Source organism: Nyctereutes procyonoides, unplaced genomic scaffold, assembly GCF_905146905.1.
Source record: "Nyctereutes procyonoides isolate TBG_1078 unplaced genomic scaffold, NYPRO_anot_genome, whole genome shotgun sequence".
NCBI lineage: Eukaryota > Metazoa > Chordata > Mammalia > Carnivora > Canidae > Nyctereutes > Nyctereutes procyonoides.
Window position 1 is genome coordinate 6437596 of NW_026575117.1, and position 288358 is coordinate 6725953.

The following is a 288358-nucleotide window of genomic DNA, read 5'->3' on the forward strand; positions in this document are numbered from 1 at the left end:
CCTGAGGGGTGACGTGCTTGCCTGGGGTCCAGAGGTGACTAGGCGAGGGGCCCAAATTAGTGCTTCTGGTTCTTCCATCATCTCCTTTTACCACCTTAGGCTGCCTCTTCCTACAGAACAGTCATCCGTGTCTTATTGGGTTCCAGCTGCTCTAAGGAAAATACACAGATAGCCAGCCAAAAAATTCTATGCCTCTTCGGTGCTCGATGATTATTTGAGAGAGCGAGAGAGAGAGAGAGAAAGAGAGAGATAAACAGGTAAGTAAATAATAAATAAATATGTAAAGATAAGTAGATAAATACATAGGTAAATAAGTGGATAGATATATATATAAATGGATAAAGATACATATGTAGATAAATGGATATATAGATACATAGACAAATTAATAAGTAGATATAAACAGATAAGTAAAGATATATAAACATAAATCGATAAGTAAATAAACAGATGAATAGATAAGTAAATAGATAAATAGATAATAAATAAATAAACAAACACCCCACCCCAACCCGGCGTGACGCCTCCCGACCGAAGGCTGCAGGCTGCGCACGCCGCCCCGCCCCCCCCGGGTCCCCGCCCCCCCCGGGTCCCCGCCCCCCCCGCCCCCGGAGCTGCAGGCCGCGGGCGGGACGAGGGCGCGCTCCCGAAGGCCCCCGGGGCGGAGCCTCCACCGGAAGCACCGCGAGGCGGGCCCAGACGAGCCGGCGGGGGGACCCCGGGCGAGGGTAGGTGCGGCCGCCCCTCCCGGCTCCCGGCTCCCGGCTCCCGGCGGCGTCGGCGGTGATGCCTAGTAGCCGGGGGGGCGCACGGGCCCAGCACCCCGACGTCCTCCGGCTCGGCGAGCGCTACACCCCGAGGCACGAGGGGCCTCCGGCGCCCCACGCCCGTAGCGCGAGGCTCGAGGTCTTCCGCCGACTCGCCGGGCGCGCTGCGCATGCGCCTAGGAGCGAGCTACGGTGGCTCTGCTGGGGACAAATTACTGACGCGCTACAGTTCTGCAAACCCGATCCCCCCAAAAAAAAAAAAAAAAAGTAGGAACTGACTGGGACAATTCAGGAAGGCGGCCACTGAGGCGTCTGCAGAAGGGGACTGACACACAGACTTGGGAGCAGGGAGGGGTAAGCCCTGAGGAGGATGGGAACTCAGGGGCAGCGGCCCAACCACCACGCAGAGAGGCTGGGCGCCCCCGCCGTGGGGGCGTGGCCTCGCGGGGCTGGGGGCGGGGCTTGGCGCAGGCCCCGCCCCCGCCCTGCCGGAGGCCCAGGGCGCGGCACCCTCGCTTCGCTGCATAGCTGCGGTCTGCACCAGCCGAGCGGAGGTGACCCAGGTGAGTCCCCGCACCTGCGGGCCGCGGGAGCGCCGGCTCTCGGGGCACTTCTGCTGCAGCGCGAGGCACCGCCCGTACCTCTGCCGTCCCGCGCGGATTACGGACGCGCTCCCTTTCCCCCGGCTGCTCTGTACGCTTCTGTCCACCTCTCCATCCCCTTTGACCTCCACCTGCCCTGCATCCTCCCGTGATGGGGTGGGTTTGGGGCGTTGAAGTGGGGCCCGCCCCGCTACCGGTAACTCAGGGGAGACTCTCAAGGTCAACCCTGTAGTGCCCTCCTTTGCTCTCCTCCTCTCCCCGGGCTGCGCAGACCCGGCGCTCCTGGCCTGCGCCTCCCCGAGCCCGCCTGACCTTGCCCAGTGCACCCAGTGCAGCTCCGGTGCAGAAGATGGGCGGGAGGGACCCCTCCCTAACTCTGGGAAACGAACAAGGGGCAGTGGAAGGGGAGGTGGGCGGGGGGCTGGGGCGACTGGGTGATGGGCACCGAGGGGGGCACTTGGGATGAGCACTGGGGGTTATGCTATATGTTGGCAAATTGAACAACTAAAAAAAAAAAAAAAAGGTGGGCGGGCGGGACACTGCAGGCCCGAACCGCAGCAAGTGCCCCGGGAGCCCTGCGCCTGCCGCGGATGTGGACGTGTTGCTAGGGACCCGCCGGGAGAACCTCCCAGGGAATTGGGGTTGTTTTCCTCCTGCCTCGTAGGAACGTGTGCCCGTTTGTACTGGAAACCCCTGGCGTGGGTCTTGACCGCTGCGCGAGAGCAGGAGGCTCTTGATGCTGCAACACATCGGCTTTGGGCTTGAGAAAACTTCCCCCCCTTATCTGTGTCCGTGCAGGGAGCCCTGGGGCCGCTGCAGCGGGGCGGCTGCAGGGCGGTGGTAGCAGCGGCAGGAGACTCCTTGGTGAGTCATTCCCCTAAGTGGTGGCTTCTGCTCTTACTGACTTTCTGGCCTCGAGTTTACGAGCTACTTTGTAGCTTAAGGGACAAGTGACTGTGGAACAGGAAGCTGGGACCAGAGGGGGTGGGGTAGGAGAGGAGTGACCGAGCAGGGGCAGCAATCCCTTAACTGGAGAAAGGGAGTCCAGAGGAAGGACACCTGCTGCTGGGCCCACGAATGACCCTTTGCAGGTGCTGTGGGCCTAGGCCTGGGCGGGTGCAATTGCTGCAGGTTTGAGATCCCTCTGTGCGTGGGAGCTGCAGCAAGGGCTTGTCTTGGGAAATCTGTCCATCACGGAGAGCCTGCAGTTTGTGGGAAGCACCCAAGGTTACCAGGTCAGAGTTACAAGACTATGTATGTGTTAGTCCCATGACTTCAGTAATGAAGAGCATAGAATCCTACTCCGGGGATCAAGAATGTTTATTCTCACGGGAGTTAAATTTAACCCAGTTAAATAAAACTAGCATCTAAAATCCAAACAAATACTTTTACCCCTGGGAAGGCATTTCTGTTAAGCTTCCATCCTGACACAATGTTACAAAAATAGAAAACTTTGTCAAGCAATTCCCCCCCCCCAACTGATGTTACTATATATAAAACAGATATACTAGAAAGATAACTGTGGCCTGCTATAGAAAGTTCCTTAGATTAAGGAGCAAAACTGGAGAAGGACAGTCCCCCCCTCCCCCCCAATATAGACTTCCTGCTGTTGGCCTAGAGTCCTGAAGAAACACAGTCATGAAAGGTTAAATTTCCGAACCGGGAGGACAGCAAAGTGAGTGAACGTGCAGTAATGAAGCGCTTTAGCCCATTACCCAGAGACGTGTTGAAAAGCCCCTGGAGCAATCTGGAACGAAGTGGATGACAAATCATGCTGTCAAAACGCAATTTAGTGCCTGCTGCGCCGTTAGCTCTATTTAAACCTATTGCCCCCTATTTAATATTTAATATGTAAATATTCTGAATCTATATTCAGAATACTGTTGCCTGGTATTTGTAAGTGATGCTTGTTTCAAAGAATCTACCCAATGCTACGGTTTACACAGATGAATTCACTAACACTACTTAGAAGTGTACCATTCTCCTGAAAAAGAACCCAATAGTCAGTGGCTAGGATCCGACCATGTAAACGAGAATTCCTGTTTCCCTCACTGTCTCTTATGGTGCCTGTCTGCCTACCTACCTGTCTTTCCAAGGAGAAAAACATCAATGAGTAGACAGGAAAATTGCATTCCCTTCTTCTTCTTCTTCTTCTTCTTTTTTTTTTTTTTTTTTTTTTTTTTGCATTACCTTCTAAGTGACATTTGGAAATACCTTTAAGGATTTCATCATTTGGGATTATAAATCTCCCTCTTTGCCCTCTGAGTTCTTGCCAGAGTTGGCCTCTTCATTAGCTGGAACTCGGGTTCTAATACTTTAGTGCCTTAGTTCACTTTTTTTTTTTTTTAAAGATTTTATTTAGGGAATCCCTGGGTGGCTCAGTGGTTTAGCGCCTGCCTTCAGCCCAGGGCGTGATCCTGGAGTCCCGGGATCGAGTCCCACATCAGGCTCCTTGCATGGAGCCTGCTTCTCCCTCTGCCTGTGTCTCTCATGAATAAATAAAATCTTAAAATTTTTTTTTTTTATTTATGAGAGGCAGAGACACAGGCAGAGGGAGAAGCAGGCTCCCTGCAGAAAGCGTGATGTGAGATTCGATCCCAGGACCCCAGGATCATGATCTGAGCCAAAGGCAGCTGCTCAACCACTGAGCCACCCAGCTGCCCCCACCCCCTCACCCCCCTTTTTTAGTAAGTGGTATTTTATTTCTCCAGCCAAAGCGATGTGGATGAATGATTTTGGCACAGCTTCATTCTAAGTACAGACCGGCACAAAGAGATCCCCCGTTTCGGGCAGGAACCAGCAGCCCCGGTAGTTCCTCCATCCACAGTGTCTGGTACCCTGGTGAGGACTCAGCAGCTGCTAAGAATTAACTACAGCCTGCCCACATTGCTTGTGATGGAAAATGCAAGTGGTGTCCCTGTGACTCATTTGAGATTTTTGTTTTCCTCTTGTGGAAGTCCGGGCTTATTTCCCTGTGACCTTCAGGAACTGCACAATGCCCATTAAGGTACAGGGTCTGCGGAAATCACAATATAACAAGAAGTGTGGGTTTCTTTGCTCCTTGCAAGCCTGTATACCTGAAAGATTGGAGGAAGCTTTTCCTTCCCAGAATCTCTCCTCTTGTCATATGGCTGTGCTGACACCCATTAAAAGAAATTTAAAAATAAGTTTCTTTTTTGGACCTCGTCCAAGTTTTCTTTTTTTTTCTTCTTCCAATTAGAAAGTTCTCAGGCTTTAATCAGCACAGACTGGGAGTTAATTATTAGCTCTCTATCCCTGTTAATATATTTTATGCTCAGGAGAGAGTTTGGGGAGATAGAGAAATTCCAAAAGAGATCAGGTGTGGTCAGAGTTGCTCTGCAATCTCGTTAAGAGGTAGTAGAGGCAAGGGTTTGAAAACACAGAGTCTGGAGCCAGGCTGTCTGGCTGTGTGTGAGTCCAGGCTTCCTCTGTGCTGGCTGTGTGACGTTGGGCAGATTACTTAACCCCTCTGATGCTTCCTTTCCCCATCTGCACAATACAAGTAATGTTATTTCATAGGGATGCTATGAGCAGTTAATATTGGTGGGCCACCCAGAGCAGTGTTTGATATATAGTAAATAATATAGGCTAATAATAGGTATTACTAATAACAATTGATTTCTCCTAACCAGTCTTTTTCTGGTCTATATGACTACTCATACCCTTCGAGTCCATACCCTTCAGACGCACTGGTGTCCTTTCTCTTCCTTACGCGAGCAAAGCCCTTTCCTGGCTCCTGTGCACTTGATGTTTTCTCTCCGTGTCCTCTCCAGCCCATCACACGGTGTCCTTTAGAGCCTTCCTCTCAATCTGTTTTTGTCCCGTTTCATGGTCCTCCTGTGTTGTCTCCCTCCATGTCATGTGTCTCCCGGAGGGTCAGGACCCTCTATCCCAGTCTGGATCGCCATTGCAGCCCTGCACACCCCGCCACCCCTGCGTGGTGTCCTGAGTGTGGTGGGGGATAAAACAGGGAGGGAACCATTCCTGGAAGCAATACTGAAGGGGGTGGTAGGTGTGGGCTTCAGGCAAGCACTCCACTTAGGTAAACTGTCTGTCCTACACTGACTGTGTCAGGTCAGCTGCATTTCATGCATTGTCAGGAGATTTTTATTTTCTTCTGTGTCCCATCGCTTCTCCTCATTCTTTCTCTTGCCCCCCTGAAGTGGGTGCCTTCAGACCACAGGAAATGCCCCGTGGCCTGCCACTGGGATCACATCTCCTGGGAGGTTCTGCTCCAGATGGCCCAGCATGGCCCAGGACATCTAGGTGAGGTGCCAACCCATCAAGGAACTCTCACCCCATAGAGCCTTCTGTATCAAGAATCTGGGAAAGTTTGGCATCACACCAGCAGGGGAACCTAGGATTTGTTCTCTCGTTCCAATCTATTCATAGATTCTTGAGGAGCTGAATTACTAGTTTGTTCCAGGGGAGACTCCATTCCATTCAGGCGTGTGTGTCTAGTGCCTTTTCACACAGAAGTCAGACTCCGGAGAAGACAAGAGCTGGTAATTTGCTTATGTGACCTTACCAGGGATTACTGTGTCCATGCCGGCTCGGCCCACTGAAGCAGAACTATTGTGAACCTGGGCTTCATGCTGACCCCCTCCTTTCCAGCTCCCAGCCAGTGAAGTTAGGTATTTATTGATTTCAGTGTTGATGGTTCACCAACGTGTTGGAATTAAAACAATATGGGAAATTTGCCATTTTTTTTTTTGAGAGCATGAGCAGGAGGGGCAGAGGGAATCTATAAAGTTCAATATGTTTGGAATAGAATTCGAAATTCTATTAATTTTGAATAGAAAATTCAAAATTTTCCCTTAAAGAGACAGCTCTCCCACCTTTTTTTTTTTTAAGATTTTATTTATTTATTCATGAGAGAGAGGGGGGGGGGGGGGCGGGGGGGCAGACAGACATAGGCAGAGACAGGCAGAGGGAGAAGCAGGCTCCATGCAGGAAGCCCAGTGTGGGACTCGATCCCGGGACTCCAGGATCATGCCTTGGGCTGAAGGTGGCGCTAAACCGCTGAGCCACCCAGGGATCCCCCGATCTCCCACCCTTCTAACTGTCAGTGTCCACTTCCCAAGTGTCCTGCGAGGAACATTGGTGAGGAATCAAAGAATATGAGGTTCTGGGGAAGTACCATTCTCTGACCTGCTTGCTGTTCGCCTCACTGAGTTAATGATTAAGTGCTGGATAAATAATTGTGTGCCTGTTGAGCTAACTTGTTGTTTTTAGCCCTTGGAGAAACATCTATCAAATGTGCAATGCAACGATGAGGAGTGGTCATTTTTCCTCACCTGGGTTATGATTCCTTCTTTTAAATGTCTTGGCCCCTTTTTAAAAAATCTAGCTGTCATGTGAAACTTTGGCACTCAGGCAGATCCCATTACCTGTTTCGTGTAGAAGTGGCCAGAAGTGGCATTTTGAAAATGTAGGGTGGACGCAAAGAAATCCTGTGATTCTTTCTTTTCTCCCATCGTGGAAGCAGGGAATTACTTTGGTGCAGCTTCCATCCACGTTCTTAAATTTCTCCATTGAGCTCTCCATCGGCTCATGAGGGTCAGCTGCCCTGGCTGAAATGATGTTGAAGATGGTTCATTTGTAGAAACAGAGGCAGAAATGAGGCTGGGCAGTTGCTCTGAGGTGCTTTAAGCAGGCTGAGTAGACACCCAGCACAACCTCAGAGTTTTCTCTCTCTTTTTTTTTTTTTCCAACCTCACAGTTTCCTGAACCACCTTGCACGTTGGGAAGTCCATTTGGGACCATCAGACCAGCCCTTTAAGTGACTGCCCTTGTGTTAGTCTCATGAACATGTAAAAGAAGGGACCACGTAAAAGGAAGATTGGATGAATAACAGAGGGAGCCAAATAAGAATTTTAAGGAAACACTGGGAAATGGCTCCAAGTCAGTGTGTGAGTGAGTGCTTGCCCACTGTCCCACTCCTGGGTGTATAAAGAAAAAAAAAAAAAGACACTGCTGAGAAATTGCAGGACAATTTAGGGAGAACAATCTTGCAGATGGAAGTAGGGGGTGACCACTGTCCACGCTGGCTTTTGTCTGCTTGTTTGAGGGCAAAGAGAGAGCTGAAGGGTGAAATCCGTGTTCTCCCTTTAAAAAATCCGATTGATTTCACTTAGTAAAAGATAAGTTGATGTGACTTCATGATTCAGAAGTAATAATTTGAGGCAAGTGCCCAAATCTATAAAGCTTGCCTCTTGCTCCATTTGTGTAATGCTGATTGTGCACTGGGGAGTTTCTTTTGGCAGCCAAGAGAGACGTGAGTACATAGTGAAGGAGAGCTTCACCCCCGAGTGTTCTGGTGAATGTGGTTCAGGAAATGTTCTGGGTCATCCTTGAAACTGAAGGAACCCCTGCCCCAGAGAGAAGCAGGAACTGGAGGGAAGGTTGAGCAAAGCGTGGCGATGTTTCCAGAGAATCTGCCGGTAAAATTCCTCAAGGGGACTACTTCAGGCAGATGTCATAATGCAAATTTGTGTTGCTCACTCAGGCAGGCACTGGAATGGGGCAGGTCTTCTCATTGAAGCCCAGGCTTGATCACTTCTCAAGGGACACCTGGCCTTGGGGCTTTCTTAAAATCCACTGGGTGTCTACTCACTGGCTGCGGAGACCTCGAGGCCCCACTGTCCTCTAATCTCCCCTTGGAAACCCACCTTGACCTGCACTTTTCCCCTTCCCCACCCGCTTCAAAATACTGCTCCTCGTTTTCTTTCCTCGCCCTGACATATCCTCAAAAAATCATTTTCAGCTATTTAATACTTTGATAAGTACAAAAGTTACAGGAAGAAATGTTGCCGTTTTAAAAAATATATTCTAGAAATAATTTGGTGGGTTTTTTAAAAGATTTTTTATTTATTCATGAGAGACAGAGAGAGGGACAGGGACAGAAGCAGGCTCGATGCAGGGAGCCGGACGTGGGACTCGATCCTGGGACTCCAGAATCATGCCCTGGACCGAAGGTAGGCTCTAAACCGCCGAGCCACCCAGGCATCCCTAATTTGGTTTTCTAAAGTATTCTCAAGAAAGGCATCTATGGGGGCACCTGGGTGGCTCAGCGGTTGAGCCTCCGCCTTCGGCTCAGGTCATTATCCTGGGGTCCTGGGATTGAGTCCTGCATTGGACTCCCTGCATGGAGCCTGCTTCTCCATCTGCCTGTGTCTCTGCCTCTCTCTGAGTCTCTCATGAGTTAATAAGTAAAATCTTTAAAAAAAAAAAAAAATTAGGGCAGCCGGATGGCTCAGTGGTTTAGTGCCGCCTTCAGCCCAGGGCCTGATCCTGAAGTCCCAGGATTGAGTCCCACGTCAGGCTCCCTGCGTGGAGCCTGCCCTCTCTCTGCCTGTGTCTCTGCCTCTCTCTCTCTCTCTCTGTGTGTCTGAATGAATAAATAAAATCTTTAAAAAAAAAAAAAAAAGAAATTCAATTGAAAATAAAATCTAGTTTCTTTTAAGGCCTTCACTTTCATATACTTTCAACCGAACTATTCTGACTCCTCTCAAGACAGCCAGGAAACTGAAAAGATCCACACCTGCCACTGCTAATAAGGGAGAAGAGAACAGAAACCCTTCCGTCCTATTTCTGCCTTTCCCCAACATGTTCACTTTCATTTTGTAGGATAAGTGTGCACCCAGTTTCTGATCCCTGCTGTGACGGGGGAAATCTGGAATTGGGTGTGTGTTCACTCGTTTGCCTGTTTCCCCCAGTAGAACACGGGCCTGGTGAGGGCAGGGACCAAAGTGTGAGCTCTTCATCTCCAGCTCAGGGCCCTGTGAGCGGTATACAGTAGGCATTCAGGAGCCTTGGATGAGCAAGTGAGGGCACATGCCCACGTGGGGATGAGCAAGCATCTCTGGCTGCAGTGTGGGCTTCAGGGACTGCAGTTGGCAGATGTCCCTGGTCAGCGTCGGAAACCTGCTTCCTCCTGAATATTCCTGCTTTATCACGGCTGGCTCAGAGCTCGGAAAAAGAAGTATGGTTCTCGATTCTGTTTGCTGTTTGAAAATAGAGTTCTAAATTATACGTTCTTTAAGGGAAATTATCATTGATTCAAACATGCACTTTTATAATTGAATCAGGGCAGAGACAGTTGACGTAAACACACACACAGTAGAGCCCGGGTAGCTCAGCGGTTTAGCGCTGCTTTCAACCCAGGGCCTGGTCCTGGAGACCCAGGATCGAGTCCCACGTCGGGCTCCCTGCATGGAGCCTGCGTCTCTGCCTCTCTCTCTCATGAATAAATAAATAAAATCTTAAAAAAAAAAAAAAAGAATCTGGTGCGGAACATTTGCTGAGTGCCCACCACATGTCAGGCATCATGCTGAGCCCTCGGGCAGCATCCCCGTGTCTTCCTCAGGACAACGACAAGCGCAGAGGCGGGCGGGTACCACCAGAGTCTCTATTTAAACATAAGGAAGTCGAGGTCGCTAAAACAGGTGGAGAAATCTTCCCAAGGACACGCAGCTAAGAGGTGTGAGAACTGGGTGCTGAGCTTGGTTTCATCCCAGAACTGCATCCTGAGCTGCCAAGAGCACAGGGCAGGTGAGTGACAGGATGCAGGCTGGAAGTGAGTCACCTGTGGCTGTTGGTTCCATTGCGATATATTGACTGTTCCTCGGAGTTCTCAGTTCCTGTCAGGCCACTTTCTGTAGTTCATTTTTTTTTTTTTTGGTGTGTATCTGCTCATTTTGAAAATTACAGAAAGTACAAAGGAAAGTCTGTAATTCACCCATCTAGAAGTGATTATGCTGATGGTTTTATTTTTTTTACTTTTATTTTTTTAAGATTTTATTTATTTATTTATTTATTTATTTATTTATTTATTTATTTATTTATTTATTTATAAAGATTTTCTTTATTTATTCATGAGAAACACAGAGAGAGAGGCAGAGACACAGACAGAGGGAGAAGCGGGCTCTATGCAGGGAGCCCGACATGGGACTCGATCCTGGGACTCCAGGATCACGCCCTGGGCTGAAGGCAGATGCTCAGCCGCTGAGCCACCCAGGCGTCCCTATGCTGATGGTTTTAATAGTTTTGATTTTTTTCTATTATGGAGAAAATTGAGATTATACAGTATATATATATATATATATATATATATATATATATACAGTATATATGCCTTTTGAGGGTTTTTTTTTTAAACCTCTCATGCTGTATGTTAAGCCTGTTTCAACACCTTTAATTGTGTGCACACCATTTTTAATGGTCATACTACAGTATTCTGTTTTACAGGTGTACTATTTAATTTGTCCTCTTTGCTTGGCCATGGTGCTATTTCTGTCATCGCTGTTATACATGGTGCTCAAGTGAACGTCTTTGAACCACATCTGTCTGAGCCTCTGATTATAACCTCTAGCTTAGCTTCCCAGTGAAATTAATGAACAAAAGGTATGAACGATGTGAAGAATATTAACCATCGTTAGGCTGTTCTCCAGATGGTTCCATCTTATACTTCCCCACCACCGTGTCATAGTGCACACTAAGTACGTTTAAATAGGTACCTAATGGGCAGCCCCGGTGGCTCAGCGGTTTAGCGCCACCTTCAGTCCAGGGCTTGATCCCAGAGACCCAGGATCGAGTCCCAGGTCTGGCTCCCTGCATGGAGCCTGCTTCTCCCTCTCCCTCTGCCTGTGTCTCTGCCTCTCTCTCTGTGTCTCTCATGAATAAAAAAATTAAAAAAAATAGGTACCTAAGTACATTTCTATGTATACAAATTATAACTTCTCGTGTACACAGCGGGAGCGTGACCCACCTTGAACACAGTGTGATGATGAACAAACGCCGTTGTGCAGCTAAGCGGGTTGGTTACAAAAGACTCTACACCTGCTTTGGAAGTTGAGCTGCAAAGGGACTGTTAGACCACATGCCGTGAGTCTGGTGCCACTGCAGACACCAAAGTCTGGGGCAGAGATCCCCACCCAAGACCACCTTATCTCCTTAGGTCAATAAAAGGGTTGCTGGTGACACAGAGCTGGTATGTAATCAGCAAAATGCGGTGTGCTAAGCCAGAGAGGTGATGCAGCCTGTGGCCTGGTGGCTCTCTGCTGGCTCCAGGGCCAGGACAGCCTCGGGCTGCAGCCTCTGTCACCTGTGCTGCTCCCCTGCCCCCGGAACCAGTGAGCTCACCTGTGCCTGAGCCCACCAAGGCCGACCTTTAAGGGGTGGGAGCATCCGTGTCTTTGCCTTGGATTCCTCAGAGGAGAAGGACTCAGCAAATGATAGGGTTTTTTTTCGGCCTCAAGTTTTTATATATATGGTTTATATTAAGATTTTATTTATTTACTCATGAGAGACACAGAGAGAGAGAGAGAGGCAGAGATACAGGCAGAGGGAGAAGCAGGCTCCATGCAGGGAGCCCGATGTGGGACTCGATCCCATGACCCTGGGGTCACACCCTGAGCCAAAGGTAGATGCTCAACCGCTGAGCCACCCAGGGGTCCAGTAGGTGTTGTTTTAAGAATGTGGAATTCAATTGAATCTTTTTTTTTTTTAAGATTTTTATTTATTCATGAGAGACAGAGAGAGGCAGAGACACAGGCAGAGGGAGAAGCAGGCCCCATGCAGGGAACCCAATGCAGGGCTCGATCCTGGGTCTCTAGGATCATGCCCCGGGCCGAACCGCTGAGCCCCCCGGGCGTCCCAAGCTGATTCTGTCCCGAAGGGACAAGCCATAAGCATTTTCCTGTCCCTATTGGATTTATGTGTTCAGCAGCCATGGTGACAGAGCTTTCTTCTGTGTTCTGACCTCCTCTTTCTTTGCTTCAGAGGGTTCTGGAGACACTTTTGAGGGGAACAAAAGGGAACTTAAATCGCCCAGGCACCTACTTTAAGCTGGGCGCCGTGGCAGGTGACAAGCATTGTGTCAGTTGGTGGTGTCATTCCTGAAAGCCACCTGGAGCCGCGGCTTGTCTGTTTATTCCACAGGTGTCTATAGGGCCCACTGTGTGCTTGGCGTGGAGGATGCCAGACAGACGCGGTCTCCCCAGACGCCCTAAGTGGCTGCCGTGGCTGGTTCAGCACCGATCACACCAGCTGGTGTCTGGAGCGGGACTCCTTATTTGGTGGGAGGGTGAGGGGGTGTCAAGGGGTGCTGTCTGCCCATCCTGTAGGAGGCGTCCTGGGCTTTGCTTTTGTGCCTTTGCAGGTGTGTCCAGGGCTCCTGCGGGGAGAGGTTCAGGGAAAGTAGACCCCTTCCTCCCATCTGAGCACACAGCTAGCTAGCTACGCGGTCTTTTGCAAACCACCCACTCTGGCATTGGCCTCTGGGTCCCCCACTGTATATTCTCTGCCCTTCAAAGGTACTTGTTCCTGGCTCTGCTTGCCTGTGCCCAGATCCCTTTTCCCTCATACCCATCACGGTAGCAAAGTGGGAGGAGGGTAACTTTCACTAGAGTGTGCATGTCTAACAGCTTTAACCTCCCAGATTGCATGTACACTCTGGAAGAGGAGCTCAGTAGTAAGTATTGATTTCAGGTTATAAATTTTTGAGCAGTCGCCTGAGTGTGGCTCATTGCCTGCAACAGAAACATCTACTCAAGATGCCTGTCATGCCTCTCAGCTTCCACCCCAAGCCCTTACAAACCAGAAAAACCAAAGGCAGTGACTGAGTCATGAAATTCTAACGTTTTGCCTGTGCCTGGGTATTCGGGGCAGACCTAAAACCTGCTCTGGTCTTAGTTCTGCCCTCATTTACCTGAGCCTCCATTCCCGTTTCTGTGTAGTGAAGCTAAAGAGATTTTTGTGAGGGTTAAAAGTGCCACACAAACACAGGGTGACCCCCTGCTGCCGGGGAGCCTGGCATCCTGTCCAGAGGCTAGGGTCTGGAAATGCGCTCTCAGCCTAGGACTCTCGACTTGCAAACTTTGACCTGAGCCAAGTGTGCTTCATTTACTGTCCTTAAGCAGGTGGCTTCTGACAGTGAGTGACAGCTTCATTTTAAATGACCTGTTTGGCAGAACTTTGTTGAGCTCCAGGGACATCAGATAGGTTGGAATGCTCAGTCATTTCTATTCTCAAAGAGGTGTTCAGAATTCACCCTATATTTCCGTTTTAATAACTACTACCTCCCCGAACTGATTTTCTAAATTTTGGAAGCAACTAAATTCTAGGAGGGAATGAGGGCAGGGAAGTGTGGAGGGCAGCCAGAGACCACCTGCTTTCTGCGGCCGTACCCGACGGCAGGGAGACGGTGGCCAGGAGGCCAGTCCTGCACCAAGTCATGCCCACAGCCCTCTGCAGTGTGTCCCCCAAGTCAGGAGCCACTCAAGGTGAAGACTGTAGGAGGAGAAACTGGTGAGAATTATTGTGGATCCTGAGAAGGGGTGTGGAGGGAGGGAGGACAGACTCTAGGACTTCAGCCCTAAATGTCATCTTTGAGACCTAAGGGAAACGTCCTTTTAAAGAACTCAGCCGCCTTCTGGCCCCAAACTGCACACCGAGAAAAGCGCTGTGACCCTGACACTGGTGCCGGCTCTCAATCTCCAAGTGGGATTAAAATGGGGACCTTGGGGGGCAGCCTGGGTGGCTCAGCGGTTTAGCGCCACCTTTAGTCCAGGGCATGATCCTGGAGAACCAGGATCAAGTCCCAGGTTGGGCTCCCTGCATGGAGCCTGCTTCTCCCTCTGCCTGTGTCTCTGCCTCTCTCTGTTTCTGTCTCTCTCTCTCTCATAAATAAATAAAATATTTTTTAAAAAAAGGGGGGGGAGGGGGGACTTTGGAACCAAACTGGAATCTAAATTGGAATCCCAGCTCTGGTGCCTTCTATTTTCGACCCTGGGAACATGCCGTAACCTCTGGGTCCTTTTCGGAAATGGGGATATTCTATCTTGCTGGGTTGTTGGCTAGGGCGACTAGAAATACTTTGGGGCGGGATCCCCGGGTGGCTCAGTGGTTGAGCGTCGGCCTTTGGCCCAGGGTGTGATCCTGGAGTCCTGGGATCGAGTCCCATGTCAGGCTCCCTGCGTGGAACCTGCTTCTCCCTCTGCCTGTGTCTCTGCCTCTCTCTGTGTGTCTCTCATGATAAATAAATAAAATCTTTAAAAAAAAAAAAAAAGAAAAGAAAAGAAATGCTTTGGAGCCGGGTAGGCCTCCCAGGCCCACAGGACAGGTCGCAGTGAGCGGTTAGCAGGGTTGGAAACTGCAAACCCCACGCGGGAGCTGCTGGCCGGTGGGCGGGCAGGAAGGCTCCCGGGAAGCGCTGGGGCTCTCTGTCCTGCCTGCCTCACCTGCCTGCTGCCCGGAGCTCAAGGAGGTGGAGGGGCGGCTCGGCTTTACCTGGGCATTACGAGGGCTTCCCCCCACCTGCCAACTCCCTGATGGCCAGTCTGTTTCTTATCTTTTCTTTCCTTCTGGGGCAGAACAGTAGCTAAAAGAGCTGAAATTGCAGAACACGGAAAAATGCCGACAATTAGCCTTTTCTCCGTCTTAGGGTGAAATGTTTCAGGTATACAGCAAAGTTGGAAGAATTATATGTAGGGACCGTCCCTAAAGCCACCACCTAGTTCCCATGATTAACACCTTGCTCTGTTGGCGTGTATCGTCATTTCTTGATGCATTTCAGAGTAAGTGGCAGGCACTGGACATGTCCATGGGGGGTGGGGGGGGACTTTGAGGTGAAGACTTGATGAGCAGCCTGGCTCCCCCGAGCCACCCCAAGCCGGGTCTCCTGGCAGCGTGACAGGCTCAGAGCCACGCTCTGCTTTCAGAGCGCCAGAGCTGGGTCTCCTACCTGCAGTACGTGTGCTGCTAAACCAGTATGTGCCCCGGGATCGAGGGGCGTCCCCAGATCCCTGCCCTCGGTGTCCCCCGTGCCACAGACACACAGAGAACTTGGAAGCATTGTTTACTTACTGTTTTGCACCCTGCTTCCCTCTCCCTCCCTCCCTCCCTCCCTCCCTCTCTTTCTCCCTGCCTGCCTCTCTCCTCTCTGTCTCTTTAATACATCCTTTAGGATTTTGCCACATTAAACCTTTTTCTGAAAGTGGTTTGGAAGCAGCTGTGTCCTACAGCAATGCCTACTGCACTGGTGCAGCCACGTCTTGCCAACGTCATGTTCATCAGGAGAGAACGTGATGTGCTCGCACACCTTTCTCTGTGTACATTGCATGATTGAATAATGGTTCGATTCTGTTGTGTGATGCCTGGTAATATCTGCAGCTGCCTCTTAGAAACATCATGTTTACTCCCACCTTTTTGATCTGTGGGTATACCTTTTTTTAAAAAATTTATTTATTTATTTATTCAGAGAGAGAGGGAGAGAGAGACAGAGACACAGGCAGAGGGAGAAGCAGGCTCCATGCAGGAAGCCTGATGCGGGACTCAATCCCCGGTCCCCAGGATCACACCCTGGGCTGCAGGCAGCGCTAAACTGCTGTGCCACCGGGGCTGCCCGGGTATACCTTTTTAAAAAGATTTTATGTATTTGAGGGACAGAGTGAGTGGGCGAGAGAGAGCACAAGCCAAGGGAGAGGGAGAGGGGGAAGCAGACTCGCCGCTGAGTAGGGAGCCTAATGTGGGGCAGGATCCCAGGACCCCAGGATCATGACCTGAGCCGAAGGCAAACGCTTCACCCCTGGAGCCACCCAGCTCCCCTGCAGGTATAGCTTTGCAGGTAATGAAGCGCTGTACCGCCATGCTCTAGGCCTCCTACCCTGGGTCCTTCCAGTGTGGGGTGGTACCCTAATGTCTTCTTCTTTCCACAGAGCCAGCATGGCTGTCCTCTCGAAGGAATATGGTTTCGTGGTTCTAACCGGTGCTGCTAGCTTCATAATGGTAGCTCATCTAGCCATCAACGTTTCCAAGGCCCGAAAGAAGTACAAAGTGGAGGTGAGTGGAAACCTAGAGGGGTTGGGGCAAGACCTTGTTCTCAGTGGTGGAAGGAGGGGTGAGACTAGGGATCAGCACTGCAGTCTGAGAACTGCACCTCCTGGAAATGCTGCTCCTTCCCAGCAAGAAGAAGGCAGGAAACCGGGGAGGGTGGGGGCACTGATGGGGAGCAGTCTCCACCGTGTTTTCACCTGGTCTCTTCCGTAGAAGGACCAGCTGTGCTGGGGCGAGGACAGTATGGCTTTTGGCCGGAGCTATGTGCCCAGGAGAGTGTTATTTTCTAAAGAGGGTTAAACAAGCAGGCCTACATCAAACCAAAAAGCTTCTGTACAGCAAAGGAAGCTGCCAACAAAATGAAAAGCTTCAACCAGTGAATGGGAAGAAATATTTGCAAATGATATAATAATGATAAGGGGTTCATTTCCAAAATCTATAATTCACGCAACTCAAAAAAACCCCAAACAACCCAATTACAAAAATGGGCAGAGGACCTGAACAGCTATTTTTCTAAAGACTACGTACAAATGGCCAACAGGTACATGAAAGGTGCTCAGCATCACTCATCATCAGGGAAATGCAAATCAAAACCGTGATGAGCTATCATCTCACACCTGTTGGGGAATGGCTATCATCAAAAAGACAAGAAAGAACCAAAGCTGGCAAAGATGGGGAGAAAAGGGGGAACACACGGTTGGCGGGAATGTGAATTGGCGTGGCCCCTATGGAAAACAGTGGAGGGTCCTCAAAAAATTAAAAATAGAACTACTGTAGGCTCCAGCAATTCCACTTCTGGGTATTTATCCAAAGAAAAGGAACACACTAGCTCCAAACGACATGTGCACCCCCGTGGTCATTGCAGCACTATTTACAGTAGTCAAGACATGGAAGTAACGTAAGTGTCTGTCAGTGGATGAGTGGATAAAGACGGGGAGGTGTGTATACAGAATGGAATATTACTCAGCCGGAAAAAAGAACGAAATCTTGCCACTTGCAACAACATTGCTGGACCTTGAAGGCAAGTGCTAAGTGAAATCGGTCAGACAGAGAAAGCTAAACACTGTATGACCTCACATATATGTAGGATCGAAAACATGCAAAGTCTACAGGGTACAGCATGGCAGCTATAATTAACTCTATACTACATATTTGAAAGTTGCTAAGAGAGCAAATCTTAAATGATCTCAAAAGATAAATAATCGCCAGCTATGGTAACGAGACTTACTGTGGCGATCATTCCACGATATATGCATATATCAGATCGTTACGTGATACACCTGAAAGTAATATAATGTATGTCAATCATACTTGGAGTTTTAAAAATAAGTAATAAAGTGAAGTAAATAAAGAGGGTTAAATGGCAAGTCTTTCCGAATGTGCCACTTTAAAAATGATGTCTTAAGGACATTTTCCGTTTCCCAAATAGAGGAGAAATGTGTGGTGCTGAGGTTAGCCTGGGCTTAGACGTCAGATATAAGAAGGAGGTCTGTTAAATGCTTCCTTTGGTTCCAATTGATCTAAAAAGGGATGATTACTGAGGTCGTCCCTGATGAGCAAATTTAAATGCCCATTTCTGTTTAGCACCTTACCATGAGACTCTGACCAGAGCTTCTTTGAAAGTTTTCATATTGATTTTTTTTTTTAACGGACCCATTCATTAAAATTCTCTCTTCTGTTCCCCCATCAAGGAAAATCTTAAAAGGTTGTGGGATCTGATAACTCTTGGCAAGGGGCTATTTCCCTGTGGGGTCTTTGTGATGCATCGAGAATCCGGCAGTGAAGGCACAGTGTCAAGGGCACCGAGCCTGGTGTAAGCTGCCTTCATCCCTTGTGCAACTGTTGCACAGACGTGCCCGCTCTTAGGACTGCTTAGGGCTAGAAATGCGCTGATTCTGCTTCTCAGAGTTGAGACCCTTGTCGCTCCAAGTATTTAAGCAGAGAGTGATCATCTGTCTGTCAAGGGGATGGGAGGAGATGCTGGAGGATAGGTTATCTTTTAGATTGGCTGTAAATCAACCTGAATGCTACTCTTGACCTTTGATCCTCAGTATCCCACCATGTACAGCACGGACCCCGAAAACGGGCACCTGTTCAACTGCATTCAGCGCGCCCACCAGAACACGTGAGTGAGGGCCCCGCGGGGCTCCGGGGAGGGCCTCAGGGTGCAAGCTCTCGGCCCCGGCCCCTCGGCCATCGATCGGCACTGTTTGCCGAATAGCAGGTGTGGTGATGATCACGGGCACCTCATTAAAAGGGTCGTTAAAAAAAAAAAAAAAGGTGTGTGAACAGATCGATCACTCAGAGTTGTTAGGATAGTGGGGTTCTGGAAAAATCTTTTTTTTTTTTAATTTTATTTATTCATTCATGAGAGACATGGAGAGAGAGAAAGAGGCAAAGACACACAGGCAGAGGGAGAAGCAGGCTCCATGCAGGGAGCCCGACGCGGGACTCGATCCTGGGTCTCCAGGGTCATGCCCTGGGCTGAGGGCAGTGCCAAACCGCTGAGCCACCCGGGCTTTCCTGGAAAAATCTTTTCAAAGATGTCTTTCAAGTTGAGTGGCCCTCCTACCGCATTTGCAAGGCGTCCTAGCTAAGCTCACCTAGAATCGCCCAGCCCCGGGCAGGGAGCAGGCATGAGCCCCAGAAGGAAATCCGGGGTTCGCCCCTGCCTTCCTCACCAGTGTGTTGGGGCTGTGGTCTCCCGCTCAGTGTGTTCTGAGTTACCTTTAATCCCACGCGGGGAAAAGACGGTGGATCCTGCTAGTTGGGGGGCGGGCATCTCTTCCCTCTCAGTGTTTAGTTTTACTCTCAAGTGTCTAACTCGGCCGTGGCTCTGCAGTTTTACATAGACTGGGAGCACTTTTTTTTTTTTTTAAGATTTTATTTATTCATGAGAGACATAGGTAGAGAGAGGGGCAGAGACACAGGCAGAGGGACAAGCAGGCTCCATGCAGGGAGCCCGATGTGGGACTCGATCCCAGGTCTCCAGGATCACGTCCTGGGCTGAAGGCAGGTGCCAAACCGCTGAGCCACCCAGGGATCCCCATTTTTTGTTTTGTTTTTTTAAAAAGTTCTCTGTCTATTCCAGGTTGGAAGTGTATCCTCCGTTCTTATTTTTCCTAGCGGTTGGAGGTGTTTACCACCCGGTAAGTTTTTCCAAGGGGGTTTTCATCTGGATTTAGCTCGCTGAGCTACTAGGGAGGAAAGCGCGGAATGGACATTGAATGAACATCTTCAGTGTCCGTTTAAAAGAATTTCATTCGGGGGCACCTGAGTGGTTCAGTCAGTGAAGCACCTGCTTTCAGCTCAGGTCATGATCCCAGGGTCCTGGGATCGAGCCCCACCTCTGGCTCCCGGCCCAGCGGGGAGCCTGCTTCTCCCTCTCCTGCTGCTGCTCCCCCTGCTCGTGCTCTCTCTCTTGCTACGTCTCTCTCTCTCTCTCTCTCTCTGAAATAAAATCTTAAAAATATAATAGTTTTATTCAGTTACTGTTACAAAGTTCTTTAAAGTAGGTAGGACCTTCCCCATGTTTTACAGATAAGGAGAAGCCTCTCGGATACTATGCAACTATCTCGGGCACACAGCGACACACAAAGTAGAAGTATCAGAACTTGAACCCAGGTCTCTCTGATCCTGGAGGGTCCGTGTCCCTAATTTTCAGGTGCCACACTCAAACACTGACGGATACCTGAAGTTACAACGGTGAACAAACCGGGCCAAGACACCTGGTTTGCTTTTAGCTGTAGGGTCACAGACAAAAAGCAGTAAGTCCAGATGGCACTGCGTGCCACGGAGATGAGGAGAGCAGGGCAGGTGGAAAGGGAGTCTTGGAACAGGACAGAGCTGTGAGTGGGGTGGTCGGGGGAGGACTGTGCCTGCTGCTCAGGTGACAGGCAAAAGTTACAGAAAGTGAGGGAGCACGTCTTCCGGGCAATGAGCGAGGGCAAGGCCCCGAGTGGTCAGCAGGAGGCGGGGGCAGGTCACAGGGCCCGATAGGCCACCACAGACCTCGTGGGCGGGAGGTGTGGTCTGCACGTTACCTTGAACCTCAGGAAAGCCAGTTTATTGGAGCCAGGTTAGGTGCCGGTTGGGTCTCACCATGGACAGGCCAGTGTCCCCTTAACTGAGCTCTGAGCCAAGTTCTGGGACTTCTCCTTTCTGGTTCTCAGCCTTACACGATCCTCTGGTCCACACCCAAAGGGCCTTGGGCTTCGTTATAAGCCACCAGAGTGGCACGTCTGCGGTTCCTGACCTGAAGTTCTGTTTTTTCAAAGAAACATCTGCTAATGTCTTCAAGAAGATACTTCTTTCTGGGGCCTCTGAGGGGCCCCCAACCTAGCAGGTGGCTAGACGAGCTGGTCTAAAGAGATTAGCTGGTCTTTCTAGTTAGGCATCACCACGTGTCCATCCCGTCTGCTTTCCTGTGCCTCTTCCCTGGACCCCGTTCCTCATGCTCCATTCTTCCGAATACTCTAGAACTAGTCTGAGGACAAGCACCGATGTCAAGTCCTAGGTCGGTGGTAACCGTGTAGCATGACAGCCAGGCTCAGTCTGGCAGGGGCCAGGTTGCAGAGGGTGACTTATGGGCCTGGGGCTTTTATTTTTCGTGGCTTCACACACCTGATAGTTGACTTTACCCAAAATCAACTAAACAAAAAAACCCTAAAGTACTTGCCTTACCCCCCATGATGCCACTGATAAATTGCAGAGGCGCTTGGAGACGGTGGCGTGCGATGCTTCACGTGCCCACACGGCCTCCCGTCCTCTCCTGCCTCCTTTGGACTCAGCGGGTCCCCCCAGGGTGGTGCTCAAGTAGGACTTTCTGTGTAAGTTTTACTCTTTCTACTCAAGGGTGTCGGGAAGGGGAAGATGTCCCCCTCCAAGACCGCATATTCTGGGGGGACAGCATGACACCCTCTGCCTACTTCTTCTAGCGGCAGCACTCGGGTCCTGCCCTGGGGTCAGTTCTGTCTTGGGGCTCACCCTTCGGCCCCTGGGCCTGCCTCTCCCTGTCCTGTGCTCCTGGACAAGGAGTTCCCCAGGGCAAGCCAGGAGCTTCCTTCCATCCCGTCCTCCTGGAGGGCCAGACTCCTCTCCCCATCCACGAGCAGTTCACAGAAGAATCACAGGTCTTTGATATTCCTGCGACACACGACATACCTCTGCCCCAACTGTGGTGGGGGAGCATTTTACCAAGTCCCTGGAAGTTTTGGTAAAACGTGGTGTCACCAGCCCTGGATGTTACTGAAGGTCGGCCTGTTGGTTTAATGCCAGTACTAATGCAGCCCTTTTCTTTTAGCGTATAGCTTCTGGCCTGGGCTTGGCCTGGATTGTTGGACGAGTTCTTTACGCCTATGGTTATTACACAGGAGGTAAGTACCTATTGACGTCCGCCAAGGAAGCAAATTTAAAACCCTGTGCTGCTCTATTTTTCTTGTTAGCAGGGCTTTGAGAAAAGGGGAAGTACCTTGATATTGAGGTGAAGGGTCTGGTATCTCCCTTCTTTTTACTAACCTTTGAAGAGCAACAAAACTTATTTTTGCTGAACGTTTTGTATGTGTCAGTCGCTGCTCTAAGACCTTGGTGTAAGCTAGGTAACCCGATAGCAATCCTAGGATGCAACAGTACATCCTGTTCTATAGCTCGGAAACTGAGGCTCGGAGCTACTAGTGTACACCGCTAAGCTGGGATTTAAAGCCAGGCAGCCTGTCTCCGGAGCCCCTGCTCCTGACTCGCTGCTATCGGTGGTGTCCCTGGGAGAGAAGGGGGAGAGAGACTCTTTGGGCTGTACTTCCCTCTTGAAAGCAGGGGAACACTCCCAAAGGTCCTGGAGCAAAGCTGCTCTCATTATTATCCCATAATTCTTTTAAGGTCCAAATAATACCGCTCGACACCTTTCTTTGCACGCAGTATCTGACATACTGACAGCTTTAGGCCAAACGTTGGTTGACCTCGGCCAACCAGATGGTCCTTTGTGCAACCCCAGACGCCTCGACAGAAGGCTTGTGGATGTTGACAGCTCTGTCCTTCCGACACCTCTAGTCACCCCTGCTCCTTCTCCTGTTTCAGAGCCCAGCAAGCGGAGTCGGGGAGCCCTGGGCTCCTTAGCCCTCATCGGCCTGATGGGCACCACGGTGTTCTCTGCCTTCCAGCATCTTGGTTGGGTTAAAACTGGCTTGGGTGGTGGATCCAAATGCTGCCATTGAAGAATGACAAGATGTTTAAAAACTCATTCATTTTGAGTGACTTACTTTTATTTTCAGTTATGTTTTTTTTTTCTAAATATAATAAAAACTTACCTGGCATTAGCCTCATACCTAACCCTGACTCGGTCACTGATTTCTCTTTTGAGTCTTTGTCAAAAAGAAGTAGCCTGTTCCTACTAGAGGAGAGAGGCGATGGGTACTGAGCCCCCTCTTCCCTGCCAGAGGGTGTTTACTTAGGTGAAATTGGGGAAATGTCTGATTTTGGTAATAGGCTCATAATCATGCCGCAGCTGTGAAAAATTGGCACCGCAGAGGAAAAGTCTTTTAGCCTGAGTTAGGATATAAGATTATCTTACAACTTGGCTGTTAACACGTACAGTAACAACAAGGATTTTTGTTTTTTTGTTTTTTTTTTTAAGATTTTGTTTATTCATTCATGAGAGACACAGAGAGAGAGAGGGGCAGAGACACAGGCAGAGGGACAAGCAGGCTCCATGTAGGGAGCCCGACGCAGGACTCGATCCCAGGGCCTCCAGGATCATGCCCTGGGCTAAAGGCAGATGCCAAACCGCTGAGCCACCCAGGGATCCCAAGGATTTTTATTTCAATTTTTATTAAAATTTCTATTTAATTTCTACTAAAAACTAAATTTTAAATTTCAGTTTGTTAAGCATCCGACTCTTGATTTCAGCTCAGGGCATGATCTCAGGGTTGTAAGATCAAGCCCTGCATCAGGCTCTGTGCTAGGCATGGAGCCTACTTAAGATTCTCTCCTTTTCCCTCTGCCCCTCACCCCACTCTATGTCTCTTTCTAAATAAATAAAATTTTTATTTTTTAATTTTTTAAAAAGATTTTATTTATTCATGAGAGACACACAGAGAGAGGCAGAGACACAGGCAGAGGGAGAAGCAGTCTCCATGCAGGGAGCCCAATGCGGAACTTGATCCCAGGACCCCGGGATCATGCCCTGAGCTGAAGGGAGACGCTCAGCCACTGAGCCACCCGGGTGTCCCAATAAATACAATTTTTAAAAAGATTGGTTCTATTGCTTGAAAGCTAAAGCTCTAGACTAACTTTAAGTTATGAAACTTAATAGAGATACAGAGATCTGATTGCATAGGTCCAACTGGGGAAGGACATCTTTTTCTTTTCTAAAAAAATTATTTATTCATGAGAGACAGAGAGAGAGAAGCAGAGACACAGGCAGAGGGAGAAGCAGGCTCCCTGTGGGGAGCCTGATGCGGAACTTGATCCCAGGACCCCGGGATCATGCCCTGAGCCCAAGGCAGACGCTCAACCACTGAGCCCCCTGGGGAGGACACCTTAACAACAAAATGTAGAAAATTAAACAGGCTCAGTTGACCTGGAGCAGGATGCTGGCTGGCAAAATGAGAGGGCTGCCCCGGGGTGAATGTGGCCGTGAGCTCCATTAACAGTAGTGCAGTGTCTACACCTGTGCTGCTCAGTACAGTAGCCATGAGCCACATGTGACTGTTTACATCCAAATTTATAAAATGTAAGTAGAAGTCAGCTCTGTAACTGCTCTCGTCACATTTCAAGTGCTCACTAGCCTGTGAGAATGAGAGATGGGATCTGCACCCGCACCCAACTCTAAACTCCATGCTTTCCCCATTACTCCTCCATCACTTACAGCTGGAATGTTCTGGTTGGCCACCGGACATGGTCAGCCATGGCCTCACGACCACCTGGAGCGCTCCAGCCATCGAGTGAGCAGCCTGGAGGGACCAGTGTACACTCTGCCGTAGTTCATGAGAAGTTTTCCCCAGCATGGAGCACAATAAGGAAAATGAGGATCATTTTCATAAAGCTTTAACTTGCGTTCTTTTTTCTATTAAAATGTCCATACCTATAGGGATGTCTGGGTGGCTCAGCAGTTGAGCGTCTGCCTTCAGCCCAGGGCATGATCCTGGAGACCCGGGATCGAGTCCCACATCGGGCTCCCTGCATGGAGCCTGCTCCTCCCTCTGCCTGTGTCTCTGCCCCTCTCTCTGTGTCTCATGAATAAATAAAATCTTTAAAAAACATAAAAAATAAAATGCCCTTTGTAAAAATGATGGTGATGATGAATGGTATTTTTGGTCCAGACTTGAACAAAATTAAGACTTTATAATAGGCTAGGGTTATGGTTTTGGTTTTTCGTGTTTTTTCATGAGAAGCGCACCTCAGAGAGCTTGTGGTTTCCTTTCTCGTCACATGAAGTTTGGGTGTCAAAGATGCAACCCAGGGGAGGCCTGGGGACCATGTGGCATTTTCACCTTGAAGTCTTGACGGGATGCTTTACAAAGTCACGTGATCCATCGTTGTCATTTTGCTGTTACAGAATGGGCTCCAAGGGGGCTTTATAAGGAAGCCCACCACGTGAAATGGTGCTGTGGTTGGAGGGGGCACCCAGAGCGGTGCCTTCTTATTTCCCCAGGACCCCCTCGGCCCCCAGGGCTTGGCCAAATCCAGCCTGCAGATCTCTGCCATAGGGAATCACCAGGTCTGACAAGCTACTTAAGGTTCAATTCCCTTGTCACCTGCAAGGGGGAAAAAAAAAGGGTGTAGGAACTGCCGCTCACTCTTCTCTGGCAGGGTATGTTCCAGAGGGTGGGTTTATTTCTATGGAGAAGCACATTCTGGGTTCGTGGTAGATGGAAGCTAGAGAACCAGACTGGGCTAATATATCCACGTTGCAGTGCAGGTGACCCTCATCGCGGGAAGCGGTGTGCCCTTGGCCAGGCTGGTTGGCCTCCCTAAGTCTCAGCTCCCCCAGCTCCAAGTTGGGAAAAACGAGGACACTTGGTATATAAAGTTCTTGAGGATTGAATGACAGTCCGTGCACCGTGCACTGTGCAGCCCAGGCCTAGGGCCAGCTCGGTTCCAGGCCTAGCTGTGGGGAGCGCCGGCGCTGCCTGCTGGTGAAGTTCATTCATCAGGAGTCGGTAACCCCGTGACCTACCCTCAGGATCCAAGGGGCCCCCACTCCCCTCTTTGTCCCCCACAGCACTCGCCCCCAGAAGTGGTCTCCTAACTCACTCGAAAACAACAGTGTCTCCAGTCCTTGGCTCGTAAACAGCATTGTTCGAAAGAACCATCTGACACCGTGGAAAGATTTGACATCTGCATTTGTCCAACACAGTACCCACTACCCACTGCCCATGTGCGGCATTGGGTACATGAAATGTGGCTAAAGAGAGTAAAAAACAGAATTTTTCTTTAATTTTAAGTAAACTTAAGTAGCCACATGTGGCTCGTGGCGACTGTCCTCACGTGGCACAACAGTAAAGCAGTGGTTCTCCACCTGTCTGCCGAAGCCAGCTTGGCGGGGACCACCCAAATTTGAATGATCAGGCCATACCCCTGATCAATTAAATTAGAATCTGTTTTTTTTTTTAATTTTTAAGAATTTTTTAAATACAGAAGTTTCTCTGGAACAACCAAAGTTCAGAACCATTGCTCTAAGGGCAGCATTTGGCCAACTATTATGCGTAAGAATCCCCTGGGGGTCTTGTTAAAATGCAGATCCTGGTCCTTAGGTCTAAGGGGACACGGATATTCTGGGGGTCTAACAAGCAGACGCTGCTGGTCCCTGGGCCACCCTGAGTGGCGATGGGATCCATTCACTTACGCAAGCAGTACTTTCCGTGAGCCCAGCGGCCTGACAGTTGTGGCTCTGAGAGCTGGCATGTCTGGAATGGAGTAAAAAGTGAGAGCCTCCATTTTTTTTTAAAAAAGCTCCATTTTCTATCCTAAAACCAATGGCCGATCAACTCCTGGCCTGGCCAAAAGGACCCCTGGACCGGGCGGGGAGCGGCAACCGTCTTACAGGTCACCAGGAGGCAGGGGTTGTTTGCAGTTCCTCCCTGTAAGAAAGTCCTCGGAGACAGAAATGCCCAAAAGGTAATAGTGGTTTCCCCTGGAAGAGATCAGATGAGGAGGGAGAAAGTGGCCAGGTCGGTGTCTCCCGAATGTGCGGTGTCAGCATCCTTACTCTTCCGGCCAGGTGTGCAGGGCCGCATCCAGCGACACCCTGGAGCGCACTGTGGACCGTGCGGGGTGTGGCCGCCGAAGAGCCCTGCGCCCCAGTCCTAATCCCAGAAACCTGAGTGTCACCTTCCAAGGCAGGAAGAGGCGTGCGGGTGCGCTTCAGGTGGGGGCGGAGCTGAGAGGGGAGGATGGTCCCGCCGCCGGTGGGTGGGCTCCAGATGCCGTCCCTTGTGTCCTCGTAAGAGGGAAGCAGGGGGAGCTGAGGATGCTAAGCTGTTGGCCTGTGACACGGAGGAAGGGACCACGAGGCATGGAATGCAAGGGATGCTTGGGACGCTGGACAAGGCGAGGTCAGGGACTCGCTCCTGTGGCCTCCGGAGGGACCTGGTCCTTTTTTTTTTTTTTTAAATAAATTTATTTTTTATTGGTGTTCAATTTGCCAACATATAGAATAACACCCAGTGCTCATCCTATCAAGTGCCCCCCTCAGTGCCCATCACCCAGTCAGCCCCACCCCCTGCCCACCTCCCCTTCCACCCCCCCCTAGTTCGTTTCCCAGAGTTAGGACCTGGTCCTTCTGATGCCTGGATTTCAGTTCAGGGAAACCACCCCGGGCTCCAAGTCGGAGGTTTGGGGTCACTTGTCACAGCGGCCCTGGGAAACCAGTACAGGCCATCTAGGTTCCAGAATCCGGGAAGGAAGGCAGGAAGCACACGAAGTGAAGCCCCACCCACCTGGCTCCCCCCATTGTTTCTTCCTTTCAACATCAGGGCCAGTATCCTGCTTCCTTTCGGTTTCGCAGGAGCACTCACTGAGGACTGGGCAGTAGGAACACAGCGAGGATTCAAAGGCCGGTTCCCCCTCCCCTGCCCTCTCCTCTTTACAGGAACTTCAGCTCCTACTGCATGAGTCACAAGAGCGCTGCCCGCCCCCCAACCCCCTGGCCCGAGACCCACCATGGGATCACTCTTGGCCTTGCTCCCAACACCTCCGTGCCCTCCGTGCAAATAAGCACCAAGAGGCTGGGGCGCCTGGGTGGCTCAGTCAAGCATCTGCCTTCAGCTCACATCGTGATCTCAGGGTCCTGGGATCGAGCCTGAGCCGGGCTCCCCGCCCAGCCAGGAGCCTGCTTCTCCCTCTCCCTCTGTGCAATCTCTCAAACAAATAAATAAAATCTTAAGAAAACAAACAAACAATACCGAGAGGCTGATGCAGTTGCTCTCATCCTCCAAAATTACAGTATTGGCCCATCATAACACACCGTGAGATGTGGGCCCGGGGAGGCCAACCATCCCTTACCCGACTACTAAATCAGCTACTGTGCTGGTTCCTTCCATGTGCCAGCCTGATCGGGCTAAGGCATGACCAGACGGCTGATAAAACAGTATTTCTGGGTGTGCCTGTGAGGAGGTTTCAGCCACTGAGTTGGTGAACTGAGGAAGGCAGAGGTCTCTCCCCGGGGTGGGTGGCCATCGCCCAATCTGGGCAGGGCCCAACCAGAACAAAAAGAGGGAGAAAAGTTCGATCTCTGCTGGAGCTGGGATATCCATCTTCTCCGGCCCTCGGCCCTCAGACACCAGCACTCCTGGTTCTCAGGCCTTGGGACTCAGACTTAAAACCCTCGGCCCCCCTTGGGTTTCAGGCCTTCAGACTCGGACCGAATCACATCACCCACCTTCCTGGGTCTCCACCTTGCAGATGGCAGGCTGTGGGCCTCCTCGGCCTCCATGATCCGTGAGCCGACTGTCACAATAAACGTCCCCTTGTACGTGCCTACCTATTCCGTTACTCTACTCTGTGCTCCTGTGTCTCCGGCCAACCCTGACCAATGCAGCTCCCAGACATAAACGGTCTCCCTAAAAGGCAGAGAAAGGGGCAGGGTGAGGACCCCTGCGACGGGCTGGGAAGTCACCGTGGCCAGACAGCTCTGCAAGCACAGGCATTCCGTGTCAGGATGGGGAAGGACATGGAGCCTAGAAGGTTCCACGGGCCTTAAACATTCGCTACAGCACCCGAAGCCCATCCTTGTGTACTCAGTGCAAAGGACCGATCTGCTGTGCTACACGTCTAACTTCAGCCCTACCCTGTCAACATTTGGACCCTGGAGATGTGCTTAGCTTTAAAACATGAGGCTGCAAGATTAACAGGGTGATTTATTTCATTTCAGTGTGCCGTGGCAGCATTCAGCTCGGTGGTGTATTTAAAAAGAGAGCAGGCTGTCGTTCAAGGGCTGGAGGCCGGCCTCCTTCACTGGCGCCGAGTGGAAACCAGGTGCTTACTCTGGTAGGGTAAGCCTCACACAGAGCGTGACCCTGTCATCTCGCTCCCGACTGTCAGCTTTCTCAATGAAATGACAGGGGGCCAGGGCTTAAACATGTCAATGAGCAGAAAAAGTGTCTCGGCTTCTTCCGCCAGGAACCGAACCACGAGCCAGTTCGCTGAAGCCGGCGGCTGAGCACTGCCAGTGGGTTAGATCTGTGGGACCAGCAAAACCCTGGTCCCCCCCCCCCCCACCCACCCTGTTCTCCAGAAGCGTGTTAAAGATTTCACAGAAAATTTGCTCTGGGGACAATCGCAGCTTTCCTGATTAGTATCTAAAAGGCACTTAGGCACATTCTCGGTTAGGGAGGGGACCGAAAGACACAATTCTGGGTTTGGAACAGAAAGCAGCTGTACGGCCTCTATTGAGATCCAGTCCTCGCTCCACGCCCGGCCACGCCGCACATTTTCAAAAAACAGACTCCACATCACCCATCTCCACGCACACAGTCTTCAGCTGGGAGTAATACTCGATTGCCGCACGGCCATTCTCTCTGCCGAACCCTGAAAGGAAGAGCAGGGTGAGGACGAGCCACCACTGCGGTGGTCTGAAGTCACAGTGACCTTCAAGGACACAGGCCGGGCCTACCCCAGTGGCAGGGAGCACACAGAACCGACAAGTTCGGGACAAAGTCCTCAACTGCACATGTCAGCTGTGGAGCTAGGCGCGGGGGAAAAGTGATCCACTGGCCTTTAGGGATGAGGACGGGGAAATAGCCACATCTCGTTTCTGCAACAGGAACCTTAACTTAGGTACCTGCTGTTCTGGGCTGAGATCTGAAGACGTTCAGGCTTTTCTATCAAGTGTGAAAGCAGCCTCTACAACCATCAACAGACGCCTTTGAAAACTGGTGCTAACTCGGGGAGCCGGGGTGACTCAGTCGGTTGGTTGAGCGTCTGACTCTTGATTTCAGCTCAGGTCCTGATCTCAGGGTTGTGAGATCGAGCCCCACGTCAGGCTCCACACTAGGCATGCAACCTGCTTAAGATTCTCCCTCTGCCCCTCACCTTCCCCCTCCAACTGCACTCTCTCAAGAAGGAAGGGAGGGAGGAAGGGAAGGAGGAAAGAATAGATAACCTCTATTGCTTTAAAGCTAAACCTACAGACTAACTTTGAGATTATGAAACTTAATAGAGATACAAAGATCTGATTGCACAGGGTCCAAATGGGGAAGGACACCTTAGCAACAGAATGTGGAAAATGCGGAGAATCTGCTTGGGATTGTCTCTCTCCTGCTCCCTCTTCCCCTGCCCCTACTTGTACTTACACTCTCTCCCTCCCTCTCAAATAAATAAATAAATCTTAAAAAAAAAAAGTTGGTGTTCACTTAAAACTTAACTCTAACTTAACAGATTTTTTAACCTTTTCTTACACTAATCTGTTTTTAATATTTTTAAATAATATTTTAATATTTTACTTAAAATTTTTTATTATGTATTTTATTTACATATTCATGAGAGAGACAGAGAGAGACACAGACACAGGGAGCAGGCTCCAAGCAGGGAGCCCAACGTGGGACTTGATCCCAGGTCTCCAGGATCACGCCCTGGGCCAAAGGTGGCACCAAACCGCTGGGCCACCCTGGGCTGCCCACACCGAATCTGTTAAGAGTAGCTTGCTGTTTACACACTGCCAACTCACAAGGGCAGCTCAGGTTACTCAAAGTCTAAGCGATGCCCAGATAGAAGGTCACAGGTTCCAAGGATAGCATTCCACACCTGCCTGGCTTTTCCTGTTACCCTGCCTCAGGCTCAGGTAGGGTCTGCCTCCAAAGGGCAAGGCCTGGTCCCCACAAATACATGTCCCTAGACGACACTATTCGAAAGGTGGTTTATACACCGGCCCTGGCAAGTCCTCACTCTATCCCTTGTTCCCTTCCACAGGCTCTGAGCACACAGCTAGTGGGGCAGGTTGGGCCAGGTGCTGCTCCAAAGACCTGGCCACATGTTGGTCTTGCTCTCATCGCAGGTAGGCAAGCCTGAGTGCACAGATCCAAACATTTTGATCTGAGGACGGGAAAGCTGGCCCAGGAGGCCCCTTTGAGGCCTACGCTGCAGGCTCCAAACAAACTTTCCCCCACACCAGGAGTTACATATTTAAAAAAGCAGCATCCTAGTTCCTGCTCTGCATTTTGTGCCTATGTGTCCAGCTCCTCTGGGCCCCAGGCAGGGACAAAGGTGATCAGGGGAGCAGGATCAGGGAAGGCCAGGGTAGTAACAAAGCAAGTATTAAATAAAACTCTCAAATTAACACCCATCATCTCATCAGCTCTCCTCGGGGTTTGTAGGTCTGCCAACACTGTGATGGGCACAATTACGGGCCAAGAGGCCAGGGCCCAGGCTCTTAGCATGGGGCCCCTACAGAGTTGGAACAATTTTCAGAGAAAGGTATAGGAGATTAGAGAATATTTATGGGCAACAATCTCCAAAGAGAGAACCTCGAAGTAAGGGCTGTATCCCAGCTGCCTCGAGGTTCCTCATAAGCTGGACTTCCACCTGCACCAGATTACAGTAATGTCTGCACAAATGACTGAGTCAATGTAAGCAACGGGCAGCAGCCTAAGGACAACATTCCTGGGTGGCATCCAGCAGAACCAGAATGACCGTTGTTAAAAAGAAAAAAAAAAAATGAGTAGGGACGCATAGGTGGCCCAGTGGTTGAGCATCTGCCTTTGGCTCAGGTCATGATCCCAGGGTCCTGGGATCGAGTCCCATATTCGGGGAGTCCCCTGCATGGAGCCTGCTTCTCCTCCCTCTGCCTGTGTCTCTGCCTCTTTCTGTGTGTTTCTCATGAATATATAAAGAAAATCTTTAAAAAAAAAAAAAACAATAAAACAGATGACTATATGCTTTCTGAGATGTGAGAGCCACTTTACATCTAACGGCTCCACAGTGGACAACGACAAACATCCCTAGTATAGAATCTCTGGGGTGGCTTTATGCCTTAGCAATCACACAGTGTGAGGGGAAAAAAGTAATTCCACCCACAAGGTAGACCTTTCTGAGATGTCTACCAGCAGTTCATAAGCCAGGCTTATACATGTCAGAACCTTCTGGACAGGGATCCCTGGGTGGCTCAGCAGTTTAGTGCCTGCCTTTGGCCCAGGGTGTGATCCCGGAGTCCAAGGATCAAGTTCCGCATCGGGCTCCCTGCATGGAGCCTGTTTATCCCTCTGCCTGTGTCTCTGCCTCTCTCTGGGTGTGTCTCTCATGAGTAAATAAATAAAATCTTTTTTTTTTAAAAAAAAGGAACCTTCTGGACAGCTTTTGGGGGAAAAGAAAAAAAAAGAAGATGCTTGGTTTCCATTCCCTGAAACAGCTGCAGGGAGTCTGGGGAAGACCGGGCATCAGTCTACTCTCTCAGGTGATTCTGACACTCGGACAAGTTTGGGAACCTGGTCTCGAAGGTCTGAAGTACGGCCAACAGCCCTAGAGACCAGGTTTGCTCTCACGCTCTCCAGCTCCTCACCTGACTTCTTATATCCACCGAAGGGCAGCTCCACTGGGCTGACGTTGTAGTTGTTAATGAAGCACATTCCAGCCTGCAGCTTAGCCACCACTCTGTGAGCACGCTGGATGTCCCTATGGAGGGGGAAAAACAAGAAACAACAAAAAGGAAACAAACGTGCTGGTTATTCATAATTTCTTTTGCTACTACTTTAACAGGAAGTTAGGCTGCGGGTTCTAAAGGTCTCAAAATATTGCCTAATTCTTGTTTCTTTACAACGTGTTATAAAAGCTTGTGGCATCCAGGCAAAATAGATAAGGACTCGAGTTTTACGGTCTCATCTGAAAGCATCTACAAAATAAGTAGCAGCAAGGGGGGGGCGGGTGTAAAACACTTCGGGCGACAAAGTTTCTGTGATAAACAGTGCCACAACCACTGGCCATCCACATGGCCACGGAGAATGACAGTAGAGCCCTTTCTACACCATATATAAAAATGAACTCAGATGGTCACAGACCTACAGAGTACAAACCATAAAACTGTTCAAAGGAAACAGGAATAAATCTTCCTGACCCTGGGTTAGAAGAAGCCTTCTCAGACAAGATACCAAAAGTGACAGAAAAAAAGGAACAGAATGAGACTGTGTCAAAATTGACAATTTTTGTACTACAAATGGGACTATCAAAAAAGTTAAAAAAAAAAAAAGACAACTCCTAGAAATGCAAATCAAAACTACCCTGAGGGGCACCTGGGTGGCTCAGTTGGTGAAGCATCTGCCTTCACCTCACGTCAGGATCTCAGGGTCATGCTCTATAGGGAGAGTCTGCTTCTCCCTCCATGCCCCCACCCTTTCCCCCTCTGCTCATGCTCTAAGAAACAAATAAATGTGGTTGGTTTTTTTTTTTTTTTTAAACTACACTGAGGCACCACTTCACACACATCAGGATGGCTGAAACCACAAGGAGAGACAGTAACCACATGATCTGGCAATTCCACTTCTAGGTATCTACCCCAGGCAGAAATGAAACATATCCACACAAAGACTCAGAGATAAGTGTTCACAGACGTGTTATTCATAATAACAAAAAAGCAGAAACAATCCAAATGTCCATCAACTGGTGAATGAACAAAATGTATGCATACAATGGAATATTATTCCACAGTAGGATAAACCACTGATACCTGGTGCGACACAAACTTTGAAAACGTTCTAAGTCAAAGAAGCCAATCAAAAAAAAAAAAAAAAGAAAGAAAGAAAACATTTTTAATTAGATATATTTTATGCCTAAATTACATAGATCAGTGGGTTATAAAAACTACATTACAGGGGCACCTGGGTGGCTTGGTTCCTGAAGCGTCTGCCTTCAGCTCAGGTCATGATCCCAGGATCCTGAGCTCCCTGTTCAGGGGGAAGCCTGCTTCTCCCTCTCCCTTCCTCCCCACCCCATTGCTTTCTCAAATAAAATCTTAAAAAAAAAAAAAGGAATCTACATTACAATCTAGTCTCTATCGCTTGCATTTTGTTAATGTAGTATTCAATATATTTGTGACACCAAGTTCGATAACCCATGCAAATGTGTATATCATAAACATGATGTGGATTAAAATCATCTTAATGGACTACAAAAAAAAAGATATCATGTCATCAAATATACTGAGAAGCAGAAAATTCAATTGTGTTGACTCATGTCCATCAGTCCAAATAATTTGATAGTATTATTTGGTAGTCGACATTATTTGGGTAGTTGAAGTGATGTATAAATGGTTGAGTTAAATTGGTTTATGTTAACAAAATAGATCCCTCATGAAAATTTTGATGTAATCTGTTACATATAACATAAAAATCTGTGGACATGAGGGGCACCTGGGTGGCTCAGTGGTTGAACATCAACCATCAACTCAGGTCGTGATCCTGGGGTCCTGCCTATGTCTCTCATAAGTAAATAAATAAAATCTTTAAAAAAAGAAGTGTGGACGCAAGCATAAAATACAATGTACATGCTATAATATATATATGAGGCACTATAAAAATGTGTTTATTAGAGTAATAAAAATTAACCCCCCCCAAAAGCCAATCACAAAAAAATCATATACTCTATGATTCCATTTATACAAAATATCCAGAATAAGCAGATCTGTAGAGAAAGCAAGTAAGGCTAGTGGTTGCCAGGGCCTGGGGGAAGGGGAAAATGAGAACTAAGGGCTCCTGTTTGTGGGATGATGAAAATGTTCTAAAATTAGATTATATGGTGATGATTGCACAACTCTGTAAATAAGTACACTAAAGGACACTGAACCGCACGCTTTAAGTGGGTAGCTTGTACGGTATGTGAATTACCCTAAAGCTATTAGAAAAGTAGCAGCATTTAGGGTCAACCTTTGGGATTGCCTTTATCTGTACTGTGGGGTCAAAGCAAGAGCAAGAGTTAACCCGTTCAAATCCTCCCATCAAAACGGCAGCTCCTAGGAGAGGATTATGGTGACACACAGGTGAAACTACCCTGTGTGTCACCATAACAGTGGATACCATAGTCCAAACCCATGGAACCTACAACACCAAGGTAAACCTGATGTCACTGTGGTCTTTGGGCAATTACAATATGTCTAAGTAGGTTCATCAACTGCAACCAATGACCCCTGGGTGGGAGACGTGGATAATAAGGGGGCAGGATGGGGCAAGGTGTACGGGAAATTTCTGTGCTTTGCCTTCCATTTGCAGTGAACCTAAAATTATGCTAAGAAATAAAATCTACTAAGAAACAAGCAAACAAAAAAGCAGCAGCTCCTTAACCTTTTCTTTCTTCAGGGCTCAAAGAGAAGCTATTTCATTCATCAGGCCCTCCAGTGGAGACCTGGGTCTTCCTTCCCAGGTGCCTCACCACAAAACTACAAAAAAAAATTGAACCTTGTATATACCACCAAAGAAACTGCATAATTCCGAGTGTAAGCAGTCTAGAGAACTGCCTACTGCTGCCAAAGACTAATCAAAGTCTGTATATGCTCAAGCAATCTGCAATCACATTCAAGGAAATTCTGCTCCCAAATCATTTTTACTTTTAGTATATTGGTTAAAGTTTATGCACAAAGATGTTAATCCCAATTTTAGTTACAAGAGTCACAACTGGAAACAATATTCAATACATATACAACAATCAAAAAGAGGCCTACATATTTTACAATGCATTCCAATTAGGAACTATTCTAAAGCCGTGAAAAATCATGTTTTTGAAGAGCACCGCCCAGTGTTTATATGCTTATAGGTTCTAAATTCCTGGACATGTAGGTTTTCAAGAGACACTCAACCTGATGCTCTACTCAGATCAGAACCTTAAATATTTGTTCAATGAAGGAATGAAATAGGATAGAATTTTCATCAATATTGTTTAAAGCTCAATTTAAATTCAACGGCAGGGGACGCTGGCCGTTCAGCGCAAACGAGACGTGACTCTGGCACCTTCTAACTTCACCCGGAGCAAGTAGAAAATGCTGATGAAAATGTCAACTCCAGAGAGGAAAAGACAGCAATGGGCTCCCTGAGCAACTGGGCAGAGATCCCGGTAGTCCCGCAAGGCTGCCTGAGTGTCCTTCCCCACATACCTGGTAAAGACGCCAGCTGCTAAACCGAAACTGGTATCATTGGCTCTTTCCAGAACCTCAGCTTCAGTGTCAAATGGTAAAATGGACATAACTGGTCCAAAGATCTCTTCTTTCACGCAGGTCATGTCGTCTCTGCAATTGGCTGCAAACAATGTAATAAAGCCAAACATCAGTGAAGGATCGATCAAGCTTGGTGCGTGAATGTCTTCACAATAAGTGCTGAGATACAGAGCCGTAAGAACGGCTTGAGAACCCTACTCTACACGCCACTATCAATATTATGATGCACATTCCGTTCCTTCTTACACGTACCTTTGTTTTTCAATACATCTGGGTTAATACCATGCACGCTATTGTTTAACCTGTATTTTTATTTAAAAATATATTTTAAGCTTTTCCTATTCACTTAATAACTACAAGCTAATCCATGGTATGGAGGCTGAGTTCACAGCTTTCAAATCTCCAGTGGATCTTTTTTTAGCAAAGGCTAAGGGTTAAAATGCATCAGATAATCAAGGGCTGAAAACGGACACCATTGTCAACCTTGAGCAAAAATCAGCTGACCTACCTTCCAGACAAATGGAAGGAATTACACAACATAATTCAATGTGAATAGAATTTTTTAAAGCCTATTAAACTACTGATATTGGGACATCTGCGTGGCTCAGTGGTTGACCATCTGCCTTTGGTTTAGGTCATGATCTTGGAATCCCAGGATCGAGTCCCACATCGGGCTCCCCATAGGGACCCTGCTTCTCCCTCTGCCCGTGTCTCTGCCCCTCTCTCTCATGAATAAATAAAATTTTAAACAAACTACTGATATTTTGGGGGGATCCTAAGATCTATTGTAAAACTGCAGAGGAAAGCACGAGAACATGACCTAGAGCAGTGGGCACCTCTAGGGTAGGGGCCGAGTGAAGGGGTTGAGGACAGCAGAAGGACCATACAGTTGCCTGTCCCAGCCAGGAGATGGTTAAGATGGAAAGGAGGTGCTAAAATCTATTACATCATTTAAAAAATACTGCCAGACTGTCTGACAGATTGGTTTTATTATACCGATGATGTACAGTTCAAAGAAAAACATATTCTTCAGCAACATTCCTGAGAAACAAAATGCATTCTTTTTTTTTTTTTAATCAACCATGCACTTCCTTTTCTTTTTTTTTTTAGTTCCTTGTTTCCAGAACAACAGGTGCAGGCTCAGTAAGGCTCAGGTAAACACACATAGTTGTCCAAGAGGAAGTGCACACAGGGTGACGGAGAACTTCTCAAATCTGAGCTGTGGGGACACAGTTGACCAACACTTGCTTTATGCCATATTCATGTTTTTTAAATATCCTTTTCAATGTGACATTTACTTCAAACCGTTTAAAAGCGAACAAGAGGAGGACATACTCAGTACACAAGGTCTCATGTAATAGCCATCCTTCAATTTGGGATCTTCAGGTACGTATATGTCTCCACCACAGAGCACTTTAGCACCCTGCCCAAAAAAGAAAAAAGAATGCAAATTTTCTGTTAAATGCACAGCCTGATATGCATTCCTGACACGTGAGGCGTGTCCTGAACGGACGCCCAGTCACTCCCCGGCTGGTACAGAGCAGAACACAGCCAAGGACACGGTAAGCCCAGCAGGTATGGGTGCAGGAAACGTGCAGTAATTCCCCTCTTCTTCACCCCATCCCATCGCCACCAGTTTCTCACCTGTTCCTTTGCCAGCTTAACAAACCCAAGGACTCGCTCCAGGTGTGGACGGTTGATGAGAGGGCCCATCCTGGTATCTTCCAGGAGGGGATCTCCGATTTTTATCTTTTGGGTCCGCTTCACCACTTCCCTTGTAAATTCATCAAGAATTTCCCTTTGCACGAATACTCTTGTGCCATTACAACAAACCTGAAGGACGGACACAGATGTGTATGTGTGTAAGGAAGGGGAAGAGGGAGAAATCCAACAGCCTTAATCTTAAAAGAGATAGTAGTAACCCCCTTAAAAGGTTAGTTCCAGCTCTAAAAACTATCCCCATCCTGAATGGGATCACATATGGAATTGTGGACATAACAGCACATCAGCCAAGAAACTGCCTGCCCTTCCAGATCAAAGTTAGAGCTTTTTGTTTGTTTACTTTCTTAAAGGCCATTCACAGATCCACGTGAGCCATGCGACCTCTCCTATTGCCTCCCACTGGAGGCTCAGTGGGGCCCTGTGTTTTAAGAGTAGGAGGGGATGGGACAGTAAAAATAGATTAACAGTGAAGGGCTTGAGGGATGCACGAGTGGCTCAGTGGTTGAGTGTCTGCCTTCAGCTCAGGTCATGATCCCAGGGTCCCGGGATCGAGTACCACATCGGGCTCACAGCAGGGAGCCTGCTTCTCCCTCTGCCTGTGTCTCTGCCTCTCTCTCTGGGTCTCTCATGAATAAACAAAATCTTAAAAACAAAACAAAACAAAACAAAACTTGAGCCTAATAAGGGCTTGAGCCTAATAAAAACCTGAAATATTTCACAGAGAACGTCTGTCCCTAAAACCACAAATCAATCGTGACCAGTTAGATCCTTCCGTAGAATGTGAGCACAAACACTGTTCCAATGCTATCAGAACCATGGATACAAAGCCCGCAAACAGAGCCAACTACTCATGCTCACAAAATAGTGAGATCTATCAAAAGGTCCCAGAAGCTGTGGTGAGCCGAATCTGCAATTATCAGAGCATCAAAATTAATGATAGTAAATGGAGTAATCCGTAAATGAAGTAAGAACCCATGGTCTGTAATAACACAAATCGATGAGTGAAAAAAAGAAGCACGAGAGAAGGGAAGGCGCCTTCCTGTAGTGGAGAGTGAACTATTTAATACATGTAGAAGGAAGAACGGAATTGGGAAGTCACCATTTGGGAAGCACCGTAATAGACAGGTTTCCAGCAAAAATCCTCAGAGGGTGTTAAGACTAGTGGCGGAGAGCACGAGGTGCCGAGTCCTCCGGCACGTTCTCTCATGTGACATGTCTCACCACGGAGGAGACCCATCTGCAGCACAGTCAACCCCACCTCTGGGAAGGACACAACTTTACTTTTGTGGTGTTTCTGCCCCAAATGCATAACCCAATTCTTATCAAAAGGAAACACCAGGGGTGCGTGGGTGCCTCAGGGTCCCGGGATCGAGCCCTGCATTGGGCTCCCTGCTCAGCAGGGAATCTGCCTCTCTTTCTCCCAAATAAATAAAATCTTAAAAAAAGAGGGAAACATCGACAGACCCCAAACGAGGGCCATTCTACAAAATAAATAGCTTGTGTTCTTCAAAAATGTCAAGGTCTTGAAAGATACGAATAATTGAAGAGCTGTGGAAATACGACAGCTAAAGCCAACGCACCTTCCGGGATTCGATCTTGGGCCAGAAAAAAAGAAACTGTGTGGGCTTTTGTTTTGTTTTTGCTGAAAGGACTAATGTCAAACAAATGACAACATGAGAAATAAGAGCTGCAGATTGAGTAACAGATCAGGTTATTGATCTCACTAAGCGCACGGTGCTTCATAAGAGAATGCACTTGTTTCTAGGAAATTCACGCAGGAATGTAGAAGTTACGGGTCTTACGTCTGCAACTTTCAAACAGTTCAGAAAAAAATAACATGCACAGGTATGTCCAGAAAGGTAAACAGAATGACAGAAGAAAGCTGATAAAATGTTAGTATTTGAGAATCATGGCTCGCGGGTACAAGGGAATTCTGTGCAACGCTTCTGTAAGTTCGAAATTATTTCAAAACGAAAAGCTTTAAAACATGCTACTAGGTGAAGGGGGGAGCTTCCTTCTAACCGTCTGCCGGGGCCAGGTGCCTACCTCGCCTTGCGTGAGGAAGTTGGCCATCATCGCCCCCTTCACCACATTCTCCAGGTCACAGTCGGAGAAGATTATCAGGGGAGACTTGCCTCCCAGTTCCAAGGTAACAGGTTTGATTCCTTTCGCGGCCATCTCCATGATCTTCCAGAACAAGAACAAACATATTCGGAAGTGTAACACGAATAAAAGTGCAAGTTTCATCAAGTAGAACCTGGGCCTCCAGGCACCTCCAACTACATATGACCTGCAGCCTTGTTCCTGTCTGCAGCCTTGCCCTTCCGCTACTTATCCCTTTCCTGAACCCTGAAGAGAATCCACAGGACTGCACCTGACATTCTGAAGAGGGAATTCATTTAAAAAATACTGTTAGGGACGCCTGGGTGGCTCAGTGGTTGAGCATCTGCCTTGGGCTCAGGGCGTGATCCCAGGGTCCTGGGATCGAGTCCCGCATCAAGCTCCCCTCGAGGAGCCTGCTTCTCCCTCTGCCTGTGTTTCTGCCCCTCTCTGTGTGTCTCTCATGAGTAAATAAATAAAATCTTAAAAAGAATAAGAATAAAAATACTGTTAATTCACGTGTCCTGAGCAGAAACTCTTCTATTATTACTGTGTTCAAGGCTGGCAATTAATACATCAGAAATAAACTGAGCAAACACCCTTCCGAGGTGGCTGCGACTGGGGGGCTAAGACAAAGACTCAAGCGGCAGCAAGACCCCGCGCTCCGAGACACAGGCAGGAGGCGATGACTTCCATCCCCTCGAGGCTACCTCCACTCCACTACCTTCCCCACTTCACACTTTTTTTCAGGATGCCTGGGTGGGGCAGTCAGTTAAGCGTCTGCCTTCGGCTCAGGTCATGATCCCAGCGTCCCCGGATCGAGCCCCAAGTTGGGCTCCCTGCTCAGCGTGGAGTCTGCTTCTCCCTTTGCCTCTGTCCCTGCTTGTGCACTCACTCTCTCTAATAAATAAAATCTTTAAAAGAAATAAAGGACATTCCAGATCTTTGCCCCGATGCCTCTGGTCCCCCTCCCGGTAGAAGCTGGGTAAGATCAGATGATCAGCCTCCGACACATATGCTGGGGAGGCCCCACACTGCCATTGTGGGAAGCAATACTGGTTTCATCTCTACCTTCATGCCGGTGGGCACGCTTCCGGTGAAGGAGACTTTGGCCACGTCAGGGTGCTGACACAGGAGCTGGCCGGTGGCAGCCCCCCCTTGCACCACATTGAAGAGCCCAGGGGGCACGCCGGCCTCCGTGTAGATCTCGGCCAGCAGCAACACCGACGCGGGCGTGAAGGGGGAGGGCTTAAAGACCATGGCGTTACCTGCACAAACCCAGGACACAAGCACAGAAGATGTTTTAAGACCGGTGATCCTCTGAGCGCAGGACAGGAGGACAAGCCAAGAACAGCCTCCAGTGTTTCCTCCCATCAATGCCCAGACCCGCACTGGCGCTCAGCAGAAGACACCTTGCTCTTCCCACCTCGGCTTCTCCGCTTTCGCAGATCCAAGCCACACCTGCCCAGGCCCAACCGAGATACCTTCCACTCGCGTTTCCAGGCCCTGCTACGCACGTCACCATCTTGCACGGGCTGCAGCAGTCGGCAGTACCGCGCTCACTCCCAGCTTACAGAAGTGGGAACTGGAGACCAGAAAGCTTAACCGGATGAGAGTCTCCAAACTGGTGACTTAGCTCTACTCTGGTCACAGCTGCCGTGGTCTCACACGGGAGGGCACGTGCAAAAAAGCAGAAGGACACAAGGCAGCAACACGAGAAAAGCTGCATTTTGACACCATGTCCTAATCGTGATGCTTTTTTTAACCTTTGACTTTTTTTTCTCTAAGAATAAATCCTCTTTTCCCAATTCCTCTTTAAATAATAGGAGGAGGGGATCCCTGGGTGGCACAGCGGTTTAGCGCCTGCCTTTGGCCCAGGGCGCGATCCTGGAGACCCGGGATCGAATCCCACGTCGGGCTCCCGGTGCATGGAGCCTGCTTCTCCCTCTGCCTGTGTCTCTGCCTCTCTCTCTCTCTCTCTCTCTCTCTGTGTGTATGACTATCATAAATAAATAAAAAATTTAAAAAAAAAGTTATAAAAAAAATTAAATAAATAAATAAATAGGAGGAAACTTTTTACACCAGCCAGCCAAAGTTTCTCTGATGGAAGCCTTGTTTATCATTTGTCTTAAGACACAAATGAAGGAGGAAGTTTATCTTCTGCTTCTTATGTGCAGCTGAACTCCCTCTACAGAAATTCATTCCACAGTTCTCGTGCAGAAAGGGAGAGAACGGGCAGCCCGGATGGCCCAGTGGTTTAGCGCCGCCTTCAGCCCAGGGCGTGATCCTGGAGACCCGGGATCGAGTCCCACGTCAGGCTCCCTGCATGGAGCCTGCTTCTCCCTCTGCCTGTGTCTCTGCCTCTCTCTCTGTGTCTCTCATGAATAAATAAATAAAATCTTTAAAAAAAAGGGGGGGGGGGACTTCTGGTAGCACAAATCTGAATTAATTCAACAGTGAAAAAAGAAGACCTCCAAGACCAAAATTAATGGTCCTCCTTTCTGTAACAAAAATAGATAAATAAAGTGGGAATAATGCAGATACAATCCATGTGTATGACCTACGCTGTAAGGTCTCTCGGGGGGGGCGGGAAGTAAGGGATGCAGGTCCTGTGAGGCTCTGGCACCCCAGCACAGGCCCCTTCTGACGTGAGGTGTGAGTGTGTGAATAAGTGTGCGTATGCACGTGCACACCAACAGGTGATAGGTAGAGAACAGGGAGGGAATGGTTTCCCAAGTAGAAGATTCTTTCTTTCTTACCGCACGCTAAGGCCGGAGCAGATTTCCAGCAGGCAATCTGGAAGGGGTAGTTCCATGCACCTATTCCCACGCATACGCCCAGTGGTTCTCTCCTGGTGTAACCAAAGGACCCACCAGGGAGCTGGATATATTCGCCTAAAAGGAAAACAGAGGAGTCACGGAGAATGCAGGACGGCTCTTCCCAAGCCCCTGCCAACTATGATAACCCACAGCTTCAGTTAGAAAAGACAAAGTAATTCTCAGGGTCATCCACGCAGAGAGCGATAAACTGAGGATTTTAACCCTCAGTTAAAATGTGTGTGTTGGTGTCCACATCTTCATCCTCCTCCACCAGGACCTACTTGCCTACCTCCCGATCAGCTCACACAGAAGGCCAGGCAAGGGCTCACCAGCCATGGATCCAGCCAAGCCTGCGTAGTATTCCAGGCATTGCCAGGAAGTGTCAATGTCCCAGCGGGCCTCGAAGATGGACTTGCCATTGTTGATGGTCTCCATGGTGGCGATTTCATCCTTCCGTTCCTTTGGGTGAAACAGAACACTAGGCTTAAGTCATGTTACCATATACCTCAATATATTCTATACTCAGACTACGTGTATAAATACATATGTACGTGCACATACATGCTCGCATGTATGAGGTAAGAGACAGTCATCATCACGGAAATGGTACGCAACAGCCAAACACACGACTGGCAAGTAAGAGGTTATGGACACACATGGCTTCAATTCACCCAAAGACATGCAGCATGTGAAAATCCCAAGATAATTATGTTCTAATTGTCAGTACTCATCAATTCTCTTTTTAGATTCTGTCTCAGTTGTAGCTACACGACTCACAGATGCTGGAGTGCTGGAGACGGTGCAGGGATGAATGGGAAGGTTTGGGAAATGGGACTAGAGAAGAGTGCAACAATGCCTTTCTTTGTCCCAGAGATAAAAGAGCTGAATGAACAGAGTGAGTAGGAAACAGACGTTGGCTATGGATCTAGTGTAAAATAAACAAGAGGGTGACTATGTGGACACACACACAAGGTGCACTGAACCATCGACAAGATGCGGTGTTGTCTTCTTAAATCTGGTAAGCGGTGAGGCTGACCAGAAGTAAAAGGAAATGGCAACAAGCCCACATCCACAGTACACACCTTGGGAAGGAAGGGAGGGAGGGCGAATATAAAAATCACCAGGAAAGTCTGACAGATCTGAACACACTATATGTCTACCAAGGCCAGAGGTATCCAGAGTGTCCACTGACTCCTTCCACTGTCCTAAGTCGAAATGCATAGATCCATTCTCTGCCTTCACAAAGCCGATTTCTCAAACAGGGAGTTAGTAAGTGCTCAATAAATGAGCCCAGACCCTGAGCTCTCAGACACAGGCAGCAGATGAGGACTTCTGTCTACACGGGGCCCAACACTAACCACTCCAAGGGTCCTCCTTCCCCTGCTCCCTTCAGACCTCTGCCCGATTACCTACGGCCTCCCGTCCAGTACAAGCTAGGTAAGATCTGCAGATGCTCTGGGTAGCCCGACTCTGCCATTTGTGTGAAGACAGGTTTTCTTAGTCAGTCAGTTCTAATTAACACTGGAAATTATCCGAACCAAAACATACCGAGAAAAAAAATAGGCAAAAAAAAGAACAGAGCACCGGTTGCTATGGGATAGCTTCAAGCCGCCCAGTGTGTAACCGGAGGCCCCGGGAAGAGACAGAAGCAGGGCAGAAATTCAGTTAGAACTTCCTAATACTTAAAGCACTAAAAAAAAACCCTGTTGACCTAGACTTATAGGCTTATAATTCTTTCAAAAGACAGAGCAAAATGAAGACTTTTAGACACACAAGACCTGAAAGAGCACCACCGACAACCTGTTCTATAATAGATGCCAAAGAAATTTCTTCAAGAAGAAGAAGAACAAAAAAAAAAAAAAAAAAAAAAAAAAGAAGAAGAAGAACAGGATACCAGACTGGAATCTGGGCCTACACAAAAAGGGATGAGGAGCACCAGAAATGGTAAAAATGTGGGTAAATAGAACATATTTTTACCTTATTTTATTTACTTTTTATTTAAAGATTTATTTATTTGAGAGAGAGAGAGCGAGCAAGCGAGCACAAGTAGGGCTGGGGGGGTGGGGCGCAGAGGGAAAGGGAGAAGCAGACCCCCCACCGAGCAGGGAGCCCGACTCAGGGCTCGATCCCAGGACCCGGGACCATGACCTGAGCCGAAGGCAAACTCTTAGCCAGCAGAGCCACCCAGGTGCCCCAGAATTAAAAATAACTTTTAACGATAGAGGAAAATACTTAGTTGGGAAGAAATTCTCCATGAACACTGTGACATCCTGTGCGGCCCAGGCTCTCCGAGCAGAGAACGCTGGCAAGCCGAATGAGAGGCTGAGGCCTTGGAAGGCAGACACAGTGTCTCCTAAAGACAGCTGACCGGAGAGATGTGGAGATAGGAAGCCCTCTGCTTCGCATTTCTGGAGACATCTGCGTACTTTCCAGGGTAATAAACCTGGTAACACCTTCCCCCTGAACCCTGGAGGAGATCTGCTAAGGGAGTCATCGCTCTTGCCCCAGGGGAGAGAGCAGCTCCTGTGTAAACTGAGTCCTATCACTTTAGGGTTCCCCTCTGAGGTGCAACCTCTGCCTACAACAGCATTACATGTGGCTCTCACGGAGACCCCTTGTGGGGACTGGAGCTCAAAAAACTCATGCCAAGGTACTGCTCTGGATATTTTGGTGTACATCCTTCTGAATCTTCTCATTTTCTGTAACGAAGATCTCTAGTCCTTTTGCTTTTTAAGACTGTAAAAAGTTCAGGGGCTCATGCAAGTCTTGATCTCAGGGATGGGAGTTCGAGCTCCACGTTGGGTATAGAGATTACTCAAAATAAATAAATGAAAAAAAATTATTTAAGATTTATTCATTCATTCATTCATTCATTCATTCACGAGACACACATGGAAAGGCAGAGACACAGGCAGAGGGAGAAGCAGGCTCTATGCAGGGAGTCCGACGTGGGACTCGATCCCCCAACCCAACCCAGGATCACACCCTGAGCTGAAAGGCAGACGCCCAGCTGCCAAGCCATCCGGGTGTCCCATAAAAATTTTTTAAAAAAGACTTGTCCAGGGCATCCCCAGTGGCCCAGTGGTTTAGTGCTGCCTTCGGCCTGGGGGGTGATCCTGGAGACCCAGGATCAAGTCCCACATCGGGCTCCCTGCTTGGAGCCTGCTTCTCCCTCTGCCTGTGTCTCTGCCTCTCTCTGTGTCTGTCATGAATAAATAAATAAAATCTTAAAAAAAAAAAGACTTGTCCAGTTTAAAATTATTTATTTACTTAGAGAGAGAGCGAGCACATCTTTGGGGCGGGGGGGGGGGCGGGGGATGGGCACAGTGAGAGGGAGAGAGAGACTCTCAAGCAGATGCCCTGCGGAGCCTGACACACTCAATCCCAAGACCCCGAGACCACAACCTGAGCCAAAATCAAGAGTCAGTTGCTTAACTGACCGAGCCACCCAGGAGGCCCTTAACTTTGTTTTGTAAGAAGGGAACATCTATAAATGTACAAAATCTTCCTAGGCAGTTGAGGTAGAAAATGTACCTGAAAAAAGAACGGTACACTTAAGAGTCATCAGAGCAAAAGTAAAGGACACAAATACACAGAGTTAAAAAGGAAAGGAGACAAGTTGCAAAGGATACGTAAGCACAAAGATGGAGGGATCCCTGGGTGGCACAGCAGTTTAGTGCCTGCCTTTGGCCCAGGGCGCGATCCTGGAGACCCGGGATCGAATCCCACGTCAGGCTCCCGGTGCATGGAGCCTGCTTCTCCCTCTGCCTGTGTCTCTGCCTCTCTCTCTCTCTGTGTGTGACTATCATAAATAAAAAAAGAAAGAAAAGAATTAGTGGTAACTTATTAAAAAAAAAAAAAAAAAAGCACAAAGATGGAGAAAACCACCTGCCAAGGGGATGTCACAGACAGCCAAGCTCCAGAAGGCCATTACTCACAGAAAGCATGTCCTATAGACCCAGGCGATCACATGAAAATGTTTTTCAATTTTGTAAAAAAAAAAAAAAAAAAAAGGCATAACCTAACGGATCATTAAAGTCTAACTGCAAATCATCATGAGGAACCCTCAGAGCAACGCAAGGGGATATTTCTGAAAGAGGAAGAAGTAACACATACCCTTATTATCCTGGCAGCCTCCAGAAGAATTCGACAACGCTCCATGCCAGATTTCTGACTCCATATTTTAAAGGCAGCCTTGGCATCCTGGACAGCCAAATTTACTTCCTTTTCCCCCGAGCAAGTGAAAGTAGCTATCACTCGGCCTGTAAGAAGAAACACAGGGTTATCTCCAACTGTTGCCTCATCTTTCAAGAAAGTACTGCGTATCTAAATTACCTTTTAGTGACCTCTATCTTGTTTTTAACTATGGTCTGATTTAATGATCGCTCCTATGCCAGCAGTTCTGACCTCTATTTCAAGGTGACTGAACCCTTTAAGAATCTAATAAACGTTGCAGACTTCTCTCTAGGAAAACGTACTTCACCAGATCCCAGAATTACAGAGACTGTGTCCTTTGCCCTAAGCACAGTAGTAACCTCAGATTAAGAAACTCTCTCGCCTCTATTTTATAAGTGGGTTTTGCAACTCTGCTTAACAGTGTTTGAGAATCTCAAAGGTCTTGCGAAATCCATGTTGAAAGTACTCAGTCTCGTGGGTTATGAACTCGGGATTTTATTTTTTTTAAATATTTATTTATTTATTTATTCATTCATGATAGACATAGAGAGAAGGAGAGAGAGAGAGACAGAGACACAGGCAGAGGGAGAAGCAGGCTCCATGCAGGGAGCCCGACATGGGACTCGATCCCGGGACTCCAGGATAGCACCCTGAGCTGAAGGCAGGAGCCAAACCGCTGAGCCACCCAGGGATCCCCGAACTCGGGATTTTAAATCACTGGTCCATGTTCTACTAGCGATACTTCATGAATATGGTTAATAAACAGCAGTATCAGGAAAACATATCCCTAAAACACAAGAAAAATTTCTCAAGTATGAAAAAGCCCAGGTTCTCCTGTTCTTACGCCAACCTCTTTCCCTATCCTGGTGCAAAATATGAGCCTACATCCCAAGGGCTGTGATGGACTCTACCAACAAGAGTTCCGTAAGTACATCAAATCCGCAGTTCCTTTTCCCTTCCACAAGAACTCCAGAGACTCTGCTTTTTCCAGAAAGATTTCACAAGCCTGCAGTTTCTGCTGCAAATTTGAATAGCCAGTTGTTAAAGGCTAAGGAATGCACACAACGAAGGTAATTAAAATAAAGAACTTTTTCTTTTTCTCCTATATGATTACAGGGATGGGGCAGAGTGGCTGTTTCCACCAGGAAAGCTGCTGATCCCTGTAGCCCCTTCCTGCTCTGACAAGGTTATTGCTGCTCTGTGATGTAGCATGACTGATCAACCCTAAATTCTGCAGTCCTTGGGATCCCTGGGTGGCGCAGCGGTTTAGCGCCTGCCTTTGGCCCAGGGCGTGATCCTGGAGACCCGGGATCGAATCCCACGTCGGGCTCCCGGTGCATGGAGCCTGCTTCTCCCTCTGCCTGTGTCTCTGCCTCTCTCTCTCTCTGTGACTATCATAAATAAATAAAAATTTAAAAAAAAATTCTGCAGTCCTTTGCAATCCAGTTTTGTCCCTCTGGCTACCCGCCTTTCTGATTTACACAAAACATTTACATATTTCTCCCCACAAATATTCCATAAAGCTCAGCAAAACAAACATAAACCCACACCCAAAACTTTTCCCTTTTAGCTGCGACATCTTTGGAATTCTCAGAGCCGATCCAGGGCCCAGCACTTGGCAGTGTGAAGCACTGGACAAAAAAAAAAAAAAAAAAGCTGGCCTTTTTTTCCCCTTTCCGAGTTCTGATTCGTGCACAGAAATCTTCCAAGGCTAGGAGGTGGCAACAAAGCTCAGGTCATTGGGGTCATCTGCGCACGCATCTCCCTTCTCCCCACTAATGTGTTCACCTGCGCGTCCTTCTGTGGAAATCCTAGCACGGTGGAAATCGCCTGTGCACGTTGTCGAAAACATGATTGCTGTTCTAACTTGAAAAATCGATAACAAGGGCACAACCTCGGGCATCATGGCTTTGTAGACTCTGTTGGGCCCTCGTCGCATTGCCCACGTCTCCCCGCCGCCCCACGCAGCTCCCCAGCTCTGCCGGTTTGCTACACTCGGTTCCTGGTTCCTGCCCCGGGGCCTTAACTGCCTGCGCTCACAACCTACCCTCCGCCCCGTCCTCACCTGTGCCGGCTGCCAGGTGCGCTCAACAGAGGTCCAGGGCAGTGCCAGACCCTCCGCCCAGGCCCGGCCGCCGCCCGGCCGCCCCCCTGCCCCGCCCAGGACCCCCGCCCAGGACCCCCACCCCCCACCGCGTCCCCCTGCCCCCACCCCCCACCGCGTCCCCCTGCCCCCACCCCCCACCGCGTCCCCCTGCCCCCACCCCCCACCGCGTCCCCCTGCCCCGCCGCCCGCCGCCCAGGCCGCCCCTCGGGTCTCCCCTCGGGTTACCCGTGGCCGGCTCGAACGCCTTCTCGGTGCCGGAAGAGTCCGCGGGATCCACGCGGGCCCCGCCGCGGTAATTGAGCGGCTGCGAGACCACGAAAGTGCCGGTGCTCATGGTTGCGAGCGAAGCCGGCCGGAGGCTGCGCGGGAGCCGAGCGAGCGCCGCCAGGCCGGCTCCGAGAAGCATGGGGACCGCGCGGGGCCGGGGCGGGGGCCGGGCCGGGGCGGGGGCCGGGCGGGGCGGGGCCGGGGAGGGCGGAGCCTGGGAGGGGCGGAGCCACCGGGTGGAAGGGCGAGCGGCTGGGGCCTTCGGGGGCGGGGCGGGGCCGGGGAGGGGCGGGGCCGGGGAGGGGCGGGGCCTGAGGGGGCGGAGCCACCGGGTGGACGGGCGAGCGGCTGGGGCCTTCGGGGGCGGGGCGGGGCCTTCGGGGGCGGGGCCGGGGAGGGCGGGGCCTGAGAGGGGCGGAGCCACCGGGTGGAAGGGCAAGCGGCTGGGGCCTTCGGGGCGGGGCTTCTGGACTGGGCCGGGAAGGGGCGGGGCGGGGCCGGCGGAGAGCGGCTAGCGGGGAGGGGCGGGGCGGGGAGGGGCGGGGCCACGGAGAAACTGGACCAGCGGCGGGGCCCCCGGGGAAGGGCGGTGTGGGGCCTGGGGCAGGGGCGGGCTGTGGGGAGGTGCACCAGGGCCCCGCGCACGCCAGGGCCCCACACACCTATCAGGTCTCACACTCACACCCGGCCCCACACGCACACCAGGGCCCCACGCGCACACCTGGGCCCCACACACCTATCAGGTCTCACACTCACACCAGGCCCCACACGCACACCAGGGCCCCACGCGCACACCTGGGCCCCACACACCTATCAGGTCTCACACTCACACCAGGCCCCACACGCACACCAGGGCCCCCGTGCATGCCAGGGTCCCACGCGCACACCTGGGCCCCACACACCTATCAGGTCTCACACTCACACCGGACCCCAGATGCACACCAAGGTCCCACGTGCACGCCAGGGTCCCACGCGCACACCTGGGCCCCACACACCTATCAGGTCCCATGCACACACCAGGGTCCCACGCACATGCCAGGGTCCAGAATGTCCAGAGCCGACCAAAAATTATCATGCATGTAAACAACCAGGAGGAAATCCATCAAAAGACCCAGAAACCACACAGATGATAGAATTAACAGACAAGGATGTTAAGAGTTATCATAAAAGTACTCAATATGCTTCAGAAGGTAGAGGGGAAAAAATGAACATGATGAGAAGGAAAAGATAAATAAAAGACTCATATCAAACTTCTGGAGATGAAAAATGTACTATCTGGGGGGTCTGGGGGGGTTCAGTCGGTTACGTGTCTGTCTTCAGCTCAGGTCATGATCTCAGGGTCCTGGGACTGAGCTCAGCAGGGAGTCTGCTCCCTCTTCGTCTGCCCCTTCTCCCCCTCATTCTCTCTCTCTCTCTCTCTCACTCAAATAACATCCTTTTAAAAAGAGAAAAACGTAATATCTGAAATTTTAAAATATACTAAATGAGATTAACAGATGCTGCAGAAGACTAGTGGATTTGAAGACATAGCGGTAGAAACTCTCGAAGATGAAACACAAAGAGAAAAAAAAGGCTGGAAATCACAATAAACAGAGCATTTCTGGGCTGTGGGGCACTATCCAGTGACCTGACATATAGGCACCTGGAATCTCCGAAGTAGGGCCATTGGGAGGTGGAAAGAAAAACAGCTGAAGAAATAATGGTCAACATTTTTCCAAACTTCACGAGGAATCTAAATTTAGCAATCCAAGAATTTTGATGAATTTCAAGTAGAAGAAACATTAACTATCCTATTCGAAATACCAGAAATCTGTGATGAACAGAGCTCCTCAAGCAGGTGCTAAGGAGTAGATCTTCTTAAAGGACTATTCGGCTTTCGCAGCCTGAGGTCCGCAAGCTTGGGAGCACAAGATGTGTTTTATTTTAACAATGACTTTCTTCGACCAGGCTCCCTATGGTCACTTCAGGAATGTTCTCGCTTCAAAAACTTACAAAGCATTTACTCTGTTTGCTGCTGCCCAGTCCGTGTGTCAGGAGCCATACCCAGAGTTCCTTTCTAGGCAGGGTCCTTAACCTGTTTCATGACTTGCTTCCTTGCCCCTAAGCTCCTCTTTCTTAAGTTAGTGGCACCTGACTTGCAACTGCCTGAAACAACTGGGCAAGACTGAAATGACATCTTGGTTGGCCTGAGATGTCTTAGTGAGAGGCCACTGAGACAAGGCCACCGAGACTTTTCTCTTGCTATTTATGCTATTGAAGTAGTTGGCTTTTCGATATCTCTAGGGTCCCAAATTCTAGACTCTCCCAACCCTTCTTTGCTTTCAAAACCAGTAGATTCTGGTCTGAGCTCCTCTCTTTCTAGGTATACCTAGCTAAAAACAGCAAGAGGCAGCTACCTCAGGCCTTCTGGCTCATTCCAACCACCTGTTCTAGAAATCCTGGCATAGCAGGAACTGTATCTGCCTTTCACGTAACCACAGAAACAGTTCTACCAATGTTTTGCCCACGCATCAAATGATACTCAGCCAGTGTTATCGCTCCCTGACCCTCCACGATGCATCTACTAAGCCAATGCCTATGTCTTAAGTTTTTATTTTTTATTTTTTGAAAGATTTATTTACTTTAGAGAGAGAACATGCATGAGAGCTTGAGCAAACAGAGGGGAAGAGGGAGACGAGAATGCTCCAGCAGACTCCCCGCTGATGGGGGAGCCCAAAGTGAGGGCCTTGATCCCTGGACCCAGATCATGACCTGAGCTGAAACCAAGAGCTGGCCGCTTAACTGAGTCCCCCCCAGATGCCCTCTTAGGTGTTTATTTTAAACAGCATTCCACTTCAAGGTACCAATTTCTGTATCAGTCAGGGTCTGTTAATCTCGTTTATGAAATAATTCCAAAATGCAATGACTTAAAAACAGTAGAAATTTATTTACAACTTACCTAATAGTCCAGGGACTTCTAGGTTAGAGTGTTCAAGATCTGTGGGGCCAGGGTGGGGAAGAGGGACCTTGGCTTCACATAGTTACTGAAGGACCCAGGGTGCCATCTTCAACACATGGTTTCCAAGGATGCTCTCAGTGTCACCCTGCTGGTCATCCAGAAAAGAAAAAAGACCAAGGAGGTGTAGTGGGTGAGGCATGGAAGTTACACGGCCATACCGAACTGCAGCTCAGTTAGTTAACTAGGAGAGCAAAGTATGCATTTTGGGACATAGCTGGCCATCTCCACAGATGTCCTATTAGGGGTTCCCAAAGAAACAGAATCAATAGGATATATTATATAGACAGAGTGAGGGGGAGAAACAGAGACCAAGGTTTTAAGGAATTGGCTTATGCAGGTCTGGAGGCTGGCAAATCTGGAGTCCACAAGTCGGCCTGGTGGGCCGGAAATCCAAGTTAAAATGGGTGTGCAGTCTTAAATCCAAATTCTGAGGGGCAGGAGGCTGGAAACTTGGGCAGATTTTCGATGTTGCTCTTTTGAGGAAACTTTCTTTTTATTTGGGAAACCCCACCCTTCTCTTAAGGCCCTCACCTGCTTGGATGAGGCCCCCTTTCTTTCTTTCTTTCTTTCTTTCTTTCTTTCTTTCTTTCTTTCTTTCTTTCTTTCTTTCTTTCTTTCTTTCTTTCTTTCTTTCTCTCCTTTCTCTCATTTACAAGAGAAATACAGAGAGAGGCAGAGACATAGACAGAGGGAGAAGCAGGCTCCCCACAAGGAGCCTGATGCGGGACTCGATCCCAGGACCCGGGGATCATGACCTGAGCTGAAGGCAGACGCTCAACCCCTGAGCCACCCAGGTGTCCTGAGGTTCCATTCATATTAGGGAAGATCATCTGCTTTATTCAAAGTCTACTGATTGTTTATCACATCTGAGAAGTACCAGCACAGTAATTTCTAGAATGGTGTTTGACTCAGCCGCTGCGCACTGCAGCCTAGTCAGGCTGACCCGTAGGATGCCCCACCACAGAAACCAGGCCTTAGCAGTGGTTATTTTGGAACAGGCAGTAAAAGAAGGGACAAGAGGACAGCGCTGTGGAAAAAGACATAGACGTTTGCTATTTACATATCTTTATAAATATTTGATTTTTATCAAGCACGCGGGAAGCCTGCTTCTCTCTCTGCCTGTGTCTCTCTCATGAATAAATAAATAGACTCTTTAAAAAGAAAAACAAAAGCCAGGTATTCAGTTAAAGTGGCATTCTAAGATAAAATTGAGGATGTAGCAAAGTCTCGAGAAAGAGCAGGGGCTGCAGAGGACCCGGCGGAGAGATCTAGGCAGCAGAGGGCAGGTGACAGGGAGGAGGAAGGGCTAGGCTGGTGGAGACGTGCAACAGGAGGAAAGATGCCGAGGTGACCAGAAAGGTGAGGGGGACCCTCCTGGGGCCACCACTCTTTTTCTCTTATTTTTCTTTATTTTTTAAAAAAGATTTATTTATTTTAGAGAGAGAGAGAGGGAGCATGCATGCATGAGTGGGGGAGGCACAGAGGGGGGGGGGAGACAGAGCACCTCAAGTAGACTCCCTGCTGAGTGCAGAGCTCCGCCCTGGGCCTGACCCTGAGATCACAACCTGAGCTGAATCAAGAGTTGGATGCTTACCCGACTGAGCCACCCATGGGCCCCTTTCTCTCCTATTTTTAAGGTTGGTCGCTATGTCAAGGGAGCAACAAATCTTTTTTATTGTTTTTGTTGTTTTCATGGAGGCTTGAGGAGTGAGAAGGGGAGTCCAGTAGGAAAGGGAAAAGGTAACACACCTGCCGGGTGTCTACAAGGTCTGTGTCTTATGCTCAACCACAGGGAGCCCTCCCACTGGCCCCGTTACACCCATTCTAGAATCCTCAGTGTGTGTGGTCCGTTCTCCCTCCCTTGCTCAGTGCAGGGGACAGGTGGCTCCAAGAGCAAAGCGCGTCACCCCCTAAACCAGCCGGCGGAGCCAGTTATCATCACTAGGTGGCGCACGCCCCCAAGCAATAGGCGGAGCAGGCCCTGCCCTAAAATTTAGAAACCAGAGAAAGCAAACCCATACAACAAAAAAGGAATTCAAGAAAGCGCTCAACAGATTCAAATACCTATGGCTTTTTGAAACCTTGACCACCAAGTTGCTTTATCCTGTACCCCAAAACTTGAGGCTGGGTGGATATTGGTCAAGATAGAAATATCCCTGCAGCAGGTGGTAGCAAACAGCGAGATACAGAATAAGAGGCTGACGGCCCAGCAAGGACCTGATGGCTCCCACAGGCAGCCCATCTCCACCTCGGATGGCCTGAATCATCATCCATACAGCTTAATATTAGTAACCTACTCAAAAGCCATTTTTCCCTTGTCCTAGGCTAGCAGAGCCCTGATTTTGCTCCAGTGTCTAAGTCCCCTCACATGATGAGGGCAAATCACGAGCCAACCAGGATTCTTATTCCCTTTGGTATTGATGGGTTTGGGGATGGACATGTGACCCTGATCCAGTCGGTGAGCACTGGAGAGGCTGGGTATATTCTAGGAAAAGATGCCTTCCCCCCTTTTAAAAGATTTTATTTATTTTAGAGAGAGCGAGCGAGCTGTGGGAGGAGCAAAGGGAGAGGAATAAGCACACTCCATGCTGAGCCCAGAACCCCATGCGGGGCCAATCCCATGACCCTGAGATTGTGACGTGAGCCACAATCAAGAGTCAGACACTCAACTAAGTGAGTCACCCAGGCGCCCCAAGATTTCCTACTTAAAAAAAATTAATTTCTGTTGTTCAAGCCACTTGGTTAGTGGTACACTATTGGAGCAGCTCTAGCAAACCAATCCAGGAAGCCAATGGAGAGTTTTGAGCAGAAGAGTTGCACAATCCGGCTTACTTTTGCTATGTTACAAAGCGTGGAATCAAATGGACCAGTTAGGCTGCTGATGCAGTAAGCTCGGGGGGAGGTGCCCGCGGGCCACGGCGGTGGTCTAGGTAGAGGCAGTGAGAAAGGCAAAGCCTAAGAGAATATGCTGATTGCGTGGGTGTGGGGAGTGTGGGCGAGAGGAACCAAGGGTGCCCGCATCTTACTCATCTTCAGCTTGTGGGGCCTCCCCTCCTCCTAGGTAGTCTTGTCATTTTGTGTTGACATCTCTTTTTCATTTAAATAATATCCCCCAGAAATTGGTCTTCTTCTTTCACAGTCTATAGATTCTCCTCATAGATCGCAGCCAAACCTATGACTTTGTCACTGGCATTTCGATGACTCCCTGATACATGGCTCCGTCTTTGATCTGCCTTCTGAGTACCAGAAACACACCCAGACGCCATCAGGCATTCCCGCCTAGCTATCCTACAAGCTCCTTTCCTTCGTTTTGTCTAAATGGAATCATTATTTTCCCCCCAAAGTGTGCTCCTCTTCCTATATTCCCTTCGGTGTACCTGGGAAGTTCAAATGTGGCTTCAGCTTCAGATCTAGGGGCTCAAATAGTGTTGTCAAAGTCCCTTCTCCCTCCCTGCTCCCCCCCCCCAATATCTCTGCTCTACTTCTGTATGTTTATTGGATTTATTCTCTGGTTCTTTTACATTCATCAGAAAAAAATGGTGAACGGTTTGAGCCTATGTACTTAGAGCTTGTGATCCAAAAGCATGAGAGGCCTTCTCTTTCCTTTGATGTCCTTATCAAATATTAGAGTAGTTCCTAGTTGGTTTTGTTTGGCCCACATGCCCAGTCTGGAGTCCGATTACGGGGGCCAGGAAGATAGAGTACTCTAATTGGCTAGCCTTGGTTCTATGCCCATCTTCAAGGGGACAATGTGAATGACACGACATACCACACGGAGCAGGGGAAGTATGGTTCCCTAAAGGAAACTGTTACCAGAAAAAGGAATGCCAGGCAGTAACAGGGGACATAGACTCCAGTCACACACCGTTATATTCACAGTGATTCAAAGGATTACTTAGAACACTTAATTTTTATGTGTTCACTTGTCTATTTGACATCTACTTCCCTCACCCGGCTGGATCTCATCAAAGAGTGACTGTGTATTTTGGTGATCACAGCATCCCCTGGCACACAGTAGGTGTTCAGTTAGTATCTGATGAATGGTTGGCCTCCTAACCCATCCAACACCTTGCCTTTTCTAATCTATGTCCACCCTGCCACCAGAGTGATCTTAAAATGTCAATCTGATTGTGCCATTTCTCTGCTTGTAATCACTGGCAAATTGGGAGATTTCAAACTAAATCCCTCAGGTAAATCATGGATAGATAGACCTCATGGCTTGTCAGTTCTCCATTCCTCCCTAATGCTCCAGTCAACTTCAACTATCTACTGTTTCTTGCCTGCTTACTTTTTTTGTTGTTATTCTGTCTCCAATGCTTTTCTTCCAACCTTTTCTCTGCCACTTCCAAAAAATCCTTTAGAATTTGGCTGTTGCCAACTTTTGGAAACCATTCTTGGATCTGTTAGACATCCTCCTCTGTGCTCACAAAACAATACAGTGTTCCTCTCAGCCTACGTTGTTGATTTATTCAAATGCTGCCTGTCTATATTCTAAGCTCCTCAAAGGCAAGGGTTTAATACTAACTTTTGCTGACCAGTACCCAAAATCCTCCCCAAAGAGAATCAATGGTTTCTTTCTCTCTTTGTAGCTACTTCTATGGCAGTATACATCACAATCATCAATGTGGCTCATCCTTCTGGAGGATACTGTATCATTAATCCCTGCACCTGCCCTGGTGCTGCTGAGTTGCTCTGCCCTAAAAAGTCAACTGCGGCGTAGAATCACACACAAAGATATTAAATGTACTCCAGACACTTAACTTAAAACATACAAATATTGTTGTTTGTAGTTCACTATTCACTATTGTTTGGAGTCTCACTATTTTTGTGTGTTTTATGTGTGTGTGTGTGTGTGTGTGTGTCGGGGGGGGGTTGTTTTCTTTATTTTGGTTTCTTGGCTTTGTTTTGATCATGACTGGCTCATTTATTCCAAAGAATTATTATTTGTTTTCCATGAATACTTTTTTAGCAGTAACACAAAAGAACCAAACATTTGCAACTCAAAGTTTTTAAAAATTTGGAAGAATTCAAATAGAACCTGTAATGACAAAAATCCCATATTTTATGGTGGATGCTTTCCAAAGATAAAATGTTTATAAACCAAAATGTATCACCTCTGACTGATTTCCAGTTTTGGTTCCTTTAATGTGGAAAATGAACTGAAACACTAAGAAAGGACAGATGGGCTGAATCTTTCTACATTTTTATTGCTTTTTTCAGGTTCTGTTATTTCACCCACAAATACGTCAAAGCAATTATTTTTAGCAACTTGCTTTTATTGAGTCATTCCAAACCATTCAGTTTTCATAGATGCAATTCTTTTTGCCTTCACATTTCATTGATTTGCATAATATTTAGTCAATTTACATGATTAAAATTAACAAAACAAACAGCATTCTGCAGTCACGGGTGGGAGCTGGTGGACATAAGCATGGCTAAGAGCATTCGGTACACTGTGAACATAAGCGTGGCTAAGAGCATTCGGTACACTGTGAGCATCAGTCAGCGTGCTCTGCAGGGGAGCAGAGAGGATTGCAGAGGAAGGCCTGAGTAAGAGGGGGTTGGATACGGGACCTCTATTTACCCCATTTTCCAGATGAGGCAGCTGAAGCTTAAAAAGTTAAGAACTGGCCCATTTTTAATAAGTTTTCATATATGAAAAACTCAGAGATACAGAGAGGAGAAAGAACCTGGCCGTCTAAAGGTCAAATAAAACTTATTAGGAGGTGGTACTTGAAATTAGTCTAGAAGGGGACAGGAGGAGATCACACAGGTAAGCAGGGGAACATTCCAAGCAGAGAAAACAAGGGTGATAAAGTCCAGAAAGACTGTAAAAAATGAAGAATTCTCAAAATAAATTCTGCTGGAGTCTAGGTTTATTGGGGTATGAGGGGGCAGCAGAGATCCACACTGAGATGCTTTTCTGTGCCAAAGAGTTTACTCAGAGGCTCCTGGGAGCCACTGGACCACTTTCCTTGAAGAACAACACAGTTAGACTTCTATCTTAGAAAGATGCTACATGTCAGGATAGACAACAGGCCAGAGTAAGGGAGGCTTCCTGGGAGGCTGCTGCAGGGGAGCTGAGGGACAATGAGGAGGGCCGGACTCTGGCAGCATCCACACACGGTACTCTCTTCCCACAGGGCCTACTGGCTTTATCCGACAAGGACAGGCAAGGACATTATCTTTCCATATATGTGGGGGCTTATGAGTGGGGTTATACCCATAAAAGAAGTAGGATAATGACTAGCTCAGTGTCTCTCTGTATGTAGGTTAAATACGCTTTTTTGGGCTAGCCCAGAAACCTAGTAAAACATTATATATCATTTTTATAAGGCAAAATTAAAGAGCATGTCCTAAAAGTTGAAAATAAAGTCAAACAAATGAATAAACTCAAAGAAACGATTCCAGGTAACTTGAAATCTCAGTGATTTTCTATGAAGTCAGAGTGAGATATATCTTAAAGAATTCCACCCTTACCAAAACAAACAAACAAAAACAACAAAAAACCCACCAAAAAAACCAACCCACCAAACTTAAACTATTTCTAGTAATCATACTGTTGGCAACAATAATGGTAATTACATTCTGAGACTTCTGGGTAGATATTAACGGGATTATGTTAGTGAATTATGTGATATTGTAATTCTATCACTTCTGGTAGTGGAAACTGGAATTCTTAGGATGGGATAAAAGAGATATGGATTAAAGAAATTAAGTAAAAATTTTGAGGTCCTAAGTTTAAGTAGGGAGTAGGGTATCAGTATAAATTCATAATGTAATTTATCTTAAAATGACAACAAAAAACGTACTGCCTATCTTAGTCCACAAAAAAGGCCTAGAAACCTAGCAATCCAGTCTCAGGGAACATCCTCAGTGCTCTGATTACAGTGTCCAAATACCATTTTCCAGTAAAAAGAACTAGGCCTCCTTGGAGAACGTGTTGCTTTCAAGTCAGGCAGGAAATTTAAGATGGTTCTGAAACATCTGGTCGTATCACTCAATAAGGACGCTCCCAATGACAACTAGAGTCATGCCAAATGGACCCAGGAGCCAACTTCAAAAGCCTCTCATTGGCTAAAAATGGTAGAATTTCAGTATCCACAAGAAAAATAATTTCAGTGACTTGAAGTGAATCAACTGCTGATCACACACACTCACACAAAAATTGTTCACCACAGGAGGATACTAGTGAACAACTGATTATTTTGAAGACCAGACAATCCAACTTTTATTCTGGCTTTCCCCCCCAAAAATTTACCATTCTGTAACCAAAAGTAGATGGAGGGGAAGTGTCTATCTATAAAGGATTTTAATAAACTGAAGAGATACAAGAAATTAGAACATCATTTTTTAATCTCAACTAATTAATGGATCAAAAAGCTGCTAACATCTGGCAAGTTGAATTTAAATAAAATAAAATAAAGAAGGAAAAAGCTACTAACATCACAAAAAGAGACAACTAATAAACAGTTAAGTAAAAACAGGTATGCAATCAGCAAGACCCGAACTAAGGGAAACTCTACAGGATAAACAGCTCAGTTTTTTCAATAAATAAATTGCAAGGGGAGAAGTGAAATAAACAGTGAGGAACTAAAATCTGAGAGGACTCCAAACCCTACAGCATCAGCATCACCTTGTACTTGTTAGAAGTGCAAATTCTCAAGTGCCTCCCCAGACTTAGAAACTCGGGGGGGGGGGGGGGGGGGCAGCTCCGGTGGCTCAGCGGTTTAGCGCCGCCTGCAGCCCAAGGCGTGATCCTGGAGACCCGGGATCGAGTCCCACATCAGGCTCTCTGTATGGAGCCTGCTTCTCCCTCTGCCTGTGTCTCTGCCTCTCTCTCTCTGTCTCTATGAATAAAATAAATAAATTCTTAAAAAAGAAAAAAAAAAGAAACTCTGGGGGGGATCCCAGCAGTCTGTTTTAATAAGCCTTGTAGGGGATCCTGATGCACTCTAGTTTGAAAACCACTACAAGAGACTGGAAGAGATTTATAATGCTTATCAGCCATATGTAATATGGTCTTATTTGGCTCTTTTTTTTTAATTTTTTTAAATTGTTTATGATAGTCACACAGAGAGAGAGAGAGAGAGAGGCAGAGACATAGGCAGAGGGAGAAGCAGGCCCATGCACTGGGAGCCTGACATGGGATTCGATCCCGGGTCTCCAGGATCGCGCCCTGGGCCAAAGGCAGGCGCTAAACCGCTGCGCCACCCAGGGATCCCTTATTTGGCTCTTGATTCAAAAAAGATTGTAATGAATTTTGATATCTTTAGACAACTTATGGAATCAAGAAATTATTAATTTTTTAGGTTATGTAAATGATGTTAAGATTATACACACACATAAACAGGGCAGCCCTGGTGGCGCAGAGGTTTAGTGCCACCTGCAGCCCGGGGTGTGATCCTGGAGACCCGGGATAGAGTCCCACATCGGGCTCCCTGCATGGAGCCTGCTTCTCCCTCTGCCTGTGTCTCTGCCTCTCTCTTTCTTGCTGTGTCTCTCATGAATAAATTAAAAAAAAATAAAAATAGATCTTAAAAAAAAGATTATACACACACATAAACATATTTAAAAGCATTGAGATATTTAGGGATAAAAGATGGGATGCCTAGGATTTGCTTCAAAAACACTATAGGAGGCCGGCTGGGGTAGATCTAAGATTGGCCACGAGTTAGTCCTTGTTGAAGTTGAATAATGGGTATCTCAATGTTTTTTATACTTTAAGACTTTTTCAGATTTTTTTTCCATTTTAAAAAGTGTAAAAACTCAGAGATAAACGTAAATTAAAAGACTGTAACTTAATCAGAATTAAAGCAAAAAAAAAAAACAGTATATGGCACTTTTACTTGTACTGAAGGGCAGTACTGAAATACACAAAGGTGTAGGTATACCAGATAACCCCTAGTACCTATCAGTACGTGGCAAAGTGATTTTGATTTGGATGTACGGGAATTCTGGATGTTCATCAACCCACTGATGTCACTGTAAGTCCCGGATCCCACCGAAGAGGATGACTTATATGGGAAATCAGGGACCACAGTCTAGTTAAGGGCCTATGAGTAACTACACCCATTTCCTTTCCAATTTCCAGACTGACTGAGATTTTGAAATGTTATCTGTTAATAAATTCAGATTTACTTGCATTTTTTTGAATGTTTACTGCTTCAGCATATTATGAGTGCAACCTGAGTAGGCTAATGCAGGCATTAAAAATGCTGTTTTTTTTCCCCCTTAAACTAGATGGTCTGGATCTAGTCATTCAAATGACTAGTCTTGAAAATTTTTCAGGGTAAGTAATTAAAAAAAAAAACTAATTATGGGGTTGCAATAGCCCTTAATATATCCTTGAATTCACTTTCTTGTGATGTGGTAGCTTTATTCTTTTGTAACACATCTATTGTGCTCTTTTAGAAACAGGGTGAATAGCTGTTCTCTCCTTCTTCCCTTTTACTCTCCCTCTTCCTCACCTTCTTCTATTGAAATACACTTTATGAAAACCTAGTCCATGGGACACCTGGGTGGCTCAGTGGTTGAGCATCTGCCTTCGGCTCAGGGCGTGATCCTGGGTCTGGGGATCGAGTCCCGCATCGGGCTCCCCACGAGGATCCTGCTTCTCCCTCTGCCTGTGTCTCTGACTCTCTCTGTGTCTCTCACGAATAAATAAATGAAATGTTAAAAAAAAAAAAAAGGTAACCTAGTCCATGAGACATTTAATTAGAAAGTACTATCATCAAAACCTAAGGAGGTAGCCAGTAGGATGGACCATGTATTCTCACTTTACAAAGACATTGGCAGAATTTTCAGTGTGGTTCCTTCTCTTTTTAGGCGTTATTTTAGATGGTCCATCACTTTTGTCATCATGTTATCATGATCATTATTTTCGTCACGATCATTGTTTTAGCTATTATTTTGCCCAGAATGGTCAATGACATGGGGAAAAGACCATTAGAAATCATCACCATCCATCATCAAACACCCTGTCTGATAAAAGTAACCTAGAAATAAAGATTTCTGTTCCATTTCATCTGCTTTTATGGAGTTTTTGCTGTGTTCTCACCCATGTGACTGCTTTAAGAAAAAAACGAAAAACAGAAAAAAACCCAACTTCAGGGCTCACATTCTTGACCTGAAGAGATAGGAGCGGTGGGAAGAGAATCAGCACATACCTACGGGGAAGTACTGACGAGCCCGGACTATGTAACTTTAGATGGCTTCACTTCAAATCCTGACTCTGCCACTCACTAGCTAAGTGATAGTGAGGAAGTTACTTAACCTCTCTTGTCTCAGTTTCATCTTTTAAATGAGGGTAAGAACAGTCATTACCTTATGGAGTTTTCTCAAAATAATTAACTAGATAACCCATAAAACAAATTTATCCATACAGTTTATCAATTTGTGTTGACCATTGTTTCTTATATCCCACACCTTCCTCCTGGTATTCTTTTTCTGTCCTGGCAACACATATATATTTCTTTTTTTAATATGTAAGTTCTATGCCTATCATGGGGCTTGAACTCATAACCCTGAGATCAAAAGCTGCATGCTCTACTGACTAAGCGAGCCAGGCACCCTGGAATCATATCCTTTAATAATTCAGCTACCTTGGATTTTGTAGCTCTGAAAATACTGCCTCCCAGTTTTACCCCCAAACTTATGGTTTAGCAGTACATAGAATTCTAGGCTGATAATTATTTTCCTCAGCACTGAAGGTATTATTCCGCTGTCTTCTGGATTTTATGCCATTCAGAAGTTTGCTATCAGTTTAGCAGTTGTTACTTTGCAAATGACATGACCTCTCTCACTGGTTGAATACATGCATCTAAGGAGTATGTATTTGTTACTAGAGTATCACTCCATACAAGATTTCCAATTTCATGGATCAGGCAGGGGAAGATCACGGTAAAAGCATCCTCTCATTTTTTATGAAGGAGCATGGCAGGAACTAAAGGCCATTGTGATCAAAAGGAAGCTCTGCAAGACTGCATACCTATAGCCTTGCCTCCGGGAGATGACTAAGAGTGACTTCCCAGGAATCCAGCAGGGTATAAAAGGGACTGAGGACTCTCATTTTTACACTCACGTGAGTTACTTCTTTCCTTTCCTCTCATGCTTTCTACTTCTTACAATAGGACAAGTCTATATTTTGAGCTTATAAGGCAAGTATGATAAAATAGTACATTTAAAACTTTTAGTTTAGCCCTTTGTGGCCAATGTTTATGTTCAGATTACTAAAAACATGTATCTAGGAATATGGTACAAAACAGATCTCACCTTGTAGATGAAATAGCTAAAATTTTGGCTTCTTTATTCATCTTCGGTCATATATTTGGCTTGGAAACAATGTACAACAAATAGTTCCAATTAAGATATCACAAACTGAATTTTTCTTCCAGAACTCTAAATGCTCATGTAGAGCCAACTTCCATGGTACATGGCACATAGCACACACTCGAGTCGGTCCCACAGAAAATATTCATGTAAGCCAAACAAGAAAGATGCTATTTGTTTCTCATTACATAAACATCACCTGAACTTATCTAACCAACAAACATATTTTTTCTTAATTAATCTGTGACTGAAAGTACTATCATGTTTGTTGGGTGCCATTCTCATTAGAAGCATATCCAAAAAGTCTAAAAATAACTCAGAACTAGAAAGTGGCCCAAGCCCTAAGGCTGTCTATGGCTCCCGCTACAAAATAGTTGCCAGTCTAATTTGAATGTTTAAAAAGAATGATGGGTATTACAGGGTTCTTCTTGATTTCAAGAAAATTTCCCAGAAGGAGGTGGAGGGCCAAGAAATCCACCTGCCTGCTTGGTGGCAGCACGTGAAGGGGCAAGACCAAGAATCTTCTGGATGTTCTATGAAGAAAACAGAATTAAAATTCAGTTTTAATATGAGATATTGAGAAGAGTGTTTAACATAGATCCCATATGAAGAGAAGGCATACAGATTAAAAGTACCGTTATGATCTAAAACTGGACAATTACTACCATGTTATTTTTTAAAAGGCCTACAACATGATGGAGATCATAGAAGAATAAAAGCCCTCTCACCTAATGTGATCTTGGTCTACAACCAAAAATCAAAAAAGCTGATTTTTTCAAGTGGAGAACCATTAAAAGAGGTAATCTTTTATTTCAACAAGAAGCATATAAAATATACTTGTTAGCTGTTTCTTATAGCAAGGCCTTTTCTTTGAATGTGGAACATTAGCTGTATTTTAGTCATTACTGCACCGTCAAAAGCTGAAACTGAAATATACAATTTCAGTTTTTTCAAAGTGGTAAGGAAACTTAGGTTCCTGCAAAGCAATGGGAGTCCAAAATCCTCCTACATTTTTAGCACCTCCCTCATCTTTTCCACTTGTCATATTATATCTAATTCAGCAGTTTTTAAAAAAATTCACCTTCATTAAAGTATTTCTCATAAAAATAACTTTTTATACTCATATTTTATTACTCACTATAACATTAAAGTACGTAAATACAACATCAAGCAAAATCAGCATAAACAGTTTTAGGATAAATACAGGCTCTTGAAAAGCAATGACTCACCCGGTAGGAGCAGACAGGTGTGGGTGCAGAGTGCAAACCATGAATGGAGAGTGGGATGTAGGGATTAAATGCTATGCCTTTTTAAAGAGGAAACTGAGAGGGTTTGTAAATGTGGAAAGCTTCAGTAAAGATCAGGTGTTAAGATTCTGTATAGCATTCATAAGAGGGAAAAACCTTAAAGATCATCTATATTCTCTTGCTCAATTCTTTCATTTTTACATTTGAGGAATTTCAATGAAAACCTGGAAAAGTATGATGGTTTGTCCAAAATTACAAAGTTAAATGAAGAACAAAGTTAGAATTAAAACCCGTGTGTTTTGATTCATAATCAGATAAGTTCTCTTCAGCAGTACTTCCTGTGTTAAAGTTCTAGTCTTCAGAACAAACTACACCCCACTGGTAGGCAGGTTAGCATGTGTACATTCACTCAATAGTTATTGAGCACCCACTGTACGTAACGCACCATGACAATACCCATATCCAGCCTTCTCTGAAGTGTACACAATCCCTCAAGCCTTCATCATTGGGAATGAGGACTACTACTGATTTGAGTGTTTATATTTCCAACATAGTACCCTGTCAGAATATAATAGAATATGTAAATACGAAAACACAACTTTAGGAACTCATTCAAATTACATTTTAATATTTTTATGAATACATTTTAATGTTTTTATGAATGATCATAAAATACTTCATTCATCCATCCACTCACAATACTGCAGCTTGTGCTTTACTAAAAATGAAATCTGAGAAGCTAAGAAGAAAAAAAAAATCAATCATTAGGTCAGCCAGCTTCTCCTTAGTAAAGTTGGAGAATGTATTACTTTTATAATAAAAATAGCTTCTTTGTGCCTAATTCTAAAAAGGTGCACAAAACAGTAAGACCAAATGATATAATGTCACTAATTTTCAATTTCTTTTACTTAATCAGTAAGTCTTTACTGACCACCTACAATGTAGCCAGCATTAAGCAAGGCATTGTGGGAAATTACTTTAAAAATAAAATCTGAAATATTACAGAATTAGCCGGTGATAAACACGTTTGTTTAGTTAACAAACACAATAATAGAGTCTAGACAAAATATACTAGGCATCCTTGATCAGTTATTCTGTAGAGACAGGGGCCAATTGAGTCCTTACCATTTTAGAGATAAAGACTAGTGTAAAACTACTGATGCTCTTTAAATTGCAAGTTTACTGTAATTTAAAGAAGACAAATCAAAGGAAAATAGGAAATATATTGAAGGGTAGACTGTTGACAGTCTCATTTATGAAATAACAACATATAAATGACTATTGGACACAAGTCCACTGCTCTAGATGGGGAAGAGCTCAAATAGCAATAGAAATGTTAAAACAGGGGCACTTCAGCAGCCAAGGCTGAAGTTTATGGAAATCCAGGCAGCTGTATACTTGTGGCAAGAGCCCTAGGCTTCCTTTGGGAACTCTAAATTAAGTTTATCAGTGTTACATTACTCAAGAATTTGCATTTTAATATAAATGCTATCTACTGCATGCAATCCTATCCTTTAGTGAAATTCTAAATGATCTTTTTAAATTCCTATGGTCTCACAAATGAACCCAGGTCTTATGATGGTTTTTCTCGGGGAAAATTTTCTCTGTTTCCCTGTCCATGAAGTCTTTTCAGTGTAGAAACTAACTGAAGCTCTCAAGATGCAAAAAGACCTGGGTAAACGAGTAGAGGTCACCATTCTCCACAGGAGTAATAACATCCAACATTTCTATGTACTTTAAAGTTTACACATAGTTCTTAGACTAGATGCCACTCCTTAGTTATCCTTGCTTTGGAGATGAGAAAGTTGAGCCAGAGAGGTTACAAGCCAGGACATGAACAGAGATACAACTTAAAGTACAGTTTTCCTCTATTAAACCACTAAGAGATCCTTGTCTTAGGAATAAAAAATCTTGGGACACCTGGGTGGCTCAGTGGTTTAGTGTCTGCCTTCAGCCCAGGGCATGATCCTGGAATCCCAGGATCGAGTCCCACATCAGGCTCCCTGCATGGAGCCTGCTTCTCCTTAAAAAAAAAAAAAAAAAGGAATAAAAAATCTTGTAGTAGGCCTGCCTATAAAAAAATTCTCAGTTATGAAGACTATGTAAGCACACGAGTATGTTATATTGTTATGTAAATAAATGCATATAAATTCAAACCCACAGAAGGTACAACACACCATGAGTGAGCCCTAATATAAATTATGGACTTTAGGTGATAATGAAATGTCATTTTAAGTTTACTGACCAGAACAAATGCACCACTCTGGTGCTAGAGGGTGGTAGTGGGGGAGACTGTACACATGTGGGGGCAGGCACTATATGGGAAATCTCTGTATGTTTTTTTTTTTTTTTTTAAAGATTTTATTTATTTGACAGAGAGAAAGAGAGAGAGAGAGTACAAGGAGGGGGAGTGGCAGGTAGAGGGAGAAGCAGACTCCCTGTAGGGCCTGATGCGGGACTTGATCCCAAGACCCTGGAATCATGACCTGAGCTGGAGGCAGATGTTTAAATGACTGAGCCACCCAGGCACCCAGGAAATCTCTGTACCTTCCACTCAAATTTGGTGTGTACCTAAAACTGCTCTAAAAAATAGTCTATAAAAATGCATATAAAACTGTAAAGATATGGGATGCCTGGGTAGCTCAGCGGTTGAGCATCTGCCTTTGGCTCAGGTTGTGATCCCAGAGTCCTGGGATCGAGTCCCACATCAGGTTTCCTGCATGGAGCCTGCTTCTCCTTCTGCCTATGTCTCTGCCTCTCTCTCTATGTCTCTCATGAATAAATAAAATCTTTAAAAAACAATAAATAAAAATAAAACTGTAAAGATACATGAAAAATAACAGTTTATGCCCTTTTCTCATTCCTTGCCTCCAACTTTTTGAAATATTGCTAACCAGGATAACTTATTTTTTTTTAAGGATTTATTTATTAGAGAGAGAGAGAGAGAGAGAGAGAGAGAGAGAGAGAGAGCGCTAGAATGAGCATGAGAAGGGTAGGCAGCAGAAGGAAGAGCAGACTTCCCACTGAGCAGAGAGTCTGACATAGGGCTTGATCCCAGGGCTCTGAGTTCATGATCTGAGCTGAAGTCAGATGCTTAACTGACTGAGCTACCCAGGCACCCCTAAACAGGATAATTTAAAATAAAGACACATATTTCTATGGGTGCTATCTCAAAGTGCTAGGCATTGTTCTAAGTACTTCACACGCATGTTCTCATTTAATCCTCACAATAACTCAGTGAGGCAGGTTTGTTATCCTTACATGCAGATTAGGAAAAGTCAACCAGCAGGCCGTGATTTAATACATTCTTACTGAACATGACCCTGTAACAGATATTTTTGTATGTATTATCTCCTTTATATCTTTCAGTATGTATTTTGCTAAAAGACAAAAGCTATAATAATATATTAAGATGATATGGAACAACACTTAATATACATGCAAAATACAGTAATATTGGTAAGGTTACAGAAAAATATAAAACAACTATTTTGAATTTCTGTCCAGTCTTGTGTAATAGGGTAACAACTGAGGAGTGTGTGTCAGAAGGGAAAAACAAAGGAAAAACATTTTCCCATAATCATGCCTTCTACTGGCAGGAAACCCAGAAAAACACCATTACAGGATTTGCGTTCCTTCCTCTTTGCAAAGGATAAGAACCGGTGATCAAGAAAAGGAAGTTGTTGGTTGCTAACTGGATATTTTGGGAAGACCCAGGTCACTAGCCATAAACACATTCTGCTAAATGTTATTCCTTAGTCATTTGGCTAAAATAACTCAGCCATGGCAATCCTTAGTTTATCCTCTGTTAGTTTCTCTGGCATCAAGCAACCAGTCTTCACTTCCGATTGATTACAATTTCTCAAGTTTCCAAAACATAATCTTTACTAGAGCCATAAAGCTGTGTGGAAATCCAGTCACTTCAGATGGCCCTATCCAACAGCCCCAGGGTTTTCACATTCTATCTAGATAGGTTGTTTGGGAGAATGATGTAGAGGTGAAATATTTACTGAAAACAATGGCAGTACAGTGGGGTCCCTGAAATACTACTGGGTCAGCAGCAGATTTTTGAGTCCCGGTACTGGCTAACCAGGCAAACCAGCAAAAAGGCAATGTCTTCTCACGTTACCAAATCTCAAATGTCCAACCCCCTACGAAGAAGGAGGTTGACTAGAAGGAGGATGACTACATCAATCACTTTCAACCCTTTAGGCCACAGAATCCTTTTTTTAAAAAAAACAAAATCTCATGAAAAAACCCCACTACAGAAAACGGGTAAAATACTGTTAGGGACTTGAAGCCTCCTGCTGGGCCCTTCAAACTTTTCTACCAAGCACTTTAAAGCCAAAGTCCCCTGTGGCTCTAGTATTCTAGAATGTGACTATGTTGTAACAGATTATATTGCAGGCTTCAACATCTATCTTCCAAAGTGGAAATCAAAATTCTGAAAGGAACATGAGCACATCAAATCTGCACTAGAGTAATGCCACTTCCTTTATAATGCTGATGACATTTTCTGTCCTAGGTTGTCTAAAGGCCTTGCTTGTGATAAAGGTCTTTTTTTTTTTTTTTTGAGGGGGTGAGGGGGTACCCCCTCAGGGGTCAGAGGGGTCAAGTGATCAAGTGACTATCTGAATCTGTCTCTCTCCTAACCATCTTTCCAATGAAAATTTCCTTAGATCTTGTTTAGCCCTTTATTTGAGGATTAGTCAAGGAGAATGTTCTGAATTTTAGTTTAGTGCATGCAGGAAGACAAGATGCATGCTTGCATGTTATATGTACGTATGTATGTTATGTATTTTTAATCCTATAATGAACAGTAGGATGCAGCTGGTACAGAGTGGGGTATCTAAAACTCAGAATGAAGCTTAAGTCTTACTGGTTCGAAAAACCAAAAGACAAGGATTAGGGTAACCACAGCAGCTTAAAATTGAGTGAGAAAATCCTGGAAAACAGTTAACACAAGAGGGGTTCAAAACTACATTTAAACTGCCCAAATCTCTTAAACTATGTATGTGTGAGACAGCCTTCATGCAGCCCAGCTGCGACTGAAATAACTTGAGATTTCAGGTAGGTAGGTACTGCCTACCACAAAGGAGAGAGTGTAGATAGAGCCTGAGTGTCAGGTTATCTGCCTGCTTAACTAAAAAACTCAACACTCTCCCAAAGAATAACAGAATCCAGAGTCTTTACTACCTAACATAACAAGGTCCAAGACACAATCCAAAAATAATTAGATATATCAACAAACAAGAAACCAGATCCATACTTAAGAGAGCAGGCAACAGAGTCCAACCTTCAGATTATCCAAATGCTGGAATCAGTAGATAAGGTTTGTATTTTATTTTATTTTTTTATTTTTTTAATTTATGATAGTCATACAGAGAGAGAGAGGCAAAGACACAGGCAGAGGGAGAAGCAGGCTCCACACAGGGAGCCCGACATGGGACTTGATCCTGGGTCTCCAGGATCACACCCTGGGCTGCAGGTGGTGCCAAACTGCTGCGCCACCAGGGCTGCCAGATATGAAGGACTTCTTACAGAAACAGTGGAGGCAAAAAGATAGTGGAAAGGCATTTTTAAATGCTGAAAGATTAGAACAAACAAATAAAAAAACCCTAGTCAACCCAGAATTCCATATCCAGTGAAAATATCCTTTAAGAATAAAGATAAAATAAAAATATTTTCAGATAAATGAGGATCAAGGGTATTTGTCACCAGCAGACTTGCACTATAAGAAACACTTAAAAAAGAGAGAAAGAAAAAGGAATCACTGAATGCTGTACTGTGAGGTACTGACATCAAGCCATGGCACACAACAATTCCCCACTCAGGAGTCTTATATTCACTACGCACTATCAAGCCTCCATGCTTTTACTTATATTATTTCCCATGCCAAGAATGTTCTGATAAGATTGGAAAACCCCTACTTATCCTTCAAGATACAACTAAAATGTCCCATTTGTATAAAATCTTAGTTTCATCTCTTAGCCATTTTGCTTCCATAGCACATTTTTTTCCTCCAATACCATTTTATACATGCACACACATATAAAGAGCATCAGTCATACTCCACTTATGGGCCTGTCTTTCCACACAGACTATAAGTTTCACAAAGGTAGAAACCACTGCTTCTTACCCTGTACTCTCAGCATCAAAGAATTTCTGGCATAATATAAAGACTTGAACCAATCTTCAGCAACCACAGGCAATATTCTAAATAAAGCCTTAAACTCATGCACTCATACAAATCACAAAGAGATCAGATTAAGGTAATGCCTGAATAATCTGTTCTCACTTACTAGTTAAGCTATCATTTTCTGAACCAACTGCATTCTCTAACTGATTTGAAGTTAAGTACTAAAAATGCAAACACTCTGCTTGTAGATGAGCTATACTGACATTAATGAACTAAGCTCTAAGTCTTAAATAAAGTGACATATATTCATGATGAGGGACAGGAGATGACAAGCATTTAGTCTTCTCATTTTGATGGCCTTAAGATATACTGACATGACATAATTAGAGCCTGTTTTTATACATACACAGGGCATATCAAAATCTTTGCCCTAAGAAAGCCAAGAATGAAAAAATAAATAAAATTTACTTATTTTTATCATTCTCCTGACACATACACCTGTTGAGAGAGACAATGACAAATTCTCACTGATCTTTTTCAGATTATAGTCATACATACATAAAGGTGTATGTTAAGAGATGGGTGACAAAAAAAAAAAAAAAAAAAACTCTTCCATTCTTCCTCAGTACCATTAGTTCTTTTTGCTTTCAAAGAAAGAATTCAATTCATAGGTTTTACAGTCATATAAATTCATAAGAATGGACCAGTTTCTCCTTAGCTGTTTACCAGGTAAATTTGCTTGGGTTTTTACTGAGATTTAGAGCACTTTTTATACAAGAGATCACCATTTACACAATCTACTACTGACTCATAATAGGGAGAAAATAAAAAAAGCAAGTACTTTAATTTTGGGAATTAAGGAAATTTCCTTCCATTCTTGAATTTCGTCATACCCAGGACTAACTTAACACCCCTGCTGGAAGCTGGCAGACCTACCATTTCCGCTGCTACAAATTCACACAAAAGAAATAGTTGCAGTGTGAAGGTCAAGGCAGCTAATCATACATTACACTAAGCATTACACTAAGCATTACAGAATTTTTAAAAAAGGAGAAAGATAAAATGGGAAAACATAATTAGATTTATTTTCAGTTAATGACATATCATGCTGTTTCAATCTATAAAAAGCAACCTTATCCTACCTTGAGCCAGGAAACAAATATTAATTAAAAAATACCCCAAAGGAGGGGGCACCAGTTGATTTTTTAAAAAATGTGACTGCTAACATTTTATATCATTGTCTTCTGATTATCCTAACATGTTGAGGTTGTCCACCAACCCCTTCGCACCTTTGTAAAAACAGACTCAGAGAGACTCAGAGATGTTGACATTCCCAAGGATACTTAGCCAGTAAAGTGGCAACAAGATTCAAACACTGGTATCTTACCTCCAAACACTATATCTCCTCAACCTTAGAATGCGGTCCTCCTCTCTCCCCATCACTTTAAAGTTTCTGAAGCAGGAATGTGGCTTAAAATCTATCATATGATCAGTATAGCATTACTTTTGCTCTCCCTTGAAATCTCTTAAGGTAATGGTAAATCAATTAATAATATCCTAGAATGGAAAAGATATGTACTAGATGAAAACCAGATTCACAAATACTTATGTGAACTAGTATTATATCATAATTTAGGTTCAAAGTTCAATCTTTGTTTCTGCTTCTATTCTAAAGGACTAATATAATAGAATTACCTTTAGGGGTACCTGGGTGGCTCAGTGGTTGAACATCTGCCTTTGGCTCAGGTCATGATCCCAGGGTCATGGGATCGAGTCCTGCATTGGGCACCCTGCAGGGAGCCAGCTTCTCCCTCTGCCTATGTCTCTGCTTCTTTCCCTGTGTCTCTCATGAATAAATAAATAAAATCTTTTTTAAAAAGAATATAAATGTACTTCTATATCCTCATATTTGATAATGATTTTTTTTAAGTGAAGCTATAGGTAGAAAAATTAACCTTTTAATTTCACAAGAAACGAAAGTTCCATGACGGCAAGGACCATAATTTTGTGTCAATTTTGTTTAAAACTATATACTAAGCACCCAGCTTGGAGCCTGATACAGATCTGTGCTCAGTTTTGTTGAGTGAATAAACGAACAATCTATCAAGGGATTATTACTAATGTGATGATGAGCTCTTAAGGATGGGAGAGAAGACTGAAACAGAGAGATGCCCTTAATTCCACTAAATATCATACCTCCATCATAATAAGGGGAGCATTATTGTCATGAAGGGCACAGAGCTAGTTGGTTTAATTACACCATCACTCACATTTAGTAAAGGAAGTGGATTCTGGTTAACATTGTAGAGATGTTATTAACTGACATGTAAATATAGTTATAATCTTTCACAAATAAAAGACTTTAAAAAACATAAATTCAGGAAATCCAGTGGTAAAGGTATCTAATCACTTCAGCAAACTCTCGACATTTTCAAGGTACTGCTAAGAAAGGATTCTCATTCTCCTAGATGATCTACTCTAATTTACTACTATCAGAAGACTTCCCTGTTAAAAGAAGCAAGGCCACCCCCACTGCTGGAGGTAACTTGCATAAAATACACGTGGTTTTTACACGTTCAGCATAAAAATTAACCCTGAGCAAATGAAATTATGGTTTCACTCACTGAAACAAAAACATGAGAAATTACTCGTACCTTTTAATATTAAATGGTCTCAGGTTGGTGGTGAACTGGCCTTAAGATTAACAGTCTTGGGTAAAATGATGCAGTAACTGAACACCAGCTGGCAAATCCGCAAAAAAATTAAACATAAAATTGCAGCATGACCCAGCAATTCTATTTCTGGGTATACACCCAAAAGAAGTAAAAGCAGAAACTCAGAAAGACATCAATACACCATGTTCACAGCAGCATTAGTCACAACGGGCAAAAGGTGTAAGCAACCCAAGTGTCCACTGACGGATGGATAAACAAGAAGGGGTATATACACAAAATGAGATATTATTTGGCCTTAGAAAAGGAAGGAAATTCTGACACTTGCTACAATATTGGATGAACCTTGAAAACATGCCAGTCTCAAAAGGACAAACATTATGAAATCAAATTCACAAATACAAGTAGTCAAATTCATAGAGGCAGAAAAAAGAAAGGTTGTTGTCAGGGATTGAGATGCAGGGGTGATGCAGAGCCTATGTAGGGTTTTCATGTAGGAAGATGAAAACATTTTAAGATGGATGGTGGTGATAGTTGTATAACAACATAAATCAACTTAATGTTGTAGAACTGTCCAGTTGAGAATGGTTAGACAGTAAATTTTGTGTTGTGTGTATTTTAACACAATAAATGAGAAAGATTAATAGCAGTGGAATTACTGGATATAGGAAACAGGAAGTAGCGTCTGGACATAAGAGAGGATTAACTGAAGGATTCTGCAGGAATACGGCTACCACAGGCAGTCACACTGGTAAGTTTAAGCCTCTGAGACTCTCTAGGCATGAGATACCCATTTGGCCTACTCCTTATTCCTTTACCCTGAGGGTTCAGATCACACTGCCTAGCTCACCCTATGACATCAGCACATTCAAAAGACCTCTTATCTGAACAAGATGTGAAAGAAGGAGTGCCTCCACTCACACACCTGTCACTGGGACTGAACAGACCTTCAAATTTCAAAGGTGAGTTTAGATAGGCACTCCAGAGAAAATCCCATGAGGCTGTTGACAAGGATTTGTTGTATTCAATATGCACACCAGATTCAAGACCAATCATCCATTCACCTCGATGCATTCTTTTGACCCTGTGGCTTCTTAGTCTTTGAAAAAAAGGAGTAGGCAAGCTGCGATCTCAAATGAATCCATTTTTATGTTTTCCTTCCTAAAAATCCACCTAATAGTTGGCAAAGAAGCAATAAGATACACCAGTATGAACTCCAAATGGATTAGCTAATCATTTAAGTGCAAAGAATGAAACCAAAAAAATATTAATAGAAAACAGGATGAATTTCCTTATAACTTTGGGGTGCAGAATTTTCTAAACATAATCCAAAATCCAAAAGACAAATCTGACCGAAAAAGAAAAAAAACAAAAACAAAAACAAAAAAACAGCAAACAAAATTTTGTGTGGCAAAAACCACTGTAAGTAAAACTGAAACACAAATGACAATGGACGCCTGGATGGCTCAGTGGTTGAGCATGTGCCTTTGGCTCAGGGCGTGATCCCCGAATCCCGGGATCAAGTCCCACATCAGGCTCCCTGCAGGGAGCCTGCTTCTCCCTCTGCTTGTGTCTCTGTCTCTGTGTCTCTCATGAATAAATGAGTAAGATCTTTAAAAAGAAAACAAAAACAGAAAAAAGTCAAAATGGCTGCCCCAAGGAAGCCCGCACCACGCAGCTAGCAAGGGCTGGGAAACAAGCTTCTGCGGGAAAGGGGGAGGGGGGCTCTAGGAAGAGCCGTTGCCAGAGCCGTAGGCAGGACTATCACCCCCCCCCCCGCCTCCCTCCCCCGCCCCCCCAGCTGCACAGGTTCTAATTACAGAATTACAGGCACCTCTTGACATAACTTTTGAACTATCTGGAAAAACACTGGCCAGAAAAAAAAATGATAAAATTTTTCCTAATGGTGAATAAACAAGGACAGACCCGACTTTCTAAATACTATGAACATGTGGAGATTAATAAGCGTACACTTCTTGAAACGGAAGTCATAAAGAGCTGTCTCTCCCGATCCAGTGAACAATGCTCTTTCATTGAGTTTAAGGATTTCAAGCTGATATATCGACAGTATGCAGCTCTCTTCATTGTGGTTGGAGTTAATGACAGAGAATGAGATGGCAATTTATGAATTTATCCATGACTTTGTGGAAGTGTTAGATGAGTACCTCAGCCGAGTGAGTGAATTAGATATGTTTAATTTGGACAAAGTACACATCATTTTGGATGAGATGGTGTTAAATGGCTGCATTGTGGAAACAAATTGGGCAAGAATTCTTGCCCCTCTACTCATCCTTGACAAAATGTCAGAAAGCTGAGTGATGTCTCTGCCAGACAAGAGCTACTTGTAAGTGAGAATACCATGGAATGAATACCTTTCAACATCTGTAGCCCAAAAAATCCGGAAGACTCTGTATTGCAAAATGGGGTGTCTTCCAAAAACAATTTAAGTAGGTGTTTCCCACACTTCCTAAATGGAAAACAAAACTGCACATTAAAATATGGTGTACAAAGAAAACTTTTCTCTGAACTAAGAGACAAGTTTTGTTTTCTAGCCATAAGCATTTTTCTCCCCACTTGTTCAAATTTTGTTGCATTCTGAGGGTAACTTTTTTGTTCACTTCTCTTTGTACATTTAATTCCGGATTAGCAGCATGGGAAGAACATGTGACAGCTATCAGCCAATAAAATTTTAAACATAGTAAAAAAAAAAAAAAAAGAAAGAAAGAAAACAAAAACAAATGATAAGCTAGAAAAATTATGTGTGACTTACAGTACACGGAGAGGGCTAATCTCCAACATAAAAGCTAAAAATTCAAAAAAAGACCAACAACCAGGGACACCTAGGTGACTCAGGGGTTGAGCATCTGCCTTTGGCTCAGGGCCTGACCCCGGGGCCCTGGGATCAAATCCCACATCCGATTCCCTGCAGGGAGCCTGCTTCTCCCTCTACCTATGTTTCTGCCTCTTTCTCTGTGTTTCTCATGAATAAATAAAATCTTAGGAAAAAATATAACAAGTCTCTCTCTCTCTCTCTCATGAATGAATAAATAAAATCTTTATAAAAAAATATATAACAAGCGGACAAAAACAGATAACCAAAAACTTCTATAAGGCAAAATATGACCAATCATTATGGAAACTTGAATCATTCTATATTAGTTTTCCCATCACTCACTCCATTTTATATCCCCAAACAAGCAAACAAAAAAAACAATTCACTATGTTCTCTTAAAACTACTTTATACCACAGTATATATCTGAAACCAAGTGGCCTACTTCTTTGCCTAAGAATGGCCTCACTGGGGAAATCATAGTACATCTATAATTTGAATTTCTGAAAGCCTTCTGTTTTATGGCTGCTCATTTCACAGGCATCTACACAATTACCATGTAACCTAAGATCCTAAGAAGTAAACAAAACAAAACAAAACAAAACATGGAAATAGTAAGCTAACAAGCATTTTAATTCAAAGAGAGAAACTTATATTTCATAGTAACATTTCAAATGCTAAGGTATATCAGAATGGATAGAAGTTCATAATTCTCCGATACATATGCTAACAACTAGTGAGGAACAGGTCAGAAATCATATGCAGCTACTAAAATAAAAATTATAAAATTAGGTCACTGGTGATTTTTCTATGCTTTTTAATATATTAGAATACCTTGGGGGCAGCCCCAGTGGCGCAGCGGTTTAGCGCACTAAGTGCTGCCTGCGGCCCGGGGTGTGATCCTGGAGACTCGGGATCGAGTCCCACATCGGGCTCCCTGCATGGAGCCTGCTTCTCCCTCTGCCTGTGTCTCTGCCTCTCTCTCTCTCTCTCTCTCTCTCTCTGTCTCTCATGAATAAATAAATAAAATCTTTAAAAAAATAAAAAAAAAAAGAATACTTTGTTTAAAATTTGGGTAATAAAATTATCTGCCCAAGATGAGCACCACTCGGGATGCGGCAACAAGTCAGAATTCACCACTGATTTTGGGGAAAAGAACTGTATACAAAACAAATCTTTCAAATACAACACTATATTTATTAGCTATGCAATACTGTAATACTGTCCCATTCCAGGCACTGTTAATATCAGTGTATGGAAGGGACAAGTAGAAATCAAAATTTTGAGTATGCACCCTTCCCGGCTCAAAACACATTGAATGTGTGTGTGTGTGTGTGTGGCGCCAGGGGTGGGATTTGCCACCCTTTTCCTCCCCTTCTCTGTACTCAATAAGCAATTATTTCATTAAGCTGTACCAGTGAAGAATCTACCTTCCTATTTAACTTTATAGCACATACTAAGCACTGTAGTTCTCAGGGGCTAGCCTACCATGCTGGTCCACTGACTGTTTTTATAAATAAAGGTTTATTGGAACAAAGTCAATACTCATTTATATATTGTCTATGGCTGCTTTCATACCTTAATGGCAGAGCTGAGTAGCTGTGACAGTCTCTGCCTGAACCTTCCAGGATTAGCAGACTATGGCTAACCCCTTGCCTGGTTTTTTAAATAAAGTTTTGCTGGAACACAGCCATTCATTCATTTACATACTGTCTAGGACTGTTTTCATACTATAATGGCAAAGTTGAGTAGTTACAACAGAGTGTATGGCCTGAAAAGTAAATACAAAAATATTTACTATCCAGACCTTAACACAAAAGATTTGCTGACTACCATGGTAAATGAACATTGCATTCCTGATAAGATTTAACTGCTCAACAAACACCTCACCAGACTCTCTGAAATAACGGAAAGGAGTTTAAAGACCAGCTTGACCTGAACTTCCTCAACGATCATTCTTAATATTTATTTCATTTTAAAAACTCTACAGCTTCAGGGCAGCCTGGGTGGCTCAGTGGTTTAGTGCCACCTTCAGCCCAGGGCATCATCCTGGAGACCTGGGATCGAGCCCCACATCGGGCTCCCTGCATGGAGCCTGCTTCTCCCTCTGCCTGTCTCTGCCTCTCTCTCTCTGTGTCTCTCATGAATAAATAAAATCTTAAAAAAAACAACAACAACAACAAAACTCTACAGCTTCAGATGGTGATTTCTAGGTAGCAATGTCCAGGTAGCAGTGCAAATGGTCCATCTAAAATGCCTTTTGTGAGCTATCACACATAAAGTATTAATATCTGCATATTATTAAAGTAGAATTGCTCTTAGTTGCTTGAAGTAGAATGTATGCATCACTGTGGTTCATTAATATTTGGACACAGCTGCAATTTAAAAATTTTGGATTTAAATAATCAAATTTAAGAGCAACATTCTGGAAATCAACAGACCTCTGCTAAACCAACAAAGGAGATCTGTGTTGTCACTATCCTGGTTTTCATGTTTAGATAGACTAAATAAAATGCTTCACTACAGAGACATTTTGAAAGGTGTATTATACATCTCAGTTACACAAGAATACAACTTCCAGTGGACATACCCACTTAGCTGCTCCATAAACATCTCCAACAGCTTATCTTCTACCCAACCTACTCCTTGTTCCTCTATACCCCCCTCTTAATGAGACTAATCTCCATTTGGTCACCAAAGCCATACCTGGGAGCACATAAATTTCTCCTTTCTCACTAAGTTCTGCTTCTTTACCTCTGCATATATCTCATCTTTGCCCTCTCCCTTTCATCCTTCTCATCGCTGCAATAGTTTAGGACATAACGATTTTTTGCTAGACAATTTGGATAGTCTTCTGGTATTTGTGCACCTAGCCAGGCTCCTCTCACAACTATCCTTCAGAAAGCAGTTAAGTGTCAGAAAACGTTGCGAGGAAGCCTTGAAACCTGGTTGCACTAAATCTACAAAAGGAGGAGGTGGGAGGCAGCCAGAGAAAGAGCATTCACAAAAAGTAAATCTGAGTGAGTGGGACATGGGAGCTGTCAGGCAAGTCAGAATGGTTGGAATGTTGGATGAGAGATGAGGTGGGGAAAAAGCCTTAAGCAGTAAGACCATGTAGATCTTTGCAAGTTTCAAACTATAACTCCATTTCCTACTTTTCCTCACATGCTAGGCCAACCAAAAAAATCTGCTACCATTGACAGTATTCAGAAGAAGAAAAAGTACAAGTCTCATGTGCCAACTTCCCCATGGCAATGCCTGCTGAATGGTAGCTGTGTTCAAAAACTGAAATATAAAAAGTTCTTAAGCCAGAGACTTTAATTAACCCCTCTTACTTTTTAAGTTCTATTTCAAAAAGCTACTTCATTCTCTAAACCTTTCCGCCTGAATCTTCCCCCACTAATCAAATGTTATGTTTCTCTCTGGGGTCTCCCAACGATCTATACTTCTCTCTTGGCTCTCACTGTTTTTTCACTATGAACGTCTGATAATCATGGTGGCCAAATGTAAATTTTCTAATGCAGACTTGAGTATCTCAACTGTGAATAACCTAAAGTCACCCAATGTTACGTTTGTGTTCCTAACGTGCAAAAAGCACTGGCATAGAGAAGAAATGATACTGAGAAGACCAAACTTGCCTTCACTTTTGTATCTTTAGATGGCTCCAATGAAGAAGGAACCTAGGAGCTCCAAGAATGGGATATGGAAACCATGTTTGGTTTATGGCTACTTCTCATCCCAAAGAATCCACAGTCTAGATCCATACACATTTAAAACAGCTTCAGAGGAGCCACTGGGATTCTATAATATTTCTTATTTTTTTTTATTTTTTTTTTCTATAATATTTCTGGTATTAAAAAAGTAAAAGCTAATTTAGGGCCAGAAAGCAAGGAAGAATATATGTATTTAATAGTGGATATGGTCACTCACCTGTCGAATTGACATGGTACAGAGAATATACAGAAAGATGAAGGAACAGTCTGTGGTGTCATCCCCCAGCAGATTTCGATGAGACAGTCCTTGGATATAGGAAAGGGGGGTAAAAGGCAGTTTTGCCACCACTCTACCATCAAATCTAAAAAGGAAAAAACAAAGAATTGTTATTTTTGGAAGACTGACAAGCTTCTTAGTTCCAGGGAAGAATCTGAGACAGAAATAGAACTCTTAAGTCCCTTGATCTCTAAAACACAAAGAGTAAGTAATATTCTAAAAAGAGACCTAAAGAACAAGGATGTAAGGAAGGGCCTAGATTTTTCCATCAATCTTTTTCTAAACTAATGATTCTTAATTCTTTCAGTATCAGAACCCCTTAACACTCTGAAAAATTAATGAGATGCCTACATTGTTTAAAGGTTATAGTTATCAATATTAACTACTTTATAAATTAAAACTGAGGAATGTTAAAATATTTATTAAATTATTTAAAAGGTAGCAATAAATTCATTATATGTTAACACAAATATTTTTATGAAAAATAACTATCTTTTCCAAAACAAAAAAGAATTTAGTGAGAAGAAAGGCTTTTTTTTTCTTTAGGCAAATGTCTTTAATGTTTTCCTTAATAGAATATTGCTGGATTCTCATGGCTGCTTCAGGATTCAGGCTGGTGCAATAATGTATATTATGAAGCCCTGAAGCCTCTGGGAAATTCCACTTTACACTAAAAAGAGAGTAAGAATAAAAAAAGGAAAATAACATCTCAGAATTATTATGGCAGTAATGTTTATCTCAAGGACTTACTAAGAGTCTCAAAAAGCTCCAGGGATCCCCAGACTATACTTAGAGAATCACTGTTTTAAACTATGGCACCAATAAATATTTAAGAATCATTTTTTCCAAGACTCAGAGACTACCAATACACACCTTAAACAGGCTAAACACGTCTGAATAGAAATTCATGGAATATATAGTGGTGAATGAAAAAAGTAGATTCTTAAATCTTAAAATGCACACACAATACTCTGAGATAACTTTTAACATACTGTTAGTGTTTGAAAGTTTTTTTTTTACTTCTAAATTAGAAAGGAAAAAATGTTTTGTTTTGTTTTTTTAAAGATTTTATTTATTTATTCATAGAGATGCAGGGAGAGAGAAAGAGAGAGAGAGAGGCAGAGACACAAGCAGGCTCCATGCAGAGAGCCTGACGCGGGACTCGATCCAGGATCTCCAGATCACGCCCTGGGCTGCAGGCGGCGCCAAACCGCTGCGCCACTGGGGCTGCCTGGAAAAAATGTTTCTAAAAGAGAAAAACTTAGAAAAAAGCTATAAGAAAATGCATATCAGCATTTATGTTGAAGTGCTGAGGATGTTAGCTTCTTTCATATTTTTCTATAAATAAGTAGTATCAGTCAATAACGAAAATCATAAAAATTAATGTGATTAAAGATAGTGATATTTTACATTAGAGAAATGTATGACTGTATCAGCTAAATTATCCAAATAAAGTCTCTAATTCCAGTTAAAATAGCCAGAAAATTCCCTCTTAGAAAAACACTTGGGGGGGCTTGGGTTGCTGTTGGTTTAGAGTCTGACTCTTGATTTCAGCTCAGGTCATGATCTTAAGAGTTATGAGATCAAGCCCCAGGCTGGGCTCCATGCTCAGCAGAGTCTGCTACAGATTCTCTCTCTCTCTCTCTCCCTTTCCTACTGCCTGTCCCCCACGTGCTCTCTAAATACATACATACATAAACAAAATCTTAAAAAGAAAAAAGAAAAACATCCGGAAGCCTGGCTGGCTCAGTCAGTGGAGTGTGAGACTCTTGATCTCAGGGTTGAGTCCGAGCCCCACCTTGGGTATGGAACTTACTTAAATAAAAATTTAAAAATACACACACACACACACACACACACACACACACACACACACACACACACACAAAGGAAAATGCTTGGTATACAAAATGTTTCTAGGGAGAGGGAAAAGAGAACTAGCAATACCTCTTTGCTTCCGGGGGAAAAAAAATCCCTAAACACCCAGATCAACTACTTTGGTTCTAAAGAACTTCTTAGACAACTGTGCTGCCAAGAATATAGAAGAGAGTGAATTTGATACTTTCTATACGTATGACTGTCCACTTACTACTTCCAATTGCCTTCCTAGTGCATATTTATACAGGGAAAGGCTCAATCGTGAAGTGACTTTACTTGTATATGACAAAAGTATTTAAAGATCTGCTTGAAGTAATCACTGTCATTCTCTTCCACTAGCTTCACAAAAGCAAAACAAAAATAATAGCTTTTTCAGGGGAAGATATTCCCATTTTCTCACAACAAGTATTAGGTGCAGGTGCCCCAATATTTTCTGGTTATACGCTATACACAACATGCTGCTCTAGGTATGCCACTCTGACTGTCCTACTGCACAGTTAGACTATAGAAGGGATGGAACAGATATAAGCTGTCTGTCCCCCCTTATTGCTAACATACAAACCCAATAAATTCACCTTATGTAGTCATTTTATTTTCTGTCATTTTCAACGTGAAATTATAACCAAAAAGCAAAACCAAAAATAAAACCCTTTTAGAATCAATAAACAAATTCAGTAGTTTCAGGATATAAAATCAACATACAAAAATCATTCTATGCATTTCTATACACTAACAATGAGCTATCTGAAAAAGAAATAAAGAAATTAATCCTATTTATAATAGCATCAACAAAAATAAAATACTTAGGAATAAATTTAACCAAGGAGATAAAAGATCTGTACAATGAACACACTAACACATTGATGAAATATGTTGAAAAAGACACAAATAAATGGAAAGATATCTGTGTTCATAGATTCGAAGAGTTGATATTATTAAAATGTCTATACTAACCAAAATTAGTTATAGTTAGTTATTTTTAAGATTTTATTTATTCATGACACACACACACACACACACACACAGAGTGGCAGAGACACAGGCAGAGGGAGAAGCAGGACAAAAATTAACTCAAAATGAATGAAGAACTTAAACGTAAGACCCAAAAAGGTAAAATTCCTAGAAAAAAAAAAAAAACAGAAAAAAGTTCCTTGACATTAGCTAGGACTTTTTTGTATATGACAGCAGAAGCACATGCAGCAAAAATCAACTATATTAAATGAAAAAGCTTCAATATAGCAAAAGAAATAAGCAACAAAATGAAAAGGCAATCTATGGAATGGGAGAAAAAAGCATGTAAACCATATATCTGATTAAAGGCTTAATATCCAAAATATAAGAAACTCAAAACTCAACAGTTTTTTTTACAAAAAACAATCTGATTTTTAAAAGGGCAGAAGATCTCCATAGACATTTTCCTCAATTAAGGCATACAAATGGGCAAGTACAAGAAAAGGTACTCAACATCGCTAATCACCAAGGAATTATAAATCAAATTCACAATGAGGTATCAATTCACTTCTGTAAGAATGGCTATCATCAAAAAGACAAGAGATAACAAATGCTGGCAAAGATGTAGAGAAAAGGGAATCCATGTACAGTGTTGGTAGGAATGTAAGCTGATGCAGCCACTATGGAAAATACAATGGAAGTTCCTCAAAAAAAAAAAAAATATAACTACCATATGATTCAGCCATTCCACTTCTGGGTATAAATCCAAAATAAATGAAATAAATTCCTATCTCAAAGAGATATCTGTACTTCATGTTCATCATAGCATTAATCACAACAGCCAAGACAAGAAAATAATCTAAGTGTCCACCTACAAATGAATGAATAAAGCAAATGTGAGATAGACATATACACATTTACACAATAGAATGCTACTTAGCCACAAAAGGGAAGGAAATCCTGCCATTTATAACAACAGAATAAACCTTGAGAACGTTATGCTTAGTGAAATAAGCACAGACAGAGACCAAAATAATGATATCACTTAGCTATGAGATCTAAAAAAACTGAACTCATGGAAACAGAGTGAGATTGGTGGTTGGGAGACGCTGGGGGATGGGAGAAATAGGAAAATGTTGGTCAAAGGATACAAACTGGGCAGCCCGGATGGCTCGGCGGTTTAGCACCGCCTTCAGTCCAGGGCATGATCCTGGAGACCCAGGATAGAGTCCCATGTTGGGCTCCCTGCATGGAGCCTGCTTCTCCCTCTACCTGTGTCTCTACCTCTCTCTCTCTCTGTGTCTCCCATGAATAAATAAAAATAATCTTAAAAAAAAAAAGATACAAGCTTCCAGTTGTAAAATGAGTAAGTTCTGCGTATCTAATGTACGGTCTGGTGATTATAGTCAACAATATTGTATTATATACTTAAAGTTGCTAAAGCAGTAAATCTTAAATGTTCTCACTGCCACAACAAAATTATAACTATATGAGGTGATGGATGTGTGAACTAACCTTACTGTAGTAATCATTTCACTAGATGTGTATCAATTCACTACATGTAAATCACGTGTGTACTATTATATGTCAGTTATATCTCAATAAAGCTGAAAAAAGTATTTAGGGAGAAAAAGGAAAACTATTTATGTCCTATAAGTTATTCATTTCTGTGTATCTACTATGCATGACACCTTAAGCCAGCCATAAATATGAAAAAAAAACTTCCATGAATTCTTATTTTTATTTATTCTTTATTTTTAAGGTTGTATTTATTTATTCATGAGAAACAGAGAGAGAGAGAGGCAGAGACACAGGCAGAGGGAGAACGCCAGGCTCCATGCAGGGAGCCCGAAGTGGGACTCGATCCCAGGACCCTGGGATCACTCCCTGAACTGAAGGCAAATGCTCAATCTCTGAGCCACCCAGGCGTCTCAAATTCTTAATTTTAATGAATTGATTTTTCTTTTTTTTTTTAATTTATGATAGAGAGAGAGAGAGAGAGAGAGAGAGAGAGAGAGGCAGAGACAGAAGCAGGCTCCGTTCACCTGGGAGCCCGACGTGGGACTCAATCCCGGGTCTCCAGGATCACGCCCTGGGCCAAAGGCAGGTGCTAAACCGCTGCGCCACCCAGGGATCCCTGAATTGATTTTCTAGGAGACTTGAAGATCATCACAGGAATAGCTAAGTGAAGTGGTATCTAGCCTAATAAAGAAGAGTCAGTGAACAAAAGGGAAAGGTACAGAGAGAGAGAGAGCTTATAAATATCATTATACATCAGTAGATTATTTCTTTCAGTACACTTACTCTGTGGTTCCAGAAGGCAGGACCTCGTTCATGAGTAGAAGTATGGGAAGGTCCAGTAAAAGGAATTACTTTCAAACCCTAAAAACTACTCAATAAATGCATGTTATTTCAGAAATCACCAGATTCCTCATTGTTGGAAATAACTGAACAAAGGAGGGAAAATTACCTGTTAGAGGTATTTTTTTTTAAGATTTATTTACTTATTCATGAGAGACACAGAGAGAGAGGCAGAGACACATGCAGAGGGAGAAGCAGGCTCTATGCGGGAAGCCTGATGAGAGACTCGATCCTGGGACTCCAGGATCACACCCTGAGCTGAAGACAGATGCTCAACCGCTGAGTCACCAAGGCGTCCTATGCTAGAGGTATTAGTGAAGGGATTTTTGTACTGGGCCAGAAGTTATGTATTAAATGACTTTTCAGATCTCTTCTAATTTTAAGATTGTTTCTTTTCAAAAGATTTTATTTATTCATGAGAGACAGACAGTGAAAAAGAGAGAGAGGCAGAGACGCAGGCAAAGGGAGAAGCAGGCTCCATGCTGGGAGCCTGATGTGGGACTCAATCCTGGGACTCCAGGATCACTCCCTGGGCTGAAGGCAGGCACTAAACCGCTGAGCCACCCAGGGATCCCTAAGATTAATAGTTCAACTTTATGGAAATGATCCAGGATGAAAGAAATAAATAGCTCAAAGCAGGGCCTCCTATTGCTTCTTTGGAAATCTGGTAACTCCAATCCTTTCCATCTTAATCAAACCTCAGGCTTTTTTCTTAAAATCTGCCAGTTGTCAACAAATTTTAAGATTAAAAGGTATATTAGAGATAGTGTATCTCATTCTACAATAAACAGATGATTAAGGTGAAACGCAGACAAATTATGTTAAAAACCGAAAAATATAATCATAATATGTACTAGAATTTTCATTTCATCTGCCAGCTTATAAAAAACAGAGATATAGACTTTAAGGTGCTCACAGTCTTAGAGAGAATAGTAATATATTTTTATTTTTTTAAAGATTTTTGTTTGTTTGTTTGAAAGAGAGAGCACACCAGCAGGGGGAGGGGCAGAGGGAGAAGCAGATTCCCTACTGAGTCGGGGGGCCTAACGTAGGGGCTCAATCCCAGGACCCTGAGATCATGAAATGAGCTGAAGGCAGCCACTTAACTGAATGAGCCACCCAGGCGCCCCATTAATATATTTTTTAAAATGCACAGGCACAAGGACCAGAGCAAAAGCATGACTTAGAGCCCAACAATTGTGCTCCTTGGCATCTATTCAAAGGAGCTGAAAACTCATGTGCACACAAAAACCTGCACACGGGTGTTTAAAGCAGCTTTAATCATAACTGCCAAAACCTGGAAGTAATCCAGATGTAAGTGGATAAACAAACTGGTACATCCAGACAATGAAATATTATTCAGTGCTATAAAGAAATGAGCTATTGGCCATGAAGAGATGGAGGAACTCTAAATGGATATTACTAAGTGAAGGAAGCCAATCTGAAAAGGCTACATACTGTATGAGTCAAACTATATGACATTCTGAAAAAGTCAATACTGTGGAGACAGCAAAAAGATCAGTGGTTGCCAGGAGTCCGGGTGGTAGGAGAGAAAGGAATGAATTGGCGGAGCAGAGAATTTTTAAGACAGTTAAACTACTCTGTTTGATACTATAATGATGGATACATGCCATTAACATTTGTCCAGACTCACTGAATGTACACCAAGCGTGATCTCTAATGTAAACTGTGGACTTTGGTGGTTGATGTATCAGTGTAGGTTCACCAATTGTAAAAATGCACCACTTGGGCAAGGGAGGTCGCTGATAGTGGGGGACGTCAAGCAAAGGGTAGAAGGTATATAGGAAATCTCTATCTTCTTCTCAATTTTTCTGTAAACCCAAATCTGCTCTAAAAAAAAAAATAAAGTCTTATTGAAAAATTAATACAGCACTTAAATTAATAGTAAAACACTTATATTACATGAACTTCCACCAGTATTGCAAAGCAAAATAAGTAAAAAGCTACTGTTGTCAGTGTTCTGAATAAGAGTGTTGACAAAAAGAAAATAGTGTCCTTAAGAACTAAGAACAGTCTTCCTTCTTGCCAATAGTAGCCTTCTAGAAGAAGTTTGAATATAATGAAGATTTTCATGTCATTTTCTTCCTAAAGACATTGTATTTGATTTCTTTGATGTCTATAGCTTAAAGAAAAGGCATCTAATATTTTATCTTGTACTACTGAACTACATAAATAGGCATTTCAATATTGATGGAAGACTTAAAAAAATGTAATCACCAAGTAGCTGCTGAGTAATTATACAACATATGTTTTTCAGATACAGCCCTTGACTCAAGAGATTTAAGAGTGGAGAAATAAAATGGAAATACATAAGATATCATGGAACACACAAGAGATTGCCATTCAGTGTTAGATGGCTCACTTGAGTGACGATGCTATGAAAACTCTGCAGAGAAAACCCACGGGGCCTCCGCTGATGAGGGAAGTGCTCTGACCCCCACATGAGCTTGTATATAGCTTTGAAAACTATCAAAGCAGCAATATGGCTATTATATTTGGTTGCCATCTTTATTTGACTTTCTTTAGTATTTCATTATGAAGTATTTAACCTTCTCTGGTTGTTCTAATTCAATTCAGCTTAGAACTAGGGAGGAGAAGAAGGCAGCAGAGGAGAAAGGAGGGAGGGGAAATTTGGAAAGAATGAAACCAAGTCATTTGATCATATATGATTATCTATCTAGAAAATCAGAGAACCAAATTAAAACCTATTAGAGTTTAGCAAGATGGTCAGTTACAAAATAACAAAAATTGGTAACCTACTTTTATACCACTAGCAATGAGCTAGAAGATATAAAATACATGCAAAACCTATTTGAAAATAAACTACAAAAGTTATAAGATAGACTTAGCAGAAACACCATGTTCCTAGATGGGAATATTAAAAATTATAAAAGTGTTTAAGATTTTAAAATTAATATATAAATCAAATAAAACTTAAGTCAAAACTTGAATGGGATTATCTTAGGGGAAACTGACACATGATTCTAAAACTCCCATGAAAGAATGTGTGTCTCAAGGGGTGCCTGGGTGGCTCAGTTGGTTAAACATCTGCCTTTGGCTCAGGTCATGATCCCAGGGTCCTAGGATCGAGCCCCGCATCAGGTTCCCTGCTCAGTGGGGAGCCTGCTTCTCCCTGTCCCTCTGCCCTTCCCTCTCCCCCTTCAGCTTATGCTTGCTTGCTCTCTCTCTCAAATAAATCTTGGAAGGAAGGAAGGAAGGAAGGAAGGAAGGAAGGAAGGAAGGAAGGAAGGAAGGAAAAAAGAAAAAGAATTGAAAAGTGAAATGAAACAAAACGAAAAGACTGACTGATTCAGGAACAGTGAGCAGTGTAGTTAGAACACAATAGTTTGTAGGCAGTAAAAACAAAGTCTGAAGAACAGGCTGGGGCCAACACATGGAATGCCATGAAAGCCAGGTTAAAGAGTTTGGACTTAAATCAGTAGTCAGAGTGGCACAATGCAACATAAGAACTTGAGTAGAGACACATGAGTTATAGCCCAGCTCAACGTTTTCTAGCTTTAAGACTTTGGGCAAGTTAAAGAACTTGGGAGTCTCATATTCTCATCAGTATAATAAAGACTATAATCCTCATTTCAGAAGGTTGTTAAGATTACAAAGGCAACATATATAAAGGCCAACAGTGGCCAACAGAGTTCCTGTTCCATCAGTAGCAAATGTGGTTATTAGACAATGGGTAACATGCTTTTGGGGACAGTTAACTTACTGCTGCAGTGACAGGAGGCACCCAAGGATGGAGAGCAGCTAGGAAGCTACTGGCATGCCCAAGGTCAAGCGGTAATAGCAGAGTGGAAAGGCAATGAGCTGAAACCCGGATGAGAGCTGGTGCAGCATGGATGAAGAGGAGGGGGAGGAGGGAAGAAGGGAGGAAGGGTAGGAGGAAGGATAGGATGGGCAGATGGATGGATGACTAGATAGACACAAAGAGTTGAATAAACAGGAATTCTTAACTGATGGAACAGAGGACTGACAATGTTAGAGATAACTCAGTGTCTAACGTTACACTTGGGGCAGGGTAGATACACAAGAAACGTGTGCTGTAAGGAAGAGGGGGGTAAGCAATAAAGCTTTCAATTCCAGGTTAGTGGAAATGAGCACCACTGAAAGACACAGAAGTATCAAGAAGAGTGTGGCTTTGGCAGAGAACGTGATGAGTTCCAAGTAAGCCTCAAAAATAACGTAAAGAGAAATAAGTCTCTCTGATGCTCAGGGACAGGCATGTTCTGCAGCCCAAGGAAAAAGCAAAATATAGCTGGGGTAGGGTGTTATTACTATAAAACTTCTCTAAGAGAGCTCTATAATGGATCTTCTACAAATTACAAGGTCCCCTACATAAAAAAGAACAGTAAATTTTTAACTAGTAAATCAATATTTCCTATATAGATGTCTATTCTATTTGAAGGCAATACATAGCATGAGGGCTCAGGCTGAGCAATTTTCTTTTATCTACCACAGCGTGAGGCACAAAAAATGGCACGCAGCTTTTTGACCTGAATAACATTAAAAATAGTTGAAACCTATAAATATTCATGTAGCACACTCACAAAAAATTGAGAACTGGAGGAAGAATATCAAAGGAAGGCAAATGAAAATTATTAACTCAAAAGAGAAAGAAATATAAGAAATATGGTATAATACTTTGTGGTTATGTGATTCTAGGACTATAAGCAGATATGTCAGCTTCCTTTAGTAACTAAAGCAATTATGGATTCAAATCAAAACTGTATGCCAAGCTCTAGTTTTAACTACAGAAAAGAAAGAAAGAACAGGCAAATTGTTCTAAAAAGGTAATCTAACATTATGTCCTACTGTAAATAATGAACATAAGCCAAAATGATTCATTTCCATGTTTCACAACTTCATTTACAATACAAGACTTCTCCCTACTTAAACCTAAAGTCAACACTCTCATCATTAAAGAGATATAGTCTTTAAAAATTAGATTTATATTACTCTAACCTGTCAACAGGATGCACATGATTTTGCACTATTTTTTCCAAACACTATTCATAAGTTAATACTGAAATAAACACTCTCAGTATTTTTTGCTGATATTAGCCTGTCTTATTACAAGACTCTCTGAGCTATCCTACGCTGAAATAAACTATGACTTAAGAGTCAGTAGAAGACATTTTCATTTGGGCTGAAGCCTTTATTTGTTGGTGTTCTTCTAATATCAGTTGTGGAAGCCCATACAGAAACAGGGACCAGCAACTCTAGGTAGCTTGGAATGCTGAGCCTCCTACATGGGGAGCAGTCCTCCAGTCTTGTGATGGACTTTATGGGAATGAGATATAAACTTCTGTTAGAGAACACACACACACACACACACACACACACACACACACACACACACGTGTGCGCGAACATATTTTCATCAACTACATTCAGACTTTTAAAGTTTTAAGAATTTTGTTCCAGGGCAGCCCTGGTGGCGCAGCGGTTTAGCGCCGCCTGCAGCCCAGGGTGTGATCCTGGAGACCCAGGATCGAGTCCCACATCAGGCTCCCTGCATGGTGCCTGCTTCTCCCTCTGCCTGTGTCTCTGCCTCTCTCTCTCTAGCTGTGTCTCTATGAATAAATAAAATCTTAAAAAAAAAAAAGAATTTTGTTCCAATGTAATTGGTTTGCTAACTAATATTTTCATAAGTGAACCACTGATATCTTGCAAATTAATAATTATAATTAAAAAATTTTTGGTTCAAGGGGTGCCTGGGTGGCTCAGTCAGTTAAGCATCTGAGTCTTGAGACTCTTGATTTCAGCTCAGGTTGTGATCTCAGTGTCCTGGAATTGAGGCCTGTGTAGTTATCTCTGTGGCCAGCAGGGAGTCTGCTGGAGATCTCTCCCTCTGCGCCTCCTCCTGCTCATATATGCCCTATCTCTCTCAAATAAATAAATAAATCTTAAAAAAAATTATGTTTCACATTTCAAATGGCATCAAATTCTTATCTCAGAATAGTATAAAAACCATGACAGTGGAAACTGAGTTGTATATTTACAAATTTTTAAGATTTATTCAATAAATATCTTTATAAGCCCTGAAACTCTAAGGATATGAAAACTGTTACATGTGAAGACTATAAGGAACTTACAGTCTAGTAAAAGCAGACATAAACATAAATTTGATAAAGAAACATAAGAATAAGGAATAGAATAAAATGCTGAACCTCTAGCAAAGCAGGACTCAAATTTGTCACAAAAATCACTCAATCAAGCTAAGGTCAATCAGAATAGACACACATGCACACACAACACTAGCCTTAAAAATATTATTTAGTAGTATGAGTGAAGAGAAACCTAAAGAAAAGTTAATTACTGAATTTAAAATGTATAGCTGAGGACTTATCCAGCTCTATACTGTCTAGAGTACACTTTAAAAAGAATATCTGAGGATTTGTGTTGTACCATGGACACTTAGTGGTTAACTATAAAACCTTTCAGTGTTTGCTTTGCCTCATAATTCATGGGAATATATACCCAAGAAATGAGATAAAGTATGGCAGAATGAAAAGAGTATTGAGTTTAGAATTACAAGCCAGAAATCATGAGACTTCTAGATACTTTAGGCAAGTTATTTTACCTTCCAAAGGGTCCTTTCAGCTCTAAAGGTTCTATTTCAGTAATCATTAGTCAAAAGGAAATTTTATATTAAAATCATTTGGACACCCCCTCTAGTCCCTCACCTAAGTAAAAATAGCCACTCACTTTCTTTTCCCTCAGCTGCACTTCACACGGATTTCTAGTATAGTATCCATCAACATATTTGTTTATCTTTTCTTCCCATAAAACTGGCTATTACTGAGGGTGGGGGCCACACCTTATTTGTCATATTCTAATACTCCCACAATGCCTGGCACAATGTGGGCACTGAACTAGTAGGTAGGAAGAGGGGAGGTGCAAGGAGAGAGAGAGACAGAAATGAAGCAGGGGAGGAAGAGTAGGAGGAAAGAAAGGAAAAGAGGGAGGGAGGGAAATTCTCATTCCTGTGGGATGATTCAGGTGGGCCTTGAAAAGTAATAAATGACTGCCTGTCATGTCTGGATACTTTCCCAGTTTCTGTCAAAAGCAGTTCCACGATTACTCAGGCCTGCTATTTGCCAGTTTAGACAACAGTAACTTAATTTATCATTATACAAGATAATGGTTGTTAAGACTCTAAAAGAGTCAAACATCTCTATAAGACTACCCTCATTTTGAACAAGTATGCTAGTCAGTAACTTAAAACACAGGGGGCATATTAAATTCTCTTTAGAGGCTCCATAATACCTTAGTCTTTACCTTGTACATAAAAGATTCTCAATATTAAAGAGGGTGAGGAGGCGCCTGGGTGGCTCAGTCAGTTAAGCATCTGCCTTTGACTCAGGTCATGATCCTGGAGTCCTGGAATTGAGTCCCACATTGGGCTCCCTGCTCAGTGGAGGGCCTGCTTCTCCCTCTCCTTCCCCTCCCCACCCTTGCTCATGCTCTCCCTCCCTCTATCTCAAATAAATAAAATCTATAAGGAAAAAATAAAGGGTGAGAAAGTTATCATATAATTGAATTCTCTCAAAATTGAATTTCCTTGATTTTGGTAATTGGATTGATGTTATATATGAGATTATCCATGTTCCTAGGAAATACACATTTTAGTAGTTATGGCAGCTCCTCAGGGGCTCAGTCTGTTAAGCATCTACCTTAGGTTCAGGTCATGATCCCAGGGTCCTGGGATGGAGCCCTGGGGGAACTCCCTGCTTAGCAAGGAGTTGACTTCCTCTCTCCCTCCAGCCCTCCCCCTCTCCCTCTCCCTATGCTGCTCCCCCTGCTTGTGTGGGTACTCTCTCTCTCTGTCAAATAAATAAAATCTTTTTTTTAAAAAAACAAATTAGTAGTTTTGGATAAAAGGGCATGAACCCTATACTCTTGAATAATTAAGAAAAATACATAAATAATGTATGTATGAATGAGCATATAGTTGATATGGAGAGACAGAAAAAGAGAAACAAGAGAAATGTGAATCTGGATAATGGATATATTATTCTTGTAACTTTTCTGTAAATTTGAGATATCAAAATAAAATATTACCAAAAAAAGTTAATTGCTTATAAATACACACACAGAAAGAGCAATAGTTAGGTAAAAGCATATTACTAAAGGGTACTCACATAGAATTGAACATTCCCATTAGGGCAGTAAAACAAAAGCCAATTGCAAACATGGATTTCATTCGGACCTATAAAGAGACCAATAAATTGTCATTTCACACTAAAGTCACCACTAAAGCATGCCCCAAAATCGTGATTTCATGTCATGTTTAAAATGCACCCCATAGCAAAAAGCTATTTACTGGCTAACCCATCCTCCACCTCCATGCCCTTCTCCTTGCCCACGTCTGGTGAACAGTATTGGGGTGGCCATGTGACAATTCTGGCCAGTGAGTTACAAATACAAGTACTAAACCAGACTTTGAAAGGGACAAACTTGGTCTACATCCTTTTAAGCCTCTGCCCATTCTTCTTGCCTGGAATGAAGAACATAATGCCTGAAGATAAAGGATAAAGCACATCAAATAAACAACCATAATCTGAGAATGGCTAACCTAAGTTCTTAATGACATTACTGAGCTGCCATACCAGTCCACGACTATCAACTTCTGGATTTCTTTCTCAAGTAAAAAAATCTTCATTTGTTTAAGTTGTTGTTAGTTAGATATTCTATTACTTGCAGCTAACTTCTTAATTACATATGTGGTAAATAAATAAACAAAATAAATAAACGAAAGATCATAAAGATGTAAGATTAAGATTAATAGTTATCTCTGGATGATAGTTGTTTGTTTTTTGCACGTTCTTCTGACTGAGCTAACCTGGCACCCCTGGATGACAAGGTTTATCAGCGATTTTTCTCTCTTCTTTCTGTAGTTTCCAAATTTAGCCTCATAAACATTTAATAATTATGTCAACAGAATAGCTACTTTCAAAAAGATGTACTTCTAAATTATAGCCTTACTCAATAAGAATTTCAAGGAATGGAAGATAATATAGCAAAGGTCTCTTAGAAAGCAAACACAGGGATCCCTGGGTGGCGCAGCGGTTTGGCGCCTGCCTTTGGCCCAGAGCGCGATCCTGGAGACCAGGGATCGAATCCCACATCGGGCTCCCAGTGCATGGAGCCTGCTTCTCCCTCTGCCTGTGTCTCTGCCTCTCTCTCTCTCTCTCTCTCTCTCTCTCTCTCTCTCTGTGACTATCATAAATAATAAATAAAAATTAAAAAAATATTTTTAAAAAAAAGAAAGCAAACACAATTGTTGCACAGTTCAGATGTCCTGTGTTAAACATACAGAAATTAAATAGAAAAATTAGTCAAGCTATATAATTAGCCTATCTATGCTTTAGAAAAACTCTTTGGGATCCCTGGGTGGCGCAGCGGTTTGGCGCCTGCCTTTGGCCCAGGGCGCGATCCTGGAGACCCGGGATTGAGTCCCACATCGGGCTCCCAGTGCATGGAGCCTGCTTCTCCCTCTGCCTGTGTCTCTGCCTCTCTCTCTCTCTCTCTCTATCACAAATTAAAAAAAAAAAAAAAAACTCTTCAACAAACTCTACTCTTTATAAATTATGAGTAAATGGGTAATAAAATTATTTTTGTCTACACTTTATGGTATGCCTGATATACAGAACAAAAGGTCTCTTAAAGAATAAAGGCAACAATAAAGGCCACCTATAATGCTCCAACTCAGATCCTGGTGTGACATAGGTCACCAGAAAACCAAAGATTCACCAATGACATAAAAAAGAAAAAGAGAATAGACTACTTCATTTGAAACATAAGGGCAAAGCTAATCAAGAACTGTGAAAGGGACAAATCATGACCTCTGAGACAGCCTGAAAGAGCTACCCTTATTATGGAGATGAAGTTCAAGCCCAGAGCATATTTTCATTTCCATCTTATCTGGGAACACCCATGACATTATTGGGTGAATTTCTGAAAAGGTAAGTACAATGTACATAATATAAATCAGTCTTTTGCTATAAAACATTTTGTGGTTTACCACAATATTATACTTTAGACTCTTACCATGGAAAGGTCCCTGTTGTTATTTTTCAGTTTCTCTTCTTGCCTCTCTGTAAAGAATTAATGAACTGGTTAATATACACAATGCTGAGCACAAAGCAGATGTTAAACTGTCACTGATTGGTGACTACAAAAGCATTTCTGTCTCAGGATCACTTAATAATAATAAGAGCTGAATATCTGGAATATTGTATGCTTTATATTAGCAGCAAACTCAAATGCAGCAGAGCACTGAAGTGTTTCAATTTAAATAAATAAAAATCTTTATTAAAAATTATCTCTAGTATTAGTGTCTTAACTCTGTACACTAAGATATATTTTAAACTACAGTGATGGAAAAGTGTAAACACAATGATTGTACTTAGGTTTCAAACATGAGTTACTCATCTCATGTTTTTTTCCCCTCCTTTCATTTTCGTCGAGAGCAGTCCAAAAAATAAAAGCCAATCAAGACATTTAAAATTCAGGTTCTTTCATATTACAGTTAATTACTCTAAAAATAAGCGTCGTTTTCTAGGTAAGTCACTTAGAAAGCTAGACAATTTCACATATATTTCCAGCAAGTTGTTACATCCATTTAATCCGAACTGCTTAAAGAAGTCTCAACTGTACATTAATGCCCTTATTTACTGTACTCCATCAACAGAAGGGATTTGTTTCCAGGAAGAAACTGAGGTCCCACAAAGGGAAAGTGACTTGGTAGAGACCCCGTGGGCATTCCATGGCAAAGCCAGGACTAGAATCCCAGTTTCCCAACTCCCAACCCACTGACCTCTATGTTCGCTCTGATACTGTTCTCTTTGATCATGTATTATTATTGCCATTTATTTAACAAATACTGGTTACCTACTATGTGCCAGGCACTTTTCTGAGCACTGGAGATAACATGAATGAAAAAAAGTACACAAAACCCCCCACCCTCATAGGAAGACTACAAAATAAAAATATAAGATCCTTTAAATCTTTTTTTTTTTAAGATTTTATTTATTCTTGAGAGACAGAGAGAGAGAGAGAGAGAGAGAGAGACAGGCAGAGGGAGAAGCAGGCTCCATGCAGGGAGCCTGACATGGGATTCGATCCCAGGTCTCCAGGATCACGCCCTGGGCTGAAGGTGGCGCTAAACTGCTGAGCCACCCGGGCTGCCCATAAGATATTTTAAAATAAAAAAGCCATACCATTAGAATAAACTGGTGCGAGGGCTAGCAAATTTGAGCAGGTAAAGGAAAGGAGGAACTAAAAGAGGCCTACAGGGAGGCTGGCTTGAGGAGTGGACCACAGTTTTCAAACAGTACACAGCGGGATGAAGACATGACCCCTTGCCCTGAACTGCTCCTACCCAGTTTATTTGCCCTGGGAGGGAAGGATATGGGGAGGAGAGAGTAGGATGCTGCAAATATGTGGAAGAAAAGGAACAGAAAGAATGGAGCTAAGGTCTACCTTGGGGGCGGGAACTCGTTTGCTATCTAGGCAGTCCTCTGACAATGTAACAAGACGTTTTTAAATTGGGAGGGCTAAGGGCTGGGGAATGAGATGACCAGAAGGTAAGCAGGCATAAAATAACTGGAGAGGGAAGGGACTACCACTACAAATAAAAAAAAGGTATAGGAGATCTCCTATGCTAGAAGCTTTGACATATTCCTGACTCCCTCCTTTCTCATCCAGACACCACATCCTTTAATTATACCTCATACATATTTTTTAAAGATTTGTTTTTTGAAAGAGAGAGAGGGTGCACACCTGCAGGGGAGGGGCAGAGGGACAAGGAATCTCAAACAGACTCCCTGCTGAGCACTGAACCCAACACGGGGCTCACCCTAGGACCTGGAGACCATGACCTAGGCAAAATCAAGAGTCAAACACTTAACCACTGAGCCCCCCAGCCCGCCACGGAGCCTCACATACCTCATAAATATTTATGAACCCCTTCTCCTCTTTCCCTTATCCTTAGGATTTCTAACTCCTTTTTACGTATGTTAGGTCTTCTAGCATGTCTCACTGCCCCCAAACTTGCTTCCTCAAAACCATCTTTCACATAGCTGCCTGTCAGATGTACCTAAAATGCAAAACTGACCAAAACTATGACACTTCCCAGCTTAAATTCTGGCATGGCCTTTCACCCCCGTAAGGTCATGATCTAGCGTCACCTGCAAGTCTGATGTTTGCCTCTGCTTACTCTGCAGCCCCATTTCCAATCCCTCCCATGAACCGTTACATTCCTGAAACACCAAACAATTCTAAGCTGCTCTCTATGTGAAGGTTTTCTCTAGACCCAGTGTCTTTGTTCATGAAGTCCATTCTACTTGGGTGACCAACTGTCCCAGTTTTCCCAGGATTGTTCCCATTTTAGCTCTGGAAACCACACATCACAAAAAACTACTCAGTCTCAACCAACTGGGATTTCTTCCTAGAATGTTTTATCCTGACCCTATCTAACCCCTTCCTGGCTAGCTAGTACTCAACTTTTAAGCCTCAGTTCTTGGTCACTTCCTTTTCAAAATCTTGATTCCTTAGTCAATATTACTCTATAGAGCTTTCTTTTTTTTAAATTTTTATTTATTTATTTATTCATGAGAGATAGAGAGACAGACAGACAGACAGACAGGCAAAGGGAGAAGCAGGTTCCATGCAGAGAGCCCGATGTGGGACTCCGTCCCGAGTCTCCAAGATCACATCCTGGGCTGAAGGTGGTGCTAAACCACTGAGCCACCCGGGTTGCCCTCTATAGAGCTTTCTAGAGTTATGAAGATATTCTGTATCTTTGCTGACAATAAAGTAAGTACTAATTACATGTGGCTCCCAAGCAAATAAAATGTGGCTAGTGTAACTGAGGAACTAAAATTTTAACTTCATTTAAACTTTAATTTAAAAAGTCAAATGTAGGGGATTCCTGGGTGGCTCAGCGGTTTGGTGCCTGCCTTCGACCCAGGGCCTGATCCTGGAGACCTGGGATCGAGTCCCACATCAGGCTTTCTGCATGGAGGCTGCTTCTCCCTCTGCCTGTGTTTCTGCCTCTCTCTGTGTGTCTCTCATGAATAAATGAATAAAATCTTAAAAAAATAAGTTAAAAAAAATAAAATAAAAAGTCAAATGTAGCTCATGGCTGCTCTACTAGACGATGCAATCTTAAGACACTGGATTAGAATTCCTTTCTTTATGCTTCCAGAATATTCCTTGCACATCTTTATCATTATACTGAGTTTTTACATTCTCTTGTAATGATCTGTTTATATACCCATCAACCCAACCAGATGGCAACCTCTTGGAGAACAAGGAATCTCTAAGCCTTCTTCATCTCTGTATCCTCAGTACCTGGCAAGTAGTTAGTTGCTCAGTATTGTAGTATGTGTTCAGTATCACTTCATGAATGATTCAGCAATATAATAAAAGCTGACCTGAAGATACAAAATACCAAAAATCCTTTTCTAGGGAGTAGTCCTTTACGATGAAGCTGGTAACCTGAATAGGCAGAAAAGGACAAAGAGCCTAGAAGTTGAGAGCAAACTAAGGTGACATAGTTTCTCTAAAGCTCTAACATTTTTTTCACTTATGTATGTCCAAACAGAAACAATAACCGTAAGTATTATCAAGGTAGACTCTATGTATACATGGCTTAACAAGAATATAGCAGCACAGGTTTATGATACATACCCCAACAGTACCACGGTTCTTAAAGATTTGCAATTCAAATTGTTAATAATTACCTACCACACAAATAAAGTAGTTTTAGTTGGCTTCAAATAATTCATAAATAAGTTAATACTCACTTGATTTTTGAGAAGGTGAAAGATACAAATATCTTAGATGTTTGCTTTCACTCCTGCCTAGCTCTGGTAAATTCATAGCACAGCACTATGAGCTGCACAAGTTCAGTTAGATGGGACAACAAAAGAAGCTAAGACTAATTCTCAGCATAGGCATTTTACTCATGGACAATTACAGCTGATCATGTCTGAGGCTACCTGAAAGGTGTATGTTACAGACTCGAGTGATTTCACATTTCACCAGGGACCATGCCCGACAGAATAGAATAAAAAAGACAGTACACAAAAAGGTATAGTTGAGGGTGCCTGGGGGGCTCGGTGGTTGAGCATCTACCTTTGGTTCAGGTCATTATCCTGGGGTCCTGGGATCGAATCCCACATCAGGCTCCCTGTGAGGAGCCTGCTTCTCCCTCTGCCTGTGTCTCTGCCTCTCTCTCTCTCACGAGTAAATAAATAAAATCTTAGAAAAAAAAAAGATGCCTCGAGAGAAAAGGGACAAAAAATGAAGAGACAGAACAAAGAAACAACAAACTAAACAAATATATTTAACAGGGAAACATTATACATGCAAAATTTCATCTGAAATGAACCTGATCTATATGTGGGTAGGAAATGCAAAGACACCTCAAGAAGCATAAATATTATAAAAACAAAGAAGTTAATACTCAAATGTTCTCTCAGGACACCTGGGTGGCTCAGTGGTTGAGCATCTGCTTTTGGCTCAGGGCATGATCCCGGGGTCCTGGGATCGAGTCCCACATCAGGCTCCCTGTGAGGAGCCTGCTTCTCCCTCTGCCTGTGTCTCTGCCTCTTTCTCTGAGTCTCTCATGAAATAAAAAAAAAAAAAAATCTTCAAATGTTCTAGAAGATGTAACAGTCTTTAGAAATCCAAAAATGTCCATTTAAAAAAGAGTAAATCTGATCTAATGGAAGTGCTACCAATAGAGAAACAATTTCAGGTACTCCCCAAGTTATGAACAACAAACTTGCAAATCCCATAAAGCCACAGTTAGCTTTATATACCTCCCCTTCCTCCCACTAACCCCTCAAAACTGATGATACCGGGATACCTGGGTGGCTCAGCAGTTTAGCGCCTGCCTTGGGCCCAGGGCATGATCCTGGAGTCTCGGGATCGAGTCCCACGTCAGGCTCCCTGCATGCAGCCTGCTTCTCCCTCTGCCTGTGTCTCTGCCTCTCTCTCGCTCTATGTCTCATGAATAAATAAATAAAATCTTAAAAAACAGAAACAAAAACTGATGATACCTTTATTTATAACGATTTCATTTATTTATTCATGAGAGACAGAGAGAGAGAGAGAGAGAGAGAGAGAGAGAGAGAGAGAGAGAGAGGCAGGCAGAGACATAGGCAGTGGGAGAAGCAGGCTCTATGCAGGGAGCCCAATGAGGGATTCGATCCCAAGATCCCGGGATCACACCCTGAGCCAAAGGCAGATGCTTAACCGATGAACCACCCAGGTGTCCCCTGATGATACCTTTAAACAGCTGCTGGGAAAATGCCTGATCTAGTCTTTCCATTTCATTTTTCTCCATTCCCAACTCTGTTAATTGCATCTCAGATGATCATATTCATATTTTCTCTCTCTCCACACATACATGTTCTTTTAACCCCTCTTTTTTTTTTCTTTCACCTCTTAGAAAATTATTAAACTACTTCTTTAGCTCCTTCTATTATGACTACCAAACCTTGACTTTAATAACTGCTGGGCGAAGATTTTTTTCAGTTATTCATTCTCATTATTTTAAAATATAACACTCAAGTTTTGCAAGGATATTCTATTAGACATAATGAAAAGTGAAAAATTTAAGTCCTTAAAAGTACTTAAAATACTCTTTAAAGTTTCTACTTCTTATATTCTGATTAAATCTATTTTTCTTTAAGCCTCAATGGTTTAAATGAATTTTAAAATATTATTTCACATTCAATTTTACTGTTAGTTACCCATTATTACCAAAAACAAAAACAAAAACAATTATCCTAAGAATGAAATTTTTATGTTCCATTCTAGGTTAGAGAAGTTTATGAAGACTGGCCTGTTACTACTACCATGTAATACATGGCTTATATGAGGATAACCCAAGTTCTAATAAACTATGTTGAAAATAATGCTTTTTAAAAAAATTTTTTTTAAATAATGCTTTTAAAAGAAGCTGTTTTTCCCTTAAAAAGAAATTGTGTTTCCCCAGGGGAATAACTCCTAAAAAAGTCACATTATCAGGTAAAATAAATGCAAGCAATTTACTCTGAAATGATAATGTAAACTGTTTATTAGCAGGGAATGAATATTTGAGCATTATGATTTATGAAATTATGAGAACAGTTTTTTGCTGAGATGATGGCAACAATGCCAGAGATTATCATGCTTGAAATGTATAATTTCTAGTACCACAAATTGTTAAGAGTATATTGAAATAAGTACAAGTGTTTGGCTCTCTCTATTGCTCTGGGAGTAAGTTAGCACTTAACTGGTATCACTTAACTAGCATAAATCCTCTTAAGAGGTTGTCTCTTGGGCCCAGTAAGGTAAAGGAGTCACTCTCTCAGTCTCATGTGATTTCCATCCAGCTGGTATGTTACTTAAAGAACCACAGTTAGTGGGGTGCCTGGGTAGCTCAGTCAGTTGGATATTCGATTCAATTTTAGTTCAGGTTGTGGTCTCAGGGTTGTAGAATCCAGCCCCACATCAGCTCCATGCTCAGCATGGAGCTTGCTTGTCCTTCTCCCTCCGCTTCTGCTCCTTACTTGCACGTGCACACTCTCCCCCTTGCTCTTGAATGAATGAATAAATAAATAAAATCTTTAAAAAAGAAGAAGAACCAAAACTAGTGAGACACTCTTCTGAGAACCACCTTGGAGTCCAAGGCTTCCAAGATGGTTGTGGTCCCCAGTCTCTTATTGTTATTTTGACATCAGAAAATGTCTGTTTGAAACCTCCCTTGAAGACCTAGAATTTAAAGATGCTGAGTGCTAGAAGTAAATAGTATATGGCATTTAGTATGCATTTGTGCTGTGGGAACTGTTCTTCACTTTATACCACCTGGGACCTTAGAATTTAATACAGGGGAAAATCATACCTCAATCCCTCCATTTGGAAGGAATTGTTTTTTTTTTTTAAAGATTTTATTTATTTATTAGAGAGAGAGAGAGAGAGAGAGAGAGAGAGAGGCAGAGACACAGCCAGAGGGAGAAGCAGGCTCCATGCAGGGAGCCTGACATGGGACTCGATCCTGGGACCCCAGGATCACACCCTGGGCCAAAGGCAGGTGCTTAAACCGCTAAGCCACCCAGGCTGCCCCTAGGAATTCTTTTTTTTTTTTTTAATAAATTAATTTTTACTGGTGTTCAATTTACCAACATACAGAATAACACCCAGTGCTCATCCCGTCAAGTGTCCCCCTCAGTGCCCGTCACCCATTCACCCCCACCCCCCGCCCTTCTCCCCTTCCACCACCCCTAGTTCGTTTCCCAGAGTTAGGAGTCTTTATGTTCTGTCTCCCTTTCTGATATTTCCCAAACATTTCTTCTCCCTTCCCTTATATTCCCTTTCACTATTATTCATATTCCCCAAATGAATGAGAACATACACTGTTATGTGCCCCTAGGAATTCTATATACTCTCTTACTATAAGAAAGCTGAGGAGGGGATCCCTGGGTGGCGCAGCGGTTTAGCGCCTGCCTTTGGCCCAGGGCGCGATCCTGGAGACCCGGGATCGAATCCCATATCGGGCTCCCGGTGCATGGAGCCTGCTTCTCCCTCTGCCTCTCTCTCTCTCTCTCTCTCTCTCTCTCTCTGTGTGTGTGTGTGTGTGACTATCATAAATAAATAAATAAAAATTAAAAAAAAAGAAAGCTGAGGAAACTTGATGAAGAGAAGGAACTGGAAATATGAAAAATATGAACATACATTTGTGTTTTAGAATGACTCATTATCCCAGATGACAGGCAAAATGAAAAATTTAAATTCTAAAAGGGAATACTCTATAAGGAGGCTATATTTCTAGTAGCTATGGGAACCAACTAGTAGCAATGATGACATCTATTCTGACCACAGAACGAACAGATATCAAGCCAATTTTGAGGAACACTACATCATTTACCTAGGTCAACAACTAGTGTCTTTTCTGTCAAAGAATGGAAATCAACACAGGAGGCAACTGGGTGGTCTCATATAATCAACAGTTTGGGAGATGGAGAACACTTTCAAATAAGGAAGAGATGATCAAAATAACAGATGCCTCTCTCTAGATTCAAAGAGTTAGGTATCCCATCCCATCTACATTCTGAATTGTGTTGAATGGAAAGCCAATTAATAATATACCCTTGAAATTTCATGTAGATTTGGTAATGGAGAGGAAGCAAAATTTAAATTAAATGCCTGAAACAATCTTCTTTTATGGAAAATCCAAGTAGTATAGATAAAGACCTAGAATGAGTATATAAATTCAGGAGCCCAGAATAAGTTAAATTTTAAGAATTTCCTCTCATATCTACAAGTCACTAAGAAAAGAGATACCCACCCCCCTCAGTCAAGCTTCAGAATGCCTGCACTCCCTTCCCCAGCCAACTTCTGGGGATACTGGCCTCTTACCATAGTCTTCATTGAGGGTCAGCCTTACAAAGATTCCTATCGCCCCTGCTCTGCCACTACTGACCCAAAAGGTAGTCAGTTCATAAGCTTTCTCATGACCTATGGTGTAAAGAGACGAGCTGAGCCAACCAGATTCCTTCTCTCAGAAATTTAAAACAGAAAATCTTGGCGACAGTAAATCAACTGACTGTCGAAGTACAAACAGAAAAATGATAATACAACACAATGGCTCTCAAACTTTAGTTTGTCTGAGAATATTGGGGAAGTTTGTTAAAATAGACTCCTGGGTCCCATATCCAGAGACTCTGATTCAGTAGTGTGGGAGGAAGACTCAGAACCTTTCACTCTTAACAAATATCTCAAAGCAATACTGATGTAGTGGGTCTAGAGAGCGCATTGTGGGTAACACGTATATAGAAAAGACAGTAGGACACAAGCCAAACAAACTTAGGTGTAGGCAAAACCTAAATGTTAGAAAAACACTATAAAGTGGGGGAAGGTGAACAACAAAAAGAGAAAGAAGTATATATTAATTAATAGTGCAGCCTCAGGAACACCTGGGCAGCTCAGGTGGTTAAGCATCTGACTCTTAATTTGGGCTCAGGTCATGATGCCAGGGTCGTGAGATGGAGCTCCATGTTTGATTGGTTGAGCATCTACCTTTGGCTCAGGTCATGATCCCCGGGTTCTGGGATCCAGCCCTGAGTCAGGCTCCCTCCTCAGGAGGAGACTCCCCGCTGAGGAGGGAGCCTGCTTCTCCCTCTTCCTCTGCCTACCACCCACCCCCTGCCAGCTTGTGCTCTCTCTCTCAAATAAAAAGATAGAATTAAAAAAAAAAAAAAAGAATGGGGAACCTAAGTGCTGCTTGGATGGCTCAGTCAGTTCAGCATCTGACTCTTAGTTTCAGCTCAGGTCATGATGTCAGGGTAGTGAGACTGAGCCCCATATCAGGCTCTGCACTCAGCAGGGAATCTGCTTGAGATTCTCTCCCTCCCCCTCTTGCACTCACTCTCTTTCTCTTTCTCTCTCTCTCTCAAATAATAAATAAATAAATATATATATATATATATATATATATATATATATATATATATATATATTAATGGGAACCTAAAATCTCTGGTTCAAATGTAAGACATTCCAACTTCAAATTAATGGCTCTACTCAAGACCATTACCAAAGAGCTACACCTAGTAAAATCAGTGGCAATTTACCTAAGTTCAGGTTCTTGCCATTTTTGCACCTAGAATACTTAAAAAGTCTCATGACTTCGTACCTCCAGGATGATCCCTTCTCCTATTTATCTCCCAACTATTGCTAGAGTTGTCTTTCTTAAAATCTGATGTCAATCAATCCTGTTTAAATCCTTTAATGGGGAAACCCTGGGTGGCTCAGCGGTTTAGCGCCTGCCTTTGGCCCAGGGCGCGATCCTGGAGACCCGGGATCGAATCCCACGTCAGGCTCCCGGTGCATGGAGCCTGCTTCTCCCTCTGCCTATGTCTCTGCCTCTCTGCCTCTCTCTCTCTCTCTCTCTCTCTCTCGACTATCATAAATAAATAAATTTTTTTAAAAAATAAAGCTTTGCCTTTAAAAAAATAAAAAAATAATAAAAATAAATCATTTAATGGTTATGGAAAGATGGAACGCCTTCTGAATACAAGTTAAACTCCTTACCTTAGTTTAATTTATAAAGATCTTTATAAACAGGCTCTTTTTTTTTAAGATTTTTATTTATTTATTCATGAGAGACACAATGAGAGAGAGAAGCAGAGGGAGAAGCAGGCTCCACACAAGGAGCCTGATGTGGGACTCAATCCTGGGACTCTAGGATCGCGCCCTGGGCCAAAGGCAGGCACTAAACCGCTGAGCCACCCAGGAATCCCTACTTGTTTCTCTAGCCTTGTTTGTTTATACTTTACACATTGCCTCCTTTTGTTTGTTATACTAGACTATTTCTAATTTTAGGTATATATCTTGCTATTTGATTCTTCTACACCTTTATATAGAATGTACAGAGCTTAAAATTAGATTCCAAAGTTGCAAATGACCCCCTTCTCTACCACTAACTTAATTCCCTCTACCACTGGCTGAGGGCAAATATTTTAACTCAAGCTTCAATTTTCTCATCTATAAAAATGAAGTAACACTTCACTACTGCATACAATTAGTTGTTAAAGAATTTAAAAACATGTAACGTGCTTACCTCAGTGTGTTGCAGATGGTAAGTGCTCAATAAGTTTTGACCACTATATTATTTATTTATATTTGTATTTAACTAATTTGCACTAAAGCTTCAAGATTCAACTAAAACATTAACGCTTCAAAGAAAACCTAATTCCCTAGCTTGGTTTAGCTCTCCTTTCTCTACTTTTTTTTTTTTTTTTTTAAAGATTTTATTTATTTATTCATGAGAGACACACACACAGAGAGAGAGGGGCAGAGACACAGGCAGAGGGAGAAGCAGGCTCCATGCAGGGAGCCTGATGTGGGACTTGATCCTGGGTCTCCAGGACCAGGCCCTGGGCTGAAGACAGTGCTAAACCGCTGAATTACCTGGGCTGCCCCTTTCTCTACTTTTTTAACACTCAGAATATATCTTTATCATACCATGCTGGTCTGTTTTCCCTCTCTACAGACTTCCTAATAGAATTTTTTTCTACTTTGTTTCTCTGGTACATACAAGAGCAACTGACACAGAGTAGATGCACAGTAGCATCCTACCACAAGACTAAATGAGTAGGCCATTTAAAAAGCACCAGGAACACGAAATTCAAAAGCCTTAATGAGAACAGGACAGTGGCATAGTTCAGCCCAGTAGAATTATCTCCTAGATATAATGGCAGCGATTTACGTAGAGACATAATTTCTGAACAAAACACACAGTCTCACATTTTTTTCCTGATTTCAGAATCAGGAAGCATCTTAAAGTAAAAATATAAATCCTATGTAATCATTTATAAATTGTCTTTTTGGAACAGAATTACATTCTGTAATTAAGTTCTAAATTACACTGAAAAACCAAAAGCATGTCATTACTTTCCAGATCAGATAAAAATTACTCAGCAACAAATTTCCTACCCCCTGGTGGATTTCCATCACCAGTCAATTCTCAGTAAGGAAGCCATGGCAACAATACAAGTAACTCAGACTTAACTGGAAATAATCATCTAAGATTTGGGAAAAAAATACACTTCTACAAACTATGCCAAGATCCCTCAGCTAAGTTCAAAAGCCACAACTGTCAGCATCATTTTACTGAAACAGAATTTCAAAGCTAAGAGCAAAAAGTAGCAACTGCTTAAATTTACCTCACAAAATGGACAAGAGAGAATCAAGTAAGATAACATATGCAAGTGCTTTATAAACTACAAAATTATACAAACACAAATCACCACTGTTAACAATTTTATATTTTCATCACCTAATTTTTTTTCCATTTTAATTTTCCAAATTTCCAAAATTTATTTTTTCTAAATTTTGTGCAGACCAATAATTCATCTTACCTATTTTCTTTTTTTGTTGTCGACCAGCTGACTCTGTTATTGTTTCCTTCTTCTTTTCCACTGTAAACAACACACAATAACACAGTAAAAATTAATTATGCATTATGCTAAAGAAATGAAGGATGCTTTATCATAGCTGAACCAATGAAAAAAAGCTCACAAGAAAGTTACACATTGCCTTTGATTATGGTCATGAGCAAGTCAATTGATCTGCTCCCAAACTACTGACAAGAGAAGGCAAACAGCAATCCAAGACTAAAAAATCAACCAAACACCCAAAAAGGATAATATAAGAACACAATAACAATAACTAGTGAAACATAATAAGAACTAAGATGGCTTTCAGGCCATCAGCTAGGGTGATTGCCGTTGGTTGAGTCTAAGCAGTTTTCAAATTCTGCCCTCAGATAACTATGATTAATTACAGTTTCATTCTCATATTCACTAAAGAAAGTAGGAATTCATTTATTCAGTTATTGGTGCCTAAGTAATTGGCATTGTTCTAGGTAGATAAAAAGATAAACACGATCCGTGCCCCTAAAGAGTAATCTAGTGAGGTAGACAACTGAATAACAAATATGATACAGAAAACTGGCAAGACAGACATATGCACACGGTAAAGAGATCAAGACAGTCAAAAAAGCTAAAACCAGGGCACCTAGCTGGATCAGCCAGTGAAGCATGCAATTCTTGATCTCAGGATTCTGAGTTCAAGCCCCATGCTGGGCAGAGATTACTTAAAAACAAACAGAATAAGCTAAGACCAACTTCTTTGTATGCATTTCAACTAATACAATGACAAAATAAAAGTAACCTTTTGAAGAGGAATGATGTAATATATTTAATTTTATACTATCTTTGATCTATATACCTCTCATAGTCCACCTATAAATAGGCTAAGAATAGGTACGCCAAAAATTACCATTACTTAATGTATTTGCATTCTTTGTTCTGTATATTATCTTAGTATATCTCCTTTACCAGTGAACAGTACAGTACATGTACTATTTCTAAAAGGTGTATTAGGGACGCCTGGGTGGCTCAACGGTTGAGAGTCTGCCTTCGGCTCAGGGCATGATCCCGGGGTCCAGGATCAAGTCCTACACTGGGCTCCTTTCGGGGAACCTGCTTCTCCCTCTGCCTATGTCTCTGTCTCTCTCTCTCTCTCTCTGTATTGCTCATGAATAAGTAAATAAAATCTTTAAAAACAAATAAAAGGTGCATTAAAGAAAACTGGCAGATAAATTATGCTACCTGAATCCTAAAATTGGTATTACCCCTCTAACAAAGAGAAGTAAAATTTGATTTGACTCCAGTATTGCAAGTGAAAATGTAAAGTGCTGACTAAAATAAAATGTGTATGTGTGTGGTGTGAATATACGCACTCGTATCTAAGTACAGTTACTCTTTTATGTAAATAAGAAAATAAAGCCTGACATACACATGACGGAGAAAGATTTACACTGAACTTACTAGTATGAGATCATAAAAGGAAATTAAGTCAAATTCTACAAGATGTTATACAAGTAACATTTAAAAAGACAAAATGGACAGAAAACATTGAATGTTTTATGGTTTCTATCATAACCAGAGAAACAAAAAAAATATTTCTTCCCCCCACCAGAAGTCCCAAAACTACTTAGCACTTAACCATAATTGCATAAAATAAAAAGGAGAAGACCAAGAAGGTGAGAGAAACATAGATGGTACTATGAATATTTACCTGGTCTTATGGTGGACTGGACTGAGGCTAGATAAATCTGTTCTGAGGAGACATTTATGAATAAAGTAGAGCCCCAAAGAAGGAGAGTTGACTCTGTCTGAAAGATTAAACAAGGTTTTGAGAGCTAAAGAATGAATAGGAATTTATAAGACAGAATGAGAAGGGAAAGTTATTCCAGGTAGAGGGAACAGCAGATAGAAAGGACTGGACCCACAGTAGGATAAAGCAAGACTAGTCCAATGGATGGAAAAGAAGGCCTGAGTGGCTACAGAATAGAGCAAGGAATAACATGACACAGGATGTAGTTGGAGAAGGGAAGAGGAACCAGACCGTGCTAGACCTTCCAAGCCCCACTTTTAACCTAAAAACAACAAGGAAAAACTGAGTATCTTGAGAAGGGCAAGTATCATGATAAGACTTCTGTCTTGAAAAATTACTTTGGATGTACTGTAAGGAATAAATTTGAGTGGCTGCAGGGAAACCAATGAGGAAGCCATTGCAGTAGATCACATGCGGTAGATGCCCATGACAGAAGGGTGCCTGTGTGGCTCAATTGGTAAGGCATCTGCCTTCGGCTTGGGTCATGATCTCGGAGTCCTGGGACTGGGCGCCACGTCAGGCTTTCCACTCAGTGGGAAGCCAGCTTCTCCCCGTGCCCCTCACTCTGCTCCTATTCTCTCTCACAGACACACTCTCTCTCAAATAAATAAAATCTTTAAAAAATCTTAAAAGAAACATGACAGAAGTTTAGATTAGGTGCTGGCAGCAGAACTGGAAGGATGTGGAGAGACTGCAAACTTTCCCGGAGGAGAACAGTAAGAGGGCTTGAGAGTGGACTGCACATACAGGGTGAGAGAAGAAGGTTCAAATCAGCAAGTATTTATTACACATTTACTAAGTGCCAGTCGTCGTTCTAGGCGCTAGGATGTATCAGAGCAACAACAAAAACGCTGTCCTAGTGAAGCTTTAGTTTTAGCAGGTGGAGATAAACAATAAACCGTAACACAATAGATCGTATATTGGAAAGTGACGAGATGGGCAGCCCGGGTGGCTCAGCGGTTTAGCGCTGCCTTCAGCCCAGGGCGTGATCCTGGAGACCTGGGATCGAGTCCCATGTCAGGCTCCCTGCATGGAGCCTGCTTCTCCCTCTGCCCGTGTCTCCGCCTCTCTCCTCTCTGTGTATTCTCATGAATAAATAAAATCTTTTTTTTAAAATTTTTTAAAAATTTATTTATGATAGTCACACACACACACACACTCAGAGAGGCGCAGAGACACAGGCAGAGGGAGAAGCAGGCTCCATGCACCGGGAGCCCGACGTGGGACTCGATCCCGGGTCTCCAGGATCACACCCTGGGCCAAAGGCAGGCGCCAAACCGCTGTGCCACCCAGGGATCCCTAAATAAATAAAATCTTTAAAAAAAAAGTGGGGGGGACAAGAGCCATGCGGGGTGGGGGACAGGGGGAAGAGCAGGTATGGAAGATCAGGACCAGTAGTAGAGGAGATGAACAGGCTGCAGTTTTATTTTATTTTAAATTTTTATTTATTTATGATAGTCACACATAGAGAGAGAGAGAGAGGCAGAGACACAGGCAGAGGGAGAAGCAGGCTCCATGCAGGGAGCCTGACATGGGACTCGATCCCGGGACCCCAGGATCACACCCTGGGCCAAAGGCAGGCGCTAAACCGCTGCGCCACCCAGGGATCCCAGTTTTATTTTATTTTTTTTAAAGATTTTAAAAATTTATATGTTTATGATAGACACAGAGAGAGGGTCAGAGAGAGAGGCAGAGGGAGAAGCAGGCTCCATGCCAGGAGCCCAACATGGGACTCAGTCCCAGGGCTCCAGGACCGCACTCTGGCCCAAAGACAGGCGCTAAACCGCTGAGCCACCCAGGGATCCATGGGCTGCAGTTTTAAACAACGTAGTTAGGTTAAGATTTAGAAAGGTTGGGGCCCCTGGGTGGCTCAGCGGTTGAGCATCTGTCTTCAGCCCCGGGCATGATCTCAGAATCCAGGATCAAGTCCCACATTAGGCTTCCTGCATGGAGCCTGCTTCTCCCTCTGCCTATGTCTGTGCCTCTCTCTGTGTGTCTCTCATGAATAAATAAAATATTAAAAAAAAAAAAAGAAAGAACTTAGAAAAGTAAACTTTGAATGAAGATCTGAAGAAAATATAAGGGTCAGCAAGGCAGATATCATAGAGAACATTCCAGGCAGAAGGAACAGCCAGTAGAAAGGTCTTGGCACAGGAGTGTGCCTGATGCACAATGGGGAATAGCAAGCAGGTTGTGTCGTTGAAGCAGAGTGTGTGAGAAGGGAAAGAATATCGGAATAGTACAAGGGGAAGCTCTGCAAGCCACTCTAAGGACTTTGGCTGTTCTTTAGTAAAAATGGGACACCGCGACAGGGTTATGAGCAGAGATGGGACATGATCTAATAGGCTTTAAAAAGAATTATTCTAGGGGTGACTGGGTGGCTTAGTCAGTTGAGCTCAGCTCAGGTCTTGATCTCAGGGTTCTTAGTTCATGTCCTGCACTGGGCTCCACACTGGATGTGGAGTTTACTTAAAAAAAAAAAAAAAAAAAAAGGATTATTATGGCTGTTATATTGGGAGCAGACTGTAGGGAAACAGGAACATTTGCTGGAGACTGCTGCAATAATACATGCAAAAGATGAAGGTCATTATCAATGGAGGTAATGGAAAGTGGTCAGACTGGATACGTCTAAAGGCAACCCAAAAGTATTAGACGTGGGGGGTGAGAGAAGAGTTCAAGATAACTGCGAAAGGATTATGGCTTGAGCAAGTAGAAGGATAGATTTGCCATTGGCCAAGATTGTGAAAGCTATAAATGAAGCAGGTTCAGAAGTGAGGAAAAAGTATTCAATTTGGACATGCTGGGTTTGAAATGCACATGGTAGACATTACAGTGTAATTGACAAATTGATACATGAATCTTTTGAGTATAGTTGATGCATGATGCTAATTTCAGGGGTACAACATGGGGATTCAACCTCTCTACACATCATGCGAGGCTCACCACAAGGGTAGCTACCATCTGTCACCACACAATGCTATTACAAGGATATGTGGATCTTTTTTTTAAGATTTTATTTATTTATTTGAGAGGGGGAGAGAGAGAGAGAGAGCAAGCGAGAACACAGGAAAGGGGGAGGGAGAAGCAGACTCCCTGCTGAGCAGGGAGCCCACTGAGAGGCTCCATCCCAGGACGCTGGCATCATGACCCGAGATGAAGGCAGACACCCAACCGACTGAGCCACCTACCCACCCCAAGGATATATAGATCTTGCATTAAGGAGAGAGAGCTAGCGACATAAATTTGGGAGTTACTACCAAATAGAGCACGTGATTGAATTTACCAAGGGAGTAAGTGTAGGGGATAAAAACAAGTTTGGGGTGCCCAACAAGAGGTTGAGAAGAGGAACCAACAAGGAAATTGCAAAAGAATGACTGGCAAGGGGTACCTAGGTGGCTCAGGTCCTGATCTCAGGGTCCTGGGATCAACCCCAGCTTTGAATCCTGTGCTGGGCACAGAGCCTGCTTAAGATTCTCTCTCCGACTCCCTCTGCCTCTCCCCAGCCCCACCCCCACCTAAAATGACCTGCAGGATAAGAGCAAAAGCAAGAGAGTGTGGTGTCTGGAAAGTGAAGAAAGTGTATCAGGGTTTCTGGCTTGCACTATCAGAAGCAGGGAGGTACTATTTGTCACAAACGGAAATACTGGAAGACACATTAGTGAAAGGAACAGAAATGTGTTTGGTTTTTACTATGTTGAGGTGCGTTATCCACACTGAATAAATCAAGGAATGGTAAACTATAATTTTAAAAGTCTGGGTTTGGTTTCTAAACCTTTGTTCTGCAACATTAGTATGTCATTTAACCCTTCTGAGCCTCAGTCTTCTTTTCTATAAAGAGAGGATAACAGGGCAGCCCGGGTGGCACAGCGGTTTAGCGCTGCCTGCAGCCCAGGGTGTGATCCTGGAGACCCGGGATCGGGTCCCACGTCGGGCTCTCTGTATGGTGCCTGCTTCTCCCTCTGCCTGTGTCTCTGTCTCTCTCTCTCTCTCTCTCTGAATGAATGAATAAATAAATAAATAAATCTTAAAAAAAAAAAAAGAGAGAGGATAACATTTATACAAGTAACCACAAATGGTTGCTACGTGGGTCAAGAAAGATATTGTAAGGAAGAAAACTTTAAACTCTTATGAGGACATACAGACGCGTCACAAAATACAGTCAGAAGAATCTTTAAAATACAAAAGTTATATTTAATCTTTTTAAGGTGGAAAAAAAAAACCCAGTGAAAGCCACATCAAGCCTACAAGGAACCACTCATATTATACCTCGAGTAGCCGCCTCAAGCTGTGTCCTGTGGAATTCCTGCTTTATTTCAAAAACCACAAACTCTACTTGTTATTAGCCTTTTCTCCAAACTTTCCTTCAGCCTCCTCACGTAACTGAAACTTGCCTTATCCCTCAAGACACCACTTACCTTGATACTAACAATAACGACCTGTCTCTCCAAATACATATTCTCGCTACATTTTCCATATTCTTGCACATATCCTATCTTCTTCACCTGGAGTTCCTTCCCTCAGCTCATTCTCTTTTTAAAATATTTTATTTATTTATTCATGAGACACAGAGAGAGGGACAGGCATAGGCAGAGGGAGAAGCAGGCTCCATGCAGGGAGCTCATGTGGAATTCGATCCCAGGGCCCCGGGATCTCGCCCTGGACGGAAGGCAGATGCCCAACCACTGAGCCACCCAGGTGCCCCTCAGCTCATTCTCCATCCAAGGACTGCAAGGCCAGCTGCATCCCAGAGGCCTCCAATGGCCCCTCACAACTGAATGAGATCTCTTCTTCAGAACACATGAACTAGTACTTCTCACATCCTGTGCTCTACACCCACGTGTATTAAATATTCTGCATCAAATATCCAACCTTGCATCCATCTCCACACAGCCTTCAGTTCAAATTGGATGCATCTTTGTATTCCCAGATACACCTTTATTTTTTTATCTGTCGTCGGTGCTCCTGAAACATTTACTGTCAACAGCACCCACAGAACCCAAGGGGCTGAAACTGTATCCAAAATGATGTTGCCATCCATACTCACACTTTTTACTCTGTTTCTCCACTTCCGCTTTGAGTCTCTTGTATTTGTCTGTCCTGTAAACCAGGACCCACGTTATACCTGAAATATGAAAAAAAAAGCAACATGCTAATTTCTCTATTAGAAATGTCTGTGTTGGGGGGGGGGGGCAGCCCTGGTGGTCCAGCGGTTTAGCACCTGCCTTCAGCCCAGGGTCTGATCCTGGAGACCCAGGATCGAGTCCCATGCTAGGCTCCCTGCATGGAGCCTGCTTCTCCCTCTTTTTTTTTTTTTTATGATAGTCACACAGAGAGAGAGAGAGAGAGAGAGAGAGAGAGAGAGGCAGAGACACAGGCAGAGGAAGAAGCAGGCTCCATGCACCGGGAGCCAAACGTGGGACTCGATCCTGGGTCTCTAGGATAGCGCCCTGGGCCAAAGGCAGGCGCCCAACCGCTGCCCCACCCAGGCGTCCCGGGATCAAGTCCCACATCCGGCTCCCTGCAGGGACCCTGCCTCTCCCTCTATGTCTCTCTCTCTCTCTCTCTCTCTCATGAATAAATAAATACAATCTTAATAAATAAATAAAATAAAAATAGAAAAATAATAATAATTTAAAAAAATGTCTGTAATGGGCACAACAAACTGGGACTAGTGCTGCCTGTGGGGGTAAGGAGGGATCTCAGCTTTTTGCTTTGTATTTACCAGTCGTTAACGTTTCTTTTTATTTTTTTTAAGTTTTATTTTTTTCCTTAATGTTTCTTAAATGTTAAGACGGACTCTTCAACCAAAAAAAAAAATAACGGAGGCGTCTCCCCAAACACGCAGAGCGAAATCGACCCCAGGCCTAGACCGGATTCCACGCCGCCCCCGCCCGCCCCCGATCCCGAGGTCCCCGCATCCCAACCCCAAGCAAGCAAGGCTGGTGGCCGCTCCCTTGGGCGGCGCGAGGGTCCCCAGGCCGAGGATGCTGCTCCGGGCCGGGGGCGGGGGGGGGGGGGACGCCATCAAACGTCAGAGAAGCAGCCGCTCTCACCCTCGGCCAGAAGAGCGGTGCACACGGAGATAAAAACGATGAGCAGCGTATCCGCGAACATGGTGCTCATCTTCGCACTTCCCCTCCTGCACTCCCACCCGCCAGGGGGGAAGCGCTCTCGAGAGCCCGCGAAAAACGAGACGACGACGACGACCACTTCCCGGGCTCTCCGGAACACCCAGCAGCGCTCTGACGGCCGGGAGACCCACTTCCGCTTCCGGGGCACCCCGGCGCCGGAAGCGCTCTTTCCGGAGCGTTGCGTGGCCGTGCGAATCCGAATAGGGCGGGGCGAGGCTGGCGCTCAGGCACAATCTCGCGAGAGCTGGGGCTTGAACTTCCGGGACGCAATGGCGGCGGCGGCGGCGGCGGCCGCTGCAGCGGTGGGCCTGGGCGTGCCGGCCCCTGCTCGCGGGGCTTCTGGGCGCCCTGTTTTCCTCCGGACTCCCGTAGGTGCGGCCTCGTCCGCGGCTTCTGCCTCAGCCCCACCTCTGAGGCCGTTTAGGTAGCTCGCGGAACTCCTGCGGCAGATGCGAGGCCCCGGCTTTGGAGCTGGGGACGCGAAAATGAGCGTTAGTCGTGGCTGCTGGCTTCGCGGAACCCCCGTCCTAGCCGAGGAGAGAGACTTGTGCACGCGGCGTGATTAGGGTTGTAATAGAGGTATGGCCAGGGCGCCGCCGCGGCGAGCCAGTCGCGGGGCGCGGGGGTCCGAGGAGGCCGCGGCAGGAGCCCAGGCAGCGCCCGGGGAGTCGGGGCGCTGTGCGGGGCGGAGGGGCCTTGGCAGGCAGAGAGGCGGCGGCCGGGGAGGGGAGTGCGTGGCGCGTCGCCGGGCGGGGGGCGCGGCCTGGAGAAGGGGATGTGAACCCGCCCGCCCGCGGTGCTTGCAGGTAGACGAGCCTCCGCCGGCTTCGCAGAAGGAAGCGGAGGGAGGTACCAGCCCGAGTCCGGGAGCGGGCGTCTCCTCCGGCCCGAGCAGTCGGCGCTCGCATCCCGACAGTTTCCCCGCCAGAAGGAGCACCCGGTTTTCGCCGTGTCCCCCGTTTGCCAGCAAAACCCCAGAAATCCCGAGTTCGCGGGAAGGCCCGGGTTCATCAATGCCGACGACTCGAAATTCAAGTTCTAAGATGCTGTAGAGATGAAACACGGTGTCTTTAGAAGCTTGGTTTCCGCCTGCGTTGGGGCGTGCAGGTGTCTGAGGCTGATTCTGTTTTGCGCGTCTGTGCGTTCATGAAAATCTGGAAAGCCGGCCGAGCCGTGGTCTCCCCCTTGACGTGTGCTTCCTATCGTTGGCTCCTTTTTTTCTTGAACCGCAGTGTACTTAACAGTGTATATGAATATACTGTCATATTAGCATGTTGTAATATGCTGCTGTAATATGCGGTATAGCTCACCGTTCTATTAGTATATTAGTAATGTACTGTTATATTACTCTATAGCGCTGCTTTTGGCCTTTCTTAGTTTTATGTGCATTTTTTGTCTCTTTTATTGAGCCTTAGCGTCAGGGAGCTTGGCTCATTTCAACAATGAATGTTTTCCCTGTGTGTCAGGAACAGCGGTAGGCACCGTAGGGTCAGAGAGGGTGACTAAAATATTAAGGTTCTCCCTGGATGTTGTTATACGTTATTAAAAGGTATGATTAAGGTATTCGCAAAGTGTTACAGCAGCATCGATGAGGGCAAGAGTGGTTCCTCTCTTGATGGAGTTGGTGAGAAGGCTTCACAATTGAGCGAGATCACTAACGACTAAAAGCTAGGGCAGAGTAGGGTTTTTTTCAGCTCCGTATCACTCATGGTAAATATTGAAGCACAAGAAGAGCCTGACTTCTTTTTATTTTTTTTTATTTTTATTTACTTATTTTTTTTAAAATTTTTTATTTATTTATGATAGTCACAGAGAGAGAGAGGCAGAGACACAGGCAGAGGGAGAAGCAGGCTCCATGCACCGGGAGCCCGACGTGGGATTCGATCCCGGGTCTCCAGGATCGCGCCCTGGGCCAAAGGCAGGCGCCAAACCGCTGCGCCACCCAGGGATCCCCTTCTTTTTATTTTTTTAAGTACAGCTGACAACACAATGTTACATTAGTTTCTGATGCACAAGGTAGTGATTCCACTACTCTGTTGTACTAAGCACAAATGTAGCTACCCTCTGTCCAGAAGAGCATGACCTGCTTTTTTTTTTTTTTTAAGATTTTATTTATTTATTCATGAGAGACACAGCGACACAGGCAGAGGGAGAAGCAGGCCCCATGCAGGGAGCCCGACGTGGGACTCAATCCCGGGACTCCAGGATCAGGCCCTGGGCGGAAGGCAGACGCTCAACCGCTGAGCCACCCAGGCATCCCTCAGACCTGGTTTTCAATTCTAGCTTTGCCACTTAATTGACCCCTGTCCTTAAGCATCTTATTTTATTTAGTCCTTAAGCCTGACCTTCCTTATTTGCAAAATGATAACACAGCTGTATAAAACTTAAGAAGTTGTTTTTTGTTTTTTGTTTTTTAGATTTATTTATTCATGGGAGACACACAGAGAGAGACAGAGACACAGGCAGAGGGAGAAGCTGGCTCCCTGCAGGGAGACCAATGCAGGACTCAATCCCAGGGATCCAGGATTGAGCCAAAGGCAGACACGTAACCGCTGAGCCACGCAGACGTCCCAAACTTAAGTTTATTTTATTTTAATTTTTTTTTATTTATTTATGATAGTCACAGAGAGAGAGAGAGAGAGAGAGAGAGGCAGAGACATAGGCAGAGGGAGAAGCAGGCTCCATGCACTGGGAGCCTGACCTGGGATTCGATCCCCGGTCTCCAGGATCGCGCCCTGGGCCAAAGGCAGGCGCTAAACCGCTGCGCCACCCGGGGATCCCCCAAACTTAAGTTTAAATGACAAACAGTATATTATAAAGTATTTAAAGCTGTGCCTGGCCCAGTTGATCAAATTCAACATGCTTTTGATTGTAAGGTGAAACATTATTTTATATACTACTAAAAAAAGAAAATAAACAACTAGTTAAACCATGACACACCATTGATTGTAAAATGCATCCCATTCAGAAGCATTAAAATGTGGGGGGCAGGGGATCCCTGGGTGGCGCAGCGGTTTGGCTCCCGGTGCATGGAGCCTGCTTCTCCCTCTGCCTGTGTCTCTGCCCCTCTCTCTCTCTCTCTCTCTCTCTCTCTCTCTCTCTCTCTCTTTCTCTCTCTGTGACTATCATAAATAAATAAAAATTAAAAAAATCTTTAAAAAAATGTGGGGGGAAAGTCACAAGCAAATACAGTAATGAGGAATTTCAATTATTCCTGTGTAAAAGTTGACTACAGAACTGTGGGATGCAAGGATAACATTCCTTCTCTTGGGCACCAACATTATGACCCTATTCCCCACATTGAAGAATAGGGCTGGAGGCAAGTTAAAACAATGTTTTCTACATTCTGCTAGATTCCTTTATCATATTTCCAAGTTTTCTAAGCTTTTAGTTGTACTAATTTTTGGATTTCAAAGGTTTTCCCCACGAGGACCACCATTTCAGAGTTTACCATCTTGCTCCAATCTCTATGCCTCTTACAAGGCTTTTGACCTGGGACCTCCTTTTACTGTTCCTTTGGGTGGGATTCACTATTTCGTGTCCCCACATCTTTCTCCTGTCTTTATACTTTATGTTGTGGTACACCTTCAAGTAACTTGTGGAAGGTAAATGAGAGCTAACCTTCAGTGTACTTACTAGAAATATTAGTAACAATACTGTTTGTAAATAAATATTTAGTGCTAGGCTAGACATCATAAAAGATTATGAGAGAAATTAAACCCCTGCTTATAACTGAGATGAACATATATGGGCAACTTCTCTGAGTCTCACTTTAAAGTTGTAGAGATAAAAGTCCCTACCTTCCAGAGCTGCTTTGAGATTTATATAGAATTGAGAGCAAACTTCTGAAGTCAGACTACCTATCACTCCACCAGATGTATAATTTTAAGCAAATTCTTTCACTGTACTATGCCTTGGCTCCTTAAATATACAATGGCATAATAATAATAGTGCCTAAGTCCAAAGGGCTTTATTTTTTTTTAAGATTTTTAAAATTTATTTTAGAGAGCATGAGTGGCAGGAGAGGTAGAAGGAGAGGAAAGAGGATCCCAAGCAGGCTCCATGCTGAAGTGCAGAACTGGATGCAGGGCTTGATCCCATGACCCTGAGATCGCAACCTAAGCCACTGAGCTACCCAGGTAGCCCCAAAGGGTTTTACCTTTTTAAGGATTATGTGAGTAAAGTGATCAAAACAGTACTAGGCTCATAAATGGCACATTAAGTGTTAACTGTTATTGGTTCTGTTAAACCACCTAGCACATAATCTTTGAACTTTTTTTTTTTTTCACACTATCCATTTTCTCTGGAATCTTGTTCTACACAAAAACTTCAGTTACTGTCTATCTACTGATGATCCGTAAAGTAGTAACTGTAGTCTGTTTCTTCCCTGATTTTCAGACCTAATATCTAACTGCCAAGTGGGCATTTATATTTGGAGAAGCCAGACAAAACCCATCCATTTCTTTAACCCAAACTCCAGTCTTCTTCTCTTCTTTTCCTAATAAGTAGCACCATCATGTACCTCGTCTTTCAACCCAGAAAACAAGAATTATCCTCTAACTCCCTCTTCTTTATCCTACATATTCTAACCACCAAAAGTGATAAATTCTCCCTGCTTCATTTCTCTTTTTTTCCCACATCTTTCAACTCTAGCTACACTTTAACTTAACTGATTTTACCATCGTTTTCTTTTGCATTACAGCCTTCTAACTGATTGGTCTCCAGTTGCACAATCACCTGTTCCCTCCAAGCCATTCTTTTATGCAGCCAACAGTGATCTTTCTCAAATACAAAGAATTCCCCCCCCCCCAATAAACTGGTAGGACTATATAAAGACCTTCAGAAACTAACAGTGAAAAGATTATGAGGACCGTTCCCAAAATATACTTTTTTTTTAATTAAAATATTTTACTTATTTATTCATGAGACATAGAGACACAGGCAGAGGGAGAAGCAGGCTCCATGTAGGGAGCCTGATGTGGAATTCGATCCTGGGTCTTCAGGATCAGGCCCTGGGCTGAAGGTGGCACTAAACTGCTGAGCCACCCAGGGTGCCCCCAAAATATACTTTAAAACAAATGCTAAAGTGTAATGTAAGTTTATTGTCTTCGAATATTTTATTTTTTCAAATAATTTTCACTCTGTGAGTGTCCCAAGTATGTGTTTAATTTGTCTTTTGGGTAATCCAGCACAATGTTTGAGGACAGAGACTGGGTCTTGTTTATTTTTGCATCTCCAGCTTTTGGAACATGGCCTGGCACAGAGAAGCTTCCCAATATGGAACAAATGAATAAATGATACTGTTGAGAGAGAGGACAGTAGGTTGGACAAATATCTTGGAGGAACCAGGAATTTTAGCTGGACCTTGAGGAAAAAGTGAAATTAGGAGGTGGGAGAAGCAGTGATCAAAAGCATTGAATTGGCAATGAGAAAGAGAGGACATCATAGCTTGTATGTAGTTAAAACAACTAATAAGTGTGAAGAGGCTATATGTTTAATAGGAATAGAATTGACTAGGTAAAGTGACTATTACATCTGTAAGAGATACATGTCTGACCTTTAGGAGATCCCTAAATCTGATTCCATAGACAGAACCTTGTATGTGCATTTTTTTCCCTGAATCAGATTTATAGTTTTTATCGAATTCTCAAAGGAGTTTATAAACCAATAAATATTAAGATTTATGTTGTATATTTGAAAGACTGATAAGAAGTCTTAAGCTTGATGCTGTAACCAGTTAGTGTTCAAAAATTATTTGCTACAGTACTCCTTAGGAGCAGAAAGGAGGAAACGAGAACCTAAGATCTGGAGATAGAGCCTGAAGATTGGGACTTTTGACATTATATGTGAATTTTGCATTAAGGGACTAAAGTTTCTAGTGACCAGAGAACTGTAATTCAGAACTACTTCTTTCAAGTTGACAAAAAGTTGGGCCATCAAATTGGAAAGGAAAAGTTAAAATTAATCTTTGTTTGCAGATGACATGATCTTATATAGAGAAAACCCTGAAGATTCCACATTAAAAAAAAAAATGTTAGAAGTAGTAAACTGGGGCACCTGGCTGGCTCTGTCAGTTGAGCATTCAATACTTGGTTTCTGCTCAGGTCATGATCTTAGGGTTGTGAGATAGAGCCCTGCATTGGACTTTGCACTGAGCACAGAGTGGGCTTGGGATACTCTCCCTCTGCCACTCCCCCCACTTGTGTGCACACTCACTCGTTCTCTCTCTCTCAAATCTTTAAAAGAACTAGTAAACAAATTCAGAGAAGTAGAATACAAAATCTACACATGAAAAATCAGTTGTGTTTCCATGACAATGAACAAGAAGGAAATTAACAAAACAGTTTGTAATAGCATCCAAAACAAAATACCTAGAAATAAATTTAACCAGGGAGACAAAAGATTTGTTACTGAAAATTACAAAATACTGTTGAAAGAAATTAGAGAAAGCACAAATAAGTGAAAGACTTTTTGTGTTCATGAATTGAAACACTGTATTGTTAAGATGTCAGTACTACCCTAAGCAGCCTACCTATTCGGTGCAATCCCTGTCAAAATTCCAGTATTTTTTGCAGAAGTAGAAAAATCCGTCCTAAAATTCCTGTGAAATCTCCAAGGATCTTAAGTAGCCAAAACAATCTTGAAGTGGAAGAATAAATTTGGAAGTCTCATTCTTCCTCATTTTGAAACTTAATCTCAAGCCTCAGTAATCAAAAAAAAATGTGGTACTGGCATAAGGAAAGACATAAACCAGTGAAATAGAGAACCCCCAAATAAACTCTTGCTTGTATGCTCAAATGTTTTTCAACAAGGGTGCCAAGACCATCTTTCAGCTAAAGGACAGGTTTTTCAATAAATGGTGTTCAGAAAACTGGGTATCCACATGGAAAAGAATGAAGCCCTTCTACCATACCCTTATATACAAAAATTAACTCAAAATGGATCAAAAACTTAAACGTGAGAGATAAAACTATAAAACTCAGAAGATATCACAGGGGAAAAAGCTTAATGACATTGGATTTGGCAATGATTTTTTGGATATAGACACCAAAAACATGGGCAACAGCAAAAATTAATAAATTAGATTTTATCAAAACCTAAAATTTGTGCAGGAAAGGATACAATGAACAGAGTGAAAAGGCAATTTATGAAATTAGAGAAGATGTTCTCAAATCATATATTGAGAAGATATTAAAATTCAGAATATATGAAAAACAACTCAACAACAGCAAAACAATGAACATGGGCAAAGGACTTAAACATTTCTCCACGGGAGATATTCAACTGGCCAATAAACTCAGCATCACTAATCAGGGAAATTCAAAATATGAGATATCATGTCACACCCAGTAGAAAGGCAACTATTAAGAACAAAAAATAGTATGTTGGCAAAGATGTGGAGAAATTAGAATACTTCCACATTGCTGGGAGGAATGCAAAATGGCACAACCACTGTGGGAAAACATGGTGTTTACTCAAATATTAAACAGAATTACCAAATGATAGGGATGTCAGGATGATACCTGGATGTCTCAGTCAGTTGAGAATCTGATGCTTGGTTTTGGCTCAGGTCATGATCTCATGGGTCGTGGAATTGAGGTGGTCTGTGGGCTCAGTGGAGGATCTACTTGATTCTCTTCCTCCACCCTCCCCTAATTTGTGTACACGCTGCAGTCTCTCTAAAATCTTAAAAAAGAATTACCAAGGGATTCAGCAATTCCATTTCTGGACTTCTATCCAAAAGAATTGAAAATGGGCTAAACCATGTGTATACATCATTATTCATAATAGTCAGTAGGTGGGGGCAACCCAAGTGTCCATCAATGTATGAATGTATAGACAAAATTGTGTGTGTGTATGTGTGTGTGTGTATGAAATTCTGACATATATGGCAACATGGATGAACCTTGAAGATACAATACTAAGTAAAATATGCCAGTTACAAAAGGACAAATACTGCATGGTTCCACTTATATGGGGTACCTAGAGTAGTCAAATCCATAAAGATAGAAGGCAGAATGGTAGTTCCTAGGGAGTGGGAAGAGAGAAAGGGGGAGAGTTACTGTTTAATAGGTATGGAGTATCCGTTTGGGAAGATGAGAAAGTTCTGGAGATGGATCTTACTGTTTAATAGGTATGGAGTATCCGTTTGGGAAGATGAGAAAGTTCTGGAGATGGATCTTGGTAGATGATTTTATTGCACAAGAATGTGAATGTACTCAATACTAAACTGCACCTCTAGACCTGTTAAAATGGTAAATGTGATGTTATATGTATGTTACCATAGTTTTATTTTTTTTTAAGATTTATTTATATTATTTGAGGGAGAGAGAGTAGAAGGAAGGGGGAGAGGGAGAGAGAATCCTAGGCAGACTCCACACTAAGTGCGGAGCCCAGCTCAACTAGATTTCACGACCCTGAGATCGTGACCTGAACCAAAACCAAGAATCCACCACTTAGCCAACTGTACCATTCAAGTGCCCCACATGAACATCTTTTTAATACCAAGACCTGAAAACAAATGCCTATCTACCTGTAGAGGAATAAATAAATAGAGTGTATTTAAACAGCACTCCAAATGAATGTATTACAGTCACATGCCACAGTGTGGATTAATCCTAGCAATATATTGTTAAGTAGAAGGAGTAAGTCCTTAAGAATTACAGCATGTGGTAGACTTTCTATAAAAGTCACAGTAATAATAATAAGTGATGCAATGGAGGATCAAAGAGGTGGATGTAAAGGTAAATTCATGTCTCAGTTTTCAGTTGGTGGTGATTTTATGGATTTTTTTTTTGATATTTGTTATTTTAAATGAAAGACTGAGTAAATGCTTGAGGTCCTTGAACCTCATTGATGAGAATGTGTCATGAACCAAGAATAATGATGAATCTAATTCTCTGCATCTGAGCTCAAAAAAAATTATTTTTGTCTTCAATTCTATATCTGTTTGTTATAAGTAAGAAGAATAAAGTGCAGGAGTTGAGGAGTAATCTTTTAAATTACTTACTGTGGGGACACCTGAGTGGCCCACTCAGTTAAGCATCCCACTCTTGATTTTTGGATCAGGTCATGATCTCAGAGTCATAAGATTGAGTCCTGTATTGGCTCTGTTTTGGATGTGGAGCCTGCTTAGGATTCTCTCTCTCCCTCTGCCTGTCCACCTATTCTCTCTCTCTCTTTTTAAAGATTTTATTTATTTATTCATGAGACCAGAGAGAGAGAGAGAGAGAGAGGCAGAGACATAGGCAGAGGGAGAAGCAGGCTCCATGCAGGGAGCCCGATGTAGGCTTGGCATCACGACTGAGCCAAAGGCAGATGCTCAACCGCTAAGCTACCCAGGCTGCCCCTGTCTCTCTCTCTCTCTCTCAAAAAAATTTTTTTTTTCTTGGCAGCCCAGGTGGCTCAGCGGTTTAGCGCCGCCTTCGGCCCGGGATGTGATCCTGGAGACCCAGGATCGAGTCCCATGTCAGGCTCCGATGAAAAAAAAATTTTTTTCTTAAAGATTTTGTTTATTCATGAGAGACACATAGGGAGAGAGAGGCAGAGACACAGGCAGAGGGAGAAGCAGGCTCCATGCAGGGAGCGTGACATGGGACTCGATCCCGGGTCTCCAGGATCAGGCCCTGAGCTGAATGCAGCGCTAAACCGCTGAGCCACCCAGGCTGCCCTAAAATAATTTTTTTTAAATAAATAACTTACCATCAAGTAAAAATGATACTCTAGGAAAATGTCACATTTCTCTTGCGACCTCAAGCACCCTATGATTAATTGCCACTTTTGCCTGGTATTTAAGCATCTCAATTTTAGAAGATCAGTGATAGTGGAAAGTCACAAAAATATTTTGAGCTTGGATGGGAATTCTGCAAAATAAGCAGTGCGTCTGTGAAAAAAAAAATTAGTCTGGCAGCTTTACACAGGATAGGTACATTTTTGAGAGAGATTGCAGTCAGAGAAACCAACCATTGGGCCATCATCATGATGCAGTTTTCAAGTAAGGGAGACTTGAACTAAATAAGTAGTATCAGCAGAAATTGGGCTAAACCAAGAACCTTTTGTAGGTTGGAAGAGTAAGTTTTAGAATTAAATAAGATGAATAAGGGGCCTGGATGGCTCAGTTGCGACGTGTCTGCCTTCAGCTCAGGTCATGGTCTTGGGGTCCTGGGATGGAGCCCTGAGTCGGCTCCCTACTCCCTGGGGAGTCTGCTTCTCCTCCCTTTCCTTCTATGCGCATGTGCTCTCTGTCTCTGAAATAAGTAAAATCTTTAAAAATAAATAAATAAGAATACTTCAATAATTCTAAGGTTTCTACCGGGAGTTTTTATTTTTTTATTATTTTTTTTAAGATTTTATCTATTCACTTGACAGAGAGAGAGAGAGAGAGCACAAGTAGGCAGAGCAGCAGAGAAAGGGAGAAACAGGCTCTCTGCTCAGCAGGGAGCCTGACACAGGGCTCAATCCCAGAACTCCAGGATCACAACCTGAGCCAAAGGCAGACACCCAACTGACAAGCCACCAGGGCACCCCTCTACCAGAAGTATTTCTAAGTTTTATGTGACCCAAAGCTTATACAACTCTAGGGAATCCCTTTATGAAAAACAATATGCCAAAATCAAAATTAGATACAAAAGTGAATACTTATTTGAAAGGGGCTAGTGCAAGTGAGGATCCCAGAAACTTACATTTCATTACCTTATTGGCAAATCCATCTCTAGATTTTAACCTGTATGGGCACAAACCTGACACAGAGTGGCTGGAAGGGCAATGTTTATATATAGTTATATACATATGTTTTATGTATATATAACCATATATAGTTATATATATATATATATATAAATTGTTCATGGTCATTTTGGTTGTTTCCCTATCTTGGATATTGTAATTAATGCAGCAATGACATGATAGTGCAGGTATCTCTTTAATATCCTATTTTTATTTCTTTTGGTTATATACCCAGAAGTGAGATTGCTAGATCATATGGTAATTCTAGTCTTAATTTTTTTGAGAAAACTCCATATTGTCTTCCTTAGTGGCAGCACCAATTTATATCCCACCAACAGTGCACAAGAGTCTCCTGTTCTTCACAATTGCCAAAACTAGTTACTTACTGTCTTTTTGATGATAGCCATTCCTACAGATAGGAGGTAATATCTCATTATGGTTTTGATTTGCAGTCCCCTGATGAGTGATGTTGAACATCTTTTCATGTGCCTGTTGGTCATCTTTAGGTCTTTGGAAAGATGTTGATTCAGATCCTCTGCCCATTTTTTTAAAAAAAATTTTATTTATTTATTCATGAGAGAGAGAGAGCGAGAGAGGCAGAGACACAGGCAGAGGGAGAAGCAGGCTCCATGCAGGAAGCCTGACATGGGACTTGATCCCTCTCTGCCCATTTTTTAATTGGATTGAGTTTTTTAAATTTGTTTTGCTATTGGATTATATATGTTCTTTATACATTTTGGATATTAACCCCTTATCAAATAAATGATTTGCAAATATTTTATCCCATTTTGTATGTTGCCTTTTAATTTTGTCAGTAGTTTCCTTGGCTGTACAGAAGCTGTTAGTTTGATGTAGTCTTACTTATTTTTTTGCTTTTGTTGTCTTTGCTTTTGGTGACAAATCCACAAAAGCATCCTAAGACCAGTGTCAAAGAGCTTATCCCCTATGTTTCTTCTAGAAATTTTATGGTTTCAACTCTTACATTCAAGTCTTTAAATCATTTTCGCTTTTTTAAAAAAGATTTTATTTATTTATTTACAAGAGACACAGAGAGAGAGGCAGAGACATAGGCAGAGGGAGAAGCAGGCTCCCCACTGAGAGCCTGATGTGGAACTCAATCCTGGTATTCTGGAATCATGCCCTGAACCAAAGGCAGATGCTCAACCACTGAGCCACCCCAGTGTCAAATGATTCTTGTGTATCATAGAAGTCCAGCTTCATTCATATGGCTGTCAAATTTTCCCAACAAGCATTTATTAAAGAGACTGTTCTTTCCCCATTGCCTGTTCTTGTCTCCTTTGGTGTGAATTAGTTGATAATACATGCATGGATTTATTTTTGGGGTTTCTATTCTGTCCCATTGATCTATGTGTCTTTTTATGCCAGTACCATATTGTTTTGACTACTTTAGTTTTGTAAAACAGTTTGAAATCAAGAAGTGTGATTCTTCCACTTTTGTTGTTCTTTCTCAAGATTACTTTATCTACTTAGTCTTTTTGTGGTTCTATATAAATTTTAAGATTTGTGTTTTCTATTTCTATGAAAGATATCATTGGAATTTTGATTAGGGATTGCATTAAATTATTTTAAATTTTATTTATTCACGAGAAACACGTATTTATTTATTCTCTCAGAGAGAGAAGCAGAGACACAGGCAGAGGGAGAAGCAGGCTCCCTGTGGGGAGCCCGATGCGGAACCCCTGGCTTATGCCCTGAGCCAAATGTAGATGCTCAACTGCTGAGCCACCCAGGCATGCCAAGGGATTACATTAAATTTTAGATTTCTTTGGGTAGATATGAATATTTTTTGCAATATTAATCTTCCAATCCATGAGCATGGGATATCTTTCCATTTATTTATGTCTTCAGTTTCTTTCTTCACTGTTTTATAGTTTTTTGTGTACAGATCTTTCAGTTCTTTGGTTAAATTTATTCCTAAGAATTTTATTCTTTTTGATACAATTGTAAACACGATTATTTTATTTGTATGTTTTTTAGAGAGAAGGAGCATGTGAGTGGTGCGGGGAGGATCAGAGAGAGAACGAATCTTAAGCAGGTTCAGTCTCATGACCCTGAGATCATGACCAGAGCCAAAATCAAGAGTCAGGCGCTTAACTGACTGAGCCACCCAGGAATCTCTGTGATTGTTTTCTTAATTGCTCTTTCTGATAGTTGTTAATATATTGAAACACAACTGATTTTTGTGTATTGATTTTGTAACCTGAAACTTTACTGAATTCATTTATTCTAAATTTTTTGTATATAATTCTATGTCATCTGCAAATAGAGACATCTTTTCCATCTTTTGCCTTTCATTTATTTTTCTTGCCTAATTGCTCTGGCTGGGACTTCTAGTGCTATGTTGAATAAAAGTAGCAAGAGTAGGCATATGTTTCTTATTACTGATCTTAGAGTAATAGCTTTCAGTTTTTCACCATTGATTTTGATGTTAGCTGTGGACCTGTCCTAAATGGACTTTATTATGTTGAGGTACATTTCTTCTATACCCTCTCTTTGTTGAGAGTTTTTTATTATGAATGGATATTGGTTTTTGTAAATGATTTTCCTACATCTTTTGAAATGATCATATGATTTTTTTTCTTTCATTTTGTTAATGAGATGTATCACATTGATTTGCTGATGTTGAACCATTCTTGTATGCCAGGGATAAATCCTACTTAATCATGGTATATGATCCTTTTAGTGTATTCTTGAATTAAATTTGTTAATATTTTATAGAGGACTTTTGTATCTATGTTAGTGATATTGCCTTGTAATTTTCTTTTCTTGTGGTGTCCTTGTCTGGTTTTGGTATCAGGGTAATGTTGGTCTCTTAAAATGAGTTTGGAAGTATTTTCTTCTACTTTTTGGAAGAATTTGAAAAGGATTGGATTTATTTATCTTTAAATGCTTGGTAGAATTCACCAGTGAATCCATCTGGCCCTGGACTAGTGTTTATTGGAAGGTTTTTGATTATTTTTTTTAAACATTTCTTTCTTTCTTTCTTTCTTTCTTTCTTTCTTTCTTTCTTTCTTTCTTTCTTTCTTTCTTTCTTTCTTTCTTTCTTTTTCTTTTCTTTCTTTTCTTTCTTTTTCTTTTCTTTCTGAGGCAGAGAACAGGAGGAGGGAGAAGCAGGCTCCATGCCGGGAGCCCAACATGGGACTCGATCCCGGGACTCCAGGATCGCGCCCTGGGCCAAAGGCAGGTGCTAAACCGCTGAGCCACCCAGGGATGCCAGGTTTTTGATTATTGATTCAACCTCCTTACTCTAGTAAGGTCTGTTCAGATTTTTCTATTTCATATAGATTCATTATTGGTAGGTTGTATGTTTTAGGGATTTATCCATTTCTTCTAGGTTGTCCACTTTGTTGGTGTATGTATAATTGTTATAGTGTCTCATATGATCCTTTGTATCTATATGATATCAGTTAAAATGTCTCCTCTTTTTTTTAAAGATTTTATTTACTTATTCATGAGAGACACAGGGAGAGAGAGGCAGAGGAAGAAGTAGGCTCCATGCAGGGAGCCAATATGGGACTCAGTCCTGGGACCCTGGGCTCATGCCCTGAGCCAAAGGCAGATGCTCAACCGCTGAGCCACCCAGGCATCCCTAATGTCTCCTCTTTCATTTCTAATATTACTTATGTGGGTCCTCTCACATTTCTCTTGGTAAATCTAGCTGAAATTTTATCTATTTTACTTATCTTTTGGAAAAAACAGCTTTTAGTTTCATTGATCTTTTCCATTCTCATTTATTCTTCATTTCATTTATTTCTGCTCTGATCTGTGTTTTTTCCTTCCATCTAGTAATTTGAGCAGAGCCTGTTCTTTTTTTCCTAGTTCTTTGAGGTGTAAAGTTAGGTTGTTTCCACCAGATCTTTCTTTTTTCTTAATGTAGGTGCTATCACTATGAACTTAACCTCCTAGAACTGCTTTTCCTGCATGCTGTAAGTTTTGTTATATTGTGTTTCCATTTTCATATGTCTCAAGATATTTTTTAATTTTTCTTTTTTTTTTTCTTTGACAATTGGTTGTTCAGTAGCATGTTTAATTGCTGCATATTTCTGAATTTTCCAGTTTCATACCCTGTGGTCAGAAGAGATGCTAGATGTGATATTAATCTTCTTAAATTTATTAAGGCTTGTTTCATGACCTAACATGTGATCTCTCCTAGAGAATATTCCATGTGCACTTAAGAAGAATGTGCATTCTTCTGCTGTTGGATATAATGTTGTGTAAATGTCTAAGTCTATCTGGTAGAACATGTAGTGTAAGTACAATGCGTCCTTATGGATTTTCTGTTCCTATTATCTACCCATTGTTGAAAGTAAGTTACTGAAGTCCCCTACTATTACTGGATTGTTCATTCTCCCTTTAGGTCTGTTAATATTTACTGTATATATTTAGATGCATATAAAGTATCTATGCATGGGGTGCATAGATATTGCAAATGTTGTACCCTGTTTGGGGTACATTATATAATGACCTTTTTTGTTTCTTATTAAAGTTTTTGCCGTAAAGTCTATTTGATTTCCATTTGCATGGAATACCTTTTTCCGTCCTTTTTCAGTCCACAAGTATTCTTAAAGCTCAACTAAGTCTCTTGTACATAGCATATAGTTGGGGCTTCTTTTTAAATCCATTTAGATACTTTATGTCTGTTGCTTGAAGAATTTAGTTCATTTACATTTAAAGTAATTATTGATAGTTATGAACTTACTATTGTCATCTTGTTCATTATTTTCCAGCTATTTCCTAAAACTTTTATTTATTTCTTCTTGTTCTCTTTGTGATTTGATGATTTTCTGTAGTGGTATACTTAGAGTCTTCTGTTATTTTCTTTGTTGTATCTGCTTATAGATTTTTGATTACCATGAGACTTCTATAAAACAGATATTTTGCTTTTAAATCCTTTTGCATTCAAAGAATATTCTTGTGAAGTATCTGTTTATACCATTTTCCTTGTTGGTTTTCTCTTTTCTAATGATTAATTCCTGTACTTCCACAACATTCTTATTTTTGTTGGTGGCTTTGCTTATAATTAGAGAGGTTCTCCACAGGACCTCTGGGTGGCTCAGCAGTTGAACATCTGCCTTCAGCAGCTGGGGTCTGGGGATCCAGTCCCTCATTGGGCTCCCTGCAGGGGGCCTGCTTCTCCTCTGCCTATGTCTCTGCCTCTCTCTCTGTGTCTCTCATGGATAAATAAATAAAATCTTTAAAAGAGAGAGAGAGAGAGAGAGGTTCTCCAATATTATTTCCCATGACTTTATGGAAGTCCTACATCTTTTACAAGAGATTTGCAATTTCACTTTGCCAACACCTTGGACTGAATTTACAAGTAGACTAATGGAGCAGAAAGATATGTTAAATGAGGACGGATGTTTGATGACTCGTTTTATAAATGATTAGTTCACTTGGTAAATATATGATAAGGAAACTTTTGCTTCCTAGTGCAAAATCTTAACTGTGGGGATCTTAGTTAATGAAACCTTGACTAATAAGGATCCCCTGCAGGCATTTATTTAGTAGGGTTCCAGTGAGTTTCATATGAGATAATGGATGTGAAGTGCTTAGCATTTGTTCCTGGTGCAGGTAGGGTTGATTACTTAATTCTTTGTGTTGCCAAGGAATACAATAATACCACATGACATAGTATTATGATTGCATAATTGTTTATATGAGTGTATTTCTTAATAATCTGGGAAGGTAGAAATGGTTTCTAATTCATCTTTATGCCTCTGGTACTCAATAAGTGTCTCATACATGATGAACATTCAAAACATGTTGAGTGAGTAAGTAATGAATAAATGGATATCTTCCTTGTCTTTTTCTTGTTATGATAACACATCTCAGATTATCTATTAGTCTTCCACAAAAGTAATTTCTTTTAGGCCATGAAACTGTTGTGTTTTGTGCCTTTAATTAAAAAAATTAAAAAAAAAATAAAAAATAAAAGAAAATTTTTTTTAACAAGACAAATACATTTGTACTGATATGGAATGTTCTCCAAGATACAGTGATAAAAAACAAAATGCAGAATGGTTTGTAGCATATACTACTTTTTTTTTAAATTGGAGGTAGAATACATACATGCGTGCACACGCTTTTAAGATTTTATTTATTTATTTGAGGTAGAGTGGACAAGCAGATGGAGGGAAAAGGGAGAGAAGCAGGCTTCCCTGAGTAGGAAGCCTGACACGAGTCTCCATCTCAGGACCCCAAGATCATGACCGGATCAAAGGCAGGTGATTAACCAACTAAGCCACCTGGGTGCCCCTATGCCTAGACTATCTTAAGGATATGTGAGAAACCAGTAAGAATGACTGCTTTTGGGTAGTAACCCTGGGAATACACATGGTAAAGATTTACTTTTTTACCGTATACTCTTTCAAATTGCTTAGTTTTTTTTTATCTTGTGCGTATATTACCTATTCTACATAGATGTAGAAATATAGATATACATTTTATTTTCTGAAGTTTTTACCATTTCTGAAACCTAAAATAACTGGTGAACAGAAAGACTGGAATGACGTTGGGATATTACGAATTCAGGTTAGAAAAGTATGTGAAAATGAATATGTACAAGTCTGTAAGAGTTTAAAAATATTTTTTCTTTGTCTTCACCTATCTGAAGGCTTACATATTGCATATTTCCAGTTAGACTAAAGGTCACGGATTCATAAAAATTGAATGGGATTTAATAATTCTGCTTAGTGTTTTTCTAAGTGATTTCCACACTCCTTGTCATGTAATTTGGTTTTTCTGAGACACCCTTCCACCTCTGGCCATTCTAAGTTTTGTTTCTGTGACTTTTCATTTATTGTGGGGTATTTTTGGTATGTGTTTTTGAAGGTTTTATTTTTAAGTAATCTCTACATGCAACATGAGGCTCGAATTCACAGCCCTGAGATCAAGAGTCCCACACTCCACTGACTAAGCCAGCCAGGTGCCTCTCATTCATCATGAGTTTTATGGTTACTCTTGCACATACAACCTAAAATATGACCAAATATCCCAAATTAAATGATCTAGATATAGTTTCTTCCTAAAGCATAATAGACTCTCCCAGTGCTCTGCTCACCCTTGGGTCTAACCATTTGTATTTACTCCATCGACTTCCAGCTGCCTGATGTTTTCTGGCATCAGAAGCCTTTGCCATTGGAGCCTTTGTGAGTTTAAACTTTATTTTTTAAAAGATTTTATTTATTTATTCATGAGAGACAGGGAGAGGCAGCGATATAGGCAGAGGAAGAAGAAACTGCTCTGCAGGGAGCCCAGTGTGGGACCCCATCCCAGGACCCTGGGATCGTGACCTGAGCCAAAGGCAGACGCTCAACCACTGAGCCACCCAGGCATCCCGAGTTTTTTAAGATTTTATTTATTTATTCATGAGTGACAGAGAGAGGCAGAGACACAGACAGAGGGAGAAGCAGGCTTCATGCAGAAAGCCTGATGTGGGACTCGATCCCAGGTCTCCAGGGTCACGCCCTGGGCCGAAGGCAGTCGCTAAACCACTGAGCCACCCAGGTATCCCGGCATCCTGAGTTTAAACTTGAAAAGCAATTTATCATAATGTATCAAAGGCCTTAACGATGTGCATACTCTGTGATCCAACAATAGGAATTAATCAGAGGATGGGTCAAGAAGCATTTTTAATGATGTTTTCATAGCCTTAAATTTAAAAATTTTTAAAAAGCAACATATCTGGGATCCCTGGATGGGCCAGCGGTTTGGCGCCTGCCTTTGGTCCAGGGCGTGATCCTGGAGTCCCAGGATCGAGTCTTGTGTTGGGCTCCTGGCATGGAGCCTGCTTCTCCCTCTGCCTGTGTCTCTGCCTCTCTCTCTCTCTCTCTCTCTCTCTCTCTCTCATAATAAATAAATAAATAAATAAATAAATAAATCTTTAAAAAAAAAGCAACATATCTATATGCTAAAAAAGAGGACTGTTTGATACATTGTAACACATGTATGCAATGGAATACTGTTCAGTATTTAAAATTACATAAATGTATATTGATATTACTGCAAGTTCATACTATATTATGTGACTACAGTGGTTCATTGGTATGTATGTATTAAGGCAAACGTTGCTTTTTTAGTGCAGCCTCTTAACTATGGAGTCTTGACTAATAAGTCTTAGCTAAGGGGGTGCCTGGGTGGCTCAGTTGGTTAAGTGTCTGCCTTTGGCTCAGGTCATGATCCTAGCATCCTGGGGTTGAGCCCAGAGCTCAGGCTCCCTGCTTAGTAAGGAGTCTGCTTCTCCCTTTCTCTCTGTACCCCCTCCACTTATGTGTTCATTCTTTCTCTCATACTCTCTCTCAAATAAATAAAATCTTAAAACAAAATCTTGGGGCACCTGGGTGGCTCAGTAATTGAGCCGTCTGCCTTTGGCTCAGGTTGTGATCCCAGGGTCTTGGGATCAAGTCCCACAATGGGCTCCCTGCAGAGAGCCTACTTCTCTCTCTCTGTCTCTGCCTCTTTCTCTGTGTCTCATGAATAAATACAATCTTAAAAAAAAAAACAGCCTTGGCTAAAAAGGACTTTTAAAAAAAGTTATATAATGCATAGAAAAACAGTCAGTATCTACAACTTGTGAATTATAGTCCATATTCTAGATCTTGCATAGAGTGGCAGTTTAATTAGCCTTTTAAATAAAAGCGATTAATGATGAGATTGTATTATAAAATAAGGGTCATGATCATTTCAGATCTGTGCAGTTGAAGTCTGTTAAATAAAAGAAAGAGTTGCCTGGGTGGCTCAGTGGTTGAGCCTTTGGCTCAGGGCGTGATCCCAGAGTCCTGGGATCGAATTCCACATCAGGCTCCCTGCCTCTGCCTGTGTCTCTGTTTCTCCCTGTGTCTTTCATGAATAAATAAATAAAATCTTTTAAAAAAAAAAAAAGAAAGGAAAGGGGGGAACATCCCAGAGGTTATATGCTAGATTGTTAATAGTAGTTATCTCTGACACAGACTTTAAGGGTGGTTGTTTTCTTTTTACTCACTTAAGGATTTCTTATTTTATTTTTTTTTTAAGATTTTATTTATTTATTCATGAGAGTCACAGATTGAGAGAGAGAGAGTCAGAGACACAGGCAGAGGGAGAAGCAGGCTCCATGCAGAGAGCCTGACATGGGATTCAATCCCAGGTCTCTGGGATCAGACCCTGGGCCAAAGGCAGGCGCTTAACTGCTGAGCCACCCAGGGATCCCCTACTCACTTAAGAATTTCTAATTCATCTATAATTCCATATTACCTGTATAATGGAGATATTAAAGGTTAAAACTATGAAGTTTAAGATTTAAAGGTATTTAACAAAAACAGCAACAGTGAAGCCTTACTCTTTTAAATACACAAAACACTATTGTCTGTATTGGCCAATTATGTTCCTTTGTAGCAAATGCAGTACACTGGTTTGTGGGGTATTTAGAATACAGCTGAAACATTCCTGTGAATGATGGATACGTTATATTGGATTTGATTCATTTTGCCTATGTCATGCCACTTTTGCACAACACTCTGAGAAAATGTTTTGTTGTTTACTACTTACCATATGAAAGGAAGGAAGCAGTCCCCGGCTATTAGGAGATATGAAGCCATTTGGAAAATCTCCTGGGTTGTAAGGTATTATTGATACAGAGATGCCAGAGCATAGCTAATTTTCTGCAGAAAGGAGGATTTATAAATGTTATTACTTAAATTACTTTATCCTAAAGTAGAACTACAGATATAACTTACTTAAATTTCCCCAGTTTCTAATAGTGAAGCCAAAATTGAAATTGCCCTGGGAGTGGGCTATAGATGTCTCTCCTATATATTCCTTAGTAGTCTCCTTAGTATCCTATCTTTTGTCATGGCTTATTCAAGGATCTATTTTTCTTTCCGGATTGTACTAAGAGTAGGAATGATGTCTGTCTTACTGGCACATCATAGGAACTCAGTGCTTCATGAAAGTATGTATAAATGAATGAATAGATACAGTTCCAATTTAGAGCTGGGACATAAAGAGCAGGGGCTTTAAAATGCACAATGGAGACTGTTCCTTACACTTTGATAGAGAAGCATACGTTACATTTAAGGTTTGAAGTGCATGTTACATTTAAGGTGCATTTGCACTTAAGGTGAAATATTTATGTTTGTACTTGACACCAACCAATTCCAGTAAGTGAAGTGCCAAGAGAGGAATATACTACTAAAAGTCCATGTGAGGAGTCAGAATGTAGAGAAAGTGGCAGATAGGCTACAATGTCACAATTATATAAATTCCCACCTGGGAGGGAACAGAACGTTCAAAAGTCAATCTCTTCATTTAATAGATGAATAAATTGAAATCCATACAATTTAAATAACTTACAAAGTGGTATATTTCATTATTGGTAATTCTAGATTGTGGGCCAGGTCTCCCAATTTGCTGGTCTAGTTTTCTTTCCATTAAACTTAAAGAAGGATTGACTATCATCTAAGTCTAGGAAAGGAAGAACAGAGATAATCTTGTTCTTCAAACACACTGGTTCAAGATTCCTTTTTCAGCCACAGAGACCAAGAAAAATTGGGGAGTCATTAGGAATGGCATTGTTAATAAACCAAAACAGGATTTCACGTCTGAAATACTGTCTGAATACTGTCTGTAGTTCTGTGTCCGTACCACAGGAAAAATACACTAAAGCCAGAGGAGGCCTACAGGAGAAGTGAAATTGATCTAACAGAAAGATTGAGAACAGGATAAACACCCTATGATGTTTCAGATGGAATTGTTACAAGAAAATGTAACTGTTGGCACTGCACCTGAAACTTTTTTTTTTTAAAGATTTTATTTATTTTTTGACATAATGAGAGTGAGCACAAGCAGGGAGAGGGGCAGGCAAAGGAAGAAGGAGAAGCAGATTCCCCGCTTAGCAGGGAACCTGATGCCAGGCTCAGTCCCAGGACGCTGCGATCATGATGGGAGCAGAAAACAGATGCTTGACCAGCCGAGCCACCCAGGCGCCCCTGCTCCTGAAACTTTTAAGTTGTCGGCAGAGTGGATAATGAAATCCTTCCACAAAATACCCATGGACGCTATTGTCAGACACTCTGTCACGAATTAAATGATCCATGCGACTGATCCGATATGCTCATCTATATGGTCTTATTTACAAAACTCTTTTTCTTGTCATTGTAAAGCACACTTAATACCTACAAACACCACCAATGGAGGGGGAAATCCTGCCTACTCGTTTTCTTCTCTGGTGACCGTGGTGCTTCAGGTAATAGGAAGACACACTTGGAGGCCTCTCCTCTGTTGATCTTCCTTTCATTCCAAGTCATGTGTCATTATGGATGAGAGATACCCCCTTCAGTGATAACTGTAAACTACCCATGTCTTTTATTCATTTTCTCTTGTGGGCCTCTGAATATTTTCCTCTGTAAGTGTGTCTTGATTTATAATAGCCATAGAGGAAACTGGTTTTTATGACACTGTCAGAGCATTCAAAAGGTAAGTATTTTGAGACACCTGAGTGGCTCAGCCGCCTTCAGTTTAGGTCATCATCCCAAGGTTCTGGGATTGAGTCCCCCATCAGGCTCCCTGCTTAGTGGGGAGTCTGCTTCTCCCTCTGCTTGTGCTCTCTCTCGTCCTCTCATTCTCTGACAAGTAAAATATTTTGAAAGTAAATACTTTGAGTATCCTAAAATAAATAAATAAATCATTTGTTTCACATCTTTATTGTGTCCTATTTCATGTTGGAAGTTATCAGATGTCAACCTTCTTTTCTTGAGGGTTTGTTTCTTTAATCTCCCCTTTTGGGATGGCTGGGTGTCTAAGTGGTTGAGCAGCTGCCTTCAGCTCAAGGCATGATCCCAGGATCCTGGGATTGAGTCCTGCATCAGGCTCCCTGTGGGGAGCCTGCTTCTCCTGCCTATGTCTCTGCCTCTTTCATGAATAAATAAATTAAATCTTAAAAAAAAACCTCCCCTTTTTATTTAACTTTTAATATTCTCCTTTCTCACATATTTTTCAAAGCTCTAATATTTTCATATTTATTTGAAAGTTTAAGTGTTTTACAATATTAATATGTGCATTTTTTCAGTAGATAGTGAAAACTGACCAACTCTTCTGCTGGTGAGCAGTTATTCTAAAATACTTTGAAATTATGAATATTCAAAGCCGAATAATAACACTAATACTGATTAGCTCTTAGGGAGGGAATTAAAGAGGATGTTCACATTCTATAAAAGCAATTCTGCATTGTTTTATATTTTTATACTAAATACAACTTTTTATGCCAGAAAACAATTATAACAAATTATTAATAACTGCATATTAAACATGAGACATCTGGGGATGCCTGAGTGGCTCAGTGGTTGTGCACCTGCCTTCGGCTCAAGGTGTGATCCTGGAGTTCCGGAATCGAGTTCCACATTGGGCTTCCTACATGGAGCCTGTTTCTCCCTCTGCCTATGTCTCTGCCTCTCTCTGTATCTCTCATGAATAAATAAAATCTTAAAAATAAGCATGAGAGTCTAATATAAAGCTAAAGTCATTAAGTATCCTTCTCCATGTAAATAGTTCTCTTAAGACCTCCTCCAAAGTAGCAAAATACTGGTTATTTCCTTGTAAGAGAGAATTTGTTGTTTTGACACTTGGTTACTATCGAGACACATTTCTTAGGGTGAGTTCCACCCAGAACACTGGTTCTGCCCCTTGGTTGTAGGCAAACCAGAAAAAAAAAGATTCTCTCTGGTTGGGTAACTTTGGTAAAACACTGGTTTAAACAAATATAGGTAAGTTTCTTAATGGTGGTATTTCCCAGGGTGCTAAATGTGCTGATGGACCTGGTGACTCTTTCCAAGAAGTGGAAACACAGTAGTGCGCAGGTTTTTCCAAATTTATTTGTTCCCAATATAATTTTTCCTCCCAGAGTCATTGTTTCAAGGCGTATATTTTGGGAAACAGTGCTCTGGGGTGTTCAAGAAAGAGTTCTTTTTATAGTGAGGGGTAATGAAGGGCCCTACCCTTCTTATTTATTATGGGATTTATCCATATCTAAAGATACAATGATCTGGAGCCTGGGTCACTCAGTTGGTTGAATGTCTGCCTTCAGGGCAGCCCCCGTGGCTCAGCGGTTTAGCGTTGCCTTTGGCTCGGGGCCTGATCCTGGAGACCCGGGATCGAGTTCCACATCGGGCTCCCTGCATGGAGCCTGCTTCTCCCTCTGCCTGTGTCTCTGCCCCTCTCTCTCTCTGTATCTCTCATGAATAAATAAATAAGATCTTAAAAAAAAAAAAAAAGTCTGCCTTCACCTCAGGTCGATCTCAGGGTCCTGGGGTCAAGCCCCGAGTCGGGCTCCCTGTTTAGTGGAGAGTCTGCTTCTCCCTCTACCTCTGCTCCTCCCTCCTCCCTCTCTCTCTCAAATGGATAAATAAAATATTTTTTAAAAAGATGCAATGATCATTGTACATTGTTTTTGATCCAGATCTAGATTATTTAAAGTACAGACTTTTCAAATATTTAACCTTATATTTTTAAAAAATAAACGACTAGGTTGTGATCAAATATTAGATTTGGTTTGTTAAAATTGGGTTCAGGATTTTTATATGTTCTCATGAGAGACTCTGGCCTTTAATTTTCCATTTTTGTGATATGTTCTCAGACGTCGGTGTTAAAGCTATGCTGGTCTCATAAAATGAGTTGTGACGTGTTCCATCGTTTTCTTCTCTCTGGTGGAAGGCCATGTAATCTTGGTATTAACTCTCCTTAAATGTTTGGTAGAATCCGCTGGTGAAAGTGTCAGAGCCTAGAATCTTATTTTGTTTTGTTTTATTTCACTGGGAAGTATTCAATTTTGCAAGAAGTGTCAGAGTCACTCGGTGTGGGGGGCAAAGCCCCACAGCCTTGCCAGCAATGCACTGTGGACTTAGGCACAAATGGGGAAAATCCTTCAAGCAGCTTTGCTAGCCTGCAGGTGAGGTTCTGGTTCAGAACAAGTAGTAAAACAGCCAGCAATTTAGCAGGGGAATCCTGGAAGTAAGATAGGCACAGAATGGCTAAGATAAGCTTCTAGAATAACTACACCTGGGTGGAGGGGACCTCAGAGACCTTGGAGAGGCCAGAGGAAAAAGACAGCCTTTCAGCCAGAACCACCATCTTCCAGCAATTCGCCAAAATGACCAATACAAAGGGAAAGGGGAGAGGTGCCTGCTGTATGTTCTCTAGGCCTTTTGGAAAATATGGAGTTGTTCCTTTGACCACACACAAGCGAATCTACAAGAAAGGTGATATTGGCTCCATCAAGGGAATGGGCACTGTTCAGAGAGGAATGCCTCACAAATGTTTCCATGTTAGCCAGCGTGCTCTTGGCATGGTTGTTAACAAACAAGTGAAGGGCAAGATCCTGGCCCAAAGAATTAATGTATTGAGCATATTAAGCACCCAAAGAGCCAAGATAGCTCCCTGAAGCGGGTAAAGGAAATGATCAGAAAAAGAAGGAACCTTAAAGACCAGCTTGCCCCACCCAGAGAAGTGCACTTTGTGAGAGCCAGCGGAAAGGAATCTGAGCTGTTGGAACCCAGTCCCTGTGAATTCATGGCATGGTAAATGTAAGAAAAAAAAAAACAAAAAACAAACCCAAAAACCAAAACAGGGGCCCTTGAGTGGCTTGGTTGGGTAAGCATCTGACTCTTGATCTTAGCACAGGTCCTGATCTCAGGGTTGTGAGTTCGAGCCCTGAGTTGGACCCCACTCTAGGCATGGAGCCTACTTTAAAAAAAAAAAAAAGCTAAAGAGAGAGGGGAGCCTTGAGAACTGGCTGAATCTTTGAGTGCATTCCCCAAAAGATAATGAACAATTTGGTTGGATATTTTGGTACTTTGCTGTCAGCATGTGATGGCCAGAAGTGCCTCAAAGGCCTCTACCTACACGGGATCCCTGGGTGGCGCAGCGGTTTGGCGCCTGCCTTTGGCCCAGGGCGCGATCCTGGAGACCCAGGATCGAATCCCACATCGGGCTCCCGGTGCATGGAGCCTGCTTCTCCCTCTGCCTATGTCTCTGCCTCTCTCTCTCTCTCTCTCTGTGTGTGTAACTATCATAAATAAATAAAATTAAAAAAAAAAGACCTCTACCTACAAAGAACATAATGAACCCAGCGCCCCCACTAATGCGCTCTGAAATACATGCTGCATTTGCTCCCTGGCCATGCTTCCCCTAGGCTCTCACAGCCAGTGCCATTGCGTCATTGGACTACTGAGGCACGTCCATTCCTACAGATGATGGGGTTCTTCTGACTGCTAACAACCTAGACATAAGGACTCACAGCAGCTTGGCTGAACCTTCTCCGTCTGCATCATTGTCTAGGATGCTTCCGCCCACCCTTCATTGTCTCTGTGCCTCCCCCATAGATGGGGTCAAGTCTGAATTGCAGTCGAAGGACCTCTCTCCCAGGCTTTTCCAGCTCCTTCCTGTTTCTTCTCACAGCCACTTCCCATTGTCCTTACTCCTATTGGCACGTGCTTCCTAGGGGGCTCAGATTAGCACCAATGGTATCAAGAGTGGTCCAAGAAAATTGGTGGTCAGATGAGGATTTGGGACTGGCTTATCTGCTGCCCAGCAGGTGAGGAGAATGCTGCCCTGGTTGGGAAATGGGACATGGCACAAGGTGGTGGCTCGGTGGGTAAAGATTTCCGTCATGGTGACCTGGGAAAATGTCCTGGTGGAGGAGAAAGGTTGTGGCAGGTGCAGTGTTTCAGGCCTTTCAAAGATATGCAGGACCCAAAGCCTACAGACACTGGAGTTGGCTTGTTGCTGCTAAGTGGTAATGATACTCTGCTGTTAGCAAGCAGTGGCTGGGTGTGAGAGAGCACCTCTGGTAGCTTCCAAAGAGGCCCCGGTGTCTTGCAATTAGAAGGACAGGCACATTTGACCAGCAGGCTGAAAAACGAATTGTTTGAGCCTTAGAGCTCTGCAGTTGTTTTCATTGGTCAGCCACGGCAGGAGGTGTAGGGGACTGTTAGGGCCTTCCTGACAGAAACCGAGGATCCTGAAATATGAGTAGGGACATCTGGATGGATGCCTTTGAGGATATTGCCTGTGCAACCACCATGCTCTGGTACCCTCTGTGCTCGCAAAAGGGCCTATATTCCCTAAGAGGAGCTGACAGTTCTGAGATGCTCTGTTCTGAAGCTGCCCTTGCCCCTACTTCTGCATCTCCTTGCTACCAGACTGATAACTGGGGTTATGTAAGGTCTGGGTAAATTACAGTCAAAAATCTACTCGTGTGCATGTGTGGGCACATGTTTTCCTGGGGAAATCTGTTGCCTTTGTTTGTTTTTCTTTTTTTTTTTTTTTTTAGTCTGTGACTAAAAATATTTCTGAAACACTAGCTTTCCTCCCTTTAAGCCTTAGGGCTCCTTCCCACCAGGAATAGTTGTAATTTCATTACAAAGCAGAATTGAAGTAATTTTCCCTCCTAATGACCTGGGGAGAATTCACTCTGGCATATCGAAATAACTTTATAGAAAAGTCCCACTTAAAAAAAAAAAAAGGAAGAAGGAAAGGAAAATACCACTTGAACCCTAAGCAAAGATTAATCTGCTGGATCTGCTCATCTCCTTTGACCTCCAACACCAATTGGCGCTTCAGCCCATCGTCTCAAGGACAGTCAAATCTGCCGTCCTAGGCCACCAACGTAAATACAAGCCACCAGACTAAATCTAAGTACTCCTCCGAGGCAGTTGTCATCATCTGCACCATCGTTTGACTCACTTCTGGATGGTCACCAGGGCTGGGCCTGGGATGATGCAAGAAGGCCCTTAGAGCCAACACTTAAGGAGAGGCTTGTTTTCAAGGCTCCCCCTACACTTGTACTTGCTCCATCTGAAAGTGAGAACCTTCTTATATTTTGCAGCTGGGATGTCCCTCATCAAATCCAAGTCACCGTACATCACCAACTACAGCGTATCACTGACAGTGTGATGGAAAGAGCGTTTTTGTCAGGGTAGGGGAGGGGGGAGATGTTGTCATTTACAGGAAAGATGACCCGGAGCTAAATAGGGGAGATGAAGGAAGTCACTGCAGAAAAGTGGGAGAGCAAGAATTTAGTCTGGAGACGGGGAAAGAAGTGAGGTGTCAGAGACAGGCCTGGGAAAAGCCCTGTGAACAGGATGAAGCTAAATGACTTAGAACATAGACAATGAAATGAGGTTGCCAGGAGCTTGCTCTTATTGGGTTCCAGTAGTGTCTGGTATATTCTGGTATGGGGACAGGAGACAAACTGGGAAAATCTCTACGGAACGGCAATCTGAATGTTAACCTTCTCTAAGTGTGGGAAAGCTGCTTATGGCATATGGAATTTCTAAAGTTGGGCAAACTAAAACGTAAAGGCCTATGATGTTCCCAGGTGACTGTGTTGGTTAAGTGTCACACTCTTGATTTTGGCTCAGGTCATGATGTCAGGGTCATGACATTGAGCCCCATGTTGGGCTCTACACTAGGCATGGAGCCTGCTTAAGAATCTCTCTCCCTCTGCCTCTCCCCCTCCCCCAATAAATAAAGGCTCTTGTGTGACTATTATCTTTGCAGGGGAAAGCTGTATGTGCAAAAATCAATATGTTGAATTTAACGAAATTAACCAAACTCATATATGTAACATTTTATGGGTTACAAAGTCTCCTGACATTCTTTTTAATCCAGTCTTTTGTGCCTTTGCTCATTTCTGTTCCCACTTCCTAAAAATCTCTTTCCTCTCCTAGCCTGCTGGTTGAAACTTTTTTAAAACGGCTTTATTGAGATATAATTCACATACCATACAACTCACCAATATAAATTGTACAATCCAGTGGTTCTTTTTTTTTAATTTTTTTTTTTTTAATTTATGATAGTCACAGAGAGAGAGAGAGAGAGGCAGAGACACAGGCAGAGGGAGAAGCAGGCTCCATGCACCGGGAGCCCGACGTGGGATTCGATCCCGGGTCTCCAGGATCGCGCCCTGGGCCAAAGGCAGGCACCAAACCGCTGCGCCACCCAGGGATCCCCAATCCAGTGGTTCTTAATGACAACCAAAGTTGTGTAACCATCAAGACAGTTTTAGACCATTGATCTAAAAAGAGGGGCACCTCGGTAGTTCAGTGGGTTATATGCAGACTCTTGATTTTGGCTCAGGCTATGATCTCGGGGTTGTAAGATGGAGCTTGGGAGCCTGCTTGAGATTCTCCTCCCCTTCTCATCTGCTCTGACCCTCACTCTCTCTCTAAAATAATAAAAAGAAATCCTGGGAGTACCTGGTTGGCTTAGTGGGTGGAGCATTGACTGTTGATCACAGTGTCATGAGTTCAAGCCCTCCATTGGGTGTGGAGTCTCTTTTAAAAATAAGTAAATAGAAAGAAATCTTCTTAACTCATCTAGCAGCCACTCCTTTTTTCCTTCCCAACCACCCTTGCTGTTGACAACAACCAATCTACTTTCTATCTCTATAGATTTACCTGTTCTGGATATTACCTTTTAATTTTTACCTTTGAGTGACCTTGGGGATTAGGAATTCTTATCTTTGGAGCTCCTAAACCCTAAATGGTGGGATTTCTGTGATGAATAGAAGGGGAAGGAAGCTGCTACATATCAACATATAGTCTTTATTTTCACAACCATCCTACAAACCACTTATCATTTAACAGTTGACACTGAAGCCCATAGAAATTAAGTAACTTGCCAAAGGGTACAAAGTAGTAAAGTACCGGGTGTAAACCTGGCTTTCCCAACTAGAGCTCGTTGTCCTCTTTCCACGAGATCAGTGATTTTCAAACTCTGGTGGGCACTAGAGGTACCTGGAATATTTACCAAACACAGATTGCTGGGCTCCACCTACAGGGTTTTGGATTCTTTAGCTGTGGGATGGGGCCCAAGCTTTTGCATTCCCAGATGCTGCTACAGCTGGGGTTTGAGACTATGCTCTATCAGGCTGCCAACAGTATCTGAGAATGTGATTAGAATCACAGAGCCAAATGTAAGGAGCTTTAATGTCATCTGGCCATCTTTTCAGAACAGTAGTACTCATGATCTGTCCAGGCAATTGCTGACTGATGAAAGGCAATACAGAAAATGAAAATGTTTCAGTGGCAAGCTAAAGTTCGATAACATTTTTTTTTTCCGGTTTAGAAATGTGATAAGCAATTAGAGAATTAGCCATGGTTTGTGAAGCGCCTAGTGGTAGAACTTTTCTGGTGGAGACAATATGTGTTCCTTGTCTAGTTTGGACCTACGGTTACTTAGAAGGCAGGCAGGCAGACAGAGGACCGTGAGCGGCAGTGTCTCTTGCTGTCTTCGGCTACAGCTGCAGCTGCACACTCATGCTGACTTCACCCCCATGTGTTAACTAGGCCAGAACTTGAACAGGCTGAAATCCGTTTATAAAAGAAAATGATCACCGAGAAAATGTATTTCCTTGACTCTGTTCTAACTCTGATTTTATTGAACACGTTTGATCTTTTTTGGCTTGGTGGGTGGGGAAGGAGGACAGTTGGAAATCACTTAATTCAGAATCTGCAGTGTAATTGCTATGGGAGACTCAAATGTGATTTGAACATTCCCCAGCTATGGGATTTGGTGACCAGGCTCCTGAGAGAGGATGACACAGCACAGGGAATAGCACAGACAGCCTGCCTGGCTTTATAGAGAGCCGAAATACAAAAGTCCTTGTCGAGGTCACCGGTGCTGAGAATACCTTTAATTTAAATGGACTTGGATAACTTCCTTACGTGTAGGTAAGGCAGCCCTAGGGACAATAGTGAAAACAGGGAGTGCAGAGTGCAGCTGGATGTCCTTGCTAATTAGGCCTTACCTTTATATAGACAGCTTTTGTTTTTTTCCAGAGCACTTTTATGTCTATTAACTTATGCACAGAGGCCAAAATTATCAAACAAGGTACAGAAGGGGCACCTGGCTGGCTCAGTATAGTATGTGACTCTTGATCTTGGGGTGGTGAGTTTGAGCCCGTTAGGGGGAGAGATTACATTAAAAAAATAAAAGATAAAAAAAAATCTTAGGGACACGTGGGTGGCTCAGCGGTTGAGTCTGTCTGCCTTTGGCTTAGGGTGTGATTCTGGGGTCCTGGGATGGAGTCCTGCATCGGGCTCCTTGCAGGGAGCCTGCTTCTCCCTCTATGTCTCTGCCTTTCTCTGTGTGTCTCTCACAAATAAATAATCTTAAAAAAAATAAATAAAAATCTTTAAACAAGGTACAGATAAGTATAATAGGTTAGCTCAGTTAATGAGTTGGTTCAACTAGTTAATAGATGGACACAGAAGACTAGATGTAGACAGTTGTTTGGAATGCCAGAAAAAGAAAACATTTGGAAATAGTAGTAGCCATGTAAATACCATGTAGGGAATACCACCTTTCATTCTAAAATGGTGGCGGTGAAGTTTATATGTTGGTCCTTTTTGACTTCTTCCATATTTTTCATTTGTTTATTCAATACAATGAACATGTACTAAATGCTTCCTCCTTGCTAATCCTTCTAATCAGTGGGCCTTGGGAATGTAGAAGCAAGACCTGATGTTTCTTCATTTATTCAACAAATATTTGTTAAGGCCCTATGAGTACCAGAAACTGTTTTAGGTGTTGGGGATATGGTAATAATAATAACAATAAAAAGGCAAGAAATGTATAAACCAGCTTGGAGTAAGCCACTGCAAACTAACAAGGTAAAGGCAGGTAAGTATAATTAAAATGTGCTGGAAAGAGTGATGGGTAGATGACCAGTGTGATAAAGCAAGTATAGCACAATGTTCATGGTAGACTCTAGATGGCGGTTATATCCGTGTTTACTGTAAAATATTTCAGACTCTGTTTGAAAAAAAAAATTTTTTAAGGATTTTGAGAGAGGAGAGAGAGAGAGAGAGAGAGAGGGAGGGAGAGGGAGCACAAGGGGCAGAGGGAGAAGCAGATTCCCCAATGAGCAGGGAGCCAGCTCCAAAGAACATGATAAAGCCAGATCCCAGGCCTCTGGGATCTTAACCAACTGAGCCATCCAGGCTCCCCTGAAAATTTTTATGATGAAATATCATGGAAAAAGAGCTATAGAAATAAAGAAGGTGGGGATTTGGAAAAAATTCATAGAGGATGTGGCCTCCTTTTATCCCGCTCTCCTTTCTCGAGCTACCTGATATCCCCTTAGCTCTGGGTCCATCAAGTTTTCCAAATTCCAACAGGGTTTATCTTGGGCTATAAAGAGCTCTGCAAAAGTCTTTGAAGACTGTTAGATCTCTTTAGTGGAGAAAAGATGTTGGTGAGGAGAGGCAGCCTCACGAATCAAATAAAACTCACTCACCCCACAGCCATGTGGCAAGGCAACCTCCTTCTAGCTGACCTCTCCTAAATGCCTGCCTCTACCGCCAGGGAGCCACTCTCCATCTTTGCCTCCTGTAGAAGCTTCTGTGGAGTTTGGTTTTGGATGGGGACATGAAATATTTCAGAGGCGAAAGGAAGATTGTGCTAATACTCTTAATTTTTCCTAGCAATTAAAAAAAATAATTCTAAATTTAAGGTAACTTACTAAGTTTGAAAAAAATGCTACTGACCTAAGCTCTCTTTTAGACTGTAGGTGCCCATTAGCTTATCAGTTGCAGGTTCACAGGGGCAGAGGCTGGAAGCTACTAATCTCGTCCTATCTCCACCCAGTGTAGCCCCACAAAAGTTCTCTTTGGGGTTCCAGCTTTGTAGGGGGCCTCTTCCAGCTCTTACATAGGGCCGAGACTGTACCAGCAGCTATTCTAAGAACTTTGAATAGGACAATTCATTTAATACAACAATCCTAGGATGGCGTTGCCATTGTTATTCCCATGTAACAGATGAGAACACTGAGGCACAGGGAAATTATGTAACTCGCTTATGGAGCTTGCTGCATGGGTGTGCATGCAGAAATCTGCCTTCAAAGGTGCGGGCTGCTCTGAGTCACCGGCAGATCCCGCCTTTCTGATCAAGTGACTAATTGCCCATCTCTGAAAAACCAGTTCACTTGAAGGTATTGATGGGTCAAAGTGGCGTCAATCACTACTTTAATGTTCGCATAGATCCTAACTCCACAGGAACCTCAGCATTCGTGATCTCAAACTATGGGTTGAAGGGGCCTTGCCTTTTGGAGGGAGGGCGCCCTTCAGATAAGCCCCTCCCACTACCCTTCTCTGGGGACAAGGACTCTAGGGAGTCGCCTACTGAGGAGGATGGTTTCCAAGAGAGGAAATATTGAAAGCCGGCGTCTGACATATTCTGGCAAACGGGAGGGGGAAGAATTTTCATCTGGGGAAAACACAAGTTTTTAGCCTGAATAATGGGTCAATGTCATGAACTCTCTGCGTCGTCTTGATCTCCCACGCGCGCTCGAATTTCGCTTCCCAAACCCGGGGCGTCGGCCTGCGGCCCCCGCGGCCCCGCGGCCCCCTGGAGACGGGGCGGCGCAGCGGCGGAGGAGGTCGCCGGGGAAAGGGTTAAGCCGGCGGGGGTGGGGGCGGGGAGGGCCGGGCTCACACCTCTCCGGGAGACCTCGGGCGGCGGCGCGGGGCCCGCGAGGGGCGGAGGCTGGGGCCCGGACGCCCGCCGCCCGCCGCCCGCCGCCCGCCGCCTCCGCCTCGGCGAATAGCAGCGCGCTGCCCGCCCGGATTGGAGCAGCAGCATCACGCTGACCTCGCTGGGCTGGGAGCCGAGCCGGCCGCTGCGGGCAGAGCAGCCTCTCGGCGCCTCCGGGAAGCGCAGCCCCACGGCCGAGCTCCGGGCGGGGCGCGGGGAGCCGAGCGGAGCGGGGAGCCCGGCGCGGGCGGGCGGGCGGGCGGGGAGCGTGCGTCCGGCGGCGGCAGCGGGAGGAGGGGCGGCGCCAGCCATGGCCGGGGACAGCGAGCAGACCCTGCAGAGCCACCAGCAGCCCGGCGGCGGCGAGCCCTTCCTCATCGGCGTCAGCGGGGGCACGGCCAGCGGCAAGGTACGGCGGGGCGGGCGGCGGCGGCGGGGCGGGCTGCGGGGCGGCGGGGCTGCGGCCCGGGCCGGTCGGGGCTGCGGCCGCCGCGTGGCCCGCGCGCCCCCGCTCCTGGCGGCGCTCCAGCGCCCGGGCTTCCCCGCGGCCGGCGGGCTCCGGGGGCGCGCGGGGTCCCGGGCGGCTCCTCGGGCGACCCGCGGGGAAGCGGAGGCTTATTGTCTTGCGGGTCGGTCGGCGGGGTGGGCGCCGCGGGGCCCCGATGCGCCGCCTCCCCCGGGACCCCGGGACCCCGGGCGGGGCGCGCGGGGCGGCGTCCCGGGGACGGAGGACGGACGGGGTGGGGGGAGGGGAGGGTGGGGGGATCCCGGCGCCCGCTCGCTGCGGGGACGTCGGCGAGAGGCGGCCCGTGGGGGCGTCTGCGTTCCGGCTGCGAGGGGGCCGCGGCCGGCTTCCAGGAGAAAGTTGCGCGGGCTCGGGCTCCCGCACGCGGGGAGGACGCGCCCCGGGCCCCGGGGAGGGGGCAGCCCTGGGTGTCCGGCCCCCGCCCCCGCCCCCGCGCCGCCCCCGCGCCTCTCTTTGTCTCCTCGGCGAGGCCCGGAGCAGCCGGGGTGGGGGGGGGGATGCGCTCGTGGCGCGACCCCGGCTTCCCTGCGGCCGCGGGTGCGTGCTGCAGCGGCTGCCTCGGGACGCGGCCCGTGGGGCGGCCTGGGCGCGGGGGGCGCGGGCGCCGGGAGGGCCCGCGGGCGGGGTGCGCGGCGCCGGCGAGGGGATGCGCGGCGCGGGGAGGCCGTTGGCGCCATGAGGAGCGCGCCACGAGGTCCGCCCGCCCCTCCTCCGCCGGCGCGGGCTCCCCCTCCCGGGCCGCGCTGCGGGGTGCGGGGCGCGGGGCGCGGGGCCGCCGCGAGCCTCCTGACCCATCGAGCGGGCGGGCTCTCCGGCTCCCGGGGCTCGGGGTCGCGGCGCACGAGCCCATGTGGCGTTCGCCCCGGGCCGACTGCCTCTTTTTTTCTTGCCCTTTACCAAATTGTTGGGTGTTCCCTGCTGGTGCCGTTCCTAGTAATTAAAAGCAAACCCACGATGCCCAGTTCTTCGCAGAAGCTTTCCCTGGCCTTTCGGGGTGATCCCCGGCCCCCCCTTTGCGCAGCATATGCCTGTTGCGCGGGGCCTTTTTGCCCGTGGCTGTGTTCCCAGCGCTCCCAGCCCGACGCCTGGCACCTGGTCGGTCCCCCAGTATTTGCCCGAGGTCCAGGCCCCCCTGGGGGAGGGAGGCTCACAAGGGCAGAGGAGTGTGGCTTCTACAGACAATGACCTTGGCAATCGCCTACATGGTGTGGGCACTGCAGAAGTGAAAACTTGAGACCCTGGTGGGGGAAGAAAATCTGTTCCCTGGTCATCACCTGGTCTCAGTTCATACTCACTGCAAGTCCCAAGTGTTACTTCTGTAATGTGTCAAGTGGGAGCTAGTCGTGAGCCATGATGGGAGTAGGAACCCTGTCTCTGGGATTCTTTTTTTTTTTTTTTTTAAGATTTTATTATTTGTGTGTGTGAGAGAGAGAGAGACAGAGACACCTTTCCTGCAGAGGGAGAAGCAGGCTCCATGCAGGGAGCCCGACATTGGACTCAATCCCGGGTCTCCAGGATCAGGCCCTGGACTGAAGGCGGCGCTAAACTGCTGAGCCACCCAGGCTGCCTTAATCATTTTTTTTTTTAAAGTAACATTTATTCCCCCCCCCCGTTTTTTTTTTAAAGATTTTACTATTTATTCATGAGAGACACAGAGAGAGAGGCAGAGACACAGGTAGAGGGAGAAGCAGGCTCCATGCAGGGAGCCTGACGTGGGACTCAATCCCAGGTCTCCAGGATCACACCTGGGGCTAAAGGCGTCACGAAACCGCTGAGCCACCCGGGCTGCCCTGCCCTAATCATTCTTGTTGTTGTTATTTAAAAAAGTCCAAAGGAGCATCGGACTTCTGTAATTCCATATTGTAGTCCATCTGCTGTGATAACATCATGGTTCTTTTTATCTAGTCTTAGTGCCTTTCCTGCAAGGAATTCAAAGTTTCAGGGTTTTGTTTTGTTTTGTTTTGTTTTTTTAAAGAGGGTGATCAGTGTCAACAGGCTGGACCTCCTTTGGAAGCCTGAACGTAGTAGTGCAAGAGGATCTAGAAGTGAGATTGATCTGTGTTCCCTGGGTATTTATCATGTGCCTGTTAATAGAATTTGGAAGAAACAAAAGGATCAAAAAGGACAATTTTAGAGCTCGAAGGAACCTCAGAGTCCCTGGAGTCCAACACTTAGTCTCATCACTTATAGATGAGAAAAACATCGTAGTCAGGTCATATATTTCCCAGCGAAGCCCCAGGTTCTAGACTGGTGCTGTTCATTCCCTGCTATTCCTTGGTCAAGGAAGAATCGACTTAGGAAAAGTTAAGACTAAGGTTGGGGGGTTGGGGGGACCTGTTTTACAGCCTTTACCTTGGACATAGCTGTGGAATGGTTTCAGAAGTACTTGATCCAAAGGGAAATGGAAATGCAGATTGCTTTGTACCCTGGGCCCAGCCCTGTAGATCTTGATTATTCCCACCCTAACCCCTCCTTTATGAGGAAAAAACCACTCCCTGTTCAGCTTCTCTTGAGGGCTCTAATTTGTCTCAATGTTGTAGCTGCCCTAGGTACAAGTATTGTACCTTAGGCTAAATTATTTTGGATGTAGAAGGCAAAAAAAAATAGTAATTGTGGCTCCATATATCACATATTTTTAGTCTTCGAAGTAAAGATGAATTAGAACTTTAGTATATGTGCTGCCGAAGCGAGCACCGAATTAGAACTTTAGAGTCAGCTTTGCTAGTCCGGCATGGCAAGTCATTGTTCCAAAGTCATCTTGAAATTGCAGGGGGTTGAGAAAGTTGTTCTGATCTGTGTTAAAAACCAGGTTCTCAACCTTTCCTCTGAAAGGACAGGTCTAGAAAGCAGGAAGTCAGACTGGAAGAGGAAAAAAGTAGTATAAACTTCTCCACCTGCATGTATGTCCATGACAGTTGGCGCCAATCCCCTTTTCCTTTTTGCTGTGACTTCTTCCTCGTCCAGTTAAAATAGCTTCTTACCCTGTACCTTCGCGGCCATGAGAGTGGGCCTCCGTGGCTGTAGCTCTCATTGTCTCACTCTCCATTCTGGAAACCTTGGGACACTCTCCCATTGCCCAGACGGCTGGTCATATACTTCAGCACAGCGCAAGTCCCCTTGACCCCCAAATGTGGTCCCAGACTTTATTTTTCCCCTCTTCCTTCCTGTCTCTACCCAAATGCACCCAGACACATCTGTGGAACTGCTTTCACTTACACTTTTGCGCTTGGGGTCTTCTCTGGCATGACCTATAATCCTTTTAAGCCTTCAGTTCTGTAAATACTTCCTCCAGGGAACTCTATTACTCATTTCCTTAGAATTACTTCTTGTCTCTAATGCTTCCATAGTTTTAACTGCATTCACCACATTTTTGCCTTGTAGTTGACTACTTCCTCCACCGTAATAGAAGTTCTGTAAGAGCATCTCACATATTTGTGTCTTTGTGTCCTTTTTGGTGTTTGATTCAGCATTAGTGTTTGGTGTTCTTTGAACTGAGTTAGGGCAGACCAAAATTTGTAATTACTCTTTGATTATTTATTTATTTAAGAGATTTTATTTAGTCATGAGAGACAGAGAGAGAGGCAGAGACACAGACAGAGGGAGAAGCAGGCTCCCTGCAGGGAGCCCCATGTGGGTCTCGATCCTAGGATCCTGGGATCATGTCCTGAGCCACCCAGGTGCCCCTATTCTTTGATTATTTAATTCATAAGACTATTTGAATTAGGATTTGAAGCCACAATTGAAACCATATTTAACTCTGTTATTCATGTTGCAGTGCCCCAAATATAAAAAGCTCCCTCCACCCTCACCCCTGGGCCCTAATGCATTGGTATTGCTTATCCAAAGCCTCACATTTTTGGGCAGCCCGGGTGGCTAGGCGGTTTGGCGCTGCCTTGGGCTCGGGGCCTGATCCTGGGTTCCCGGGATCAAGTCCCATGTCGGGCTCCCTGCGTGGGACCTGCCTCTCCCTCTGCCTGTGTCTCTGCCTCTCTGTGTCTCTCATGAATAACTAAATTTTTGAAAAAACCAAAAAAAAAAAAAAAAAGCCCAGAGCCATGCATTTTTTTAGTAGGTACTAAATAGGTACTTGTTCAGTGGATGTCGTTGCGCGAAGTACTGTATTAAGTGCTTTCGAGGAGAAGTCAGGATACGAGGCAGGATACGAGGATACTTGAGAGAAAGTCTCTGTTAGTATTTACTGTTAAAACTTCCTTGAACCACTTTCACCATCAAGCCAGTTTACCTTTTTCTTTTTCTTTTTTTTTTTTAAGAATTTTCTTTTCCTTTGAGATAATCTCTGTACCCAACGTCAGGCTTGAACCTACAACCTGGAGATCAAGAGTCACGTGCTCCTCTGACTGAGCCAGCCGGGTGCTGCCAAGCCAGTTTATCTTTAAAGCATTTGATTATCTCTTCCCTTTGAAGTCAGATGGCGTTCCCCCATTGATGGCTAACTTTGGAAGATGAGGTTGGGAGGATTTTTGACTTGCCTGACATCACGTGGCTAGTAAGTGATACAACTTGGATTGGAATCCGTTTTTTTTTTTTTTTTTTTTTCCCCTCCTTTCCTCAATCTGTGTCAGTTCTGAGCTGTCTTCACAGGCAGCAGGCGGTCCTCTGAAATATTTTGGGAGAGGTTGGTCTGACTGTGTATGAGTAATACAGACCAAGAGAGGAAACTGCAGTCCCCTCAGAGGTGTGGGCTGTCACCTCAGCTCAGCTTGGCTGTGACTCAGCATCTGCTTTTGGAGCACTCTGGAATGTGCCATGGGCCTGCGTCTCCTTGGCTCCGTCCCCTTGTTCCTGGGACCTCAGTAGCCATCCCCATCTGGCCAGACTGCTCATTCCACACCTTCCTTCTGTTGGGTGCTCTCAGAACCGTGGGACCGCTTTGGTCCTTGCTGTTTTTCTCAAAGCCGGTACTGTGTGCTTTCTCCCACCCCAGACGGCGGCCACCGCCATCAAGGCCTGGCATGGTCTGGCCCTGCTGGCCTCTTGCCCTCTACCCCTCGCTCTCTGAGTTGCCGGCACACCTGGCTTTCCCCCTGCCCAAGGAAGACCGTTGGCTCTGCCGGAAACTCTCTCGTTGGGTGTGCCAGCGCCTAGTGCGGTGCCTGGTAGAAGAAAGAAGCGACAGCCCGTCTTGAGCATCCAGTATGTTCCTCTCCTGCTCGTCTTCCCGGCTGTGCCTGTAGTCAGCTGCCTCCTCTTACATTCCTTGCTTCCAAGTCTTTGAAGTGTGGCTTCTGATGCTCACTCTCTGTGGTCACCCGACTCCAGCTCCCTCTGTGGCATTTGATGAGATCTAATGCTTGGTGTCCTCATTTCTTTGTTGAGTCTTGCTTTAAGGGAGTTCCGGGCTGGGGACACATTGTATTGAGGAGTGTCACTGTTGAGGACCTTTCTGGCTGGTGGGCTCTGAGATAGTGCTATTAGATTATTCAAGATCTCTGAGGTCTTTGAGATGCGTGTTTTAAACCAGTGAGAAAGCTCGGAGGATGTGCTCCATGTCTGTGTGCACAGGTGCAGTTTCTTGTCCATCAAACCATTTTTATCATTAAGCCAGCTTACTAGCCAGCTTACTAAAGCATTCCGACCATCTCTTTATCATAATGTATCATGTATATGTATATATGAATTACATAAGTTTAATCTCCATAAAACACAAATAAAAATTATAAAACTGAGTAAAATGGAACACTTAAAATGGTGGTTTCTTTAATGTTATAAAACCTTTTGATTGTTGCTAAAATACCTTTTATTTTTTAAGATTTTATTTATTTGAGAGAGAGAGTGAGAGCACAAGCAAGGGGAGCACCTTTCAGAGGGAGAGGGAAAAGCAGGCTCCAGGGGAGCCCAATGCGATGTGGGGCTCAGTCCCAAGATCCCGAGATCGTGACCTGAACTGAAGGCAGATGCCTAACCGACTGAGCCACCCAGGCGCCCAAGAGTGTTTTACTTTTAAAAATCTTGTTTCACACGTGGTGATTCATGGATCTCAGATGATCTTGGTGATGATAGTCTTGGTGACTATGAGGCTCAAGGTATGGTTCTAAGTTTAGACTTTTGAATCCTGATTTAAAAACCATCATACTTGAAAAAGTCATCTCCTTAAGAGATCCAAGAGCAAGAAATTCTCCATTTGCAATGTTTACCCAAATCACAATAGTCCCATCCCCCCAAACCAGCTAGAAAATTTTCACCCTCTGTCATCCATCAGCTGTTTTTGCAAATCAGGGTGCTCCATTTAAAGATTTGTTAACTAGCGGATTCAAACTCTACTGAAAGTCATTATTTGGAATATTTTGCAAATTTTTACATGTTTCTGTCTACAGGTTTTATAGGTGCACACATAGGTTTTGGCAAGGAGTTGCTTAACCAATGGAAACATTTTTAGATCTCTAAAAGAAAATTTGATCATCTTCCTTTAATAAATGTAATTGTTTTTTTTCACTCTTATGTTTTATGTAAAAGCAAGTCAAAACTTTATTTACTTATTTAAAGATTTTATTTATTTGAGAGAGAGAGAGAGCAGAAGCAGGTAGAGGGGCAGAGGGGGAGGGAGAAGCAGACTCTTTGCTGAGCAGGGCTCAGTCCAGGACCCTGGGATGATGACCTGAGCCGAAGGCAGACACTTAACCCACTGAGCCACCCACCCCTCTATTTTTGATATAAGTGTTTTTCATCATGGCTAAAGAGTAGCAAAGGATATATGCTGATATATTGTACATACTGACATTCTGAAACAATAATTGTTTCATTCTTTTAAGTGTATCTAGTAGGTTCTAAATACTGTAATAATTTGGCCTGTTGTCATCCATTAAAAAAATACATGAGTAAGCTCTTAATTTGAGCCAGAAAGCTTCATTTTTTTTCCTCCTTGAAATCACATTTCAATTCCACTTTCCCCACAACATAGTAACTTAAGCTCATCTATTTTTATGCTTGAAAATCTTTTATTGGGGATCCCTGGGTGGGTGGCTTAGCGGTTTAGCGCCTGCCTTCAGCCCAGGGCGTGATTCTGGAGTCCCGAGATCTAGTCCCATGTCGGGCTCCCCGCATGGAGCCTGCTTCTCCCTTTGCCTGTGTCTCTGCCTCTCTCTCTCTGTGTCTCTCTCATGAATGAATAAATAAAATCTTAAAAAAAAAAAAGAAAACCTTTTATTGATCATTCTATCTTTCTTATGCAACAAAAACGTACCTGTACATAGGAATGATTTTATTTCCTATTGCCTCTTTGGTGTTAATTTCTTTTGGATTCTATTACTGTCGCTGTTGTCACAGGGTAATCAAAACAAGTAGATGAACATTTTGATAAATACTTCAACATAAAAAGTAGACTTTGGTTGGAAGGCAACTTGATGGGATAGATGGAGCTTCCCCCCTCACAAGTATGTCTTGAATTGGTGGATTATTACTACTTAATGCTAGAATAAGATTTTTCTCTTGTGTAGTTAGAAACTTTGAGAAGCTCTGTTGGCGTAAGTAGATGGGAGCAGAAGGGCTTTTGTTATATCAAGGTCACTCAGTTTTTACCTTTCAAAATATGTGTCAGAACCCAGAATATTTTTATGAATCAACCAGCTTGCTGCTCACCTCCTGTAATTTTGTCAAAAGCAGAAAGCTGGAGACCTTCAGATTTGTAAGAGGATTTTGTGACGTCATTAGCCATACACTTTCTTGTATCAGTGCTAGTATTTCACCTTGCCCCTTCATGTGGCCATTAATTTAGGGGACGTGGCTTCCAGCCTAGCTTTGCCAGTACTTACTAGCTATCTGTATGTGCATCCACAGGAGAGGCTCCTTTCATGCTTTTAACATTTCTCAATTCTGGGGCTAGCCGCAAGTGTTCTAGAATTGTTTTCTCACCATGGCTCACACACACCATGTACTTCTCCCATCCGCACCTGCAGTTGGCATTTGTGATCTTTTGGTGGGGTCCTAAAAGGCTGTTAACCCTGTCCCGTGCCAACGTTCACTTCAACTGGGTATTAACCGGGTTTCTCATAGATCCTGGGACCCCCTATCTTACTCTCATAGATGTTGCTGCTTTTCCTAGCGTCCACCTACCTTCCTTTTCCTTACCTGGGTAACGCCTGCCCATCTTTCTGTGCGTGTTCTATCATGGCCTCTCTTGGGAAGTGTTCCAGGCGTGCTTGGGTGTCCCTCTTCTGTCTTGCTAAAGCATCCCAACAGACCGCAGTCATAGGATTTCCCCCACCCTGTGATGCCCTTGCTCCTTGAGTCTGCCCTCCTCTCCTGACTGAGTCACAGCAGGGGAGACATGGGAGGCTTTGTTTTTCCTCACTTTCTCAAGGCTAACACGTGAGCTGAAAAGTCTAGGTAGGTCCTCAACAAGTATTTGTAAAATAGCCCAATATTAAGGACCTCTTTATCAAAAACCCTTGCCATTTTCTCTTGGGATCTCAGCAGGAGTCTCAGGATGACCAGTATTTAACTCCTGATCTTAGCCTCATGTGTGTTCACCCTGCACCCTTTCCCATCTCGGCTGCTGATGACTCCATCCTTCTGGGTGCTCAGACCTCAACCTTGGAGTCATTCTTTACTACTCTTCCATTTGTATCCAGTCCACGAAGAGGTCTTGTTGGTTCTACCAACACTTTGGTATCATGGCACGTCCTCCGTTGGCCCCTACTCACCTCCACTGCTTCAAGCCCCATCCAAGCCACCAGCATCTCAGAGTTGGGTCATTGCCATAGTATCCAGGCTCCTCTCCCTCTCCCACCTCTGTCCTTGGGCATTCTACTCTTCTCACAGTGGCCAGAGGGATCCTGTTCAAATGAAGGTTGGATAATAATTTCCCTGTTCTTCGTAAAACCTTGCAGTGACTTCCCTCCCATTTTACTCCCAGTAGAGAACCCAAAGTCCCTGCAAAGATCCGCAGGTTCCCCAAGATGGCTTTGCACTGGCTGTTTCTTCTGCTAGGTTAGCACTTCCCTCAGATAGGTATCAGTATGGTTGGCTCTCACCTCCTTATGGTCACATTGTTTAAAATCGCAGGGGCACCTGGGTAGCTCAGGTGGTTGAGTGTCCAATTCTTGGTTTCGGCTCAGGTCCTGATCTCATGGTTGTGGGTTCAAGCCCCGTGTTGGGCTCTGTGTTTGGTGTGGAATCTGCATCAGATTCTCTCTCCCTCCCTCCTGCTTGTGCTCTCTCTCGCACTCTCTCAAATAAGTAAATATATAAAATCTTTTAAAAAATAAAGATTGCACACTATAGGCCCTCAATTATTATTATTTTTTTTTACTTTTTATTTATTTATGATAGTCACTCAGAGAGAGAGAGAGAGAGGCAGAGACACAGGCAGAGGGAGAAGCAGGCTCCATGCACCGGGAGCCCGACGTGGGATTTGATCCCGGGTCTCCAGGATCGCGCCCTGGGCCAAAGGCAGGCGCTAAACCGCTGCGCCACCCAGGGATCCCTAGGCCCTCAATTATTTGTTGAATAAGTGGTTGAAGAATGCGTTACTTCTCTTTTTTTTTTAGAATGCGTTACTTCTTTGCTCAGTTTTCTCTTCTAATACTAGTTTTCAGCATTTAAACCTGGTTGCTTTGGCGGGTTGTGGGGAGATGTGGACCGCAGTCCCATGGCTGTTTATATTTGTAGTTCTTGGGGTCCCTTTACCTGGGTAGGATTACTGGCACAAGTTCAATCCCAGAGCTCAGTGTAGGCATACATGCTAGGTGGCTTAGTTGGTGCCTGTTTAATGGTGTATTTTTTAAAATATGAAATCATCTGGAGGGTAACCATTACGTCTTATCAAATTCTTATTACATATGTTGCCTATTTTATTTGATTAGGTGCTTGTTAATATGAATTTGGTCTTTACTTTAACTCAAGAAATGCTAGACGAGTAGATCTTTTAAGCCAACATGATTATCTTCCCTATCTTAGGGGAAGATCGATCTATCATCTTTGGAGAAAAGCTGTCTCTATTTGGGGGCAGCTTGCAGTAGTCTGAATAGACCTTCTGTAGCTTGGATTGGAGCCGGGAAAGCACTGAGCAGAACTACGGTTGGGGACATTGTAGCTTTTTAGGTTCTTCTGAGTTTAGTGCATCTTGTGCGGAAGAGAGTATATCCTTGTTAAGTTGTAGAGATTTGACATGACAAAGACATTTTCCAAAGCTGTTGGTCCATTAGGATTATTAATGTTCTTCCTTTCATTCACACAGATGATATATAATTACATGTACTATAAACTTTAGTTTCTTTTGTAACACTGCAGTGTTACGATGTGAGATGCTGCTGTTGAAAATATTTTCCTTTTTTTTTTAATATTTTCCTTTTTTGACAAAAGAAATGCAAACACTGTAAACTGGAGTCGTTACGGTCTTTACTGTTGAAATGAACTCATGATAGGATTGGTAATAAGAAGTAGTTCTTTTTTTTTTTTTTTTTTTTTTAAATAAGTAGTTCTGAACAGGAATAGAACTCAGAGCCCAGGGCTATACCCAGGGGGCCAGGGGTGGCCTGCCCCATCTGTGTGGCTCATGGGTTGGCATCTGTGCCAACAGGTGCCCTGGAATCAGTAGACATTTATTGAAGCAGGTGTGGCAGGACTGCCTTTTGTCTCTGTGGGGGCTTCTGAGGATGTGTTTCTCTTGTGTGGCATATTTTGACTAGTCATGGTTTTATTTTTCACCACTTCCTTGGTAGAGAGTAAATATTTGAAAACAGAATAGAATAGTATTTGACACATAGTATTGAACTCAAGAGTATTTGAACGAGAGAGGCGGTGAATACTCACTCTCCTGGGGGGAAATGCAAGCAGTGTGGCTCTCCGTGGCTCACCATGAAGGACACAAGCCTGTGTGCACGCTGGATGGGCCCCTTGGCTTCTGGAGGCCATCATCAGGAGAGGTCATGCTTGATGTGGGAAAGCTTGTGTTGTGGATGTGTCCTCTAAGAAGAGCTAAATCCCAGGCCTGCCACGAGGCTGCTTCTGTGAGTCTTGGTGGGGTTTAAGGTCTTCATGGTATGATAGAATTGAGGCTTTATGAGGTCTCTGCTTCAAGCAAGGATTGGAGTACAACTTCCTGGTTTCTTCTGGAAAGTGCTTTCTCGCTCTAAGTCCAGACAGCTTGATGGGGTGGAACAAACATGGGCTTTGGAGTCAGCGACACTTGTGTTCACATCCCACCTTGACCATTTTTTTTTCCCTAAAGATTTTAATTATTTGACAGAGCACACAAGCAGGGGGAGCGGCAGACAGACGGAGGGGGAGAAGCAGGCTCCCCATTGAGCAGGGAGTCCAGTGCAGGGCTCAATCCCAGGACCCTAGGATCAAGACCTGAGCCGAAGGCAGGTGCTCAACCGACTGAGCCACCCAGGCGTTCCCCACCCACCCCCTGACCCATCTCGACCACTTTTAATGGTTATTCTGAACCCTTTCTACATCTGTGAAGAGCAGATAATGTCCAGTGTGGAGAGTTGCTGGTAGGACACAGTCACAAAAGGCACGCAGAAGTTTCTCCACCGTGACACTTCTGCTGTGGGCGGGACCAGGGTCTGTGCTCTGGGCAGGTGTGCCAGCCGCCTGGCTGGCTGGTCCCCAGCAGCCCAGCCTCCGGGCCCTGTGCTGGCCAGGTGTGGTGCCACTGAGAGCGAGGACAACCTGTTAGGACAGTTTGATTCCCACTTACTCACGTGATGTTACTTGCTCGAGGCAGTGGCCCTTCTCTGCTGAGAAGGCCGCAGCTAGTCAGCCACTGCCCGCTCCCTGCTGTGGGCTGCCCTTCCCGCGTCTCTTCTCTTATTGGTCCTTCTCTGAAGTTGTCAAGTTGGACCTTTTTCTTGAAAAGAGTGAAGTGGACTTGTTTTCTAATGGGTGGTGAGGGGAAGAAAGAGCAGCTTACTAACATTCCTTTTTAAAAACCCTCCTGGGGGGATCCCTGGGTGGCATAGCGTTTTAGGGCCTGCCTTTGGCCCAGGGCGCGATCCTGGAGACCTGGGATCGAATCCCACGTCGGGCTCCCGGTGCATGGAGTCTGCTTCTCCCTCTGCCTGTGTCTCTGCTTCTCTCTCTCTCTCTCTCTCTCTCTCTGTGTGTGTGTGACTATCATAAATAAATAAAAATTAAAAAAAAAAAAACTCTCCTGGGCACCTGGGTGCCTCAGTCGGGTAAGTGTCTACCCCCTCAGGTCATGATCTCAGGGTCCTGGGTTGGAGCCCCCCTCTGGCTCCCTGTTCAGTGGGGAGTCTGCTCCCCCTCTGCTCTTCCCCCCCTGCTTGTGAACTCTCTCTCAAATAAAATAGTTTTTTAGAAAGAAAGAAAAAAAAAACCCTCCTAATTAAAAATAGAACCTGTGGGAAAATGCACAGATTTTATGTGTAGGGTTCAGTGAACGATCCCAAAGCGAACACCTGTGGAAGTGCTCACCGAGGAGTAGAGTGTGACCAGCACCACAGGGAGCCAGCCCATTGTCATTACTGCCCTCACTGCCCCTTCTGTCAGCGATTTGTTGGATTTGTTGACTTCGTAGAGACAAGGTAGGTTTTATGGCTGTAGGGTTACCAAGACTTGTGTGGCTCTAGGAACTTGGTCTTGTACGGAAGATACATCATAAAAACTTCAGTCATCATTTGCCTAGAGATGGCTTCTCAAATCCAGATCCCAGTGTCTCCTAAAGCTTTTACCCTCGGGGGTGCCTGGGTGGCTCAGTCGGTTGAGCATCTGGCTCTTGGTTTCAGTTCAGGTCGTGACCTCACGGTCCTGGGATCGAGTCTCACGTCAGGTTCTACGCTCTGCAGGGATTCTGCTTGAGGATTCTCTCCTTCTGCCCCTCTCCGTTTGCTTTCTCTTTCACAAACACTGTCTTTAAAATAAATAAAGCTTAAAAAAAAAAACAATAAAGCTTTTACCCTTGCTTGTCCCTGAAAGAACAGGTCATGTCTTCCATTCACGTGTTCATCCGGTAAATGCTCACTTGATTTCTTACCAAGTGCCAAGCACCCTGCTAGGTGCTGGGAGAACAGGAGTGCAGCAGATGAAGCTCTTGACCTCACGGAGCTTACACGTCCAGGTCTGACTCATCTCTGCCAACCCAGGGCCTAGCTTAGTGCCCGAGCACGTGGTGGGTGTTTAATAAGTATCTGCCAAACCCAACTAAATAGCCTCCCCTTACTTTCTGGAAGCATCCATCCTCCTACATTGTGGTCGGCTGCAGATCTGTGACTTCTGGGTTCCCGGGTCCTGGGTCGCAGGCTGTCTACCTCTGGACCCTTAGCCTTGTGCACAGAAGGGACTTTTTCTGCTTCTCAACGCTCGACAAGGGCCACGTGAGTAGTGTAGTCAGTAAGAGGAGTGGGAACCTATGAATGGCTGTGGTAAGGCCTTTCTTGCCACCGTCACCAGTAGTTCTCTGGTCCCCAGGTCCTGTTAAAGCTGTTGATAAGGATCTTACTTTGCTGTAACATTTGACAATGACCACTGCCTCCAGGGAACTTTCTTTACCTCCCCGCTCTTGGCTGGCCTTCTGTCTCTCTCCCTGTTCTTTCCCAGCCCTCTTGCTGGGTTTTTGTCTACCTGTGAATGTGTTGTGCCTCCGGACCCCCTGCTTGGGTTGGTGGTTTTCTCTGGCTTCGTCTCTGGATCCTCCATCTCTTGATGATTCCCCACGTTCCTTCTTGTCCCGAATCCTTTCCTCCTTGTCCATTCATCTGGTGGTCCTATTAACTCCCCTGGTCTGTCCACAGGCCTGTGCCGTCTGTGTTTTCTCTCCACCCAAAGGCATGGCACTGAAACCTGGCATCCAGCCAGCGCTCCTCCATCCTCCCTCATCCATCCAGGCGCCCCTGGGGTCCAGTCAAGTCCGCTTTCTCCTGAAATGAACCTCTCTTCCCAGCATCCATCATTTCTTGCCTGGATAACTCTCTACTGACTGATTTCCCAGCTGCCAGTCTGGACCTTTTTTCTTTTTTTTTTTTTTTAAGATTTAATTTATTTATTCATGAGAGACGAAGAGAAAGAGGCAGAGAGGTAGAGGGAGAAGCGCACTCCCTACCGGGAGCCCGATGTGGGACTCGATCCCGGAACCCCGGGATCATGCCCTGAGCCCAAAGCAGACCCTCAGCCACTGAGCCACCCGCGTGCCCCAGTCTGGCCCTTTTTCAGAACATTCCCCATACTGCTGTTAGAGCAGAACAATCTTTGAAAAAAAAAAAAAAAAAAAAGCAAGTGTGATCAAGCCTGTCAATCCCCTAAAATTCTTGGTGATTCTCCTTCACCTGCGGTCTTGGGTCTTGTCGTTGGCACTGCCGCCCTCCCCGGCCTCACCCCCCAGCCTTCCAGCATAATCTCTCCAGCCTTTCCTCCTGCCGCCCTCCCTATGCCATCCTGTCCTCTCCCAAACTCATTGTCAGTTCCTTCCTGTACCCAGGTCTCCGAGTGCTCACCTCCGCACCTCTGGACATGTTGCTGCTCCTGCTGCACATGCTGTCCCCTCCTCTTCTGTTTGGTCACTTCAAAGTCCAAGGAAGTGTCTGGCAGCCCCTGCAATCTGAACTGAGGTTCCTATTCTGTGTTTTCTCCCTGCGGCACCGAGTGTTGCTGTACACTGTTTGTCTTTCCAGTAGACTATGAGGTTTTTTTTTTTCTTTCCCAAAATATTTTATTTATTCATGAGAGACACACGGAGGGAGGCAGAGACATAGGTAGAGGGAAGCAGGCTCCCTGCGGGGAGCCTGTTGGGGGACTCCATCCCAGGACTACGGGATCACGACCTGAGCCAAAGGCAGATGCTCAACCACTGAGCCACCCAGGTGCCCCTAGACCATGAGTTTTAAGAGCAATGTCGTTCATCTCTACCCACAGTATCATAGGTGCTCAAAAATACTTGAGGGGTTGTAAGGAGGTGGTGGTGTTTTGCCATGAGCATGGGATTGGTTTATGTACAGGCTTCCTCTGGCTTATTTTGTTTGCTTTTGTTGTTGTTGTAATTGTTGTTTGCTTTTGTTTTGAATTTGAGATCTGAAAAGTTAATCTCACATCTATAGTTGTTGGTTGATAATGCTCCTGATCTTCGTGGTGGTTGCTGCCTGCAGCACTGACCATTAGGGTAGGGTGGGTAAGAAGTGTTCTTGCAGGAGGCATACTTGTTTATGTTGAGAATGGTTTGCCCTCTGCCTTGCCTGCCTTGTGAGTTGGGCCCTGTGAGCGTGTAGGTGTGTGGAGGGTGAGGGGGATAGGCATAGGCGTAGGGATGGCAGACGGACTGTCACCACTGCTTTGGAGCACAGGGCTGGTGCAGAAGACTTTGACTTTGTGAGATTAAAAAACTATTAGTTTGTGTGAAGAGTCCTTGTGTGTAAGTGTGGAAAAGTCAGCTTTAAATGAACCGTGCGGGCAGCCCGGGTGGCTCAGTGGTTTGGCGCCTGCCTTTGGCCCAGGGCGTGATCCTGGAGACCCGGGATTGGGTCCCACATTGGGCTCCCTGCATGGGACCTGCTCCTCCCTCTGCCTGTGTCTCTGCTTATTTCTCTCTCTGTTTCTCTCATGAATAAATAAATAAAATATTTTAAAAAATGAACCGTGTATTTATAGTAAAAGCCATGGCTATTGGGCTTTTAGGCAGATGTTTGAGTTTCACGTTTGAATTGAGGTATTTTGGGGGGGTGGCGCAGATTTTTAATTATTTTGATTAAGTAACTCCTAATCATGTTTTTGCCAATTTTCTTTCTCAATCAAAAGTGAGACGTGCTCTTGCAAAACACTGACATACTACCAGTGGAGCACCTCTGCGTTCCACTGCCTCATTTTATTTTTATTCTCCTTATTTAATGCCATCTGAAATTATTTATATGTGTGTTTACTATCTATTTCCTTTCAAAATCCGCCTCCTCCCAATAGCTCACTTCCTGAGCATCATAGTTAGGTGCTCCACTTAGGTCGTTCTAAGTGTTTAATACGCACCAGCTCCTTTAATTCCTCAAGAGCCCCAAGGGGTAAATTACTATGATTATCCCCAATTTCCAGATGAGGAGATTGCAGCCCAGAGAAGTGAAGTAACTATCTCATGCAGACAGCATGTGATAGTTTAGACCTTTGCTGCCTCTCTGGAGCCCACTCTGCTCCACTGAGTCTGCGCAGAACCTTGCATCACTGGTCCTCCATACAATCTGGTTGTTTCCCCAACGAAAAGCTCTTTCTTTTTCAATTACAAACATACACTTATACACAGACATAGTCCTTTTTACATAAATGTTGCCCCTCTTGTGAAACATTTTTTTTTCCATGACTCCCTGGGGACCATGTCCCTTGAGGTGTAACATTATCTTAACTCTGCGACAATTAACAGGATCTGAGGTCAATTTATGTTACCCAAATGTCAGTCTTCTTGAGATTTGGCAAACGTTTTAGCCTCATCTGCAGTATCCTGGGGAGAGGGATGCTCTTGCAGATGGCTGCTGCCGTGTCTTTGCTGGTGAGTTTTACTGGTAGATGTCATCCCTGTAAAGAAAATTAATGTCGCCGAATTCTAAGCACGTACCTTATTTGGAGTTTTGAGCATCTGGGATACCAACTGTGGTTATTTTCCTGGTTCCTGTAATTGGACTGACTGATGGGAAAAAAGACCCCATAAAAATATTTTTTTTTTTGGCAATCTTTTATAGTAATATTTGGGAGGTGGCTAAGTCTTGTCTTTTTCTTCCCCCTCCAGTGGGAGCGCAGGATTGTCCTGTAGGGTAGGGGTTCTTGTCCTGTAGGGCAGGGGTTCTAAGATTGGCCCGGGGTCCGTGGATGGACCTCAGAAGGGCCATCAATCTCATGACACTTGCACACAGAATTTTGTCAAGTGTGTACAATTTGCTGGGACGGGATTCCATCCCAGAAGTGAGTGTGAGGACGGCCGAGAGCCCTCTTTGGTATGAGCAGTGACACGCTCTCAGTCTCAGGCTGTAAGAATCCTGGAAGCTGGCTTGGTTTAAAGATTAGAAATCTTTTCTTTCTAGTCCCAGAGAATGAAGTGAGTGTAAGTCAGCCTCTGGAGAGGACAGTTTGGACTTCTCTTCGCTAGGTCACAGGAGTTCTCTCGCATTGGGTGGATATATGGGCTCAGGCCGCTCTAGGGGGAGGCAGAGGCACCTATTTAAATTAAGTAATCACATTTTGGTGTGATAGCACTGTGATGCTCGCTTTGTCCCCCTCTGAGCCCTCCATCACGGAGACTGGAAATAGCTCACACCCTCACATCTCACTGGCTATTCTTATTTCCAAATGCTGCTGCTTGTGTGCAAGGCTACGATTAAAAATTTAACGTGGGGGCGCCTGGGTGGCTTAGCCGGTTAGGCATCCAAGTCTTGAATTTGGCTCAGATCATGCCCTCAGGGGAGTGAGATGGAGCCCCTCGCAGGCTCCGTGCCGAGCCTGCTTGAGATTCTCTCGCTCCCTCTCCCTCTGCCCCTCCCTCTCTCCCCCCAAAAAAGGATTTAACCTGTATTATTATTATTATTACTTGGTAGACGTTTAAAAAAGTATGTGGCATAAAAAGATAGTATTGCCTCAGCTGTGCCACTCCCTAGTATGTGACGTTGGGCAAGTTACTTGCTGTGTGCCTCATTCTTCTCATCTGTAAGATGGGTACAAAATAGTGCCCACCTCTTAAAGGGTGTGTATAAAATAATACAGAGAAAGCAATTGAAATGCCATTTGGCAAATAGGAGATCACCAGTTAGTGTTATTGGTTCTTTGGACGGTGATGATGACACTGAGGACCGCTACCCCCCTCTGTGAGACCCTCTTCCTTCACCCCACCCCATTTTCCAGAGACTGCCACTTTCAGCTCTTTTGTTCTCTCCTTCTGATTTGTCTCCATATCACATTCACAAGGTGTTATTCCGATTTCCCTCTCTCAGTATCAGGCATTCATTATTGACACCCCGTTGTAGATGGTGAGGTTTTATTTTTTTTTAAAGATTTTATTTATTTATTCATGAGAAACACAGAGAGGCAGAGACACAGGCAGAGGGAGAAGCAGGCTCCTCACAGGGAGCCCAACGTGGGACTCGATCCCAGGACCTTGGGATCATGACCTGAGCCAAAGGCAGACAACCGTGGAGCCACTCAGGTGCCCTGATGATGAGGTTTTAAGTGACAACTTTCCCTTTCCCCACAACTTGACTCTTGTAATGTAATCATATCCTGTTATGTTGGAGCAACTTGTGGTGTTCTACATGCTGATCACATAAACGTTGTTTGCATCCGAGTCACGGGATCACGTGGGAGGGTGCTGACCATTCATGAACATTTGAACTGCATTGCTCTGAGTCGAAGAAAACCAGGATGGGGAATTGTTGACTTGCCTTCAGCGACGTGTGAAGTCAAAGTTGGCCACATGGTTTCTGTCGATTTTGGTTTCTTTTGCGACACACTCATTTTTCTCCTCTTTGGCCTCATCTGTTGGAAGAACCATTCTAGAATCTCAGGAATAATGGGTAGAAGGTAAGCTTCCAGAAGGAACGTGGCGGTTACAACAGACTGGGAGTTTGGAGTCGAAAGGGATAATCCTTAGGTCTGTGTCAGCCTTCATGTTTTCTGACCAACTTAGGCTGACGTCATCTGTGGATAGAAAGCCTAGCCTTGGCTTCGTGGTGGGTCACAGGAAGGCACAGACATAGGACTGCCTCCGACGATGTAGAACAAAAGAAGCCCCATGTGGGAAAAGGCAGCTTAATGTGTCTGTGAAGAGTAAGTGTGATAATAGGGAAGAGAGCAGAGTCTTAAAAGTGCCTCCATGGAAGGACCAGGCAGGTTCTTGTGGTTGGCATGTCAATATTGACTGACTTTTCCTCGGTGCAGGTTACCAGGGTGGGGAGAGAGGCAAAGGATACGGAAAAGGGGGGGGTTGTGGTTTTGTGGTTCTCCTGTGTTTACCAGTGAGCCCGATGGAGGAGGTCAGGTGTCCGGCTCTGAGAATCCCCAACTGGAGGCAAAGCCTTGCGTTTGTGCAGTACCTGGCAAATCTGTGGGTTCTGAATCCGGGGAGGAGTGTGTGTTGGGTCGGGGGGTGGGGAACCCAGAACAAAGCAGAATTGCCCTCTGGAGCCACGTTAATGACACTAATGTGATACTATATCCTGGAGTGAACCTGGTCTGGGACTTTCTGGCCTCTGAGGTTTGGAGGCCAGGGGGCAGGGCAGGGCGGTGGGGTAGGGTAGGTGGTGCAGGAGTGAGATGAGAAAGCCAGTGCTTGGGTACCAATGATAGTTTTAAACAAAATTGATAAGAGACAACATTGACGGAGGAAAATGAGATTAATGTCTGCGTCCAATGGTTCTTTCCCCATCTCTGGCTCTAAACTTTTTTGTGTCGGGAGTTAGTAGCCACTTTCAAAGGGTGATGGGAGCCAGGGAATCTGGACTATCTGTAAAAACGAGAAAAGCTGGTTTTAGACAGGAAAGCATGTCCCTTGGAATGAGTAGCAGAGTTTCCTTGTCCCAGGTCGCTCTCCTTCCCTTCCTCGCCTCGGTGCGGTGCCTCAGCTCCACACTTTGCATCCAGCCTCTGCCAGGATTTGCCCAATAGCTGCTAGCAGGTCCTAAGCTTCTGCAACTTGGTCATCTTCTGTATAAAAGTAAGGGTGATTAATAACACCATGACTCAGACTGACTGGCTTACCAGGTAAGAGATCTGACGAGGGTGACCCAGAAATGGTGGGAATGACAGAGAACCTGAGATCTCTCCACGTCCCAAAACCGTCCCCCAGTGTTTACCAGGTTTAGGTACCAGGGATGTCATGGGACCGCCTCATTTTCGTCTCCACACCCTGTGTCTCTTCTTGGGTATTTCACAACTCGGGACAAATGAGTTCGCTTCTTGGGAGCCCTTCACTTGCCCACAGGCCCAAGGCTCTGGAAACACGGGGCTTTTGGAATGTCTGTTTTGTGAGAGCAGTTGTAGTTAGTGAACTTGAGTATAAAGCTTTTCATCTTTTAAATTTTCTTCCTTAGCGGTTTTAGCGTCTGGGGTCCTGAGCTTCCTCCAGCCTGCTCAGCTGGAGCTGCGCATGCAATCAGGATTCTGTGCTCTCTGGGAAGTGTGCAAGTTAAGGCCCCTTACACAACTGCCTTACCTTCAGCCCTGAGGGGAGGAGTGGGAAGCAGTGAAACAGGGTTCTGGACTGGTTTTGCCCCGGAACCTTGGAGCGTGGTGACGGGCTTGAGAGACCCTGTGCCATCCCATCTCATGCAAAAAGACTGGGATTGGCCTCGGAACCAGCCTTGTAATAGGGAATGGGGAAAAAGCGCTGTCTGGTCCTGGGATATTCATTAACTTCATTCAGGGGATTCCATGCATGCCATGGGAGGGTAAACTGTGGCTTCTCTCTAGGACCTGATCACTCAAATACTGCAGAGAACAGAACCGACAGGTAGTATAAGTCCCCGTTACTAACCTGACCAGTGCAGCTGTGTGCCCGTGGGCAGGTGTACCTGCATACCACCGTGGTAGCGTGCCTGTGGCCTTTTCCCTGAACTATATCCCCACCCCCAGGCCCTAACTCCCTCTTATAGACTGTTCATTACTTTATTTATTTATTTATTTATTTATTTATTTATTTATTTATTTATGATAGTCACACAGAGAGAGAGGCAGAGAACACAGGCAGAGGGAGAAGCAGGCTCCATGCACCAGGAGCCCGACGTGGGATTTGATCCCGGGTCTCCAGGATCGCGCCCCGGGCCAAAGGCAGGCGCCAAACCGCTGCGCCACCCAGGGATCCCAGACTGTTCATTACTAACTCAATCTCTATTTTATCTTCATTTTATTTTATTTTTTTGAGAGAGAGATAGAGCAAGCGTGCGCAGATGGGGCGGAGGGAGATGGAGAGAGAGAGGGAGAGAGAGGGAGCAAACTCCTTGCTGAGTGCAGAGCTCAACATGGGACTGGATCTCATGACCCTGGGATCATGACCTGAGCTGAAATCAAGAGTTGGATCCTCAAATGACTGAGCCACCCAGGTGCCCCTTGGGCTTTTTCTTTTTTAAGGATTTTATTTTTATGGATTTTTTGAATCTCTTTACATTAAAAAATCTGTCTTTTCTTATGTTTGTGTTGATTTTTGTTCTGCCTTTAGCTCTGAAGCAGCTCCCTACTTAGCTCTTCCTACACCACATCTTTTCTGGTCCATAGGTACTACCTTTCTCTACTCTAGTTTTCAGACTCTTTCCTTTGTGCTTCTGTTTTTCCTATAGATCCCCGGCAATTACTGCACCCAACTTTGGGAGCACATAATTCAGAAGATTTTAAGTGGGTTTGAAAAGTTAAATAAGTTCTCCTCTGAAGGTATGTTAAAGGACAATGATTCAATCAAGCAAATTTGAAGATCTCATTGGCTTTAGTACGGGATTCATGAATTGGGCAGCATCCCTTCTCAAGAGTTGAGGGGAGTTTGGAGGAGTTGTCAAAAATGGAAGTTTTTATAGGAAGGAGGGAGGGCAAGGAAGTTATTAGTAAGAGAAGAGAAAAGATTATTCCAGGCAAGGACACCTTCCCTTAGGGGAAGGCCTGGGGGTCTTATCAGGTGGATGGTTGAGCTTTCTTTGGGGAATGGAGATGGCCCATGAGACACAGTCCCTCATTGGTGCTCATCAGAAAATTACTGACAGGTTAAGGCTACATTTCTGGGGAGGGTGGAGACTGCAATTAGGTTAGGCCTTGCCCAAGTGACTCCATATTGGGCCCATGGTTTCCTTTCTAACAGGCGTTTCTAACAGTTTGCTAAATATCTTGAACACATGGACCCTGAAAAGAGAAGGCACAGAACTGTAGAGTATCTCCACTGGAGGAAATGGGGATTGCCATTTCTTTCAGCCTGGGACAGTAAGTCTTGCAGAATGTTTGGCAGCCTATGGGGTTTTTCCCCTCTGTTTTGAACTCATCTACCTTGGTTGGATGAACACTTGTCAGATAAATACACGAGAAGGACATTCTTCATCTCTGGAATGACACAGATTGTCATTGGCAGGGTCCAGCTCACTCTCTTTGGAACTTCTTTCCAGAAGTAGTAGGACCTTGGCATGTGAAGATTGGTTGCAACAAGTCAGGCTTCCTGAATTCATCCTCATTGAATGCGTATTTCTAGTCCCTGTCTAAAACTCCCATTTATTTTACAGCAAAGATGTCCCAAAATAAGGTGTTTATATATAGCAACAGATCCTACATCCTTGCCATCTTGTTTCAGAACAGCGCACCGTTAACACATTTTAACAGGCACAGAAATCCACCGTGGGAGGAAGTAAAACTGTCTTCACATAGATAGCAGACCCTTCCCAGTTCCTGCATTTTCCATTGCCAGCTTCTTCTGTCCTAACTGGGACCCACATAACCTCTGTCAGGGGAACTTTCTGTTGCCCTCGAACATACTGTAGGGCTGTAAAATACGTGCTGATGAACTTCGGGTGACGTGCCAGGAGTCACCATGTGTGACAGTGTGGTGTGCAGAAGCAGGGGCCCCCCTGCGATGGAGAGCAGGAAGGTTCCAGGACAGCTGGTGGGTGCAGAGGTGAGGCCGGAGAGCCTGTGCCGCATCCCAGAGCTACCCTGGCCCTGGGAGACCTGGAACTCTGTTTCCCTGCCCTGGCCGCTGTGATCACGGGCGAGAGGTCAGAATGCCGTGATCTGCTCCTGCTCAGCCCCCGGGTGTGCCCTGGGGCCAGCCAGCCAACCTCCATAATTTTCGATCCTCTCTGTAAAATGGAAGGTGTCTATGGCACCAAGGTGTTGAGAGAATAGAATGTGAAAATAGATATGAAAATGTTTTTGACGTGTAAAGAGCTCTCCCTTGATAGATGGGTGTGTGTCTTCCAGTGCAGGGGGGTTTGTGTGTTATATGCTATAAACAGTACGTTACACATTATATAAATTGTGTAACCATCCCCACTTACAATAAGTGGTAAACTAAGGCTTTGGAGGTAAGAGACTTGGGGCGCCTAAGTGGCTGTCTTTTGGCAAACGTCTGCCTTCAGCTCAGGTCATGACCCCGGGGTCCTGGGATGGAGCCCCACGTCAGGCTCCCTGTTCAGCAACGACCCTGCTTTTCCCTCTCTCTCTGCTGCTCCCCCTGCTTGAGCTCTTGCTCTCAGACAAATAAATAAATAAAATCTTAAAAAAAGAAAAAGAAGTAAGGGTCTTAACCCATGCTCACACAGCTAGTACATGGCATAGCCAATCCTTCATCTTCTCTTTGAAATCTGGTTTCTACTAAACTGATTAGGGTCCACGGAAGTGGTAGGCAACTTCTGATTAATGCGTTAATTTATTCTGCAAACATTAAGTGCCTATTGCATCCCTAATACCTGACATTGAGGTATTGATTGAGTTTTGTTTGTTGGTGTTTTTTGTTTTTTTTTTTGTTTTTTTTTTAAGAATTTCTTCCCTTAAGTAACTTGCAGTGAGCTTTAAAGGCTTTAAAAAAGTTTCCTCTTTTTAACCACTCCACCCATGTTTCATAGTCTAAATTTCTTAGTTGACGTTCCCATGTAGATTTATTTGTCTTGCAGCTGGCCAGAGGGGTGTCTCTTAGGAAAAGAGACTTGGAATGACTTCAGTGAGCAGGCGAGGAGTTGTGACATGTGTCAGCTTGCTTGTGTTCAGCCAGCCAGGTGGTGATTTAACTGTTAGCCTTCCCAGCTCCAGCTTTGGGCTCATGTAGTGGGAGCTGGAAGGCTTTAGTAGATGAATCAATTGGAAAACACTTCAAGAGTCAAATGTCACCCCTTTAGCAGCTACAGCTGTCAGCAGGGACCAGTACTAGGGCCTGAGAATTAAGGACAGATATTAAGTACAGCCCTCCGAGGTTCTGGGGCTTTCTTTTTGACGTGTGGTCCTGTGTTGACATGGACGGGACTCAGAAGCCAGTCATGCCTGTGCTGTGGCTTCCTTCTCTGCAGACAGAACAGAGCGCTGGCCGTCACCTGACTTCGCTCACGCCTGCTTTCTCTTAGCGATCCTGAGGTCAACCACAGTCGTGTGGGGTAGATGGCCTTGTTCGTCTTCCTTCCTTTGACGTGGTGAAATTAAGGCACGCAAAGGAAAGTGTCTTCCTGGGCACACATCGCCAGCACGTGGTACTTGACCCCTGTCCTCCCTGGGGATCCCCCTGAGTCCCTAGTTGAATCGGTGGACCCGCAGTCCCTGCGGCGTCCCCAGCACCTGGCATCCAGCACCCTGGGAGGCAAGAGGAGAGGACAGGTCACGGACAGAAGCAGAGACCGAGCTGCCCAGTGCTGGGTGCGACACGCTGTGTGTGGAGCTGCAGGGGCAGGTGACACAGGTGATGCCCCAGCTGGAGGAGGAGGGACGAGCAGGAGTTAGCCAGGGTGGAGAGGCGGTGGGGACACACGCAGGGGGCGTCGCAGACAGAACCAGAGGAGTGGGAAGAGCAGTGTGTGGCCCGTTCCACAGCCCTGTGTGCCACGCCCAGGTGTTTGGATGGTGCCTTGTTGCTCCACGTGTCCCTCCCCTGCTGCTCTGGCTATCATCTGAGGGTCCTTCTGCTTATCCACCCTCCTACCCCGCAGCTTTGTCCTTATCCCTCACCTTCTGCCTTAGTACTGGGGGCGCCTGCGTGCCTTGATTGGTTAAACATCCAACTCTTGATTTTGGTTTAGGTCATGATCTCAGGGACCTGGGATAGAGCCCTGCATGGGGCTCTCTGCTCAGCGGGGAGTCTGTGTCTCCCTCTCCCTCTCCCTCTGCTTGCCACTCCCCCTGCTTATTCTCTCTCTCTCTCTCTATTAAGTAAAATCTTATAAAACAAAAAGCCATAAAGGGTTACTCTTAAAGGGTTAGATGCCGTCACCAGGCCAGCCCTGTCGTTGGGGAGCAGTTTCCTTCTGTTTTGCTGGAGGGACCGAGAGAATGGTTCAGAGGGGTTCTAAGGAACATGGCCTCTAGAATTAACACTGAGGAAGTGAGGCAGGTGAGCATGGTAGGAGGAGTGGAGAAGAGTGGTTGCTTCATCCAGAGCATCACAAAAAACATCTTGAGTTAGGCTATGTCCAGGTTTGTGCGTCAGGTAGGCGTGGAAGGCACCCCCAGCATTTCCTGAGCGTTGAGCCACTTGGCAAGATGCACATACAGATTAAAAGGTGCCCCTTTACTTCTGTCCTGAGGTGTGAGGCATTGGTCTTCTGTGTCAGGGGAGAGAGTAGAGGCTCAGAGAGGTTAAGTAATCTGCTCAAGGTTGCTCAGCCAGTGAGGGGCGGAGCCCAGGGTTCACATGTGGGTCTGTCCAATTCTTCCTACGAGCCTCCTGCCCCTCCTGCGTGTGTCACTGGTCTGTTGGCACTGGCCTGGGTGTCATGCAGTGAGTGACTGTGGTTCCTTGTCTGCCCGCTTGGCAGCCTTGCCCACGAGGCTCGGTTCTGCAGACAGATGAACAAATGAGCAGCTGACTGTTCTGATAGGCCCTGGAATTGTCCCTGGGGAGACGGGCCAGTCCCAAGAAGGTTATATCAGGCTTTGCAGCTGAAATGTCTGGGCATGCCGCAGCGTCTGCTGACTCAGCAATACCTAGTTCATCTCCCATTCTGCAAGCGAACAGGTGTTTCCTGTGCTGACTCCCTGCCTGGGAAGGAGTCCTCCCTCAGCCCAGGAGAGCACCACCCTCGGGAGGGAGAGTTTCAGCGACTGCACCTGTGCCCGACGAATGTTCCCTTTCTTTATCTCCGAGAAGGTGTTCACAGAGGCCGAGCCGCGCAAGAACAGATGAGTGGCCGTTGAGGTGACCTAGGCATTCCAGCTGTGTTCAGAGCAACAAAGATTATGGTGGGAGCCGCTGCTGATTCAATACTCCTCTGAGTCCTCCAGGGACTGTTAGGTTAGCAAAGTGAGTGTTGAAAGGGGTTGAGTAAACCATGAATCAAATTTTTTGGATTGGCATCTGCTGGGTAAGGTCTGCTGGCGTGGCTTTTTGTTGCTACAGCATGTTTACCAACCATACGTTTTGAAGGATGAACAAGATAAAGGCAGTTCACCGAGTTCTGACACAGGGAGCGAAGGACTATAATGAGGTCTATATGAAGAGGCTTTGTTCTTTGTTCTCTCTCTCTTTTTTTTTTTTTAAGTAGGCTCCATGCTCAGCACAGCCCCACGTGGGGCTTGAACTCAAGTTCTTGAGATCGAGACTTGAGATCGAGACCTGAACTGAGATCAAGAGTTGGCTCTACGGGTGGAGCCACCCAGGTGCCCCATGGCCTTATTCTTCGCATGCATTTTGAACATCCTGGGACAGATGTGCGAGTGGGTGCCATCCTCCCCTGCCAAGGAAGGTGATGGCAATTGGAGAGTGGAGCTTGACGCCCGTGGCTACCCCTGAATTTGTGTGATGCCTAAGGACAGGCTTGTGGCTGTCCCCTTCCTCCTGTGTTGGGAGACCCTCGCCTCCATCCTTAGCTGCTGTCCGAAGTGGATAACCTCAGCTGCCCTCTGCTGCCACCTCTTATCTGTTCTCCTTCTTACATGTGCCTGAGCTCTCAGGCAAGTGTCACCTGTCCTCTGGGTCCCATCTCTGGACCTTCCCCAGTGTTTCAGACCTCAGTAGCACCTGGTAACAGTCACCTGGATTGAAAGTGAAAGACCCTTCTGAAAAACAGCTTGTGTCAACAGCAAGCAATAAAGCAGATTAGCTATGGTTTATTGACCACATCGTATGTGCCTGTGAGCTAGGTGTCCCCGTCCTGGCCATCTTTTTCTTTCTTTTTTTTTTTTTTTAAAGATTTTATTTACTGGGAATCCCTGGGTGGCTCAGTGGTTTAGCGCCTGCCTTCGGCCCAAGGCATGATCCTGGAGTCACGGGATCGAGTCCCACATCAGGCTCCTGCTCTCACTCTCTCTCTGAATCTCATGAATAAATAAATAAAATCTTTATTTTTTTTTTTAAGATTTTATTTATTTATTCACGAGATACATGGGGCGGGGTGGGGGGAGAAAGAGAGAGAGAGAGGCAGAGACACAGGCAGAGGGAGAAGCAGGCTCCATGCAGGGAGCCTGATGTGGGACTCGATCCTGGGACTCCAGGATCACGCCCTGAACCAAAGGTAGATGCCCAACCGCTGAGCCACCCAGGTTGTCCCCCAGCCTGGCCATCTGAGGAGAGACTTGGGCCACAGGAGGTTAACCACCTTGCTCCAGGTCACCCAGCCACCACTGGATGCAAGCACAGATCTGTGTAACTCAAACCTGGTTTCTCTTCATCACGCTTCCCCTCCTCCAGGGAAATAATACCAACTTCCTGTGTAATATCTGTAAATTATGTCCCATTTTTGGTAAACTGAAAATTGTTGGGTGGCCCATGGGGAATAGAGGGGGTTGGGCTGGGGGTTCCCCATCATTTTTATTCCATAATGGCCCCCACTTGAAGGTCGTTGCTCGTTGATAGGAAAGTCCTCAGTCCTCCCATCAGCCTTGGCAGAGACCCTAACCAGATACTTGAAGGAAACATGCGAGTTCCCTGCTCTGTGCTCTGAGTAGTCTCTCTGTTCACGTGGAGTCTCTTAGAGTTCATCTTCGCTTCCTGCCAAGCAGTCTCAGAAAATTGCAGGAAGCTAAGCCGTGCTGCACCTGTACAGTGTGTCTTCCTGCTGCCTCAGGACACTCTGGAACAGTGAAGTTGCATGTGCTGACTTGCTAAGGCATCCCTAACTTGCTAAGGCATCCGGGGGTCCCGGAGGGAAGACACCCCCAGGCTGTCTTCTGGCCACACCTCCACTGCTCCTAGGTGAGGTCCTCTGGAGTGAAACCCACCCCCCAGCACCCTGGAACCTCCAGGCCAGCATGTTTCACATAAGCCTCCTTCAAGTGTCAGGACACCTTCGAAGACTGAGTTTTAGAGAGAAATGCTTGGAAAGGATTCCAAGCACCACCTTTGTTTCCATAAGGGCCAGTGAGTGAATGGAACAGCTACAGCCTGAGCCTGAGGTCAGCTTTTTTTTTTTTTTTTCTGTCTTAATAGTACAGTCAGGTGGCTGCTGGCTGCTGGCAGCGACTCTGCCTCCACTGACTTCAGCACCAGCCAGGCGGGGTCTAGTTTCAGCTCACAGACCTTAATGTCATTGCTGAGTGGCCTTGACAAGACACTTAAACCTTCAGTGAGAATAAAATAGTGTCATACAGAGAACACTCAACAATGGTTGCCTTTCCTTTCACTTGGAATCTGGAAGAGCAGCTTGTTAGATTTGTGTGTTAAAAAAAAAAGGCGCATAAATAATCTCTAACTGAGGATCTCCCTGGGTAGAAAAAAAGCCAAAGCTTTATTTAAATTAGGGACCTTGATAGGCATTCTGCTACTTAGAGAGGATTTTTTTATTATTATTATCTGGATCTCAACTGCTCCAGCCAGTCCTGGAACATAGAAAACATGGAATAACATGCTGGCCTCTGGGCTTAATGCACAGCTACAAGAATGTCTGTTTGGAGGGTGCTTCCCTATTTTGGGCCTGGCACCAGGCATGCTAGAGGTCTGCACATTGACCCTAAAAGGTGTGATGCACCTGAGGGCTTACCTCTGGGGAGGCACAGAAACATGGTGGGGCAGAGAGGCACGGAGTAGAGAAGTCCAGAAGGAGGTGGGCCAGTTGTGTGTTGAACAAGCCTCGTTGAAGAAAAAAAGCTTCAGGAACACAGGTCTTTCTGTATTGTCAATACCAGCATTTACTCACTTGTACTGATTTTCTTTTTTACTCAAAGTTGACAAATGCAGTGGCATTGTTTTTTTTCCAATTTTGTAGACAGACTATCTCGTGAGCAGTACAGGTCAAGTTACATCAGAAGCTGTGCTGGGGACCGAATCCTTACTCATTTGCCTGGAAAAATGTGATGCTGCTTTTGCACAGCCAGTGAACTTTCAGATGACAGTGTGTTTATAAGTTGGGAACTACTTGTAGGGTATTTTGTAGAGGAGGAGACCTTCTTTTGAAGCCAGAGCCAGAGCCTTCCATGGGTTATAGGGGAGTTGTCACTGGAACCAGATTCTTAAAAAAGCATTCTTGAAATTAGGTTTTAAGTAGGCATCATGCCCAGCGTATAGCCCAATGTGGGGCTTGAACTGATAACCCTGAGACGGAGACCTGGGCTGAAAAATCAAGACCGAGCCACCCAAGCGCCCTTAAATTAGTTTTGGAATTGATAGGGCTGATCCTGAATAACCTCCAACCAAACAGGTTGTTCTAGAAATGCAGAATATTAACTGTGGAGGCAGAGAGATCATCTAGTCTTCCTAACTGCTGGATTGCACACTGGTTTGGCTGTTGATGATTAGGTTCTTCAAAACGTCTACAGAAACCATATATAAGGGACGCCTGGGTGGCTCAGGCGATTAAGCATCTGCCTTCCTCTCAGGTCATGATCTCAGGGTCCTGGGATTGAGCCCTAGGTCAGGCTCCCCACTCAGTAGAGAGTCTGCTTGTCCCTCTGCCCCTTCCCCTGCTTGTGCTCATGTGCTCGTTTTCTCTCTCTCTCAAATAAACAAAATCTTAAAAAAAGAAATAAAGTATATATGGTATGTCAGTTACGTTATGCATTTGCTAAGTGTGGTGGCCCCCTTGCAGGTGCTCTAAAAAGTCATGTCCTTTATCTTTTTAATAGTTCCTGCCTTGATTTTTCCAGTTACCAGGTAAATGGCCACACGTATCATGGTTCTGGATCTGCCACCTGTTTTTGTGCATTCTTTGGCTTTTGTAGTGGTCAGACTCAGGGTGCCAAACGAGAGTAGGAAACCACAAAAATTTTCCCATCTCCACCCAAGCACTGTGTATCCTAACGATAATGGATGGGAAACCTCATCAGAGAGCACTGCTTTTCCTCTTAGCAAGTCATTTTTAAGCATTGTAAACAGACTAATTTTTAAAAATAACATTCCAGACCCAAATGTCATTTTATTATTTGTCTGAGCATCAGCATCTCGTGTATACAGTTTTGGGTTGGACCTCTTTCTGCCTGAGCCATGTCGTTTGGTGTATAAAAAATAATTAGGATACTGTAAAGAAGAAAAACGTGATTTCTACTTCCATCACCCAGACCTCATCTTTGTGGGTTTTTTTCATCTTTGTTGAAACTGTTATATTTCTTTCTGAACTTTAATACACATATATACATCCATGAAAGTTTTTTTTTTATGAGACTAGGAAAAAATAGTTTTATATCATAATTTTTTAAACTTAACATCTCCTGAGCATTTTCCCATATTATCAAATATTCTTTTTTAAAAAAAGATTTTATTTCAGAGGGAGAGAGAGAGCGCCAACGGTGCAGGGGATGGGGGAGAGGGAGAGAGAGAATCCCAAGCCGACTCCCCAAGAGCATGGAGCCTGATGCAGGGCTCCATCCCAGGACTCCAGGGGATCATGACCCAAGGTGAAGTCAAGACGCTTAGCTGACTGAGCTGCCCAGGCGCCCCCCAGATTACCAAATATTCTGTGCAAACGTGACTTGGTTGTGTTTTATGTGTGCCTAGACTTAACAAATCCCACCTCCCTCATTATTGGCTCTGTAGGTTGTCATCAAGTGTTTTGCAGTGATGGATATTTTATTCCTCTCTATTCCTGAAGATAGATTTTTAAAAGTCGAATTATTGGTTAGAAGGATGAACATTTTTCCTACTCTTGCCTGGTGGGCAAAATTCTTGCTGTTGGCAGCACTGGGAGTGCTTTCCCAGGATAGCTGGTCCCAGAAGCCATGTGTTGCCAGGATGGCGAGGCTGTAAGACTTCCCCCAGCAGACTTGGTGAGTGTGGCGGCGAGAGCCACTGGAGAAAACACCCGGGGAACTGTCATTCCTAACATTTTCTGCTCTTGCTTTTTTTTTTTTTTTTTTTGCAGAGAAGCGGGGAGCTTGGTGTTCTTTCTCACTTGGCCCCATTTATATTTTTCTTACTTTTTTTTTAAAAGATTTTATTTACTTATTCATGAGAGACACACAGAGAGAGAGAGAGAGAGAGGCAGAGACACAGGCAGAGGGAGAAGCAGGCTCTATGCAGGGAGCCTGACGTGAGACTTGATCCCAGGACCCCAGGATCACACCCTGGGCTGAAGGCGGCACTAAACCACTAAGCCACCAGGACTGCCCTTTTTCTTACACTTTTCATGTAAAAAGATCGGCTTGCATCACATTGTCTTTTTAAACCTGTGCCCCATTAAAAAGTAAGCCACTGGCTATCCAGTCCATTTCAGCAGGAAGTTCCTCAAAGTGCTTACCATGAGAACATCGTAAGGGTGATCTTTGCCCGGGACCCCATGAGAACCCTTGGAGGAGGAAGGGGCATGGTTAACTAGAATAACCACGAAAGAACTAATTACAGACTACCCGTAATCAGACTTGGCTCCCATCAGGAGTGACAGAAGTCATGCCAGCATTCTTGGTTCTATAAAGGTGGCAAAAAGCTCAAATTCTCTTTGACTAACCTGTTTCTTTGACACCTATTTGGTGTGGGGCTGGAAAACTAGTGGTTGGCCAGGACGGGGAACATGGAAAGGAAGAAAAGGAGAAATAGGAGCAAAGGTGCTTGCAAGGAACAATCTCTTAAATCTTCCTGGAAGAGGAAGTTAACTCTGGGAGCTTAAAGTGCCAGCTTGCGTTTTTCACATACCAGGAAGTAGGTACCCTTTCAGAGCATGGCTTGAGGTTGGTAACTAGAAATAGAGAAAGAAAATTGTTTTCCATTTAGTGTTCCTTGATGAAAAAACTGATTTTTTAAAAAAAATATTTATTTGTTCATTCATGAGAGACACAGAGGATAGAGGAGAAGCAGGCTCCCTGTTGGGAGCCCGATGCAGTACTCGATCCCAGGACCCCGGGATTGTGACCTGAGCCAAACGCAGAGGCTCAACCACTGAGCCACCCAGGCATCCTGAGAATTGATCTCTGTAACTGAGAAAAAGGTTATATGATAAGGTGTCCCCCTGCCCCGCCCAAACCCCCCCGTCATGGTTTTAGATCAGAGGACTCTGACCTGGACCCTGGAAGGCGTCTTGGTTTTAGAGACTCTGAACAATGTGACTTTTGTTGAATGGTTGGCACTGGGATGGGTGTATAAAGATTGATGAGGTGAGACCCTTGCTTTAGTCCCTTGATTTAGTGGTAGAGAAGAGAGTAGGAATATATGTGATATATATATATTTTTTTATTGTGAGAAACATAGATAACATAAAATTTGCCATTGGAACCACTTTTAGGTATAAAGTCGTGTGGCATTAAGTGCACTCACGTTCTTGTACAACCATCACCACCATCCATCTCCATCGCCGTCATCTTCTCCATTTTTAAACTCTGTGTTTGTTAATAACTCCTTATTTCCCCCTGTCTCTAGCCCCTGGAAACCACGATTCTACTTTCTGTCTCTGAATTTGACTACTCTCAGTACCTCATAAAAGTGGAAACCAAATAGTATTTGTCCTTCTGTGATTGGCTTGTTTCATTTGGCTTAATTCTTCTGGGAATTGTCTCAAGTTTCATCCACGGTATAGCATGGATCAGAATTTTCTTCTTTAAGTCTGAATAGCCATTTCTTTGTATAGAGAGACCACATTTTGTTTATTCATCTGTCAATAGACACTTGGATTGCTCCCACCTTTCGGCTATTGTGAATAACGCTGCTGTGAACTTTTGGGTATATACCCACAGGTGGAATTGCTGGCTCTGTGGTAATGTTTTGAAGAGTTGCTGTACTGTTTTCCACTAGCAGTGTAAAGTTCCCAGTTTTTCTAAATCCTCACTAACCTTTATTACTTTCCGTGTTTTATTTTGTTTTTTGTTTGTTTGTTTTTTTCTGATAATAACCATCCTAAGTGGTTATGAAGAGGTATCTCCTTGTTTCCCCCCCCCCTTTTTTGGTAAGATTTTATTTATTTATTCACAAGAGACAGAAAGAGAGGCAGAGACATAGGCAGAGGGAGGAGAAGCAGGCTTCATGCAGGGAGCCCCATGTGGGACCCGATCCCGGGACTCCAGGATCATGCCCTGAGCCAAAGGCAGGTGGTCCTCAACCACTGAGCCACCCAGGCGTCCCTCATTGTGGTTTTGATTTGCATTTCCCCAATGATTAGTGATATTGAACATCCTTTCACATACTTAATTGGCTGTCTGTGTATATATTCTTGGGTGAAATATGTGTTCAAGACTTGTGTCAGCTTTTTAAATCAATTTGTTGTTGTTGACTCTTAGGAGTTCTTTATATATTCTGGATACCAATCTCTTATCAGATATGAGCTTTGCAAATATTTTCTCCAGTTCCTTATGTTGTTTTTTTACTCTGTTCACGATGTCTTTTGATGCATAAGAGTTAATTTTTTTTTTAAAGATTATATTTATTCATTCATGAGAGACACGCAGAGAGACAGGCAGAAACACAGGCAGAAGGAGAAGCAGGCTCCATGCAGGGAGCTTGACGTGGAACTCGATCCTGAGACCCCAGGATCACACCTCGAGCTGAAGGCAGTGCTAAACCACTGAGCTACCCGGGTTGCCCAAGAGTTTTTAATTTTGATGAAGTCTGTCTTATTTTTTTTTCTTTTGTTGCCTGTGTTCTTGAGATTTTAATATTTATTTATTTGAAAGAGAGAGAACACAGAGGGAGAGTGAGTGAGAGGGAGAAGCAGACTCCTCACTGAGCAGAGAGCCCGACGTGGAGGCTCGATCCCAGGACCCTGAGATCATGACCTGAGCTGAAGGCAGGTGCTTAATCGACTGAACCACCCAGATACCACAGTGTAGCCTGTGTTTTTGGGATCATATCAAAAAAATCGTTAAATCGAATGCCATGATGCATTTTCTCCTGTGCTTGCTTCTAGAAGTTTTATAGTTTCAGCTCTTACATTTAGGCCTTTGATACATTTTGAGTTAAGTTTTGTATATTGTGAACGGTGGGGTTCCAGCCTCATTTTTTTTTTTAAATGTGGATATCCAGTTTTCCTAATACGATTTTATTTATTTTTTCCTAATTTGATTTTAAAGATAATCCTAACATATGAAAGAAGTTGCTTCGCTGGGGTTATTGAGCCAGTCCCTGGCAGGAGGGTCCTGTCTGAATGATGTGGGAAGAAGAGATGTAAGCCTCTCACTCCATTCTGGAGACACAGCACCCTACAGGACGCTTCCCCAGGAGAACAGTCTGAGTACTGTCTTCTAGAAATAGGCAGGAGCATTTTCAAGTGAGCTGGGGAGGGGAAAGAAGGAGATTATCAAGGTGGGATATTATAAACACTGGTATGTAATGTGCTTCTAATTTTCTGTCTTCAGTTACATATGTATCGGTTATAGGAGGCTTGTTTGGACTGAAACTCCCCGTGAGTCTTTAGTTTGTTGGTGTTTTATTGGTGGGGGCTGTGTGCTTCTTTTAGCTGTTGGCCATGGTAGGGAGAAAACAGGATTTCATACTCTCAACGGAGTATCCTGCAGGGGTTGGGGAAAACATATACCTTGTATTTTAAAGAAAACTTTCCACATGGCCTTGGTCTGTGTCGTCCTCCAAACCTGCTACAGATTTCCTGCTGCTCTTAAACTGGTGCCACCGGCCTGATCCCTTATCCTGTGTGCAGCTGTGGGCCTGAGGGTTGAGAGCAGAGCCTGGGTCTCTTTCCGGAGGAATTCCAGAGGGACACAGCTGCAGGGTTCTCTGTAACTGCTTGTATGTGCACAGGAAGTTCCCCACAACCCGCAGTGCTACATCTCACTTCCGTTCAGTTGCTTGCCATCCGTGGCCCTGGCTGGCTGGCTGGAAGTTGTTGGTGCAGAGAGCTGCTGGCCTGGTGCCCTCGTGGCCTCTCCTGGTCCTCCCTTGATCCAAGCGGGATCTCTGGAGTGGAGGGCAAAGAAAGGGTGTGAGGGTCATAGAGGAGAAGAAATCGTAGGGGGATCTATTACAGATTTCTGTGCAAAGAAGTCCTTTCTAACTGTAACATAAAGAAACACTGGGCAATGTATCAGTTTACGTAAGTAAAAATTATCTCCCAGAAAACACCACTTTAAAGCAAAAAGACAGGGACCCCTGGGTGGCTCAGTGGTTGAGGGCCCTTCTTCGGCTCAGGTCGTGGTTCCAGGGTCCTGGGATCGAGTCCCACATCGGCTCCCTGCATGGAGCCTGCTTCTCCCTCTGCCTGTGTCTCTTTCTCACTCTGTGTCTCTGATGAGTAAATAAACAAAATCTTAAAAAAAAAATAGTAAAAAGACAGTAGGCTGAAAAACTATTTGTGATACAATGAGAAACAGCCAGTTTTCTTAGTATGTAAAGAGCTTTTGTGAATCAGTAAGAAGAGACCCATAATGGAGCAGAGAAATGAGGATAGGCTATCAACAGAAAGGTTTCAGAAAAAGAAAAACAAGGCTTTTAGGCATAGTGAAGATGTTTATCCTCACTTAAAGCAGAGCGGTAAGTTAGAGAGATCGCATTAAGTTAGATATTCTTAAAAGAGGATGTAGAGTGTATGTGAATCATTGATGGCAGGGGCTCTCTGGGCTTATGTATGACAATTTTTAAAAATGCAGATTCTTTACATTAGATCCACCACTAGAAGCTTATCCTACTGATATGTACCTATGTCCCTACATAAAGCTTTTTAACTTTTTTAATTTTTATTTTTCTTAAGATTTTATTTATTTGAGAGAGACAGTGCACACCAGAGAGCAAGCCTGAGCAGAGGGGGAAGGGGCAGAGGGAGACAGAGAAGCAGTCTCCCCCCTGAGCAGGGCGCCCGATTTAGGACTCAATCCCAGGACCCTGAGATTATGACCTGAGCCAAAGGTAGCCCTCAACCACTGAGCCATCCAGGCGTCCCTCCGTTCAGATTTTAGAGCACCAAGATGGAACAGTGAAGCTGAGAAAAATTACAGAGATCTGAGCTAGAGAATGTTATTTCATAGCCTTATAGATAAAAAGAAAATCGAACATCAGGGCCTGAATCCCAATGTCTTCAGTGAATCACAAAATCAAAGCTTCTCAGTAGACTGTTTCCAAGAGAGGTTTATAATAGTGAAAGTTTGGACACCTATGCTTTGCTGGCCACGGTCTCCTGTGCATCAGCCTGTTAACACTGAGCACCCATTCATGGGGGGCGGGGGGGTTATCAGCGCTCACAGTTGGTAATAGTTGTAACCGGCAGAGAGGTTTTGTTGCCTCCCCTGGTTATCCTAGTATCAGAAGTCAAGCCAGGTCCTGTGTGCCCAGCCTGATACCAGAGGACCCACTTTCCGCCTTTTAGAACTTTGTGCTAAGTGGGTAGTTTTTGTCCTTTTTTTTTTTTTTAATCTATCTTGCTCAGAAGTTTATTGGGCATTTCTATCAAAACACAAAAGTTCTCTTGAATGGCACTTTTACACATCTGCAGCCTAGTAGTTGCTTCTCCTTTCAAAGGCCCCGAAGCCCATTGCCGGACCTAGAAGCAACTCCTTGGCCACCAGGCAACCCATAGAGTAGGTTCAGTGCTGTGCAGTTTTACTTCTAAGTGTCATCGAAGTTTTCAAAAATGGGTTGAATCTCTTTAGGGTGCGTGATAATGATTAATCAGGATGTTTGAAGACGTAGACCCTCGATAATGCCAGCTAGCAATAGTTGACTCTTAGAACAAAGAGAAACACCAGGAAATAAATTCTGCAGGAAAAGATTATGAAGTGAAACAGTACATCCTTATGGTATATATCTTCTGGAAGAAGAAGGAAAAAATGTGTCCAGGAGTATATAAAAATAGAAGTTGAAGAAAGTGTTCACATCTTCTGTGATTAAAAAAAGAGAAGTCAAGCCCACTAGAGATGACAGGTGCACTCACTTCCTAAGGCTGCGGTAACAAATTGCCACAAATGTGGTGGCTTAAAAAAACAAAAAATGTTTACTCTCTTAACAGCCCTGGAAGCCAGAACCCCAAAATCTAGGGGTTTGGCAGTGTTGGTTTCTTTCGGAGGCTCTGAAGGCAAATCTGGTCTGTGCTTCTCTCCTGGCTGCTGGTGGAACTCCCTGGCTTAGAGATTCTGGTCCCTTCCCCTGTCTTCACATGGTATTCCCTGTGCATCTCTGTGTCTTGTCCTTTTCTGTTTCTTATAAAGACACTTGTCATCGGGTTTAGTACCCATCCAGATCCAGGATGATCTTATCTCGAGATCCTTTACCTTAGGTACATCTGCAAAGACCTTTTTTCCGAACAAGGTCGCATTCTGAGGCCCTGAAAGTTGGGACTTAGTCCTGTCTTTTGGGGGGCCACAATTAAACCCACAGCAGTCTTCTTTTGCAGCCCCCCTGCGGTTCATTCATGTCTGTCCCACGTACAGAACACATTCTTTCCATATCCATTGATTACTTGGGGTTTGTGAGGATAGAAAGAATTTTGAAGGGTAAGAGCTTAAATTTCTAATTAAAGACAAATTGGGCAGCCCGGGTGGCTCAGCGGTTTAGTGCCTCCTTCGGCCCAGGGCATGATCCTAGAGACCCGTAATCGAGTCACACATTGGGCTCCTTGCATGGAGCCTGTTTCTCCCTCTGCCTCTCTGTCTCTCCCTCTCTCTCTCTGTCTCTCATGAATAAATAAATAAAATCAATAAATAAAATAAATAAAGACAAATTGCAGAAGACAGATGGGCATTAATTTGGTGGGTGGTTTTTTTTGTTGGTTTTGTTTTGTTGTTTTTTTTGAGATCATTGTCCATTCACATAGGGTTGCAGGAAGTAATACAGAGGGATCCAGGTAGCTTTTCCTTAGTTTCCCCAATGGTAATGGCTTACAAAATGGTATTGATCCTGATACAGTGAAGAAACAGAACATTCTCCCCACTGCAGGGTCGCTCCCCCAGGCTGTGCTTTGTTTGCCACCCCTGCCTTCTCCGTGCTACCATCCCCCTTGTCCCTAATCCCTGCCAAACACCAACCTGCTCCTCATTTCCGTAATTGTCTTATCTAGAATGTTCTATAAATGGAATCCTACCTTTTGGGATTGCCCATGTACTCTTTAGCAAAATTATCTGGAAATCTATACAGGTGGTAATTTATTCATTTTCATTGCTAAGTAGAGTTCCGTGGCACGGATGCACCACAATTTGTTTAACCATCTACCCCTGTAGAACACCTGAGTGGTCTCCAATTTTGGCTGTTATGAATAAAGCTTCTAGGAACATTTGTGTAATGTTCCAGGGTGAGCATGTTTTCATTTCTTTGGGATAAATGCCCAGGAGTACAAATGGTGGGATCCTATGGTAGTTGCACGTTTAGTGTTTTAAGAATGTGCCAGATTGTTGGGGGCGCCTGGCTGGCTCTGTTGGTAGAGCATACAACTCTTGATCTCGGGGTTGTGAGTTTGAGCCTCGCACTGGGTGTAGAGATTACTTTAAAAAGTGCCAAATTGTTCTTCTGAGTAGTTGAACTGTTTTCCATTTCTTTTTTTTTCTGTTTTTTTTTTCTGTTTTCCATTTCTAACAGCAGTGTATGACCAATCTTTTTTCTCTATTGTCATCAGCATTTAGTGTTGTCACTTTTTTTTGGGGGGGGGGCTATTCTGATGGGTGTGTAGGAACATGTCCTGATTTTAATTTAATTTACATTTCCCTAATGGCTAATAATGTTGAACATCTCTTCAGGTGCTTATTTGAGAGCTGTGTATCATCTTGGGTGAAATGCTTCTTCATGTCTTTTGCCCATATTCTAATTGGAATTGATTTTTTTTTTAACGTTGAGTTTTCAGAAATCTTTATGTATTCTGGATACTAATCCTTTGTTGGACATGTGTGTTACAAGTATATTTTCCCCGTCTGTAGCTCGTTTGTTTGTTCTAAGAGAGGCTGTTTGACAGAGCACATTTTATTTTTGTTGAAATTCAGCTTATCAACTTCCCCTTTTATGTATCATGCTTTTATGTATCAAGCTTAAGAAAACTTTGCCAAGCACTAGATCCAGAAGACTTTCTCCTATGTGTTTTTCTTAATAAATTTGATAGATTTTCTTTAAAGATTTTATTTTTTTGAGAGAGAAAGTGTTAGTGCATGAGTGGGAAGAAGGGCAGAGGGATAAGTAGACTCCCTGCTGAGTCGGGAGCCCACCAGGGGGCTCAACCCCAGGACCTTGAGATCAGGACATGGGCTGAAGTCACTTAACCTAGTGAGCCCCCAGATGCCCCAAATTTGATAGATTTTTGCTTTACATAAGCCTGTGGTCCATTCGTTTTTAAGGATTTGTTTGAGTGAGAAAGAGAGTGTGAGTGTGGGAGGGGAAAGGAGTGGGGAAAATCCTCAAGCTGACTCTCCACTGAGCACAGAGCCTGAGACCTCAGCCTAAGCTGAAATCAAGAGTTGGCTGCTTAACTGACTGAGCTACCCAGGTGCCCCAGCCTGTGGTCCATTTTGAGTTAATTTTTATATAAGGTGTGAAGTTCAGGTCACAGTTCATATTTTTGCCCATCGATGTCCAGTTGCTCCAGTACTATTACCTTGAAAAGGCTACCCTTCCTCCGTGGAATTGCATTTGTGCCTCTGTCAAATCACTGGGACATACTTGTGTGGTTGTAAAACAGAAATTTGGCCTGTATTTACTGATAGCTTCAGATCCACAAATGAATAAGAGAAAATCATTCTCTTCAAGGGATACTTGCTTTAACTCCATATAACTCCATATTTGCCAGCAGATTAGCCCTAATAATTTTTGATGACTTTCAGTGTGGTCAGTTTGCCATCCTTTATAGGGTAACATGGTCTGTGTCGCTATGGGAGTTCATCTATTTTTTGATTCCAGAGGAGTTTTCGGGGCCTAGGAGGTGGTTGATAAGTGATGAATCCATCAGAATCTAGTAGGAATGCCTGGAAAGAATGGAGTCTGCTCATAGGAGGATTTGAACCCCTTTCTTTAATGCTATGAAGAGTAAATATTAAGTTGAATTTTCAAAGACACTAAAAGACTTTCAAAAAGGAAGGAATGTGGGTGCTTGGCACATATTTTCAGTTTCCTTTCCCTGCTGCTCTGGATTTAGGCATGGATGCTGGAAGAGACCTAAAGAGGAAATTTAAAAAAATACATCTTTTGATAACCAGATAGTTTGATTTCTAGTTTTCCAGTGTGGATAAGCATTGCTGGAAAGGAAGAGTCAACCCAAATACAGCTTATACGACAAAGCACCATTGTGCTGTGATGTCCTCGTCTTATGTTTACCCACATGTGGCCTTCAGTTTGGGAAGATTCAACAGAGGATCCAGCTGGCACACTGTGCTCCCCTTTATTCCATTTCTTTTTTTTTTAAACCAGGGGAAAGTCAACTCTCTTTTTTGTGTCTCTCCGCTCAGTAAGCCAGACTGCAAGGGGTGTGTGTTGGGAGCGGCGGCAGGGGTTGGGTATGTCTTGTCCAAAGACATCCTTGGCTTTTCCTAGTACAAGAGGCTTGGTTTGCTGGGCCCTACTGTCTCAACCTGCCTCCAAACCCTGAAGTTAAAAAAAGGGGCGGGGGGGAGGGAATAGCTCCCACCTCACTTGCACACGCAAGACAGTAAGAATTGACCCTCCAGTAGGCTTCCTCTTTGCTCCCACCGTTCCAAGAGGGCTTCATAAGCAGCAGAATCAGCAAAGCTAGCCATGATCCTAGATGCTTTCGTGTGTGTGTGTGGGGGGGGGGGAGCAGGGTGCCTTTTGTGCTTATCCTGTGGAGGATACAAAGACATATCCACAAAATCCGTATTCAGGCCCAGATTCGTCAAGAGGAAACAAATCAGTCACTGTTTTGTACTGAATCATTTTAATCCAGTTGTGAGGCTGAGTTGCTGCTTGGGTACAAGCACAGTCCTGTCTTGCCTGATGTTTAGCCCTTGTTTGGTGGCAGCTGTTTACCAGGCTGTGGATGAAACCAGCACTTGGCTTTACATGAAGAGTTTGGGCACCACCCTGCCCCCCCCCACCCCCACCCGCACCTTCTTTTTCTTTAAGATGATGTCGAAGAACTACAGCAGTTTTCAGTTTTGACCGGTTTGCCTTCTAGATTTCCCCCGTCACGTTCAGCTGTATGTTATGTGGTTCTAGTCCTGGCGTGCACACCAGTCTGCACTTTTCTCTGCTTACATATTTACATATCATATTCCTGTAAGCTTTGCTGATCTCACTATAAGTTTGATACCTGGTCAGAGGGTAGGAATGTTAATGATCCTTTCTCTGCTGCTTTCTGGAAGGTTTTCGCCAGTTCATAACACACCACCGCGTGTGCATCTGTTTTTATTGTGGTGAGGTTTTAAAGTGTTTGCTCAGTTCTGCTCGAACACACCTGCACGGGCTCACCTGCTTCCCAGAGCGTCCTTTAACTTGGGACTTAAATACCGTTTTCTCCCAAAAAATGAATTGTAGGGGATCAGAAGTGATTTGTCTTGCTCTCTTCCTGGTAAAATATTTATCAGAAAAATTAACTTCAAAGGAAGCCTGTGCTTTGCAAAGCTGGCAGAGAATGAATTGCGGAGCCGTGCTGAGAAGGTTCTGCTCCTGGCAGCTCCTGTGTATTCATTGCTGGCACTATACCCGTGTGTGTACGGTTGTTGGTGGCCCTCGGGACGAGAAGAGCCCTCCACCTCTGGTGTGGTAGAGGAAGGTGGTATGTGTATTGGTTAAAAGCGTGCATCCTGGGGGCTGGGGGGCTGTCAGTTAAGTGTCTGCCTTCAGCTCAGGTTATGATCCCAGGGTCCTGGGATGGAGCCCTGCATCCCCACATTGGGCCCTGCATCAGGCTTTCTGCTTAGCTGGGAGTCTGCTTCTCCCTCTCCCTCTGCTCCTCCCCCAGCTCGTGCACTCTTTCTCTCAAATTAAAAAAAGTTTAAAGAGTGGTTCAGTTGCTTCCTAGCTGTATGATCTTGGGTTAGTTTTGTCATCTGCCTCCCTGTACCCATCTCCCGCTGTGTAAGTGGGGATGATGAGAACACCCACCTTCTAAGGACTGGTTTGAGGATTAGGGAGTATCTGTAAAGTCCTGAGAACAGTTGCTGGCATTTGGCATGTTCTGTGTAGTTCTTAAATGTTGACTATTGTTCATTATACCCCAGTTGATGCTAAAGCAGTTTAAATTGATGAGGAAGTGCTCCTTGACAGGGTTTTTCAGTAAGTACTCATGACTTAAAGAGAAAAGGGCCAAACATGTAATTTTATGAACCCAGAAGTGAGTTCTTAAAATGTCTTTCCTAGGAATGGAGCTGAAGGAGCCAGACAATTCACCAAAAAATCCTGGGATCATGTTTATGTTGGGGACTGTTGATCAACCCGGATTTTTCTGGTGCAGGCTCATACTTGGGTTTTTCTAGGCTAACCTACCTTTGCAGCCCCACCGTCTGGATCGGGAATTAAAACTGAGAGCTTCTGTTGTGGGGAATTCCTTATCCGGTACTGTTTATAATCTGGGTTTCCCCCTCCTAGGTACTGCTTCCTCAGTGGAGCTTCGCCTATAGCACAAGCAAGTACTGGAAGGTGGGGAAGATGTTGAATTCAGCTCTGATACCTCCCGGTAGATACATGCTGGTAGGTGGCAGAGAGGTGCCTAGTGGTCGGGGGACCTTGGTCAGGCAAATGGTCCTCAGGCAAGTGGTCCTCCTCACCCTGCCTTTTAAAACTCACATGCAAATGATTTGGTTGCTGAGATATCTGTGGCTTCTCTGCTGAATAAGGTAGCCTCATGGCCCAGGACATGACGATTACCCCAGCTTTCAAGAGGACAGTTACACGGTTTACTGGGTATGTGAAAGTTGACCAAAGTATTAGGGTCATTTTGGTTGGAGAGGACAGAAAGCCTCAAATAACAGTGTTTAAAGATGATTTGTCTCACTGTCCTTCCTCTCTCAGCTCTATGATCATTGCAGTCTGGGACTCCTTTACTTAGCTGCTCCCCTACCTTTAGTCACATGGTATCAGGGCTGCAAAGTGGCCACTTGTGCTTCAGCCGTCCAGCCTGCATACCAGCCAACAGGAGGGAGAGTCGACAGGGATAATGATGCTTTAAGAAGATTCCAGGAAGCTGCCACTTCACACTCCTGCTTATTAGCAAATTGATTAGAACTTAGCATGGTCACCAGAAAGGACAAGGGAGGCTGGGAAGCGGGGCCAAGGCCCAGCTAAAACTCAGGGCTGAGATATGGGTGTGCACAGCTAGCTGTCCCTGCCTGAGTTACATTATGTCCTTTAGGATGGAATGAAGGCTGATGCTAAAAATGAGCAGGGCAAGCTATGCTTTTACAAATTGGGTCTAAAGGAAAAGGAGGTCTGCTGGATGAATTCAGACCTTTTTGGTGGTAATCATGACACACAGTTGAGCGAGCCCTCAGGGTACCAAGTCCTGCCAGGCTCCAGGAGCAGATGTTGAGACACAGTTGGTCTTTCTGCTCCAGGGCTCGTAGGTTATTGGATTGACCCGTGTCTGTCTTTTTGGTGCCTGAGACACTTTTATTACATAGCAACGTAGTGAGTTTCTGACTTAGGTATTTATGTGTGTATTTGGGGAGGGGTGGTGGTGATTGTTCTAGCCAGGAGAACCTACCTGCAATGCATAGGTTCTGGGGCCTGCAGGACCACAAGACAGGTGGCCTCACGGATATGACCAGAGCACATCTGGTCCCTGTTGCTACCATGCGGTCAGTTTGATCAGGGAATCCAAGCAGCAGTTTTACCTTATCCAGGGCAGATTACTGGTGCTTTAGTTTTTTCATGCCTGTAAATTAGAGCTTCAGAGCTGGGTGGGGAGCAACCCCTGCCCCCAAAGGAGTGATGTAATGTCTGGGGGGCCGTGCTGGACACCGTGTAAGTTAGTGGCATCTTTAAAAAAAAGATTTTATTTATTTATTCCTGAGAGACACAGAGAAAGTCAGAGACACAGGCAGAGGGAGAAGCAGGCTTCATGAAGGGAGCCCTATGTGGGACTCGATCCCAGGACCCCGGGCATCATGACCTGAGCCAAAGGCAGATGCTCACTGAGCCACCCAGGTGCTTCTAAGCCGGATTTATGAGCCACCCAGGCACCCCGAGGTGGAGGGTTCTTAACAAAGAAGCTACCCAGAGCTCAAGTGCTCTGTTAGTTTTACTCTGTCAGCAATATTAGGACTGGACAGAGGACCCGAAGGATTAGGGGTGTGTGTGTGTGTGTGTGTGTGTGTGTGTGTGTGTGTGTGTATACACACAAAACGGCAGGGTTAGATGGTGTCTGGACCCTCTGGGCCACGTCCTATGTAAGGATCGTTTTAGAGCAATACTACTTGCGATGGCAGCGCAGGACCCCGTGGCCACTCAGCTGCCCTGTTGGAAGCGGCCAGCTGGGAGGGCCTGCAACTGCTCACTCCTGGGGCTTCCCGAATAGGAAGTGTGTCTCTGAGAAAGGAGGCTGGCACGTGGGTCAGCACATCTGGTGGCCTGGCCCGATCATCAGGTCAAATGCTGGCATGTTCCCAGAATGACAGAGCCTTTGGGCTCCCAGTTCCTGGCTTCTAACAGTTAGACTCCAAATTTAGGTTCCAGATACCTTGAACATGTGTGTGTGTGTGTGTGTGTGTGTGTGTGTGTGTGTGTGTGTACTTTCAGCTTCTTCTTGATAACGGATATCACTTGCCTGCCTTTACTTATCTGAAATTCAGTGACATTTACCATTACGTTGAGTCTCATGATGCAGTGGGACAAAACCATAGCATATTCCTAACCAATTCCTTCCCCGTCTCCGTTCCCCCATCACTGACCTCTGGAAGTAGAGTACATTTATGGAGAATATCAGGGCTTCAGTGCTGGCATAGTGAACAGGATTGGGCATTCGGAGTTAGACCTGCAGGTTGAGATTCAGGCCTGTGACCTTGAGCGAGGCTTCTAAGCTTTGGTTCCTCATTAGATAAAAAAGAGATAAAGTAGTTACATCTTATTGTAATGGAGTTAAAAGGAGATGGTGTCTTCAAAATGCCATACAAGGGATGAAAGTGTATGTCCCCTTCACTGATTGTTCCATATGTGTGTGTATAAAAACGCATCGATATAATTTTTTTTTCCTCTCTCTTCTTCTAAAGTTAACCTCCTGTTGACCTGGCCTTTCACTCCATATATTCAGACAGCAACCCACAGTCCTATCTGGCTTATTTTTCACCTCCCCACCTTTAAAATAATGTGCCAGAAGTGGCAGGAAAGAATATATTCTGGATACATTGCACTGAATATGGAGATATCCTGTAAAACGAAGCCCACCTCCAGCTGTAACATTCACCATAGCCATATGTAGGCGTGCATTTCAGTAGTATTAAGTATAGCCACATCGTTGGGCAACCAGTCTCCAACCAGTCTCCAGAGCTTTTTCATCATGTAAAAGTAAAACTATACTCCTTGAACAACTCCCCACTTCCCCCCGCCCTCAGCCCCTGGCAACCTCTCTTCTACTTTCCGTGAATTTGACTATTCTAGATACCTCCTTTAAATGGAGTCCTACGGTGTTTGTCTTCCTATGACATAATTATTTTATTTTATTTTATTTTATTTTATTTTATTTTATTTTATTTTATTTTATTTTATTTTTATTTTTTTTTGACATAATTATTTTAAGTCTTAGCCCACCACGGTGATTGCAGCCTTGCCCACTTTTAGTGTTCTGTAAGCTCACGACTGCCTGCCTTCTCCAGCCCTAGTCATTAATGCATTATTTCCTTTCTTGAGAGAACGAGACACCTTAGAGTTCCATTTCATCCTGTTGAAGAGGGCAGGAATAGGGAAAAGGTAAATTAAAATGAAAGGTGAAAGAAGAGGAGGTTAAAGAAGGCAAAGACCATTCAGTCATCCCAAGGAGGCATCTCCGTAGGGCTCCTTCCTCCCTGTTGTGTAAAAATTCAAACCTATCCTTAAGGAGAGGAATAGCATAAAGAGCTCCTGTGTACCTGTTGCCCCTGATTCAACAGCTGTCTAGATTTTTTAGGGGCCATTTTTGACAACTTCCAGGAGAAAGAAAATACTAGAAAAATCTAGACTGATTTGGAGACAAGTGTTTCTTTGCTTGTTCATGCAATGGTATTTATCTCCATGATAAAGGACTTCTGCCTTGGGACTTCTGACTACATTTTAGGTTGAGGGGAAAAAAAGGAAGCAGGCTTGTGGGCAAGTCATTTCACCTGGTTTCCACATCTGGGGAAGGATAGCGCTTGTGACTATAAGGGGTGGTTGTAGTGGAGCACTTGGCCTAGGGCCTGACTTAATAAATCAGTTATAAGTGATGGTGGTGTGTTTGTAGAAAGAAGGGTCACCAAACAGGCCCATGGAAAACATGTAGCCGAGACATATAGCTGTGGACCTACAAAACAGCAAGACTTAAGCCTTGAAAAGAAACTGTGATGGGGTGCCTGGGTGACTCAGTCGGTTAAGCGTTTGCCTTAGGCTCATGTCAGGATCCGAGGATCTTGGGATCAGGTCCTGCATCTGGCTCCTTGCTCAGTAGAGAAAGAGCCTGCTTCTCCTTCTCCATCTGCTCCTCCCCCCCCCATTCATGCTCTCTCTCTCTCTCTCTCTCTCTGTCAAATAAATACAATCTTAAAAAAGAAATTGTGATGAACACTGGCTTTCTATATGTGTTCATTAACCCGATTTTGTTGGCCATTGTACCCATTTGTCCTCGGTTGTACCTGGGTTAAGGGAAATGATTGTTTACCTCCAAAATTAGGTAATGTAACCTCGTTATATACACTTTTTTTGGTAGTAGAGAGATTGCTATACATACTTAAAAATATTTAACGGGTCTTAACTATAAGTAAAAAATACCACCCTGTGAATAATCAGGTAGATTAAATATCTGGCCCTATGAAGCCTTCTTTTCATTTTTGTTCTTTGGTCTTCTAGAATTCTGCTAATAAAAGCTATATCTATAGACTTTACCCTGCGTAGCCTTAGGATGTAAGAACCAGATGGGAGTTAGGAAAAGGAAATGATGGGCTGGCACCTGTTTAAAAATGTATAGTTTATAACTGTATAGAGCCTTTGATTCTGTTGTGGTATTTTCATTTTTGAATCTAACTTAAGTCATGTGCAAGTTTTATCTTTCTATAATTTTTTTTTTCCTGGCATAGCTGCTGTTCCCAGAATCCTGTTTTAAATGCTGTTCTGATAATACGGGTAAATGTCAGAAAAGTAAAATAGTTTTCAAATAATTAACAATTGAGTCAAAATAGCATTCCTCCAAAGATCCTTATTTTGTTGTGTCTCACATTTTGTACAACAGGAAATATTGTGCAAAATAGTCTCATGTGGGTTGACTAGGGCAACAGGAATGGCCAGTTTTCCTTACGCTTGGAGAAATCAAATACAGAATTTATGGGAAATGTAACTTTATAAAAGTGTCCTGGTTTTTCCTTGTTAAAACCAGTTGGTAAAGTAAGTTCCATAGTGAAGCAAGACTGAGCCACAGAAATCTAACTATGCCACATTTTTCATCTCTTATAATTAGGTCAGCCAGCTCCATAAGGAGGCTTGGTTACGGCTTGTGGGTGTTTGTAATATAGACATCCTTATTTTTAGATTAATATGCATGAAATGAAAAAAAGAAACAAGCTATTTGATAAATACTGTCCTTTACTATCTCATTTTTTTTTTTTAATGTGCTTGTTTTTATGCTTTTCTTTTTATGGGGACTCTACTATGGGAGAGAAAAAGTAGATTTTAGGTTCTGTACCCTATTCCAGTTCCAGCAGGTGTGTGTGTGTGTGTGTGTGTGTGTGTGTGTGTGTGTTGAGGGGGGCTTCCCCATATCAACAAGCAATTCTCGGACACTCTCCCCACATTTCCACGTGTTCACCAACCAGGAAGCTCACCAGACCCCATCCTCTTGGATTTGTATGGATGCTTCATGACATCAGCAGGACCGGTTATATCTATATCGTTGGTGTTGGCCACTGATTTCAGCCTCCAGCTCCTCCCCTCCTGGGAGGTCAGGGAGATAGGAGGGAAAGTTCTAACCTGCTAATCACAGGGTTGGTTCCTCTGGCAACTGGCCCCAGCCTTAGGTGCTTTCCAGAAGCCTCCTCGTTAACATAACAAAGACCGGTGTGCCTCTCCCCTCACTTAGGAAATTGATGTTGAGAACTGTGTGCCAGAAATGCAAGGACTAAATACGTATTTCTCATTTTCGCAATATCACAGGTAGCTGTGTGTACTGCCCACACCACAACACAAAGCGTGTAGGCTTGCCGTCACCTGGAACCCGCTGCCCCATTCGGAGCAGGGATACCCCATGTTGTTTTAGGCGTTGGTCATGTTTGGAGTCCCATGTCCTTCTAGTCCATAAGAGGTGGCACACGTCTGTGAAGTGGCCACTAGGCTCACTGTGAGTGTGAGCAAGTCCATGGCTATGCACTAGAGCAAAAAGGAACCCATGGACATAGGATGAAAGCCATGACGTTGGCCTGGCAGCTAACTGGCCGGATTCCCTGGCTATGGGTTTTGATTCCACGTGCGCGCGCTGTCACTGCATGACCCAGGAGCCCTCTGAGCCCTCAGCACGTCGTCAGGGTACCCTCTGTCCACTTTCTGCTGTTTCTTGTGTGTCTGTACTGGGGCATGAGCAGGGATAAATAAGTTTGTGTTCTTGTTTATTTTAAAATATTTTTTAAATTTATCTTATCTATTTATTTATTTGCAAGAAAAGAGAGCATGAGCAAGGGAGGAGGAGGGAGAGGGAGAAGCAGACGCCCCACTGATCGGGGAGGCTGGTGACACGGGACCCCATCCCAGGACCCCGGGATCATGACCTGAGCCTGAGGCAGGTGCTTAACCCACTGAGCCACCCAGGTGCCCCTCGTGTTCTTTGTTATTAGGGACTTCAGAAAAGATTTTGTGGAAGAAGAGGCAGAAATTACTGTCCTCCCCGCTGCAACCCCCTGCAGATAGATACCTGCGAGTAGTAAGAGTAGTAAGTTGTGTTTAGGAAGGGGAGGAAGAGACTCTGAGGACCCCCACCCCCCACTTGCCTCTCAGCAGACTTTCTCCTTTAGCCTTCTGATCCCTCAGACAAGATGGTAGCCTTTGGAGTCTTCCTTCCCGAAGCTCCTTGCATAGGGCGTGTGCATCAGTTGGTGACTCTCCCTCTAATCCTTGGCCTTCTCTTCTTTTCCACAGTCTTCTGTTTGCGCTAAGATTGTGCAGCTCCTGGGACAGAATGAGGTGGACTGTCGTCAGAAGCAGGTGGTCATCCTGAGCCAGGATAGCTTCTATCGTGTCCTCACTTCGGAGCAGAAGGCCAAAGCCCTGAAGGGCCAGTTCAATTTTGATCACCCGGGTGAGTCAGGACTTGAGGGTGTGTGTGTGAGTGTGTGTGCTGGTTGACCGAGGGAGCTCTTTGACTCCTTGGAATCTCTTTTCTATAAAAAAAAATGGAAGATTAATAAATACCTTCAGGGTTTTGGTGGGGCCTAAAGAAGGAATTTTGGAACACATCACACAATGTGTGGCTTATTGAATATGGATTGCATCTGCCTCTGAACAGGGGTGACTCCACGCGAGCCTGTTCCTTGAGATTGGCCAGACACGGGCTAGCACGAACACGGCTGGTTCTTCTGCTTCCTGTGATCTGAAGCAGCCCCTGCTTGCCTCCCCCTGCTCCCCCATCCCACATGTGTCTGCACATGGCAGGGTGTGAAACTCAGCCCACTGGCAGAAAGGACCATGGACGACAGACAGTCCAGGATGTCTGCCTGAGTGACTTGCTCTGACAGTCCCAGATCCGCACATCACCCTTTAGCTGGTCTTGGTTCTTGCAACTGTTGTAATTAAAACTTGGTGCCTGGAATCAAAACTTGTGTGCGCACATCCCCTAGTCGTGCGAATGATTTCCAGGTTATCGTAGGCCAGTTCCCAAGACAGCAGCTCTACATGGAGGAGAGATAGATGTCTGAGGCCAAGGGTGAGATATGTAGAAAAAAAATGAGTTTCTCAGACTGCATTCGATTACGATTCTATTTTGAGATCCAGGAAGTTTACCTTCTGCTTAGGGTAGAGATCTGGCTTTTTTTTGGTGGGGGTGTATGCACTCTTCTGGATGAAATATATGTGTATGATTACAGGAGAAAGCATTTTAAAATCAAGAGCCATTTTAACAGTTTGATTTCCTTCAGATGCCTTTGACAATGAACTCATCTTCAAAACCCTCAAAGAAATCACTGAAGGGAAAACAGTGCAGATTCCTGTGTATGACTTTGTCTCCCATTCCCGGTAAGTGAGCTGTTCGGGGCTGGGCCGCTGCTGGTTGCCGCTCCCAGATTGTTCCCGTTTTGGGGGCCTCGGGGCTATGTCCTCCCCTGCCCCGTGCCCACAGCAGCCTGTCTGTTGGCAGTAGGGGTGGCTGGGTGGCTGTGTGCGGCCGTGGGTATTGTGCACCAGTTGGGGAGTTTATCCGGCACCTCCTGGAACGGTCTGCTCATCACGTTTTGCTGACTCTGGAAGGACAGGTTCATAAATTTGGGCTCAGGTGAGGGACTATACATTTGTCCTGATTCACATCCCTGAGCTCTTGCTCTTGGAATAAGATGTAAGGGAGCCGGGCAGAGGACACAGGAAACAGAACAAAGGAAACTGTTCTTTCTTCTCCCCTGGTTGGACCTTGCAGAGAGGTGTCAAGGTGTGAGGGCCCTGAGGCCGCCAGAGACCAGATGCTAAACTCTCAGGAGAGTTTCTCCGTCATGTCCTTTCTGCCAATCTGTGTTCCTGCTCCTGAGGAGGCCTAGAGGGCCAGTGAGGGGGCTCATCTTCCTTCCCTCTGAGTGCTTACGCGAGGCTCCTGCAGGACTTCGCTCCAGCTGGCCAGGACCCCAGGCTCCCTCAAGTCTCCCAGGACCCCTTGCTCACTCTGTCTCCTTTGAGGACTTCCCAAGTTGTCTCTAAACTTCTGACAGGGCAGAGAAAGTACGTGTAGTTCCTCCTCGTTCTGGGCTCAGAGTGGCTCAGTCAGTGTTGCTTTCAGCTCTGCGCTGTTTTAAAAGTTTCTCCCACCTGCTTTCATTCTTCCTTTTCATGATTCCTTTCAATCTCATGAGTGGATTTCTCTTTTTTAATTTTTAATTAATTAAATTTTTTTAAAAGATTTTATTTATTCATGAGACAGAGAGAGAGAGAGAGAGAGAGAGAGGCAGAGACACAGGCAGAGGGAGAAGCAGGCTCCGTGCAGGGAACCTGATGTGGGACTCGATCCCAGGACTCCAGGATCATGCCCTGGGCTGAAGGCAGGCGCCACACCACTGAGCCACCCAGGAAACCCGATTTCTATTTTTTAAAATGGGAAATTAGATTTCTTGCATCTTTAACTACCAAATGTTTCCCATCATTAAAAGCCTGTCTTTATCGCCCCGTGTGTTCTTTGAGTACATATCTCAGCTGGCCTTTGACACGGGTTTCCTCAAACATTCTGTGCCTTTCCAAGGACTGGAGGGTGTGGCAAAGATTGTTTGGAGGAGGAAGAGAGTGAACACATTGTCCTGGAAAGCCAGGCTGCTTTGCTTCTCACCCCCCACCCCTCACTAGCATCTTCCGAAGCATGTCCTACCCTGGACCAGATGCCACTGTGCCCAAAACTCAAAAGAACAAGATGCACCTCCAGTATCAAAGCACCACAGACCGTGCGGGAATAAAGGGGTTTAGTACAGGAATTGGAGCTAATAAGAGTATTGAGGGGGGTTGGGATTGCTAAGACCGGGGAGGCTGCAGCCTGGGGCACTGGAGATGAAAGCAGGGTCCAAGGCAAGTCCAAGAAGCTGCCAACTGTGGGCCCCAGCCTGCAAGGTGGGGGGACTTGTGCAGTGTCTGCGAAGTGGCCTTGTGTGGCTAGTAAGACCTAAAAATTATCTGGGTTTTGTATCATCTTCGACATTTCCCATTGGCAAAGCACCGCAGAGGGAAAAGGATTCTGAGATTTGTAGTTTCTAGCCTCAGCAGGGCGTGGTGGTGATGTCCAGTCCACAAGAGACCAGGGACCTCTCAGGTCCAGGGCGGGGCACTGCTACAGAGTCGAAATGCAGCCTGACAACTAAGATCAGAGCCCTTGGAGGAGTGTAAAGGAGAGAGGACAGGCTTGGAGTATTTAGAGCGGGATGTAGAGAGACAATATTTAGGGTAATATTTATCACCTCTCTAATATGTAGAGAGATGATATTTAAGCTATATATTGGAAAGCATAAGAATTTGTTGGGGAAGGGGATTTGCAAGGTAATGGGTTGGGCAGGATTTTGGGGATGGGCTCAGTGGGGAACTAGAGGTGGTGAGGAGTGGCAGGATGGGGGTCAGGGTGAGGGAAGAGTGGCTAGGAGGCAGGCAGGCAGGCCTCAGATGGGAAAGACTGGGGACGCCGGGGCCGGAGCATGAACGTGCTGGCAATAGGGAGTCACAGATGGCTGTTCCGTGGGAGCAGGTCTTTTGGTGGCAGGAAGAGAGGATCCACGATGCTATTTATAAAGCCCTTGGAGTGGTAGCCCAAGTGAGAGACTCACAAGGGCCTGAGGTCAGGCGGCGGAAGTCGGGGTGGTTGGCAGGAGGCAGGACCTGACCAGATGGAGGAGGCAAGGAGGGGCAGCTAGTGCAGCCTGACCTCCGTCAGATTCAGGTCTTAAAAGAAACCCCAGCAGAATTCCCCATCCAGACGTGATTCACTTCTCTTTATCCTCCCGATCCCTTTCAAATCGTATATTGTATGACCCTGTTGTTTGGTGGCCCATGGCCCATGTCTTTGTGAGACATTTTCCTGATCACCTTAGACCACAGCAGTGCCCCCAGCTCTCCAGGCCACTTGTTCTGCACTCAGCTGTTTGGAGTTCTCTGCTCCCAACCCAGGCACGGGCCTTCCGTGGTGACCCACAAACCGATGCTGGACGGAGACAGAGAAGACACTCGTTTGCTGTAAATACCCTTCTCTGGCTTCACTCTTGCTCAAAAGCCAAATGAGAAGCTGGGATTAGGTTACCCTGTGGACTTCCCAGCCAGACTCTGAACTTGTAAATGGAACGTTGCACCAAGTGTGGCTCCTTGCACGTTCTGGGCTGGTAGTTGCCCAATAGATTTTTTTTTTTTTTTTTTAAGCTCTGGGCTGTTTTGAAGGGTTCTCCTCTCTAAATGTACATGTGCACTTGGGTAGGGATCGATTCCCACCTCTTGGAGCTGCAACAACAGCACAGTTACGTTCCCCTGGCTTTCCTAGGACCAAGGCATGTTTGTTGAATTGGAAAACCATCTGTTCCTTGTTCGTGTTTATTTGTTGGGTGTCCTGATCCGTGCTTGATCTGGCGTGGGCGTACGTACCCCTAGCACGGTCACAGTGCTCCCTGGTAGTGTGTTTTCCAGACGGAGCCCCGGGAGCCCGCCCTCCCCCACCCCAACATACACACATTTGCTTTTTCCCAGCAGAGACTCTTCAGCCCCCTCCTTGGTGCAGGGCAGTTGCCCACAGTGGCTCATAATTTTACTCACTCACAGAGCCTCTTTTCTAGCCCATTTCCCTTCTGAACTCTGCCCAGTTAGGTTCTTCATCCTGAGCCATGGTGGGCACCCTGTTTTCTGGTAGGCGACGTTCCTCCAACGGGCTCTCCTCAACCCTGGTTTGTACATTAGACACATCTGGGGCGGTTTTATAAAAAAGACCAGTGCTCTGGCTCTGCCTTAGACTCATAAAATCAGAGCCCCGTGGGAACAGGGCCCAGGCATACATTTTTTTTGTAATTTAAGATTTTATTTATTTATTTGAGAGAGAGTGCATGCATGCATGGGGGCAGAGGGAGAGGGAGAGAGAATCTTAAGCAGATGCCACCCTGAGCACAGAGGCTCAGGCACATCACCTTGAGATCATGACCTGAGCTGAAACCCAGAGTGGTCTCTTAACCGACTGTGCCCCCCAGGTGCCCCCAGGCATAGGTGTTTTTTATTTTTATATTTTTAAAGATTTTATTTATTTATTCATGAGAGACAGAGAGAGAGAGGCAGAGACACAGGCAGAGGGAGAAGCAGGCTCCATGCAGGGAGCCTGTCATGGGACTCCATCCCGGGACTCTAGGATCATGCCCTGAGCCGAAGGCAGGCGCCAAGCCGCTGAGCCACCCAGGCGTCCCGATAGGTGTTTTTTAAAAGCTCCCTAGATGATTCTGTGTTCATCCAGAGAACATCACTGTTCCACAGTGTCTCCTACTCTTATTCACCTGGTCCTCTTCTGTTGTCTTTTCTGCCCCACATTCTGCCACTTTGGTAGTCACTCCAGCAGCGCCTGCCTTAGAATTTAGACAGGAACCCAAGGCTCTGAGCTAATAAGGAATCAAAGAGTGTTTATGGGAGGGAAGTTCAGTGCATCCTCTTGACTTGGCAGCCGCCGACTTCCCTGTGTTTCCACTGATAAACCCATTGTCTTAAGGAACCTTAAAAAAAATTTGTTTTCTTGGGTTTTATTCATAAATGTCCACGTGAGTAGTAAGTCTTGCAGCGGTTACTATTACTTCCCTTTCAGTGACTTTTGAGCAAGAGTCAGTAGGTGATGCTTAGGACAGAATCAGATCGCGACCCTGTGGGGTAGATGGAGAGGTAATGGGTACCCCTGTCTCATCGAGGAGGGTGGGAGGGAGAGGAGGGGGGGGAGGAGCACCCCACAGCCCTGACCCACGGCCACAATGCTGCTTGTGGTGGAGCCAGACCCGACAGAGCTCCGGAGGCTTTCCTTCCCTGTAGATGCTTCCTCTCCTCTCCCCTCTTTCCCGCAGCTTCCTTTTTCTGCCTCCTCCTCTCCCATCCCTTCCTGCCTCCTACCAGTTGCCTCCGCACAGGGGGAGGGGTGGGGTTGTTGGGAGAAAACTGTGAGTTTCTGTTTTGTGAAAGTTCAGCGTTAGCTTCCTTAAATGCCGGGCACGAGAGCATTCCTGGAGACGCCTCCAGGGAAAAGAAGAAATCACATCTGCTTCTGTCTGTTGCTATTGTGCGTTCCACAGCATGTTATCTGTCCCCAGGAGACAGTTCAGAAGAACTGGTCAGAGGGGACCTTTGCCCCAGTGGTGATGGCCCTTTGGCGGGTCTTCGTCGGTGGTCCGAGAGCTCAGCAGGGCTGGGGGGTGAGCTCCCCCTTTTGGTCCTGCTGTACACGTATGGGGAAGGACCCCCGACTCAGAGACAGATGCTGTGTCCTCCTCCATGTGCTCGCCCTGCCTGGTTCAGCCCATCATCTGCTCTGTGCTTTGCAGGAAGGAGGAGACAGTCACTGTCTACCCCGCGGATGTGGTGCTCTTTGAAGGGATCCTGGCCTTCTACTCCCAGGAGGTGCGAGACCTGTTCCAGATGAAGCTTTTCGTGGACACAGATGCGGACACCCGGCTCTCCCGCAGAGGTGCGTCCTATGAGCCTCTGGTGGCCCCGGTGGGTGGCCCAGTCCAACTGAGTCAGTTCAGCCCAGGATGTCCTGCTGATCAAACATTGGGTGACATCTGAGGAGGGATTAGTCTCTGTGGGGTTTTTTTTGGATGATGAAAGGTTTGTGAGGTCACGGAGATGAAATAAGTTTACGTTTTGGTTTTGCTGGGAAAAACTGTGATTAAATGCCCAGTTCCTTATGGTTTTCCCAAAGGCATCGTAATCAAGACAGGAGCTAACTGTAGGCCATCCAGGGGCAGGAATGAATACCTAGTACCTGCAGCACGGGGCAGCCTGTCCCAGCAGCTCACTTCTCTAGCCCTTTCTTCTCCAGAAAGCTCAGTGGAAGTTTTGTCATGCTGTCCGGCCAGCTGCGGAGCAGGGTCGGTCGGTCGCTTCCTATGCAGCCCTTACTGAGGGTGTGCCTGAGTGAGTCTCTGCCTGGTGTCCTGAGGACACAGAACTGCCCTTTGCTGGGGAGCGGAGCCCATGAATTCAGCTCCGCAGGACATTGAGCAGAGCCCTTGCTCCCACTAGAGGGAATCAGGAGGCTTCATGGGGGTGTGCGAGGGTGATGACGTAGACAACCCAAAAAATCACGGTGCAAATGCAGACCCACAGGGCTTGTTCTGGGAAGCAGGTGGCTGGAGTTCCTAGAAGGCTGACCAAAGAGATGCTAGACATTGCTTGGGGCAGATCATAGGGGCTGTGGCTTCCGATTTGGTCCCTGGTAGACAGGGAGAGAGCTACCGAGGGGTTTTGAGGGCAAGTGAAAGGGCCTTGGGTCTCTTTTGGGGAGATTACTCTGATGGAGCAGATGGGAGTCAAGACTGCAGGTAGGGCTGCTGCAGGAGGTGGGGCAGGGCAGGGCGGGGAGGGTTGGGGAGGGACATGATGGTTCGAGCAGAGTCAGAACATGACAGCCCCCACCCCCCAACCCCCGTGGGGGCCAAGGCAGGGTATGGGCAAGGAAGAGAGAAAGGGAAGTGGAGGCAAGTGAGCAAGACTTCGAGTCCCTGTCGCGCAGAAGAGGAACGAGACCCAGGAAGTGACAAGGGTGGCTCCTAGTCACAGAGCAAATCATGGGCAGAATTTTTTAAGTTCTAGCCCTTCTGACCTCAAAGCCCGTGATGATTTCTCTTCTCGGCTCATGAAACAAATTTGTGGTTTATCCACTTAAGCCCTCTCTTTGCAAGAACTCACAAACAGAACCAGCAGAATATAGAGGAATGAGTCCCTGAGTTTTGTCCTCCCCAGGAGTAGCGTCTGCACTTGATGAGAAGTGAGTTGTGGTGACAACTTCTGCTCCTAGGTGGGGTCGGGGAGGGATAGAACTTCGCGATGGACGACAGGAGAGTGGCAGGCCCATATTCTAGTCCACGGCCTCCAGCTAGCTTTGGGACTTTGGTGGTGACTCTTGGGACTCGTGTGATGTCCCAGGCTCAGGTTTCTTAATGGGTAATATGAAGGGGACAGCCCTGTTTTTAGGGTCGTGACTTTGGCCAGGAAAGAGCCGCATGGTCTTTTTTAATAGTCAAGGCCTGAGCCTGCCCATCCCTCACGCATCTGCGCCAGGGCCTGGCTTATCACCTTAGTTCCCAAACCCAGGTCCTGCCTTGGTTGATCTGCTCAGTGTCCCCATTACTTTGCCAAATCAGGGAGGCAGCACGATACACCCGGGTGAAAAGACTGTGGAGTCCCATGTACTGGACTTAAATCCTGATTTCACCATCTAGTAGATATGGTGACCTCGGGCAGGTTATGTCGTAACCTCTTTGTACCTGTCAAATAGGGGTAATCCCATGGGTTGATTCGGTACCGACCTGTATCCCTGGGTCGTGAGGATGAGGGGCAAACACAGGAAAAATGCCTGGTGGGGCGTTGGTTGGTAACAGTCCGCGTGCCGGATCAGAAGCCTGCTTTGCCTGAGATAGTGGATGTTCTGTTTTCCTGAGTTTCCCTCCAGGACTGGTCAGAAGCTCTGGGGGGTCTCCACGTCCTCAGGAGCTGGGACACGGAGCTGATGGCATCATCGCGGTACAGTCATGTTTGAGGGAGGAGGGTGCGCGAGCTGAGGTGCAGGAGGTGAGAACCAGGCTCGAGAACTACAGGATTCAGGGTCCTTGGAAATCAGACTCTCTTGGCCTGTGATTCAAACAGATCATTGTGGCGCCGATGACACAGAAGATCCCCCTCTTGCTCCTTTGTCCCAGGATCCTTGTGCGAAACCGGGGGTAGGGGGGGACACATGAGGTGACGGTGGCTCCCTGTGGGGTTTCTCCGGGTCGGTCCTATCACCCCCGCATTCCCGCTGCTCCCGGGGAGGCTGCCGCTTTTCCTCGCAGACCTTCTGTCTTCTCGTGTCACCTGCTGGCGAGTCCCTTCCGTGGTGGACTTGGCAGGGCCTCTCCACATGCTGTTTCTACAAATTCATTCTCTGCCCACGTAGGACAAAAACCATGCCTGGCATGTGCTTTGTGGGAAGGGAGGGTGGGTTCGTCAGGAGCAGCCGCTGGGCAGAAGAAGTTCCTGTAGACTTGATTGGGGTCCTGCTTTTACCCCCACCGCATGTCCTGCTTCCTGGGCCTGCGACCCCCGGGGTCAGGATTCCAGGACTCCTCCGTGTGGGGCCATGCAGCCTTGGAAAGACTGACCTCCACCCCCTGGGAACCCCTCGTACTGCGGGGGTATTGGCTTCTTTCAGCTTTCACCGTCCCTCCGTGTGTGTTATGTACTCTAACCTGCCCTCAGATTCGGGGGCCGGGAAGAATTGAGGGGGCCACGGAGGGCTGACCCCTGCCCTCTCCCCTGCTCTAGTTCTGTGTCCCGTTCCCACAGCGTCAGGGCTGCAGTGGACCTTGGGACAGTCTGTTGTGTTCACTACGGCAACACGTTTCCTTGACTAGTTTTCAAAGTGAATCAATCGACTGAGCAATGGAGGAATTGTAATTTAGTCCAGGTCCTTCTAGATCTCGTCCTTGGCTTTGGCTGACCAGAGGAGCCCTGGTGGCTTTGGAAGGGCGGCCGTGGAAGCCAAGCTGGGAAGGTGGGCAGACGGGTTGTTTCCTGCCCTTTACCCCCTCTTCGGAATGGGCCTTTCCTTTCCGAGCAAATGTGCCGAGTCAGAGTGATGACCAGGTTTCGAGTCCCTGGAGTTCCCGGGTTGTGTCAAGACCCTGTTGAGTCAGTCCTTGGCTTGGCCCTGTTTCCTGACTCGGCCTGAGGAGCGGGGCACTGGGGAGACTGGGGAGCAGTGACCTGGCTGGCCTTGTGCTGTCCCGACCCAGCTCAGGAGGGGTCTCAGGGTGCTGAACGTGATGACTTGGTGGAAGGCTCTTGGGGAGCAGAGGTGGGTGATGCCTTTTACTTTTGCACATTCCTAGCATCTGGGCAGCATTCTCACCCATTTCCTGTTTCCTTTTCTGGGGTAGAAACTGTGGGAGGCTCCTCTCTGTCCCCTGTTTCTCCCTCTCCCCTGCGTCTTTCCACGTGTTGGAGCGCCGCAGGACCTCCCCCCTCCCTCAGCTCTCAGCTGCGTCTGACCTGCCCCCCTGAGCCCACCTGAGCTCACCTGAGCCCACCTGAGCCCACCTAAGCACACCGATGCTGCCCTCCCAGGAGTCTGCTCTGTCAGGGAGCCATTGCTCCCTAGAAGCTTCCCAGATTCTGTTACACTGTAACCCGTGGTAGGAGCTCAGGTTGATGAATGCGCACGATGCACCAGCCACGGTACTGAGGTTTTCTGTACGTCTCCCTGTTTTCCTGACCTTCTGAGGAAGTCTCTGTATCGTGTCTCTGTTTTACAGTTAAGGAAAATGAGATTCGCAGAGGTCGAATAACCTGTCTAAGGTCACAGAGGTAAGAGGGAGGGGTCAGGATTCACATCCAGCTCCGTTCTGCCTGTCGTACTCTCCGTGGTGGCCCCAGGGGTCGCCGTGGGCCCCCAGAGCCGACTCTGTGTGACTCTCCCCTCTGCAGTGGCGTGGCAGGTGAAGCTCTTGGGTCTGCGGGTCACCAGGGAGCCGCGGGCCTGGGCTCAGGGCAGTAGCAGAGCTACGTGAGAGGCCGTGTGCCCGTGTGTGCGTGCTGGACAAAGGTTCCCGTGCTGCCAGAGCCATCAGCACTTGTGTGAAAAGCGTGTCCTGTGAAACAAGCACATCAGGCCTCTGCAGGACTTCTAAGGAAAGGCTGCCTAAGTGCGGGCGGGCCTGTGTTTGTTTTTTTTCCCTGGTCCTGATACCCTTTGCCCTGGCTTCCTTTTTTTTTGCTTTGTACTTTATCTGGAGACGTGAAGAATTAGAGGCCACACTGACTGTGTGTTTTGGCCGAGGGGAGCTCGGTGGCCGGTGTGCCAAGGGCCCTGGAGGCCTGTGGGGATGAGCCACGTGGCGGCTCTTCGGCCTCCTTGGCCACGTCTCCCTGGCCCAGCCGCCAGGCCCCGCCTCAGAATGCCTGAGAACACCATCTCCTGGCTCGGGGAGGCACCGCCGCTAGCCTGACCCTTGATCAGCGACCAGCCAACCCTCTGATGACCCGGGTTCATCAGAGCAGAGAAATCTCCCTGTAGATTGAGGAGCTGCTAGAGGAGTCCCTGCTATGGCACTGTCACCCGACCCTCTGGAATGTGGTATTCCTGACAGTCTTCTAGTCGTCTGAGCTCCCAGGTCCCTGCCAGCCCCAGTCCTAATCACAGGCACCTCCCTCCTTCCTGCCCCTGCCTGCACGGGTGCACGCGCACGTGAAGCACAGAATCACCTAGAGACACGGCTTTCCAGAAATTCACCCACAGGCATTCCCTGGTTTGTTTGCAGTGAGTTTCCTCCCACGCTGACGCCAGAACCTATGGTCTCGAGGAGCCCCCAGGGGCCTTCCTGAGTGGTTGTTGATGGATAGGGTTCCCCTTTGGGGTGGGAGGTGGAAGATTGAGCGGCTGTGGTACTAAGGTTCACAAAACATCTGTAGGGCGGGGTGTTTTGACTGAGAGAATCCCCTCCCAAACTCTCATTACCGAGTTTGGGGGAGAAACTGAGGCTCAGGGCAGTTAGTGTAGAGTGGCTGAGCCAGGACTCCAGTCCCTTCGGTGGTGGTCAGACCCTTTTCTGTTTTTGTGTTTTGTTTTGTTTGACAAGAGGCTCTATTAAAATAATCAAGGTGTTTGATGCAAGCCCCTGAACCACTGCCCCAGAGGAAGAAGGTGGAAGATGGTGAGCGTGGACCCATCCAGGTGGCCCTACACCTCCAGCTCACCGTTTCCAACACCGTGGTGTGGTCATCTTTCACCTAAGTGGTGTTCTGCTCGCAGTCCTCTGTGCTTGGGGTTAGCAGGAATGGCTGACCACAGCTGGACCCTCTGCCTGCCCTCCACCCCGTAGGGGCTGAAATGTGGGGGGGAGCCAGGCGCAATCAGGTGGCACGTCGGCAGTAGGTCAGTGGACTGCACACAGGTAAGTAAGTGCAAGGGGACGGCATCCAGGTGAGCAGGGGGCCCTTTGCCAGAGAGCCCCACTGCTTCTCTGGGCCCCGTCTATTTCCCGTTCCAAGCTCTGCAGGAATGTCCTGCTTTTTACGTTGTGTCACACTGACATTTTATTTGGGTCAAATGCTGCTGGAAGCCAGGAGACTCTTGGCTTAGGCCAGACAGAGATCGTTTGGTCAGAGCCAAATTTGACTATAGCCATAAAAATGTAACATGTTTTTCTTGAAGCTGCTGCTGACCTGCTCTTGGTCAAGTCTCTCAGGAATCCAGCTTGTGAATCATCCATCCAGAGTAATTGTGGCGTCCATGTGAGCCGGGTCTGCCTCACGGAAGGCGGACACGTGTTGGCTCATGCACCATTTTCTTGATTCTTGTTTTTCCTTTTCTTATAGTATTAAGGGACATCAGCGAAAGAGGGAGGGACCTTGAGCAGATTTTATCCCAGTACATTACGTTCGTCAAGCCTGCCTTTGAGGAATTCTGCTTGCCAGTGAGTTGTGTCCTTGGTTTTGTTTTTTGTTGAATTTAGAATTTAAAACTTAACCCGTACAAATAAAGGTATATAAGTTGACGGAGCCCCCCAGCCTGGATTTCATTCCTCTCCGAGGGATCCTCTGACCTCCAGTCCCAAGGAAGGGCGGACTTTGGGGCTTTGTGTGCTGCCCAGGGTGTTCTCTAGGAGCTGTAGGCCATCATCTCTGGCAGAGTGGTCCCTCGGGGGGCCTGCTGTCTGACTCCAGCGAGCTCTGCGCCCCTTGCTTGGTGGGCTCAAGCTGTGACGGTGCACCATCTCTAAGCAGAGGCTCGGCCATCTGGGTCTTCCAAAGGTCTGTGATGGTTGCAGTATTGGTGCGTGCAGAGGGCTTCTGAACCTCTTCCGCCACCGCGTGGAGCCTCCCTTTGAGCTTGTCTTTGGGGCCTGTGTAAGTTCCTATATGGGAAGCGTCCCACCATGCTGGAATAAGCTTCCATACCTCTGCCCTGGCACAGACGACTCCTTCCTCCAGTGGCAGCTAGGAACTCTCTGGGGAGGTGGCTTTCAGGGAAAGAAGGTTGGGGATATGGGGAATTTTTAGCTTTCAGCGAATCATCCCTCAGCACAGGAAAAACTCTGAGCTTCATGGGGACAGGCAGGTGAATGTTGAGGGAGGGCCACCAGGGTGTGGAGTGGGGGACGGAGGACTGGTAGAGGAAGAAGTAGGAGATGATGTCGTCTGAGAAGAAGTGTTTAACTCAGGAGACGCCTGCACCTGTGTCGTGTGTGTGTCTTCACCAGGTCGACTCCCTAACGATTTATAATTCAGCTCTGAGAGAAAGCAGGGAGACATGGGGACTTAGCCCGAGCTTAGGCGATCTCTTCTGGGGGACTGGAATCCTAGGGCATCGAGGCGTGGGGATTTCTCGGGTTCTCATTGTTATTAACGTCTTGCTTTCTCCTGGAAAAGTTTGATCTCAAACTGTGTGTTCCTTCAAGTCTGTGAGTAGGTTTTGCGTCAAACCAGACCAGACTTTTGTTTCCGATATGGGACAGGTGGACTTTCTGAGTCAGCCTGAATCACGCCGATGCCCTGCTCATTCCTCTGGAGAGCTCTGGGTCACAGGATTAGGTTTCTGGGCAGAGGGCAGAGGATAGCTGAGGAGCCAGGAAATTCTATCCTTCCATCTATCTATCTTCTCCTGCTCTTTTGAACTTAGGTAAACTTATGATTGGGCATAAATGAGCCTTAACTGCCAATTCTCTGCTGTTTAACTTAATTATCACGGAGCTTAGAATTCTGCATATTTTCTGGGTGCTTTCTCCTTGTCCCCACAGTCCAGCCCCTCTGTGCTCAGGGAAGATCAGGTCACTCCTCCATAAGCCAGGAGTTTGGATCTGATCAACAGTCTGCCTGGTTCAGGTTGGATTTGGGCCTGACACAGCTACATTTGAACGGTTTTGGTATAGAAGATGCCCACATTCTGAAGACAGTTTTTATTTGGTCTCCTTCTAAATGTGGGTCATACACCGGAGCACAGTTATTTGTAAACTGGTCCACAAAAATCTCAGTAAAATAAGAAAACGCAAAAGGGAATGTATCTAATTGTGGCTTTTGTTTTTGTTTTAAAGTGGGATCCCAGAGCTGATGAAAATGGTCATCAGTGGGGGTCGTCTTTCCTGGGTTTGTTTACCATTTATTTATTTATTTATTTATTTACTTACTTACTTATTTTTAAAAGATTTTATTTATTCATGAGAGAGAGAGAGATCAGAGACACAGGCAGAGGGAGAAGCAGGCTCCATGCAGGGAGCCTGACTGTGGGACTCGATCCCAGGACTCCAGGATCACGCTCTGCACCGAAGGCAGGCGCTAAACCGCTGAGCCACCCAGGGATCCCCTTTACCCTTGCTTTAGGATCAGCGGTGTCACCTTTCAGACTGTGTGTAGAAGTCCAAGGTGAACCACATCCCTTTTAAATTTGGGTTTTTCTAATTCACATTTTTCTTAGTAGGGAGGGCGCAGTTATGAGTTGGGTTTGAAAGACTACGTTCTCTGCAGGCCAGAGCTTGAACAGTATTAAAACATTAATAATGAAAAATCAAGAGACTGATTTATTGTAATTTAGATAAAGGGGGTAAAAAATACTATGCTCGCAGCCTCAAGTGCCGCTCTCTGGGGTCAGTGGTGGGAAGGCTGACCCCACTCCCCATAACCCCTCAACAGGGGCTTGGGCTGCTTTCTCTGGAACTCCTCTTTAATGCCTTGTGACTATCTTTCTCCACAGACCAAGAAATACGCTGATGTGATCATTCCGAGAGGTGTAGATAACCTCGGTGAGTCCTGGTGGGGGGTCATCCCATGGGGCATGACTTCTACCCTATGTCAGTCATACTTGGGGCAGGATGTGGTGACCAAACTAGGCTCCATGGACAGTGGCTGAACCACTGTTGGTCTGCTCTTGGGGGCCAGAAAGGAATTTCTGCCTACATGTTTGGCCTTGGGGAGAGGCCCCCATGCATACGTGCATAGTGACAAACAGGAACTCGTGCTTCTCCAGCAGAAAGCAGAGGGCTGGAGATTGTCCTTGGCTGTCACTCCCAGCAATGACCCTCAGAGGCCTTGCATCCAAGGCCACCCTTTAGCAAAAGTACATTTTCATCTTGATTTAGAATGACCTGCCATCAAGGTAGCCCTTCTGAAAGGGAGCTGGTTGTGTTTATTTATCTATTTATAGGTTTTGGCTGGTCTGAGAAGTAGGGGTACTTCTGGATTTCTCATTCTCCTTTTAATAAATTTCAACATCCTCCGCTTAAACAGTTAATTTTTTTGGCTGAACCATTTGGTGTCCATCATAGCGATGAATATATTTCACGGTGTCTTCTTTTTTTAATTTTTTAAAAAAGATTTTGTTAAAATATTAATTTTAGAGCTAGAGAGAATCTTAAGCAGGCTGTATACTTTATATTTCTAATGCTGAGAACAGAGAGCCCCATATCACATTTTCCTTGGAGGAAAGAACCTTCTTCTGCAGGGGTCAGTCTACTTGGGACTTGGGGGGGCAGTGCTGATGGGTCCCCTGGTGGAAGGCTGGTCCCCTCCCTGCACCATCCCTAACGCGGCCGCTCTGTGCCCCACAGTGGCCATCAACCTCATTGTGCAGCACATTCAGGACATCCTGAACGGAGGGCTCTCCAAACGGCAGACCAATGGCTATCTCAACGGCTACATCCCTTCACGCAAGAGGCAGTCATCGGAGTCCAGCAGCCGGCCACATTGACCCCTGTCTCCTTCAGACCCGGCCCCTACCTTCAAGAGACAGGAGGAGGGATCAAGAGGCTCTGTTCATCCGTACATGTGGTTTCCTATGACATTTGCTGTATTTAAGAAAACACCATGGAGATGACATGCCTTTGTTTTTCCTTTTTTTTTTTTTTTTTTTGCTTCGGAGCGGCGAAACGAAATCGAATTTGACCCTGAGCTTAAATGACAAACTGTGCCAACTACTACTGGTGATGCCTAATTATGAATCCAACGTGTAACCAGTTATAAATACATACATATATATATAAAAGGATCTATTTTTGTGTAAATGTACAAATACTGTAAAGCTGTTTGCTGTAAGTATTGTGCAGAAGGGCCTGTATTTGAGTGTTTGAGACTCGAGCTGGAGTCTCACCGAGAGGCCGTTGCTGCCGTGTTCCGGGAGTGGGGTGGGATGGGGCTCAGGCTCAGGCAGGGGTGTGGGGGGAGGCGGGCAGCGGAGGAAGGAGGCGCATCTCACGGCTGTAGTCTCTGCAGCTGGAGGATGGTGGAGTTGGGAGCCTTGGGTTGCCCCTCCCCTGCCAGATGCCACCTTCTTGGAGCTGGAACTTAATGGTGTGTCGACAAGAGATACTCTTTCCTTTTTCCTTTTCTTTTCTCTGCTTTTCTTCTTCTTCTTCTCCTTTTTTAATTGTTTTCATTTTTTTGAGTTGAAATTAGGCAAGACCTCAGCTCAAAAATCAAACTCAGGGAAGAGACCCACTGAGGAGAACAAGTCTTCTGTGTTTTCTCCTTGCCCGCTGCCCCACCTCTGGCTGCCCGGGTCGCTCCTGCCCCTCCCTCCCTCCGTCCACTTCTCAGCGTCTCCAGAAGCCAGAGCTGCCTCTCCCTCCTTCCCCGAAAGGGATCTATCTGATTGGCTCATTTCCCAGTAAGATGGGGAAGGAGAGAGTAGAATGGGACCTGCCGTGGTGTTCGAGGAAACGCTGGCTCCCCCTGCCTCCCAGGGAACTCCTCCAGCAGAGTCCTTGGGCCTTGCTCCGCAGGTGGCCTCCGGAGTCTGGGCTTCTGGGCTTCGGCTGGGGACTTCTGCTGGCAGAAGGACGGCTGGCGACCACCCTTCACAGGGTGGTGAGGGCCCTGCCCGTGCGGGGAGTGAGTGCGAGTTTCTGTTCGCCCAGACTCAGGGACTGGTGGCCGGATGGTCCCTAGCAGCGGCCCGGCAGGCTGCCTTAGGCCATAGTTACAGGGTTAGAGACGCCCACCTGTCCTGAGGGCTCCCTCTCCGGGAGAGGTACAGATGCCTGCAGATCCTTGGGGGAGGAGGTGGGACCAGGCCAGCCCTCGCAGGTATGACGCTAGGGTCCTCAAGCCTCCGCTTTTAACTGCAGACGAGCCAGAGGCTTTCATTTCTTGGTTGACCACGTCTGTGCCCTCCAGGCCAGGCTGGCAGCTGCCCCACGGCGGCTGCCGGCACCCGAAATGTTTTGGGGAACCTTCTCCCTCCATTGCTTTCCTAGCCCACTGGAGCCTTTCAGGAAAACCTGACACTGCTACTCTCGAGTCACACCGAACTGTCCCTCTGACCTAGTGACCTCCACCTTTGGTCCCCCTTTTCTGGACTCCATTCGGCTCTCACTCTGTTTGGCTGTTTCAAAAAGTCAAACCTCCTCCCCCGCAGAGCCTCCCCCACCCGAGACTTTCAGGAGACGGCTGCGGGCTCTGCAGGGAGCTCCCTGTGGCAGCCGCTGCCCGCTCGGAGCACGGGGAGGCTCCCGAGGTGCCTCCATCTAAGGCCGGTCAGCTCACCGGGTTGAATACGTTCTGGAATGTTTCAGAACCAGTATTCTCTTTGTCGTCGTGCCCTGTATGGTTCTAAGATGAAGGGCGGGTGGCAGGCTTGGGTTAGGATCCTGAGGACCCAAGGCCTTGCTGGGGCTTCCCTGTGCTCAGGGGCAGCCCACCCCCGTCTGGGGGAGCCTTGGCCTTTCGGTGGGTAGCTCATTCGACTGTACTTGAAGCTCCCAGGTGCCAAACCATTTAGTGCCTTGGCTGTCTGTCCCACTGCCTTGGAAGATGGAGTCTTCTCATCTCTGAGCCTTGACGTCCTTAGCTGCTTCCTCATCTACCTGTGGTGTTGGGACCAAGCCTCCAGTGTCTCTGAGTAGCCCAGTCCTCGCTGGGAAATGGCTCGAGGGCTGCCTGGCCTCCTGGGAAAACCATCACCCATGATTCTTGGTGGCTTGGCTTGGGGCACCGGGCTGTGCCTACTGGGCAGCACCGGCAACTCCCTCGGTTCTGTGATACACTGTGTCTGGAGCAAGTAAGGGATGAGCAGCTCTGCCCCCGTGTGGCCACCCCAGCATTCAGCTAACTCTCTGAACTTGAGCTTTCTATATGACAAATCCTGGGCTTGGTATTTTGAGAGTCACTAGATCTCTGGTTCCACTGGAGAGTCAGGGGTAGGCTCCTTAGACCAGACACCATGACCCTAGGCCAGAAACCATGACCTGAGTGCTCTGGGTCCCCTCTGTGGTCCAGGGGGGAGGTACCGACAAGCTGGATGGGGTAATGTTGACTACGTGTGCATGGGAGTCCTGTGGCTTCAAAGCTGCCCAATGGTGCTTGCTTCTCCCCCACACCCCACTCCCCGGCCCAGGCATGACCCACAGACCAAGTGTTTTGGGGAACAAGCATCCAAGCTTTGTGTCCTGGGAAGGCCTGACCTCATAACTCTTTCATGCTAATGGAACTTGTGCTGACCCGGGTTTCTTTTTCTTGGGCAGCCTGAGGCCGGTAGGGGCAGAGAGACTGTTGGAGTCTGTATGAGGAGCCCGCAAGTATTTAGACCCGAGGAGGTGAATTTGGTTTGCAGTGAATAGGATGGACCCTCGAGGCGGTTAGACAAGGGGATCCCTGAAGAACAGGCCAGGGGAGGTCGCCAGGGAAGGTCTCCAGTTCATCCTCCAGAGCCAGCGGTTCCGGCGACAACTTGCTCTGGTCTTGGCTGCCCAGTGGTCACGTGGATGCTGCTGCCCTCCCTCTCCTGGGCTCAGCAGCGAACACTTGTCTCTGGGCCCAGGGCAGATTGCCAGTCTCTCGTTAGGCCACTAGGTCAGACTGGAGGCTCCTCAGAGCGGTTGGGAAGCAAGAGGGACGGGAGCCCAGTCAGTTTGTGTATCGCCTTTGCTGTCCTTGTTCAGCACCCTTGATCTGTGCTAACACCTAAAGGCTGGCAGAGGGAAGGGCAGCGTTTTCTTCTGCTCTGGAGTCTCACCCCTGCCTGTCAGTGAGTCCAGCATCAGGGACCCATGCTGGGTTAGGCAGGCTAGGGCAGGTTCTGGATTGCAGGGCTGTGCTTCTGGGAAGGACTGCCTAGATTTCCCTAACTGCCCTTCACCCTACCTCAGGGTGGGGTGGGGTGGGGGGAACAGGCCTGGTGTGCAGTACAAGGCAGAGGACAGGCTGGGGAGAGCACTGGGGTCAGTGTGGGGTTCAGAGTCCCCTTTGATCTTTTGTCTTGGGGCCCCGTGCTGCCCTCCTTACTAGGCCAGGTGGCTGGTGTTCCAGTTCAGCTTCCTTGCTGCTCTTAGAGGCAGTGAGGGCCTAGCTGGTCCTGCCTCAGGAACAGGGTGAGTAGCTAGAGACGTAGGCTTGCTTTCTTTCTTTCTTTCTTTCTTTCTTTCTTTCTTTCTTTCTTATGCTTGCTCTTCTCCTTTTCTTTCTACCACCCTGCCCTTATTGTTAGTAGCTACAAAAATGACCACATACTATGTACTTTGCTGTAAATAAAGACTGAACAACAACAAAAGAGCCAATTCTTGTCTCCTTTGTGGTGTTTGGGCAGGAGGAGCAGTGACTGAGGCCAGTGGGCGTGAGGGCTCAGCGGATGTGACCAGGGGGCTGCATGCACGCAGCCTGCTGTCCCTAAGCCTTGCAGCCCTGGGCTGGACCCCAGACCTCAGCCTGGAATGCTGGTGAGAGGTGCCCCTGTGCATTTCTCTTCTGTCCCTGTCTCTGTTCCCAAAAGCCAGGGCCAAGGTTTCTGGGAAGGTTTGGATCTCTGGAATGTTCCAGCTCCGCATCATGCAGTTATTGCCAGCTCCTCCGTCACTGCCTGCCCTGAGCCATTCACCACTCCTTCCCTCACCTCCCACACTGAAACCCCAAGCAACCTTCTAAATGAAGAAAACTTGATGGGAGTGGGTGGAGGAAGTTTACATTACGACTTCAGGAGAACTCACATGTGCATGTGTGTGATTGCCCTGAATATATAGCAATCGATGCAGATATTCATCTCCCTGTTTTAAAGATTTTATTTATTTGAGAGAGAGAATGTGCCAGCGTGAGCCAGGGGATGGGCGGGGGGAATCTCCAGCAGCCCCCCATGCTGAGCACAGAACCTGCCTGAGTCCAGGCTGGATCCCAAGACCTCAGATCATGATCTGGGGGGAACCAAGTGTCAGGCTCTACCGACTGAGCCACTTAGGCCTCTCCTACATCTTGTTTTTAAAAGACCTAGGTCACCCACCACCAGAGACAGTCAAATAATTGGCTTTTGTGCCCTTCCTAGCCACCAGTCCCCCACGGCCTCTCGGCTTCCATCCCTTTACCACTGCCTCCCAGACAGCAAATCACCCTCACTTACATGCCGTGAAAATTAATAAAGAGAAACCACGCTAGAATCAGGAGTCAGGAGGTCCTGCGGGGTGCTCTCGCCCCCTCCCCACAAACCCCTCCTCGTTAAAGGCAAATCCCACAGCAGAGGACCTGGTGCAGGGATGCTACTTGACCATCGGGATTGGAGGAAGAAAGGCTTACTTTCTCTCCAGCCAGCAACAGCCCAGGCAATGAGAGGCCGGCACAGCTCAGCCCAGCCAATGAGAGGCCGACACAGCTCAGCCAATGAGAGACCCGCAACAGCCCAGCCAATGAGAAGCCGGCACAGCTCAGCCAATGAGAAGCCACTATACTTCCTACCCCCAGTTTGCTCCAATGGGCTTGCTCGTAACAGCCTTCCACATCCCCTTCCCCCTATAAAAGCCCGTACCTCTCCTTTGCTCCGCAGTGGTGTCCCTGGTTTTGCCCCCGTTGGGTCCTCACGCTTTGCAAGTCTTTGCTCTTCCCAAATAAACCCATCTTTTGCCGGTAAAATAACTGGCGGTTCTATTTTGAAGGTCGACAGCGCAGAGCCACTCTGCTGTTTCCAGACACTTGTTTGAGTGATACGTGCAAAGCCATCGAGGAATGCAGCGGATCCGAGGGGACTGTCATTTAAGAGGATCCACGCTCAGAAGGCTGCTGTGTTTTTAAATAACAGGTGCTTCTGCAAGAGCTGGTATTATCGTCCAGCATGACCGTCATCTACAGGCCCGGGAAGACGCGAGCCGTCACGGACCAGGTGCCGGGCCTGCTGTCGCACAGGTAGTGGTTGTGCAAAACCGGCTTAGCCCTGTTTCCCTTTGCGTCGCTCTCCACCGCCTCGGACGGACCTCGGTGGACCACCTCTCGAGCTTTGCTTGGGGCCCAGCTCATTTCTCCCATTCCAGTCCTGCTCCCTTATAGGCGGAGGGACAGTGGGGACAGGCCAGTGAGGCCCTTGGCAAGTTCCCTTTGTCTCCCCGCCCTCTGTCATAACATCCTCCCATCCAACCTCCTGCCCCACAGCTTGCAGAATCCCGTTTGACTAGTGCTTTTGAATCAAACCCCTTCCTCCGTTCAGATGAAAATAACCCGGTTAGAACCTGCTTAAAGACTCTACGGAAGAGAGAGGGGTGGAGAAGGGGACCTGGGACGTGGGAAGGTTCGCTTTGAGAGGCATTCCTGTCATCATCTGCTGATGGAACGTGTTTAGATTTTTTTTAAATATTTTATTATTTTTTTAAATATTTTTTAAATAATTTATTTATTTATTTATTCATGAGAGAGAGAGAGAGGCAGAGAGAGGCAGAGACACAGGCTCCATGCAGGGAGCCTGATGGACTCGATCCCAGGACCCCAGAATCATGCCCTGAGCCGGAGGCAGATGCTCAATTGCTGAGCCACCCAGGCATCCCAGGATTTTTTTTTTTTTTTAATTATTTGAGAGACCAAGAGCATGGGTGCAGGTGTGGTGGGAGGGGCAGGAAGGAGGGACAGAATCTCAAGCAGTGTTCGCTGGAGTGTGGAGTTCAACAGGGGGCTCCATCTCACCACCCTGAGATCATGACCTGAGCCAAAATCAACAGTCGGAGGGTCGCTTAACCCACTGAGCCTCCCAGGTGCCCCGTTTTGTTGTTGGTGTTGTTTAAGGTTTCTATTTTTGAAGCTGAGTTTAAACAGATGGCTTGCTAGGATGAACTTAACCTAGAATGAAGTTAAATCACTGGCTAAATCTTGGGCTACGCCTGTATCTATACTTAAAAAAAAAAAAAGAATTTATTTATTTATTCATGAGAGGCACAGAGAGAGAGGCAGAGACAGGAAGAGGGAGAAGCAGGCTCCATGCAGGGAGCTCGATGTGGGACTCAATCCCAGGACTCCAGGATCATGCCCTGAGCCAAAGACAGATGCTCAACTGCTGAGCCACCCAGGCATCCCTGTATATAAACTTAAAGAAAAAAAATATATATATATATATCCCCTCCCCCCCAATCAACTGTGAACCTGAAATAATAGAGCCAAATGAATCAGCTTGAGTTAGGACTAAACCCAGACATAGATTCTCAATTAAACCAGTGAAGATGAGGGGCCGGATAACATGAAGCTGCCTGGCACGAACACTGTCCTACAGTCCAGCCCCTGCTCGGCGTTCCGCTCTGATACTGAGGGTCCGTTTGGGCTACATCATTGCCTCCTCTGATGTGTTGCAGGATGACAAGGGCATGGGATTCAATGCAGTATTTGTTGAGCGCTGGCTGCCCGCAGCCAAGGAAAGCCAGTGTGGCCTCTGCCTTCATTTTTTTTAAAGATTTTATTTATGATAGACATAGAGAGAGAGGGGCAGAGACACAGGCAGAGGGAGAGGCAGGCTCCAGTCCCCTCGTGGGACTCGCTCGATCCCGGGGTTCAATCCCGGGGCTCCAGGATCGCACCCTGGGCCAAAGGCAGGCGCTAAGCCACTGAGCCACCCAGGGATCCCCTGACCTCTGCCTTCAAATCTCACGTGTCTCTGGGAGTTTTCTGCCGAAACCCCAGGATTCTCTCATGTGAGGTAATAGCAGCTGTGGAGGTTTCAAGATTCCTCTTTATTGTTCTTTCTTTTTAGTTCGTGAAATTTCCGACGCTCATGGCAATACTTCCTTCGGACCTTTCCAGCCTTCTGTACACCTTCACTTCGCTTCCGCCCTCCTGCAAGGCATACAAGGCATGCGATCCTGCTCTGGCTTCACCGCGGAGGGAAGGGGTTTAACCCAAAGCTGCTGGGAAGGAGGCACCCTGCCAGGTGAGGCTGTCTGGTGCGTGTCTGCCATCTAGCGGGGGGATCCGGATTGCGACAGGAGTGTGGCCTTGGTGTGGCTGGGCTGCTGTCCTTCGCTTGGATTCTGCGGTTCTAAGAGTTGTCAGAGTGCCCCAGACGTCTGACTGCTGATGTGATTTCTCTTTTGTTCCTCCTGGAAGGTCTTTATGAGAGCCTTCATTAGGGCCCATCAGAAATGACCCTCTTGGTTTCCCTATTGCCAAGAAGAACATAAGTGGTTCTCCAAGCTGGTCATCACAGTCCGTGGGGGCTTGTTGAAATGATCACTGTGATCCATTCCTGGGAGTTCTGATTCTGTAGGTCTAGGGAGAAGACCTTCTATAACAAACTGTGCAGGTGAATCAGATGCATAGGCAGGGCTGGAACCCGGGGTCCTTGTGTATCGCATCATACAGAACATTTGGATCCGTGGTGTTCATTGCACTGGGGGGGGGGGGGCTTTCTCCTGGAAATGTCACCTGTGCTGTAAGGCTCTTCTCTGCCTGTGTGGGGACTGGAAAGAAGGTTTGCGTCTGCTCTTAAGCCCATTCAAGCCCAGCACTGCCCTCTCAGGTTGCAAGACCCACCCCTACCCTAGCATAGATGCTAAACTATGGCTGCCCCAGATGAGTTCCTTAGGATGTCCTCAGGGGTGGGCAAGGAGTCATCTGCAAGCAGGTTTTAGTTATGCTACCCTTCATGAAATCTTTTCTGAATCTTAATAGAGAAAACCGAAATGTGGTTAAAGTTGGCAAGAGGGCATCTCCCTTGAGAATTCTGAGTTTTCTTGTTAACAGGAATCTAAGCCCTTCATTTTTACAGCTGAGGAAAACAGGGTCCAGAGGCAAACTGAATGGGTCAGGATCGTACTACCTGGGCACTAGGTCTGCCGTGGACTTGATTAGGGCTTTATTTATTTAAAAAGATTTTATTTATCTATTTGAGAGAGAATGAGTGTGCACAAGCAGTGGGGAGGGGCAGAGGGAGTGGGAGAAGCAGGCCCCCCACTGATCTGGGAGCTTAATGGGGGGACTTGTCCCAGGACCCCAGGATCATGACCTGAGCCGAAGGCAGATTCTTAACAGATTGAGCCTCCCAGGTGCCCTTGATTAGGGCTTTTACGAAAGAGAATTCCTTTCTCCTGGGTTTCATCATGGAGTTTCTCCAGGGGCAGGCATTGTTGGCAAAAGTTGGGGTGGATCTCGGCTCTTGGATTGGTTCTTTTTGGCAGGGAGAAGGACCTAAGTCATGCTCACTTGGTTGGCAGAAGGAAGTAGAATGAGGAGAGAGAATCAAATGCCTTTAAAAAAAATTTAGTTAGTTGGAGTCAACTGAGTTTCGTGGAAGGTGGTTCCACCTGTGCTTGGTGACTTCCGTGTCCTCTAGCTTCTGCTCAAAGGAGAGACAGCCTGTTGGGGTCAGTAACTCTGGAGTCCTCAGGGCCAGCATAAGGTGCTGGCTCCTTCACATAATAGCTGGGTGGTCTCGGACAGGCTGTGACTGAGGGGCAAAGCCCCCTGCTTGGCCCAGAGCACTGAGCAAGAGTACAGAGAGGCAGGACTGGACATGCTGTCAGATGCTCAGGGAGTGGTGGCTGTTTTGTGCTCTGGGGAACTGGGCTACATGGATGGGACTTGAGTTTTGGGAAGGCCATTTCTCCTCTGGAACTCAGGGAACCTGGGAGGTGCTGGCTGGCTTGGGGAGAATCCCTAAACTAGAATTCTCTGCAGCGTTGCCAAAGCCCTGCTCCCAGGGTAGCCTCGTCTATTGACAGAGGAAGATTTAGCAAAACCAAAATAGGCCGTTCTGATGTGGAGGCATGCCCAAAGGGGGTCAGGGCTTTAGCCACCCCAGAGCTATGAGCTTCCCAAGCTGGGAGTCCCCACTTCCTGGGCCTCTCATCAACTTTGATGCCTCCCCTGATGTAAGGCCCGTGATGAGAGGGGATGGGGGAAGAGAAGATATATGCGTAGGTATTATCTAGTAATTTCAAATGGATCTGAAAAATTCATGCTGTGCTTTTTAAGACCTCCAAACAGTGAGTATTGGATAGTCCTGGCATTAAAATGAAGGAGTCAGATATTATGGCCTCAGATTCTGTAGCTGAGGATTCTGAGGGAGCACTGGGCACCTTTAGTGGGTTAGCCTGTGTTGTGCCTGGCACTCCCTTGAGGATGGTATCCCCTCCCTCAGGATGTTCCCCGGGCCTATGAAAGCACCTCTCTTTTCTTGATTAAGGTTTTCAATTTCTTTTTGTCCCTAGGCCCCTCTAGCAATGTGCCTTCTAAGGACCCCCTCTCCGGATAATGTTTTTACCTGCATGAAATAACACCCCAAAACATAGAAGGAAAAAGAATATATATATATATATTAGATATTAGATATATATTAGATATTATATATCTATATTAGATATTATATATCTATATATATTAGATAATATATTAGATATTATATATCTATATTATATATTATGTTTACATAGAAGGAAAAAGAATTTATATATATAAATATATATTACATACAAATAATATAAATTGTGTGTATATATATATATAGTTTTATTTCTCTTTTTTTAAAAAAATATTTTATTTATTTATTTGACAGAGGGAGAGAGAGAGCCAGAGAGGACAAGCAAGGGGAACAGCAATGGAGAGGAAGAAGTAGGCTCCTTGCTGGGTGGGAGCCTGATGTGGGGCTTGATCCCAGGACCCCAGGATTATAACCTGAGCTGAAGGCAGATGCTTAACTGACTAAGCCACCCAGATGCCCAAATATATAGATATAGATATATTTTAAAGATTTTTAATTTTTCTTATTTATTTGAGAGAGAGAGTGAGTCCGTACACAAACAAGGAGGGACAGAGGGAGAAGGAGAGAGAGGATCTGAAGCAGCAGACCCTTTGCTGAGCATGGAGCTGGTCGTGGGGCCCCATCCCAGGACCTGGGATCATGACCCAAGCAGAAAGCAAGAGGCAGGTCTTCAAGACTGAGCCAGGAGGAGGCCCCAGGAAGTGAATTTTATTGCAATACAATTACCAAAATATAGAAACAAATGTGTGATGTGGTGGTACATGTGCTTCTTTATTAAGCCATCAAGTAACAAGATCCTGTGTCAGGTCTAAGAACTACCAGGATTATGTGGAATTAATGAACCTAAATGACACTTTGGAATTCTGTAACAAGTATAACATGTTAAGGAAAATGACTGCTTTCTACTGCTTCTTAAGAAGTCGGAGCAGCTCATATTCCTGTGGTTCGTTGCCTACATTCATAATGTAAGGAAATGCAAATATTTCAGAAGCTGATGACGATAAAGATGTAAGTCTTAAATTCATAGAGCGCCTGAATTTTGCCCTTCTGTCGTTCTGTCCTTAATCCTCAGCCTGAGAACCCCTGGATGAGACCCAAACCTTCCAAGTCACCTGGTGACTCAGGTAGACAGACGTGTTTCCCATCACTCGGGGTCATAAGTGAGCCCAGGCCTGGCACAGGCAGGCAGCGCTGGCCGGGCACGAGGCAGGCGGCCTCGCTCTGCTCTGAACCTCCCCGCCTGCCTGTCATGTTGGCAAGTCCCCTCACTTGTCCTGCCAGGCTCTCCATCTGGGAAATGAAAGGGTAACGTCTGCCCTCCTCAACTTCACGGTTTAGTAGATGATGGGAGAGAAGAGATACACCCTGAATTAGAAACAGTAAAAACTATAATATAAACAGAAAGCATGTTATTTATTTTCAGTGTAAGTGGAACAAAATGGTATTTAGAAATGATCAACTTTGACTCAGGCCATGTGTTAGGAAAATGCAGTGTCTGTACCCCGCCAGGAAGGAGGCTAGGGCAGATGAAAACAGCGAGGCAGTCAGTGGAGTCAAAGCCTGTGCCGGCCATGCAGAGGCCCTGGCTTTGGGGCAGGGCCTGTGAACCAGCCGGAAGCCTACTGTGTTCACTTCTTTACTTCTGGTCAGAGCAGCCTGTGTTCCATTTCCAGTTGATTTTTGTTGATGCTGTGAGCTCTAGATGGAAGTTCATGATTTTGCATGCGCTACCCACTTGTTCCAGCTCTCCTGTTGGAAAGACTCTTATCCCTGAATTGCTTTTGCGCCTTTTGTCAAAAAATCAGCTATTTATGTTTGTGGGTCTGTTTCTGGACTCTGTTCTGCTGATCTTATTGTCGATTTTGGTGTCAATACTACAGTGTCTTAATTACTGCAACTTAAAATTTAAAAAAATTGTTTATTTATTCATGAGAGACACAGAGAGAGGGGCAGAGACACAGGCAGGCTCCCTGTGGGGAGCCTGATGCAGGACTCGATCCCAGGACCCTGAGCTGAAGGCAGACACTCAACCACTGAGCCACCCAGGCGTCCCATTACTGCAGCTTTGTAATAAGTCTTAAAATCAGGTAGTGTTGGCCCTCTAACTTTGTTCTTCTTTTTCAGTATAGTTTTGGCTATTATAGGTCCTTTGCATTTTTATATAAATTTTAGAATCTGTCCATTTCTACCAAAGGTCTTGGCTGAGTCTGGAATTGGTATGGTGTTGAATCCATAGATTAATCTGGGGACAATTGACATCTTAACGATGTTGTGTCTTTTGCCCTATGAACAAAATCTCTCTCTCCATTTTTTTGGTGGTCTTTGATTTCTCTCAGCAGTGTTTTGTAGTTTTCCGTTTACAGGTCTTACACATCTTTTATCAGATTTTTAAAATGCATTTCATATTTTTTGGTGCTATTGTAAATAGTGTTTTTTAAAATTCCAAGTTCCAATGCTAGCATTTATAAATACACATGATTTTTTTGTATAGTGGTCATTTATCTTGCAACCTTGCTGAACTCACTTATTTGTGTCAATATTATCTTTAGAGTGTTTCCAGGAGGAAGCAGAGAGAGAACAGTGGTTTAATCTATTGTGTTTTTTTTAAAAAGATTTACTTATTTATTTATGATAGACATAGAGAGAGAGAGAGAGAGAGAGAGAGAGAGAGAGAGAGAGAGAGAGAGAGAGAGGCAGAGACACAGGAGGAGGCAGAAGCAGGCTCCATGCCGGGAGCCCGACACAGGACTCGATCCCGGGACTCCAGGATCGCGCCCTGGGCAAAAGGCAGGCGCCAAACTGCTGAGCCACCCAGGGATCCCCTAATCTATTGTGTTTAACCTGAAGTTCTTGAGATTTCTATATTCACTTTTATCATCTCTACAGGTTTGGAAATTACGTATTCTATTTTTCCTTTTAATTATCTTTTAAAATTAATGTGTGGGCATTAGCATACTTGATTTGACAAAATCCCTAGCCTCCTCCCAAACAATGTAAGAGCTTTGGGAAGCTGTAACTCTGGTCACACTGTCCATCTGACATGTTCATGTTGCCAAGCATTTTAGTTCCACTTTCCTCTTTTATATCCCTTCAGCTAATTATTATTTTTCAAAAATTATTATTTCTGTATGCTGTCAATGCTTGTTTAGATTTATCCAGAGTTTTGCTGACGTCTTTACTTCCTATGTGGTTTTGCGTTGTTCTTTGTTCTGGGTTCTATTTTCTTCCTAAAATACATCCTTTAAGCAATCCCCTCACAGAGGGTATCAGTGGTACACACTTTGTTGGAAAATGTCTTTATTTTACCTTCACTTAAAAAGAATTTTTTTTAAGGTTTCATTTTTAGGGGCACCTGGGTGGTTCAGTGGTTGAGCATCTCCCTTCAGCTCAGGTTGTGATCCTGGGGTCCTGGGATCGAGTCTTGCATCAGGCTCCCCATACTCCCTCTGCCTATGTCTCTGCCTCTCTCTCTCTCATGCCTCTCTCTCTCTCTCATGCCTCTGTCTCTCATGAATAAATAAATTAAAATCCTTGAAAAAAAGATTTTATTTTTATATCATCTAAACATCCAATGTGGGGCTTGAACTTACAACCTCAAGATCAAGAATTGTGTGCTCTACTGACCAAACCAGCCAGGTGCCCCTTACTGTCACTTTTGAGCAAGAATTTAGCTGTGTATTTTCTTTCTTTTTTAAAAAAAAATATTTTATTTATTTATTTGACAGCACAAGCAGGGGAACAGCAGAGGGAGAGGGAGAAGCTGACTTCCCACTGAGCAGGGAGCCTGATGCTGGGCTCCATCCCAGGACCCCAGGACCATGACCTGAGCCGAAGGCAGACGCTTAATTGACTGCACCACCCAAGTACCCCAAGCCATGTATTTTCTCTTAATATTTTGAACATATTTGTCTACTTTCTCCCGTCTTTCTTTTTTTTTCCCCCAAAGACTTCTCTTTGTCTTGGATGTTCTGCAATTTGTCATGAAGTGTTGAGGTGTGGATTTTTTTTTAAATTGTCTTACTTGTGCTTTCTAGTTAGCAAGTTCTGTTTCCTCTGTTCTAGAAAATCATAGCTGTTACCTTTCCTCCTGTTGTCTACTCACCTTCCTCTGTTCTCTCCCTCTAGGAGAGAGGGACCTCTCTCCTATATACATATAGGTACATGTATGTAGGACCCTTTATCTTGGTTTCAGCTCAGGTAATGATCTCAGGGTCCTGAGATTGGGCCTCATGTCGTGCCCTGTGCTCAATAAGGACTCTGCTTGAGGTTCCTTGTCTCCCTCTCCCTCTGCCCACACCCCCTCCCCCCACTGGCTTGCATACTCTCTCTCTCTCAAATAAATGAATAAATCTTTTTAAAAAAAAGTTATAGCCATTCTAGGGGGTGTGAAGTTGTATCTCATTGTGATTTTGACTGAGGAATGGTTAAAGAAAATGTAGGTGCATGTATGTAGGACCCTTTAGTCTCTCCCCAGTCTCTTACTCTTTTTAATTTTTCATGTTTTCAGCTTCTCGAGGCTACAGTTTTGCAAAGTTTCTCAGATCTAGCTCCAGTTCCCTTATTATCTCTTCAGCCATGTTTAGTCTGTCATCTACAACTTAACCATCGAGTTTTTCATTTCATTCACTTTATTTTTAGCTCTCAGGAAAACTACTTCATCATATTACAAGTCTGCTTGTTGATTTTCTACAGTGTTTTATCCTTATGTTTCCATTCCTATTCTTGGCTCCTGTAACATGTCTTAATTTTCTTGTTTGCTCCCCTCGGCATTAGGCAGGGCTTTTTAATATTTTATCTAGAATTTCTAGGTATTTGGTAGCAATAGGGCTTTCTGGTTATCTGGACCATCAGGTGAAAAAAAAATATAAAAGTATGCCAATCGTTTTTCTCAATTTTTTTTGCTCCAGAAAGTTTTTTGCATTGTCTGGTAGGTCAAATGTTACCTGGAATTCTCAAACTTGCGCTGCTCTAAGTATGTGAAGTGTGTGGGGATGTCTGGCTGTGGGATATTATGACTCCAAATTAAACTGTAGGCTCTTTGAGGTGAGGAATTGCAAAGTGTGCTTTTCCTATATTTTGATGTAGTCTTGCATATACTTGTTCACCTAATGAATGCCTACCTGTTGGCTGATTTCCTTATTTGACTTTTCTTTTGGAGCCAGACACTATTGCTAGCATGAAATACACGTATATTTTTAAAGAATGTTGTGGAAATCTGTGTGTGACTTATTCTTGGCCAGAAGGGTGGACCGCATCCCTGGTGGGCCTGCTGGCAGATTGGCAGGGGAAACAGCTCCATCTGTGATCTGGTTCTTAGAAATGGCCGCTAGGACCGCCTGGGTGGCTCAGTGGTTGAGTGTCTCCCTTCGGTTCAGGGCATGATCCTAGGTCCCAGGATCGAGTCCCACATCAGGCTCCCTGCATGGAGCCTGCTTCTCCCTCTGCCTGTGCTCTGCCTCTCTGTCTCTCATGAAAAAATAAATAAAATCTTTAAAAAACTAACAACAAAAAACAAAACTGGCCACTAGATGGCAGCAGGGAGCCACAGCACCGTCAAGCCCTGCTTTATTTGACCTTCAAAACAGCTGGAGGACAGTCAGTTCAAAAATACTGACCATTTACTCTGTGCCGGCCACTGCGCCAAGCCCTGCCTGCCCTCAGGGACCTCATACGTAGCCAGTGGTCACTCATGTATAGACACAGCCTTCGTATGAAGCAGGATGGAACACCCACAAAGAGGGATGATTCTGGTTCCTGGATGGAGGGGGTCACAAGAAACCATGGACACCTTCCCACCAGAACCCACATTGGTTAGTAAGAAGGAAACCTCCAGCACCTGTGTCCCCTAGTGTGTCTCATGCAACCCCCTTGTGGGGTTGTTTCATGTGAACATGTCTGGGCATTCCCGTTAGCTTTTCCCGCTGGACACCTCCTAAGCCTGGCTTTGCAAATGACCAGTTGCCTGTCCCCGGATTTACTACTTCCGGACCCCCAGTTTCTTTACTTTTGGAGGCCAGTATTGGTCCTTACTGCTTCACAGGGTTTTGTCATGTTTAGTAACAAAGGTTAATGCTTTGAAAATTCATTAATGCCCTACATTTATGAGGCATTAAAATAATTGTTCATATAAATTTCCCTAAAATTCCTTCAGGGCACATTGGGTCCATTGTGAGCATTTATCAAGTTGATTACAATGTAAACTCTTCCAAAAGAGGAGGCCTAGAACCGACTGATGCATGCCAGGTGGGTTCCGACCAACCTCAGAGCTGAGAGAAGAGTGTGTCACTGATGTGTTGGGATTAGCATCATCCACCCATGCCCCCTGGGAAGGATGAAGCTGGCATTTGGGAGGCGGTGTGTCTCCCATCATAGCAGGACCTCCTGTGTCAGGCCTCAGGAGGGTCCTGCTTTTCCTTCCCCAGGTCAGGCCCTTGAGGAAGAGGAGATGGGGTGCAGTCAGGCTGTGTGGGTGGAGGGTCCTAATATACAGGGGCTGCCTGGCCAATGGGGACTTCTCCATCCCTGCTCACTCTTGAGCGGGGAGACTCCTTCTCCAGCTGCTGGGAGGTTTCAGGCTCCTGCGCAAGGCCCCTGGGAGGAAGCGGAGAGGAGGACAGCCTGGAGAGAGGTCACCATGCTTCCCCTCCTGCCACAGCAGAGAAGCTCCAGGGAGACTGCTAGTCCTTCTGCCACTAGAGTCTCCTTTAAAAACAATCTCTCAATTCGATCCCAACCAGTGTTTTTAAAACTTCAAGTGAGATTTTCATGCAGACATGGTGTGAGTGCACACGCGTGAGTGTGGGGGGTTGCTGGAGTGGGAGTGGGCCCCAGAGGAAAGGCTGGGATGGGTGAGCATTTCCTCTGAGATGGTTCTGATGAGCTTTATGTCAGAGATTTATTTGTTCTTGCAAGGCTCACTCACTCAGCAACAACATCCTCCAATTTACTAACAGTCTGTAACATGGCTCCTGGACACACGCAGATCTGCAGACTTTTCTCTTGGCTGTATTTTGTGTGTGTGAGCACACGCAGAAAGGTTTAATGCACGGTTGCCTCTCTCGGCTGCTGTAGCATCGAGGAGGATCTAACAGAGGGGAAACTTCTGCTCGTGTGAGAGTATGAGTATGTAGGTATGAATGTGTACATGTGTGAGTATACATGTGTGACTATGAGTGTGAAGGTATATGTGTAATTGTGTGTGTATGTGTGTATGTGTGAGTGTATGAGTGTGTATGTACATGAGGGTGTGCATGTGTGAGTATGCATGTGAATGTGTGTGTGATTTGTAAGCATGTGTGTATGACTGTGAGAGGGTGTATATGTAAGTTTGATGGTATGAGTGTGTCTGTGCATGTGAGGGTGAGAGTGTATGTGTAGGAGGGTGTGTGTGTGAGTGTATGAGAGTATTGCATGAGGGTGTGTGAGTGAAAGTGCGAGTGTGCACGAGGGTGTATATGTGAATTGCATGTGAGTGTGCAATTGTGTATGTATGACTGTGTAGAGTGAGTGTGACTATGAGAGTGAGCATACGTATAAGTTTGTAGGTATGAGGGTATGTGTGTATGGTGTGTGCATGCGGGTGTGAGTGTATGAGAGTGTATGTGCATGAGTGCATGTATGAGTTTATGTGCACAAAGGTGTATGTGAGTGTATATGATAGTGCATGCGCACGAGGATGTATCTGTGAGTGTGCATTATGTACGCGAGTGTGTGAGTGCATGTGTACAAGGGTGCATGTGCATGTATGATGTGTGTGAGTGCGTGTGCACGAGGGTGTGGGAGTGTGCATGTATGGTGCATGTGACTGTGTGAGTGTGCATGAGGGTATGTGAGTGTGTATGTGCACGAGGCTGTGAGTGTGCATGTATGATCTGATTGTGCATGAGGCTGTGTGTGTATGTATGATGCATGATAGTGCATGTGCACGAGGGTGCGTGTGAGTGTGTGCTGGCCACAACACGGCCTGTAAGTCACACTGCCTCCCACGCACCCCTTTCGCTGTCCAGGGTGCTGGGCTGCAGGACTCTGCCAGGCGGCGTCACCCTGTGGTCTCCTGGGCCTTTGGGCCACCAGCCGTTCAGCCAACCTCGACTGTGCGTCGCGAAATCCACTTGCTTCGAATCGCACTTGACTTGTGTGAAATGGCTCGTGGTCCGTCATTTCCCAGCAAAGGGACTGAGGCCGGGCAAGGTGAAGTGCGGCGGTGGAGCAGCTGCAATCTGACCTCTGCTATTGTGGCTGCGAGCCTTGCTCCCCAGCCCCCGACCCGCCACCTCCCCTGTGTCCTGCTCTCCCACAGTCCGATCTCCAGCTCCCCGCCCTCCCCCACCCGGGGCCTTCGGGGGACCCCCGCAGGCTAGTCCCCTCCGCGGCCCCTGCTCACCTCCCAGCGGGGATGGGTCCCTCGGGCTGCTGGCCTGGCCTTGGGTCCCCGCGGAGCATCCCCGCCTGGGGCCGTCGCACCATAGCTGCCCCAGTCCTGAAAGCCCTGCCCTGACTTCTCCGACTCCCTCGAGTTTCTTTTTTTTTTTTTTAGTATTTCTTTTTTTTTTAATTTTATAAATTAATTTTTATTGGTTTTCAATTTACCAACGAGTTTCTTTTGATTGACTCCCGGCATGTGTCAGGCAGGAGGTGTCACCCCTTAGACTATTTCCAACACCCAGGACTGAAGGGGGGTGGGGAGCGGGCCCTTGAGAGGCGCTGCCTGGGAAGGTCAGGGGTTGATCTTGGCCCAGGTGACAGGACCCAGGAAAAATCAGATTTGCCGGGAGCAGGGTTTCGGCAGAGGCCCAGACTAATCATTTTTTTAGCAAAATTCATGTTGTTTTGTTGTCGTCGCCGTTGTTTCGGTTTGTACCAGAACACAGCCTGGGGGTGATGCGGTGGGAGAGTAGGGCAAGTCGTCTTCTCCAGCTGGGAATCTGGAATCCTTGTATTTTGTTTTGCAGCGACTACAGAGTTTTCTTTACGTTTCACAAAACCCTTAGCTTTGAGAATATGGTTAAGTCTACTCAAGGACACTGCTCGGGGCCAGCTATTGATTTACTCTCTCCAAAAGGACACACTTGTCATTAGATCACATTTTCCTGAAGAGGGGAAATGGGAAACCTCCTGGACTTGCAGTCTGGTGCACATCCATGTCACGGAGCACAGAAAGGGACTATTCGAGACAGGACAGCTCGCAGGTGCTTTCCAGAGCTCCTTTAGAGGGGTCACCTGGCTGCCACTGACTACCAAGAGGGGTGCAGGGAGCAACGCACAGATGGAGACGTGGTTGGGAAAACAACGCTGGCAACGCTCTGCAGACCCCACCAGACTGGGAAGTCTGCCCACCTATTACTGTGCCCACTAAAATCCTGATCTCAGGGTTCCCAGGGACCTGGGTGCAGATCTCAACTCCAGAAACAAATGTATGGAGTCAGAAGTCAGGATAGACTGAAGCGCTTGCCTCTGGGGAGGAGGGAAGGGCTGCGGGGAGGGCGGGAGGGGACTACAGGGAGGTAAGATGCTGTTCCATGACCCGAGTTGTGGTTTCCACGCGTGTCCTGTGAGGGTGCGCCCAGCTGTACACCTACCGCCTGCAATCTTTTCTGCGTGTGTAGTGCTTCAATAAGACCATTACTTAGGGACGCCTGGGTGGCTCCGTCGGTTGAGCGGCTGTCTTCGGCTCAGGTCGTGGTCCCCGCTTCTCCCTCTCCCTCTGCTGCTCCCCCACCCCTCTCCATTCCTCCTCTCTCCTCCTCCTCATCCTCTCTCTCTCTCTCTCTACCTCCAATAAATAGAATCTTTAATTTTTTTTTATTTGAAAAAATCAACATTTCTCCTCTTACTGTGTGGTCTTGGTCGAGTCACTTAAACTCATCCCGCCTCCCGGTGCTGTGAGGACCTGGTGAGCAAATGCCTTCAGGTTTGCTCAGGGCCTGCCTGGCACATCACTGCACAAATATTAGTTGTTTCTCTTGTGGCTGCTGTGGCCCAGGCCCCACCAGAGCCCCAGAGGTGGGGCTCCACCGCGCTGTGTGTGCGCGTCTCGCGCCTCTGTTCACGCAGCATCCTGCCCGGTGGTCCCCTCCCTATCCTCCGTCACCAGATCTTGTCCAGGGCACACATGGAAGACCTTCTGCTGGCCTCCATCCCTCAATCCTAGGGCCATCCTTGCTCCTTCTCCAGGGGCCCTGCACCCCATCTCCCGCCACCAGATGAAGAACCCAGCACCCTGTGGGGTACTACTTAGCACCCCAGCAAGCCCCGGGCAAGCAGGGGCTCAAGAATGTGTATTGAAATGAAGCGTCATCGGCCTCTCCGTGGGACATAAGGCATGGCTCCCTGGATGGGAGGGATTGGAAGTGCCTCCCCTGGAGTGGTGCCTTTGTTCTACCATCTTGCACTGAAGTGGCATGCTGTGTTTTCACTACTGGGGAAATGTCATCCGAAAAATACACAGCAAGTGTTAGATGGTGCATCTGGCCTGCCATCTTGACAGGGAGGGCTGAGGAGCCAAGGGTGGCTCAGTGGCTGCTGCCGGGCCTCCAGCTGGACAATCTGTGTGATTCCAGTGTCTCCAAAGCAGGGGTCCTCGGCCAGGGCTGGGGGAGCTGCTTCCAGAGCAGGCTCAGCTCTCACAACGGGTCACCCCCCACACCAGTTGCTCATCCTCCCCTTCCTATGCTGGGGCTCTGGGTTTCCTCTTGGGTTCCTGGGGATGAAACCCACCCCTCCTGTCTTCACAGGCAGGTTGTTAGGATTACAATCCTGTTAACGGTCCCAAACCAGCCATTTCTCAACATGCCCCCTGCCTCATCCTCTGGTACGAGCCACCCTTGTCCGGCAGATGCAGCCCTCCGGTGGCTTTGTAACTGGACTGAGCTCCCTGTTCCCATTCTTGCCCTTAACAGCGTGTCCCTGCATAACAGCCATCACCTTACTTTAAGAATAAAAGTCAAGGGGCACCTGGGTGGCTCAGTCGGTTAAGCATCTACCTTGGACTCAGGTTATGATCCTGGGGTCCTGGGAGCAAGCCGAACGTGAGCCCCATGTGACTCCTCACATGGGAGTCTGCTTCTCCTTCTGCCCCTCCCTCCCTCTCTCCCTCCATCTCTCTCTCTTATATATATCTCAAATAAATACATATATCTCAAATAAATAAACCAAATCTTAAAAAAGAGTATAAGTCAAATCAAGCCTCTTGTTCCATCCATAATCCTCCAGGTTTTGACACACTTAAGAGTAAAACCCCAAATGTGTCCTGTGATCAATAAGGCTGAGCATCCCACGGCTCACCTCCCTCTTCCAGCCGACCCCCAGCTCTAAGAGCTCTCCTCCTGCCACCCTCCTCCTTGCCGGTTCTCAGCCATAACGTCTCACTTGCTAGTACTAGATCCCTGCATTGCCACCTTCTTAGGGACTTTGCATTGGCTGATCCCTCTGCCTGGAATGTTACTCCCTGGACGTCATGTTTTCTGACTCCGTTTGGGTCTCTGCTGGATGTGATGCTCAGAGCAGCCCTCCTTGACCACTCAGCCTGTCTTCAGCCCTGATGTCACGTTTAAGCTGAGATTGTCTCCATGTGCAGGTCCTGCTCCATCTGCCTACTTTTCCTTCTATGTGGATCATTCTCAGGATCTGTCTCTTCACTCACACGTAGGTTTTGTGGGCAGGGAGCTTTCCTGGTTCCCCGCTGCAGCCTCTGAGTCAGGAAGATTGTCCGGCGCACGGCCCTGCTCAGTACGTATTTACTGAGTGGGTGAATGAATGGAAGGAGGCGACGCGTGTGAGATCAGCCTGAGAAGGGGAAGCGTTCCCCCTCGGTTGAGCTGGTTGTCCCCAGCCTCTGCCTCCAGGGGCAGGAGAGTCTCTTGCTAGCTGGGCCCTGGTTTCTCTTAGGCTGGCAGTGAAACGCGGGCTGTGGATCCCAGCTCTGTGGCTTGCTCATTGCATGAGCTTAGTTGAGCTACCAAATCCTCGGGGGCCCCCGTCCCGTCATCAGTAACTGATGCCAGTCACGCCTGCCTTGGGGCTGGTCAGTGGTGCTGGAGATAGTGGGGCAGGTCCCCAGGCCCAGAGTGCCACTCACAGACTCCTTCCTCTTCCACATCCTCATTCAGGGGGGACCTATGAGGGATCGAGTAGGGCCCCCACCCTTGGCCATAAATTCAGTCCAAATTCTCCACCTTAGCTCTTCCAATAAATCTGATTTAAAAAAAAAACAAAACGATTTCATCTTTGTCTTCTTTTCTCAGTAGTTCTCAACTCCGGAGGGGCATTATTTACTTGCCCCCTAATGCATGATCTTATAGGGAGGCATAAGTTTCCTCTCCCTTTCTCAGGTGAGTAAACTGAGGCTTAGGGATGGCGTGTCCCGAGTAAGGCCACACAGTTAACAAGAGGCAGAGCTGGGGGTCATACCGGAACCAGCTGACTCTGAGCCTCAGGCCCTTTCCATTTTGCTACCTACATGTGTGGGCACCGTGTGGTCATCCCATGTGTCCAGGGAGGGGAGGGTGGAGGACAGCATCGGCAGGTCTGCTCTGGTGCTGGTGGGGGCGCAGTAGTCAAAGGCACTGGGTCTGAGACACAGAAATCCAGTTCAGAGGAGGAATGAGGTGGCGCTGGGCTGGAGGAGGGTGGCCAGAGTTGGGGGGAGGTACTAGAAAGGGTACTAGGGACCCCTCCCCGACTGTCAGCTGAGGCTGGGGCTAGGAAGAGCCAGGGGAGCCCATTAGCCAGAGCCCCAGCTGAGGCTAAGCTGCCTTGCTAAAAAGAGACAGGCAGGGGGCCCTGAAGCCAGCCAGCCCTTCCCACCGCCAGCAGCCAAGAAATGAGAGGCAGCCTTAGTGGGAAGTCTTGCATAAGAAACAGAAAAAAAGCACTGGGGGAGTCAAAAACTTCTCTGGGTGTAGGAGAGGCCCCGCTTCTCTCTCCGCCACGTCCCTATTTCCCCAGTGTGGCAACGTGAGGATGGCTGTTAAGACTCCACCGGAACCCAGGAGGGCTGACATTTCCAGCTGCTGCCAGCTGTGAGGCTGACACCTGCTTCAGCTGGCCAGTGAGGCTTCAGGAGGCCCCGGGGGACTGGTGGGGGGGGGTTGGAATGGGGGCAGAGGTGGTGGGGGGAGGGCCAGCTGCTCTCAGATAGGGTTGCTGCCTGGATGCTGTGCTTCCTGGCAGAGAACACCAGCCTTCCTGCTTCAGCTCCACCTCCACAGAATACAGCTTTGGGGTCCAGGAGCCAAAGTGAGTTCAGGGGTGGAGTTGGGCAAGCCTAGCATCTCCAGGCCTTCCCCCCACCCCATATCCTGCCTTCATTCCCCTACATTTCTTACACAGTGCTGTAAATGTTCACGTTTGTTATTTCCTTGGGTTCAGAAATCGTCTGCAGAAGATCTGTAGGTGAGTTCTGTGTATGTTTGCTGAGTCAGTGGTCTGGGGGGAGCTACACGCATCCACTGACCCGGGGATAGCTGATCACTGCTAGTTAGCTATTGACAGCAAGAAAGGGACAGAGAGAAAGACACCAGCTGGGGAGGCATCAAAAGATGTGGCTAGAAAGGCCCAGATCATGGGAGAAGTCTTACCTTGGGAAAAAGAGGTAAAGGAGAAGCGGTGTGGTGGGTCCGGGTAAGGCTCTGCAAGAGGAATGGTGGTGGAGGACAAGAGGGAGGCAAGGGCCAGGGGTGGCTTAGGGCTGCTGGCCCCATGAACTGAACCCATGATGTTGGGCCCTGGCCAGTCTGCTATGTTGACTGGCCAGAAGCTCACAACCATTTTTTAGAAGACTTCATCCAGAAAGAACTCTGGTGCTCGATGGTTCTGGGGCAACTCTGGGAGTCTGCTGCAGAGCCAATCACTCAACACTCATTCCCAGAGTGCCCCCCCCCCCCCCCCGTGTCCCCAGGACCCAGCCTTGCCTGGCGCAAAGTGAGGGCCTGCTCCACATGATGGCACTGATGAGCAAGACGTGGCCCTGCCCTCCAGGAGCTCTCAACCGGCCCCAGCAGGACTAGGCTTCAGACACCAGCCAGCCTCACCTCCTGCCTTGGTCACACTGAGCCACCTTCTCTCTTAACAACATACTGCTTGGGTTAATGAAATAGTCATAATGCAACCCTGAATATTTAAAGCCCAGAGAGCCACAGCCCTGTACCATATTGAACTAAAAATACCTCATCCTGGAGAAGGCATAGTGCACTGGGCTCCATTTTCTCTGATTTAGCTGCCTTGCCTGTTGGAGCTTTACTTTGTGAGTGGCCTGGGGGCCGTGTTTGATAGATCTCTTAATGCCCCCATCCATTTCCCTTGGGTAAATTCAACAAAACAATTTTGAGGGCCTACATTGAGCCAGCCCAGCAGGGATTTTTCTCTGTTGTTCATGGTGGCAGCACCAATGCTTAGAATGGTGCTGGCACATAGTAGGGAGATCCATAACCTGTCACCTCAGATGCTACTCCCCACCATCGCCCTACAAAGTAGTTCTTTCATTCTTATTCACAGTTTGTAAACCCTGGGTCACAGTGTGCCACCTCATGGGCCCGCCAAGATCTTGTCCTAAATGGACAGCCAACTCTGCCCAAGAGCTGAATCCCTGTACACATTTCTGACATTTGATGGTCCACTCCTGGCAGACAAGAATGGAGGGAGCCAGTAGAGCTGCGGGGAGACTGTGCTCCCAATACTGTTTTCAGCCTTTGGAGAAGGATTGTCCTTAGTTTCTTTCAAAAGTGGATCTACCTAAACGTGAGGCCAGATGTATCAGGATGATTCTTCAAGATGGACTTGACCCGCTTCCACCCTCTTAATTCTTTTTTTTTAATTTTTTTAAATTTTTATTTATTTATGATAGTCACAGAGAGAGAGAGAGAGAGAGAGAGAGAGAGGCGCAGAGACATAGGCAGAGGGAGAAGCAGGCTCCATGCACCGGGAGCCCGATGTGGGATTCGATCCCGGGTCTCCAGGATCGCGCCCTGGGCCAAAGGCAGGCGCCAAACCGCTGCGCCACCCAGGGATCCCCACCCTCTTAATCCTGCTTTCTTTTTAGCTCTAACGCTGTTTCGGGGCACCATGCCCATTCCTACCTGGGAATCAACAAGTTCTGATGGTGTTGGGGTGTTGTGGGTAAGGACCTGTTGCCTCCTGTGTGAGGCAGGGGAGGAGCAAGGCATGTCATCGCTGTAGGGAGCTTGGGCCAGTGGTTCTCAAAGTGTTTCCTGCGACCAGCAGCATCAACACCACCTAGGAACTTGTTCTGAAGGCAGATTCTCAGGCCGCACCTTGGCTTGCCAAACCAGGAACTCTGGGGAGGGCCCAGCTCTCCATTTTGACAAGTCCTGCACGTGGTTCTCATGCACACGAAGCCGGATCTGGACCACGCTGATCTAGACCAAGGTCTCTCCACATCAGCACTACTGACATCTTGGTCTTGTTATGGGGCTGTTCTGTGCTTTGTAGAATGTTTAGCAGCATCTGGTCTCTGCCCCCTAGATGCCAATAGCACCCACCTTCCAGTTGTGACAAGCAAACATGTCTTCAGACATTGCCAATTGTCTCCTATGAGGCAAAATTGCCCCTTTGAGAACTGCGGACCCAGACTCCTGGCTTCTCAAAATGTGGCCAGTGGCCCAGTAGCATTGGCCTCATCTGGAAACTTGGTAGAAATGAAGATGTAGGCCCCACCCCAAATGTCCCAAATCAGAATCTGCCTTGAACAAGGTCCTCAGGTAAATCGTCTGCAGTTAGAGATTGACCACCACTGACCTAACTGACTGCCTCATTTTACAGAGGAGGAGATGGCACTGGAAAGGGATGACCTCCTCAAGGTCATGCCTTCAAGGTAATGTCTAGGCTCTCATTTTCTTTGGTTATTTCTGAAGTTAGGAGAATTGCCCACCTGGATCCTGAGGCCACAGTGTTTGGATCTCCTGGGCACAGGGGGACCTCTGGGCATGAGCCACAGTTTTCACATGCTGTGCGGATGGCAGTGTCTATAGCGGCCATACATACAGCAATTCTGAGATTTGGTTAGATATTTTGTAGATTATCTCTCAATTGGGATTGGTCTGATGTTTTTCCTCATAATTCAACTGGGATATGGGTTTTGGGGGTGGAGAACCACAGAGGTAAAAAGTCACTTACCTCTCATCATGTCATAGGGTAGATTTTACTTCTTTTTCCCCATAACTCTTTATATTTTCCAAGAAAACAAACTGTACCACCACCACCACCAGCTACCCACCAATGGAACAACTTGACTTTGCCTTGTTGGATGCAAAGCAAATCTTGCATAATAAAGTGCTTTTGGCCAGGGAAAGCAGCTAGGCACCGTTAGAGCTGAGATTTGACACAAAGTCCCACCTTCCGTTCATTAATGGGGAGTGATAGGCACAGCCCTTCTCTAATGAGCAGCTAGCCGCTCAGCAATTTTCCTCTTATGGTTCCCGTTTCTGATCACTGCACCATCCTAATTAGGCAGGTTGGCAGCAGGCTCCCCGAGAACAAAGACTGCAGCCATGGGTTCCCTGTAGAAAAGTGGCAAGAGGACAAGAGAGCCCCAAGAGCCCCGTGAGGGGTGGGGTCTCTGCGGGGTACATTCTGGCCTGGTCTCCTTAGGCACTGGGGTCTGAGGTGTGGTGTTAGCATCCTGGGTGTGGTGTTAGCCGTCCCTAGAATTCTCTCCGGCAGAACAGACTGTTGCCTTTTCAGTGAATATCCAAATATTCCAACAGCCCCTCCTTACAACACTCTTCCGCTCACACCCCATGAGACAGACACCAGACTCACACATCTCCCCCACTGGCCTGACAGATTTGACAAAGATTTCCTCTGTTTGAAGAAATGCCCCTGAGTTAAGATAGTAAAGATTTCTGTTCAAGTGTGAATGTTGTGTAAACTCGGTGTATTAGTTTTCTGTTGCTGCTGTAACAAATTCATGCAAACCTGGTATCTTAAAATTATGCAGATTTATTATCATTACAGTCTGGAGGTCGGAAGTCTGAACTGGGTCTGATGAGCTCAAATCAAGATGTTGGTGGGGCTTCAATCCTTCTTAGTGGTTTGAAGAGAATCAAATCCCTTGCCTCTTTGGCTTCTAGGGCTGCCTGCATCCCCTGGCTTACAGCCCCTTCGTCCACCTATGAGATACACTATTCCAGTCCCTCTCTCTTCCATCACATCTCCTCCCTGACTTGGATGTTTCTACCTTGTTCTTGTTAAGTAACCTTGTGATTATCCTGGGCCCACTCAACAAATCCAGGATAAGCACCCCATCCCAAGATACCTAATCATATCTGCAAAGTCCTTTCTGCCAGGCAAGGTAGCATATTTATATGTTCTGGGGATTGGGATGTGGACCTCTTTGATGGGGGAAGAATCTGGGGTACCACACCCAATTTATTTTTCTGTTTAACAACAATAATAATAGAATCCATTATAAGTACTAAACTGTGAGTTCTCTCTCTCTCTTTCTTTGAGAGGGAGGCAGGAGTAGCAGAGGGAGGGAGAGAATCACAAGCAGCCTCCACACCCAGCATGGAGCCTGACACGGTGCTCAATCTCATGACCCTGATATTGTGACCTGAGCTGAAATCAAGAGTTGGACACTTAGCTGAATGAACCATCCAGGCACCCCCTAAATTGTGAGTTCTAAATTAGATCCTATATGTCCTTTGTTTGGCACAGGCCCTGGCACATAGGAAGCCCTCAGTAACTTTTAACTGGTTATTAATGGAATATTGAGTTACTCTTTATCATCGACACATAGGTATTAATTCATCAGCCAGCCATTTGGAAAGGCCAAGTGGTGTTCAGAAATAGAGTGGGTCTGGTCTTTGTGGGAGATGGGGAGAAGGCTGAGAAGGTTGGGACTATCAGGAGTTGTCTAGGGCAGGACAGGTCCAAGTGGGGCGTTGTTGAGAGCAGATACCGGGTGACATGGGGTGGTGGTGGGGAGCCGGTGTGCAGGGCTGTGTAAGCAGCACCATGAGGAGGGGAGAGATGAGACAACTGGAAGAGAAGGACTCTAACATTTTTCTCAAGTCTCCCTGATTGCTTGTTGGTGATGGCTTATCTCAGATGCCCACTGCCCCAGCTCCTTGCTCCCACAGCACTGCTGAGACCAGATCTCTCTTCAAGGACTATCTAGCTCAAGCATTGCCACCTCCTCCAAGAAGCCTTTGCTAATCATTCAGTAAGCACGCTTGTTTCTTCTCCAAATGCCAGGAATGCTTTGCTCTGAGCCACTGGCATGACGTACTCTAGTCTAGCTTTTAACAATTAGATTATAAAACATTCTGCTGCCCTTCTGTGTTCCCTGCAGTGTCCAGCTCGGGGCCTGGTTGGCAGCTGTCAACGTGTCCAAAACTGAGCTCCTCTCTGCTCCCCTCTGCAACTCAGCATCAGCCTATGGTTTCCTGTTCTGTGTTTAAAGCCCTCTTCTTTTCCAGCTTCCTAAGCATGAAACCTCAGTCACTTTTCAGCCTGCATTCTTTATCATCCATAATAACTCAGCGGTAACAAAGTTTTGATGATTCTTTCTTCTTAACAAAAATGCTGGGTGATTTATGTGCCACACGGATTTGGGAGAACACTGGCCTAGTGATTAGCAAGAACAGTTCCGGGAATCAGGACTCTGGGGTGCTGGTCCCATTTCTACCCTTACGGAGCCACATGACCTTGGACAAGTGCCCCTCCACCCCGAGCCTCCCCTTTTATTTTTCTGGTGCCTAAAAGGAGAGCCTTGGGCTGGGCAGTCTCAGAGCTCCCTGTGGGCTCCTGCAGCTTTCCTTTCTATGTGCCCAGCCCACTGAGTGCCGAGACCCCATTCTCAGAGCTGCTGACTGCCCTCTTGTCCCTGGTAGAGATGGGAGATGACATCTCAAGCTAGACCCAGGCTCTTGTTCTGCAGAGGATGAAGTTACTGATTAAGAAGCAATTTGTTCAGGAGACACTGAAGATAATTAGCAAGAGAAGAGGCAGTGCATCTGGAAAGGAGTTTTTCTAATCCCTTAGGCATTGATCCATCAATTCCATGAGCACTACACTGCCTGGTCAGGACTTGGATGGGGAATTAAAGTCAGCAGCTTCACAGGTACTAAACAGATGACTGCAAGGAGGCAGATATTGGTGTGGTTTTACTTGGGGGGCTGCTCGATGCCCAGGAGAGACGACAGGCATGCCGTTTCATTTTCCTTTCACTTAATACTTATTCATTTGCAAGAGCAGTTTTGAGTGCCTAGTACAGACAAGTCAGTGACAAAAGCAGCTCTACTCCCTTTCCTAACTGGCAGAAACTTTTAACACAGTGCAAGATCCAGACAGACTGCTCAGTAACTGTGCTGTGAAGTGAGACGTGAGAGTCAGTAAGCAAGCCTCCCCCCACCCCTCGGTTGCCTGATTTCCCCCAACCCCTGAAGCGCTGTGGAGGTCAGGTGGAGGTGAGCTCTGGGTTGGTTGGAGTTAGTGCCACCTCCAGTAGGATGGCTAGATGCTCAGTAGGCCCAGTGAGGACCTGAGGGGACTTGAAGTGGAAGGGCTGGCATGAACAGAATTGCTCAGGAGCAATAATGAGGGGCAAGTTCAGAAAACAAACGATGTTTGATTTTGTCTGCACCACAACACCCTACACAACGTGAAATGGAATTAGAAAAATAGGTCAGGTACAGCTGCCCTGAGACCTGAAAAGATGTTGGATTTAATTTGCTGGCAGTGGGGCAGCACTGAAGTTTCTCTTGGGCACAGAGTTGCATGATATATAGAGTTATACATTAATTAACAAGTGAGAAGGAAAGTACTCCCATCTTGTCCTGAAATGAAACCAAGAAGCTGTACAAAAGGAGAAGGATGACAGTGCTTCACATTCCTCATAGTTCTGTGAAGTCAGAAGTGGCCCAGCCAAGCTCCATGCCACCATTTCCCAAATCCCTCTTGATTCCTTGGGCTGTGGAGTGCAGAGAGCTGTGACAAGGAGCCGTCTCTCCCAATTGACTCAGCTGCCAGGTGCTGCATGCATCTGGCTTAGGAAAAACAAGCACATGGAGACCTGTGTGTTCTTGAGTTCTCTCTAGGTGGCCAGAAACAGCTCCTATAATGGTTTAAATGAAAAATAAAAAGAGAAAGCATTCAAAAGTACTCCGCTGCTTAGCACTGTTTGTGACTATTAGGAAAGATTTCTTCGGAGTGTGTTCAAGAGGAGAAAGGCCTAATCTCTTCGGTGCCTATCTGCCAAGGGTCTGGTGGGGATTTTGGGAAGTGGGAGTGAGGAACATCCACATCCATTAAAACCAAAACAAAATGGTGTAGCAACGAATTGTCCTTGAGACTGCAGATGTGCTTATCAGAGGACAATTTCCTCATTTTCCTCTTGTGTGCTGCTTCTCACAAGAGAAGACAGACAGAAGAAGGGCAGAGAATTGCTGAATCCAGGGTGCTCGGCATTGGGAGGAAGGAAAATTGGCCCCAGCTGGGTAGTCCTGGTCTGTGCACTCTGTGTAATGCCTGGTTGCTTCTGATTCTCTGGAGCTGTAGATGAAGCCACAGCTGGATGACCTAGGGTGTCCTGGTCCACCCAGAGGATAACAGGAGATGCCTGGAGACTTGGGGGGCAAAGGGGACACTGATGAGTGGTGGTTCTAGGGTTGATTAGCCCCAAACAACCACAGTGGGCCAGTGAGTTAAAGTTGCTCAAACCAAAAAGAAGAAAGCCAGGATTCGTTTAAACTAGTGAGTTTTGAAAGCTTGGATGAGGGGAAGTGGTTATGATTCATCAGTTACCTGAAGGTTTTACAAAAAGCTTTTTATTATAGAAAAATTGAAACACATACAGAATAAACAGGAGTGACATCATCAAAAATGATGGAATGGAGAACCCAGACAGTGTTTCTTGACTACAGCAATGATCAAGAAGGCAAATAATGTCAGAATCTACCTTTTCAGAACTCTGGAACCCTAATAAAAAACTTACCATGACTAAGGGAGTGCTAAATGAAGAAAGAAGCTGCTGAATTTCAGGAAGACCAGTGTTGTCTTAAGTTAGACACTTTCCAACCCCTCACTCCTCATCTGGGCTGCTGGTGCTAGGTGGAGCAATGCAGACTTTCTTTTCTTTCTTCTTTTCCTTTTTTTAAAAAATTTATTTACGAGAGAGAGGGAGAGAGACATAGAAAGAGAGAGCAAGAGAGCACAAGCATGAGCAGGAGGGGCAGAGGGATAGGGAGAGAGATTCCCAAGCAGACTTCCTGCTGAATGCAGAGCCTGACATGGGGCTCAGTCTAACCACCCTGAGATCAAGACCTGAGCTGAAACCAAGAGTCAGATACTCAACCAACTGTGCCACCCAGGCAGTCCCATGAACCTTATTTTCAGAGGGTTGTGGTCGATGTTCTGACCTGTCTGGTGGCTTCCTGAAGATAGGATGAATGCCTTGCTTTTGTTTCTCTTGCTTTTGAGCTCTCTCAGGGCTGAAGCAGCTTCCCTAGGTGGTGTTTGCTGAAAGCTTTAAAAGGCAAATATAGTAGCTGTAGTCACCTGCTGCAAGAGATGACAGTCAGGGCAGGCTGAGACAGGAAATCCCAGAAAGAAAAGGGCTGAGGGGGGAGAGACAGAATAAGGGCTTTAAAAGGCTCCTGTCTACTAAGGCACCTGGAAGGCCACACACATGCACAGGGCCGGACACATCTCAGGAAAGACCTGAGAAGACTCTAAGCTTTCACCTCTGAGTAACCTTTAGGTTTCATCCTATAGGAAAAGAAGGCTAAGGCAGAGTCGTAAATGCCTGGCTGAGTACAGAAGGAGAAACACACAGCCAATATGCAAGAATCAGGATACTTTTTTTAAAAAATAATTTCATGTATTTATTCATGAGAGAGGCAGAGACACAGGCAGAGGGAGAAGCAGGCTCCCTGTGGGGAGCCCAGTGCAGGATTTGATCTCAGGACTCCAGGATCATGCCCTGAGTCAAAGGCAGATGCTCAAACCCCGAGCCACCAGGTGTCCCAAATCAGGATACTTTAAGAAAATATATTTTAATTAGGAACACCTGGGTGGCTCAGATGGTTAAGCATCTACTTTCAGCTCAGGTCATGATCTCAGAGTCCTGGAATCAAGTCTCACATCGGGCTCCCTGCTCAGTCTGCTTCTCCCTCTGCCCCAATCCCTCTCTCAAATAAATAAATAAAATCTTTTAAACAATATTTAATTTTTTTATTCAAGAGAAAGAGAACATGCATGTGCATGAGTGGAGTGGGGAGGGGCAGAGAGAATCTCAAGCAGACTTCATGCTGAGCATGGATCTCATGACTCTGAGATCATGACCTGAACCAAAATCAAGATGTGGAAGCTGAAATGACTGAGCCACCCAAGTGCTCCTCAGACAATTTTTTCTTACATTACTTTTTTTTTCTGCCTCCAGGTGTTTAAGGACATCTATGTCAAATCGCTAGCCAAGCACCAAGCCAACAGACCAGTCGGTGGCCACACATGCCAGAGAATATAGTCTTGACATAGATGCAGTAAACAGTGTACATGCCCATCCTCCAGTGTCAACAGTTATCAACACTTTGCCACCCTTGTTTCATCCATCGCTCTACCTACTCCTCAACTTACACTCCATTTTATTATCCTTATACAGTTATAACATTTATATACACTGAAATGGATAAATTTTACCAGTTCAATTTTGACAGATCAATATGCCCCTGTCCTTATCCCACATCCTTATCATGAAATAGAACGTTTCTATTTTCTGAGCAAGTGCCTCATGGCTTTACTAGTAAATGCCCTCAGATTTACTCCAATATCTCACCTTGTCACTTGTCCCCCCAAGACTGACAGTCAACTGCTTGGCAAAGCCATCATTGCAGATGGGAATGTGGAGGCCACTTACGGATCTGTCTGACCTATCACTGTGCCATGTACAAGTAGAGTTAAATACTCTGAAGGCTTTGGGAGAAATGACCAGAGGTAAGCGGTATCCCTCATAGATTTGGAGATGAGGCCCTTGTAAGATGTGGCTGATGGTAGAGTAGTCACAGCACTGGCAGCTGCAGGAAGGGGTTTCCCAGTGGGGAAGGTTGGGAGCAATGTTTGCTAGGAGACTCTGGAATGGTTTCATTTTTCCAAGCATTTTCTTTTTATTTTTTAAAAAGATTTTATTTGTTTTGTTTGTTTGTTTGTTTGTTTGTTTGTTTAAGAGAGAGAGAGAGAGAAAGAAAGAGAGAAAGAGAAAGCAGGGGAAGCAGCAGGCAGGGGAAGAGGGAGAAGCAGGCCCTCCAGTGAGCAGGGAGCCTGACATGGGGCTTAATCATTGGACCTTGAGATCATGACCTGAGCCAAAGGCAGATGCTCAACAACTGAGCCCCCCCAGGTGCCCCTTTCCAAACATTTTCACATAACCATTCCTTTTCCCTGTATCACCTCTTGTCAGACTGCCTCTTATATATCCCTCAATACTTAGCCTAGCATTCCTGATTTGACTAGGTATCCTCCTTTTTGCTCCTAATATGCATTTCCATTATGATAGCATATCATACTAAAACTGAGTATGTTGGTGCTTTAGAACAGACTTAAACTTTGTGAAGTCAGGATCTCAGTCTTGTTCATCATGGTACTTTTTAGCCTCTATATAAGCGCAGAATACATGTTTTAAAAATAAATTCATATTGCAAATGTGGCCTTTACCTTACCTCAGTCAATGGGCCATTTTGTGGACTCTTTACCTTATATCATAAACAGTTGTATTGCAAGAGCATGACATTTATCACAAGAGGAACTTGATGAGACTTTGGGTCTGAATAAGTTTTTTTTTTAAGATTTTATTTATTTGATAGAGAGCAAGAGCAGAGCACACAAGCAAGAGGAGCACCAGAGGGAGAAGGAGAAGCAGACTCCCCACTGAATGGGGAACCCAATGTGGGGCTGGATCCCAGGACCTCAGGATCATGACCTGAGCTGAAGGCAGACACTTAACTGATTGAGCCACCCACATGCCCCTGAATCAGGTTTGATAAGGTTTTGGGGGTACATGCAAAGGATAGCTAATTTTTGAATTTTTGAGTTTGAAGCTTGATGCACTCTACTGAAATCTAAGCTTCTAAAAGTCAAGAACAATCTTATGTTGTATCTTCAGTAAAGTGCCAAGCATGTCGTAAGGACCCACTAGTGCTAGCACTGCTCCATCAGAGGCCGGCTGGGAAGTGGCTTCTCATGGTGTCCTAAATGGAAGGAAACCTTATGGTTTCCCTGCCTTATCCCCCACCCCCCACACCATCCTCCTCCCTGAGAACTTAAGATAGCACTCTGTAAGTCATAAGCTAGATTTCTCGGTTTGGGGCATGAGGGGACAGGTTGATAAAGGCTCTTACTTTATTTATCAAAGACAAAACTTTCTTCACCTTCCATTGTGACACCATTTGAAGAATTCCTGATTTCCTCTCCTCCCTATAGCAAGGGGCTGGCTCTGAGGCAACGTCTGAAGCAGGCTTTGTGGAGACAGGCTGAGCAGGGCAGTTAGGAGGTTGTCAGGAAGTTATTTTTGGTCAGTTATGATTGAGAAGGATCTTGGCCTGAGTTCCCTAGGAAACAGAGCCCGAGGCAAAACTTATGATCTGATGCTCACAGGGGTGCAGAATGCAATGGTGGGGAAGTTAGAATGAGGGTAAAGCGAAATGATGCAAGGAGGAAGGGAGAGCAAATATGAGGAGGAGTGTTACCAAACTAGCTACAGTTTAACCAAGAAGATTACTATTGATCCATCAAATGGGAAGCCTCTAGAGGGGTTGTACAGAAATCCTGAGTCTGGGACGCCTGGGTGGTGCAGTCGGCTGAGTGTCTGACTCTTGATTTTTGGCTCAGGTCATGATCTCAGGTCCTGGGATTGAGCCCTGTGTTAGGCTCTGTGCTCAGTGAGGAGTCTGCTCACTGCCCTGCTGCCCCTTCCCCTACCTCTAATAAATGAATGAATGAATGAATGAATAAATAAATAAATAAATAAATAAATAAATAAATAAATAAATAAAATCTTTAATGTAACAATAATAAAGAAATAGTCTGGTTGGTTGTAGTCTTTTGGGAGGAGGAAAGGAGAAGAATTGATTCATTGTCTCCTTCCTATCTTCTGCTCTGATCAGCCATGATTACCCCATGAGGCCTTAATTCCTTTGTATTCCCAGGTTGTGTTTCCTACCCCCGTGGGCAGCTGCAGGGGCAGCCAGAGCCTGTGGTTGTGATGTGAGGCAGCAGCACACCTTCCCTCCCTGCCTGCCTGCAGCAGAAGCCTGTGCGCCAGCCAGTGTGTATGCATAGCGGCTCAGTGGGACTCAGTGGGTCCTGCAGCGTGGGGGCTGGGGTGCATGACATGTGAGATGTAGGGTACACTCCCATGCCGAGCCTGGAGCAACAAGGGAGACCAGAAGCAGCTGCCACAGTGAGCCCAGCTGCCTGTGCCGATGAAGGGGGCATGGTGACTGATCGGACACAGAAAGAAGCAGGGACTGGCTCCCTCTGAGAGCAAGGGATGCAACCGTGGTATTGGCTCTCTGCCTCTTGCTTATGGTTTATTAGCTCCTGGGAGGCTGCAGCCATTTTCAGGTCCTGGCCCTGAGCGCAGCATCTGACACAGAGTAGGGGCTCAGCAAACATAGTGAGGAGGGGACACAGTGAATCCACCTAGGGAAACACCATTCACATGGTACCACGCAGCACCTGAACAGGGTACATGACTCAGTGCAGATGGGGGTCTGCCATGGTTTCCAGAGGCAGGGAGAGAGGGGTTGTCCCAGGGCTGCTGGCTGCCTGCACAGAGTTGTGATTTACAGGATTTTATAGCCCTGTTTTCAGATGTTCACTCACCATTTACTGCTCTGCTACTAATAAATATCTTGTCATAAATGATAAACGGGGCAGCTCGAGAAGGGCGTGAGAGCCATGTTTAAAGAGACTTGTTCTGCAGACTGCTTGTGGACTAGGTGGCCCCAAATTTATTTTTAAAAGTCTGTCTGTGGGCAGCCTGGGTGGCTTGGTGGTTTAGTGCCGCCTTCAGCCCAGGGTGTGATCCTGGATTCCCAGGATCGAGTCCATGTCAGGCTTCCTGCATGGAGCCTGCTTCTCCCTCTGCCTGTGTCTCTGCCTCTCTCTCTCTCTCTCTCTTTCTTTCTCTCTCTCTCTCTGTCTCTGTGTCTCATGAATAATAATTTAAAAATCTGTCTTTGTTGTTTAGGTGGCTGGACCCCAAGAGAAGTCTTGTTGCCCAGCCTTGTTGTCAATCTGAAAGGGATGGGCTGCCCTGGCGGCGGGGAGCTGTCCACGGTCCTGGATGGAGGAACGGGGCTGCTTAGGCACTGTTGGCCCACCATCCAGGGGGCCTGGCAAGATTTGTTCAGGAGGAAATGGGAGCCCTCCTGGAGGGCAGATTTCCTAAGTGCCACGCTCCTCAGTGCTCAGCTGCTGAGCTGGAGCATGCATCAAGACAACTAGCAACAGCTTGGCCCTCATGGTACAGCAACAGGTGCTTCAGGCTGCGACACGGACACTTCTAGACCTGTGCTTCTAAGACACAGCTGGTGCCATGTGCCACCACCCTGTGGATTCAGAGTCTTCTGTTGGTGCCCTCTTGGCCCTTCTCCAGATACTTCTCCTCTCCCTTTCTCCTCTTTCCCCCCGCCCCTCTCCCCATGCCCTATCTGTCCCTCCCATTTCCTCTTTACCATATCCAAGCTTCACACCTGCTACATGCTGGAATGGGAGAAGGGCCAAGCAGCTGCCTGCAGGTGGGTATTGTGCTGTTCAGGGTGGGAGGAAAAGAAAACATCCAAAAGAAATAGAAAAGCTTCAAAGTGACTGGCAACCAGGAAGAGGCCAGTTTGAGCCTGCCAACTTTGGATTCTGGCAGATATGAGGCAGCTAGTGGAATGCCTGTTACCCCTGACACTGGAATTTCAAGAGAAATGAGGAAAATGTAGAGCTGTCAGTTCATGCAATAGGCCTCACTTCCTTAAATTGAGGTTTTCATTTGAAAATGGGAATAGATATACTTTACTCTGATGTTGTCATCAGAAATGGAAAGAGAAAGTTCTGCGATCCTGGTAGGAACTTGGAGCTTTGGGCAGCAGACTTCCTTGGTTTAAGACAACTCTCAGCATCCCTGGGTGTTGGATTGAGACTCCATGGAGTCTGAAGAGACCAATCAGGTTGTGCAGTCATATCTCAAGGACCTGGGCTCATTCTTCAAGTCACATTATGCAGTAACGTGTGACTTCTGGGCAGGGTTGGTGCACTTCCAGAGATGGGGGCCAAGGTTATACCTTCTACTAGTGTAGAGGAAAGTGACTTTGGCAGCTACATGGAGGAGGCAAGAGAAACTACAAAGACCCACCCTTCCCTCCCCTCCGTTAAAATATTGTTCACACAACTCACCCAATTATAGATTCATCTGGGTAAAAAAATGTTCTTCCTTTAAAATTTAAATATTCCCTGGAAGGGCCAAGACTCACACTTAAATGAAGTTCCTCGGCATTATTTATACTGAGCAGCTGAAGTTCCAGGGCCTCTTCCCAGTTGGAACAGCCCATGGGATGCAGGGAACGAGACAGCTGCCAGCTGTACCGCCTTCCTCTGGCACTAAGACTTCTGAGATGCTGGGGAGCTCTAGCTCCTACCTTGATCCTGCAGGTGAGCTGAAATTCTCACAGCTCTGGGACCACAAGAAAGAAGGAATGCTGGCAGCTTCTGGCTTTATCTTTTGATATTTTGGGAGCATGGTGTAAGAACACAGGCCTTGTAATTACAAACTTATGTTCAAATCTCAGCTTCCCTGCTTAACAGTGAGGAAGACGACCTATCTTTACCTATCAAATGAGAAGAAAGATGTCATCCCTTACATGTTGTGGGATTCAGAGAGGTCACATATCAGAAGCACCCGGCACACAGTAGGCTTGTGCCAACGGTTAGATTCTCAGCAGAAAAATGAATCATACTCTTTATCAATAATGATGAATTTATTCTTTTCAAATGGATGCCTTTTATTTCTGTTTCATGTCTTATTGAATTGTCTAGAACTTTATGAACAAAATAATAGACTGCAATAAAAATGGTGGGCATCTTTGTTTAGGGCTTCTAGCATTTTATACATAATTATGTCAGTTGGAAATAGAATCTTTTTATCCTATTGAGAAATAACATATCTAGTCTCACATCTGAAAAATGTTTATTTAGAATGCATTCAATTTTTTTCAAATGCCCTTTTTACACTTTTGTGATATGATATACTCATAGATTTCTTAATATTGGACTACCTTATATTTATGGGATAAACTTCCCTTTATTATTGAGGATTATTTTTTGATGTACTAAATCCCCTTTGTAATATTTTAATTTGTCTTGCCTCTACCCTTGAGGTCCAAACTGCACAAAACAGCCAGGATTATCTTTCTATAGCATAAATCAGAGCATGTCGCTCTCTTGCTTAAACACCTCCAGTATTCCATTGTAATGGGAATAAGATAAAATTCTTTGACCTCTATGACCTTTTATTGTTTAACTCCCACCTAGCTCTCCCTCCACATTGCCCCTTGTTTCCTAGATTTAGCAGGGTTGGTTTTTTTGTTTTTTAATTTATGAGAGAGAGAGAGAGAGAGAGAGAGAGAGAGAGAGAGAGAGAGAGAACGAACGTGCATGCACACTCTTGCAGGAGCAGGAGGAGAGGCAAAGGGAGAGGGGGAAGCAGACTCTCTGCTGAGCAGGGAACCCAATGTGGGGCTCGATCTAAGAATGCTGAGATCATGACCTGAGCCAAAGGCAAATGCTTAACCAACTGAACCACCCAGCCGTGTTGGTTTTAAACATACTAACCTTTCTCTGTCATGCAACATGTTCTTCCTGCAGATCTTTTCTAGCTATCTCTTTCTCACTAGCCATAACCCAACTCAAATGTCATCTTCTTAGAGAATGGACTCCTGAGCTTCCTGGTTAGGCAGCTTCTCAATGCCTCTCTATCATTCTATTTTATTTTCTTCTTGGGATTTAGTGGTGCCTGAAATTACTTCATTACATTTGTTTGTTTGTTTGTTTATGTGCTGATTGTCTATCTCCTTCCACTAAAATGTGTGTGCCTTGACAGTGAATTTTCCTGGTCTGTGCTGGTCACTGCTTCTAAGAACTTCTGGCTGGTAAATGATGAGTGCTCAGTAAATAGATTCACAGGTACAATTGGCCTATTATATTCTTGACCTTTTCTTTTTTGGTCCTTTGTCATCTTTCAATAACTGCAAAACCTTGATTGGGTTTCCTGTCATCTTTTCCTTTGCCTGGGATCACCTTACATAGCACAGGACCCTCAGAGTGGAGCAGGACCTTATAGATTATTTAATCCTTGGACTTGTTCAGTGCAGGAAGCTTCTTTCTAGGAGCTGACAGGAGTTGAAATTGCTCTACTTCTTTTCTTACTTTTTAGGGGGAAAGATTATTGCAATGGGGAGACCTGAGGACTTTTTGAGACTAATAGTAGGAAGAGATGAGTTAAGCCGTAGGGTCTCTTGTCAAATAGGGAAACAGATATCTGACCTGAGTTATATTTTATATGCGATAAATGTTTTAGAGCTGTGGGAGGAAGCCCTGGTTATTGTAGTCAATTCTCCCAGGACCTGAGTGGTTGTGACTAGCGCGCTCTTGTATCCTCTAAGCTTCATTTGGGGATTCCTATGCTTACACATAGATATATAATTCCCTTTTCTCTTTTTTTCTTTCCTGTGTTTATTATATCTTTCTTTTATTATTTATCCATCACCCTTATGACACTTTAGGATTCTGAGGACATTGGAAAAGAAGCAAACTAAAAAATGTCATCCAGGGGACTACCCACCTCTGTGAAGGACTCTCCCACTTGATGGTACAATTACTCTTAATGTCTTTGTTTTTATTTTTCCTCTAGACTGTGAGCTGCTAGGAGAGAGATGCTGTCTTATTTGTCTTTCGATGCTGAGGGCCATTTTAGTGTCTGTCACAGAACAGAGACTAGATTTATATTGGTTAAAGAGACTCCCATTTTGGGACCACCATGGCAACAAGGTATGTGTGTGGCACCCCAGAAAACATATGGGTTCCCCCTTTGGTCAGACTGTGGTCTGAACCTTGAAGCTACTGCCTACTGCTTCTGTGATCTTGGGCATGTTGTTTTAGTATTTTCTGAGCTTTCATTTTTTTTCCCATGTAAGATAGGGCTCACAAAACCTACACCTCATAGGGGCATAGAGAGGATTAACCAAAAAAAGGTTTATGAAGTGCCTGCATGTAGTAGGTGCTTCATGACCAGCAGCTACTACTATTAATATTTTATGCTCTCCCAGACTTCTAAGCAGGGCACAGTTTATTTATCCTGACTAATTATCCTCAGCAAGGAGGCTTTCCAACACCCTCATCAGTCGTAATTACCCCGGTGAAGTCACCCGCAGGGTACGGAGCTGCCATCTGCTTGCAGGCCTCCTGGGCCGGGCTCCTCTCCCCCTTCTGGAGCCTGGGAGCAGATGTGGGAGGCTGAGCAGACAAGACTTCCGCTGCTGCTGTTAGCAGCTGAATTTCTGGAATTCCTGCTAATAGCTCAAATCAGAAGGCAAGAGCCACTGTATATTTGCTTGAGGCCTGTCAGGGCTTCGTACATGTGGGAAGCCCCTTGTTCATTCTTCCCTACTCCCTACCAACTTTCTTTTCTTTTTGAATTACTGGAATTTTCTGTCAATGATGATAATATAGGAAAGGACATTGCTGTGGGTGTGTGAACTTTTGTGGGATAAAGATAGCCAGATCAGGGGGAGAAAGAGATAGGGATGGTAGTGCAGGGTGGCCCCAGCAAAATGGCCTTTGAAGCCTTCCATCTCCAGTCTCCAGAAGATGCATGGCGCATGAAGAGCAGTAAGTGGGGTCAGGAGGTCTAGGACAGGGAACCCAGCATCCTTGTTAATGGATCTGGGACTATGGACAGGTTACTTCACCTCCCTGGGACTCAGAGTCCTCATATACATAATGAGAAGTTGACCTAAGTGACGTCTAACGTCTTCCGTCCTCTTTGAGGTCTAAAGGCTAATGATTCTCTTTCCATATTTCTGGTTCTCTCTCTCCATTATCTGAACAATGGGTTAGTAGGCCTAATCCTATGCCGCATTTCCCAGGTTTGCTTCTGGTTACAAATCTTCTATTAGATATTAGACGATGAAGTTTTATCTTGTCATATGAACTTATTTTCATTTCCTTGGGGCCTTTCTGGGACAGATATATTTCCAAACATAAATGATAGAATTTCTAGTGTTAGAATTTCAGACACTCTACAGGGAGTGGGGGCGACTAGCATGTGAGTGTGTGTGTGTGTGTGTGTGTGTGAGAGAGAGAGAGAGAGAGAGAGAGAGAGAGAGAGAGAGAGAACACATGCGCATGCAAGCACATGCATGCAAGTACCAGAGCTGGAGGGGCATGTGAGAGAGCAGGGGCCTTACTGGTCATCCCTTAGATCTCATCATGGCCACCTGTGTGTCCGTGTCCTACCTGACTGAGGCTACCTTGTAACAATGGCTGCCACTTGTCACTTTGGTGCCTGTTGTGTACCAAGCATTGCCCAGACTAATCTCCAGTCCCTACAAGAACCCTGCAAGGTGGAAATTACAGCATTTATCACTTATAGTTCCAACAATTCTTGAGCATCCTGGGGATCCATGGGGCGCAGCAATCTGTGGTATTGCCAAAGCAGAATCTGAGAGACTGGGGTTAGAGGGAGTTACTGAGCTGGAGAGGGAGGCTTTCTCACTGCTCTGTGCTTGCACCTCAACCCATCAAGAAATCATAACTCATTAAATGATAACAGCTTAGTGAGTGTCTTGATGAAAAATGGCCTCTTTGAAAGAAAGCAACAACTAGTGTTGATGATGGAGGGAAAAGTGAAGGTTAAGACAGTGGGACAGAAAATAGAAATTTAAGATAAAGCCTGGAAGGCTGAATTTAGTAGTGGCTTAGATTTATAATGTGACTAAGAGAATTCACCATATTTTCTATCTAGATGCATGAACACTGTTTTAAGGAGTGTTCCAGCCTGTGCAAATGATGTGTAAGGCACTCAAAGTGTGGGTTGCATGGAGCGTGAGTCACAAAGATCAATGGGACCCAAAGCCCTGTTTTCAAAGACTTCATAGTCTAGCAGGAACACAGTCAAAAATGACCAATTTATCTAGAAAACTCCATAAATGGGACACTGAAGGCGTTATTGGAATCCATCAGAGGACACATTTTTAACTCAGGTCATCCAGGAGGGCCTCTTTTTTTTTCATTTGTTTTTATTGAAGTTCCATTTGCCAACATATAATGTAACACCCAGTACTCATCCCATCAAATGCTCTCCTCAGTGCCTGTCACCCAGTTACCCCAATCCCCCACCCACCTCCTCTTCCACAACCTTTTTTTTATTTCCCAGAGTTAGGAGTCTCTCATGGATTGTCTCCCTCTCTAATTTTTCCCACTCAGTTCCCCTTCCTTTCCCTTATAATCCCTTTCACTATTTCTTATATTCCCCAGATGAGTGAAACCATATGATGATTGTCTTTCTCCAACTGACTTACTCACTCAGCATAAAACCCTCCGGTTCCATCCATGTCCAAGCAAATGGTGGGTATTCATCCTTTTTATTTATTTATTTATTTATTTATTTATTTATTTATTTATTTATTTATTTTAATAAATTTATTTTTTATTGGTGTTCAATTTGCCAACATAACACCCAGTGCTCATCCTGTCAAGTGCCCCCCTCAGTGCCCGTCACCCATTAACCCCCACCCCCTGCCCTCCTCCCCTTCCACCACCCCTAGTTCATTTCCCAGAGTTAGGAGTCTTTATGTTCTGTCTCCCTTTCTGATATTTCCCACACATTTCTTCTCCCTTCCCTTATATTCCCTTTCACTATTATTTATATTCCCCAAATGAATGAGAACATACAATGTTTGTCCTTCTCCGATTGACTTACTTCACTCAGCATAATACCCTCCAGTTCCATCCACGTTGAAGCAAATGGTGGGTATTTGTAGTTTCTAATGGCTGAGGAATATTCCATTGTATACATAAGCCACATCTTCTTTATCCATCATCTTTCGATGGACACCGAGGCTCCTTCCACAGTTTGGCTATTGTGGACATGGCTGCTATAAACATTGGGGTGCAGGTGTCCTGGCGTTTCACTGCATCTGGTATACATCCTTTCTAATGGCTGAGAAATATCCCATTGTATACATAGACCACATCTTCTTTATCCATTCATCTTTCGATGGACACTGAGCCTCCTTCCACAGTTCGGCTATTGTGGACATTGCTGCTATAAACATCGGGGTGCAGGTGTCCCAGTGTTTCACTGCATCTGTATCTTTGGGATAAATCCCCAGCAGTGCAATTGCTGGGTCCAAGGGCAGATCTATTTTTAACTCTTTGAGGAACCTCCACACAGTTTTCCAGAGTGGCTGCACCAGTTTGCATTCCCACCAACAGTGCAAGAGGGTTCCCTTTTCTTCGCATCCTCTCCAACATTTGTTGTTTCCTGTCTTGTTAATTTTAGCCATTCTCACTGGTGTGAGGTGGTATCTCATTGTGGTTTTGATTTGTATTTCCCTGATGGCAAGTGATGCGGAGTATTTTCCCAAGTGCTTGTTGGCCATGTCTATGTCTTCCTCTGTGAGATTTCTGTTCATGTCTTTTGCCCATTTCATGATTGGATTGTTTGTTTCTTTGCTGTTGAGTTGAATAAGTTCTTTATAGATCTTGGAAACTAGCCCTTTATCTGATACATCATTTTCAAATATCTTCTTCCATTCTGTAGGTTGTCTTTTAGTTTTGTTGACTGTTTCTTTTGCTGTGCAGAAGCTTTTTATCTTGATTAAGTCCCAGTAGTTCTTTTTTGCTTTTATTCCTTTGCCTTCATAGATGTATCTTGCAAGAAGTTACTGTGGCCAAGTTCAAAAAGGTTGTTTCTTGTGTTCTCCTCTAGGATTTTGATGGATTCTTGTCTCATATTTAGATCTTTCAACCATTTTGAGTTTATCTTTGGTATGGTGTAAGAGAATGGTCTAATTTCATTCTTCTGCATGTGGCTGTCCAATTTTCCCAACACCACTCATTGAAGAGACTGTCCTTTTTCCAGTGGATATTCTTTCCTCTTTTGTCAACAGGAGGGTCTCTTGAAGAGATCATTGCTATGTGGATTTTGTAAGCTGGTAGGATTGAGGTGGGAAGATGGCATTTCAGGCAAAGGGATGAACATGAGAAAGGGCCTGCTTGTCGGATGCTGCTGGATATGGTTGGAGCATGGTAAATAGACCAGTTTGGCTGGAGTGTAGGATTCATGTAAGTATTTTGAAGAAAAGTCTGTAAGGGTAGGTGCTCTGATACATGAGGAGGCCTTCAATGCCAACCCGAGGAGTTTGGCTGGATTGTAGTCTGCTGTAGGACCAGACTAAAATCACAGAGACTTGAATCAACAATGCTTAATGTTAACTCATGCTACAAATCCCCCTCCAGTCAACAGGGAACCTGCTCCCTGTTCTCCTCACTCTGGCTAGTGATGGTGGAGCTTCCACCATTTAAAATCTTGTAATTTTCTATGGCAGGAGGGACAGGACATGGAAATTTGCACATCAGTGCTTAAAGGCTTCCACTCAAAAGTAACATGTCACTTCCACTTACAACATATTGATGAAAGAAGTCATATGGTCATGAGGAAGGCAGGGGAAGGACAGTGCCACTGTGGACATGGAAAGAAGAGAACAAGGATGTTGGTGAAGAGAATCTTGATTGCTACAATTAGGGAGGACATGGGATGTGCTTGGAAGCTTTTGGACAGGAGAGTGGCATGACCCTCTGAACTTCCTGGGTGCCCAAGGTTCACATGCCCATTGTTGCCAATATTATATCGAATGGTCAGCTTCATGTTGGTTTCCAGGCTTATTCATCTTGTCCCTCAATGGTTCACAGATTGGATGCTCAGATGGGATTTGTTAGACAAGTTAATTTATTTCTTGAAGGGTGGATTGGAGACAGGGTAAATTGGAGCCTGGGGAGGTGAGTTACTGTACTTGTCCTGCTTAACTTTAAAGAAAGGAAGACACTCTCCTTAGAGTTGTTTCTGCCTTTTTATTGAGAAAAATTTTGTCATTTCTAGTGTACGTGGCCGTCAGTGTTAATAATTAGAAATAAGGCAAAATACTTATTTCCTGGAGGCAGAAGAGAGCTGCTTGCTCCTCTTGTCACGTGCTTCCCTAAGGGGCCTGTGCCCAATTTCATCATCTGGGGACTGTTCTCATCTGGTCTGGTGTGTCTGGAATGTTAGCCTCTCTGCCAGTCCCTGGTTTAATGGGTACATGAGTCTGGTAGCTTCTGGCTCCAGAGAGATTGATGTGGGCAGCTCTGGCAGGGACAGCTCAGGAGATCAAAGTGTCTTTTGAAAGCTGCATTGTTGCTGACAGCCCCAAGCCTGATTAGATTGTGACTGGATTAAAGGGCCCTGATGCAATTAGTGGCTTCTCTTCCTTCCCCACCCAGGGCGGGCAGAGGCTGCTGTGCTGGGCCAGGTGGAGACAGGGGTATAAATCCCCTCTCTGGCTCCCAGGGAGGGTAATTTGGTTTCAGTCAAGGCAGTTGTCCTGCTTGGGCTGCCCGTGTCACTGTCTGTGTCACTGTCAGCAGGATTCCAGCTGTTCCTCCTGGTCACAGAGCAGCTCTGGTTAGGGACTCAGCAGAACAACAGCTCCCATGTAGCAGTGTTTTGTTCCCCAGCAGCCACTGAGCATGGATACACGAATATGTTTATTCATTCAGCTCCCAGCTAATATTTCCCCAGGATGTCCTGTGGCTGGGCACTCTGCTAGACATTGGATCTGAGTGGACAAGGCAGGCCAGTTCCTGCCCTTCTGGGAGCTTCCATTTTAGTAGAGGAGGTGGATAATAAATGCATAAATGGCAAAATAAACACAATTCTGGAGATCGTTATAACTACCACAAAGAAGATAAGTGGAGTGCTGTGATATAGAGGGAAGGGGGTATCTTTTGAATCTTTCTCCCTCAACTACTTGAGTTTCTTTCTCCTCACCCCCAGGTGATCACGGAGCCTCATGCCATATTGAGAAAACTGGTGCTGGCAGGTAGGAGTTCCTGCCGCTAAATCTCAAAAACGTAAACACAGTTTCTTCCCCCACATTAGCAATAGAGCATGCATCTATTTCCCATTAAAAACCAATCTTTCTGCTGTTCTCTAGATCTCTTCTCATTCCTCAAGGATCACACCTGTCTGATGATTTGTTTTTCTCTAGCATTGCACCATCAAATGCTGTCTCTCTGTTGAATCATCCTTAGACTCTACAGGGACACTCTGACAACTCCCAATCTAACAAACCCTCCACAGACCTCACTGTTGTCCAGGTACTATTACATGTCTCTGCTTCATTTCATACCCGTCCCTTATGAACTGGTCTCAGCTACTTCCCTGCTTCCTTCCACCTCCTTCAATTCTATCCCTCACCATTTCTCTAAATTAACTCTTGTCAAGGTTATACTTGGTTCTGTCCCCATCGTTCTTGACCTCCCAGCACAGTGAAATCATTCTTGAAATACTCTTCCCTTTTGGATCTGGTGACACCTCTCTCCTCTTCTTCCCTTGCTTTACCCCCACCTGCCTGTTGACAAATTCTTTCTGCTCAACCTGACCTCTAGAGGCCAGTGAACCTCAGGACTTGCCTTGGGTCATTTTCCAATGTTTCTCTAAATTCTTGTCTTGAAGAATTGTATCCAGTTCCATTAATTTAAAAATATATCTTGGGGCACCTGGGTGGCTCACCTGGTTGAGCGTCCAACTCTTGATTTCAGCTCAGGTTGTGATATCATGGTTGTGAGATCGAACCCTGCATCAGATTCCATGCAGCCTGCTTAAGATTCTCTCCCTCTGCCCCTCCTTTCCCACATGCTCTCTCTCTCTCTCTCTCTCTCTCAAAAAAACAAAACAAAACAAAAAACCCCCCAAAAAAACAAACCCAAAACAAAACAAAACAAACAAAAAACAAACAAACAAAAAAAAACCAACAACAACAAGCAAACAGAAAACCATCAATCAGTCAATAAATAAGACATCTCTATGCTGATTATGGCCAAATTGACCTTCCAGCTCAGAATTCTACTTAAAACTACAGAATTGACCATTACCTAGTTTCCTGATCATCTCACAGACTTCTTTTTTTTTTTTTTTTTTTAAATTTTTATTTATTTATGATAGTCACAGAGAGAGAGAGAGAGAGAGGCAGAGACACAGGCAGAGGGAGAAGCAGGCTCCATGCACCTGGAGCCCGACGTGGGACTCGATCCCGGGTCTCCAGGATCGTGCCCTGGGCCAAAGGCAGGCGCCAAACCGCTGCGCCACCCAGGGATCCCCTCACAGACTTCTTTAATCATGTCCAAGGGGAATACTTGACTTCCTGTCCCTCACTTATCCAACTGACCCCGGCTTCTCCATTTCACTCAGCACCACCATATACCCAGTGACTCAATGCAAAATGTACAAGTTATTCTTGGGTCCTCCAATCCCTTCTCCCTTGAAAATAAATCTTGAAACTGTTTCCTTTCATCCTCAATGTCACATCTTAGACCAGGAAACCCTTATTTCCCTTCTGGACTTCTACAATCAACTCTTCCCATGTCTCTTCTCATCAGTCTTGCCACTCTTACATCAGTAAAACAAATTAAACAGTATCTTGACCCCAGTTTCCAAATACTTTAAGGATTTCATAGCCCTATATTTCCATCCTTTGCCCATCAACTTATATATTATGCTTCTTCATTTTTTTTAGTTCTAGCCTTTTTAATCCCACAAATTAGACATGATTATTATTTTACTTAGTATTTGTTTTTCTTAGGTCTCCCTTCCTTCCTTCATTTTTTTTTGAAGTATGCCCTTTAGAGAAGTTTTTTACTAGTAGACTCTCCCAGTTTTTGCTTCTCTGTAAATGTTATTCTTTTACTCTCTTTCTTGAAAGATAATTTTGTGGGGTACGTATTTTTTTTTTTTTAGACAGCAAGGAGGGCGGTGAGGGGCAGAAATGGAGGGAGAGAGAGAATCTTAAGCTGGCTCCACACTCAGTACAGAGCCTGATGCAGAGCTTGATATCTTGACCCTGAAATCATGACCTGAACCGAAATCAATAGTTGGTCACTTAACCAACTGAGCCACCCAGGTGCCCCTGGGTTCATACTTTTAATTGTTAGCTATTTCCTTTCAACGTTTTTAAGTGGTAACTCCCCTGTTTCTAATTTCTGTTGTTGCCATGGAAAAGTTAGCTGTCTTTCTAATGACCGCTTCCTTGTAAGTAATCTGTTGTCAGGCTGCTTTCAAGATCTTGTCTTTTGTGTTATACAGTTTTACTACTATGCTAGGTATGGATTTCCTTTCTTTTAAATCATATCTGGAATGTTTTACTTTCTCAATTTTGGAATCATTACTTGTCGTTAGATCTATCAAATTTATGGAGCCATTGTCGTCTTAAATATTGCCTCTCCTTCATTCTCTCCTCCTGGGTTTCCAGTTGCACACAAGTTAGACTTTCTCATTCTGTTCTTACTGCCTCTGAGCCCCTCTTCTGTATTTTCTTCTTCTTCATTTATCTTTACTATATTCTGACATCTCTCTGGACATCTTCCACTTCATTAATTCTCTCCTAAATTGCATCTAAACTGCTGTTTTTGCCAGTCTTTTGAGATTTTGATTTTATATATTTAAAAATTTTTTAATGGTTCCATTTATTTTTTCTCCCTAAAGTTGTTTCTTCTTTCCTAATAGTTTCTTACAGACTGCTCATCTTTGTGATTGGATCTTTTATTTTTTTAACATTACATAAACACATAACTTAAAAAATACATTCTCATATCCTTGGGGTTCTGGGTATCTAAATCTAATAATTATTGTTTAAGTACTGATTCTCACTTATAGTAGCCTCTCCTGTACTTAATGCTTTTAAAAATTTGAGCTCATTGCTTGATCTTAGTTTGTAGAGGTTCTATAGGCCCAGCACGAGGATGTTTATTACAGAGATGGTTTGTTTTTGCTTTTCTTAGACAGGGGACAAGGTTTGCCCAGAAACTGGACCATTTAAGCATACCTAGAAAGTTTGGCTCAGAGCAAGAGTCCTGAGCTCAGCTTTCCCACCTAAATTTATTTACCTAAATAGCAAAATCCCCTCAAATAATCTTAACAGAATTTAGTTAAACTTTCATATTCTGTATTCCTAACAGTCCGGGCCAGTTCCTTACCACCCACCAAAGCCCTCCCACTCTGAATCCTCACCCCTTAAGCCCTGGCCCCCACCTCTGTGACTTGAGTTTTCAGACATTCCAGACTAAGCTCAGATTCATATGTATGTATTTGGAGGGAACATCATTTGTGGAGACCTTCTCTTTCTCCTGTGAGATCTCTGACAACAGAGAATGTGTCTTTATGTTTTGGTCTGGTTGTGTGGAGTGGGCAAGTCTTCAGAGCTCTTTATCAGCCAGGCTTCAGTCATGATGAGCACTGTATGTACTTGTCCTATATGATCACTCATGGGGCTCCTTGCTCATAGCAATTCAGCAGCTTCCTGTCACACCCCAAGTCAGTCCATGCTTCACATGGTGGCTCACAAGGCCCCAGGGCACTTTTCTTTGGTATCTCTTCAACTCTATAGTTCATGACTCTCCTCCGCCTATATCTCCAGTCATACTGGTCTTTTTTAGTTCCTAACTACCAGGGTCTTCCTCCCTGTGGGGCTTTGCACATGGTCTTCCTTTTGCTTAAAACAGTTTCTCTCCTGATCTTCACACAGTCCTTCCAGTCTCATCTTAAACATCACCATTCTGAAATGCCTTCCTTTATCACCTCCTCTAACTTATGCTTTCATTCGTTACTCTCCATCTCAGTCTCTTGCTGGTGGGTAACTTTTGTTGTATAGATGTTCTAAATTATACTTTAGTTAGATTTTTTTGCTTTTATGATCCATGATTTTATGTGTTTAAGAAATGTTTTTTAAATCTCAATATCATTAAGATGTCATACTTATTTTCTCTTAGTGATTCTAATTTGATTTTCTTCCACATGAAAAACTAGTTGTTTTATCAATATTTGTTGAATTTCATGTCATTTCATGCTGATATGTAATTTTTTTCCCAAAGAGATTAGATGAGTCTGAAGCTTAAGGAAGATGTAAACCAAGAGATACATATATTTGGGAGTCATTGGTACTATATGATATTTAAAACCATGGGACTGGATGGGATCACTTAGGCAGACAAGTGGTCTAAGGACTGATCCTGAAGCTCTGCAATATGAACAACTAGGGAGGTGAAGAGGAGTAGCAAATGAGGCTGAGAGGTCACTAAGAAGGAATAACTAGTGATGGAGGGGGAAAGCCAAGAGATTGGTATCTCAAAATCAAAGTGAGAGAAGTTTCAGGAAGGAGGGGTAATTCACTATATTAAGTGCTGCTGGTGAGTCTTGTTAACTAAGATTGAGCAGTCAGTAGCATTGTTTTGCTTTGTTTTGGTTTTGGTTTTGGTTTTTTAGCATTGGTTTTGACACAATTGGGGTCTTTAGTGATTTTGATTAGCACAGTTTTGGTGTGATGTTGGGGATTAGCTCAATCACAATGGATTGAAAAGAAGAGGATGAGAGGAAGTGGAGACCATGAGTACAGAAAGCTCTTCTAAGTTTTGCTTTGTGATGACAATATAGCTAGAAGGAGACATGGGGTCAAGGGAGGATTTTCTTCTTTAAATACTGGAGATATTACAGTGCTTTTTAAAAATTTATTTATTTATTTATTTGAGAGAGAGGGTGAGAGAGCATGCATGAGTGAGGGGGAGGAGCAAAGATAGATGGATATGGACAAGCAGACTCCACGCTGACCAAGGAGCTAGCTGGACTCGGGGCTCAATTTCACAACCCTGAGATCATGACCTGAACTGAAATCAAGAGTCAGATGCTTAATCCACTGAGCCACCCAGGCACCCCATACAGTGCCTTTGTATAATGATGAAAATGCTCCAGTAAATAGAAAAATATAATAACACAGGAGAGAATAAGAAAAATTGCTAGAGTGATGTCCTTCCATAAGTGACAGGGAATAGGATCCACTGCATAAATTGAGGGTTGGCCTTAAATTAGGAACACAGACAGAGTTATTATTGGCAACCATTGGCTCATGCTCAGACTAGCATCAAGGAGGAGCTGTGGGTTGCATTCTTCTTAGGACCATCCAACAACTTCTGACCCATAAAAAGAATACTCATGTTCTGCACGACATCTATCATTGTCTTTTAACTCCCTGACTTCCCCTAAGATTAGAAAGAGCTTAGGCTGGTTACTACTTTTTGTTTTTTTAACAACCCAAAGAGGAGTTTATCCACATGGATTGAGGTGAAGCTACTGGTCAGATGTTGGGCCATGGCTTTAACTTCTGATAGCTGGACACATGGAGAGTGTTGTATACTTACTAAAGAGAAAAGCTGGAGAAGAGTGCCTTGCCCTGGTGGCCAGCAGAACCCTTATTGAGTTTTTGCAGTGGAATGAGAAGTTTAAATTTAATTCTTAAGTATGGCTCTTGGGAATTTTCCTTCAGGATGTGATATCCTTTATCAAAAACTAATTGGGCACTAACTCTATGCCAGGTCCTGGGGATAAATCATGAGTGAGCATTGCCCTTGCCCCTTCAGAATTCAGACGGGGTGGGGAGACAGATACCTTGTCCATGAGGCAGACTGAGAGAAGCTTCCAGTATAGACATGAGTAAAGAGCTACGGGAGCCCTGAGGAAGTGGCCTTGGACTGGGAGCTAACAGTAGAGGGGTAACACTTTCTGCTGACTAATGGGGAGGGGGATGAAGCAGGCATGGCCTGCGCTGGTTTGGCAGGGAGAATGCCCAGGCCAGCAGCTTCAAGACTAATTAAGTGAAAAATGATGCGATTGATTTGTTTGCTTCTAGCTGAATAGAACTTGATCAGCATAGAAAACCAGTGAGTTTAAAATTTCTCCACTCTGAGAAAGAGATGACTTCAGCATCTTCCCTCAACCCTGCATCCCAATGTTGAAAAGTGATGTAATTTACGTATTTGAAAATGCATCAGTGCAGCTGCATGAGTGGACTGCACATACCCACAGCACAGTGTGATGGTTACCCTTGGGTGTGTAGAAGTAGAAGGGGAGGTAAGGATGTTGAAGGCAAGAGCTGAGGAAGGTGGTGGCCAAAGAGAGGAGCAAATATTTCCCAGGAGGAGTTCATAGGACACAGGATCCTATTTCATCCTGGCAAATTCACAGCAGAAAAATTGGATGCCCACTGTTTTATTATGAGGGTCAGATCTTGAACTCATACAGGATAATACAGGAGAAACATGACTGTGCCCTGTCACCACGCTGTGGGAACAGAGAGGAGAGCCCTGGTCTACTTCTCCAGGGGAGTCAGGGAAGGACTTCATAATCTTTTTATTTCTTTTAAAGATTTTATTTATTTATTTGAGAGAGAGAGTGAGAGAGAGAATGAGCAGGGGGGAGTGGCAAGCAGAGGAAGAGGGAGAAGCAGACTTTCCACTGAGCAGGGAGCCTGATGGCTCCATCCCAGGACCCTAGGATCATGACCTGAGCCAAAGGCAGAGCCCTTGGTTAACCGACTGAGCCTCCTGGGCACCCCAGGACTTCATAATCTTAAAGGATGAGGCGTAGCTTGCTAAATGGGCAACAGGAGCTGAAAGAGGGTTTAGACAGAGGGGACAACATGGACAAAGACACAGAAGTGTGGCAGCAACTAACAGGTTCAGAGACATTGGTGTGATGGCTCAGGGTGCAGAATCTCAAGTTAGACAGCTCAAGACACTTCACTTTCTGTGCCTCAGTTTCCTCATGTCAAATGTAGTTATTAATAATACATATCTCATAGGGTTGTTATAAAGATGAATGCTACTTGTGAGTTTCTTATAACAGTGGCTGGCACATGGTAAATCCTTAACAAATGCTAGTGGTTATCATTGGACCAAATATTTAGAAATTAAAGAAAGAGGGATGAGAGAACATGGAAGGTGCAGCTATTCTTGCTTTTCCTAGACAGTATTCATGGGTGTCAGATAATATAGGGGAAAGGGTCCTAGGACCAGGTGAAGATTTAGTAAAAAATCGATGTTAAATTATTGCTATGGACTAAATTCTGTCCCCCACCTCTAAATTCATATGTGGAAGCCCTAATCCCCAGTGTGATGGTATTGGGAGGTGGGGCCTGTGGGAAGTAATTAGGATAAAACCAGATCATAAGGATGGGGCCCTCATGATGGGATTAATAGCTTATAAGAAGAGGAAGAGAGAAGAGAAATCACTCCACCATGTGAGGACACAGCAAGAAGGTGGCCATCTATAAGCCAGGAAGAGGGCTCTCACCAGGAACAGAAATAGCTAGTGTCTTGTTCTTGGACCTGCAGCATCCAGAACTCTGTGGTATAGCAGTCCCAGCTGACTAGTACAGATTTTGGTACCAAAAAGAGAGGTGCTGTTGTAACAAACACCTAAACATGTGGAATTAGCTTTTGAACCAGATAGCAGGCAGAAGCTGGAAGAGTTTTGAGGCATGCTATAGAAATGCTGTTGTTGTTGTTTAAGGATTTTATTTATTTGAGAGAGAGAGAGAGTGCACAAGCAAGGGGAAGGGACAGAGGGAGAGGCAGAAGCAGACTCCCCACTGAGCCTGAGATCAGGTCCTGAGCCACCCAGGCGCCCCAGAGGGGTGCTGTAGAAATGTTAAAGGTGATACTGGTGAGCTTTCAGAGAGAGAAGAGGAACGTGCTGGAAATGGAAGGAAAAGCAATCCTTGTTCTAAAGTGGCAAAGAACCTGGCTGAAGGATGTTCTACTGTTTTATGGAATGTAGAACTGGGGGATCAATGGAATTGGATATGTAGTTGAGGGGATTCCTATGCAGAGTATGAAAAGTGGCTTTGTTCCTCCTGAATGCTTAGAGTAAAAGGGGACAAGAAAGAGGTGAGTTGAAGAAGGAACTTATCAGCAAAAGGGAAGCAGAGCTTGGAGACTTGGAAAATTCTCAGCCTATCCATATTGCAGAAAGTGAGAAACTTTGTGAAGAGAACAGTGTGGCTGAATAACCATTTGATAAACAAACCATGGGTGTGACTCATGGACTTAATCAGCCTTTTCAACAGAAGCCAGGAATAGAGCTGGGATTGTGCCAGCAAAGACACTGCCAGTTTGAACTAAAGGGAGAGAAGAAATGAGACAACATGAAGACAGACTGTCAGACTTCTTAGATCACAGGATATAGGACTGTAGAGCCAGTATTGGTTAACATGGGCTACTCTTCAGGAAAAGGGAGGGATTTTGAAGGTCAGGACCAGGTATGATCAGGACACTGCATGTGACAAACACCGAGTTTGTGATGTTTCTTGGTATTTTGTTTCAGCAGCTCGAATAGTCTAATACAATCATCTATGACTCAGAAAAGGGAAGGTGAATTCCATATAGCTGGTGGAGCCTGGGCTTCTATCCTGGGCATTTTCAGTGTATCCCCTAGAGCAAATCAACTAATTATTCACAATTTGCCATGTTTCAACAGCTGGATTCAAGCATCATATTCCTCTGTGGGGCCATTCCTCACTCTTACTGATTTTAAGGCCAAGGCTTATCTCATAACCTAGAGGAAAATAACAAAATGTGGGCACCGGCTGTGGTCTGTGCGTGAGAAGAGGACAGCATATGGGGTTTCATGACTTTTCAGTTGATGCGAACTAATTGCACTTTTTTATCCCCACATTATGTCTAATGACCATGATGCTGGGAAGGCTGGCCCCACTGAGACCCTGAGGTCTCCAGTAATGGAAAAGATGGACATGCTGAGATTATTCACCATTTCACTTGTGTAATAGTCTGTCTGTTGGACCTCCTGTTAGTCAACTTGCTGAACTGATCATTTCGGCTTTTAGGGGGATAAGAGGATAACCATTTTAGGATTTCTCTGTGTCTGTCCTGGGACTAAGAGGTGTCTATGACTAGTGAGAGCTTCACTCTTTCCTTCCTACTACCCCTACCTTCCCATTCTGGACCCATCAACATTGGCTGAATCTCACTGGAGTAACATTGTTGGTGAGGGGCATTCACCACACTCTCTACTGGGTCTAGAGCCTGAAGCACAGCAATGGACCAATGAGGCAGAGTTACACACCTCCCAGTAAGGCACCATGAGGAATAATAGCTATCAATTTATTGAGTGTTTGTATGTATATGTGTGTTGCATTCCAGCCTCTAAGCACTTAAACTAATTACTAATGGATATTCTCATTTAATTTTCACAACTCTGTGGAATGAGAATGTTATATCCAATTTACTGATGAGGAAGCTGAGGCACAGAAATTTAAAATAATGTATTTGAGATCATTCAGCTAGGAAGAGGCAGTATTTGGACTTGAATGCAAGTCTTTTTGACTCCAGAGACCTCTCTGTTAACCACTTTAATGTCCTGCCTCCCTGATGCTAAAGTAATACAAGGTTCAGTCCTTGCCCATAAAGAGAGACACTGTGCTAGTCTTTTGAACTGTTATAGGGTAAACACTTGCGGGTTTTTAAAAAGGGAAGTGGTTTAACTGGATATTGAGGAGAGTTAGGAACTAAAGAAATGCTTCCACGAACCCATGGGGACCTGACAGTGGGAGTGGTGTCATACTGTACCACATGGCCCCAGGCCTACTTCTCAGAGAGGGGTTGTGACCTGGGCAGGTGCCCCACACAGTGGCTACTGAAGAGACAATCAAAGTACCTAGGTGCTCAGGTGGCAGTTGTACTTCCTCTGGATGAAGCCGCAAGTTTAGAAAAGAGGAGTTATGGAGTCTTAGAAGATTCTTAAAGATCACCTGGTAGGACACTTCTCATTTTACGAACGACAGACTGCTGGCTCAGAGGAGGTGACCTCTGAAAAGTCACATAGCATGTGTTTGGGAAGCAGCCAAACACAGTAAGAAGTCTGAGAAGGGGCTACACTGAGGCAGGACATTATCCCCAGGACCCTTCTCAGATAAGCAGCAGGAAGTTTCCAGAACCAGTCTCCTGAAAGATGGCCCTTTGGTTAGGCATCTCCACCAAACTCTCCTCTCCCTCTAGAGACAAAAGTTGGTGGGGGGTGGGCAGTTATTTCTTCTCCCATGAAAGAGTGTCTAATGTATTTGAGCTACTCCCTGGTTAACTGCAAGCAGTCTCAAACAACACTTTGAAGTGGAGGGCTGATGGTGATGGCGATGGTGATGGTGTATGTGTGTGTGTGTAGGGGGTAAGGATTCAGGCTGAGGAGGAGGCAGCACAGCACAGAGAAGTGGCTAATGGAATCAGTTCTGGAAATGGAGAGGTCCATCCTCAAACGTGTGTCTTGGGACACCTGGTGGTTCAGTGGTTGAGCATCTGCCTTTGGCTCAGGGCATGATCCTGGGGTCCTGGGATCCAGTCCCGCATCACGCTCCCAGAGGGTGGCCTGCTCCTCCCTCTGCCTGTGTTTCTGTCTCTGTGTGTGTGTGTCTCTCATGAATAAATAAATAAAATCTTAAAAAACAAAAACAAAACAAACCTGTGTCTTGTCACACGCTGTTAACTTATCCTCATCAAGTCTAGGCTTATTCATCTGTAAACCCGGAGTGCCAGTACTGACTTCTCAGAGTTGTCGTGAAGCCTGACTGAAATAATACATAAGGCCCTTAGCACAGCACCTAAGTGTTCTGTGAATGGTTTTGCAGAAATATTAGCTGAGTTATCACAGGAGAGTTTATGAGCTGGCATCCTAATCCCAGCCACCACTGCATTGGGTTGGGAGGGACCTCCCTGCCAAGGGTCACAGCCAGGCATAGCAGAACATTGATCTACACATGTTTGCCCTTAAACATAGTTAGAATTTAAGTAGTACAACAACATGCAGAGTGGAAGTGTGTGTCTCTCTTACACTGTAACTGTTAGCAAACTCTGATTGTCCTAGACATCTATGCAGGTGACATGTTTGCCTTTGGAATCTTCCTATATATCATTATAGTATTTTTTTAGGGTATGAATGGAGACTATTCCCTGAGACCTTTGGCACCAGTTCAGATATTCCCTCTCTGAAAAACCCATGTCTCCCTAGAAGGTGTTCAAAGGACAGGAAAGACCAGCTTTCCCTTTTCTCCAATGAGGAGGGTCACTGGAACTTTCTTCAAGAGCAATAGACATCAGACTTTGGAACTCAGAAAAAATCTGGGCCTTGGGGTAGTCCCTTATTCCTGTCTGTCTCCTTCTCTTTCAGTGTAATAAGAGCAAAAGTCTAGAAGCCCAGGTCTGTATGAGATTCAAGCTGTGTAGATGTGTCAGAGAAAAGAGTGTGGTTTAGAAATCCATGAAGTAGGATGAAGCAAGAACTGACAGGCCTGCTGCTTAGGGTGGATGGCAGAGAAAGACAGATGGACTCGTGGGAGCGTTTGTATAGATGGCTATAGATTTCTCCTGATTTAATTGTCACAAAACGACAAGAGGTAGGAAGTAGGTAGTTTTGCATGTTACAGACAATGAACCTGATGTCTTTGGAGGGGTGAAGGGATTTTGCAAGGGTTGTCCACATGGACACCTGACCTACCGTGCATGCCCTGAGCATCCCACCTGCTCACCACTTACTCAGCAGCTGAAGACACTTGGAGGGTGAGGAAGAACGTGTTTTGCAAGAGAATTGTCCACTTGACTGAAGTGGCTTTATATTGGAATTTGGGGATGAGGAGCAAAATAGCAGACTATTAATTATTAACAGTAGAGAACAAGGGTCCTGACCCTGAAGGAAGAATAGTGGAAGTGTACAGCTATTCTGAGGAGGGAGAAATAGAGAGGTGTGACACATACGATAGTTAAGATCTTATGCACAGATCTAGTGATGTGCAGGATATAGAGAATAAATAAGGAAATGCTGGTATTTTAACAAAGAAAGATCTCACAGTATCTCAGATATAGAAACTTGATGAGGGAGCAAGATGTGAGTATAGCCAGGGAGAGACTCGGGGGCAGAGTGACCCCACAGAGGGGTCCTGCATGAGCTCAGATATATAAAAGCCTTATGTAAAAGAACAAATGCTAAATAAGAAAGCACAAGAAAAGTATGAATGTATAAAAATCATATCAGGATAGGGAAAACCCAGGATGAGATGCAGCTTGCAGCAGTTGTTCCTGACCAAAAACCAAAACCAAAAAACAACAACAACAAAATTGAAGCTACCTCTGAAGCAAGAAGCTGCCACAAAGGCTGAAATGCTAGGCCAAGGCTTGGAGCAGATAGGATAATGTTAACAGATGACAGAGAAAAGAATTGGTTTTGGTTCTGTCTTCTCTGTCAAGCAGAATGGCTTTAAAACTACAAAGGGTAGAACAAACATGATTAAGAGGGAATTGAAATTTAGGATAGGTCAAGTGAGAGTGCAGGGCAGCTCTAAGTGAGGTCAAACCCACATGAATTACTTCCAAGGGAGCTGGAAGAAATTGCAGATATGACCATAGAAATGCTGCCCTGAACTCTAAAGCACTGTGGAGAATGAGGGGCCACACAGCCATGGGCTTCCCTCTTTCCTAAATGGAAAAGTTAGATTCCCAAGACTTGATACTGACACTTGGCAAGATCCCAGAGCATATCATGAAGTCAAAGTAGACTTAGCAGAGGGAATGGTGTCCCTGTGGAGCTGGCGTGAATTCACTGAAATAAGGCAAGGTAAGTCGGGGTAACCACACTATCTCTCTTTGGGATGGGGACCAGAGTAGTGGATGAGAAGAGCACATGGTCAAAGAGGTTGGTGCTGCTCCTCAGAATGAGCCTGTGGATGAGAAGAAGCAGTGTGGTCTTAATGACGTCTCCAGGAGGAAGCAGGTGGAATGCCCATTCCCAAAATGTGTTGGTAAAGGTACTGGTAGTGCTGGGGACTCTGAGAAGAAGGCTCCATGAAAAAAAAATTAAAAAAAAAAAGAAGGCTCCATGATGAGCACCTCCCTACCCCACCTGCATTCTGAACACAGTGAGACAGAAGACAAGAGAGTCAGCGGATGAGAGCTGAAACATCACCTGTACTACTAATGCAGGCTAAGTTGGAGGACATAGCTTGGTGTGAGAGCCAAGTAAACCCTTCAGCTGGACAGACCTACCCACACAGCCACAGGCAGCATCAACAAAAGCCAGCCTCCTAGAGAAGAGCAATGAGAGGTGGGGGATGGCAAGAGTGTCACAACCACACATGGACAGAAACAACAGAAGCTGGGAGAGGTCTTCCTCCCCCTCCCCTGGTCCCCCTCCAGCCCCCGCCACGTCATTCTTTAATTCTGTACCAGTTTCACTGTGACTCCCATTTACTTGTCTGCCTCCCTCAATCACTTCCTGGCACTTGGAGTGTCCTCCATTAAATATGGAATAGCATGTATTTTGAAATATTAACTGATTTATTTTTCATTCTTGGTAAATTGTGTTTGTTCCTAGTTCCTACTTTCCTCAAGGGCCTCTGCCCGTTAAATCAAGAGTAGTCATTGTTTCTAGAGAAAAATAAACATGGCCTAGACAAAAGAAACACTGCTCGGTTTTGTTTCAAAATAGCATTTTGTTGAAAAATGGAGTTTAAGTCCATAGCAGAGACATCAGCCTGAAAACCGATTTGCAAGAGCCAGGGTGACAAAGTCTGTTGGCCTCCAGAGAAATAAACATGGCCTATTGTTATTTATTCAGTTTGCAAATTGGGTAACTTGGACTTGAATTGTTCCTTAACTCGAGTATCAGGGATCCCAGGCTGCCTGGGTTCGTTCGGTTGCGTGAAGCACTTTGCCAACATGGAGCTGGGGAATTATGGTCTCATATAGTTCAGCTGAAGGGGGGTGGGGGAAGCTAACAAAAAAGCCTTTCACTTCAATGTCATACCCAGTTAATGGTGGAAGCTTCATGTGCCAGGTCCAGGTTGGATTTTAAGTTCTCTTGGTATGACCTTGGGCAACCTGCTTAACTCATAATGATGAATTGAATGCTCTTGACTCCCTTGACTACTGCCAGCCTGCCCACATCAGTAGCTGTGGGACCACATAAATCCAGCCCCAAACTCCAGCTTAGGGAGCCCTCCAGATGTTGAGTTGTTGGCATCCTCTTTAAATGTTCTCATGAAGAGAGTCCCCTGGGCCACTCACTCTCTTGGCTGGATATTTGTCTTTTCTTGGTTAGCCTAGTGGGATTTGGCAACCTTACATCAGTCTCTCTCTTTGGTTCAGGCCAGACACCCTCATAAACTAGGCCCAGAACCCAGCAGGTCTCCTTGAACATAATTAGCCAGGCCATTAGAGCAATGTGAGCCAGGCTTTCTGAATACTCTGGCTACTGCCTTTCTGGGAGGGAAGTCAGACAGTTTATAGGATTGTCATGAAGAGTAAGTAAGATTTTACAAAGTGCCCAGCACTGTGTTTGGTATATAGCGGGTGCTTATGAATGTCCGTTCCCATTGTTTCATACTACATCCCAAGGGGCTGTATTAGGAGAAAGATGATGGATTTTCTTATTTAAAATTCATAATTTCAAGAGAAATGGAGAGTAGAGAGAGCCAATGTGGGAAAAGGGCCAGAGAAGCAGGGCGTGTTGCTCTTTACCTCTACTGAGATGTATCTCATAATAGCTACTTGGCCCACTGATGCTTAGTCACTTAATTTGTAGTCACCTCCATTAGTCACTACTCCTGGGCTAATCCTTATCACAATTATGATTCCTTTGCTTTATTTTTAAACCAATCTTCCTGCCATTGGAACAACCAAGTTGGAACCCAGCAAATCAAGTGAGTAAAACCTGCAGGAGAGATGAAATCTTAGGGACTTATTCGTGGAGGGTTTTGAAAATAAAGACAGGGCTTTATTGGATGGGGATGAATTGGGAAGTCAAAGGAAGGTAGGTTAAGGTTTGGTCTCAAAGAACCCAGCAGGGCAAACACCTTGATTTGATGCCCACAAGGAAAGGATCTGATGGAAGAGCCTCAGGCCAAGCTATTGGTCTCAGTATATTCTTTGAGGTGGACTCAGATGATAGGGCTGCAAAATTGACACTAGAGGATGTCAGAGGGCTTCTGGAAAACTCGAAGAATAGTATTAATGGTGCTGCCTCCGGAGTGGGGGAGGGGCTGACTGTGTGGGTGTGAGACCTACTGAGTCTACTCTCAGAAGGAGTCAGGCTCTTGGTTATGTTCTACTGTTACCACCTTGGAATTTGTGATTATTTTATCATGGAACTTGTGTTTTGTAAGAAACTCTAATGGTACAATGGAACATGTATGTGAGCAGAAGAGATATTCTAGGCAGCACATGTGCAGGCATAGGCCAAGCCTCCAAACACGTCAGGCAGTGGCCGACACACATGCTGAGCAGTTGGCCTGACCACCTCCTGTCTGTGCCTGGGGCAGTCCAGGGTACTGAGGCCAGACCGGCAGTGACAATTGTTGCAGCCACAGAGGTAGTGGCATGACTATGGGAGACAGGAGGCGTGCCCTATTGGCTGGTGCTGGAATCTGTGGCGGGAGCCTGTCCTGGTGGCCTGTATGCAGATATTAACTCTGAGCACCTGCATGGGAACTGTGGACACAGGCAGTAAACTTTGTGAGCAAATTATTACAGAATAAAAGCATCCATATGGGCATTGCAATAAAGCGTACAAGAGAGCTATTATAATTCTTCAAAGACTTAAAAACCTCTGGGTTTGAAAGCTGTTGCAGCATTGCAGAGCAGACATCCACAGCCTTAGAAATAGAAATTCAACTTAAAGATCATCCCATTCAATGGAAAAGAACCATATTTTCTTATGATGCTCTAGATGAACTAATTATTAATGAAAAAGATGATTAAAAAGTTATTTTTTTCCTGGTAATTGAGACCCAGCCATGTAATGTGTGTGCAGACATTTTGAATGATATACAACCATGATGCCACTTTTGGTTTGTTGTAATCTTCCATAAGTTACAAGAAATGTCAGAGGAAACATTAAAATGCCATTGTATAAATTTATGTTTAAAATTAAATTCAGATTTACACAAAACTGAATTATATGAAGAGTTAAATCTTTTTGGAAAAATTATTTTGCAAGAATCATCAGCTCTACATGGACTAAAATTTCTGTTTTGAAGTAACTTATCAGAAATGTATCCCAGTGTTATCACAGCATATAAAATACTCTTAACAGTTCTGGTAACAGTTACGTGATCAGAAATATCCTTCTCAAGATAAAAAATTACCAAAAGTTATTTGCAATCACATTTGACAGACTATTCAAAATTGTCCTACCTAAAGCAAAGATGAAGTTGCTGAAAGTATAAATTTCAATAACCTAGTAAATGGATTTCCAGTAAAGCAAGCCAGAAAAATCTCAACCAAGATACTACATTAAGATTATTTATTAATTTATATTTATTATCCTTGTTTAATATATATTGTATTTGTATTTAATTTATCTTTATTAATAAAAGAGTATTATTTAACGTGTTATGTAAAATTATGATGCCAATATACTACTTCTGTGATTTATGAATTTATGTTGTTACTTGCATATCACTATCACACCTATTATGATACATGTTATTTTTTAAAGGAAAAATTCTTATAAAAGAGAAAGCTCTGGGGATTGTCTAGGGGCAACAGGTGGCCTCCTCCTCTGAGGCGAACACCAGGAGCCAAGCAATCAAGAACCCATCCATTTACCGATGACTTGCCAGTCCTATTACATGGCCTGGCACAGCTCAATGAACATTTGCCAAATGGAGGAGTTGTGAATGCCATCCAAAGAATAGGGAGGCTGAGTTTCTGGGAGCATAACCACAATATTTAAAGTCACAGAGCAGGGATCCCTGGGTGGCGCAGCGGTTTGGCGCCTGCCTTTGGCCCAGGGCGCGATCCTGGAGACCCGGGATCGAATCCCACATCGGGCTCCCGGTGCATGGAGCCTGCTTCTCCCTCTGCCTGTGTCTCTGCCTCTCTCTCTCTCTGTGACTATCATAAATTAAAAAAAAAATAAAAAAAAATAAAGTCACAGAGCAGTAGGGGTATGGGTGGAGTGGGGAGGGGCTAGCAGGCTGAGACAGGAAGAAAACTGAGGTATCCTGACTTTTTCACGTGTGGGATTTTCAAGTCTTCCTCAGAACACTCATTCTGGGGATGTTGAGTGGGCAGTCATAAATCGGTACAAAGGTAGAGCAGATTTGGGAAATGTCACGCAAAAGTTGATGGGTTTTGTTATGTTAAACTACAGTGTTATCCATGTTGTTAACTTCCAATGTGCATTGTGACTCTCCAAGAAAAGGATATGTTGTGTAGTCTTTCCTCAAGTTGATGATTATGGGATCTTTATTTGGTCATCACTGTTCCTCAGACACAGTCTGGGAAATGATCTCCTGGTACATTCCTTTTTGGTTTCCTCTGGGTGGGGTCTCTTGCAAAAGACTAAAAATTGATGCTGAAATTCTTCAGCAGCCAAATTCTGGGACCCAAGCTGGAGCACAAGGTTAGCTCTTGATTCTTGAGCCAAGCAACATGGTGCCGGGGAATGAGCATGGATCCAGAGCCTGGGAGCTCAGTGTGATATTGGATAAGTCAAGTCACCTCTCACCTTTCACTGTTACGTGTTTTGCAGATACTTACAAGGTGGAAGAATCATTAATTCAGATGATGTCTTTCAAGGAGACTGACCTAGAGAGTGGGTATAAGTTGGTATAAAGCATGTTATTCTTCTTGGAGTGAGGGTGGGAGGCTGAGTGCAGGGACATTTTCTATGAGCTCAACCTCTGTTCCCAATTGTCCATTTGACAGTTCCACTTTTATTTTTATTTTTTTAAAGATTATTTATTTATTTATTCATGAGAGACACATACACACAGAGAGGCAGAGACACAGGCAGAGGGAGAAGCAGGCTCCATGCAGGGAGCCCAATGTGGGACTCAATCCTGGGTCTCCAGGATCATGCCCTTTAGGGCTGAAGGCAGCACTAAACTGCTGAGCCATCCAGGGATTCCCCCCACTTTGATTTTTATAGGCATCTCCAAGAAAATCTCTTGATTCTTTGCTCTCAAAGCTGATGCCTCTTCCAATCATTTCCATTTCATAAGATGGCTCTAGTATCCACCAAGTTGCTTATTAGGTCCCTAGTCTAGGAGCCGGCCTTGACTTCTCTCTTTCCTTTACTCCCCACACAGAGCCACCAAGCTATGTCAGTTCAACTTCAAATCTATCCACTTCCCACCATCTCCAGCACTATCTCCTATTTCAAGCCATCATTACACCTGGCCTGATATAGCAGATGATGTCAGTGCCCACTCTTCTCCCTCAGACTTGGTATCCCAGTGCCTGAAGGCTGCCCTCCTCCAATCCTGAAAGGTCACTCTGCCTGCTTGCTGTAGACTAGAAGTGCTCAGGAGCTAATATTCACTGCCACCTAAGAGCAACCTCAGTTTGGGAGTTGGTGCATAAATACCCCAGCTCCCTAGCCTTTTAGGTGGGACTATTCTGAGGTGTGTTTTAAATCATTGCCTGAGTTTCTCTGAAGGATCAAGCTTCAGCCACTCACATGGTAATGGGTTAATAATGAGCCCTTTGTTGCTTGTCTCTGCTTCTTTGTATTACTTTCCCACAGTCCTACCAAAGTACTGCTTCTGGGGAACCCAAACGAAGACTGTACTTTGTTCAAATGGCTTCTTTTCTCATACAAATGCTTCTTTGCATATTAGCCAGACTGAAGCTTTAAAAATGTGAAGTGGATCATCCCTTCTCTTATAAGTCTGTGTTCATTTTCCACTCCACTTAAATTAATATCCTCCATCCTCTCTATAGCTCATGGTACAGATTCTGGCCCCATCGCACATCATTCTCTCTCTCTCCTTCATTTCACTCCAGCCACACAAGGTTATCGTTTGTATCTTGAACTTAACAATACGCTTCTGCCTGAGGCCATTTGCACTTGTTCCTTCTGCCTAGAAAATTGATTCCAGAACTTGAAGACCCAAGCTCCCCTTTAAAATTCCAATCTCAGTTCAAATATCATCTCCTCTGAGAAGTCACTCTAAACTAACCATATCTTCCTTCCATTAAACTGTTTGCAGTTATCTTGGTATCTGTATATTTACTGTTGGTCTTCCTTGTCTATAAGACCCCGCTGTTAGGACAAGAACCTTACATGGCTTGTTCTTGTCTTCAGGACCAAGGACAGGGCCTAGCACTTAGCCCAGACTTTGATATGTATTAATTGAATGCACGCCTGTATGTACAATATATCTCATTTGTCTTTAATTATGTCAAACGATGGCCCATCTGTTAATAATTATCATTTGTATTAATTATTATAATTATTTTACTTAAAACCTATTTAATAACTAAAAATAACACAAATGAACCCTAATAATAAACAGGCTCATTCACACAACAGTTATGGAGTGTCAGAGGTGTGCCAGGCACTGAAGGAAGATACCAGATCAATAATATGGTTTCTAGTCTTTCATGGAAAAACTTGTGACATAGTTGAGCATAGGAAACTGGAAAAGTGGAAGTTGTCTTATGTCTAACAACCACAAAGACAGCAACAGCAACAACTGCCTTCCGAGGATGATTTTCAGTTTTTCCCAGCAAATTGATCTTACTGCTGCAGTCAATCCTCATGGTGGTACTGAAGGCGGCCCCATTCTTCAGGCAAGGAGACTAAAGCTTAAAGAGGTAGAGAGCCTTGCTAGGGCTCATGCAACTCTCAGGAAACAGTGGTGGGATGGGAGCTGGATTTAGGGATTCCAGAAGCCAAGCTCTTTCCATTGCTTCTCACTGCATCTCTTGCTAATGCACAACCGGGGCATGGAGCAGATGTCCCTCACATGCTTGTTGATGGGTAGAAGGGTCTTACAAACACCATAGGGAGCATCTTCTACATGGGAGTCCTTGGGTGCCTTGACCAATAGATATGCCATCTGCTGTTGCTCCTGATCATCCAGAAATATATGGTCACTGTGAGAGGCATTTGCCTTCTTGTAAAGCAAATTTACTATTGGTAATGAATAGTTGGTGCAGGTGCACCCCTGCTAGGTAGATAACTTATGTTTTTATATATTGTTCATTGAATTCATTAATGAAATACATTAGTAGAATAAATATGTATAATCCGATAATGTGCAATGGTGCCTAGTGCAGTAAGCCAATCTTAAAGTAACAATTATTAAGAGAACCAAACTGTTTAAGGCATAGATTTGCTCTATTTCAGGCCAGGGAATGAGCATATTTCTTCTTCTTTGTAAATACTAGATTGTAAATACTAGGTCTTTGCTTTACAAAGTTAACTCTGTGATGTAGCATTTGCCTTCCTACCTATTGCTTAAACAAAGCCCTGCCACATGTTTGCCTGGGCTGAAAACTCAGTTTTGTTTGTTTGTTTGTTTGTTTTGTGAATCAGGTAGTGTACACTGCAAGGCAGGGGTGAATGGAGGGGAGTGTAGAGAAAAATGTACCAGGGAGAAGTCAGGTGGGATCAGAAAGGGCCATTTGCTTGCTGATTGCTAGGTGAGATATGCTAAGTGAGGATGGGTGTGGGAATTTAACTCTTTTTAAGGGATGGGATGCCAAAGTGGAAAGCCAGTGTGCTGTCCAGAGAGGAACCCTTCACTGGAGAGTTACATGCTTCTCTGGTTCACTGATACTTTTATCTAAATGGGAAAAAACTTCTCCATCGGCCCTACATAGGTCACCTGGTTTCTTTTCAGTTTCACAAACATCACCCAAAAGAAAGGAAGACCAAGGACTGATTTGGTAATCAAAGGATGATGTCATGCTTTCATTAAGTGTGTTGTAAAATATTTACCAGAAATACACAATCAAAGGATCATTGAACTCACAGGACTGTACCTATTCCTACTCTTAGGGCCCTAAGGTATAGGGATTTTTCTAGAGCCCCACAGAGCCAGGCCTTGACTTGATGTCCACCCATCTTCCTGTCCAGCTCCTTTCACGTCACTCTCTCTCTTATCTTACAGCCCTTATCTGTCCTCAGCTGTCTTCATGGAGCATGCTGATTTGGGCCCCATGTGATCCCAGAGAAGCCAGAGCAAATTCTCTTCCCAGTTTTCTGGCTCTGGATGCACCAAAGCAGGGAAATAATTGCAGCACCTCTCATAGAATACAGCATAGAGCAGGTGAAATGGGTTACATGGTGCATCTTGAGGCATTCGACCCATGCCAGTTATTCCATTCATACTGCCAGGCATTGAGCCCTTCTTGTTCTTGTCCATGAGCCTAAATTATTCAAAGGGTCTCTGTGTCAATACTTGGGGATGAGGTGACTTACTGCTACAAAAACTTAGAAATGGTAGAAACAAGAATGCCCTCTGAAGGATCAAACAGTGGAATGAGCATGTTGTGTACACACACCATGCCCCCACTCCCTCCACCTCCTTCTTCGGCCTCATCTGCTGCCCAGCCCCCAGGGCTTTGCATCCCAGCCTCAACAAACATCTTTCCACTTGCTGTCCCTATCTGAGACATGCTCCTCCTTCTGCCTAAGATACTTCCCTTCTCCCCTACTTCCCCTTCCCTTGATCCTTTCTCTTGACTGGGTCCCCTATCCCTCGGGGTAGACCTGGTAAGGCTCTGCCCAGATCCCCTTTTTGGGGTCAGTGCACTCACCTCCAAACACTGGGCATGGCAACAACTGCAGCTGTCACTGAGATCTAGTCTGAGCCACAGGGAATCACTTCCCCAACATCATGCCCCTTCCCAGGAGCAGCACACAGCCAGTGACCAATTGGTTTGGGGACTCAGGGGCTCAACTCCTTTGCTCCAATTTGACCCTGCTCTACAAGGCTATCTCAACTCCTGGGTCCCTGTAAAATTGGTGGGGGCCTCAATGCTGGCCAGCTTTTCCCTCTCCCAACCCTGCCTTCCTCATTTTCTCACGCGTATATCTCCTGTGGGAACTCTCCTACTCACTTTCTGTACACACCTGTCCATCTTAGTCTTTTTCCCTGAGACCCAAGCTAAGACAGTTGGCATCAGGTGTAGACCTGGGAAGAAGATACTAGAATGCCATCTTGGAGCTCCCACTAACCAGTCATCTAGCAATGAGGACTTCACCACTGGTGGCAGGAGGAGGAAGGAGGGCCTTGGGTGTGTGCAGCAATGCAATTTTCAAGACTAGGATAGGATACCTGAGGAAGGGGCCACACTGGGTCATGCAGTATCTTGGGCACTAGAGAGGTTTGAGGGAAATACTAACTAGGAGGACTATGAAATTGGTGTCAGTCACTGAATGCCATTGTTTCATTAAAGAGTGATGATGGCAGGTTCAGAGTGGGATTAATCACCAATTCTAGGCAAAATGTGAGAGCCAGAGGCCTCCTTGGCAGCAGTAAAGAAAATCCTAACCTCTGTAGAAGGGCCAGGAAGAATGGAGAATCAGGCTGAGGCCTCAGTTGTAGGAGGAACAGATCTTCAGAGAAAGATGAATTCTAGCCCTGGTGGGTCTTTAGTGGCAAAGTCAGGGCCCTAATAGAGAAGACTCTGGAGCCTGAGACTCAAGGTGGGAAAATTTGGGTAGGTGCACTTCGACATCTTGAGCTTGCAGATTCCCTGGAAGCCATAGAAGTGGCCCACTCCCTTGTTGGATGGATGTTAATGATCATGTGGAGGCTTCCGTTGAGGCAGGTGTCTTCTGAGATGATGTTTGTTTCTCTCAGAATCTGCCTCTGGCTCTTCTCCTGGCAACCAGCCCAATCACAAGAGCCAAATTCCAGCACAACTTGACAGAAGATACACTGGGCCCACTAAGAAGCAGAGGGACTGATTCTATGTTAAAGTTGCTTCAGAGTCTATCTGACGTGTATCTGTAGGAGCCAGAAGACTGCACTAGGAACTGAATCCTGAGGTGCTGGGTCAAGGGTGTATTTAGATACAGGAGCACTCTGAAGGGCCTTCTCAATTTCAGAGCTCCCTGTAAGATCATCTGAAGGTCAGCATCACTCTCTGCCCAATTATACCATTGTGACTTCCTTACAAATCCTTCCTTCTCCAGGTGACCCTCCAATCAACTTTCTCATGCAGCTCTCCATCCCAGAGTCTGTTCCAGACCGTGTGCCTCCAGTCTATTCTCAGCGTCCTCCATCATAACACTTGTCACGCCTGCTTACTCTCCTGCCTCTAGTGCCTACTGTAGTGCCTTGAACCCTGGCACATAGTAGTTGCTCAATTAGTGATAGATTGTTGAATGAATGGTGAAATGGATGTCAGTTGGAGAGACAGAATGCCTCTCAGGCCAGAGTAAGACCTAATGGAAAAAAGGACCATATCTAAAGAAAGAAGGGGGCTGGACAGCCTCAGAATAATAATGAAAGGCAAATCTTTGAACAGTGCCCATGCAAGCACCATACAGGAGGAGGTGCCTTAGCCATGGAATTTTGCTTATTCTGATCCCAGTGTCTACTGTGGAGATGTAACAAAGAGGTCTCTAGAGCCTGTGGACTGAAGTGGTCCTCTGTGGGATTTCATATGGAATCTGGGATGCTTCTTGCTCTCAGTGACCCTGGGAAGGCAATTTGTGTCTACAGAAGAGTTCTGAGCCTCAAGTTCAGAAATACTGGTTAGAATTAAATTTGTTTCTTATGGCTTGGAATAAAACCATTTGTATACTTTAAAAAAATCCTTTGTATGTAGGATTTAACCTCCATTTTACTTCAGGAGAAACTGAAGCGTAAGATTACCATCACCATAATCATTATGAAGTCTTTTGTAGCAACGACCTGTTCTCTACTCCGCCTTTATGGAAAATTTCACATTGTAATCCCCACTCTAGTGGGTGGATGGTATTATGTCAGACAGTGGCAGACATATTGACCCCATCAATGTATAGGTGTTACACTTCGTAGATTTTAATATGTACATTTTTTTCTCACATTTATCATCTCTGAAAATGGGACAAATCTTATAATCGATGTCATGTCATAGTTTAAACTGGAAACAATTTTTCTTTCATAGTATTACATAAAATTATGGTGTCTTATAATTGATGATGTTTTAGATTAAATAAAATATGGGAGTAAAGTGTTATACAGCATTCTAGGTTGAGGGGAAACAAGGGATTGCAATGGTTTTTTTTTTCTTCTTATTTTTGTCTTTCATACATTAGCTATTTTGTCCTATGGGGCAGAAGGTAATTGTTTGAAAGGAAGAAACACTTTCAAAATAAAATTGAGAAGAAGACAAGGACTGTTCCAGGATGAAGGGTCCTGGCCTTCTTGCTGCCTCTGCACTGGCCTGGGAAATGCCCATCCTGTGTTTACCTGAGTCTCCCTCCCTGGGTACCACCTGGAATCTTTCTATCCCTTCTCTCACTCATAAACCTTATCTCCTCTATCTCCTAGCTTCAAAGAACTGGCCAATCTGGATAATAAGTCCATGAGAATGCTCTCTATCAGTTACTGCTAATAACTCCATGTTTTATCCTTTTCCCCTCCTTCTCCTGAATCCTGTGTATTTTAACAGTGGCCCCCTGGAATCATATACTGTGTCAGTCCAAGGGAGCAGTGCTCATGGTGGCAGCTATAGGCATCAGTTACACGCTGGTAGAAGTCAGGTTTTAAGTTATAGCTTCCCTAAATCACACCATTTATTATGAGAGCTCAATTTTTTTTGAGAGCTCAATTTTTATACTGCTTTGTAGTTTACAAAACATACATCGGCAAACACTTTCTTTTTTCTTTTTTTAAAAAAGATTTATTTATAGAGAGAGGCAGGTAGGGGAATGATGGGTTCAGTTTAAAAGTACTAAGCATGAAGAGTGTATGGACACAAGTGGAGATGTTGAGTGGTGGTTGGATAGGCTGCTATCTAGAGAAGAGATGTCTGGAATGAAGACAGAATTGGAAACCATCTGCCTATCATGGCAGATGGACTAGAAGCAGAGACAATAGTGCCTTGAGTGAGGGAAAGAAATTGTCGAGAGACAGATGGCCATGTATTCTTTATCTTTTCTCCCTTTCCTTGTACTCCCCTCTCTTGATGCCACATAATGCCTGCATTGCATCTCCTTTCTTATCACATGATGTGGGACTTGGCGGGGAAGGGGAAAGGGAAAGAACGCAGGAGAAAATGGAGAAGAATGTGAGCAAGAGTCATGAGAGGGGTGCCCTGAAATGGAGACGCAGTATCAAATCTGACCAAAAAGTTGCCAGTTTTGATCACCTTGAACAGAGGGGTGATAGAATGTAGTCTATCAATGGGAGTGGCTTCACAGTGAGGCTCCATGGATGTAAAGGGAAGGGTAAAATTAGCATTTATTGAGCAACTACTATGTAGGGGACACTGGATAGGTTCATTAACATTCGCTCACTTATTTAATTTCCTCCAGTAGCCTTATCAATAGGGAAAGGTGAAGCTCAGAGCGGTCAAGAAACTTCCCCATGATCAAGAGTTAGTAGCACAGTTGGATGAGTCTGTGCATCTCCAAAGTCTTGCCTTTTCCTCTGTACCACGAAACATCTCTACTGGAGAGACACTGGCAGCCAGGAGATTCAGATTCTGACCCACACGACTTTACTTGTATTTTCACTGGGCTTTTATTATCTCAAGACTTTGAAAGATTTACCTTTTCTCTTCACACAGAGTTGAGTACACAGTGCCAGCCTGACCTTTCAATCTGGGCTGCTCCCTGGTTCTTCCAGGTTACTGGCCAGCTCAGACAAAGAGAGAAAAATGAGCTATAATTCTTCCTGGGAGTTGAATGGCTGCTTCCTTGTAAATACCGAGAAAATCAATCCTCTGTGAATTAAACTCTTTCATCAGCTATCAGCCAGATTCTAAATCATTGATAAGTTGGAAAAACCTCCCAATTCATTGATCAAAATCTTGAGGTTTTATCAACTCAAGTAAAATAAAAGCAGTAACCTTTGGGACAATACTCAGCAGTTATTCACTTTGAGAGAAGAAATTCTTGCTTTCAACTTGGAAAATGCCTTATATACTCAGGATTGACAATAATGACATTTCTTCTGACTTCATTTATCTTCCAAAAAGGCCACATTAACAGGGTTTCTTGTAAGTAGAACACAGTGTATTAGGTGCGGGAGAGTCAGAGGAGTAGCAGGTTAAGCCAAAGTGCTGGATTTTTCGGGATCATCCAGATTTAAAAATTCACCTATGTGGTCCTCATCGGTACTCTGGAATCTGTCAGAAATTTCATCCTGACTTTAATTTGGAGACTCAGGTTATTATAGGCATATCTTTATAGGTTTCCTTAAGGACTTGGCAATTATCTTAGGGTGCCCTGAGCATACATAATATGCACTGGGCAATCCTATTCACTTCAGCAGACATTAAAGGAATTATATTTAGCCATGTGTATTAGGACTCAAGTTAGAGACAGAAGAAAAAACATTTTAGCTCTTTGTTTACTGCCCTATAGTAGGCAAACAGGTAAGGAAACAGAAGCTTAGATTCCAAGTAAAGATAGGAGACTGAATACAAAACTTTATCTCCTCTCCCATGAGACCTCTTAAAATAATATCAAATCACAAAAAAGTTACCATCTCTCTAAATAGAGATTTCAACACTTTCTGGAAGATGGAAAATAGGTAGAAGAGGGGTATCAGAGAGGAAAAGAGGGGCTATGAGGGAGGGGAAAAGTTAGATGCCCACAGGCCCTGGAAGGAGGTCATCAGACATAACAGAGGGGGTTGTGCTATGGGGGTCCGCAAGGGCAGGAAGTAATTGCAGCTACATACAGAAAGTCAGCCTCTCCCTTACTCCCTACACTGAATGCTTAGTGTCAAGGCACATATTCCCTCAACTCGGGCAAAGAAACAAACACATAAAAACAAAAAACGGGAATTATTGTTAAATTACATGAACTGCGTGGTGGATCAATATGGGAAGTTCAACATCTAATAGGAGTCCCACAAAAAGAAAACAGATACAATCAAGGAGAGAAAATTGTCAAAGACATAATAGGAGCAAATTCCTGGAGTCAAAGAATAATGTCTCCATATTAACAGAGCCCACCACACTCCCACCACAATCAGTGCAAAGTGACTCAAATCTGGACTTTTCATCGTGAAATTCAAAACTGAAGGAGCTCCTAAAAGCTTCTGAAGAAGAAAGAAGCAAACAAAAACAGAAGGTTCACAAGGAAAAAAGAAACATCCTGGCATCTCCTTCTCATCAGAGACCTTAGATGTTGGTGGTCCATGGAGATATGTCCTCAAGGTTCTGAGGGAAAAGGAATTTTAAACCTAAAGTCCTATATCTTGACAAACTAATGGTCAAACATGAAGGTAGAATTATTTTTTGACTCTTAAGACCTGGGAAATAGTCTCTCCCATGCATGTTTTCTCTGGAAGTTGCTTGAGAGGGTACCACGTCTGAATGTAGGGCTACCTTAAGACAGGAAATGGTGAGTCCAGCTCTGGAGTGTGGCAGGGTCCATTCAACAGGCTTGGGGGCTGGCTCAGGAGATGACCCAGAGAGGCCTTTTGAGAGGAAAAGTTGCAATGATTGTATGGTATGGTATATATATTTTTAAGATTGATTTATTAATTTGAGAGAGGGGTCATGAGTGGGGAGAGGAGCAGAGAGAGAGAATCTTCCAGCAGATGCCCCACTTATTGTGGAGCCTGACATGGGGTTTGATCTCACGACCATGCAATCATGACCTGGGCTGAAACCGAGAGCCCGACACTTGACCGACAGAGCCACCCAGGCACCCCTGGTATGGTTATCTTTTCTAATACATCAGTGGTTTAGTTGAATCCCAGATGTTTTGATATGCAGTATTTTTTTACTGTTATTTAAATTATATTCTAATTTTTATTGTGATTTCTTCATTGGTTATTTAGATGGTTTAGTTCTTTCTTTCTAAACATATGGAGACTTCCTGTAATCTTTCTGTTATTGATGTCTGGCTTAATTGCATTATACTTAAAGATACTCAGTTTGATTTCTATCCTTTGAAATGTGTTGAGACTTGCTTTATGGCTCAGCATATGGTTAATTTTTGTAAGTGTTCTGAGTGTGCCTGAAAAGAATGTGTAATTTGCAGTTGCTGGGTGCAGTGTTCTAAATATGTCAATTAGGTTCGGTTTGTTAAACATGTTGTTCAAAGTTTCTATATCCTTACTGGTTTTTGCCTGCTTGTTCTATCCATTTCTGAGAGAGGTATATTTAAATCTCCTCCTGTTTTTACAGATTCTTTATTCTCTTAGCAACTCAGTTCGTTCTTGCTTCATTTATTCCTTCCCTCCTTTCATACTCCTTGCCCTTATGTACCCTATCCTGGACCTCATGATAAGGGAGCAGACACAGGGCACTCACAGTTTAGTGGAAGAGACCTTTACACAGAAGGGCATCCTTGTCAGCATATAAGTTAGAGCTGTGTTTGAGGTGTCCCCAGTGTAAACCCATCACTATAATCGAATGTAATAATAGGGTAAAAATAAAATGAGTAGGAGCAGAGAGGAAGGGATGGTAATTCCACCTGAGGACATTAAGGAAAATTTCATGTACAAAGTTTCCATGTATAAAGGAATATTTCCGCCCCTGGCTTCCCAAGTTTTTATTTAAATTCCAGCTAGTTAACATACAGAGTAATAGTTTCAGGTATAGAATTTAGTAATTCATCACTTCCATATAATACCTAGTGCTCTTCATATGCACCCTCCTTAATCCTTATCACCTGTTTAACCCATCCCCCACCCCAACCCCTCCCCTCTGGTAACCATCAGTGTGTTCTCTATAGTTAAGACTATTTCCAAGTTACTTGAAAAACTCTCTTACATGTAGAAAATGTAACTTCCTGACTGTGTTCTAGAATTGAAGTCCTAATATACACAGATGTCTTATAGAGATCACCTAACTTGAATGAACATTGATTGGGCTCCACATGTTTGTCAGGCACTGTGCTAGGCACAGC

General features: G+C 45.1%; 4 protein-coding genes and 1 pseudogene across 6 annotated transcripts; 3 read left to right on the forward strand and 2 right to left on the reverse strand.

The window, feature by feature from the left end:
• Window positions 1-1245: 1245 nt before the first annotated feature.
• On the forward strand, window positions 1246-22549 carry MGST3 (microsomal glutathione S-transferase 3). Its single transcript, XM_055334244.1, has 6 exons — window positions 1246-1330; window positions 16108-16231; window positions 18277-18350; window positions 19317-19374; window positions 21528-21600; window positions 22298-22549. The coding sequence occupies exons 2-6, from the start codon at window positions 16115-16117 to the stop codon at window positions 22432-22434; spliced, it is 459 nt and encodes a 152-aa protein (XP_055190219.1). The 5' UTR covers window positions 1246-1330; window positions 16108-16114; the 3' UTR covers window positions 22435-22549.
• A 6009-nt stretch (window positions 22550-28558) lies between these two features.
• ALDH9A1 (aldehyde dehydrogenase 9 family member A1) lies at window positions 28559-49209 on the reverse strand. Its single transcript, XM_055334221.1, has 11 exons — window positions 48999-49209; window positions 46607-46752; window positions 42820-42949; window positions 42431-42565; window positions 40743-40939; window positions 39618-39758; window positions 37494-37682; window positions 37185-37272; window positions 35790-35931; window positions 32214-32326; window positions 28559-29248 (listed from the first exon to the last, which is right to left on the reverse strand). The coding sequence occupies exons 1-11, from the start codon at window positions 49177-49179 to the stop codon at window positions 29154-29156; spliced, it is 1557 nt and encodes a 518-aa protein (XP_055190196.1). The 5' UTR covers window positions 49180-49209; the 3' UTR covers window positions 28559-29153.
• Window positions 49210-63320: 14111 nt separating this feature from the next.
• Window positions 63321-115463, reverse strand: TMCO1 (transmembrane and coiled-coil domains 1). The gene is made up of 7 exons (XM_055333923.1): window positions 115270-115463; window positions 114261-114338; window positions 107395-107454; window positions 95528-95574; window positions 93619-93686; window positions 80189-80333; window positions 63321-63902 (listed from the first exon to the last, which is right to left on the reverse strand). Exons 1-7 carry the CDS (start codon window positions 115337-115339, stop codon window positions 63804-63806), a joined length of 567 nt encoding a protein of 188 aa, XP_055189898.1. The 5' UTR covers window positions 115340-115463; the 3' UTR covers window positions 63321-63803.
• LOC129515190 (AP-4 complex subunit sigma-1-like) lies at window positions 75269-76063 on the forward strand (annotated as a pseudogene).
• UCK2 (uridine-cytidine kinase 2) lies at window positions 115354-217459 on the forward strand. Of its 3 annotated transcripts, none has more exons than XM_055333921.1 (7): window positions 115354-115715; window positions 198180-198339; window positions 199175-199271; window positions 204260-204402; window positions 210294-210391; window positions 212665-212713; window positions 213518-217459. In XM_055333921.1, exons 1-7 carry the CDS (start codon window positions 115617-115619, stop codon window positions 213655-213657), a joined length of 786 nt encoding a protein of 261 aa, XP_055189896.1. In that variant the 5' UTR covers window positions 115354-115616; the 3' UTR covers window positions 213658-217459. The 3 variants fall into 3 exon arrangements, with proteins under 3 accessions (XP_055189896.1, XP_055189897.1, XP_055189895.1); XM_055333922.1 differs by lacking the exon at window positions 115354-115715 and adding an exon at window positions 148863-149008; XM_055333920.1 differs by lacking the exon at window positions 115354-115715 and adding an exon at window positions 191517-191585.
• Window positions 217460-288358: the final 70899 nt, after the last annotated feature.

Coding starts and splice junctions, on each gene's coding strand:
- ALDH9A1 (XM_055334221.1), bottom strand. CDS start 49,179: ATGCTTCTCGGAGCCGGCCTGGCGGCGCTCGCTCGGCTCCCGCGCAGC. Junction 42,566..42,819: donor CTTGGCTGGATCCATGGCTG/GTGAGCCCTTGC, acceptor TTTTCCTTTTAG/GCGAATATATCCAGCTCCCT. Junction 37,273..37,493: donor TTAAGCTGGCAAAGGAACAG/GTGAGAAACTGG, acceptor TTTTTTGGGCAG/GGTGCTAAAGTGCTCTGTGG.
- TMCO1 (XM_055333923.1), bottom strand. CDS start 115,339: ATGAGCACCATGTTCGCGGATACGCTGCTCATCGTTTTTATCTCCGTG. Junction 114,339..115,269: donor CACCGCTCTTCTGGCCGAGG/GTGAGAGCGGCT, acceptor TTCATATTTCAG/GTATAACGTGGGTCCTGGTT. Junction 80,334..93,618: donor ATGGGAATGTTCAATTCTAT/GTGAGTACCCTT, acceptor TTTCCTTTTTAG/ATTTGATGGTAGAGTGGTGG.
- UCK2 (XM_055333921.1), top strand. CDS start 115,617: ATGGCGGCGGCGGCGGCGGCGGCCGCTGCAGCGGTGGGCCTGGGCGTG. Junction 115,716..198,179: donor CTGTTTTCCTCCGGACTCCC/GTAGGTGCGGCC, acceptor TCTTTTCCACAG/TCTTCTGTTTGCGCTAAGAT. Junction 198,340..199,174: donor GTTCAATTTTGATCACCCGG/GTGAGTCAGGAC, acceptor GATTTCCTTCAG/ATGCCTTTGACAATGAACTC.
- MGST3 (XM_055334244.1), top strand. CDS start 16,115: ATGGCTGTCCTCTCGAAGGAATATGGTTTCGTGGTTCTAACCGGTGCT. Junction 18,351..19,316: donor CAGCGCGCCCACCAGAACAC/GTGAGTGAGGGC, acceptor TGTCTATTCCAG/GTTGGAAGTGTATCCTCCGT. Junction 19,375..21,527: donor TTGGAGGTGTTTACCACCCG/GTAAGTTTTTCC, acceptor CTTTTCTTTTAG/CGTATAGCTTCTGGCCTGGG.